This window comes from Notamacropus eugenii, chromosome 1, assembly GCF_028372415.1.
Source record: "Notamacropus eugenii isolate mMacEug1 chromosome 1, mMacEug1.pri_v2, whole genome shotgun sequence".
In the NCBI taxonomy this organism is placed as follows: domain Eukaryota; kingdom Metazoa; phylum Chordata; class Mammalia; order Diprotodontia; family Macropodidae; genus Notamacropus; species Notamacropus eugenii.
In genome coordinates, this window is record NC_092872.1 from 520,822,045 (window position 1) to 521,102,286 (window position 280,242).

At 41.3% G+C, this 280,242-nt stretch overlaps 5 protein-coding genes and 1 pseudogene across 15 annotated transcripts; 4 read left to right on the forward strand and 2 right to left on the reverse strand.

The window, feature by feature from the left end:
- Nucleotides 1–260: 260 nt before the first annotated feature.
- SERINC3 (serine incorporator 3) lies at nucleotides 261–21,229 on the reverse strand. 2 transcript variants are annotated; one of them, XM_072633675.1, is made up of 10 exons: nucleotides 21,128–21,229; nucleotides 14,470–14,631; nucleotides 13,050–13,246; nucleotides 10,915–10,994; nucleotides 10,363–10,500; nucleotides 7,631–7,800; nucleotides 4,989–5,079; nucleotides 4,630–4,813; nucleotides 3,635–3,862; nucleotides 261–1,224 (listed from the first exon to the last, which is right to left on the reverse strand). In XM_072633675.1, exons 2-10 carry the CDS (start codon nucleotides 14,503–14,505, stop codon nucleotides 1,086–1,088), a joined length of 1,263 nt encoding a protein of 420 aa, XP_072489776.1. In that variant the 5' UTR covers nucleotides 14,506–14,631; nucleotides 21,128–21,229; the 3' UTR covers nucleotides 261–1,085. The 2 variants fall into 2 exon arrangements, with proteins under 2 accessions (XP_072489776.1, XP_072489775.1); XM_072633674.1 differs by having other exon boundaries at nucleotides 20,892–21,229.
- Nucleotides 21,230–21,247: 18 nt separating this feature from the next.
- Nucleotides 21,248–102,560, forward strand: PKIG (cAMP-dependent protein kinase inhibitor gamma). Of its 9 annotated transcripts, none has more exons than XM_072633684.1 (4): nucleotides 21,264–21,312; nucleotides 78,386–78,455; nucleotides 100,942–101,115; nucleotides 101,506–102,560. In XM_072633684.1, the coding sequence occupies exons 3-4, from the start codon at nucleotides 100,968–100,970 to the stop codon at nucleotides 101,583–101,585; spliced, it is 228 nt and encodes a 75-aa protein (XP_072489785.1). In that variant the 5' UTR covers nucleotides 21,264–21,312; nucleotides 78,386–78,455; nucleotides 100,942–100,967; the 3' UTR covers nucleotides 101,586–102,560. The 9 variants fall into 9 exon arrangements, with proteins under 9 accessions (XP_072489788.1, XP_072489785.1, XP_072489783.1 ...); XM_072633682.1 differs by lacking the exon at nucleotides 21,264–21,312 and adding an exon at nucleotides 24,909–25,253; XM_072633683.1 differs by lacking the exon at nucleotides 21,264–21,312 and adding an exon at nucleotides 67,504–67,804.
- A 916-nt stretch (nucleotides 102,561–103,476) lies between these two features.
- ADA (adenosine deaminase) lies at nucleotides 103,477–130,775 on the reverse strand. Of its 2 annotated transcripts, none has more exons than XM_072633677.1 (12): nucleotides 130,619–130,775; nucleotides 119,876–119,937; nucleotides 113,887–114,009; nucleotides 112,042–112,185; nucleotides 111,142–111,257; nucleotides 107,688–107,815; nucleotides 106,950–107,021; nucleotides 106,766–106,867; nucleotides 106,104–106,168; nucleotides 105,111–105,195; nucleotides 104,463–104,565; nucleotides 103,477–103,889 (listed from the first exon to the last, which is right to left on the reverse strand). In XM_072633677.1, exons 1-12 carry the CDS (start codon nucleotides 130,649–130,651, stop codon nucleotides 103,879–103,881), a joined length of 1,044 nt encoding a protein of 347 aa, XP_072489778.1. In that variant the 5' UTR covers nucleotides 130,652–130,775; the 3' UTR covers nucleotides 103,477–103,878. The 2 variants fall into 2 exon arrangements, with proteins under 2 accessions (XP_072489778.1, XP_072489777.1); XM_072633676.1 differs by having other exon boundaries at nucleotides 105,066–105,195.
- Nucleotides 130,776–197,406: 66,631 nt separating this feature from the next.
- Nucleotides 197,407–200,194, forward strand: LOC140527227 (glycine--tRNA ligase-like; annotated as a pseudogene).
- Nucleotides 200,195–223,800: 23,606 nt separating this feature from the next.
- Nucleotides 223,801–239,924, forward strand: CCN5 (cellular communication network factor 5). The gene is made up of 4 exons (XM_072633688.1): nucleotides 223,801–224,216; nucleotides 230,676–230,892; nucleotides 235,935–236,177; nucleotides 238,177–239,924. Exons 1-4 carry the CDS (start codon nucleotides 224,157–224,159, stop codon nucleotides 238,365–238,367), a joined length of 711 nt encoding a protein of 236 aa, XP_072489789.1. The 5' UTR covers nucleotides 223,801–224,156; the 3' UTR covers nucleotides 238,368–239,924.
- Nucleotides 239,925–270,067: 30,143 nt separating this feature from the next.
- Nucleotides 270,068–275,187, forward strand: KCNK15 (potassium two pore domain channel subfamily K member 15). Its single transcript, XM_072633689.1, is given in 3 exon segments — nucleotides 270,068–270,669; nucleotides 273,047–273,193; nucleotides 273,196–275,187. Coding segments are annotated over 3 exon segments (1,149 nt in total). The 5' UTR covers nucleotides 270,068–270,386; the 3' UTR covers nucleotides 273,915–275,187.
- The last annotated feature ends 5,055 nt before the right edge of the window (nucleotides 275,188–280,242 follow it).

The following is a 280,242-nucleotide window of genomic DNA, read 5'->3' on the forward strand; positions in this document are numbered from 1 at the left end:
GATAAATCCTTCACATCTTCTGGTCCTACTACTCTGGTACTTTTTTCCTACAAACCTTTCACAAGAGGAGGATACCTTCCCTTTTGTTTAGTACTCCGCAGGTACCAGTGTACAGCTCAAAAGGTTCATCTGCTATCTCTCATTCCTGCTTCGAGCAGTCCTACTCCTTTGCCATTCATGTTTATTGTACCATCATCAATGTGACTTCAGAACATACCAAACCTGATAAGGTTGAACTGTTTAAGGAAAAGCCTGTAAAATTTCTTTAAAATCTTGATATTTTTAATCAAATATGTTACAATGCAAATGGCTTAAGTGCTGACAGAAAAGTTCACATGCATTTTAGGTTTACACATTTTTCTTCTGATGTGAAAATTACACTGGACATAAGAAGCAGTTTTCCAGGCTAATTTTCCACTTAAATTAAACTTTGAAAGTATTCATTGAAATCATTATATTTGGCAAAGCCATAGACTGAAATCAAGCAGCATCATACCATTATAGTGTAAAAAACATATGAATCTGAGAAGAATTAAACTGTGGAAACAAGAGACGTGTTATTCTGAGACTCCTGGCCTGGGGAAGGGTGTGCAGGGCTTCCCTCAGGAAAAAACGAGCACACCCCTTAAACCTGTGCATTGGAATGTAGGAAAAATACAAGAGAAAACTGGGCTTCTATGGACCAAAGCATTTGTGAAGCAGTACATTCTTCTTTGTTTTCTAAAGATATTTCAACCCGAATATATTAAGAAGGGTTTCCAACCCTCAATATTTTTCTATTAAACAATTTAAACCTAAGCTGCAGGGATCTACAAATGTTTTTTTCAGAATTCTCTTCACAGCACAGCTGTAGTTCCTTTTTTAAAAATGCAGTAATATTCACCTTGTACTTTATGTGTTACAAATAAACATAATATATGAAAAGGAAAAGTTTAGATCCTGCTTCAAAGCATTATTCATCTAGTAATCGTGGGTATACCTGGATAGAGCCAAACTTTTGAGAAGCATTCACTTAATATTTTAGTTGAAGCGAAATACAAGGATGTTGGCTCTTGGCACAAAGACTGTGTGATGCTCCTGGAGGCTCAACTGAAGTCTCTGTTGGTGAGAAGAAGAGGTGCCACGAGGGTCCAGAAATAAAGGAAGAGGCAAAACCAGCTGGAGGAGATCTTTACCCACACAGGGATCCTCTTGTTGGTCAGCATCTGGAACTCTACATTAGGGCTAGAAAGAGAAGAGGACATAAAATACAACATTCATCTTACTTCCCAGGATTCTTGACTGATTTTGTTGCCTAAATCACTGGCATAGTTAGGAAGTGGATACCATCATCTGAATAAGAATCATTTTAACATAGGATCCTGGTTGAAAGCAGACTCCCAATAAACAGAGCTCCTAACACAGCCAAGAGAGGCTGCTGTTTGTGCTGGGCTCTGAGGGGAGCTATTCTCTTAGTTCCTATTTCACAAAGAAGTAGACCTCCTTTTGGGGAAGAGGAAAGTGCTTTGCAAAGGGATGCCACTTCAAATCAGTTTAACCGTTTCTTTGTTTATCACCGTATGCCCCTGGGAGGAGGTTTTCAGGTTGCCACATCCCCCCTGCCCAAGGACTTTATAAACCAATAAAACAGGACTAGGGACCATCTACCAAAACGTCCTCTGCTTGCTTTCTTCCTGCTTTTACCTGGAATAGTCCTTACCATCTTTACTTCCTGTAATTTTTCCTAAGTCTCAGCTCAAATATCATAGGTTCTTCTTCTAGTCAGGAAAATAATGATCATTCTTTTCAGAGACCATGCACAGACCTTTCATGCATTTAAATTTCATTTTGTACTACAGAGAGATATAGCTGTTGTGTGGTGTAGTGCAGTCTTGTCAAACACAAATAAGAAACTGATTCCTACACCCTACATACTAAGAAAATTAACATTATCTATGTTGTGTTGTATTTTTACTGATTTTGTTAAACATTTTCCCAATACAGTTTAATTTGGTTCAGGCTGCACTTTGGAGTGAGTTTGACCCCTCTGGTGCAGTGGATAAAGATCTAGCCTCAGAGGCAGGAAGACAGGAAGTTCTGACACACTGGCTTGTGACCTGGGGCAAGTCACTTAACCATTCGGTGCTAAAGGCAACTCTCTAAGCCAATAAAGTTGCAGAGAAGGTGCAAATTTGCATTGGTAGAGGGAGCTTCCTCACTTGGGAGGTCACTATACCATTGAAATCACAGTCCTTTGTATTACTAAGAAGTACTAAGTTCTTTGTATTACATATGTTTTATCTGCCATTTAGGCTGCCTGGTCCAGAGGGGAAGGGCCAAGTCTTTGATAAACAGTTGTCTTCCCTAGAGCACAGTGCTTTGTAGGTTAAGTGGAAACTTAGTAAGTTAAATCCACAAGACAGTATAAGGGATTCATGAATTTGACAGTAAGTTGGTTGCGATGACCTCCAAAGTCCTTTTCTATGGGACGGCATAACCAATAAAGACTATATTGCTTATAAATAAGATTGACATTGACAAATATACATGTATAAGAATATAGCCAGATAGATAAATGAGGAGGCTGGTAATTATGTAGCAATCACGTATGGGGAAATGTTTGGGGCACTATCAGGACTTGTTTAAGAAAATGTTATGCAAAAGTATGTTTGGCTGAGTTATGAATAATCAAAATGTTATGGGCCTTGTACTGAGAAGGAACCACCATAAGTGGAACCATAGCTTATCAGGGCCTCCCATTCTCTTCATCTCTCTGGGCCTGAGGGTGAGGCAGTGAGGACAGTTAGCTTACCTACTTGCTCTCACTTAGTAGGTACAACTTATAACCTCCTTCTCCATGAGGGATCAGCCACCCCAATGATAGCCAGCTAACTGTGTGCAGGCAGGCATGCATGCAGGCATGCATGCAGCCATGAAAAGGATGAATAGATCTCTGAGGCTGTATGTACATGAGTAAAAGTATTTTGGAAAGGTAGCATTCTGCATCTTGGTTTTTCTCTGTCCTGATTTTTCCCTCCTCAGACATACCTAGGCAAAATTTAGCAATACTAATTTGATACTTCGATTCAAGATTTTATGTTAATGAAAAGACTCCATGCAGTATCACTGCATAATGCCTAGTAACATGACTCCAGAAGCTGTAAGAACAGGCAGCAAAGACGGGTGTTTTAGCATCAGCGTCAGAGATAGTGTGAGAGAACCAAAAAAGACATCATTTGGGTCTAATTTAGATCCAACCATCACTAGCTGTATGACTTTGGGCAAGTCACTTAATTTTTGCTTTTATTTGTTAATCTACCAAGTGGGAGTGAGAGGTGACACTGCATAGTAGATTAAGAGCTGGCCTTGGAGTCCAGAAAATCTAAGTGCCAGTTCTGCCTCTGACATATGCTAGCTATGTGATCCTGGCCTGGTCATCTCAGGGTCCCCCCAGCAATCTAAGGAGTAGGTTCCTATACTAATGAAATCACAGGGCTGGTACAAACAAAAGAATGAAGTGGGGATACATGCTACCTATCCCTTCATATGAATATGAAGATTGAATGAGATTAAACAAAAGCAGTTTATAAACCACCAACCAATTGTTAGTAATCATAACAATAATAACGTATGAGGTATGTGTTTTGACTTATACTTTTGCCAGTTGGTCAGCGTCATCATGATGTACAAAGAAGCCAGGAACATCATCAAGTGGAAGACAGAGTAACTGTACTGCACGCCCTCTTTCTCGTTGTCCACAGCTCGCCGTGGCTTTCCATCTTCCACATCTTTAGGGCCGTTTGAGGAAGCATCATCCAGTATCACACTGTCACTCCCAGACAGAGTCAGCTTGCTTACCTGACTATTGTTGGAAGAACGGATGCTGCAAATGGATCCCCAGAAAGAAAAGTCAGAAGGAAGACATGACACTTGGTTGTTCCCATTACCTGGTGCTATGAAATTTCTCAACTCTTTTCCCCTATTTTAGGATTCATTGTCTTTTTGCAGCTTTTAGTTGCTGATTAAATCTGGCAGCATGCTTCAACATTTTCAATGACTGCTATCCATACTATGTTGGAGAAGCAAGGGAATGCAATCTGGTTCCTAAAACCACCAGCCTGGCTAGTCCAGAGGAACTAAGGAGCCCTTCCTTCCTGTTTCATTTGAACTGGCAACTTCAAAGCTTATTTATTATTAACAGGTATATGAAGTTGGGTCAGTAATACATGTAAAAAACCCAGGTATGCTTAGAGATACTAGTCCTGCACTGTCCTTTACAAAAGACAGCTGAGAGTATTCACTGTATTATTTTGGAGATGCCTAAAATGGCTCTGTTGCTACTAAACATAGTGAAGCTTATTTTAGAAAAAAACTAAGGTCTCGTCATTGTAGATGACGCCCCTACCTCATTCTGAGTGTGAGGCTATCTTCACTTAGAGAGCTGTAGCATCAAGGCCAGAACATGGAAACCTGGGTTCTCCTCAGGCCTTTGCCATCACTGGCATTTGATCAGAGTCATTTCAGTCCTTGAGACCTCAAGGTTTCTCACATAACAGAGAAAACTGCTGCAACCTCCCCACAAGTTGACTGTGAGGGTCAAATTAAATGCTTTCTGGAGGCACTATCTGTGTTCTGTGATCATAAACTCACGTGGAATACAGGAGGCAGAGGACAAAGATTATCAATCCAGCAAAATTCTCTGGCTCGAGCCACCGCCCATTCTGTGACAATGGAGGAGCAATGGTAGACACTGAGACAGTTGTGTTCCCAGGAGTCAAGGTGGGTATAGTCATCTGGGTAATGATGCTCAATAAGCCTGGGTTACAGTTTCTGTCTAAAAGTAGGAGATAACACGTATGTGCAAATGTAGAACTGTAAAATACCTTCAACTATCATCCAGAAATATTTTGTTTTGTATGTGTTCTATTTCTAGTTTTCATCCAAAATCAATTCGATAAAACTCCAAATTTTCATTTCAACAAGCACAGATATTATTAACTGGCCCTTACCGGGTTCATTGGACAAAGCTGACCACGTGAGATAAATGGTATAAGCTGTAATAATTGAGGACTGGAGAAGGCCAGAGTGAGGCTGATATTCCTGTTTAATACAAAGAAGTTAAGAAATACATATACATATACATGTATCTATCTACATACATATATATATGTGTGTAGATATGCTAACATTTATGTAGCACTTTACAAATATTTGGTCTTTAAAGTAGTCCTGAGAGATAGACGGGATAGGGATGATTATACATAGTTTATAGGTGATAAAATCAAGGATCAGAGAAGAAACTTAATAGATAAGGGATTTGAAATGAAGTCTCTTGACTCTTCAGTTCAATGTTTTTTCCACTACAATAGGCTACCTCTCAAAAAAAAATCTCAATATATTTTATTGACAACTTTTGACTTTTGCAAATCCCATCAATTTCTTTACTCAAATATTATCAATTAAATGGATTTTGTATTCTACTTGAGAGCTTTAAAGATAACAATTTTTGGCTTCAAATGAAAATTAATACAGACCAATGCATCAAGGAAAAAAGAATAAATGTTCTTAGTAACTCCCTCCCCCAATTCTACTGTAATACAACTTATATACCTTTCTTACAGAGCTATTTTGAGGGAAATCTTTTGTAAAATGGTAAGATCTTATAAAAGATGAACTATTATCATTACATAAATGTGAACTATATAATGACAGCATGGTATTTGGGTATCTTAAACCTGTCTTCGACCTTGTTGTAGGGATTATTAGAAGTATACCTATTTGTAGTATGGTTCCACTTATAATACCATCTTGTGGTAGGATCTGGATCGTGTTACTATAGTAAGACTTTAGTATATTATTAAAACACTTTGGATTTCTAACAAATAGTATAATGAAAGGGTATTTGATTGGAAGTTGGAAGACATGGGTTCTAGTCTAGGCTTTACTACTAACTTGTATGACCTTGGTCATATCATTTCACCATTTTTAGTTTTATGTTCCTCTTCTGTAATATTAGAAAACTGGCCTAGATATTTACGGTTCTTTCCAGCTCTTATGACTCAAACCTATTAAAATAACATATAAAGACCAAATACAAAATAATAATTTTTTTATTTAAAGGAAGACTAAATTGTCTCAGGTAAGAAAAACAGCAGATCTTTTTTTTTTTCTGGAAAGCTGTAGTAATTTTAAACCTTTTGGATTTTAATAATCCATAAGGGACCACTCATAAAACTTATAGAACCTTAAGGAAAGAACCCAATCTTACAGGTGGATAAACTAAGGCCCCAAAGAGGTTAAGTGAATGGTGGAGCTAGGATTCAGGTATTCTCACTCCATATGCAGTGCTGTTTTCTATTGCCCCATGCTGCTTCAGCTGATATGGGGAAGAAAAGGAGTCTTTATCTTTTTTGGAGTGTTCCGGACCCCTCTGGAACCTACAAACTCCTTCTCAAAATGTTTTTAAATGCATAAAATTGTCCTAAGAGTTTCTGAGTCCTCTTACCAGCATTAGCAGCATTCTCTAGTTGGGGTCCAGAGCTGCCACTTATGCTGGAAAGGTTCCTAGAGCTGGCTGGATCCTTTCTTATGATGTGTTATAATCTGCTGAAGATTCTCAGGCATTTCTTACTTAAGATAAGGAACCAGGACTGAATAAAAGGAATTTATGACACGATTTGTGGTCCCCAATTTACCCCCAAATCACTCTGTTTACTGATGTATCTACAACTAAGCTCTGGCTCTTAGTTATCTTTTGGCATATAAATCTTCCCCCTCTCAATTAGCCCACTGTAAACTCTCCACATGGAGCCCTGATATGTAAATCTCACAAACCTAGCTTTAAAATGTAATTCTCTTTCATTTGTCTCTATAGGTCAAACTGTTTTCCTGTGTTTCTCCTTTCCTCAAGTAATGTGTAAGAACCTGCCTACCTTTTGACATGGGTAGTGTCAGACAAAAATTATTTTTTTTTCTCTCTGATGTAATTAAAAACTATATAAAACTTCTGGACCCTCTGAATGAGACCCAGGATTTCAGGTCTGAGCTTAAGAATATAATGAAAACCTTGGTTTTGCTTCCTAGACCTTTGGATATTGGTGGTTCTGACTGGCAGCAATACCTATCAGTGGACTCCATGGCTTTTTCCATACTGTAACGTACAAGATTACAAAGGAAATCAGGTGCAGTGAAATATGGCTATTAAAAAATTTAAAAACAAACTCATGGAACCCAAGTTAGAACTCCTGATCTAATGCAACACCCAATGCAAGAGTCCCTTCTGTAACATTTCTGACACTTGGCTGGTCTGCCTAAATCATCTAAGGATTGGGAACTCAATTCCAAAGCAGACCATTTAAAACCATATGGACAAATTATATTTACACAAACCTACAAATAATTCCCATTCCCTTTTCCCATGAGAGACTAAACAAAGCAAAGGGACCTTACCTTAAACATCTAAATACAACCCTAATTCACAGAGAAGTTAGTCAAGGAAAATGACTTATACAAGATGAAACAAAGAATCAGTGGATTCCAGTGCAGCAGGGATCATTCAAGATATCTAAGTGACACCAATTTTTTAAATGAAATATTAACAAAAAGGACTTCAGAAGGGGAAAAGTAAAACAGAAAAAAAATATGGCAATACCTGAATTTTTGGAAGGATTGAGACAATGGATACCACAATGCAAAAAATCAGATTTAAACTGATGAATAACTTGTTTTCAGTGCAGGCATCAGTTTTGGTGTAAAAGACATATAAGAGCACCACTCCGATGAAAGACAGGATATAGAAGAAGCTTGTAAATGACAGTAACACTACAAAACAGGAAATCAATGTTAACTTCCACAATTTGCAACAGAAATCAACTAGGATTTAGGAAGGGGTCTCTTTTTCTTCCCCCTCTGCATAAACTGAGGCATATTTTCACTTTTAGTGTAGTCAATAATTACAAATGGAAACACAGAAGGTCCCAAGGTTATAAGAACATGTTACTTTGCTCAAATTTACCAAGTAACTAAAACCATGTACTAGATCAAGTCATTCTGATTTCCTGGGTTGAAAAAGCAGAAGTTTAACAATCCAATTGGAATTATTTCTTATTACCTACAGGCAGACCTGTACTTGGGATAAACAAATAATTAAATCACTGCAATCTCCCCTAAAAGCTTGAGTGTGAATCCAATCTGACAAAGCTAGTGTTTCCCTGCCCCCATATTTATCTGTGTTCACTGCCTTCTTTAAAAAAAAAATCCTTATTTATTGGCATTTTGTCCTTTTCAAATGTTGAATTCCAAATTCTCTTCTTTCCTCTCCCCCCGCAACTGAGAAGGTAAACAATAAATCAATTATATATGTGAAATCATGCAAAATCTGTTTTCATATTAGCCATTATTTTAGAAGAAAAAATAACAAGAAGAACAAAGAAAGTGAGAATATACTTCTATTTGCCCTTAGAGTTTACCAGTTCTCTCTCTGGAGGTGGGTAGTATTTTTCATCACGAGTCTTTTAGAGCTGTCTTGGATCATGTATTGATCAGAGTAGCCAAGTCTTTCACAGTTGATCATCATTACAACACTGCTGTTACTGTGCACAATGATCTCCCAGTTTTTCTAACCTCACTTTGCATTAGTATACATAGGTTTGACATGTTTCTGAAATCCTCCTGCACATTATTTCTTATAACACAATAGCATTCCATCATAATCATATAAAACAACTTGTCCAGCCATTTTCCCATTGATTACCATCCCCCTCAATTTCCTGTTCTTTGCTATCACAAAAAGAATTTCTATAAATATATTTGCACATATAGGCCCTTATGCTTTTTCTTCACCCCTCCCCTCCCTTTTTAAAAGGTTTAGCTGACATGCTACTTTTTCCATGAAGCTTTTCATGACCCCACTGCCTCCTAGCTTTAAGTGATCTCTCCCTAACAGTACTTTGCCTGGACTTCTTTTGCATACTTATTATACTATTCTACATTCTAACAATCCCCCTATTATATTATGAACTACTCAAAAGCAGGGTCCATGTATTTATCCTTGTATCTCCAGAACTCAGAATACAATAAGAGCGTAATAACCATCAAAGAAACTAAAATTTCAGTGAAAATCCAAAAGAGCCTTTCATCCTCCAGGTAATTCAATTTCTAGAATACTGGTTGCAAGGGATCGTGCTGAGTGGAAAAAGGAGAACTCCTAAGACAGGCAGGAAAGGGATTGCACTCTTAGCTGACTTCAGATTTTGTCCTACATTAAGATGCTTCTGTATGTGGGATAGCAGCAGCAGGATCATGGGATTTAGAGCTAGAAAGTAACTTAAAGGTCATTTACTCCCAACTCCTTCATTTTGCAGAACAAAAACTGAGGCCTAGAGAGTTGAAGAGCCTTGCTCAAGATTACACAGGTAGTAAGACATCTGGGATTTGCACTCAGGTGTCTGGACTCCAAAGCCAGTGCTTTATTATACCACAGGAGAAAGTGCTGAGTGGGATGAGGGGCCGTGAGCACAAACTCAACAAGTCTTATCAGTGAGCCATTACTCATTTGGAAGATCAGAGATCTAGAAAATGCCACAAGTATCATATTAAAGCCAGTCCCCCACTCAAAAGATGAAGCATGATACTACTGACAAAGGATGCCACAGTGATGGGGAATTTAGTACTTGGTGAAGCAGTTCAGTATTTACTGAATAGTAACCAAAAATGTTCTCCAAAAAAAGCAAGTTAAATAAATGAAATTAAAATGAGGTTGAGGTTTCTGCCTCTAGTCCTTAACTAGACTTCTTTTGATGTCATGCCTTCTATTCCCAGGGGATAGAAGGATTAGACTATAGCATTTTGATTCCAAATCAGAAGTCTGAAATACAACTTCCAGAACAGGGTGAAATTTTCAGCAATGTATGCACTCGTTAAGGCCTGATACTTCTCAGGAAGAATTAAGAAGGCCTGTTTCCAAATGTGGAACAAATGTAGTATACCTACTGGACAAGAAGTCAAAAGTACATGATTATTTTACCTAACATGGGATGTCCATCCCTAACCTAAGCATGTATATTATTATCTCACAACATAAATACAAAAATATATAATCTTAAATTCTTCCTTCCCTTTTTTCTATCTGTAACTCCACTAATCTGAAAAATGAGAGAGTTAACATAGTCTCTTCTAGCTTCAACCTTCTATGTTCCAAAGTCCCTTCCAGCTTCAACATTCTGTGACTTGAAATTTGGTTGAACTGGGAGATAAGTAACGGTTCTAAAAAAAAAAACCCCAAACTTTTCATCAATGGTTTTTACACATTTGAAACTAATGAGATTTTACAACCTTGTTTAGCTTGCACAATCAAACTCTAATAATATCTATTCAGATACCTACCTGCATACCAGCACCTAGCATTTCCTTCTTCCATTCGATTAACCCAACCCTCATTCAAAGAGTGGGCACAGTCCACCAACAATATCAACTGTATCAAGATGTAAAAGGCGGCCCCGGTCATTCCAATATAATACCAGGCTACAAACCAAAAGGAAGACAGTACTTAGTTCACATTATAGATTAAGACAATCACATTGATTTCAACTCAGATGAGTACGTAGTAAAGAGAAACAAGGAATTCTTTTGACTGTTTCAGTCCTTGTTTAACCTGTACCAGAAATACCTACACATCATTTGGTGTATGTTAAAGACATCAAATTACAACAAAAAACTAACAGCAAAGGTTATGGGAACTTATGTTAACTCATCTGTATTACAAAGTACTTCCAATAAACATACTATTAAAACATGGCAAGGAGAAAGAGCAAACTAAACTAGTCTTTGTTTCCAGGCAATTTGCTACAGACATGCATTAATGCCTTGCCTTCATAATATGTAACATGAAATGTTACAATTTGATTACTGTGGTATTTTATAATTTGGAAGTCATACCTGTACTAAATGAACCCCCAGGAATATAGAAAGATCCAACCATGAGACCAACAATGGCAACAATCTTGAAGAACCAGAACCTAATAAAGATACAAAAATGTTTCTCTGAAATGTTTCTGTCCTCATGCAAAAACAGATGGCTAAAAAGTAGAAGCATAGTGCCCAGTTAAATGAAGAATTAACAAAAGCACTGATTTCAACTGTATTTTACATCCTTATTTCCTCATTTTAAATTTAAGGAAAAACATGACCATAGACAACATGTCATTACTTTGCACTGTTTTATAAAGGAAGTTTTAAATGTCTGCCAATTTTGTACCTAATCATAATTTCTTACTTCTTCAAGGATCTGGGATTTTATCAGTGTGGGTACATCTTAGACTAGTACAAATCAGAAGCTCCCAACACCTTGAGAGAGTATCTTTATAAATTGCTATGTAAAAAAAATTAATCACACTGTCTAGTAGCAAACTTCTGGTCATAACTAATGACTAGCTTATAAAACAAACAAAAAATCTGGAGGATGCTAATGATCTATTGAAATAACTTTTTTAAAACACCAGACTTTCACAGCTAGGACTCTTATAGATTAGTTAAGTAAATGACAACCTGCCTCTCAGGAGTCCGTTATGCCTGGACTACATTTCAGCAGAGTCTGCTACCAGCTGCTGACATGACCTTAGGTAAACTACTTTGTTACTGCTGAGCTTCAGTTTCCTCATCCAAAAAAATGAAAGGGTTGCAGATTATTGCTAAAGTCTGTTCCAGCTAAAAAATTTTGTGATCCTAAGAATACTAGTATTGAAAAAACAACATTTAAAAGTTTAAAAAAAACTTTTAAAAGATTTGTTAGAATTCACTATTTATTTACATATAGATGCAAGGTGAGTTACTAATAACTATAAGAAAGAGACAAGATCGAGGAGATGTTATTATATACTCAAAATTAATGTAGCCAGATATTTATGCAGAATGTTACAAATCAGCAAAGATTGTTCTCTCATGGAAATAAACTCAAAGACAAGACCATGGCACATAAAAATTCAAGGACTCGATGCCTATATTACCTGCATCGTAGTCCAAGAGAAGCACTGGACATTAAAAGTTGCAACTTCTAACCAAATAGCTTCAGTTTTTTTGTTACACCTCTCACAACAGTTTCAGTTGCTGTTCAACATTTTCCCTGTTGTTCCATTCTCTAACAGCACATAAACAGTGGGAGTTAACTAGAGTTAAAGCCCTGTTTTATATGCTTCCATAGTAGCAAATGTGACTGGAAAAGGAATAGGTAAAGAGGTCTAGATCACAGAGATCTGTAAAGGTATTGGGAACTTTCATAGGTATTTTTCTGAATTTAAAATATTGGGCTTACTTACATAAAGATATACTTTGGGTCACATGACACCTTAAAAGGGGTGAAGAGGGAGTACAGTAATGTTTAGCTAGGGCTCACAAGGGAAAATGTGGGCAGAAACTATGTATACCAAATACAGGTTGGGAATTTGCAAATTGGATCAACCTAGGCAACCAGAAGTTGAGTAAAATCAACATCAGATACAGTGGTATTGTGAATTGTAAGTATATTAATAGCCCATTCCTAGGTTGGGGGAGCAAGTTAAAACAAAACTGCATGGCTAAAGCTCTGGATTTCTATAGATAACACAGGCAATACCTACACAGAAAAAGTAAAACTAAACCCCCATGGCTCAGAAGGATATTTAGCTTTGGTGATGGCACAGTTCTGACAAAACTCTAAGCTAGCCAGTTCCTGTTCTAGTCAATGACTTTTTAAAAATACTTTTGATTATCTATGCCCTACTATGATATTTCTGGATTTATTTAATGCTGACAACCCTAGTATTCAAGGTTATTTTCCTTCAGGTGCAAAACTGCTTATGATGTGAAATCCAAGAAGAGCCTGACCTAGGGAATTCCTCTCAAGTTAACTGTTCCCTGACTTTGAAAATGACGATCAAATGATTTCACAAACAGTATACCAAAATAATCTTGGCCACATCTCTCTATTTGTTCTGAGATTACACTACAAAGTTCTAACAGAAAGATTGGTAGCATGGAAAAAAGTGAACAAGAAAACAAAGAAAGGCTGATAGAAATCATTAAGGTATCACACGTACCCATTATGCAGTCCAGCTCTTAGATCTTTACTACTTTTCACTTTTAACATCAGTAGAAAGAATACAAAGAAAAAGATCGCCAAGGCAAAGTTGATCCGATAGACAGCTTTGTAACCAACAAAGACATCACAAATGTTGTCACTTTTTTCATCATCATCATTCTTGATTTTAAATCCCCCTTCACAGAATCCAGGAACCTGGAAGAAGAAATTCCAGTGTATATGTGCACCCCATTTTGAGAAAACACACCCCATGAAAACCCAGATTTACAAACTGGATGAAGTGAGGGTGATGATGATTTAACAGAGGCTTCACCACAGGATTCCATTAAATCATGAGCATCCCCATGCAGTGAAATGAGATTTACTTTATAAAAGTTTGCTTTACATATAACTTATCAAGGATTTTTGTGTAAAGCAAGGTGTTTAAATGGTTTAAAAATGCCTGGATAAGCTAGTGCAGAAGTGACACAAATTCTAAAAAGAAAGCTTATAAGTTGGTCTCTAGAAATAATAAAAATTTAGTCCCATTACCTGAGCTCTGGGTATCTCAAGACAACCATGGGTTCAAAGTCCTTTAATTTGGGGTGCTGGAGGTACCCTCTCTATTTCTACTTCTGTATACAGACTATATGAATTTCTCTCTTTTTTATCATCAGCATGCCACTCACCTAAAATCCTATTACTAAGTATTCCAATAAATGGAACTTTCTAAAACAGATATGAAGTCTTCATTTTTGGTAAATTTTTCTATCTAGTGTGGTTCTCTCTCAGTCTATATACCTTATAACCTTGGAAGCGCTAGCTTTTCTTGGAAGGAAAAATTTTATACACCTGGTGAAACTAAGTGATTGGATGACCATCTCTCATTTTGTTTCTCTTTGCTGTCAGACCAAAGTATGAATATGTTTACTATAACAATATTTTCTCACTTCTGAAGTAAAACGTGAAAGCTTCATGATGTGCCTAAAACATATCCCAAAGGGCTTTACCTAATCTCACAATTATCAATATGTAAACAATTAGACCCACATTTCCCAAACCATTTGGTCAGAGAACATTTTGAGGTTTTAAAATAAACTAGTGGGTCCCACGGCTCAAAGGATCTATTGAAAGTATGAAATAACTTTGGGGGTAAAGATCAGTAAATGAAAGTAAAGGAAATAGCATATTTTATTTCTCTTACCCCACAATATCTTACTTCTATAATATAATTTGCTATTTAATATTTTGGAAGGAAAAAACTACCAACATTAATTTTTCCTTATGGAATAACAGGTTAGGAATATAGTTTTGAAAATGCTGAATTCAAACATCAACTAAAACTCACTATGTATTAAATATTTCCCAATGAGCAGTTATTTCAAAATTTAAAATGATAATAAATTAGTAAATTACAGCCCAGCGTTAGTTCCAAATACCTTCTTTAGCTGTGTTTCCAAATCCTTTGTCAACATAATACAAGAAACAGCTGTGCCCAAAAAAAGGATAAAGGCATAGATAAGGCGAGTCAGAGTTGAATTCTTGATGTTAGGACAGCAACCGCACAGCAAACATGATGCACTGCTGCACAAGCATGGAATCTACAAGGAAATCATGACAAAATAAAGTGTTTTCCTTATACACTGAGAAATACATATGGGAATCAAATACAGTGAAAGCCCTTTATGTTACATATGAAACCTACAATTCATTAGGTTTTTGTCACATGAGTTCCATTTTAATAGTTACGATCCAACGCAGAGAATAATACAAATCTGTGTAATAAGAGTTATATATATTGGGAATATGTCACAGATGTATTTTTATTAGTAAAAAAACAAAAGTTGTCTATGTTTAGAAGACAATGTGTTATCAAGTAAAAAGAGTTCTAGACCTAGAGCCACGAGGCCTCAAGTCAAACTTTGACTCTCCTATTTACTAGCTGTGTGACCATGGGCCATAGGTTCGTTCTTTATAAAAAATGGAGACAGCAATGTGAGGAAAGCACTTTGCAAAATGTAAAGTGCTAAAGAAATGTGAGCTATTATCATCTTCTTGTGGATTTAATATAGTATAACTTATAAGGAAGAAATGCCAATAAAACTTTGTTTTTTTAATGGGCCTCCTAGTTACACAGGGCTGCCAGAATAATTCCTTACATGAAACAACAATTTTGGGGATTAAAGAATGCCAGTCTAGATTCATCCTATGGCCCTCAGGATTCAGTAGGGTCTTATTAGTCAGTCCAAGACTGACAATGAGAGTTCCAGAAAGATGATACAATATGAATCACATATATGTTTATCTCAAAAATACAGACTGAATTGTTTCAAGGCATGAACTTATCAAACCACATTCCAAGGTCATACTCATTAGATGACTAAATGGACAGAGATGAGTGGGTCCCTGGTCTCCTATACCCACGGTCTGGCTCTCAGAATATGACAGAAGCTGCGTTATAACCTTCATTGCTTATATATGCTCTAGGTTGTTATCTGTAGCCATATTCTCAACCACCACTCAAGCCAATGGATTATACTTGGTATCTATACTGACAGTGCTCAAGAAGGCATTTGCATGTGTCATGACTGAAATTAAGGTAAACTGCAGCACAAAGTTCTGAGCATTTCTGATTTATTAGCAAAGCATGAATTTGCCAATAAATAGGGCCCTCAGCCCCCTCATCAATAGCTAAGAACCCAAGGTTGGGTTTATGGATCATTTTTATAGACAAAAGGACATCCACTATGAAAGGAAGCATCTTAGATGGGAAAAACAATATGATTGGCTGGGGATCAGGTATTGGGCTAGCAACAACTCCTCCTTCCATTTTGTTGCTGATTGACTGCATCTACCTGCAAGATTAGTTAGTGGTACATGAGTAACAAATTAGACTTCCCTGGAAGGACAGAAATAACAGACCAGACTTCTTTGAAGGTCAACTAGTAGGAAAGAAATAACAGATTTCCTTGACAAAGAATAGACCATTGATTTAAAAGAAAAACTGAACTTCTAAATTTAATTTAAACAATGCATAATTTACAGAGAAGCTGAACTTTTAAACTTAATTCAGAGATAATAAAATGTGACTTAAGCAGTTACAAAAATGTCAGTGCTAGGTGTTACATTTGAAAATTAAAGTAAGCTAAGAAACAAAGTTTCAAGTATGATCAATTTATTAGTTAGGCTATTCACCAATAAATTAGGTCAGCGGCCTTTCTCAATGACCAAAGACCACAAGACAGAGCTTACTAGTCTTCATAGAGTTTTGGGAAGTACAAGAGGACAAAGAATAGGGAGCATCACAGATGAAAAACAAATATGATTGAATACAAAGTCTGAAGTATCATAGATGGCAAAAACAATGTGATTGGTTGGACATTTGGAGCTAGCAACAATCCCTTATTTCCTTACTGATTGATGAGAATCCTACTGATAGTCTGCTCAGTTAGTTAAATGGAGATAACAGACTTCTTGGCATCCATGTGTATTCTGTAAGCCTTGTTAGTAGGATAACAGAATCTCCCTTACTTGTACATGGGTATGCAAGGTTATACAGATAAAATACATTTCTTTGAGCGAAAGTGATAGGACATTTAAACTAACTCAGTGAAATTTAAACTAACTCAGAGAGATGGACTCATGAATTTCTGAGCTTAATTCAGGGACAAAGAAATATGGTTCAGGCAGTTATGGAATAGAATCAGTTACAGGATGGATTCAACTATGATAAAGAATCAATTATAAAGTAGAATCAATATCAATTTCTCTGTGGCAATACAAAATAGAATCAATTTGATTTTCTCACATGCCCTAAACAAAGCTGGAAATGTGTCTTTCCTTCCTTCTCTTCATTGAAATATGAGAAGAATTCTCAGTAAAGCCTATATTCTTTCATTACTATGTGCCTAGGAAGTTGTGCGACTGTCAGAGACTTCAACCCTTCACTGTGGGATGTATAACTTGAATCATCCCAAAACAAATACCTACATTCCACTGAGAAAATAATTTTCTTTCCTTAAAAATATTTTTGGTCATAGCGACTCATATGGTTATTTATAAAATGTTACATTAGAAATGTCATTGTGGTCCCTACCCCATGAAAGGTAGTCAACAACCTAAATTGCTTAATCTTAGTTCTGACCTGAATAATGGGTCACAAAAAATGAAAAACCTACTAGCATTTTGCAGATTAAGGCAATAGTACCAGTTAAGTTTATTCCATATGCAATCTCACATTTAAAAGAAAGAATAGTTCTGAAGTCAAGAGACCTGGGGTCTATTACCTTGGGTATGTGACCTCAATCTAGGCCTCAATTTCCTCCCAGTCAAATGAAGTTTCTAAGGTTCCCTCCATCTCTAAAATGCCACAATTCTTTGTTGTTTACTTATTCTGCACAATTCTTAAAATAACTTTCCACATTGTGGTATGTATCTCTGATGAGTAAAGGACCTCTATCTGATTCACATACCCCTACAGTAACTTTGATGCATCCCCATAAAAGAATAGCCTATAATTTTAGCCTGCAGTGCACAGCCTGTAATTTTACTCTAATGACAACCAAAGAGGAATGATTACTCCTGCAAGTTGGCACTACTGGCTCCCTTACACTTGAATATGTGGTTGCCTTAAAGTAATAAATAGTGCTGACAGATACAAGGCCCTTGTAACTGATCTGTAAATCATGACTTGGTATCCTTGGCTTTTCCCAGATGGTTCCAATTCATAAAGAAGGAATAATAACAGCAGTCAATATTTACATAGCACTTTAAGGTTTGCAGAGCACTTTACAAATCTCCCAATTACAAAGCCATTATTTGGCAAAAACAAGTTTGGGGTCACATTTAGTGAAAAACCAGTTGTATCTGTTAGTAAATGCTTAATAAATGCTTGTTGACTGATGGCTTGTGGATGTCTTAATAAATCTTTGAGTACCATAATTTTTACAGTAACTAAAACAAATAAACTAGTTAACTTGGCATTCTAAAACAAAAACTGCTGTTACTTTCAATGAATAATTTTAACTGAAAAATGAAATAACTTAATTGACTAGCTCTTCAAATATGTTTTTTAGGTTAATATTATTAGTTCTTTTAACGGACAGAAATCTAGCAACTAACACAGGATTTACATTTAGAATCAAAGAATCACAGAATTTTAGAACTGGAAGGACCATAAAGATCATCTCCACCTTCGATTCTATTATCTAATCTATCTAGGGATAGGAAGGAGGTTATCCAAAACCACACAGAAAATTAGTGGTTGAATAGGGACAAGAAACGAATGTCTCCTGACTGATAATCTAAAGTTCTTTGCACTGTACTAAGCATTCCTCAAATAAGAAATTTAAAACCAAAGTTTTATATTATACTGTACCAGTGGCAGGTATCTGAAATCCCAAATCTTAAATCAGCATGAATAAAGTGAGTCACTATCTTCCACCTTCAGAAATAGGTTATATTGTCACTCAAATTGTTTGTCAATGAAAGTAGATAAAAACAAATCAGTCACTCAACCATGATTTTTAAGGTCTCAAACTTGGCCATCAGCTATGGATAGAATTGCTTTGGTGAAAAGAAGGAAAGTAGGAATAATTTCCAAATAGTCCAAAGTTTAGCTTTGATGAGAAATGTCATCAGAAATGATGGAGGCCAATCTGATTCTAATCTCCCAATTAAGGTACCTCCTCCCCCTGAACCAATGATGTTTCACACCAAAGGTGAAATTATTTTCTGTGTTTGGGGAAAAAAATGAGCAATGGGGTTGGAAGACAGATCTTTAAGGTTATTTCATCCAACTATCTTTTTTTTTTTTTTTTTGCTTTACAGAGAAGGAACAGGTCCAGGAAAGAGGGACTGAGTTGATCAAAATTAGTAAACTGGTGATTAAAATTCAGTTTTCCTGATCTGCAGGCGAGATTCTATTTATGATACCTACTCTTGCTGTTATCCATACATATGCATAACATTCCATTTTCTGCCTGAGCCTCTGCACTGGCTGTCCTCCATGCCCATCCCCTCATTTCCCCCATTCCTTTCTCAACTTTATATATTTCTCAGAATCTCTAATTTCCTTCAAGACTCAGCTTAAGCACCATCTTCTACCAGAGGACCTTTCCTGATGCCCCAGGTAGCTTCAAATCATTTTGTAGCTATTCGGTATTTTCCTACTCCCTGCTAGACTGTAAGTTTCTTGAGTTCAGGAACTGTTTTCACTTTTGTCTTCCAATATACCCTCCCCTCCTAGCCTAAAAGATAGGCACTTAATAGTGTTTGTTGACTGAATTCAATAATAATATAAGTATGGTGCATTCATCAACAATCTTAACAAGACACCCAGTCAAGAGAAAAATAGGATGGAGAGATTTAGGCTGAGAGCTGGTTTAGTAGCCACAGTGACATCTGGGACTGGGAAAGGAAAAAGATTCACCACAGGATAACATATCCACAAGACACACACACACACACACACACACACACACACACACACACACACACACCCAAAGTCAACTCCAGTCAATTAAAAAAAATCATCTGCTGGGTATAAAGTCTTTAGATTTAACTCTTCTCAGCAATGCAAGGATCTAAGACAACTCCATAAGACTCAAGATGGAAAATACTATCCACATCCAGAGAAAAGAACTTTGGAGTCTGAATGTGGATGGAAGCACACTATTTGCTCTCCTTTTCTTTTGTTGTTTTGTTTTGTTTCTTCTTTCTTAGGGTTCCTCCCATTAGTTTTAACTCTTCTTTATATCATGACTAATGGGAAAATATGTTTAATATGGAACATATAAATAGAGCCTTTATCAGAATGCACACTGTCTTGGGGAAGGAGAGAAAATTTGAAACTCAAAATAGTATGGAAGCGAATGTTGAAAACTAAAAATAAATGATTAAAAAAGAATGTATCACACAGCTAGTCAATACTTTAGGAATAACAGACAACAACCTGAGGTGGTGGTTTCTACTGGTGCTCCTTGCTCCATTTAGTTCTGTGACCAAAGGCAAGTCACTTAACAAAGTTCTTCATCTCCAGAACGGTGATAATAACACTAGAGGCATCTACTCTACCTAAGTTATTATAAGGCACTATATAAATATGAATTTTTCTTGTTCTTATCTTTCCCAATTCATTCCTGCTTATCTCCCTTTGCACATTTTTTTTTCTTTTAACGCAGATCAACAGGGCAAATAAACGTCAGACGGGATCCAATTAGATAAAATCTGTAAATCGCTTAGCACGAGGCCTGGAACATACTAGGTACTTAATAAATGCTTGTTCCCTTTCCTCCTGTGATGTCAGATGAGATCCAATGAGATACACAGTAGGGGCTTAATAGATGCTTGTGTCTAATCCCCTTCTCTTCCTCCCTCCACTCTCCCCCACCCCCAGATGAAGTCTAAATGAGATAAATAGTGGGCGTTTAAAACGCCTCGCAGCCGGTTAGAAGCTCTCCCTCCCACCCCCACCCCCACCCCCACCAATGTCAGACCCAGAGCAGGAAGTCAGGCATCCGGTCTCCGGGCGCCTCGCTCCGTCCCCTCGGCTCGTCGGACCAGAAACCACCCCCCTCTTCCCCGGGATCTCTCCGCCCCGCCCCATCCCCTTCCCCTTCCCAGGCCCCGGGGGTCTGGGCCGGCCGGGTGGGTGGGGCAAAGAGTCGGGTAAATAAACAAAAGGACTGCATCCCTAACTCCAGGACGCGGTCACCGTGCGGAGCCGCGGGTGGTACCAAAGCCCAGCCAGGGCGGCGGCTGCCCGGCCCGAGCCGGCCCGGGACATCCCCGGAGGTTTGCGGCCGAAGGTCAGCAGGTTGTAAGCCTTCCTTCCCGCCGCCGAGCCGGCCCCCACACTCACCCAGCTGGCCACGGAAAAGACTCCCAGCACGGCCCCCATGGCGGCGGCGGCGGCCGGGCCGGACCGTGTCAGCGGCTGCGGGGTAGTGTAGGCTCCGGCTCCGGCGACGTTCCCGCCGCCGCTGTCTCCTCCTCGGTTCCCTCTTCAGAGCCTGTGGGCGACGGTTCCGCGGGATGGAAACCGCAATCCGCCCCTCTCCAGACGCGCATCATACGTCACCGCGTTGTTCCGCCTACCTCCTCCCCCTCCCAAACGCCAAAACCAGGGGGCCGCCCATTGGTTGAGGATGGAGGTGGGTCTAGAGGGGCTGTCGGGGGGCGGAGCCGTCTGGAAAAGGAGCTGTCTAGTGGAGGAGCCGTCTTGGGGCGGAGCTGTCTGGGGGAGGAGTCGTTGGGTGGCGGAGATGTCTGGATGTTGTGAGGTGGGTGAGTTTCTGGACCTCAGCCTTTGCTCCGGGCCCCTAAGAGGGCTCATTAACCAGGAGAGCCTAATGACTAATGCTGATTAGCCTCCTGAGGAGCCCCCACACTTGTTCTTGACCCTCCTGGCTCCTCTTTGCCTGGGTGTTACCGCAAAGTTGCATGGACATGCTGCGCAGCGCCCTCCCTGCCAATATACACCCCGTGGCCCCCTAACACCCTATCCCAGTTGAACTGATTGGCATCAACCCCGAGCTAGACGTAGGATCCGCAAACTGAGCACCTTCTGTCGACATAATGAGGGCTGAGCAGTGTCAATTTCATCCTCCTTTGTAGGGTTGGTTACTGTCGGCAGCTGGAGAAATTCATTGCGTTTTTAAAACCAGCGTTTTTAAGCGGCAGGAGTTGAGGAAAGAGTTCTGAGTATGGAGTCTGAGGCTTTGGGTTGAAATGTCGCCTCCGACACAGTCTTGGAGAGGTGTGGCTTACTACGAATAATATCTTGCTGTGGTTCAGTTTCTCCTCCACCTTCCCCCCAAAAGCAGCTGTTGACTTCATCATGGGAGTTAGAGCTGGAAAGGACCTTAGAAGTCTGGTTCCAAGTTCTACATTTTACAGATGAGAAAATTGAAGCAGACAGATTATTTAAACGGGGAGTAATGAAGCTAAAAATTTGAACCCAGATCCTTTAACTACAAATTCAAGGCTCTTTCTACTTAATCCTGCTCCCAAGTTCTCTGAGAAATTATAATCTAGTAGATAGGATAAATACATATAGTTGTTCGACCTTCGGTTTCAAAGAGAACCAATGACATCACTTATGAATTCAGTGATGTCTTGACTTGTTCCTGAATTGGATTTCAGTGAGGCAGAGTTGTACAAAGTCGACAATCTCACTCTTTCAGAATCATCCAAGTCCAGTGGCAGGAAAAACTGCAGAATGACTGGATGACCTGGGATGCAGTGGATAACCAGATATCTTGAATATATCTTGATATCTGGATAAGCAGTCATCTTGAATGTCTGACCAAGCATTCCACAGTGCCTGATTCAGCAGCCTTCATTGTAGCGGAAACAAATTGTTCTCATCCCCATGGTTGGGTTTAGACATCCCCCTAACTCATCATCAGGTTTTGAGGCTTGTTAGTTACATTACTGAATTGGTTTTTACTGGGATATGACCACAGCACATAGTACAGCTTCTTAGATCCGCAGGTGAGAGTGCAAATAATTGACACCATGAAGTGGTTCACAGGTATTCAAATTTACACTACTCAAATTTATAATTATATAAAACATAATAATGGGTTCAGCCCAAACTACTTCCGGGGCTTATTGAGAAAATCTAGTGCTAACTAGACGAAGGCCAAAAAGCTAGGTAAAGTCTGAGGAAGAGGTAGTAGGAATGAAAGAACCATTTATGGAATCTGTGACATCTGAGGTTGGTTTTGTGAGAAAGGAAGTCAGTAGGCAAATGGACTGAGGAAGGAGAGGTATTTCAGGCTTTGAGAATGGATTGAATGAAAAGCATATATTAAATATTTACTAATTGCCAAGTACTATAAGTAAATTGAACTATAAAAACAAAAGTACGTCTGAGCATTAATAGGGGTGTGGTCTCCAGTGAGGGGATCCCAGTGAGTACTTCGGTTGATGAGTAAAATCTTCAGGGAGTAGATTTTAGAGTAATGGTAAAGTTTATTAGTTTGATTATCATTCCAGAACTAGAAAGTAGAGAAAAGATAATCACCAGAGCAAGGTATCCTATGGTGGTGAAAAGATCGTTGGAGAGTAGAGTAGAGTATGGTTGGGGGTCCCCTCTGAAATAGTGGGCCTATGGATGCACTTATCTGTTAGAAAGTGAAGTCTTGGGGCAGAAGTTGAAGAATAAAGGGGTTAATACATACATCATCAGGGAATGGTTTCTAGATTTGGACTAGACAGCTGATAAAAGATCTACGAGGAAGGGGAGAGCAGAGTAAAGCAGAGACTACACAGTCAACACTGAGATCCTAGGTGCATTTCGGAGTCTGGTGATGGGAGGTGGTTCCCTGCTGCTAAAGCTTAAAAAGTACCCCTGGTGGAGTGGAATGAGTCCTGGACTGGGGGAGGATGGAGTCCTGGGCTTTAGTTTCAATTTGCCATGAGAATATCCGTGGGTCTAGAATCAGAAGACCTGGGTTCAAATGCTAGTGCTATGTGTAATGATAATAGCTAACTAATAATCATATATTACTTTGAGGTCTGAAAAAGTTTTTATAATTTATTCTATGGACAACTAGTTAACTCCCTAGGATGATCTGAGTTTGAATCCTACCCAGACACTTTTATACCTAATAGGTAGCATTTCTATAGTGCTTTAAGATTTGCAAAGTGTTTTAAATATATTATCTCATTTTACCCTTGAAACCCTGGGAGATAGGTGCTATTATTATTCCCATTTTGCAGATAAAGAAACTGAAGCTGAATGAGGTTAAGTGACTCACCTATGGGGTCACACAGCTAGTAAGTGTCTGAGGTTACATTTGAATTCAGGTCTTCATGACATCACTGTACCCCTATAGCTCCTGCCTCTCATATAAAATGCATTGCAAACCTAAAAAAAAAAAATGCTGTGGAATTGCTGGCTATCCTTTCATCTGATTCTCACAACAACTTTTTGGGGAAAGTCCCATCGTTATTCCTCCACTTGGACTTCTGACCTCCCTGGTTCCTTTCAATCGTAACTAAAATCCCACCTTCTATAGGAAGCCTTTTCCAAAGTCTTTCCTCTGTTATTTCCTATTTATCCTGCATATAGCTTGCTTTGTATGTATTTGTTTGCCTGTTTCTCCCTTAGCTCCTTGAGGACAGGAACTTTTTTTGAATCCCAATCGATTAACACGGTGCCTGGCACGTAGTAGGTTCTTTAAAATGATTGATTCAGACACAGATTCATTGACTTGCCATGGACGTTTGACAAATATCTGAAGCAGGATTCAAACCCAGGTCATTTTCACTCCAAGTTCAGTGCCAGTGTAGCCATCCCACATAACTCAATTTTCCTTGCTGGGTCTGTTCCTTCAGTTGTAAAATAAGGTGCTGGACTAGTTGATTTCTAAAGCTCCAAAATTGATGAATGGCATGATCAAAGGTCAAGATTTTCACTTTCCTCTTCGCACTATCCCCTCCCCATCCCTAGGCACAGACAGGGTAAACAGAGGTACCCCAGAGAAGTGTTTTAAAATGAGTTATTAGTTTATTATTAACATTAGTAAATATGATTGATATCGCTTCTGAATAATTCATATATTAACAAAGAATAGCAATGTCATTGATATGATGATTAATATTGTAATAATATACAACAATAATGGTATTGTTCTTATTTAATGTTATTTATGGATGCAATATTAATGCTATTAATAACTATCGATGCTATTTTATTTATTGTCGCCCAAGCAGCTCTCCTTCCTCATTTTCATTCCGTTGCCCCAGCTTGTCCTTTAATCCCTCCCTCAGATCCCCCGCGGTCTCGAAGCGGGTAGCAGGCTTCTCCTCCCCAGTTTAGCACTCTTCAGTCCCACCCTTCCAAAGTGCAAGGAACGCTCGGAGGCAGGGGGCGGGCTCTGACCGCAGTGTCTCATCCCGGCCACCGTAACGCGAGCGCTTCAGAGCCGGAGGGAGCCCCCCGTTGCCCGGGCAACGGACGTCGCCGCCGGTGCCACCCAGTGGACTACTCCCTGGCCCCCGGGCCGCGCTGCGAGACGGAGGCGGAGGAGGCCCCAGAGCCGCCGGGCGCCTGAGAAGCACAGGGGTGGGAGTCGGTTCCAGGCTCTGCCCAAGGGGCGCCCCCCGCCGACCCGAGTGCCCTCTCCCAGTCGGTCGGACTGAGCTAGTGCGGCCGGCCTGGAGGAGGAGGGGTTTAGGCTCAGCGGAGACGGATCTCCAAGCACCTGCGGGGGTAAGGGACGCTTGGTTGGAGGGTCCGCGGGTGGGGGAGGGCAGGCTGGGAGCCGGGGAGGGGCGTCGGGAGCCGCCCGGTAGTCGTTCTTCTTGCTAGCAGGAAAACCAGATAGCAAAGGAGAGGTGGGGTGTGGGCAGGGGGTTGTCTTGGCTCAGTTTCCCCAGTGCCCTTTGACCTTGCGCCCGAAGCTGTTTAACCTGCACTCCTGGGAGTCCCCAGAAAAGGGTCATTTGAGGGTGCGTGTGGGGGGGGGTGGGGGAGAATCTTAGGGATCTTAACGGTAGAAGAGATCTTCAATCAATTAGCAGTATTAAGCGCCTGCGATGTGTCGGGCACCGTGCGCTGAGCACTGGGGGTACCAAGACAGGCACGACCCAGCCTTCGTCCCCGTCTGGTTAAGGTCGAAGGGTCTGTCCCTTTTTACAGGAGGGGAAACTGAGGCCAGGAGAGGGGAAGGCGCTTGGCCATTGAGCGACAGATGGGAGGCAGTTAGTGGCAGACCCAGGGATTTAGAGGAGGGAGGGCTGTTGGAAGGGCGCGCCGTTTGTTGGTTTTGGAATTTCTATCCGTTGTTTTATTTTAAGATATATTTGTAGAAGTGAGTAACGCTAACAAATCTCATTTTTATAGGCCCTAAGGTTTACACAGCACTTCCCTCACAAAAGCTCCATCAAGTAGGGAGTACAAGGATATTTACTACCGTTTGTTACATTACATCGAAGTTCTAAGAGGGAATGGGAGATATTACTGGTACTTAGGCAAACCCAAGGTTGGTTACCAGGGGCTTCTGCCTGCAAGATCTTAGATTTAGACTACCAAAAATTCTCTTGTCGTGTGTGTGTGTGTGTGTGTGTGTGTGTGTGTGTGTGTGTGTGTGTGTGTGTGTATTAAGGTGCGAAAACGTGAGTAAAAAAGTTTCCTGGTGTGTGCTTTTAGTTAACTCTTAAATGGAGAGGTTAAGCAAAATGCCTTGTTTATTCTTGGAATGTTTCAGTAAATTGGAGCATTATTTATGTAGGAAGTACATTCGATTTCCAAATTGAGGATTTTGCATTTTCAGGGTACAATTTGTCAGTGGGACCTTGCCCAACTGACTGGTTTTTCTTACTGGAAGGGTTGGGGGTTTGAGGAAGCCAAAGAAGAAAATTCCTTGTGAAACAAGCAAACAAATAAAAAATTTCATCCACTCAAAATAAATTGATAAGCAGAGGAGAACCATTTGGAAAGTGTTAAAGAGAGATTAACACCTAATTGAAGTCTTCTCCCCGAGATAACTAGGAAAGTTAATCATATTTGCACTAGAGCTTTGGAGAGAAACCTAGGGCAGATATAAAAGCGTTTTGTGTGGAAATAAATCCCCCTTTCTTTGCATGTAAGCCATAGTTGGTGACAGTAGAACAATATTTGTTGGATTTTGTGTTGTGGGATCACTAGAAGTATTACCTACTTTGAATGGAGAAGTATCAAGGGCTTGGTATTGCCAAGTGGAATTGCCCAGATCTTTGTTTACAGGAGACTTGTGGTTTGGTGAAAAGAGCACTGGACTTGGAGTCAGAGGATCCGGCTAGACCAGAGTTTCAACCCTGTTTCTAAATGTTACTAAATGTTTCAAACATTTAGTAGCTATGTGACTTTCTCTGGCAGGTCACTTCCCTTCTAGCCTCAGTCTTCTCACATCTAAAATGGAGATGAATATTTGTTTTTCCTATCTCAGAGGGTTGTTGTGAATAAGCATTTTGTAAACTCTAAAGTGATAGAGAAATGTGAGCTATTATGTGATTTTTGTATCCATTTTCACCAAGTCGGTGCTCTTAAGTGTTTAATAAATGTTTGTTGAATTGGTTGAGTTTAATTGAATCTTTTAGTGAACCAGCAATTGGCTATAGCTCAGAATGATCTTGGGATTTTACAGTTTTAATTACTGTATCTGCTTTTTTGAACTCTGGAAGGAACCTGTCAACTCCTTCATTTTACAGATGAGGAAACTGAGTCCCAGGGAGGTTAAGTAAATTTTCCTAAGTTACACAGGTAGCAAACCTTAAATGGGTATTTGAACACAAGTTCTTTGACTCCAGATACAATACTCTTTTATATCACTATGATAAGCTTTTTAATGATTTCCCCCTATAGGCAAGTAGCTACATAAATAAAGTAATTTCTCCAAAATGACCTTTGGTCAATGTGGTTTATATACCATAATTACATTGTTGCTGTGTTTCTTTGACTTTGGCAACTGAGACTTGTATTCTAATAGTAATTGTCTTTTATTAACTGAAAAAATATTTTTATTTATTTATTTTTATTTAATTTTTTTTGTTCCCTTTTCTTTTATAACTCATGTATAACAGGGGAATTATTTTGCTCTGAGAAGCTACCAATCTTGTTTCTTGTTAGAATTTATTCACTTCATTTAATTTGTTTTTTTATGTTTATTTATTTATTTTAGTTTTCAGCATTCATTTCCACAAAATTTTGAGTTCCAGATTTTCTCCCTATCTCTCCCCTCCCCTGCCCCATAACACCTTGCATTCTGATTACCCCTTCCCTCAATGTGCCCTTTCTTCTATCACACCCCTCCCTTCCCTTATCCCCTTCTTCTCTCTTTTCTTGTAGGGCAAGATAGGTTTCTATACCCCATTGCCTGTATCTCTTATTTCCCAGTTGTATGCAAAAACATTTCTAAACATTCATTCCTAATACTTTGAATTCCAATTTCTCTCCCTCCCTCCCCACCCATCCCCACTGAGAAGGCAGGCAATTCAATATAGGTTATGTGTACTTTTGCAAAAGTCTTCATAATAGTCATGTTGTATAAGACTAACTACATTTCCTTCCATCCTATCCTGCCCTGCATTTATTCTATTCTCTCTTTTGACCTTGTCTATCCCCAAAAGTGTTTACTTCTAATTACTCCCTGATCTCATTTGCCCTCCCTTCTATCATCCCCCTTACTCCACTTGTCCCCTTCTTCCCTACCCTTCTGTAATGCGAGATATACTTTCGTACCAAACTGAGTGAGCATGTCATTCCCTCAAGCCAAATGTGAAGAGAGTTAGCTTCCCTTTTTCCCTCTCACATCCTCCCTTTTCTCCTTCACTGAAGAAACTTTTTCTTGCCTCCTTGATGAGTGATAATTTACCCCATTCCATTTCTCCCTTTCTTCTCCCAATATATTCCTCTTTCACCTCTCAATTTTATTTTATTTTTTTAGGTGTCATCCCTTCTTATTCAACTCACCCTATGTTCGGGGTGTGTGTGTGTGTGTGTGTGTGTGTGTGTGTGTGTGTGTGTGTGTGTGTGTGTGTGTGTGTGTAATCCCTCCAACTACCCAAATACTGAGAAAAGTCTCAAGAGTTAGAAATATTATCTTTCCATGTATATAAACAGTTCAACTTTAGAAAGTCCTTTATGTTTTCTCTTTCCTGTTTACCTTTTCATGCTCCTCTTGATTCTTGTGTTTGAAAGTCAAATTTTCTATTCAGTTCTGGTCTTTTCATCAAGAATGTTTGAAAGTCCTCTATTTCATTGAATGACCATTTTTTTCCCTGGAAGTATTATACTCAGTTTTGCTGGGTAGGTGATTCTTGGTTTTAATTCCAGTTCCTTTGACTTCTGGAATATCATATTCCAAGTCCTTCTATCCCTTATTGTAGAAGCTGCCAGATCCTGTGTTATTCTGATTGTATTTCTACAATACTCAAACTGTTTCTTTCTGGCTGCTTGCAATGTTTTCTCCTTGACCTGGGAACTCTGGAATTTGGCTACAATATTCCTAAGAGTCTTTCTTTTTGGATCTCTTTAAGGAGGTGATTGGTTGATTCTTTCAGTATTTATTTTACCCTCTGGTTCTAGAATATCAGGGCAGATTTCCTTGATAATTTCATGAAAGATGATGTCTAGGCTCTTTTTTTGATCACAGCTTTCAGGTAGTCCTATAATTTTTAAATTGTCTCTCCTGGATCTATTTTTCAGGTCAGTTGTTTTTCTAATGAGATGTTTCACATTATCTTCTATTTTTTCATTCTTTCGGTTTTGTTTTGTAATTTCTTAGTTTCTCATAAAGTCATTAGCTTCCACCTGTTCCATTCTAATTTTTGAAGAATTATTTTCTTCAGTGAGCTTTTGAGCTTCCTTTCCCATTTGGCTAATTCTGCTTTTTAAAGCATTCTTTCCCTTATTGGCTTTTTGGACCTCTTTTGCCAATTGAGTTAGCATATTTTTAAAGGTGTTATTTTCTTCAGCATTTTTTGAGTCTCCTTTAGCAAGCTGTTGACTCACTTTTCATTATTTTCTTGCATTGCTCTCATTTCTCTTCCCAATTTTTCCTCCACCTCCCTTACTTGATTTTCAAAATCCTTTTTGAGCTCTTCTATGGCCTAAGACCATTGCATATTTATTTTGGAGGTTTTGGATGCAGAAGCCTTGACTTCCTCTGATGTTATGCTTTGTTCTTCCTCATCCAAAAGGATGGAAGAAAATACTTGTTCACCAAGAAAGTAACCTTCTGTAGTCTTATTTTTTCTTCCTTTTTTGGACATTTTTCCCAGCCAGTTACTTGATTTTTGAGACCTTTGTCGAGAGGAGGGTATATTCTGGGGACCTGTAAGTTCCCAGTTCCTCCAAGGTCACACAGTCAAGGGAGAGGTGTTTACTCCTCTCCTGACCTGCACAGGGGTCTGGGAGCAATCAAAAACTTTTCTGCCTGAAAAAATATTTTAAAATATAAGTGTATCTGAAACAAAACATCCATCTCCAAGAACAGTAAAAATATTAGACAATATAGCTAATTTAGCTGTAAGTAATCTTTGAAAGTTCAGTGTTTTAAAGGTCTTATTGGAAGTCATTACAAGCATTTTTAAATTTTCTAGCCCAGAGATGATATCATTCATCTCTCAAATGATCAGAGGCGACTGATGATCATTTTCCCTGTTAGATTCCTAGAAAATCTTTGACCTCTCTTCAGCCCGTGGGCCTCTTATTTTCTTTCAGTTTAATAAATAAATGGTAAGCATCTATTATGTGAAAACCACCCCCTGGGTTCTGGGGTTACAGAGACACATGTGTAAAGCTGATAAAGGTATTCCCTTCTTTCCTCCCTAGTTTCCATGACTTAAATATTCTTGGTTCTTTTCTCAGACAATTCCTCTTTTTCTTTTCCTCATCTTGCCCCTTACATTGTAGTTTTCCCCCAAGACATTGTCCTCTGTGCTTTTCTCTTCTTCATCTCTTTTGTTCCTTTTACAAAAGCTATTCCCTTCCAAAACCAAATTCTAGCCATGATACTATCCTGCCAAGTCTTAGTGATAGCTGATGAAGATGGAGGAGTGAGGGAGACCCTGTGCCCCAAGGCCTACCATGCCACCTTTGGACACCTCTTCTGTATTAGGAAGTATTTCCTTGCCTGAAGTTTACCCCCTTGCAACTTCTGCTCATTGCTCCTAGTTCTTTCCTTTTGGGTCAAGAGAGTGTCTTAACTCTTCTCTTGTGCAGTTGCTGCAACTGATCTTTATATAGAACCATCTTAGAGCCTATTACCATCCTGCTTGCTCTCTCCTAGATAGTTTTTATTTTATATATTTTACCCTAAAATCTGGTGCCTAGAGCTGAGCACAGTGCTTCTTTTCATTGGAATTACTAGTTTACCCTCTAAACTATCCAATGCTTTGTACATTTTTGTGTATTTGTATAGAGATATCTGGGACTATGGATTTTATTTCAGTGTGATCTCTTCTTAAGTATTGCCTCCCAAATAATTTTTGTTCCTCTTTTCTGTTATTCTTTTTAAAAAATATTATTCATTTGTTTTAAAATATTTTTATTATGAACTTGACACACATCAACAAACATGAACATTTCGATATTCAAAGAACAGAAAAAGGATTATATGTAAAGCTGTGAGCTTCTATTCCACTAAAAATATATTAAACAAGAGAGTAACAAAATTGCCTTGCTTGTGTTTCTTTCTGAACTTTTTCCTCTCTTTTGTGTATTTTTTAAATGTTTCATTGATATTTTTCTTTCAACACTATCACTATCCAACAAATTCCTCCCCACAAGTACTCCCTCTCAATTAGAAATTTCTCTTTTAACAAGTAAGTGCAATTAAGTGATAAACAAATTCACACATTGATCCTGTCTGAAAATGTGTGTCTTATTCTGCATCCTAGAAGTAGGAAGCAGGCTCTGTCTTCAGGCATTGAAGTCATAGGATTATAGATTTAGAGCTGGAAGGGATGGTCAACTGTTTTATCCAGTTGGCAGGATGTTAGAGGCAATCCTGTCAAAACCCTCTCATTTTACCGATGAAGAAACTGAGGCCCAGAGAGAGATTAAGTGACTTGCCCAAGGCCATACAGATGATTAGTGAAGCTAGCTCACTTAGTATAGCATTCTGTACTCTTAGGTCAGGAAGATTTGAGTTCTGATCCTGCCTCAGAGGCTTGCTAGCTGTGTGACCCTGGGCAGGTCACTCAAACCTCTCTCAGGCTGTTTCTTCAGCTGTAAAATGGGAACAATAATAGAACCTACCTATCTAAGGGGGCAGCTGGGTGACCCAGTGGATAGCGCTGGGCTTAGAACAAGGGAGACTTACCTTCCTGAGTTCAGATCTGGCCTCAGACACTTATTAGCCATGTAAACCAGGCAAGTCACTTAACCCTGGTTTGCCTCAGTTCCTCATCTATAAACAAGAGCTGGAGAAGGAAAAGGCAAACCACTCTGCCAATGAATGGATCACAAAGAACTGGATAAGACTAAAATGACTGAATAATAACAACAACCTAAGGGTGGGTTTGGAATCAAATGAAGATAATATATGTGAAGTGCTTTGTAAATCTTAAAGTGCTAAATAAATATTATTATTAGGTATCAGAGCGAGGGAGTCATTGATCAGAGTTATTTTCATGAATTTATTTTTCTTTAAATTGTTATAGTAAATTGTTCTTTTTCTGCTCACTTAACTGTGTATCACTTCATATAAGTAGTCCTGGGTTTCTCTCTTTCTCTCTCTCTCTGTCTCTCTGTCTGTGTCTCTCTCTCTCCAAGTATGCTTTATTTATTTAACACTCATTTAAAAAAAAATTTGGAGTTCCACAGTCTCTTCCTCCAGCCCCTCTCTCACTCATTGAGAATGCAAGCAATATGATGTCACTTATACATGTAAAGTCATATAAAACATGTTTCTATATTAGGCATGTTGAAAAAAAAACAAGAAAAAATGAAATAAAGTGTTGAAAATATGCTTCAATCCGTGCTTGAGTTTATCTGTTTTCTCTTTAAATGGAGATAACACTTTTCACTGTAAATACTTTAGAAGTGTCTTGGATCATTGTATTGATTAGAAGAGTTTAGTCTTTCACAGTTGATCATCCTTACAATATTGCCATTAGTATATACAATATTTTCCAGGTTCTGCTCACTTCACTTAACATAAGTTCATATAGTCTTTCCAGGTTTTTCTGAAATCATCCCCCTTAACATTTCTTATAACATAATAACATTCCATCGCAATCATAGACCACAACTTGTTTAGCCATTCCCCAGTTAATGGGCATTCCCTCAATTTTCAATTCTTTGCCCCCACAAAAAGAATTGCTATAAATATTTTTGTACATGATATTTGGTACTGCCAGTAGCAGTTTTACATGGAATTTATTTTTCTCTCACTATCTGCTTTTTTTTTTTTTTGGTAACATACATTAATTTTTGTGGGTTAATTTTAGATCCTGTTAACTTTTCTATTGATTATGCCTTGTGAACTTTTCTGCTGAATTTAGGTAGAGTTCTTTAAGCACACAGACCCACATCTGTAAAAATCAATAATCTTATTTCTTTTATGCCTAGAGGAATTCCCTCATTTCATTTTATTGTTTTATTGCTGTAAAGAGTATTTCTAGAACAAATAAAAAAATAGTATTAACAATGGACATCCTTGATTTGCCTCTTATCTCTAATGGTTCTCTATTTGAAACGATGCTAGTTCTTAGTTTTAGATGAATATTGTTCATCATATTAAGGAAAGGTCCATTTAATACTATGCTTTCTATTTTTTAAAACATAAAATGGCGCTGTGTTTTGCCAAATTCCTTTCCTGCATTTATTATTATAATTATATATTTGATTATAATGATATTATATTACATATATTATTATATAATTACAATATTATTAATTATTAATATGTTTATATATAAACATTTTATACAAAGTTAAAGTTAAGTATTTGGTGAATATTTCATAGAATTCAGTTATTAATCCATTTTAGCATGAGAATTTATTTTTGGGGAAGTAATCTATGAGTTAGTCACTTTGAGACTGGATTATTTGAATTTTGTTCTCTTAATGTAGGTATTTTATATTTTTGCAAATATTCATCCATTTCATTTATCAGTTTTGTTGATGTAGTTAGGCAAAACATGTAATTTATAATAATTTTTATTTCATTATGAACTCTTACATTTTTGTTTTGATAATTTGATTTTTATCAAGTGAGCTAAAAGTTTGTATATTTTGTTAGTTTTTTTTAAGTTCCTGGCTTTATGATTTTATTTTTTTTGGTTTCTATATTGTTTTATTTATTTCTTTTTTAATTTTTCTAAATTTCTGTTTTTTGTTTTTCATTGTGGTTTTTTGATTTGTTGCTTTACTGCTTTTTTTTTTAGTAGCACATCTACTTGATGAAAATATATAGAGATGTTTATATTTCCTACTAAGGATTGCTTTGGATCTGTGCCTAAAATTCTAGTGTTTTGTTTCCTTGTCAATTTCTTTGATGAAATTATCTGTTATTTATGATTTGTTCTTTGACCCACATGTTATTTTAATATTACATTATTTAGTCTACATGAAATCTTTTTTAAATGATATTTATTAATTTCTTGCTTTATTTGTATTGTAGCCATTAAGACATTTAACATTTTTGTTTTTCTGCATTTGTATATGATTTTTTTATTCCCTAGCTCATGATCAACTTCTTAAATGTCATGTAGACCTGAGAAAGAGGAAAAATTTCAATTCCCATTCTGAACTGCTATTAATCATATCTAATTTTTCTAAAATTCAACTACTTAATATCTTATTTATTTTTGTTAGATATTTCTAGATTCAAAAGGGATACATAGTGTCTCTATATTTGTCTTTCCTTTCTTTCTCCCTTACCCCTGAAGACAGTAGAATTCCAAAGGGATATTTATATCATGTCTCCCATTAGAATATAAGCATTTGATCATCACTCAACCAGCCAGTAAGCATTTGTCAGTTACTTGGCAGGTGTGCTAGGTACTGTGCTAGGTACAAATACGTAGAACTAAACAATCCATAATCCCAAGAAGTTTATACTTTAACTGAGGTGGCATAAGAATATGCAAAACAAGTATAAAGAGAATAAATGCAAATAAATGCTAGGTAGTTAAATACACAGTTGTTGGGGGAGGGGTTGATAGTGGGACACTTGGTGGGCAGAGATCAGAAAAGTCTTTATGTAAAGATGATGCTTCAGTTGAGAAGAGAGACATTCTATGAAGCAGAGGTGAGAAGTGAGTACATCAGGCAGGGGTAATAGAAGTTGAAGTATTATATCTGAAGAACAGAGAGAAGGCCAGGTTGACTGGCCTCAGCATTTGGGAGGAGAGTAATGTACAATGAAGCTGTAAAGATAAGTTGGGGCCAGGTTATGAAGGCTTTAAAAGCCAATCAGCAGTTTATATTTTAATCTAGAAGCAACAAAGAGCCACTGGAATTTATTGACTAGGGGTATATCAGGGTCAGATTCATGCCTAAGGAAAATCATGCTGGCTGCTGTGTGGGGAATAGACTGGAGGAGGCAGAGGCAGCCCAAATCATCTAGGCTAGAGGTGATAAGAGCCTGAACTAAAGCTGTGGCAGTTTGAATGGAGAGAATAGGTCAGATGTGAGAGATAATGTGGTGGTAAAAGCAGCAAGATTTAGCACTTGACTATGAAGGAATCAGAGATAACCCTAAGATTATGAGCTGATGAAAGTTGAAGAAAGCTGGTGCCTTTGACAGAAACAGAGAAATTTGGAAGAATGGCAAGTTTAGCTTGAATGATAAAGATTTTGAGGTTTTGAGTTTGAGGTGTTACTATGCAGATGTGTTAGTCATGTTCATAGAGATGATAATCAAGCCTGTCCAAGCTGCTGGAATCACTGAGAGGGAGAAGAGGAGAGACAGAAAAGAAGGTGGCCCGGGATAGAGCCTTGGATTGGAAAACACCCACAGACGGTAAGGGGGGTGTGATATGGATGATGAGTCAGCAAAGTAGACTGAGACAGAATAGACAAGTAGAAGCAAAACCAAAGAATAATCACAAAAACCCAGCCAGGAGAGAGGGAGTACTTAGGAGGAGGAGGAGGAGGTAGTTAACAGTGTCAAACACAACTGAGGCTTTGAAAAGAATGAGAATTGAGAAGAGACCATAGATTTAGCTCATAGATCCATGGCAGCTTTTAGCTGAGTGATGATGAAAGCCACTTTGCAAAGAGTGGAGAAATGAATGAGAGGACAGGTAGATAAAGTGAGGATCAAATAACTTTTTCTAGGAGTTTGGCTGAAAAATGGAAGAGAGAGAGAGGATGACATCTGTCCTTGGGGAATTTCCTAGAGGAGCTGTATTTGGCTATAACCTTTCATCGTCATCTTTACTGGAAGTCTCCTAGTCTTCCTATGTTGAACCTGTTAGACTTGGCAGATCTATGTGGTCAGTTTTCTCCTTCCTCATTCCTTTTCAGTTTAAAACTCACTTGATTTGATTCATAAGACTCTAGGCAAATATCAAGTCATCTTCCAAATCCACTTGTGTAATTTCCCTATTATTACTTGTACCTGACGCCTTCTTTTTACTCCCATTGCAACTGCATTTGTACAGATTTTCATTGCTTCTCACTTTGACTATTTTACTATAAAAACTGCATAGTTGATCTCTTTGCCTTCATTCTGTTTCCTCTCTTATCTAGCTGGTGAACAGTACTCAGGTAAGTTCCCTGTGATAGATCATGGTACTCTTCTATTCAAAAAAGCTTCAGAGACTCTTCTTTTTTAAAAAAAAAATCAAATAAAGTATAAAAACCCTATCCTGACATTCAGGACTTTCCACAGTCTGCCTACAGTTTACGTTTCCAAATGGTTTCTGTTCTGGCCAGAAACCCTGAGGATCTTCCTCTCACAGGTTTATTCTTTTCTGAAGGCAAACTAGGCTATTTTTTGCCACAGTTCTTACCTAGCCTTTAATTACTAGGGCATTGCCTCAGACAAACTGAGTCCTGGGAAAGACCTTAGCTGTAAAAGACCAAGGTTATCCACTTCATCCTGGGCCATCATCAATTAATTATCCTAATCTGTGTCTTGCCATTAGACTCCAATGACTGTGGAGGAAAGAGTGAGACTGATGACCTTGCACAGCTCTCTTAAATCCAATCCACTTGCAAGTCAAGACATCACCATCCTGATGTCAGGGTCTTCTTGGAGAACAAAGGATGGACAACAATAATAACACCTTTCCAGACTCATTTCACACTGCTCCCTTTCATGGACTCTCTGTTGCAATTCTCAAACTACAACAGAATACCAGGCTACTTCTGTTTTTATTTTTAATTCCCTGTAGGTTGGCTTATGCTGTTTCTCCATTATGGAATGAACCCATCACTTTCCTCTTTCCTTCTTCACCTATTGAAAACCTTGGGTTCCAAATTTTTATTGGAATAGTTTTGTTAGGTTTGTATTAATGCTACTAATAATAAGAGTAAGACAATTGTATTGCCTAATGATAAATTAAGTAGCATTTTTTAAAAAAATTACAGAAAAAGACAAATATACTATATGATTCCAAAGAGTTCTTTTCAGAATGAGAGTACATTGGTTCAAAACAGAAAAAAGTGCAATGATTATGCAATAAAATATAAAGGAAAAGTTCATAGCTTTTGGAAGAAATTAGCTTAAAAATCAACAGGAAGAGATGTACTGTAGCAAAGTGTATAGGGAGCCAGTCGTTGAGTGAGGAAGATGTGTTCAAGACTGGACTCTGACACATATATGTCGACCCTGGGCAAGTCATTTAACCTTTCAGTTATCCAAGTTGTCTTTAAGACTCTTAGTTGCAGAGTAATTGCTTCTCTGCATTGGTGGGAAAAGTTTTCTTCCTGGGAATTCTGTACAGATCAGTGTTCTCTAAAGTGGGAGTCAGAACCTCTCTGGGGGAATATGACGTGACCTTAAAGCTCGTGTGATCGATTGAGAGGGTAGGAAAATGGGTCGTCACAACGTGCCTCTGCAATAATCACTTGTAGGGCTTGTCTTCAATACAACCATACCTTTTGTAAAAGGTGAATTGAACTTATATTTCCACAGAAAATATGTAATATTTGTAATACCAGTGATAGTTATTTAATAACATTTTTGATCCTCAAAAGGGCCAGAGCCTGAACTAATCAACCAGAAGAAGAGCTTGGACCTAACAACTTCTTTGTTCTCTGAGTAAACTCAGAGAATACCTCTTCCTGTCTCTACAAGGCCAGAGAGAACTCACTTAAGAGCATTCTTTCTGTTTATGGTCGGTTAGGATAAGACCCTTAACCTGAGACCCTATGTTGAATAATGAGACTTTTTCTTAATATTTTATGAACACATACTATGTCATGGCATGTTAATGGTAAAGAAAACATGGATACCCTGGGTCATAATTTCAATGGACACTTTGTCAAGGCCCTTATTTTATTTATCAACTCTTCAATTAAGATATCACCTAGCCTGTTTGCCTCTTTAACCAAACTTTCAGGTTGACATGGGAAAGATTGTACATCAATTAAGGAAATTCCTTTGAAAGAATTTATGAGTTTTCAAAATATAAAGGGAATTAGAATTGAGGGAGAGGGCTGGAATGTGAAATGTAATCAGAGGCGGAGACCCAGATGGGCGGGTTTTAGGCGTTTTTGGATAGCCTGGGAATCCTGCTACTTCTAGCCAGTGGGAGCAGGGGACAGAAAGGCCAGTTGGGGCAAGGTATAATTATTGTGTATTTGCTTTAGACAAGTGTGCCTATGTTTGGGTGACCCACTGTTGCAAGAACGAAATTAAATGCCTTCCTGGGTTTATTAATTAGCGTCTTATTCTTTTGCCAGCAAGTTTCTCACACTCTCCTTGCACCTTTTATCATCCAGCACCACTCCACTTCACCCTTTCCCATGGCTCTGCAAGCTCCCAGCCTCCCCTCCGCTCCTGGTCAGTGAACTTGCAGCCTCAGCTAGTTCTGAGTTTTGTCTTTCTTGACTCTGTTCCTGCAGGATCATGCTGAATCCCACCCATTTTCCCTATGGTTTTTTGGTCATCCTCTCTTTCTACTTAGTTTTTGACCTCTCACTACCCCCTGGCCCTTTACTTCCTGTAAACATGCTTTGGTTTCCCCCATTCTTAAAAAAATCTAACCCTAGATAGCACAATGGATAGAGACCCTAGAGTCAGGAAGACTCATCTTCCTAAATTCAAATCTGGCCTCAGACACTTACTAGCTGTGACCCTAGGCAAGTCACTTAATCCTGTTTGCCTCAGTTTCCTCATCTGTAAAAATGAGCTGGAGAAGGAAATGGCAAATCACTCCAGTATCTTTTCCAAAAAAACCCACAAATGGGGGTCATGAAGTGTCTGACGTTGCTGAACAACATCAACAACAAGGCTAGATTCATTATTTTCTGTAATATCATATTCTAAGCTTTCTATTCCTTTTTCTTGGTGACTGATAAAATCATGTGTAATTCTGACTCTGGCTCTTCTGGTTGCTTACAGAGTTTTTGCCTTGACCTGGGAGTTCTGAATTTTGACTCTAATATTCCTGGGAATTTTCTTTTTTTCTTTTTTTTCCTAGGAGGTAAGTGTAAGACTTCAATGTCTACCTTGCTCTCTGATTCTAAGAGATCTGGGCAGTTTTCCTTTATGATTTCTTAAAATATGATGTCTGAGTTCTTTTTATTGTTGTTGTTGTTCATGGCTTTAAAGTACTTCCATGATTCTTGAAATACTTTTCCTCAATATGTTTTCCAGGTCAGTTGTTTTTCCCATCACAAATTTCACATTTTCATCTGTTTTTTCAATCTTTTTACTTTTTAAAAATTATATTTCTTGTCTCATATTGTCATTAACTTCTGTGTAGCTAATTTTAATTTTCAAGAAGTTACTTTTTTCCATGAGATTTTGTGCTTTTTCCATTTTTAATTATTTTTCATCATCCTTAACTCTCTCCTCTTTTCTCATTCTTTCTTTTACTGCTCTCATTTACTTTTTAAGAACTTTTTTTTAAAGCTCCTTCTTTAACTCTTCTAGGAATTCTTGTTGGATTTGTGTCGAGCTGCTTTTGTTTTTTCAAGACTTTGCTTATGAATTTTTTCAAGTCATTCTTTTCTTTGTTTATGTCTTGAGTGTCCTTGTGTCCATAATAGCCCTTTATGGTTAGATTCTTTTTTTGTTTGTTCATTCTTCCAGCCTGCTTATGTTAGTTCTGGACTCTGCACACTTCTGGGTAGATGTCTGACCTAAACTTCTGCCCTTTTATGTCCTTCTGCTGCTTTCACAGCTCTAAATGAGGAGCTTTGCCCCCAAAAGTGGTATGATCTAGGGGACATTGTTCACTGCCTTTCTGGTCAGAGTTCTGCAAGTTTCTGGCCACAGGTTTGGTTCTTTTTTTCTTGTTATGAGTTTTGGTAGACTGCTGCTTGAGTCAGCCACTCTTAGCTTGCTGGGAGGTTCTGAAGGTTCAGAGAGACTAAATTGCCAACTCCACCACCTTTTTTCCCTGTAGAAAAATCTGATTACTGGAGAAATACTAATTGCTCCTGGGTAGGCTGGACCAAAATAATAAAAATAACAATACTACCTAAAGTAATTGACTTATTCAATACCATAACAATCAAACTGCCAAAAGATAACTTTATAGAGCTAGAAAAAAGTAACAAAATTCATTTGGAGGAACAAAAAGTGAAGAATGGCAAAAGAATTTATGAAAAAAAGTAGGAAAGAAGGGAACTTAGCATTACCAGATCTCAAACTATACTACAGAACCATAATCAAACAGTTTGGTACTAGGTAAGAAATAGAGAGGTTAGTTAGTGGAACCAATTAGGTACGCAATATACAGAAACAAATAATCCCACTAATTTAATGTTTAATAAACTGAAAGATTCTAGCTCTTGGGGCAGGAATTCACTTTTTCACAAAAACTGTTAAGAAAACTAGAAAGAAGTCTGGCAGAAGCTAGATTTGGACTAACATCTCAGACTGTATACTAAGGTAAGCTCCAGAGGATTGCATAATTTAGATATAAAGGGTGGCATCATAAATAAATTAGAAGAGTACCTGTTAGACTATGGATAGGGGAAGAGTTCATGACCAAACAAGAGATAGATTCTCAGAAAGTAAAATGGGCAATTTTCATTGTGTAAAATTTTAAAAGTTTGTGGACAAGCAAATCAAGAAAAAAGTAGGACATTGGTGAGGGAAGGGGAGAAAGGTCTTTGTATCAAGTCTCTCTAACAAAAGTCTCATTTTATAAGATAGTGGGCCATTTCCCAATTGATAAGTTGTCAAGAATATAAATAGAGAATTTTCAGAGGAAGATACCCATTAACCACATGAAAAAATGTTCTAAATCACTAATAACCTGAGAAATGCAAATTAAAATAGCTTTGACTTTCCACCTCACACTCATCAGATTGGCAAAGATGATAAGTAAAAGAAAATCACAAACGCTGGAGGTGGGGTGGGGAGGAACTCTTGGAGGAACTATGAACTGGTCCAGCTCTTCTGGAAAGCAATTTGGAACTCTGCCTAAAAAGCTATTAAATTGTGCATACCTTTTTGTTTAGCAATATAATTACCATATTTATACCCCAAAGAGATCAAAGAAAGAGGAAAGGGATTTATATGTATAAAAATCTTTATAATAACAAAAAATTGGAAACTGAGGGGGTGCCCATTAATTGAAGAATAGCGGAACAAGTTATGGTGTATGTATGTAATTGAGATACTATTGTGCTATAAGAAAAACCTGGAAGGTCTTATATGAACTGATTCAAAGTGAAGTCACCAGAAACAGGAGAACAGTTCCTATAATAACAATATACTAAAGATAAATAATTTTAAAAGACTTAGAACTGTGATTGACACAATTACCAATCACAGTTCCAGAGAAGGCGTGACAAAACAGTCTTCCACCTTCAGATCCATAATGGACTCAGTACAAATTTAGGCTTTTAGTTTTTATTTTCTTTTGTTTGGACATGGCCAATGTGGAAATTTGTTTTGCTTGACTATACGTCTGTAACCGGTTTTGTTTTTCTTACTTGCTCAATTGGTGGGTGAGGGATGTGGGAGGAAGAGAATTTAGACATTAAAATAAAATTGAATAAAAAAAGGATATTAATATCCTAGGCAAGAAGTGATGGATGATAGGACAGTGTCCATGTGAGTGAAGAGAACGGGAGAGATGTGAGAAATATTATGTAGAATTGACACGCTTGGCAACTAAATGAATATATTGGATAGGGGAGAGTCATGAACTAGTCAAGGTTATAAACTTGGTTGGCTGGAAAGATAGTGGTACTCTCAACAGAAATAGAGAAATTCAGAATATGGATTAGTGTTTTGTTTTGTTTTGGTTTTTTTGTGGGGCAAAGATAATGAGTTCTCTTTGAACATTTGAGTTTGAGGTACTGACAGAACATGAGTTCAAAATGTCCAATGCTGAGGACAGAATGTCATAGGGAGAAAGGACCTAGGGCAAAGACTAGGGCTGGCTATGTAGATGTGGGGAGTGATAGAGATAATAATTTAATCTATTCCAATCTGATGAGGTCTAAGAGAGGGAGGGAGGGAGAGGAGAGGGGAAGAGAGGGGAGAAAGAAAAGAGAAGAGGGCTCAGGACAGATCCTTGGGAGTATACCCACGGTTAGAGGGTAGCATAGGTTTATTGATGATCTGGCATAAAATATAGAGGGGGAGAAGATCCAAGAAAGAACAGTGTCATGAAAACTCAAAGACAGGAGATTATTCAAGAGTGGATGGTGGTAAACAGTGACAAATGGTACAGATAGGTCAAGAAGAATAAGGATTGAGAAAAAGCCCATTAAGTGATCAATTTGATAATTAAAGTAACCATTGGTTACTTTGGAGAAAGGAGTTTCAGTTGAGCAATGAGACCAGGAGCAAGATTACAGAGGGTTGAGAAGTAAGTGATAGGACAGGAAAGTGAAAGACAGCAAATATGGATAGCTTTTTCTAGGATTGTAGTTGTGAAGGGGAAAAGATATACAGGAAGATAGCATGAAGGGATCATAGGATCAAATGAGGATTTTTTTAAGTATAGGGGAGACCTAGGCATATTTGTAGGCCACAAGGAATGAGCCAATAGACAAGAGGAGGTTAAAAATTAGAGAGAAAAGAGCAACGTAGGGGCAGTCTGTTGGAGAAGAAAGGAATGAAGAGGATTAAGAGAACAAGTCATGGGTTTGGCTTTGGTGATGAGAAAGGGCATTTCTTCATCAGAAACTAGAGTAAAGGAGAAGAGAATGGATGGAAGGATAATGTCAAGAGGTATGGGGATGATACACTGCACTGGAAGAACAAATGCAGCCAAAAAGAAAGCTAAGGCCCTGCCTTTTTAGGAGCTGACATTTTAATGTGGAAAATTAGACATAAAATGAAGCTGAAAAGGACAAGAGGGAAAGGTCCCTGGTATGGAGGTACAATGGAGACATCCAGAGAAGTGCAGCCTAGTGACAAATGAAAAGATGGACGGCCTGAGTGCTCACCATGAAGTAATGCTTCTGAGAGGAGCCCTCTACTTGCCAATCAGAGGGAGTATCTCTACAGAAGAGATTCTCACTCATTTCCCTTCCTCATAAAAGCTCAGTTTTCTTTGTCTTGTAAAATATTTTCTCTGACTCATGTTCCTTATCTTTTGATTCCTAACTCTAATCATGCTTTATGAGGCAGTGTCTTTTGACTCTGTGGGCCTGAAATGAACTGTCAAGACTCCCTGGGGAGCCCCTCATTTGTTCTGGGAAACATCCTAGAATAAGATCATGGGAGCATTCCATATTGAAATTCTGACTCTGTACTTAATACATCCTATCCCATGCTCTTACTTCATTACCCAGCCATTCTTGGCAAAAATATCCTGTCATCAACATTGATTTATTAATTGCTTTCCTGAAGATAGAGCTCTTCAGGAGGACTGGTAGGTCATCCAAATAAGCAGAGTAAATGATGACCTATCTTGTGTGATTTCTAGGGGCTTGGAAAAGACCCCTAGTTCTTCTCCCACCAAAAACTCCTTTGCCAGCTAATTGATGCTTGAAATTCTACCACTGCAGAGCCATTTGTTTGGCTTGAGGTGGTGTTCCTTATTGAAATGCAGACACACCTGGAAGAGAAAGCACTTTATTGTTAATTATATTCTCTGCTCTACGTATTTTGTTGGGTAGCCTAGAAGGTTTTCAGTAGCTGTTTTGAAGCATCTTGAAAGTTAAATCATTTGCTTTTGGGAAAAAGCAGACATACTCTTCTGTTGGGACACTTGTGCTCTCAAATGCCTCTGTCTCTCAAACTGAGATACACTATTTTGTTTTTATTGCTATCTCTTGGTTTTACATCACCTTTATTTTCTAATTTATCTCCCATTGTCCTCTCAGAGAACCTCAAGAAAAGAGAATAAACAAAGTTCAACAAAACTCACCAGCGTAACAAGTTGGAAATTATGTGTTTATTTCTTCAAAGCCTGACCATTATAGTTACACAGTATTCAGTTTTGATTCTCGGTTATTTTTTTCCACTTATGTTGTTGTAGTCATTGTGTATATTGTTTCCCTGACTATACTTAACTTCACTTTGCATCAGTTTATGTCTTAAGATACACAGTTACTAAATAAAGTACCAAAATATTAAAATCTCAGTTTGTAAAAATATTTATTTCTCAATGATAAAAGCATTTTTACTGTGCACAGTATTTTTGTATAAGCACATGGGGTTAAATACACATGAACTAAACTGAAAGATAAGGAGATAAAAATAGTTTTGCTTGGGAGTTCTTTTTAGTGGAGGATTCAGTAGAGTAGAAACTTTGCTGCGGAATATGGTTAGCCATCTCCAACATATAAACAATGCCTCCATTTAATGGGAAAGTTTAATCCATCATTTCCTTTACCATTCTCACAAAGTCAAGATTCCTCCAGAAATCCCTGTTGCTTTTCCTTTAAGTAAAAGGGAAGTTTTTGCTCTCCCCAGTATTCCAGAGAATTCTAACTATGCAGAGTGGCATTGCAACCCCACACAAACAGAGCTTGGAGATCTTAGTTTATGGACGCTGTGGGAATAGGAGCTGAGGACGCTGATGGTTAGGATAAACTTCTGCAATGTTTGTTTAGATTGCAATCAACTGGTATGCCCTGGCTGTATGGGAGCTGTACAAACAAGGGTCCAAAAGTAAATTCCTCATCATTCACTCTCAGGAAATTTAGGGACTGGCTTGTATCAACTTTGTCCCAAGATTTTAGAAAATGTTTGTTTTTTCCATTAAAATGGCAGATATTTACACCGTTGAGCTTCTCTGAATAAGTTTTCACCAACATTCAATTTAATTCATTTGACTGTAGGATTTAAGTTTGGGAGAGACCTTTAGAGGCTGATCTAGTCCAGACACCTCGTTTTACAGATTTGAAACTGAAACTCAGATAAGGAAAATAACCTGGCGATCTGGCTTTAGGTCTCAATCACCCAACTGAAACTCTTCTTTCTAAGGTTACCAATGATCTTCTAACTGCTAAATCTGTAACGACCTTTAATCCTTTATCCTCCTTGATCTCTCTGCTGTATTTGAAACTGTTGACTACTTTCTATCTGCATGGTCTCTCCTCTCTGGGTTTTCATTACATTCTCCTTTGTTTTCCTGTCTGACCACTCTTCAATCACTTTTATTAGATCTCGTCCATATTCGGTCTCCAATTGTGGATGTACCCCAAGTGTTTGTTCTGGCCTTTCTTCTCTTTGCCCACTTAGTGACCTCATAAACTTAGAGGGGTTCAATTATCATTTATGTGTAGACAACTTTTAGATTTCTATATCAGGACTCTTCCCTGTCCTGTGAACTCTAGTCCCACATCACTGGCTGCCTAATGGACATTTTGAACCACATGTGCCATAGGCATCTCAAGTTTAATATGTCCAAAACAGAACAAATTAACTTTTCCTCCCAAACCCACTCCTTTCATCTACCAAAGTCACCACCATACTTCCAGTGACCTAAGTTTAAAGCCTTCATCTTCACCTCTTCAACCCTCATTTACCCCACATATCTAATTTCTAGCTTTACAACATCTTTTATACTAGTTAATTTCTTTCTGTCCACATGGCCATCACTCTAGCTCAGGCCCACATCATTTCTAGCTGGAGATATTTTGATAGCCTCTTAATTGGTTCTTTTGCCTCACATCCATCCTCAATTCAATTCATCTTTCACACAACTAGTGGTGATTTTCCTAGAGGGCAGCTCTGACCATGTTCCTCCCCTGCTTGTTAAAAACCAGTGGTTCCCTGTATCTGTAGGATCAAAATTAAATGCTTCTATTTGACATTCAAAACCCTTTACAAGCTGGCACCAATTTATTTTTGCAGCCTTATTACACATTACTCTCCTTCACACTAGGGATCAGGCTAACTGGCCTTCTTTATGTTTCTCACACATGACACTTCATCTCCTATTTCCATTCCATACCATGGACTCACCTCTCCCCTAAAATCCCTATCTCTCTATAAGGATCCATTCAAGTGCTACCTTTTCCATGACATTTTTCCTGATCTCTGTGGCTGATATTGTTCCTCCAAAGATATATTCTAAATAATTAGGTAAATTAGAATTAAAATAACTCAGAAGTTCCAACTCACACCCATCAGATTGGCAAAGATGTCCAAAGAAAGGAAAATGACACCTGTTGTGGGGGCAGGGGGGAGAGAACAGTGGAAAAACAGGCATACCTCTATATTATTGGAGCTATGAATTAGTCCAGCCATTCTGGAAAGCATTTTGGAGCTATATTGCCACTAGATTATGGTCACCCTTTGACCCAATAATGCTACTCCTAGCATGTACTCCAGAGAGATAAAAGAAAGAGGAAAAGGACTTTTGTGGACAAAAATATTTATTGTAGCTCTTTTTGTTATAGCAAAGAACTAGAATCAAGGTGGTGGAGGGGGGGAAGATAGCTGAATAAATTATGGCATATGAATATAATGGAATATTATTGTGCTATGAAAGGGATGGTTTCAGAGAAATGCGGAAGATGTGTATGAACTGATGCAGAATTAAGTGAGCAGAAGGAAGAGAACAATGTATATGGTTGTATCGACATTGTGAAGATAACTTTGAAGGACTTAAGAACTTTGATCATTGTAGTGACCACCTATGTGACTAGATAACGGATGGAACCAAAAATGCTGTCCATCTTCTTACAGAGAGGTGCTGGACTCAAAGAATAAGGCATTCATGAAAGGACATGACTAATGAGGGGATTTGCTTTACTATGAATATTTGATATAAAAGTTTTACTTTTCTTTTGAGGTGGTAGGGAGATGAGGTGAAGAGGGAGAGAGGAGCTAGGGATAGGGTTGTTCCCAAAAAAGTAAGAAATAAAAAGAAAGAAAAGAAGGTCATTGAAACATGTTTTTGAAGTATAGAAAAGAACAGAAGATCAGAAAAAATCGGAAACAAGCTAAAAAATTTTGAAAATACTATGTTAAATTTACTATATACTTGAAAGAAAACAGGCTGTACATAATAGAGAGTTTCAATTTCATATGCAACCCTCTCTGATCTGCTATGTATATGAAAGTGCCCATCTTAATTGATGTTTGTTAAGTTCAGAATTTTTTAAAATGGGGAAAAAAAGAGAACTTGTGACAATAATGCATTAGATATGTAGAGTACATTCTTCATATATTTTCTTTTGCCCTGAATGTACTAAAGGGTGCTATTGGAAAAACAACAACAACCTAAAATCTGTTTTGTATATATCTAGTTATAAGCTCCTTGAGGGCAAGGACTGTTTTCTTTTTTCTTTCTTTCCATAGTGCTTAGCTTCTAAAAAAAAATAACAATGGCAGTGTGGTGATTTATATGTCACGTAGAGTTTGGTATAGTTAATTTCTAAGTCCCTGTCTAACTCTGAAATCCTATCATAATAACAGTGAACATTTCAATATTACTTTATTGTTATTAAACACCTTTTAAATCTAATATTTCATTTGATGCTCACAAAAAAACGCTTTAAAAAACATATGTGTGTGTGTGTGTGTGTAAAATTGCTATCCCCATTTTATAGGTAAAAAAGAGTCTTGACTTACCCAAGACCATGAAGCTGTTCAGTGATGTAACCAAGCCTGGGTCCCAGGTCTCTTCACTCCTAGTCTAGTGTGCTTTCAACTACAGTACAGTCTCTTGCATGCCAACATACAGATGCCACTCTTTGGTTCTGATTATATATAATTCAAAATGTTCTTCTTTCTAGTACAGATTGTTAAGCATTTTATTACAGATACTATTTTCTATTTTTGCTTCTTGACAAATAAGAGAGGGATCATGGTGTATTTTGTTGGTATTTGTTCTCCTACCACTTCAAAGAAATCAGGATGAACCATGAATAAGATGACATGCAAGAAATTATGGTTTAAAGATGTTAATCCACATATTGAATGTTGGCAAGTTTTTACTTTGAGCAAACTGACAGAAGCCTCTTTCAGGAAAAAGCTCTAGCTTTTAGAAATTATGAAAGTCATTTACTTCACTCTGATTCTATTGAGAGGCAGTATTGTGCAGTGGAGAGAAAATTCTTTTTTTTTTTTTTTTTTTTTTGAGCCAAACATCCTGGGCTGAAATGTCAGTTCTTTGATGTATTAACTTTGTAATCTTGAATAAGTTATTTTTATTCTCTGAGCCTCACTTTCTTTCTTTGTGAGATACATAGAATAATTTGTGCTACCTCATAGGCTTATTTGTAGCTAATCAAAAGGCTGCTTCCTTTTCAGCCATTCTGCCACTTTTATTATGCTTTATGGGATTAAGAACCATTACTATTTTCTATTTATCTGTTTCGTGTCCTGTAATGGCTGAAAAATTTATCACTTACTGGCCAATCTTCCAGTGATGGAGGTAGCTAGGTTGGTCTACGGAAGAAAATACACTCTGTCATCAGGATGTTGTGAAGTACCAATCTATGTTAGAAAGGTTTCCTTAGGAATTAAGCATACACCACTTCAGACTTATCAAATTGGATAGCATGACAGAAAAGGAGAATGACACATTCTGGAGGGGATATGGAAAAATAGTGACACTAATGCACTGCTGGTAGAGCTGTGGACTAGTCAAACCATTCTAGAGAACAATTTGGAAATATGTCCAAAACTCTATCAAACTGTGTGTTACCCTTTGACCCAGCAACACTGCTACTAAGTCTATATCCCAAAGAGATCAAAGAAAAAGGAAGAAGAACCATATATGTATTAAAATATGTATAGCAACTCATATGAATTTAATATATGAATATATGAATTTGATGGAATACTGTTCTGCTATAAGAAATGATGAGCAGAATGGTTAAAAAACATTAGGAGGACTAATACTGACACTAAGTGAAGTGAGCAAGACCAGGAGAGAATGTACACAGCAACAGCAATCTTGTAATAATGATCAGCTTTGAAAGACTTAGCTACTCTGATCAATACAGTGATCTACCATAATTCAATGAAAAATGCTGTCCACCACCAGAGAGAACTAAATAACTCTGAGTACAGACTGAGGCATATTATTGCTTGCTTTATTTTTCTTGCATTTTTTTTGGCAAATGGCTAATATGTAAATATGTTTTGCGTGATTTCATATGTATAATTGGTATCGTGTTGCTTGCCTTCTCAATGAGTGGGAGAGGGACTGGGGGAAGGGAGAAAAATTGGAGCTTGAAATTTAAAAAAAAGAATGCTCAAAAATTTAAAAAGAAAAAAAGGACAAACACAGGATTCAGTCCATGCTCCAAGATCTGCAAAGGACCAAAGTAAAACCTAAAATGTATAAGGTGACAGACTTATGTTTTGAGAATGCCAGATACTTCATTTTCCTAACATTTTTAGCCCAGGATACCAGATGTTTCTAGGGTCAAACATAAACTTTTTGGGGCATTTAATGGTCTTCATGAGCTAGCCTCTTCATCTTTCCATCCTTAGATATTACTTCCCTTCCTGTTTTCTACAGTCTATACTGAGCTACTTTCTGTTCCTCACACACACTCCATCTCCCATCTCTTTGCCTTTGCATTGGCTATCCTCAACTGGGATGTTTGCTTTTTTGTTGACATGTAACTTTGGTTAAAAGAGGCACACAGACTAAATTCATATTGTTTATTCCCTTGAAGCTAACGGATACATGGTCATAGAGCCAGAAGAAAACTTCTAACTGCCCAATACAAGAATGAGAAAGGTTGGATATGTTTTAGGACAGTCCCAGGATGTCTTTGTCTCCTCAGATTTATGGTCCCCATATGTCTTTAACTATACCATGAAAAAAAAGAATTTCCTTAGTTGAATAGATTGAAAACACAGTGAGACAAGACAATTGACAAGGTAGAGTCAGTTGGAAATTAAGATCCCAGGATGTCTGTTTTCCTCTGTCTCTGCGTATCAAGATAAGAAAAAAATCCCACCACTCTGGTTGTAGGCATCTTGTCATAAACAGGTCTTTGAAACTGCTGACACAAGAAAGGGCATTTTTATTTTTATTTTTTATTTTTTAATTATTTTTTAATGTTTAACAATCACTGCCATACAATTGAGATTTTATCCCCCCCCCCACTTACCCCCCACTACCCCCCTCCCTCCCCACGACTGCATACAGTTCTGTATAGGTTCTACATATACTTTCCTATTGAGTACATTTTCACTATAGTCATGCTATGTAGTCGGACTAAATAAATGGAAGAAATCATATAACAAATCAAAACATGATACACAAAAACATACACATACACAAACATGATCTGCTACATTCTGCGAATGACTTCCATATTTCTTTCTCTGAGTGTGGCAGGCATTTTGCCTTAGAGAACCACCATTGGGATTTTTTTTTTTTTAAGAAGTTCTTGCGTTATTACAAAATTCCAAGTCTACCAGAAAAAACTCTCACACACTGTGGTCGTTGCTGTGCACAAAGTTCTCCTGGTTCTGCTCCTTTCACTCAGCATCAGGTCATATAAGTCCTTCCAGGCCTCTCTGAAGTCTTCTTGTTCATCATTTCTTATGGCACAATAGTACTCCATTACATACATATACCATAATTTATTCAGCCATTCCCCAATTGATGGACATCCCCTTGACTTCCAGTTTTTGGCAACTACAAAGAGTGCTGCTATAAATATTTTTGTACATGTGGGACCCTTTCCCATTTTTATGATCTCTTGGGGATACAGTCCTAGTAGCGATATTTCTGGGTCAAAGGGTATGCACATTTTTGTAGCCCTTTGGGCATAGTTCCAAATTGCTCTCCAGAATGGTTGGATGCACTCGCAGCTCCACCAACAATGAATTAGTGTTCCAACTCTCCCACATCCTCTCCAGCATTTATCATTTTCTTGTTCTGTCATGTTTGCCAATATTATAGGTGTGATGTGGTACCTCAGAGTTGTTTTGATTTGCATCTCTCTAATCAATAGTGATTTAGAGCATTTTTTCATATGATTAGAGATATCTTTAATTTCTTCTTCTGAAAATTGCCTGTTCATATCCTTTGACCATTTATCAATTGGGGAATGACTTGTATAAGAAAGGGCATTTTTAGAGGAAAACAGAGCAGTCTGATCAGTTCAGGCTTTGACCCTTATTAAAAGTTCAAAAACGATATTAAATTTTATCATTACCTCCTTTTGGTCAAAAGCAAGCTGAAGACTTCGCCTATAGACCAATGAAAGTATGGAAAAACTTCTCTCTTCCTTGGGGAGGAGAGTTCTAAAAGTCCTTATCTAGGTAGATTTGGGTTTTTCCCAGCTAATTAGGGACCACTAGAGATAAGGTCAATTTCTTTGTCAGATGGAATCTGCCTCATGGAGTGAGTGGGCAGACGGGAGAAGGAGTTGCTCTTCTCCCATAGTTGATCATCCCCAGAGATGGGCAGCCACTGCAGAGCACTTGAGGAAAAGAAATGGGTTGTGAGGGGGATCAAGGTAGGAAGCACAATGCAACCAAAGATATAAGTGACCAGTCCTGGGTATGCAAGGGGCTCAGGTAGGAAGAGAACTGTTCTTTGTTCAGGTCTGGTCCGGACTCTTGGGTAAGCTGCCTATGTCTGATGTCTTTTTCAGGCCCCTTGGAAGCCAAAGAACAAGGTCTCCTATGGGCTTAGTTGTCCACTTAGCAGCAAGGGCAATAAATGTGACAGATGAATCCAAGAGTGCATATAGTCAGACAGGGCTCCCAGAAGGCGTATAATTTGATAATTGAGAGGAAACAGCACAATATAGCTAGCATAACTAAAGGCACATAGAAATGGTTCAGTTTCCCAGCCATACAGGGCTAGGTTCAAACAGTACAATAAAGTTTTTCTCAAACATTCACAAAATTGCATTTTTACATTAAGTCAAGTACAGATTAAACTTAGATGACTCACAATAGAAGGGAGATTTACATGTCACCAAGATAAACAAGAAAATTTAAACATGAACCATACAAATCAATATAATTACCAATGTTAACTAACATCAAATTCCTTGTATCCCAGTAATCCATTCTTAATGTCCATTTAAGCATCACTTTTTGAATCCCAGATGTCTCATGTAGTTATCTGATCCCTAGATACCCTTTCCTTCACGATAAGTTTTATTCTTGGGACGGTTCAGAAAGGGAGTTCTACTTCTCTGGTTCAGATCTAGAAGTTTGCAGATAATTCTGACAATATAAATTAGTACAATCACTTAAAATTGGTTCTCCATTTTTGAAACTTCAGAGAATTTCAGTTTATATTATTTGCTGTTTCTGTCTTTGCCTAAATCCTGTACCTGGTATAAGAATATTTTAAAAGGTAAAGGTCCAATCATAAAATTAGTTCACCTGCCTTTAAATATTATCAGATAGATACTTCAATAAAGGATAAATAATTTTATTTACTTTTACCACTATCGTATACTATTTTTGTGCAAAACCTCAGATTTGAGATCTTATTACCAAAACATGATAAATTTTTAGAAGCTAATCATATACATCTGTATATAATTCTTAGAGGAATCAGTCTGATTCTGTTGCTTTTCTCAAAATTTGCTATCCTATTTAATTAGACATCTGTCACATTACATCTTTGTCTTATTACCTGGTCTAATTTTCTTCCTTTGGAGGATGTTATCTCTATATTTATTTCTTTATTTGTCCACAAATGTAGGTTAAAATTATAAGCTATTCATTCTTGCATCTTATTAGAGATGTTCCAATATCCATCTGTTACCCAATAGATTTAGCATTGGAACTTCTTGATTATAGAAATTTGTTATAAAAGAAAAAGAGGGACAATATCATATATCTTAACAGAAGGAAAGAACTTCCTTAGCTCTATTTGATTCCAGGAATGAGTCATTATCTGACAGCCAATCATGTGATCACTAAATGATGAAAGCAGGGCTTAGGAGTAATCAGGTGGAGAATTTTCCTTTTCAGAAAGGAAACAGCAAAATTGAGAAATAGAGTTAGGAAAATCCTACCTAGGCTGTGGCCAAGTTTGTCTTCAAAACCTTCCCAGATATTCACCTTTAGCAGTTCTCAGCCTGCAGCACATGTCATTGGCTTTATAACTTAGACAACTATTCCTGTAATCAAAGCTTAAAACAATAGCAAATTGTAGTCCCATAAAGTCTTAAATATAGCAAATAAATATTGGCTGGTATACTTCAGATAGGGATATCTCAAATTTGATTTAGCTAGTAATTATCAAATCAAGTTACATGATTTTTTTTGTCTTCTGAAAATACTTCCTCACTCTCTCTCAATATACTTAAACCATCTGAAACTGACACAAAGGTGTCCTGAGCAACCATCTAGAGACAGGAGGGGTTTGAATATCTCACCATCCCCCTCCCTAGTTTGTTCCCAAACCTTCTTATCTGCCTTCCCTGCTTTCAATCAGACCTTTATTTATCTTTCCAAATCTCTCAATTCTGTTTTTCAGATTATTTGGCTTTCCTTTGTATTTTAACCATAAGACAATATAACTCATAAATTATTGCTTTTTACTAACGTAACTATCTGTGCTGGAATCCCATTCCACCTTAAACAAAGCAAGGAGATTAATAGCTAACCTCACAGACTGATGGATTTATGTCTTTGTTTCACAAATTTGTTTTTTCTTCCCCAGTCATCCTCACTCTGGAAAAATGAGATACTTCAGGATTTAAATCTTTTATATATGAGAAGTTCAAGCACAAATTTTAACTTTTGCTTAGGCCATGGAATGACAACAAATTCAGATCAAAACAACAAGATCTCTTCTGCTTTACAGCTATTACATTAATTTAGCAATAAATTATCTTGCAAATGAAAATTTAGTAGGCCTTCTAAAAAAATCACACGAGATTTTCCAAAACATTTCTTCTAAATGTATTTCCCCTTCTTTAAGAACTCTTTAAAATTATCTTGATGTTCACTAAACTTTTATGAAGAAAATTAGTTGGAAACCTTTAAAATGACAAATGTTTCTTTCTTCCTCCTTAAAACAAAAATAAATCTTTAAAATTGGAATTCATTAAACTGTGTTGGTATAAAGTAACACAAATTCACAAACTATTATAACAAAACTAAATTCTTGGTTATTACAGATTCCTAGATATTATAAAGTTCCTTAGTCAAAAAGGTGTAATGAAGAGGAGATTTAGTTCCTATAAGTCAAGAAGGACATATCCAATAGCAAATTTGTCTAAAATATATCACTAGAAATTAAGTACATTCTGGCGTTTCACATAGATAGTCCATAAACCTTCAAATTGTCATATATTAATATATCTTTTAGTTGAAACAGGCTTGAAAATCACACTCCTATTTTTTCAAGGATTCCCTCTTCTCAATAGGAATTCTACAACACAGAAATTTTTACAGAATTTCTAAGAACTTTTGATAAATTTCTAAATCACCTTGCATAATATGTGGAAACTATAAATTTATATCACCATAATAGCCAGGATTTCAATTGGAAAAATCTGCTTTCATAGTAGATATCAAGTTAACTAATTATATCACACCCTTTTAAAAGTTCGATTCATAACACAAACAATAACTTCAGATGATATCAATTGCATTTCCAGAAATTATTGATCTTATTACTTTTAGTAATTAAAACCACTTAAAAGTTATCAATTACATTAGAGAACGATAATAATATTTTATCTAGCATATGCCAGTAGTTATGTTAAGCATTTTACACTCATTATATCATTTGATTCCATAACAATAACTATAATTATTTTTCCCTTTAAAAATCAGGAAATGGGTCAAACAGAGATAAAATACATTTTTTTTTCAACTGGAACAGAGAAGTATGAAGTTTACCAAGAGAAGAAAGGCTGGTGTCCCAGTGGTGATAATTCTTGGAGGCAGGACTTAAGGAACACTTGCTACAGCCAGACATATCCACCTCAGCCTTCCCCACAGCTGCAGAATATACTAAGCCTAGGGTGGTTTGCTGCTGCTGGGACAGGGAAGGCAGAATGTATAGCACCTAGGTGACATTTCCAAGCTTTATGTAGAAGGGTGGGCTATAAGGTGCCCAGGGGAACAGGACTGTTAGAATCACTGCCATTCTGTGAATTGCTGCCCCTCCCCTCCTTTTACCAGTTGGAGAAGAGTGATTTAAGTTTTCCCTACACTTCTCCTGCATTCTCTTCTCTATAATTTGATCTGGAATGAGAGGGTTAGCATGAAACCTTATGGCTGTTAAAAATCCCCATTCTGAGGTACTCTCTTAACTCTTGGAGGGAGTAGGGAATGATCAGTGATGAAGATTTGGAGGGGGTGTTTTAGCAAGGTGAGCTCCTGGAGTTACAGATAGTCTTAGGAATTTCTTTTCTAGTAATTCCAAATGATCAGTTTCCAAACTTTTAAATGATTAATTCCAGATTCTGCTAAGGTGTTTTCAGCTATGTCTAATTTTCATTGTAATTCCAGGTTGGCCAGACCAGAACAACAAAGAAAAGGGTCTTGCAGTTTTGTTTGTTTATTTCCCTAGCTGCAGCCCTTAGAAATCTCTGGCTGCCTGCGTTTTAAATCTTACAAGATAACAGACTCACTCACAGCACACATGATACAGACAGAGACATACACTGACAAGACAAATTAAAAATTAATGACAGGGCAAATACAAACAGAACTCACAATTAACAACAGGGGGGGGGGAATCAGAAGGTTGTTAGAAATCCTCATGAATTTGCTGTTATTATTCTGAGGAAAGGGGATTGCTAGGATTCAAGACTTCACAGGATAAGGATGGACCCTGAAAACCTTTGCTTGGAGCACCTCTAGGGTCACTGGTGGAGTAGGGAGCCTTGGCACCCTGAAGTTTGTGACTAACTATCTTAAAGGATAGGCCCCAATGGTTTTAGATTCAGAACTCTTGTCTGCAGGTGGGTTGTAGCTGTCCTCCTCAAGATCAGAGCCCTTAAGGGAAAGTGGAAGGGAGGAAAGAAGAGGAGGCAACAGAGACCAAACAAAGTTGCCATCCTCAGGGCTGGTGCAGGTAAGGGAAGGTGAGGAGGGAGGAGGTAACAGCAAGGTACAATTATCCTCCCTAGAGCAAAGCCTTTAAGGGAAGGGGGAAGAAGAAAGGAGGTGAGGAATGAGGCAGAGGGAGTGAAAAGGAAGGACAGGCTGGAGCTCTTGGGGTAGAGGGAGTACTGGGGTTGGTGCTGAAGCAGCTTTGGGAGTGGTAAGGGAAGAGACTCCTGCTTTTTGTTCTCCCTCAGCCAGTTCAACAAGCCCAAGATGAAACATCCCCACTGCTGGCTTGATGTTTTGTTGGCCTTTAAACTTAATTTGGTTTTATGAAAAAGTAACTTTGAGCTGTCCAAAAGAGCCCTATTGTGGTCAACTTAATTTAGCGCTGACAATAGCGCTAGCAATACTTGTACTAATTTTATTAAGATGCATCGCCAAAGGAAGCCTAAGTAATGCAAAGTGATTTAATACAAATTGGCCCCCATCCCAAAACTAGCTTAAAGGAAATTTGTGGACTTCAACCAAACTAGTGGGAGTCCTTTAGAAGCTTGGAATAGAGGAATTTACCTAGCCCTGTTAAGGTTAAGACTCCAGGAAAAATGAAGCCTGAGGTGCCTGAGTCTTTGGCATTGGTGAGGTGGGGAGCTGTTCTCTCCTAGTCCATCAGTTTCATCCAAGTCATGGCACCATACCGTTGACATGAAAGTTTGGTTAAAAACAGACACATAGGCTAAATTTATATTGTTTATTCCCTTAAAGCTAAAAGATACATGGTCATGGAGCCAGAAGGAAACTTCTGACTGCCTAATACAGGAATGAGAAGGGTTAAATATGTTTTAGGACAGTCCCAGGATGTCTGTGTCCCCTCAGTTTTATGGTCCCCATATGTTTTTAACTATACCATGAAAAAAAGGAATTTCCTTAGTTGAATCAATTGTAAACATTGAGACAAGACAATTGGAGACAAGTCAGTTGAAAATTAAGATCCCAAGATGTCTTGTTTTCCTCTGTCTCTATATATCAAGATAAGAAAAAAATCCCACCACTCTTGTGCAGGGTTGTAGGCATCTTGTCATAAACAGGTCTTTGAAGTTGCTGACACGAGAAAGGGCATTTTTAGAGGAAAACAGAGCAGTCTGATTGATTAGTTCAGGCTTTGGCCCTTTTTAAAAGTCCAAAAATGATATTAAATTTTATCGCTTTCTATATACTTCTACCTCCTGCAAACATTACCTGGTTTTCCTGAACACTCATTTCAAACATCTCCTGCAAGAGGCCTTTCCTCTCCCCTCTGCTTCCAACTGCTAATGCCTTCCTCCCTAAGTTAAGATACTTCGTATCAGTTTTGTATATATCTCTGTGTGTACATATTGTCTCTTGAATTAAGATCAATCAGTTTGTCACTGAGGATTTATTAAGCATCTACTGTGTTCCAGGCACTGTTGTAAGCACTGAGAATACAAAGAAAGACAAAAAAAACAAATCAAAATAAAAAACCACCCCAATCCCTACTCTCAAGGAGCTCAAACGAGCTAACTGGGGGATAAAATACAAACAATTATGTACAAATAAGATATGTACAGGATCAGTTGGAGATAATCAATGGAGGGATGGTACTGGCATTAAGGCAGTTAAGGAAAGGCTTTTCATAAAAGATATGATTTTAGCTGGGACTTGAAGGAAGCTAGGGAAGTCAGGAGGCCAATATGAGGAAGGAGAGCACTCCAGGTATGAAGACTGGACTAGCCAGTAAAATGACTGGAACCTGAAGATGGAGTGGCTTGTGTGTGGAACAGCAAAGAGTTACTGAATTACGAAGTATGTGGGAATGAGGGGTACTGTCTAAGAATACTGGAAAGGAAGAAGGGAGCCAGCTTGTAAAGGCCTTTGAAGACCAAACTGAGGGGTTTCTATTTGATCTTGCAAGTGATTCAGAGCCATCTTTATTGAATATGGGGGTGAAATGGTCGGATTAGTTTGAAGGCTGAGTGGAAAAGAGATGGAAGTGGGGAGACATTTGAGAAAATTGGCAAACTGTTGGAGTAGTCCAGGCTTTATGTAATGAGGACCCAGGTGAGAGTGTCAAAGAAGAGAAGGGAGAATATTTGAGAGATGTTACAGAGTTCAAAACAACAGGACTGGGCAGCCAGGTGGAAAGAGAGTGGAATCAAAGATGATACCTGGATTGTGAGCCTGGGTGATTGCTCATACCCTTAACACTAATAGGAAACTCCAGAAGGTGGCAGGAAAGGATTTGGAGGGAAAGATTTTTGTTTTGGATGTGTCAAGATATTAGGAGACACCCTGTTTTCCAGGGCTAAACCCCATCAAGCAGGCTGTGCCCTGAGCTTGGCATAACAACAGTCCTTTGCACTCACCCTGTAGCAAAATCAAATGATTATTGTATTGCTTTGACCAGCACCAGCTGTTTTCTGTGTTCAAACAAGCACTGGATGAATTCTGAGAAGTGCCCATGTTCTAGTTGTGAAGCCCTGCTATGAATCAGACTTGTCTCATTGTTGCTGTTACTCCTTATTGTCAGGGCTACAGCTCACTGTGCAGCCTACGTACGGAGATCTCCCTATGCTCCTCCATTAGGGGTGGGACCCCAGCATGTGTCTAATCTGTCTCCTTGCTTGCAGGCCATTTCCCTCACTTTGAATTTAAACTTCTTTTTGATTCCTCACTCTCCTGTCTCTAGACTGTTCAGTTAAGCTCTAGACACCTACAGGTTAAGGGCTGGTTTCGTCTGCTGACAGACATGTTGAGCTTAAGATGTCTATAGGACATCTAATTTTAGCTATCTAATAACTAGGCAGTTGGAGATGTGAGCCTGGAAGCTAGGAGAGAGGTTAGAGCTGGATTAAGTACTTCAGAGAATCATCAGCATATGGATGATAATTGAAACAGTGGTTGCTGCTGAGGTCACCAAGTGAAACAGGTATGGAAGGAGAAGAGAAGAAAGCCTAAGACAGAGTCTTGGGGAACATCCATTATTAACCAGCCTGATGTGGATGAAGATCCAGCAAAGGAGACTGAGGAAGAGTGGTCAGACAGGTAGGAAGAGAACCAGGAGATAGCAGTGTCATGGAAAGCTAGAGAGAAGAGACCTTAAAGGAGAAGAGGGTGATTGACAGTGTCAAAAGCTACAGAGAGGTCAAGAAGGATGAGGACTGAGGAAAAAGGCCATCAGATTTGCTAATTCAGAGATTATTAGTAACTTTGGAGAGAACAGCTTTGGTTGAACAATGAGACTAGAAGCCAGACTGTAGATACTTAAAAAGAGAGTAGAAAGGAAAAGAAGTATAGGTATCTATTGTAGACAACTTGCTCCAAGACTTCAACCACAGAAAGGAAAAGAGGTATGGAAAAGATATCCTCATGACAGCTAGTGGGGATGGATGGATCATGGTTCAGATTAAGATATTCCTTCAAAAACAAAAACGCTAACCCTTAAAATTAAATGTTAAATATAGGGAGGCAGATTTATTTTATTGTCTTTTTGTTTTTCTTATTTTAAAAAATTACAAAGAAAAATCACTACTTAGAAATATTTTATTATCAAGACAATCTAAAGTACATGTCAGAAATATTTCTTCTGTAGAGTTGGCTTCTTTCTTTAAATCTGGCCAACAACCTGATGTAGAACCTATAAATATTTTTTGTGTACATTGTCCTAAAACAAGTATCTAAATAAACAGCCTAGTGTCCTCTTTATACCTAAATTCAGAAATATCCTCTTGGTCTTGCATAAGTTAAAGAACAAGAGCTTCACTCAATTTGAATTTAAATTTATATGTCATAGCCAGAAAAGACTGAAGAATTTCACCAGAGACAGATTGAGGATGTTTATATTTTATTTGTACTTTTACTCTTTTGAATAAAGTATATTGATTGCTAGACTTCACGCTTTGGAGATTTAGAATAAGGAACCATGGAATCATAGCACTTCAGAGGAAGAAGGCTGATAGTGGTCCATTACAACATTAACTTTAATTATCAACGTATCACTGTTGATTACTAATTCAATTCAATTAAAGAGGCATTCATTATTAAGATTCATGTTATCTAAAATAAATATTCTCCTTCAGTGCTCATGTAGCTGGCCCTTCTAGTATCTGAATCTTTCATAAAACCTTACTAGTTAGATACGGTAGTGTCTATATAAATTACAACTGGGACTCACTCTGAATAACATCAGCCTTAGCCAGGATAGAAACACACACACACATACACACATACATACACATACATGTATATACATATATACTTGCCAGAACCACCTACTTAACAAGAAGTCTTTTTTTTTTCTTTTTTAAAACAAGAAAATAGAAGGTCTCCTTACTAGCCAGTTAGTAGAGCAAGTAAGACACATTAAGGGCTGATGACTGGAGGTCTCTAATGGTGTCCGTATGTTGATTGCAAATTTTAATATTTACATTTAATTCTTCAAATGTAAACATTAACTAGAAATTTTGACTAATGTTAATAGTCAATTGATTTTGACATGGCCTTGGTTTAACCTGACTAAAAGGCAAATCTTGCTTTTCTTTTTTTCAAATGATTTAGAATTATTCGTGTTCCAGAGAGTAATAAAATGAATATGAGTTAAACTGACTAAAATTATCAGTTGGCTCATGTTGACATTACAGAGTTTAATTTGTTTAGCAATAATGTTTAGATGCTATTGTATTTGTGTTATAAAGTTTGTGACTGAGATGAACATGAAATTCAGCTAAATGAGGGCCTAACGGAGAGATGTTGTTTAAGTTTCATGTGTTGATGTTTGAGTATTATATCACATTCACTTTATAATATGTACTTTCACTGAATCCTTCCTTGGAACAGGGAAGAATATTAAATACAACTACCTGACAAAATATGCAACATTCTGGTCTTGTAGTCCCCACTTCTTTCCTGACAGAAAAGAAATGTGTTTTGTTATCTGTTCTCCAAGACCAGTATTGGTGGAGTAGTGTATAGAGATTTGGACTTGGAATCAAGAAAACCTAAGTTCAAATTGTGCTTCAGACTCTTAATTTTTGGTGACACTGTGCAAGTCCCTTAACCTCTCTTGGCCTCAATTTCCTTATCTGTAAAATGGGAATGATAATCGCCCTTACCTTACAGAGTTATTGTGAGGATCAAATGAGATAATTTTGTGTAAAACTCATTGTAAATTTTAAGGTACTATGTAAATGTTAGTTATAATTAATAATAATAGTAATAATTGTTGGGATTGGAAGCTCAAATCCGTGTGGACGGTCTCGGGCGGGTAAAAGTGGGACTTCTAAATCTTAGAGTTTTATGAGGCCCTCCATGAACAGTGGGGATTCGAGAAGGTCAGACTGAGCTAGCTCGGCTAGCTCGGGTATTTCCGCCTCTCCCCGGGAGATACGTGATGGGTGGAGTCTCCCCGCCCTCGAGGTCATCCCGGATCTGGGCACACTATTGTTACCTAACAGCACGGTATTGAGATGCAAACTGTGCGGCTGAAGGTTAAGTAGGATTGAGGAAGCCTGGAAGCTCTCTCTTAGCACGTGTGGAGCCAAGAGGACAGTAGGCTCCGCTCCTCTTCTTTCCTCTCTCCCCTCCCCCTCTCTCCCTGCTTGTACTTCTACTTCCAATCCCTTAAGCTTAGCCTCCTTAGGAAATCTCCCCCTCTTCCTCCTAAGGAAGACCCCCCTGCACTTGTAACTAGACCCTGAAATAAAGCTCAACCCTTGTTCAACTCTGGAACGTCCTTTCTCTCACATGTGCATCCGGTTTTGGCCAGCCGAAGACCTCGGAGGTGAGGTAAGAAAGACTCGGGTAGCCCAATACAGGCCTCTAGGCCTGGCAAATAATGATGTGTTGAATTAAATTAGGAAGCAATTAACAATCAGTTAGCAGTGCAGCTAGGTGACCTGGTGGACAGACCATTGGCCTTGGAGTCAAGAGGACCAGAATTCAAATCTGACCTCAGATGCTTGTTAGTTGTGTGACCTTGGGCAAGTCACTTAACCCTAATTGCCTCTCCCCCCCCCCCAAAAAAGAAAGAAAAACAATCAGTTAACAATCAAAGTTAGATCTGGAAGGATTTATTTTCTGACAAATTTTACAGTCTTTTTATAATCACTGTGACAGGATGTATTAAGAGAATAAATGCACTTAATACTAGTAAGCCAGCTTTATATTACCTGGTTAAATATTTCTCCTCACAGACAAGCAGTTTGGTGCAGAGGAAAATTTACTGTCCTGTGCACTTGACCTCTTAGATACACTATGACCATGTCCTTAAACTTTACTTTGTACACATATTAAACCATGTACAAATCATATCAAACAATAGAAATCAGCTGAGAGATAATCATCTTCTCATAATGAAATCCTAGAGACACAAAGAGATAACTCCAACGAAATAGAAAAGGAAGCGTTGTCTAAATACACTTAGAAGCACAGGGAACTCAGCAGCCAAATGAGAATGACTGAATAAGTTGTGGAATGTAATGGAATACTATTGTGGTAAGAAATGATGAACAGGCAGACTTCAGAAAAACCTGGAAAGACTTATATGAACTGATGCTGAGTGAAATGAGCAGAACCAGGAGAACATTATACACAGTAACAGCCACAGTGTTCAAGGACTGTTTCTGATAGACTTAGTCCTTCACAGCAATGCAAGGACCTAAAACCTTTCGAAAGGACTGTTGAGACAAAATGCGGTCCACATCCAGAGAAAGAACTATGGAATCGGAACGCAGAATGAAGCATACTGTTTTTTCTTGTGTTATGTTTTGTTTTGTTTTTTCTTGTGCTTTCTCCCATTCGTTTTAATTCTTCTATGCAATGTGACTAATGTGAAAATGTGTTTAATAAGAATGTATGTATAGAACCCATATAGGATTGCTTGTCATCTTGGGGAAGGAGGGCAGAGAGAAGGGGAGAAAATTTGGAACTTATGGAAGTGATTGGTGAAAACTAAAAACAAATAAATTAATTAAAAATTTTAAAAAACACTTATGCCCAAAGAGAGAAATGAGGAACAGGTGACAGGGTAAGAATAGAAATGTGGGGTGGTTTTCTAAGAGTAGTAAAAGTATTCATACTGAGCTGAGGCTGCTGAGCAAAGCTGAGGGCAACAGCATGGCCTGGGATTTTATTGTGGTTTTTTATTAGCCATGGTGGTGAAATGGGGAAAAAGTATAAAACAATGTTCAGGGCAGGTCAGCGAGCATTTATTAAGTGTTTACTACGTTCCAGGCACTGTGCTAAGCACTGAGCATGCAAAAAAAAAAAAAAGGCAAAAACCAATCTCTGCTCGCCAGCTCACAGTCTAATGGGAGACATAGACAGCAGGAGGTGAAGAAAATTTAGAATGGGGACAAGGCAGGAGGGCTCAGCTTTTATTTTGTTTGTTTTCTCTGCCAAAGAGAATCATCTTTGGCTTGCAAAGGACAGAATAGGTATGCCTGAAAAGAAATTGATTGTCCTAGAGCTGCCCTAGACGTATACAAGTCAGTCAGTCCATCAAGGCATTTATTAAAGGGTAATGGGCTAAGCCCTGGGGATACAAAAACGGAAGCAAAACATTTTTTACCCTGAACTTACCTTTTAAAGGAAGATGACAACACATACAAATGTAACTATGATACATAGAAGTACTGCTAGAAAGGGTGCAGGTCTTCACCATCATTTCCTCTTTACCCCTTTTTGTCTCTGGAGACCTTGGAGCCTTCATCAGCCATCCCCTGTTTCAATGATGATTTCATTTGAAGCCCTCAGGAAATGTAATGGCTTTTCTGGTCCATTTTGTTCCCACTCCTGCTTTAAGGAATTCATATTAAACAAAAGGAACAAGTCACAGTTGGCCAAATAGAACATTAATTTAGTTCCTACCAGTGTCAGCCTATGCTCCGTTCTGGGAGTAAAAGTACAGGACAACAAGATGCTCCCTGCTCTCAAGAAGTTTATATTATAATAGGGGGAGGCCAGACATAAAGGGGTAGTCAGGAGGGCCAGCTGGTGAAGAGGTGGAGCAATATAAAAAGTGAAGGAAGCTGGGAGTGAAATGAACAAGTCTGGACCCCAACTAAATGGGGATCTGGGCCAGGGACTGACCAATCAGAAGGGTAAAACCCAGAGTAGAGAAGCATCTCCTGGCAAGCTAGTTTGCTGCTGAGGAGGTGGCGAGCACCCAGTTAAGATAATTCTTAAGATTTTAGGCACAGGTTTGACTCCCTTCCTTAATTTACATTTATACATATCTCTAGTTAAGCCCTGGTCTCTTTGTGGTTCAGTTTCCTGGCATGGCACTAGTATACTGTCCAGGTTTCAGAGGCATATTAACAGTAAGGTCAGCACAGCAGCTCTGTAGAGCTTCAGTTTGGTAGGCAGTCTAATACCTCTTCTCTCCCACACTTACTAACAAAACTCAACAGGAAGAAACAGAAAGAGAAATTCCATTTAAAATAACTACACACAATATAGAATATTTGGGAATCTGCCCCAAGATAAATCTGCCAAGACAAACCCAGAAACTATATGAACTCAGTTACAAAACACTTTTCACACAAATAAAGTTAAATCCAAACAATTAGAGAAATACTAATTGCTCATGGGTAGGCCAAACCTATGTAATAAAAATGAGAGTTCTGCCTAAATTAATTTATTTACTCAGGGCCATACCAATCGAGCTACCAAAGAATTATTTTATAGAACAGAAAAAATAATAAAATTCATCTGAAAGAACAAAAGGTCAAGCATATCAAGGGAAAAAATGTGAAGGAATATGGCCTAGCAGTACCAGATTTCAAACTATATTACAAAGTGGTAATCATCAAACAATCTGGTACTACCTAAGAAATAAAATGGTGGATCAGTGGAATAGATTAGGTACATAATACACTGTAGTGAATGACCGTAGTAATCTAGTGTTTAATAAACCCAAAGAGCCAAGCTTTTGCGGCAAAAACTCACAAATTGCTGGGAAAAGTGGAAAGCAGTTTGCCACAAACTAGGGGAACATGTAAAAATTCTACCTGTCAGATCTATGGATAAGGGAAAAATTTATGACCAAACAAAAGACAGAGAGGGTCATGGGAAGTATAATGGGTAATTTTGATTACATGAAATTAAAAAGGTTTTTACCAAATCAAAACACCAATGCAACTAAAATTAGAAGGAAAACAAGAAACTAGGCAAAAAATTTGCAGCAAATTTCTCTGATAAAAGTCTCATTTATCAAGTATATAAAAAACTGAGTTAAATGGTCAAAGGATATGAACTGGCAGTTTTGCCATGAAAAAATCAAAGCTGTAGTCATATGTAAAAATTCTCTTAAGTCACTATTGATTAAAGAAATGCAAATTAAAGCAACTCTGAGGTATCACCTCACATCTACCAGATTGGCGAATACAACAGAAAAGAAAAATGACAAATGCTGTACGTGATGTGGAAAAAATGGAACACTAATGCACTGTTGGTGGAGTTGTAAACTGGTGTAACCATTCTAGAAGAACAGTTTGGAACTATGCCCAAAGAACTATAAAACTGTGCATGCCCTTTGACTCAGTAAAACCACTAAGTTGTAGTCCAAAGGGATCAAAGAAAAAGGAAAAGGACCTCTGTGTACAAATATATATATGTTTTTATGTATTTATGTGTGTGTGTAAAAGCTCTTATTGTGGTAGCAAAGAATTGGAAATTCAGATGCCCATCAATTGGGGACAAGTTGTGATATATTTGTTATGGAATATTATTATGCTATAAGAAATTATGAGGGTGATGGTTTCATAAAAAAACCTGGGAAGACCTATGAAAAGTGAAGTGAAGTGACCAGGAGAACATTGTATACAGTAACAACAGTATTGTAAGGATAATTAATTGTCAATGACTTAGCTACTTTAATCAATACAGTGTTCCAAGACAATTCCAAAGGACTCACAAGAAAAAATGCTCTCCACCTCCAGAGAGAGAACTGATGAACTCTGAGTGCGAATTGAAGTAGAACTTTTTTCATTTTCTTTATTTTTCTTGTCTTTTTTTGCAACATGGCTAATATGAAAATATGTTTTGAATGACTTCACATATATAATAGATATCTTACTGCTTGCCTTCTCAGTGGATAGGAGAGGGGCTGGAAGGAGGAAGAGAATTTGGAACTCAAACAATTTTTTTTTAATATTAAAAATATAGTAATAACAATACAGCTCTTACTCTCAAAGAGCTCATGGACTAACAGGGGAGACAAATAAGATATACACAGGAGAAACTGGAAATAATCAACAGAGGTAAGCCATCAGGAATGGCCTTCTATAGAAGGTGAGATTTTAGCTGGAACTAAGGGAAGACAGGGAAACCAGGAAATGCAGGTGAGGAGGGAGAGAATTCCAGGCATGAGAGACAGCCAGTGAAAATGCTAGGAGTTAGAAGAAGGAACCTCAAAGGAGGCCATTGTCATTGGACTACAGAACCAGAAAGGGAGTGGTGGTGGAGGGGAGCAAAGTCTTTGTGTGTTTGTCCTTCGATGCCGAAAAAGACCATGCCATCAGAGAAATGATGACATGACTTGCACTTGACCTTGTTTTGAGTGAGGGAAGGCTGTACAAGGTCACCAGCCTCACTTCTCCTCCAGAGCCATCTGAATCCCGTGACCAGATATTCATCAGGATGCTGGAGAAGGCCCAGGATGAGGCAGTTGGGGTTAAGTGACTTGCCCAAGGTCACACAGCTAGTGAGTGTCAAGTGTCTGAGGTGAGATTTGAACTCAGGTCCTCCTGACTCCTACACTGGTGCTCTATCCACTGTATGACGTAGCTGCCCCGAGGAGCAAAGTGTAGAAAGGCTGGAAAGATATGAGGGGAGAAGATTATGAAGGTCTTTGAATACCAGATTTTATATTTGATCCTTGAGGTGATAAGGAGTCCCTAGAATTTATTGAATGGGGGGTGATATGGTCAAACTTATGCTTTAGGAGGATCACTGACAGCTGACCAGAGAGGATGGACTGGAATGGGGAGAGACTTCAGACAGAGTCCCAGCAGGCTATTACAGTAGTACAGTTGTGAGGTCGTGAGGACCTAGGCCAGGATGTTATTCAGAGAAAGGGGCGAGTACAGGAGGTGTCATGAAGGTAAATTGGACAAGCCTTGGCAACAGATTGGATATATGGGGACTTCCCAGAAAGCTTTAAATCAATGATTCTCCTGGTTTTTAAATGTGAGCACATTAAAATTTTATAAGCATTATTGTCTGTCTTTTAACAAGCTTTATTAGGACTGTGAAGAGAGGAAAACAAGTTAATCCCTTTGAGAAATGCCACTGTTTTCTTTCTGTAAATTAATTGTCAGAAAGCACATACTCTTTCTCTAAACTATTTCTTGTAAGTTTCTCAGGGACTCTCCAGGGACTCTCAGAGTTCAGGCTGTGTGACAGACCTGGAAGCTCCAACATTTTAGCCAGTATAAATGTTGGTGATCTACCATTTTCCCTCCCTTTACAATGAGGCAAAAACAGGACTCAGGGCTAATTTGCACTGTTTCTCCTACAAGATCTGGGCACTCAGTGAAGTTGGCTGATTTTTTTTCAAACAAATCAGTAGGCGAGTGAGTTGAAACTGTGCAGAAGGCTCTAGATTTTTCTTTTTTATAACCAAACCTTTCTACTGAACATATTTTCATGCTTTGGGGGGTGGAAGGCAAGGGAGGAGAGATATTACTCTGCACCTGGGGAAACAGCAGCTGCATTATACCCTAGAAAGGATGGATGATGTGCCTCTCCCTCCTGTTTATATGTGAGTATATCTATTATTTCTTATTGTTTGTGAAAGTATACTGATTGTTATCATTCTTGGAAAAACAAGTCTGTGGGTAACCTCATTGTTCCAAAATACCAGGAGCTCTCATTCACCGGCAGGATCCTAATTTTATTACAATGAGTGGGACATATTCAGATATGAACTTTGTGGTTGCAGGAGTGTTTATGTTTGGAGTACCTGTTGAGCAGCATAAGTGTAATACAAATGTTTCACCATTTAACTTTACTAGATTTACATGATTTTAAAATAATATTACATTAAGCAATTGAGGTATAAACTGATAAAGGAAATGAGATTCACATATTCTAAAAGAGGCTATGTGTCAAATTGAAAAGAAGAATGGATTTGCCTCCGGCATTAAATAAGGCAGTTGGATTATTTGATCTCTAAGGTACTTTCCAACTCTCATGGCCTGTGTACAGAGATCCTTTCTGGTCTCCTGTAGTCTGGCCATTATGTGTTCTAAAGTACTTTTCAGAGGGTTGTGTGTGTGTGTGTGTGTGTGTGTGTGTGTGTGTGTGTGTGTGTGTGTGTGTTAGCAGAATCCCAAATAAAACTTCTTGAGAACAGCATGAGTTGAAGAATGGTCTTAAAGGGACAATAAGTGGAACAGACTTGTTTGGTGAAACTTTCCAGAAGCAAAACAACTGTTCACTTGAAACATAGAGATTTATCATCCAAATCCAAGCAGATTGCCAGGGCTATAAATAGTTTTAGCTGCAAGTAAACAGTTTCTTTCCCCCTTTGCTGTTGCTGGCCTATTGTTCAGGAGCCTGAGTAATGGAGCTAAGGAAGCAGCATTTTAGCCCAAACTTTCTTTCTGTAGGAATCAGGCTCCTTCCCTGGACTGGGAGAATGTCAGAGATTTGACCAGGTTGTAATATGGCATTTGTGACTTGGAATGAAATTTGTCTTCTTTGCCCAGCTTTTTCTTCCTCCTTTTTACACCTTTGCCAATTCTTGTCTGTTTCAGAACTGTTTAGATCACAGGTTTTATAGATACTATAAAAAGACAGAAACACATGGCTGATTACTGAGAGGCATACTCCATTGCCACACATTCCCTCTCTTCAAGGCCAACGTGCACATGGCTGCTTCCTGAGTAGGGAGTCATTTGCTTTCAGAGCTGCCTTTAGTGGATCATTGAGCATACTCTAGCCCAACTAGCTACATTTTCTGCAAGTTGTAGACATTTCAAAAGTCTCTTGAATAAGCCAAGCAAAATGTTGCCCTGAGAACAGTTTTGGACATTCCATAGTTTATTTTAAAATTTTTCCTTTTGGAAAAAATCAGAGCCTCCTACATATTTTTCCACTTCTATTGCATTCATTTGCAAGAGTCCATTATATTGAGCTGTCATAAGTAGGCTATAAAGAGGCAGTGGCATAGTGGAAAGAGTGCTGGATTTTTAGTCAGAGCACTTGGTTTAAATCCTTTCTCTGCTCCTTATTACTAGTGACCTTGGGCAAGTGACTTCATTTCTCTAGGTCTCTGTTTCCTCCTCTTTAAGAAGACAGGATTAGGGCTAGATGCTCTCTAAGATCTCTTCCAGACTGACAATACCTTGTACATAGTTTATATATAATAACTATTCGTGGAATTGAAGTGAATTGAACTTCTGTGATTCTGCAGAACCCTCTGCACTCCATTGTCTCTTTCTTACCACACTGCTCTTCCAGCCCACATTTGGGTTAAAATACTGTTCCTTTGACTCTGTCAGGAAACCAACTGGCTCATGAAAGGTAACAAGACTATGCGTTGTTTCCCCCACCCATCCACTGCTTGAGTGCTTTCTCCTCCACACTAAGCTTAATCACAGCTTTCCAAGCCAAAATGCCCTGAGACCAGCAGCAGGATTACTGTCCATTGGTGATGTCCATGTGGACTGAGCTGTAGGGATTTAGGGGGTAGGAAGGAGGCATGACTAGGAGCAAAGAGGCAGTGAGTCTTTTAAAACTAGAAAGATAGATGAGAATAAGCCAAAGCCTCAGGAAAATTCCGTAGTCAATAAAGAAAATGTCTTGGGCCCTATACTCATGATAGTGCTTTTTTTTTTTTTTTGAAAAAATAGTATGCCTTATCATCAAAAATGGTTTGATTTAAAAGTCTTAATTTTTGAGTTGTGGTACTTATTAATGTGATGTATGGATCCAGGGAGGAATAGGGAAAGGAGAATGACAAGAAGAAGAATCTGGATTATGTTTCAAGTTCTTTGCTAACCAGCTGGATAACCTATTATAGTGGACACAACTCTAAAGTGTTAGGACACCTGGTTTGCATTCCCAGCTCTGCCACTGACTAATGGACTGTGTGATCTTGGGCAAGTCTCTTCCTTTCTCTGTTTGTCACACTTTTATGCTTTTCTGGGGTTCATAAAGTGGCTGGACTGAATGGTTTAAAAATCCTATCTAAATCTTAATGTCAATGATCCTGTGATTCTTTTCTACCCTTTGCTAGGCCTCGGATTTCTTCATCATAAAATATAAATATAGATAATAATCATTGTGGTGCATTTGAAAGAATACACAATTTGAAGTCAGAAGACCTGAGTTTGAATCCTGGCTCTACCTACTTAGTATCTCTGTGACCTTGGGCAGTAGAGTCCCTTAATATCTTCAGGCCACACTTTTCTCATTTGTAAAAGGAAGGCCAGGTCTCCTCCAATTTGAACTCCTGGAATCCTAGAAATAAAACATATTAAGGTTACAAAAAAGTTTTCATGTATATTAATTAATTTGACCTTTAAAAATTCTTGAAAGTTGTTTCAATTGTTGAAATAGGTTTCAAATTTCTCTGATTAGATTTCTCTGATGTTCAAGATATAGAAGCAATTAGCAAATATATGTATATGTGTATGTATGTATATATGTGGGCATATATGTATATGTTATATATTTATGGCTAATAGGTGGTCAAAGGACATGAACAAACAGATCTCAGTGGAACTACAGAGTGAAAAGCGTGTATTCACAACCACATGAAAAAACGTTCAAAATCACTAAAAATAAGAGAAATGCATATCAAAACAACCCTGAGTTCTTACCTGCAAATTGGCAAAAAAAAAAAATTTAAGGTGGCAGTAGTCAGTGTTGAAGGGGTTACAAAAAGATAAGCACACACAGATTGCTGGATGGAGCTGTTTGAAATGGTATGACCATTCTGGGAAGCAGTTTGAAATTATGCAAATAAAATGATTAAACTGTCCATACCCTTTGAACCAGAGACTCCGTTACTGGGCTTATACCCCAAAAAGCTATCAATAAGAAAAAAGTCCTCATATACTCCAGAATATTTATAGCAGTACTTTTTGTGATAGCTAAGAATTGGAAATAAAATAGTTGCCCATCAGTTGAGAAATAGCTAAACAAATTGTGGTACATGAATGTAATGGAATATTACTGTGCTGTAATAAATGATATATGTAATGAATACAGAGAAGCATGGAAAGATCTATATGAACTGATGCAGAATGAAATAAACAGAGCCAAGAAAATAAAATATACAGTGATTACAATAATGCAAATGGAAAAAATGGTGCACCAAAAATCAAAAGTAAATGTAACAAAATTGTATATATCAGGAAGGACTCGAATAAAGAGATATGAGAAAACACCTCCAATCCTTTGTGGAGGGGGGGAGGTCCACAAGTGTTTCACACTGCACATGCTTTTCAACTATTTTAGGTATATTGATGATTTGTGCTGATTTTTAAGAAAAATTCTCTTTGAAAAATATAATTTGTCGTATGGAATGGCTCTCTGAGAAAGGAAAAAGGGAGATGGTGATGTAAAGAACAGAAAATATCAACAATCTTTTTGTTTGAAAGAACTACTAGAAGGGTAGGTAGTGCAGGTTGCATTCTCTTCATTTTACAGATGAGGACAATGAGACCTTGTGAAGGGAAGTCATTTACTCAAGCTCACACAAAGTAGGACTCAAACCCAGCTCAGCTGACTGAACCTAGGGTTCTTCACACTGCAGCACATGGGCACAGTTATGAAGAACCAAAGAGTACTTGGAAGTAAATTCCTTTAAAGTCAAGTCGGTTTAATGGTGGTGTTAAGGTATTCTTTCTACAGATTAGTTGATATATGAAGAACAGTTTTCTCTGGGGGAAAAGTTTTACAAATTAAGGGTTGTAAAAGAAGAAAAATGCTGGCTTTGTTTTTGTATGTATGTTGTTTAATTTTGGTTAAGTGTTCGTGCATGATTCAGAGCAAAGAGAATAATTCAGTCTACTGACCTGTCTGAAAACTGTTTGTATTTCCTGAAGCCCATTCAGGCTGTTGGAATGGAGGCATACTTTACCAGTTGCAGCATTAATGCAAACCCTTTATGTTGAATGGTCTTCTGAGGACACTTCCTATGATACTCAGGAGAATTTTGCTCCATTACTAATAATAATGTCTTTGATTTATTTAGTGACTTTTTCCAGAGACATCAGAGCTTTTGACTTCATGTATATTGTTCATTCTCATGAACATCCTTAAGACATAGGAAGGGAATTCTGGTGTTCTCACTTTATGGGAGGTAAAACTGCTTCAGAAAGGGAAATTGAATCATAGAACTCTGTGTTTTGTTAGAGCTGAAGGTTTCCCTTTATAACAGAATATAGAATATCCAAACTGGAAGAGACTTTAGAGTTCATCTAATCCAGTCCCTTCATTTTATAGATTTGAAAACTGTGCCCCAGTAAAGGCAAGAGACTTGCCCTCAGTCAACCAACAAATTAGTGACACAGGTGGGACAAGGTCGAGCCAGCCCAGCAGCCTGTTCGGTTGCCACCAGAGACCCTACAAGATACGCTGTGAAAGAGCCTTTCTTGTATGAACTTGGAAAGTTAGCTGTCATCCATCAGTTTGCCCAAACCATTTTGGAATCCATTCATATTTTCATTTTTGAAATCTTCAGCCTGTATCATGTCTTGTGGGAGGCACTGTGGTTAGTATAAAGAACATTGGTCTAGGAGTCACTTAGGCCAAAACCCAGCTGTGTGACCCTGGGGCAAGTCTCTTCCGAGTTTCAGTTCCCTCATTAGTAAAATGAGCATAACAGTTGCACTACTTACTTCACATGATTGCCTGAGTTAAACATGAGCTGCTGGCATTAAACATGTAATACTCTGCCTAGTGTATGGGCTTAATACATATTCATTAATGAACTTCTGTGGGAAAGCAAACGACTTCATCAACTTGACAGGAAGAAGGCAATGGGGAAAACACCCTATTCCAAAGAAAATAATTGAAATGTTGCAGAGAAAAAATTATAAACCAATCATCAGGCAGTAAGAAACAAAGGGCGAGGATGCTTGGATCCTAGGACTAGTGAACTGTGGATAGGAAACCTTTGGTCACTGACGCAGCAGTACTGAAAATGGAAGGAAGGATGTCAGACATATGTGGCCAGCCTGGGATGAAGTTACAGCAGCCACGCTTATTGTCCTAAGGAAATGGATCTCTGCTGTGGACTTCGAGGTGGAAGCTAAGCAAATGACTGGTTGACATCATCAGGCTGAGCATTGCATTACAGCAAATGGGGACTTGCTTGGCAAGCTATGTGGGAAACTCCCACTGAAGCCTCGAAGTGCATTTCATTTAGGAGATAGAGAGGAAGCAAGCTCTCTAACGGCACCACTACAGCAGTCAATCGATCCTTTCTCTTCTGCTGACAGTCAGGCTGGCAATCAGGATTCCTTGCTTTACATGCTTAAGTTTTCAACTGGAAATTCCCAGGAACCAGAGAGTTTCATTCTGTAAGTAGAACCTCAAATACCTTCCAAGGAGAAGTAGAAGCAAAGTCCAAAGATGAGCTCTCTAGAAAGACACATAGATGGCACATTGGTAACTGAACAGCTGTTTTTATACATGTGATATATATAGAAATATGTATTTGCCCTGAAAATGGTGGCTTTATCTGAAACTTCTTAAGACTGTTGTATTGTCCAGAAGTATTCCTGTTGGGTTTTGTCTAGAGAAAGTGGATATTTAATTTGGAATTAGGAGTGTCAGTAAGTTTTATAAAGTTACATGATTATATTTTACTATATGACCTTGGTATAGTAGAAGGAATGTTGGTGTGAGATACAAGGGATCTGGGTTCTGATTCTGGTTCTGACACCCACTAGGTTGATAAGCTGTGTGACATTAGAGAAGTCACTTTGACCTTTCAGGATTTCTGTTTCCTTAGCTATAGAATTAGAGAGTGCAGGTGTATATAGTTTTTAAAAGCTGTCATCATTGTCTTAAGACTTCTCCCTGCTCTTAGTCTATGTTCTGAGGACCCTTCCAATGCCAACATTTTCTCTTTCAAGGTTCTCTATCAGACATTTTATGGTTCTGAGGACAACTATTGAAGTCGATGTCCTCATTTACTTTTGCCTCATGGTATTTTCTGTGTTTTTGTAATTTGCTGTTTATTTTTTGGCATATAAGCAGAGCATGTAAGCTCTTGAGTGGTTACCTGATTTCAGATGCATAAATATAAGGAACCACTATGGTATTGAAAGGGAGATTTACAATCATTGTTGCTATCAAGCAAGGATCACAGAGAGGGGCAGATACTGTAGGAGCAGATGGGTAATATCTTAGGACTTTGGGTCTCCCATTCATCTTTTCCTGAAAAGTAGTTTAAATATTCAAGAGTTTAAGGCAAAACTTTGAGCCACATAAACTTATGTCAGAACTTGAAGGAAATCTGACCATAGGAAAGAAAATATTTCTGGGCCCTGAGAGGACTCTAGGCTGTTTGAATTGACATAAATATTGGGAACAAGTGTACAGTTTTTCATGTTTTATGCATAGAGGCATGTATGTAGTTCTTGAAGAGTGAGAGGGAGGAAGCAAGGATCAAATAAGATTTTAGGACCCAGATTTGGGAGGTCCTTTAGAGTTCACCTAATTTAAGTGATTGCCCAAGCTCCTTTTGCCAGCAAATAGCTGAGTCAGAATTCAAACCCAGGTCCTTCAACTCTATACCCAGTGAATTTTCCATTATATTAGAGTACCTGTTGCAAATGTGAAGTGTGTGTGTGTGTGTGTGTGTGTGTGTGTGTGTGTGTGTGTGTGTGTGTGTGTGTGAGAGAGAGAGAGAGAGAGAGAGAGAGAGAGAGAGAGAGAGAGAGAGAGAGAGAGAGTGAATTATCCCAATTCCAGGTATTGTAATATAAATAAAAGTGGAGCCCTCAAGGCTTTCCCTGAAGCAGGGGCTTCCAAGTGATGGATTAGGAAGCATAAACTCTAGTTTAGTATTAGTCAAATGAAGAGCTTTAGACCATATGGTCTCCAGGGACTTTCTACCTCTAATATTCTGTGTTCTGTGTTCTGAGATCTCATCTAGCTCTAAGGTTCTATGTGAATCTATCTGGTCGGTTTCTAGTCAGTAACAATGACTGTTGCTCCTGTCCATGGCCCATTTCTATTTCTTTGCGTGGGGTTAAATTAATCAGTGCTGGACTTGAGGAAAGGCCTGAGCCCAGGTTTAAATCAGTGGAAATTTGGGGGGGGTTTTACAGCATTTCAGATCCTTTACTCTTTTGAGTGATATAGTAAGTAAAGACTGAGATATGTTTTGTTGACTGATCAGGGGGAAAGTGTCTTTATTTTACTAGCAAATGATTAAACTTTATAATTCTCAATTATTATTACTACTTTGAATGAAAATGAATTGCTACTAATAAAGAACTCTAGAAATATGAGCCAGCATATGTATTATTGTGTCTGATATAATATCATTAATAATAGCCATATTTCTAGAGTTCTTTATGGTTGACAAAGTATTTTTTCATAACTCAGTGAAACTGATAACTTAAGTAGTAGTCTCTCCATCTTACAGATGAGGAAACTGAGGTCCAGAGAATAATTTGTCCAAGGTAACAGAGCTATTAAGTTGTAGAGTCAGTACTAGCATCTGACATTCTGACCCCACATCCAGGTATGTTGTCCTTGGAGATGGGGAAAGAGAGCAAAGATCAGACAAGTGTTTAGGACCCAGGAGTCAAGAACTAGAAGGGACCTTAGTGAGTTAGCCTTAACTTCCTCTGACCCCATGTCCAGCACTGTGTTTCAGTGCACTCTACTATCTCTTCTTGCTTTTTCTTTTCACTGTAAACCACTCCTCCCCCTCTTCCCAATCTATCTAGTATATCACCATCTCAGGCTTTTTAGACATTGGTCCAGTCCACATACAGGCTCATAGCATATGTAAGCTTCAAAGAAATTAATCCCAGTCTTGAGCAATCAGCTGCTCCACTGTAAGTAGCAGTCAACTTCAGGAGGTTATTTATTCTGGTGGACTGAAGTCACCTCTTATCTCACTAATCCCACTACTGATGTACCTGTGATGATTGGGGCCCAGGATTGTTACTGAGTTCCCATCACAAAGCAGGCTTTAGAGATTGCTGGTAGTATAGTAATTGGAGGCTGAGGTCAAGATTATAAGGCTGGGCCCAAAGCAGAAGTAAATTCCGCCCCCAGAGACTAAAGAGATTTTGCTGGAATTATGTAAAGAAGCCGCTAGCAAGTGTCACTTCCTGCATACTGTGAAGAAACCAGTAGTTCATTGACCCCTAAGCTCTACTGTTTGTGTCTGAATGACACAAACCCTTCCTGCAGAATATATGTAATTCTCTAAATCATAGTGACCAGTGGTTTATATTCCCCTCAAAAAGGAATGAAATGAACTGAAAGTTGCTGGGAAAACAGCAACTTCCAACATTCTAGTATGTCTCACTTTTTACCACAGAAATCCATAAAGTTACATACCGTATGATATTATCCTAAAGGCTTGGGCACCCTTGTACTTGGACTTGTTAGAGATGCAGGCAATCAGTCACTCAGCAAGCACTTCCTGAATACCCAGTGTCTGGCAGGCACAATTCTTTAATAATCCTTACTCTCAGTGAGTTTGCATGTTATTGCAGACCCCTCCTCCATCATCCTTGAAACATCCAAATAACTCATGGTAGTAATGAAAGGCAAAGAACAGGTTTTTTGTGTCCTCATATTGCGGCTTAGATTGTTGTTTTGGGGACATGTGTGTGATACTTTTTCCCTCAAGAGATTGACTTTATCAGCAAGTCTTCTTTCACTAGAAAGCTGGAGTCTGGAACTCTTCAATTTGGGAGTTGCTGGAGAGACAACCCTGAAGTTAGAGCGGACAAGGAATTCCCCCCTCCTCTATCTAGGTGGCTGAGATCCAGAACATCCCACCACTTGGTCATGTGGTTCCCCTTTCTGTGACTACATACCTAACATCCCTCAGATTATGCCACTGAAACTCCAAGAGTGGAACTGGAATTAAGATCCAGGAACTCTGCTATTGTTGAACTGCACAGATGAGAACAAATGCAACCTCTCTCCTTCCTCTCTCCCCATGCCTCTGACCCAAGGCTTCAATTAGCAGCGGGACTCAGGTCTAATCTTAGCTGTGCTGCTCTCTGGCCTGTCCTCTGAAGAGAAAAAAAAAAAAGGCAAAAGGGGACACAGCTCTGTTGCTGACATCCTCTTATATGTCAGCACAAAGAGGAGAACTCTGAGCCAATAAGTTTATCCCCAGTTAATGAGCTGCAAGGTGTCAGACAAAGACTCATTACCCTTGAGAATGTTCTGATGAACCTCCTACGTATACAATAGCTGTAGTGTGGAAAAATAACATCATAAAAGTGTAACAGACAATTAAAGTGCCTTCTGAGATTAGAGAAGGAAAACAAAAATACTGACATGGAGTAGGAATGGGGGGGAGTGGCCTTCATGGAGGAGATGGCATCTGAGCTGGCTCTGAAAGGATGTCTAGGGTTTCTAAAGCTAGAACTTCCAGGTGTATATAATAGCATGAGCAAATATACAGAGGTTAGGAAGCATAGAATATGAGTAGAGGGACAGCTCAGAGTCAAGTTTAATCCTTAGAATTCAGAGTATAGAATACTGAAGGAAAGTAATGTGAGACGAGACTAGAAAGGTTAGGTGGCACCAGGTGGCAGAAGGCCCTGAATGCCCGCCTGCCAGATGAGGCACAAGGCAATAGTCCCTAGGTATTAAAAGATTTTCTTGGCAGCCTCTCCTTAAAGCAGGTTCAGAAGGATTTCTAGCAGGGAGGGGTCGTGCTCTCTAATCCAGGAACCCATTCACTCTTTTCCATTTGCGTCCCTTCTCCTGCCAGTACATCTGTGTGGTATCAGTGATCATGTTAAATTTAGTTACGGAATGGAGGTTCAGATTATTCTGCCTCTGGCATTTATTAACTCCATAACCTTGGGCAAGTCACTTTCCTGGGGTCTCCTCATCTGTAAAATGAAGAGGCTCTTAACCTGGGGAATGTGAGCTTAAAATAATAAACAAACAAACAAATATGTTGTCTTCCCAACACGTGTTCCCCCACACCACCAAGATTTCCCGTCTCTCGGTCTTTGCTTTTACCTTTCTCTGTGGCCAGTACGCTTTCCCTGCTTCACATGTTGAGACTTTATCTATGCACAATGTGGACCATGACAAGCATTAGTAAGTTTATTGATTCTAACCCCTTTTTCTCTGACTTTAGCTTTTTTATTCTGTTGTTCCTCAGACTGTTTGTAGTGGTTGGTCAGGAGCTGAAAATCTGAAGACGTGATGGGAAGAGAAGAGAACTAAGCCAGGTGGGAGCTCATGTGCTTTCTCATCTCATAAGGGTTCTCCGTTGTAGGAAAAAGTGAATTGTTAACACAGTATTAGAAAGGAACTTTTTGCTTGTCTTGAAAAAAAGACAGATTTGATTCTCTCTCATGATTAGTTCATGACCAAACAAGAGATAGAGAGGATCATGGGAGGTAAAATGGATAATTTTGATTACATTAAATTAAAAAGGTTTTGTAAAACAGAATCAGTGCAGCTAAAATTAGAAGCAAAGCAAGAACTTGTGGAAAAAAATTTGAATAAGTTTATGTGATAAAGGTCTCATCTCTCAAATTTATAGGGAACTAAGTCAATTTATAAAATAAGTCATTCCCCAATTAATAAATGATCAAAAGATATGAACAGGCATTTTTTAGAAGAAGAAATTAAAGCTATCTATACTCATATGAAAAAGTACCTAAATCACTAATAATTAGAAACATGCACATTCAAACAATTTTGAGATACCACCTCATGCCTCTCTCAGATGGATTGGCTAACATTACAGAAAAGGGAAATGACACATTTTGGAGGGGACACGAATGCACTCTTGGTGGAGTTTGTGAAATGGTCCAACCCTTCTGGAGAACAATTTAGAACTATGACTGAAGGGCTATAAAATTATGCATACTATTTGATCCAGCAATACCACTACTAGGTCTATACCCCAAACAGATTAAAGAAAAAGGAAAAAGATCTATATATACAAAAATATTTATAGAACTTCTTTTTGTGGTGGCAAAAAATTGGAAGCTAAAGGGATGCCTATCAGTTGGGGAATGACTGAACAAGTTGTGGTATATAATTGTGATGAAATACTATTATGCAATAAGAAATGACAAGCAGGATAGTTTCAGAAAAACCCATTAAAACTTATACTGATGCAAAATAAAGTGAGCAGAACCGGTATAAGATTGTACACAGTGACAGCAATATTGTATCATGATCATCTGTGAAAGACTGAGCTATTCTCAGCAATGCAGTGATCCAAGACAATTCCAAAGGTCTCATGATAAAAAATGCTATTCACATCCAGAGAAAGAACTGACAAATTCATATTTTTTCACATTCCTTTTTCTTGTTTATACTTTGGCAACATGGCTAATATGGAAATATATTTTGGATAACTTCATATGTATAATGAGTAACATTTATTGTCTTCTCAGTGGTGCATATATATATGTATATGTATGTGTACATATATCACAAAGTAATTGGTCAGGGGGAAAGCATGAGCATCTGTGGGGATCAGAAAAAGCAACATGTAGAAGGTGGAACTGTAGTTGAGCTTTGAAAGAAGTTAGGCATTGTGAAAGGCAGAAGGGAGGATGGAGAGCATTTTTGGATGGGGGAAGGCCTTTGCAAAGGTGCTGAAAATGAAGAATGAAGTGAAGTATATGCAAAGAAGGTCATTTTGGTTGGAACCATAAGAGGGTTTGAAGGGGCATAATGTATAATAACACTGGAAAGATGGGTTGGATCTGGGCAGTAAGGGACTTCAAATATCACATAGACAAATTTGTATCTGACCTCAGAAACAGTGAGATACCACTGTAGTTTATTGACCATTGGAAATGAATGGTCAGACCTGTGTTTTCAGAATATAACTCGGGGAAAAGAGAGACTTGAAGATTAAGAGGCTACTTAACGAAGGAAAAGCATTCATTAAACATTTAGTATGTACCAGCCCTGTGTTCAGTATTGAGGATAGCCCCAGTCCTATAGCAGTTTGCGTTCTAATGAGAGAAGATAATGTACAAAGGGCAGGGTTGTGGTGATGGTCCCTGATGACAGAATATGGATCTCCTCCATTCTTCCTTGGCTTCTCCTTTCTCTGGTAAAGAGAAGAATCCTTGGACTGGAAAAAGTATACCTCTTAGGGAGTAGAGACCCAAGATAAGTCAGGAAATAATGAAAGACCCAGCTGTCCTTGATGAATTCAGATCACTTGACACAGATGAATGACATCTTCAGGTACCTAAAGAACTAGCCAGTGTGTTTCCTAGGCCACTGTTGATGATCTTTGAAAGACTGGGGAGAACAGGAGACATAGTTCACTGAGATTGTAGTAAAACTTCTAGACGACATCTCATGCAATTTTTGTGTATGTGTATGTGGGGGGGTGGCATGGAATAGATGGAATTAAAGATATAGATTAGATGAAATTACAGTGAGGTGGACTGAGGAATGTTAGACCTAAAAGATAGTCATTAATAGTTTAATATTAGCTTGGGAGGAGGTCTCTAAAGGAAGGCTCTAGGGATCTGTACCTGCTCCTATGCTGTTTTGTTCTTTTTTAAATTAGTGTCAAGTAAAAGCATAGAAGATATACTTAGCAAGTTTGCAGGTGACACAAAGCTGGGAGAGAGGGATAGCTAACACTTGGATAAGAGTCAAGATTCAAGAGGGTATCGATAAGCTAAAATATTGGCCCAAATGTCACATAAAATTAAATGAAGGAATTTTAACAGAGATGAATGCTACATTGACATTGAACCATTAACCAATAGCTCTTTGAGTCTGACCATCCAGCCAGTCTGATTCCATCTAATTGTTTAATCACTTAATCAGTATCTCTTCATCTTTTCCACAAGGATAGTAATGAGATACTTTATCAGAAGCTTTGCACGAGTCTAGAAAAATTGTGTCTTGTTGCTCTTGCCCAGGCGTTAGTGATCTTGTTAGAAAAGGAAATGAAGCAGTAGGCATGACTTGCTTTTGACGAAGCTCTGACTTTAATTACCTCACTTCCCTTCTCAGATATTCGCCAACCATCTCTTTAATGACCTAGTCCAGAGTCAAAGACAAGCTCACTGGCCTACACTTTGCAGATCTTGTTCTCTTTTTTGAAAACTAGGACATTTTCCCTCCCCTAATCTTACGGTACCTCTCATTTTCATGATCTTTGAATGTAAAGATCTGCCCAAAGTCACAGGAGCAACAAATGGCAGAGTAACTCCAGTATAATAACTCATCCCCAGTAGTCCTTCATGCCCCTTACCATGAACTATAAAATACTGTGTAAATGCTGACTGTTATTATTGATAATGCAAAGAAGAAATTCTCTACTAATTAGTTCTTTGAAGGAAGAAGATTGCTTCTTATTTATCTTTGTCTCTCCTCCTTACATGGCAATTGTTTAATGAATGTTACTAAAATGTAGGTAGATTCCTTTCTTTCCTGTGACCTGTGAAGGTTCATCTTGGGCACAGATGTTCTGTATAGAGTGATCTCTGCAGGCCCCTGTCTGTGATGATGCCTCCCCCAGTGCTGACAGACTGCTCAGAGGCAGAGGGTGTTTTTGCCTGGCTTTTGAGTCTCCTCTCCATCCCACATCTGGCAGAGACAGGAATGAGGACAGAGTGTGTCTAGGCCAGCCTCACATGAGAATGACCTTGTCAGCTTTGAGACTGCACAGACACAGTGTGGGAAAAGAGCCTGGGGCTTCCCATCATTGCCTGGCTGTGAAGTCTCTTTTGAAGGAGGCACACAGGGACATGAGAGAAAAGAGGGGAAAATGAAAATACAAGGCCATTGACCAGAGGAATATTGATCAGGCAGATCATCTCTATAGGAGGGGCCACAGGATGTAATGGAAAGCAATGTTGGACTAAGAGTTAGGAGCCTTGGGTTCCAATCCTGCCCCAGCCCTTTGCAAGGTAGGTAAGCTTGGGCAAAGCATGAATCTTCCCTGAGCTTCCCGCAGTTCCTCAGTGAGGAGATAACACAGTCTGGTGAAAAGGGCACTGGGGACACTGCTTGTTTGGAAACTTGCTACGGTGCTACATGCTTGATCATTATTTCATCATAGATCATTCCTTCTTCAAGGCTCAATTTCTTCATTTCCAGGGGATGGAAATAGGTGGTCTTTAGAGGTCTTCCAGTTCTGATGTTCTATGTTCTATGCTTTAGGATACATTCCTCCAAGCTATAACATTTTGTATTCCAAGGACCTTTGCAACTTTGATATTCTAGAATAAGCAAGGCCCTGAAGTATCAGAGAAACTGAACCAAAGATTACATTTTGATGTGCATTAAGATGTAAGCTAATCTTTGATGAGCTCCCCAAGAGGTCAGTGTTCTGAGAGGCCCAGCAGTTCCACCAAGTGCTAAACTACTGTGATAACTTACATTTATAAAGAGCTTTATAGTTACATAGAATCAGAGACTTAGAGAATGTTTAAAGCTGGGAAAATTCCTAGAACATAGAGCATAGAATATCACTGCTAGAAGGGACCTTAAAACATAGAATACAGAAAGTTATTTAAAGCCAGAAGCATGCAGCATCAAATATGAAAGGACTCTTAGAACCTAAATGTTTAGAGTTCAAAGGGACCTAGAGGTTATCTAGTTCAGTCCTCTTATTTTACATATGAGGAAACTGAGGCCCAGAGAAGGGAAATAATTTACCCAAGATCCTGTAGCGAGTTAACAGTCAAGCAGGGACTAGATCCTGTCTCTAGAATCCTCACCCTGTATTGCTAACTGTACTTTGCTGTCTGCTATGTTTTCAAGACACCTGGTTAAATTCTTTGGGTTTTCAGAACACAAATACTTACCAATAGAAAACTACATGAAATAATGCTCCGCATAGAACGGTGGCTCTCTCAATAGACAAGTTTGTTTTCATCCTATAGACTTAGCTGGGGCAACGGACAGCAAACCATTATTCCATCTGCAGTGGGGAGAAAGAGATGAAGAAGCAGCTACAAATAGAGAACTGCTGGGAAATCATCTATTACTTTGCTTATTACAATTCTGGGCAGGAAGCTCAGGGAGAATTATTATCTTTTATAGATGGGGAAATCAAGGTTAGAAATGGGGAGTGATGTTGCTAAGGTCGGACAGTGAACAAATGGCAGAGCTGGGGTTTGAACCTGGTTTTTATAACTTGAAATTCAGGGCTCCTTAATTGGCAAATTTTCAAATGTGCTTCAAATATGGTCATGAAATGTTTCTCTCAGGCAAACGTCTGGGTTTTTCTGAGGAATTCCTCTCTATTTTGGAGCTTCTCAGCTGCCAAGTCTTATGAAATTTTTTTAGTCAGTGGTTGAAAAAAGAGAATTCTTGTTTTAAGGGGATGGAGGAGGATGTTTTTCCTTTGGTGTTAGAGTGATCAGGATCTCAGTATAGGATCATCTTACTGTCATCTGAAGCCCTGGGATTGGTTTCTGTTTCATTGGTTTTATACTCTAAAGAGGTGTTCATATGAAGAGTTCAAGTCTTCACCTCTACATCATAGCTGCCAGATTCTCAATAACATCAGAGACACAAGAACCAGGAGATGTAGGTTCAAGGCCTGGTTTGTGTCACTTCACGTGGGACCTTTGAAGAACTTGAGGACAGAATGTTAGAGCTGGAATAGACATTAGAAAGATAATAAAGAACACCAGAGCTAGAGGGAGTCATAGAACATAAGTGGTCAAAGCTAGACGGGATAGCAGAAATTGCTTGTTTCAGCCCCCTCATTTTGTAGGAGGAAACAGAGCCTTGAGAAAGGAAGTGGTTTGACCAAGGTCACTCAGGCATTTGGGAGCAGAGCTGGGACTCAGACCAGGTCTGTGGTTCAGTTCTCTTTCCTAGGCTTCAGCTTCTGACCTCCTGACTTCAGCCTCCCTTTCTTTCCTGCCCTCATTGACCCTATTTATTTTGCTTTGTAATCTCATCACGTGACCTGGCCCTGGTCTAGCAGAATTGAAGCATATGTTTCCTAGCCCCGATGTTGTCAGGGACCAAAAAAGTTACTCCAGAAGAGCACCACACTTGCCAATTGGACTTTCTCTTTTGTGCCAGACCAGGTGCCAAATAATATTCCTAACTAGATTATTATCTCATCAGTTCCTATGTGTTTTAATTACCATCTCCATTTTGATGATTCTTAAATCTACCTTATCTTGTCCCAGACTCTCTGCTGAACTCCAACTGCCTTTCAGACATCTTAAACTAAACATATCCAAAATTAAACTCATTATCTTCCCCCTTCCCAAACTTCCCTGTTACTACAGAGGAAGTACACCATCCTCCCAGTTGTTTAGGCTCACAACCTAGGAGTCATCCTCGACTCTTCCCTATCTCAAATCTCTCATAGTCAAGGCCTGTCGATTTCACCTCTGTATCATTTCACAAATAAGCCCCCTTCTCTCCTCTGACATTGCACCTCTGGTCCAGGCCCTCATCACTTGACACCTGGCACTAGCCTGCTGGTGGACCAGCCTGCCTCAAATCTATCCTCACTCTAATCCATTTTGCATTCAGCCTCTAAAATGATTCTCTCCTAAAGTACAAGTCCATCCAGTCATGTTACTCCCCTTGCTCCACCCCCAGTCATTGAACTCTGGGGGCTCCTTGTCGCCTCTAGGAACAAATACAAAATGCTTTATGTAGCGTTCAAAGCCCTTATTCACCTAGCCCCCTTCTGCGTTTCCAGTTTTCTTGCATCTTATTTTCCACATGTACCCCAGTCCAGTGATGCCAGCCTCCTGGCCGTTTCACAGGCAAGACACTTACCTTCTCAGGCTTTCCCGCATGCATGGAATCCTTTACCTCCTCAGCTCCACCCACTGACTTTCTTACCTTCCTTTGAGTCCAAACTAGAATCCCATCTTTTACTGGAAACGTCCTACCACCCTTCTTAATGTCAGTGCCTTCCCTCTGTTAATGATTTCCTATTTCTTCTGTATATAATTTGCTTTGACTATATTTGTTTGCATGTTGAATCTCTTTTTAGATTTTAAACTAAAGGTAAGGAATGTCTTTTGCCGGTTTTTGAATCCCCAGCATTTAGCACAGTGTCTGGCATATAGTAGGCACTTTAATAAACATGGATTGATAGTCTGAAGCAACTAATTGACGAGAGAGCTGTGTCTGGAGCCAGAAAGACCTGAGTTCACATCCAGTCTTAGACACTTCCTAACTGTGGGACCTGGGCAAGTTACAACTTCTGCCTCAGTTTCCTTATCCATAAAATGGGGATAATAATAACACCTGCTTCCCAGGGTTATTGTGAAGATAAAATAAGATAATTTGTAGAGCACTTTGCAAACCTTAGAGTGCTATATAAATTCTGTCTATTGTTGTTATTATTCTGCCTTACAATAAGGCCTAGCCTAATATTATAGTGGAAGGAAGCCTGAATTTATAATCTGAAGGCCTAGTTTTGAGTTACAAATCTGTCACTTAGAGCCATGTGAAATTGAGTAAGACACTTCTTCTCTTTCTTCAAGCCTTGATCTCCTCATATGAAAAGTACAGAAGTTGGTTACTAGTATTAGCTTCTATTTATGTTGCATTTACCACTCTTTCCTTGTATTCTGTACCTTTCAGTTATTGTGCAATATTATTATCCCTGGGGCAGCTAGATGGCACAGTAAATAGAGCACTGGACCTGGAGTCAGGAAAATCTAAGTTCAGATCCTGTCTCAGACATTTACTAGCAGTGTGACCCTGCGCAAGGCACTTTGCCTCAGTTTTCTCTTCTGTAAAATGAGCTGGAGAAGGAAATAGCAAACTATTCCAGTATCTTTGCCAAGAAAACCCAAATGGGGTCACAAAGCATCGTACATGACTGAAAAATGACTGAACAACAACATTATTATCCTTATTTTGTGAGTGAAGAAACTGAACATCACCCGAGAAGCTAATTGCCCCAAGTCACAGAGTCAATAAACCCCAGAGGCAGTGTTCAGAACCAGGGCTCCTGGCTTCAAGGTCAGGGCTTCTCTGTTCTCCTGGACATAATGTACAAGCCCTGTGCTGAGTCTGGGGAAAGCACAGGGAAAGGAGAAAAGGGAAGAAACTTTTATGAACTGCCTACTATGTGTCAAGTACTATGCCAAGCATTTTATGAATATTATCTCATATGATCTTCACAGCAACCCTGGGAGGTTGGCCCATTTCACAGTTGAGGAAACTGAGGCAGACTAGGATTAAATAATGTGCCCTGGAATTAAATGACTTACACAGCCAGTAACTGTCTGAAATAAGATTTGAACTCAGGTCTTCCTGACTCCAGGCCCAGTCCTCTATCCACTGCACTGCCAAGCTGCTCCAATCCTAGCCTTCAAGGAGCTAATGGTCTACTCCAGAGGCAAATAAGACATGTACACAAATAAATATTCTATACATCATGTCTACTCCAATTCCTCATCATGGTGTGGAAGGCCTTGTATTCTTGAAGCCAGTAGATTATAACCTGGGGCAGATTCTCTCATGCTGAAAAAACTTCACATAAGGGCCTGGCAATAGAAGCAGTTAACTTTCCAACTTGATAATGAGCTTCCTTTTCTTACCAATTCTAAACCTCAGTTCTCTCCACCATCATCACTGTCATACTGAGAAGAAGAGGTAGTTCTTTATTTTGCTGAGCTATTTATGACCGTGAGCCCACCCCCTCCCTATAGCAGCTGGTCCCTTTAAAGCTCCATTTCTTTCTCTCTAGTTATCAGTCTCCTTATCTCCTGACTCCTCTGCTGGCTCCCAGTCCTTACACAACAAGCAGCAGTGTCCTTGCTCTCTATTTCTGGGTGTTCATTTTCATTTCTTTCTCCTTGCTGCAGATGGAATAGTGCTTTATAACCTAACCCCAATTATATCTACAGACTCTAGGCAACTAGTCTATGAAGAGAAACTACCATGCCCTCAAGCTTTTGTTTGGCATCATTATCGCAGCAGAACCCAATAAAAAATGTATCCATATTCACTGCCTCCACTTTACCTCCCATTCTTTCCACTTGTTTGCAGTCTGGTTTCTGAATGTACCATTTACCCATTGCCGTCTTCAAAGTCGCCAGTGATTCTTTAGTGGCTAAATCCAATGGCCTTTTTCTCAGTCTTCATCCTGCCTTTTTGCAGCATTTAACTCTGTTATCTTCTCCTTCCACCTGGATACTTTGTCTTCCCTTGATTTTATAACGATTCTTTCTCTTGGTTCTCTTAGCTGTTTGATTACTCTTTCTTAGTCTTTGCAGGGCTGTCTTCCATGTACTGTGTTCTCAATCACTGTGTGTACTCCAGAGCTCTGTACTAGGCCCTTCTCACTCTCTTTCTCTTGGTGATTCCATCAACTTGCGTGAGTTTAGCCATCATCTCTGTTCAGGGAATTACCATATCTACATAGCCCACGCTTATATCACTCCTCAGCTCCAGTCATATTTTGCCAGTTGCCACGTCCATGTGACATTTCACACTGAATGTAAAAATAATAGTAATATCAATAATAACTACCATTTATATAAAACTGTACGGTTTGCAGAGCATTTTACTTCTGCTATCTCATTTGATTTTCACAAGTGAAGTAGGTGCTGTTGTTATCCTCATTTTACAGATGAGGAAACTGAGGCTTAATGATGTCAAGTGACTTGCCCAGTCATACATCCAGTAAGTGTATGAGGCAAGATTTGAATTCAGGCTTTGGGCTCTCACCTCCTCTGCTCCAGTCCATTCTCTACACAGTTGCCAAATCTACAGTCCTAACGCACAATTCCAGCCACACTTTTCCCTGACTTACACATCTGCCCATTGCCTAGGAGATCACAGACAAGCTCCTTAGCTTGGCTGTGCCCTTTCTGGTCTGGTTCTGCCTTATTTTTCTATTCTGATTTCACATTACTCCCTCTGATACACCCTGTGTTTCAACAAATCGGCCTCCTTGCTGGCGTCTTTACTGTTGCATTTGTCACCCTTCCTTTCCCTGCCCCCATGCCTGGAATCCTCTTCCTTTTCACAAGCACTTCTTAGAATTCCTTGTTCCCTTCAAGGCTTACCTTAAGTCAAACCTCGTCCTCCAAGATGCTTTTTCTGATTCACCCACTTGTGGGCTCTCCTCCTCTTCCACACTCCTACCAAAATTACTTGGCCTTTATTTTGTATATACTTTGAATTTATATATTGTTTTCCATTGTTTTCCCCCTGTAGAATATAAGCATCTAATATGGTCAGGAACAATTTGGTTTTTCTTTGTATCCCTAGAATCCAGCAAATGACTGGTACATGACTGGTGCACAGTAGGTGCTTAATGAATGTTTGTTGATTTGAATAGAATTGAACTTTAGGGCCCAAGACACTGAGAGACAGAGGTGGCTTTATCATGTTTGCATTAAGAGATCACATCGATATTTTGAGAAGCAGCAGGATTTAATACAAACAACACTAGTTTAGACTTAATAGACCTGATTCTGAGTCCTAACCTTGCCACTTACTAACATTGCCATATGACTCAGGCAAAGTCATTTCCCCTTTTTGAGCCTCAATATCCTCGTTTGTCTGATAGGGATGATAATGCTCATATTACCTTCAGAATTTTTATTTATAGAATTTATTTACAGAATTGCCTTACAGAATTTTTATGTGTTTTGTAAACTAGAGTGGCTTAAGGGTCAAATCTGCCCTCCTGCCCATTTTTGTACAGCCTGAACTAAGAACGGTGATTACATTTTTAAATACAATAAAATTTTATTTTAAGGTAGTTTTAGCCCATGGGCCCTAGTTTGCCAATCCCTTCCCCATAATATGTCATAGAAATGTGAGCTATGTTTATTATTCGTTCCCCCATAGGGAGATGACCTTGGGAACATTTTTTCTAAGATAAGTCTTTCCCGATGGGATAAGCCCCTCTTCTGTTCCCCTTGTCCTTTAGAAAATGGTTTCTTTTCTCTTTGTGGATTTTGGCAAATAATATTTTTTTTCTCCTTAAAGAAACAGGAAATGACCTTTCCTGATGTATTTGGAAAACAGTTTAATATGTAATGGAATTTCTAGTCCAGGGATGAGGATTAATAAACCACAGAGTTTGGAAACAGACCTGTGTATTTCTTGGCAGACACTAGGGGCTCTTCAGTTCTTTCATCCCTTGATGAGTGGGGTAGAATATTAAGAGCAGAAGTGGGAGGCAGTTTGATGCCTCACAAAGCCCCTACTCTGAAGTTTAACAGTCTCCTTGACCCAATGATATGAAGGAGCTCCTGGAGCAAGAGTGAACAGTCATTTTCATTTCTGACCCTGGCAAAGTCATATACGTGATCTGGGAACATGGGACAGATGAGATGACTCAGAACTATCAAGGGGTTGGGGAGCCTGCGGCCTCAAGGCTACATGTAGCTCTCTAGGTCCCCAAGTGTGGCCCTTTGACTGAATCCATACTTCAGAGAACAAATCCCCTTAATAAAAAGATTTGTCATGTAAAACTTGGACTCAATCAAAAGGCAGCAGCTATGGACCTAGAAGGCCGCATGTGGCCTCGAGGCTGAAGGTTCCCCACCCCTAACTAGAACCTGCAAAACTCTATGATTGAAAACAAAAGAAAATTCCTAGGGGTTAGGGAAAGGAGAGCTTTCTTCATTCTTAAGCAGAACTGGCAGGACTGAGAAATTGACCTTGAAGATGGAAAAAAATAATCTTAAAGATCACAGAATGATAAAACCTGAAGGGACTTAGAATGGCGAACAAAGTACCCTGGCACCATTTGTAAGTCTAGTTCTGTAGGTCTCATGCTTTCTTGATTTTCAAAAACTGCCACAGAAGTGATCACACTCAGTTCATTTCAGCTCAATTAACATATCCAGCATTAGAAGTGCAAAGGTAGCTACAGAGCTGTCAGTCTAATGAGGGGAAAGATATATACATAAATAACTATCATAGAAGGGAGAATGAGATGTACAAAAAAGCAACCTGCTCGTAGCTTGCTACTAAACATTCTTTTTTTTAAGTCAACCTTTATGAATGGATTTCTGGCAAAATGGTTAAATAAGAGGTTATTTACATGCCATCTTCCTCTCAACACCTCAGAACAGTTAGAAGTGCACCAAACAAACAATAAAAAGCAAGGAAAGAAATTCTTTCAAAATGGGAATGGGAAAAAAATGGACAGACTAAGAAAATTAGCCAGCCATTGTACCTAATACAATATTAAGAGAGTTTTATAAACAGAAGGCATTAATTCAGAGGGAAACATTGACAGGACAGCATTGAAGGTCATCTGTTGAGTTTATTATAAACTTTTTTAAAGTAAGGTCTGTGCAGTAGAGTTTGATGGTTTCACATATCTTTTTCTGTTCTACTTTGTATATGAAAATTTTTCTCTTTTTAGTATTCATTAAATTCAGAATTAAAAATTTTAAGAGAAAAGTTACCAGAAGAGAACTCTGAAAAAAGAGTTTTATATGAACTATAGCTAGAAAACCAAAAAAGAGAATGCAATAACCATGAAAATCTCAAGAATGACTGGAAGATACAATAAAAGAATTGAAGGAAAGTAGGAAAGAGTGAAATTATCACTTGATGAAAAACTGAGAATCTATGGCTTATTCTAGAAACTAAACAATTCTCCTCCCCCCACCAAAAAAAAAAAATGGAGAGGGAGGGCAAGAATTAAATGACACGAAGTACTAAAACAAAGACAAAAGATAGCAAAATTGAAAGGATACCTGAGATCTACAGTAGAAACGGAAAACAAGTGACTTTGAAAACAGGATATAGAGCAAGACCTTCTGAGAATCCAGGAGTCTGAAAGCTAAGTCCATGCTAGGTTTTGCAGCCAACTCAGAATCAATGCCCCAAGGATTATGGAGTGACCTTAGGGACTTAGCCCAGCAGTAGCTAAGATGAGGATTCCTGGGGAAGTCATGTCACATCTGAACATGAACTTGGTGGGACCATTTTGTGTAAAAACTGTTAAATCTGAGCTCACTCTCCCCAGAGACTCAGATAGTATAGGAGGGACTGCAACATTGAAGTGTTGAGGGGAAATATTTTTATTTTTGCTGTGTCTTCAAAGTAAATATCCTTTTCTTAAAGCTAATTGATGTTAAATGACTAAGTAGAACCTGGTGTCAGTCAAGTTACTGCTACCCAGCGGTAGTGGTAGGGAAATACAAGTTGGAGCCCAAAAATATGGCAATAGAGACAAGATGCAACAGAGCTCTCAGGATAGAGCCAAGATGTAGCAGGCTTCACTCTGGGAGAATGAGGCCAATCATTGGCCTTCCAGAAAAACAGAATGAAACAAACAAAAAACTTGAATATATAACATTCAGTTCATTATTTCAGAATTCATGGTTTCAGCAAACCATAAGAGGAAATTGTCTGGAAATATTAGAGCCAGAGAACAAAGTATACCTTGAGGAAATCCATAGGATGCTACCTGAAAGGAACCCCATATTAATTCACCCCAAAGCTAAGTTCATACAACTCCTAGGACAAAGAGAAAATATAACGTGTGTGACCAGGAAGAGACCGACCAAATACTAGGGAACTCCAGTCACAGTCATGTAGGTTATACATTATAAGTAAAAAGGAAAACTAGAATATGAGATTCAGAAAAGGAAAGGAAAATGGCTTATACCCAAAAATAATTTATCCTGCTAAGGCAAGCAGAATCTTACAGGGGGAAAAGGACTCTGTTTACAGAATTGATGGCTTCTATTCATTCCTCTTGGGGAAAACTAGTGTTGGGAGGAGTATTTGAAATATGAACTGCCCGGTTATTGCCATTACTAATAAGATGGAGATTTAGACATTTTTTCCCCAATGCTCATGATCTCAAACCTCTAAAAAATAGGAATTATACACAAGAGATAAAACAATTTCGACTACCTCTATTTAGGACTCCGAGAATACCAAGGAGGCTACAGTCCAATGAATGAATGCACTCAGCACCAGCCCCCCCACCCCCAGTGGCTACCACAAGGTCAGGGAGGCACAGCTCACCTATGGGCTTGCAACAAAACTCACTTCTAATCCCCCTTCCCTCCAGTGCTGTGGAAACCAAAAAGCAAAAGTTTGACCTGACTGTGACTGCACTGTGGTGTCATGAGTGCAGTGTGTACAGAGCTCAGTCAGAGAACTGAGGTTCAGAAGGAGCTGGGGCAAAACACATCTCTATGCCCATATAGTATTCCACTAAGCCTGAAGAAGCGAGCTCAGTGTCCAACTGGGGCCAGTTTGAGCCCCTCAGAAGTAGGTTGGGGGCAGAGACTGAGGCCAGTGAAACATGAATTGTCCAGCCTGGGAGGAAGCTGACTCAGCTTTGAGATCCAGCCCCTCCAAAAACTCCCATCAAAGGGAAAGGATTCAGAATGTGAGCAATTGGGAAATATAAGGAGAAAAGATTGGAATTTCCAGATGGTCTCAGAAAAAAAGAAAACTCAGCCAAAAACTATGAGCATGAGCAGATCAACCAGGAACAGTTAGTAATAACAAAAGATAAAATGGCCTCCAAATCAGGTAAAAGAATGTAAACATCCATGAATAAATGTTGTAAGACAAAGAAAAATGAATCATTACCTTATGAGGCAGAGGATTTTGTGGATTGCCAAGAGAGTATGGAACCCATAGCAGGATTTTCCTGAATGGTTTGAAAAAAATAAGAATTATGAAAGCAGAATTTATGACATGATCAGCAGAAATAATTGGCAGGATAGAAGAACCAAAAACCAAAAGAGAGTATAAGTGATTGCAAATGCACAGAAGGAAAGGGCTATCTGGAAGAAAAGAAACAAAAATCAATAATGTTAAAAGAAAAAAATGATCTTTATGTAAACAAAATATATTGATCTCAAAGTCAGGATGTATAGAGACAACTTGAGGAGTATAGGCCTTCTTGAAAAACATGACAAGTCAAAAACACTAAGCATACCATAGTGCAAGAAATAATACAGGAAAACTGGCCAGAACTTCTTAATACAGTAAACAAGTGCCAGCTGAAAAAAAAATTCCACAGGTCTCCTCTAGAAAAAAAAAAGATATTCTTATGTGTCTAACTCCAAGATACAGTGATTAAATTTAACAATTCCAGTAACACATAATAAATTCTTTGAATGATCAGGAGAAGGACCTTCAAATATAAAGTTAAGGAAATTTGAATAACATAAGAGAATTCTTCACCCCCCAGAAACTGTAGGAAGGAATGGAATTATGTGTTATGAAGAGCAGAGGAGTTCAAGATGCAGCTCACAGTGACATACCCTGCAAACCTGAGCCTACTCTTTGATTAAAAAAATAAATGAGGCATTTGAAGCATTCCTAGAAAGAAAACCAAAATAAATTATTTGCTTTGTATATAAGAGAAACAACAGAAATACAGATAGATAAACAAATACCGTGACCAAGGACAACCACAGAGAACCTCATTAAGAGATATCTTTCTAAAAGTACATAAGGAGACAAAGGTTAAAGTAGATATCTAATAGAAGAGATGGTGGAGAAACAGTTCTGAAACATCATAGACTAAAGTTTACAACACATTACCTCACAACAGGTGAACCGTTGTTTTTATGGGACTGAATTACAGAATGGGGCAGTTAGGTGGTACAGTGGATAGAGCTGTGGACATGGAGTCAAGGAAACCTAAATTCAAATCTGGCCCCAGATATTTACAAGCTTTGTGACCCTGGCCAAGTTGCTTAATCTCTGCCTCAGTTTCTTCATCTATAAAAATCACCTACCTCCCAGGTTTGTTGTGAGGATCAAATGAGATAATAATTGTAAAATGCTCAACAAAGTGCCTGGCACATAGTAGGTACTATATGAATGCTAGCTACCTATCATTAGAATGAGAGACCAGGGAGAAAGAAGATAATGGGAATACTGCATGTCGTACCCTAACCAATTCACAGGCAGTAGCAATGATGAATAATTCCTATGGTCTCTCAGGGAGAAAAGAGCCTACAAAAGAGTAGACAGGAAGGCAAAGGGAGGGATTGAGTTGGGGAAATCTTATTTTAGGGGCGACAAAAGGTATCATGGGGAATGCTTCCATGGAGATAAATAGAGGGAGATGGAGACCTTCCATTGGGTAAACGTGCCAGGGTTTGGTGCTTAGACCACTCATCAGTTAGTGAGAGGGTATGGACCCAAAGTGGAGAAAGCGTTGGACTTGGAATCAGGAAGATTCATCTTCATGAGTTCAAATTTGGTCTCAGACTAGCTGTGTGACCCTGGGCAAGCCATTTAACCCTGTTAGCCTCAGTTCCTTATCCATAAAATGACCTGGAGAAGGACATGGCAAATCACTCCAGTATCTTCGTCAAGAAAACCCCAGATGGGGTTGCTTCGGACACAGCTTGAAATGACTCAACAAATGGACTCATGAAATACAAATGCAGCTGACAAAAGAAACTTATGTAAACAAATTTGAATAACTCTGAGCCTGTGGAAGGAGACTGGGAGGAAATTGCCTCAAACAAAACAAACTAAGGTTGATTACCAGGAGCATGGGGAGAAACTCCATGATTTAGATCTGAACTAGGAAAGGCAGAGATTGGGACCAGATTTTCCCATATCAGGATTTCATGAAGGGGAAAAAAAAATAACATCATAACTGAATGTGAATTTGACGTACTCACCAATAAAACAGGAGGATTGTAGAATGAATCAATAAAGAAAATAACCCAAAGCTCACTTCAAAGAGATTCTTATAGAAGTGAAATGTGGACGGAGTAAAATCTGTGATGGCTCACCTGAATTCAGACAAGCAGGAGTGGCCTTCATAGTCACAGACAAAGGCATCCATAAAATAGTTATGATAATAAAGAAAGACATGAGAACCACATTGTGCTTGTAAAAACCAGAGGTAATAACTAAGTTACAAACATTAAACAGATGTACCCAATTTCATAGCATCTTACGTATTAAGGGAAAAACGAACCAAACTTAAAAAGACCCAGATAGCAAGGTGTCATTTTTTTTTTTATTTTGTAATGTTTAACAATCACTGCCATACAATTGTGATTTTATCCCCCCCACCTACCCCCCACTCCCCCCCTCCCTCCCCACAACTGGATACAATTGTGTATAGATTCTACATATACTTTCCTATTGAGTATATTTTCACTATAGTCATGCTATGTAGTGCAAGGTGTCATTTTTGATAACTTCAGTGCGCCTGTTTCAGATTTAGAAAAATCTAATAGGTAAAGAAATTGAAGTTCTGAACAGAATATTAGAAAAAATAGATAGACTAGAAAATTAGATATGCTAATTATTGAATGATAATCTTAAGGAGCGTGCCCACTTTTCAAGGTTACACCTATACATAAATTGAACATTCACAAATAAATACAGAAAGTGTGAAGCATGTAATGCCTTTTTCACATAGGAATAATAATTACTGACATTTATATAGCAGGTACTGTGCACCAGGCACTGTGCCTTAGCACTTTACAATTATTATCCCATTTGGTCCTCATGACAGTAGAAGGTAGGTGTTATTATCCCCATTTTGTAGATAAAGAAACTGAGGCACGGAGAAGTCACACTGCTAGTGTCTGAGGCAGAATTAAACTCTGGTCCTCCTGACTCCAGTCCTGGCACTCTCTCCCACAGCGCCACCTACCTGCCACATGTCAGAATGCACAAATGATCAAATAAAAAATATAGTTAATAGGGAGATGTGGATAAAGGATAGACACTAAATAATGGATAGGTCAGAGAACATAGAAATAATAAGTATTTGGGTAAGAGAGGAATTCCAGACCTGTGATTGTCTAGGTACTGCTATGTAAGGAACTCTTTCCTCTGAGTGTCAGCAAATTATTTCTCACAGTCTTTGAGAGTTGCCTGAGGCACTGAGAGGTTGTGATTTGCCCAGCATCATGCAGCAGAAGTGAGATGGTAGAGCTGAAAAGGGACCCGGGAGGTCATCTGCTGCAGCCCCTCATTTTACAGTGGAGGAATTGGGACTTAGAGAGAAGTGCGTCACACAAGCATCGTCCAAAATTCAGAAAGACAGAGAGGCTCATCATTTCTATTCTAGTGCTTGTTCTTTACTGCAGTCTGTCCAAAAGCACTTCTGGAGAACCTGCTCTATGCTAGATCCTCTAATTTGGCACCCCAGGTAAGCTGTTGCCTCCTATCACACACACTCCGCACTGCAACAGGGCTGTGGTTTCCTAAACAGCAGTGAGTGTTCCTTCCTTCCCAGGAGAGTGTGCACAATGCTGACCACTGAGACAGCTGCTCTTCAGTGCTGCTGTGGCCAAAACATTTAGTACCTTCTTCCCAGCTCTCTGCTGATGAGCCTCTTCAGAGGGAATCAGGCTGGTCCTTGAGTAATAAATTCAGACCATCATCAAGGCTGTAATTAAGGTTTTTTTTATTCAAAATTTACTTGAACATTTTTTATACCTGCCTTTCTGTCTTGCTCCTGAAGGGAACCAGGCTTACTGAAATAAGCCAGGCTTCTAGCAGCGTGCCTTGCCCAGAATGGGTATTTTGTAAATGTTTGTTCAAGTGAAGGAATTGATAAACTACCAGAGCTTGTTGGCCACTCTTAAAGACTGGTGCCTTTTAAGAGCCTAGAATTACCTCTACACCCTTATGAGGCCTTGATTCCCTTGAAAATAAAATCTCTTCCCTGCCCTTTGTACCAGTTCTCCCAAACTCAGCACTATATAGAGACCCAGGGTCCTGGCTCTGTCACTTAACCTGGCTTGGGAAGTCATCTTATAGCTTCAAACTTCAGTGCAACCATCCTATTCTCCCTAGCAAGAGTACAGCTGCTGTGTTAGAGCTCAGACTGTCTATAGGGTGTCCCCAAAGTCTGAGTGCAGTTTTAAGTTATTAAGGCTATTAAAGGCTTATTACTGCCCTCAGACTTTGGGGACACCCCCTACGAAGAGTTTTATAAAATAAAATGCTCTCTAAATGCAGCTGCCATGATTCTAGCAGAGGCAGCAGGGCATAGCAGAAAGCACTAGACTTAGAGGCAAGAAGATCAGAGTGCTAATCCTGCTTCACACACTTACTTTGCATTGTGACTTAGCCGGAAAAGATTCACTCGTGCTTCTATTTCCTTATCTGTAAAATGAGGGGTTTGGACTCACTGTTGTCTGTGATCCAATGATCCATTATCTTCTTCCTCTTCCTGAGAAGTGAGAACCTTTGTTTTTCAGAAAGGAAGAACTCCTAAAGCAGCAACTCATTTGTCCTCATTTTGTAATTTTTTTTAAAAATAGAAACCAAACAGTTAGCAGTGAGAGTGAACTTGAATGTCAGTGGAGCATGCCCAGTCCATGGCACTTTACTCACATGGAGAATTATAGAAATGACCCCATCTGCTGGAACGTCCTGGGCATTGCCTCTGATAGAGTTCAGGTCCCCCCGGAGACTCCTCATGCCACCCCAGAGTTAGAGAATGCCACAGCCAGGAGGAATCTTTAGACAGCGAGACAGGAGCCTGAAGTTCTGAGTTTTCACCTGATTTATGCTCTGTGATCTTAAGCAAGTTATTTTCCCTTTCTGGGCTTTCCTTGAATTGTTCAGCTACATTAGGCTCACCTTTCTCTCACTTCCTATAGGCATTTACTGTCTGTACTACAAATTGAGGACTGAGCAAATAGCTAACATTATATTTTTGTGCATATACATATGTGTGTATACGTATATTTATATTCCTTTATAATAACAAAGCTCATTCACATTCATCATTGGACATGAGACAGGGGATGTGGGATACTCCTAGCTCCCCACTGCTACTTTCAGGCTCACCTTTTACCACCATCACTCAGCAACTGCTCTTCCTTTGAGGTTCACTCAATCCATACCTGCCACCAAATCAAAATTCGTGTAGTTGTTGTCTACCAGCCTCTGGGACCCTCCTCTTCTTTCCTTAATGAGTTCACCATCTGAATTACAGTCTTTCTTCTCCACTTCCTGCCTTCATACAAGGGGGGTTGTACATCTAGGTGCTCCCTCAGGCACCCCTTCTTCCCAGTGCATTCTTCATTTATTTCTCGTGACCTACTCCTCCACCCCACTGCAGCTATGCATAGAGCTGTTTGTGCCCCAGATGTGGCCATCACTTACATGTGTGTGCGTGTTTGTCCTTTGTTGCCAAAGAAGACCATGCCATCAGAGAAATGACGACATGACTTGCACTTGACTGTTTTGAGTGAGGGAGGGCTGTGCAGGTCACTAGCCTTACTTCTCCCCCAGAGCCATCTGAATCCAGTGACCAGATACTCATCAGTATGACTGCAGATCACCCAGGATGAGGCAATTAGGTTAAGTGATTTGCCTAAGGTCACACAGCCAGTGAGTGTCAAGTGTCTGAGGTGAGATTTGAACTCAGGTCCTCTTGACTTCTACACTGGTGCTCTATCCATTGCACCACCTAGCTGCCCCAGCCATCACTTACAGATGCACCATGAACTTCCACACTCATGAGCTCTAACACTCTCTTATCTGATCACAGTCTGTTGTCATTCCACCCCTCCCTCCATCTTTCACTCAGCTGTTAAAGCAAAGCTTCCTGAAGTACAGGTCTGACCATGTCCCTCCCCTATTCAGTAAACTCTAGTGGCTGCAGCCACTTATAACATCCAGGATCAAAAGGAAAAGCCTCAGTTTGCCCTTCAGAGCCCTGCTCGACCTTTCCATCTTCTCTGTGATCCATTGACCCTGGCTTCCTCACCTTCCATTTCCCAGCCCCCTAGCCTGGAATGTTCCCACTCCTTCCTTCAGGTCTCAGCTGAAATCCCCCTTCTACAGAAGGCTGTTTCCAGTTCCTCTTAATTCCTCTGTTAATTCTTCCCAATTCATTCGGTCTGCAGCTGTTCATTCATGGTTGTTTACATGATGTCTCCCTTATCAGACTGTGAGCTTGCTGAGAGCAGGGGCATTTTGCCTTTCTTTGTATTGCCAGCACTTAGCACAGTGCCTGGCACACAGTAGGTGCTTAACAAATGTTAAGTGGCTGACTGGTTGGCTGGAGATGCAATTATTATTCTCATTTTACAGATGAGGAAACTAAAAGGAAGTGGCTTGCCTTGGCTTCGAGCCAGGACTCAATTCAGGTCACTTGACTCAAAGCCCAATGCTCTTCCCACTACATCTGTGGACAAGGTTTATGGGAAGATTATTCTGGCAGATATTCGATTCAACAAATGTTTATCACAAAAAAATTAATGAGCATGAAAAGGGGACTGATTGAAGGGCAAGAGAGTGGAGGTGGGAATGCTATGAGGAAGCACTGGGCACAGAGGCAGCAGATGTTTTGGAGGTGGCAGCCGCAGTAACTTAGTAACTGAGGAGGTGAAGTCTCCTGTGTGGTGAACTAGGGGATGCTGTGCAGAGAGAGTCATGCTCCAGTCCATCTACAGTAGGGCTCTACACTATCATTTGTCACATTCTCTTCTTAACCCCTCAAAATGCAGCTTCTAGCCTTGTCATTCCACTGCAACAGCTCTCTTCAAATTTATTAATATTCTTTAATTGCCAAGGCTGATGGTCTTCTCTCAATCCTCTTCCTTGACCTCTCTTCAGCCTTTGACACTGTTGATCATACTCCCCTCCTTTACACTCTCTTTTCTCTAGGTCTCCCTGTCACCACTCTCTCCTAACTCTCCTCCTACCTTTCACACTGCTCCTTTTCAGTCTCCTTTGCTGGACCCTCATCCATGCTAGCTGTAGATTCCCCACAAGCTCTGTCCTCGGCCTTCTTCTCCCTCTGTGCTAATTCATCAACCCCATGGATTTCTTGATCATCTCTATGCTAATGATTCTTTGATGTACCTGTCCGGCCCTAACCTCTCTGCTGACCTACTTTCACATCTCTAACTGCCTTTCAGACATCTCAAATTGGATGTTCCATAAACATCTTAAACTCAATGTGTCCCAAATTAAACTCAGTACCTTTCTCTTCTGATATCCTCCCATCTTCTCCCTTACAGTCAAGGGTAACACCATCCTCCTAGGCACTCAGGCTCACAACCTAAGAGTCAACCTGGATTCCTCACTCTCTCTCAGCTCCTCACACTTCATATCCAAGGCCTATCGATTTCACCTATGCAACATCTCTCAAATATAACCACTTGTGTAGATAGAAGCATTTGCCTGCGTAAACAGTAAGGCTGCTCTTCTTGATTGTCTATTCCTTTCAAAAGGTAAATCAGGGCTAGAGAGACACATTACCGTTTTCTAGAGGTAACAGTTGGAACTCTGAGTGTGCTAAGGAAGAATGCACAGAGAGGAGGGTCAAGGATAGACTGTTGGAGAACATCCATTTAATGGGGGTGGAAAGACAGTATCTTTAATTTTTTTATTTCCCCATAACACTAGCAGAGCCTCAAAGGCAGTAAAATCATAGAATCTCAAGAGCTGGGACCTCAGTTGGCAGCAGTGCCAACACCCATTTGAAGCATGAATCTTCCTCCACAACATTCCCTTTGAGCTTTTGCTGGAAGACCTCCAGTTATGGTGGACTCAACCTCCTGAGGCACACCATTCCTCTTCCAATAGCTTTAGCTATTAGGAAATCCATGTTATTTGATTGAAATAGCCCCCCCTTTAACTTCCCTCCTGCTGATTCTCGTTCTTCCTTCTAAAACCAAGCAGTGGGTGTTTTATTACATGGTATTTGAGTAATTGATTTCATTATTCACAGTCCAAAGGACTGAAAATGTAAGATGTGTGCTCCCCTGGAGAGTGGTCAATAAGCAGACTAAGAATGCTTGCCTGCCTTCTTTTCCCTCTCCACAGCCCTGCTCAGCAATGTTAGAGGCGTGATGGAGGTTGAATCCTCGTACACAGACTTCATCTCCTGTGACAGAACGGGCCGTAGGAATGCCGTCCCTGACATCCAGGATGACTCAGCAGCAGTGAGTGTGAGGAAGCTGACGGGGAACATGGGCGATCTGGCACTCGAAGGAGCAGGCAAGTGCCCTCTGGCTGACAGGACAGAGCCTGTGAGTCAGGAAACTTCAGACCCCAAAGCGACCTTAGGACATAGTGCATCAGAATGAGGTGGGACCTCAGCACATAGAGGGGTAGACCAAGATGCTGTCTTAGAATGAAGAATATAAGTCCTAGAATGGAAGTTAACTTGAGAACCTTAAGTGGCACTTTATAGTACATAGTGTCGGGAGTGGAAGGGACCTTAGAGGTTATCCTGACCAGCTTTCTCATTTAAAGAGTAGGAAACTGAAGTCTATGGAGGGGAAATGACTTGTTCAAGATCATACAAAATAGACCTTCCTTTCCACTGGATTAATTTAGGAATATTGTCCATCCTCTTATTCAACCTTCTTTCTGTCTCTTTTTCAGAAGGGCAGGCGGAGATAAGCACCTCAGACAAGGAAGCTGGTTCCAGGCCTGAGGGGAATGAGGGAACTACCACATCCTGAGAGCCGCCCTTGTCCCATTCCCTTTGCCCAGTGGCTAAAGGAAGAAGCAAGCAGCCTGGGCTTCCCAAGAGACAAACTTGGCAGCGTTCTCCCTGAGGACCACTTCCCTCCCCCTACAGTAACCCTTCTGGAAACAATGAAGCCATGTGGACCTCCCCAGACTTTCCTTTTCCTCCACCTCCCCCTACACACACACAGAGGAAGCCTGTACTCAGGGCAAGTTGGCCCTGCTATGAGGACCTCAGACTGAGGCTAGCCTCCCGAGGTGCCTTAAGAGCCCTACTCCAAGCCCACCAGCCTAGGAAACCCTGTCATTTTGTCTACCATGGACCTTCCCTTCTTCCAGGCCCACCTATTCTACTGTATTTGGCAATTCAAAAGATTATTTATTTGGTTTACACCTGTGGGGTATAAGAGGCTCCCTTTCTCTGGAGGACAGAGAGAAGCCAGGTCCCCTCCCACTCCCTCTTAGGGGAAACATCATCCCTCACACTCACCCACTCTATCCACTTCATTAAATTTCCTGAGTGCCTACTCTGTGCAGGGCTCTGAAGGAAGCTAAAATGATGAATCAAACCTGGTGGCTGACCTTGGGGAGAGCCCTACCCTCAAGGCTGCTGATGGCTTCATGTCTGACCCTCAGGATCAAGGGAGAGATCCTTCCCAACCCATCTGGATTAGTTCCTTTTTACTCTTTTTAAACTTTGACTTTAAATATTTTTGGGAGGACAGGTAAGGAGAGGGGGAAAGACAGTGGTCTTTTATTTCCATGGAGAGTGGGTGGTGAGGAAGCATGGGGGCAGAGGGTTAATCTAAACTCTTTGACCTGTGTAGCTCAGAGAGAATGATTCCTGACCTGTTCCAAACCCATTCTTAAGGGAATCATTTTGTTTCCCAATTTTACTAGGTTTTGTCTCCTTTCTACAGATACTTGATGCCTACCACTTGGAAAATAAATTCAGACCTTTTGTGTGATTGATGTTCCTCTTCTCTCTGAAATAGTACATATTATCTCTAGGCTGCATTGTCCTGAGACCCATCCCTTACAGAAACTTGAGCTCTGATCCCTCAAATTCCAGTGGAATTTAGAATGGCCAGGAAAATGCCAATAATCCCATTGTTAGCTCAGCAGTTGGGAGTGGTGGGAAGGACACTGAACTGGCAGTCAAGAAACTTGGCTTCCAGTCCTTGGTGTGCCACTCCATAGGTGTGATATGCAGGTTATTTAATCCAAAACCAGCTCACTTGATTCCCAATTGAGCACTTTGTCACAGCACAGGTGACATCTGGTGACATGGTATACAGAGCACCAGGCCTGGAGTTAGGAAGACCTGTGTTCAAATCCAGCCTCAGACACTTGATAGCTGTGTGACCGTGGGCAAGTCCCTTTACTTCTGTCTGCCTCAGTTTCCTCATCTGTAAAATGGGAGTCATGATGGCACCTACCTCCCTGGGTTGTTGTGAGGATCAAATAGAATCATATTCAGAAAGCTCTTACACAGTGCCTGGCACGTAGGAAGTACTGTATAAATGCTTATTGTCTTCCCACCAAATCAGAGCTACCTTGCAGACGGTAGATGGGAAAGTGCCTGGTTGCTGTCAAACACAATGAAAATGGCCGAGGTGTTTCCCTAAAAGACACACACACACACACACACACACACACACACACACACACACAGACACAGACACACACACACACACACACACACACACACACACACACACACACACACACTTCCCAGCTGAGAGAACTCAATGCTTCCTGCCCCTGCAGTACTAAGTCCGCCTCAGTGGGGTGGGGGCCTTGGAGTGGGGCAAGGATCCAGGTTGGGTCTGCATGCCTGTGTCCTCCCAGCCCAAAGTAACTACACACATACTTCCATCGGGCCAAACTTAGCCACACAAAACTGGCTTGGTTAGTTTATTGATTGAATACTGCAACCCCCAACACCCAGCAGGATCATTCCTTCAGAGGTGCCTCAGATATGGCCCCTGGCAGTTGGTCATTTTTAAATGATGTAGAAGCAAAACCCCAGAGTCTTGTGGGTGGTGAGCAGTCCATGGAAGACAAATGTTTCTGCATCGAGGTATATTAATGCACAACTGGCTTTGTGTACAGTGGGAAAAGAGTTGATTTACTAATCAGTATGGCCCCATGGAAAAAAATAGACAAGATTATAGCACCCAATTGGGAAGGAAGCTTGAATCTGGTTCCTGAATCATGGCCTGGTGGCCCCAGAAGCATTGTGGGTTCAGTGGTTTTTTTCCTCCTGTCGTGTTGGAGGCATCATCACTCTGACACTGTGGGTGGATCCAGAGAAGCCAGAGTTAGGAAGTTTTTATCATTAACCCCAGGCCTAAATTCATAACCTATCTCTACTCCATACTACCTGTATGATTTTACACCATATCTTACATACCTGCATTTAGCATGGAGCCTGGCACATAGTAGGCACTTAATGTTTATTGGTTGATTGAGAGCTACTTCTCTACAGGACTCAGGGGGACCTTGAACTAAAGCTCTAAGATTTCTCCCAAGTTTAGATTCTATGACTTGCAGAGATTACCATGTTCTTTGGGTTTCAGCTATCCCTACATACTCTACAATCTTAGACCTATATTTGGCTCAGAGCAAACTCTTCCCTTTTAGGGTACACTAAGATTATGAGACCCTGAATCTATTTCTGAAGTTCTTTAGCTCCTCACCTGGAGATACTGTGCATTCCTGGGGAGGGGAGCCATGCCTAGACAGCACCAATGGCTTTCCCTTCCAAGGAGAAAGTTTTCCTCAAGGGAAGAACATGAGACCCTGGGGGAGTTTCTGAGAATGGTCAAAGGAGACCCAGTGGGCTCCAAGGCAGAAAACAAACCTACCTTTAGAGACTGGCTGTGGTATCTGATAGGCCTTGTACAGTTGGTCAAGGAGTTCCTTTTTCTCATTATCTGGAAGGAAACTGGACTTGGCTGCATTGATGTTCTGGAAGAACCAATGTGGCAAACAGTGTCAGAATTAGATTTTCAAACACTGAACAAAGTCCACGCCCCCTTACTTTCTGTAGGAAGGAGCAGACTCAAGTAGCAGAGTCATATGGATGAGGCTGCACAGTTAAGGATATCAGAATGGGAGCAGGTCACCACCTGGTCCAGGGCTATTTCCATCATGCTCTGCTCTAGACAGATGTATAGGGAACTGGTGCAGGCCAAGAAGAGGGTAAGGGCTTGTGTAAAAGCCATCAAGGACACAGTCTCTGAATCCCTTGGTCTTTCATATAGCAAATGTTATCTGAAAATGGGACAGTAGCTCTGCCTAGAGGGTTGCTCAAGGTGGGCTTCCCCTAAGACCATTTTCTAGTTTGAAGAAGCAGGCAGCAGCCCCTCAGGTCCTGAGGGGTGGGGGAAGAGCTGGAGCACTGCCCTGTGGGCTTACCTTCTTCTTTCCCAGTGTTACCCTTATGTTACCTTCCCCCAGTCACTCACCAGTCTTATAAACTCATCCTCAGTAAAGCCCATTTGCGTTTTTACCATTCGGTAATCTGTGTCAATGGTAGACTTGAAGATGAGGGGGTCATCTGTGTTGAGTGAATAGTTAGCCTTATCATCCTTAAACCTGGATGAGAGAGATGAGGAAACCATAGGTGAATCCCTGCTAGAAAACAGCTGTGACCTGACCCTTATGGGCTCAGGTTAGGCCTTTATGAACCTAGAACAGTGGGCTGGCTCTCACTGTCCTTGTGCTGGTATCTGTCCTGAGGAACATAGGAGTCACCCAACCCTACTTCTACTGGCAGTCCTGAAGACACTTCTGGGCCTATCGTTTTCAGGAATTCAAATGTATTAAATACAGACTATTTTGTAGAGTACAACATCTAACAACAGTAAGATGGTCCCTTGTATCACAGAAGTGGTTCAAGTTATCCTATAATGTGTATTACAGTGGATTTGTGTCCCTGGCCATGGGACATGAGGCACTTCCAGAATAGTGGACATAGTGTGGGAGGGAGTCAGTGCTCTCTAGATGAGGGAATGAAGATGCCACCAGTAAGGGAAAGTCTGAAGGCCCAGAGTCCCCAGGAAAGTGTCCTAAGGTATAGGAAGCAGAGAGAGAATGAGAAAGGTCCAACTTTAGGAACATGGCACGAGCAAAGAGAGCCAGGAAAGTAAGGCAGCAGGGCTACAGGGGACCAATCTTTAGGCAAGACCCCCACCATGTGTCAGTGGAACCCAACCCAAAAAGAATTAGGCTGCAGGCACTAAGCACAACCATACAAGAAGAAACTACCATTTGTGTCCATCCTCTCGTTGGCCTGGCAGGAGACAGATGCCCCAGGGATGGAGAGATAAGCCTTCCAAGGCTAATAAGGTGCTTCTGGCCTGCATACTACCAGAAGGTAGTCATCAGTCGAGGGCAAAGCTAGCCCTAACCACAGCACTTAAGGGAAGCCATCACAGGACTGCAACCAGACATCCCATGCTTCCCTAAAGGTCCTGGCAGTAATCAGAAGAGTGCCAGCTCACCGTATGACTGCATGTGGGGTGTCCGGGTTCCAGGCTCCTGTGAGATAGCTTGACCAGGGGCATACCTGGGTGAGAAATGATGACTTGAAGAATGAGAAATGCTGCTGGGGAAATGTAGGGTGCCAGATCTGGCAGAAACCTAAAAGAAATCAGTTAGTCTAACCCTTTCAATTTATAGACGTGGAAAATGAAGCTCAAGAAGGCAGCGTAATGGAATGAATATGGAATTCAGAGTGCAAAGTTGGGTTCAAGTCCTGACTCTGCTGTTCCTTCTTGTGTGACTTTGTGCAATTCACTTCACCTGTATAGGTCTTTATTTTCCTATCTGTGAAAGGAGGTAGATAGACTAAAGGATCTCTAATGTCTTTTAGTTCTAAATATCTAAGAACCAATAAAATGGCTTGCCTGGATCACACAGTGAGGAAGTTGTAAAGGCAGAATACAAACCCAGAATTTCTGACTCCGAAGCTAGAATATTTTTCTGCTACATGAGGAAGTGTTACAGCTTGTTATATCTGCCTCAGGATGGGTGGGAAATGGGCCTTCTTAGGTTTACTTTGCCCCAAGACTTAGTTCATGGATAGGGGAAGTGAGGATGCCACACTTTAGGCAGAGTGTCCCCAAATGTATACTAGAAAGCTCAACCTAGCCAACCCACTCACCTCAAAGTGCATGTTGTCCTTCAGCAACCTCTCATACAGGGTGGCGTTTTCCACAGAGTGGTAGCCATGGCCTATCCTCTCAGTATGGAGAATATCCACTGCCTACAGTAGAGGGGAGGGTGAGAGTGAGAGCAGGATCCAGACATGGACACCCCCAGCCTCTTTGCCCTCCTCCTAGCCTCACCTGCTTTACAACCTCAGCAGACCCAACTTCTCCGCAATGAACTGTCCGATGAATGCCACTTTTCACAGCCTCCTGTAAAGGCACAGGAAAGAGAGGGTTGAGTCTATAGGGGTAGGGACTAAGAGAAAATTTTTAAGCAGGCTGCACCCCTCTCCAAGGACCTCCCAGCCCCAATGAGTCCTAGGGGATAAGGACCTCCAAAGATCCACAATTAAGTTTCACTTTAGTCTGGACCTGAGAGGGCCTGAAACCTCAGTCTTTCAGAAGCCCTTACTGTTATTCATGGCAGCAGACACCTTCTCCTGCAATAATTCATAACACAGGAGGAACTGATGTGCTTGAGGTAAGAGAGGACATGGCTAGCCTTGAGAAAATGAGGAAATGGAGAAATTAGAATAGTAGAGATGAAAGGGAACTTAAAGGCCACCTTCATTTTACAGGAGTGACCTGAGGTCCAGAGAACAAAACGGACTCCAAGGTCACATAGCTAGTGAATGACAGAGCTAGGACATCAGCCAAGGGTCTCTGACTGGGAGCCTAGGATTTGTGCTACCATTATGCTCAACCTTACCCTTGCAGGCTACAGAAATGTTGGCAGCAAACAGAATTCAAGAGCTCCAGATCCTCTAAACTGCTCATGTGTCTCTTGACTAGGAAGCAAGGCTTGTTTCATTATGCATAAACTGTTGTCCCCCTCCCCCACCACCACTGTGGCCCCCATTCCCCATCTTTCCTCACCTCATAGGCTTGTACATGCCCTTCAAAGAGGCTGCTGTCCTGGATGGTCTCATCTCCAGCCAGGTCAATGGCCACCACCGTCTGCTGGCGATACTTCTTACAGAGTTCCACCACCTCAGGGGACCACTCTGTAGGCAAGACCCATACCATGTGTCAATGAAGCTCATTGAAGCTGAAAAGAATCAAGTAATAGGCAAAGCAGGCACAAAACCCTAGTATACCAGAAGACACTACCACCTGTGTCCACCTCCCATTGGCCTGGCAGGAGACACATGTCCCTGGGACTGAGAAACAAGTGTTCCATGGTTAATGAGGTACTTCAGTACTGCAGACTACCGGAAGGCAATCATCATTTGAGGGTAGGGCTAGCCCCAACCATGGCACATAGATGAAATTAGGATAGGGCTATAACCAGACATTCCACACTGCCCATTTCCATTTCTTCCCATGGAAGCAACACGGGCCACATGAGAACATCCCTAACTCATACAATCTCAGCACTGAAGGGATCTGAGGTCACCCCGCCCAATCACAGGAATCCCTTCTACTGTACCTTGAATGTTTGCAATAGGGAACCCAGATGTAGTGAGGTGGCAAAGTGGATAAAGCACTGGCCCTGGAGTCAGGAGGACCTATGTTCAAATCTGACACTTATACTAGCTGTGTAACCCTAGGCAAATCACTTAACTCTAATTGCCTCAAAAAAAAAAAAAATAGGAACCCTACATCCTTCCAGTGTGTCCCGTACTATTTTGGAACAGATCTCATTATTGGCATTTGCTTTTCTGCAACTTGCACTCATTTCTCCTCATTCTGTCTTTCTGAGCCAGACAAAACAAGTCTGACCTCACTTCCATATAAAAGCCCCTCCCTCACACATTTTGGAGATAACTGTCATGAGTTCCCTAGGTTTTTCTAGGCCAAATATGCCCCCTTCTTCTAATTCACCCCAGCTTGATCCCACACAAATCAATCCTGCCTTGCAGGCACCGACACCACCTTCACAGTTCTATGGTTTTACATGTAAAGAACCGGCACAACTCTGTAATCTGGGGGGTACATTTTTCTGCTCTGAGCTGAACTGAGGGAACAGGAAACCACTACCAGTTTGTAGGATGGTAGAGAACAGCAGTTCATGGTTGGAGCTCAAAGACTTGTGTGACCGGGAGTGCGCCATTTTCTCACAGATTCAGTCTCCTCATCTGTAAAATGGGGTAGGACTAGATGATCTGAGGGCCCCTTGAACTTATATATAATTCACAATTTGATTCAAAAGGAAGCATGACCATGAAGCCAGAACAAACTAAACCCTGCTGGGGCATGTAGCACAACCCCAGAATGTCAGAGCACCAGAGCATGAGGTTCTGCCTTATCCAGATGGGCCTTGACCCTAACCCACTCAAAGAGTGACTGAGTGAAGACCTAGAACAGGGAATCCTTGCCATGTCTGAAATCATCTGGCGTGAGGACTTTGGAAACTTATACCCACATCCAACACTGCTCAGAGAGAGGCAGCAATAGCTTCCTGACCCTCTGCAATAGATCCTGCTAATCCTCTGCAATAGATCCTACTAATCCTCTGCAAGGGGCTGGGGCTGGGAGCCAGGAAAAGCCCTAAACTCTTTCCTCAGGGAGACCCAGCAGCTGAATTATCTGGCACCAGACTTTGTTGTCAAGACAGAAAGAAGATATCTGGCCTAAGAAATGCTATCCCTGTTGGCCATAAGCAGACAGGGTAGGACTGCAGGCCAGATGAGCTACTTCAAGGTAAAACAACACCCCCATCCCTAACTGAATCCCAAGAGCTTTAGGGACCATGTGGTGTTCAGGTGAGACCCTGCTTAGAGATATGCTCACAGACAAATACAGAAGAGAAAGCCCATTGAATGAGGCTTCCAATTCTAGCATATTTCACTGTGGGCTCTGGGGTAATACAGCAACTCTACACCATGTACATATATATACATATACATATACATATACATATACATATCAACTCTCTCTCTTTCTCTCTATATGTGTGTATGGGAAAGAGAGAAATAGAGACAGAGGGGAGAGGGAGAGACAGAGGGGGGAAGAAGAGAAAGGGGGAGAGAGATAGAGAGTGCAGATCTATGTGAGTTACTCTCCTCATAGCTCTCACAGGCATGTGAGTTCAGCAATTCATATGATCATAGAAATGGAAACTGGCAGGAACCAGATGTGTCAAGCAGGTTCTCTCACTTTACAAATGAGAAAATCAATTGATGAGCACCAACTGAGTGCCTATAATGAGCTAGGCATTCTGCTTGGCACTGAGGGTGTAAAAACAAACAAAAACCCCACAAACCCAGAAGAAAAATGACTTGCTCAAGATTGTGTAGATCTGGGGCAGGGCTGGGGATCTGAACCCAGGTCTTTTGATACCAAAGACAATGCTCTATTTCCTGGATATAACATTGCTTCCTCAGTAAGCATGTGGACTCCTGGATTTCCCTAAATATCTCTTTGGCATATTTGCCAAATAGGTATCTGCTTTGTGGAAGGTGCAAAAGAGACTTCTTATGGAGAAGAATAAGAACTAGTAAAAAAAAAAACAAAAAAACAAAGACTTTAATTTTTTCTGAAAATGGGCCAGAACTTCAAAAACTTTCTAGCACATGGTAAGGTTGGCCAATGCCCCCTCCCCTACTTTTCTGGCAGAAGTAAGGTACAGTATATGAAAGAGACTAGCTAAAGACACAAGGAATATGTGCAAGTCAAGCATGTACCTCCCTATCAAAAGAGTCCCTCTGACTTTTCCTAGTTTAAGGATCTCCTTCCAGTGCTTGGGCTCTTAGAGAAGAGGATGGAGGGTAAGGTGAATAGGATGAGAATGACCAAAAGGGGAGAAAGAGAGGAAGAGGAGATGAGAACAAGTGGGAAGGGAAGAAGGAGGGAAAGGAGGCAGGAAGAGGAGCAGAGGGATGGGAGAAGGGAGGGAAGTGAGGGAGGGAGAAATGAGCAGCACAGAGCAGGGGGAGGGGAGGGAGGAATTCTAAACACTTACTATGTGCCAAGCACTGAGCTAAGTGCTAGGGAGGTAAATAGAAAGTAAGAAGGTTCTTGTTCTCAAGTTGATCATATTCTAATACAGGAGGCAATACACGTTGGCAATTTCAGTGGGAAAGGTCCAGTGGTCCTTAGAGAGACAAAAAGAAAGGATGGATAGGAAAGAAGGGAGGAAAAGGTAAATAGATTAGAGGGGATAGAAAGGAAGATGAGGAAGGAAGGAGGAAGGGGAAGGGAAGGGAAGGAAAGGAAGGGAAGGGAAAAGAAGGGAAGGAAAGGAAAGAAGGAAGAAAGGAAATGAAGGATGGAGGGAGCAAGGGAGGGAGGGAGGAAGGAAGGAAAGAGGTAGAAGAAGGAGGGAGGGAGGATGATGAGGACTAGGGGCAGGCCAGAGGAGGTGAGGAAAGGGATCATAATACATTACTTGGCATGTGGCGCATGCAGCATAGAATAGACCTGACTTTGACATTAAAGTCTCTCTCGCCCTCCTGTAGCCCCTGGCTGATGAGAAACACGACTTCATCAGGGGTGAGGTCTCCTCTGTATGGAAAGAGAAATTCCCCAAAAGCAAGTGAGGCCCTGGGCTGGGGGAGAAGCCAGCCCCTCAGCCTGGAGATCCCACTAAGACAGAAAACCTAGCCAATGGCTGGGCACAGGACCCCAGGCAGGGAGGGTGTTTGTTTGTTTTACTGGGTCAGTATGAGTAAGTGGCATTTTTCTTGGCATCAGAATGAACAAAATTTCTGTCTCCAGCTGGGCCTACACCCTACCCCGACCCATCTCCTGTTTGGGGGGAAAATGGCTAAATTGATACCATATGGGGAGCCAAGGGGCTTGAGACATTTCTAATAGAATGTTAGGGGAAATTCTCCATATTAGAGATGTCTCACTGGGAAAGGGGAGGGGATGGGACACAGAGAGAAATTTAGATGGTGGTAAAAAAGGTATTAATAAAAATTCATTTTTTAAAAAGAATATTAGTATATCTGCGCAGGTGATCCCTAGTTAGGGGAAACAGCCACAGCCCAGATCAGGAAAAGTTAGGAAACTCAGGTTCAAGTTTTGATTCTTCTATTACCTCACTATGTGACCTTGGGTAAGTCACTTACCTTCTCTGGGCCTCAGTTTCCTCATCTGTAAAATGAGGGACCCAAACTAGATAATCTCTGTGGTCTTTCCCCACTCTGTGATTTAGAATGGTCCTAGGATTCCTCTTCCAGCGAGGAGGTGTCAGTCCATTCAGAATGTTAGCCTGCCTAGGTGCAGGCCTTGGACCCTCCAGCCACCCCCTCCATACCATCCCGGTCCCTCTCCACTCACTTACTCAGCCTGATTCCAGGGAATGGGATCCACCTTGGAGTTGGCCAGCAGGTGGGGGCTATACCTCACCTCCACATATACCACCCCTTCCTTGGCTTTCATCTCCACAAATTCATAGGCCACTCGTTTGATGGCCTCTCGGTCACCCCTGTGAGGATGAGGACAGGAGAAAGGCAGGGCTCAAAACAGCCTCCATTACTAGTGGCAGAATGCGGGAGGACAGGGGTGGGAGAGGGGGAAAGAAGGGGGAGGGGGAGGGGGAGAGGAGGGGAGGGAAGCCTTTGTTGTTCAGTCACTTTCAATCATGTCCGACTCTTCATTACCCCATTTGGGGCTTTCTTGGCAAAGATGCAGGAGTGGCTTGCCGTTTCTTTCTCCAGCTCATTTTCCTGATGCAAACAGGGTTAAGTGACTTGCCTAGGGCCATACAGCTAGTAAGTGTCTGAGGCTGGATTCGAACTCAGGAAGATGAGTCTTCCCTACTTCAGGTCCAGCACTCTATTCACTGTGCCACCTAGCTGCCCACATATATGTGGGTAAACAAAAGAATATCAGAGTACATATTTGTGTGCCTCTGTGTGTGAGTGTGTGTGTGCATGGGGGGGTGAGAAGGGGGATGGGGGGAGGAAAGAGGAGAGAAAGAGGAAGGGGGAGAGAGAGAGGAGGGAAAGGGAGAGAGAGAAGGGGGAATGGGAAGGAGGAGGAAGAGAAGGAAGTGGGAAGGGGGAGGGAGAGAAAGTAGAGTGAAAGGGAAAGGGGGAATAAGGGAAGAGAAAAGGGGAAGGGGGAAGGGGGAGAAAGAGAGAAGTGGGAAAGAGGAAGAGGGAGAAAGAACAGGAGAAGGAAGAAGGGGGAGGAAGAGAAAGAAGTAGGAAAGGGGAGGGGGAGAGAGAAATAGGAAGGGGAGGGAGAGAAAAAGAAAGGGGAGAGGGAGGGAGAAGGAAAGAAATTGTGGGTCTCTATGAGACATGACATTCTGTGAGTAGGCATGGTTTCACAGGTATGTTAAAGGATATGCATGCTTGTGGAAGGAGAAAGATGTCTTTTCTTGCCAGCATTAGAGTAAAAACCTTGGGTCCAATGAGAGAGCAGTTTGCTGGGCACCTACCCACAATCCTCTTTCTGTCACAGACTCAGGGGACAGATAACAATTGAAGCAAGCCAGAAGCCTACTGCCCTTTTGCGGAGGCAGAGAAAGGGGCAGGGAGAGGAATAAGTCAGAGGAGACACTGCAGTTGGGAGGGTTTCCATGAAGGATGAAGCCCAGGGTGCAATAAGGAAGTACACACACACCTGGCCCTGCTTTCCTTGAGCCTCTCGCCAGATGCCAGTGGGGCTGGCTGTTGGGCAGTTGCATTTGAGGCCCCTCCACCACAGATCCTTCTCTCTACTTTTATTGCCCCTTAAAAAACACACCAACCTCACTCTGTATACCTTGGTATGGCATAAAAAACCTTGGCTTAGTCAGAGGACCTGGGTTCAAATTCTGGGTCCGTCACTACCTCACTTCCTCCACCTAAGCCTTAGATTCTTTATAAAGTAAGGGGGTTGTATTCTATCTATGATCATAATAATAGTCCATGTTCCTGTGATCACAGATTGTAATTTCTCATCCTAACCCAGACGAGCCCCCACAGCTCAGCCCAAGCCTTAAATCACCAGAACTTTTCTTTAAACTAGAGCATTTTTTCCACAATCCATTTAACTCTCGACGTATTCTTCATTTCCTATATAAAGCCTTGTCTTCACCCCAAGATGATGAGTTTCACAAGAGCTGGGACTGAGTCTTTTTCATCTTATGTCTCCCAAGGTGCTCTTTACAGGCCTAGCAACATAGAAGGCAACTCACGCAATGGCTGGCATGTAGTAGTCAAATTTGGCCAAGAACTCTGGGAGGCTCAGGGGCTTATCCATGCCAATGATGCCCAGGAGTTCCGACACTGTGTTGGCAGGAAGTGGGATTCCTCTCTTCCTGGAAGCAAAAGCAAAGTACATGGTCATTGAATAGCCATCCAATATGGAGGAGAACCTGGAACGACAGAGCAGAGAGGGTGGGGCCCGCTCCTCAGGTCCTCACCTTCCTTCTAGGTACATGGACCATAACTCCATGGAGGCAAGTGTGGTACTGTGGACAGAGCACTAGATTTGGAGTTGAAGGGCCTGGGTTCAGCTCAGCTACTTATTAATTGTGTGATTTGGGACCAATTACTTAACCTCTCTTGGGTGTTTTAATATGTTTTAATATGTTCCTAAACAGTTTCACAATCCTGTAAAACGAGGGAATTGAATTAGGTAGTCTCTATGAGGACCCTTCCAGATCCATGTCCATCCCTTCTAGTCTATATCCCCAGCTACCCCTTGTCTCCTCTACCCCTTCATAAATCCATCCTGCCAACAATATTGCTGTTCTGCTCTATAACTGTTCATCGCTCCCTATTCCAAGCTGAGAATTCGAGGGCCTCCACAACCTGGCACCATTCTGTCTTAGCTTCTTTCTCACATAATTCCCCTTCATACACTAGGTATCAACAGAACTGAACTTCATGCCTCCTTTTATCCATGTGCACATGCATGTTTCCCATGCCCAGAATGGTCTCTCTTTGGGGGCAGCTAGGTGGTATAGTAGATAGAGTGCAGGACCTGGAGTCAGGAAGACCTACCTGTATTACCCTGGGCAAATCACTTTAACTTCTGTCTCCCTTAGTTCCCTCATCTATAAAATGGGGATAGGAACAGCACTGACCTCCCCAGGGTTATTGTGAGATCATATTTATAAAGTGCTTGGTGCATAATAGGTATTTAATAAAATGCTTGTTTCCTCCCTCCTTCTTTATATTTCCACTTTGTGAAATATTGCTATCTCTTCTAGGCAACCTTTTCTAATTCTTTTCGCACTTGGTCTTTACAGAACATACAATTTGATCTTTTTAAAAATTTTTTATTAATGATCTGTTTTCACTTTTCTACAGATATGATCTTTTTTAAGCACTTACTATGTAACACAGTTGTTGTTAATTGTCCTTCATTTCCAAAGAGGACCAGTGACATCAAGAGAGTGATGTCTTGCAAGTGAACTGGATTTAAGTGAGGCAGGGCTGTGCAGAGTCATCAGCCTCACTTTCTCCCTCAGATCCATCTGAGTCCAGTGGCAAGACATAGGTCAAGATGACTGGAGATGGCCCTGAATGTTATGATTAATGTGTATCATGGACCATGAGGACAAGAACAATGCGTTATCTGATCTTTGTATCTCATAAAGCGCTCTTTAAAAATTTAATTTCATTTTAAATTTTCTTATTTTTTTCAATACTTTTTGTTTCAGAAATTTGTTTCTGAATATCTCCCTCACATAACCAGCTAGCCAAAGATTAACAAAGCAGAAAAAAGGCAGTTCAGCCAATAGGTGAGCCATTTCTAATGAGTATATATAACATTCCACATCCATGGTTCCCTTCCCTCTTTCAGCGAGGGAGGGAGGTACATTTTTTCAACTCTTTTCTAGGACCAAGCTTGGCCATTATAATTCCATTATGTTTTTCTTATATATATTTACGTATAATACATAATTTATCATACATAATATTATAATTCTATTATAATTAAATCATGTGGGTTTGGGATTTTGTTGTTTTTTCCATTGACCTTATTGTAGCCATCATGTATCCTGCTCTCCTGGTCTGCTTGTTTCAACCTGCATCAGTTCATGTCTTCCAATTCTTCTCTGAGTTCTGCACTGTTGTTTTTTACAGCACAGTGATATTGCACTGCATTCACATACTATAATTTGTTTAGTCATTCCCCCATTTATAAGTACCTCCTCTGTTTCCAGTTTGTGGTAGTGTTTTTGTTTTCCTACAACAAAACGTTATTTGGCTATTTGGTTCCTTCCTTTTGTCATTGACCATCTTGGGGCATTATGGGAAATCTGGAACAAAGTGTATGGACATTTTAATCATTTTCTTACCATAACCCCAAATTGCTTTATTGTATGGTTAGAACAATTCACAGCTCTATCAAGAATGTATTAGTATGCATGTGCTTCCAATGCTCATTATTTTCATTTTTTGATCACCTTTGCCAATCTTCTAGGACTCTTAATAAATGTTTGTAATAGTTTGTAGTATAAACCTGGGCTGGAACAGGAAGGGATGAACATATGGATAAGTGAATGTGTGTGTGTGTGTGTGTGTGTGTGTGTGTGTGTGTGTGTGTGTGAGAGAGAGAGAGAGAGAGAGAGAGAGAGAGATAGAGAGAGAGAGAGAGAGAGAGAGAGAGATAGATAGAGAGAGAGAGAGAGAGAGAGAGAGAGAGAGAGAGAGAGAGAGAGAGAGAGAGAGAGAGAGAGATCGTCAAATTTTCCCCTCATGAGAACCTTAGGGGGAAGGGGCCCATATGAAATGAGGGAGAGAGAGTCAACCACCCACCAAAACTCAGAAAGAAGTTCTATAAATCACTGATGACTCAGGGCTTTCTCTCCTGAGGGCTCAGTGGGAGACTTACCCTGAGTGCAGACTCCCTTCTCAGCATAAGAGGGTGTGACCTCTGGGCAGGGGCATGGTCCTGCCTGGTTTCGTGCCAGGAAGAGATTTATCAGGGTACTGACTGCTGGCTCAACAATTCCTAGGGCCTGAGCAGGCGCCACAGACTTCCTCTGCCTCCAAGCCTACGTCCCTCACAGGCTGCTACCACTACGCACTTGGGGATGGACAAAGGAGAAGGGCAAGAGGACTAAGAGACCTGCAACCCTTAGTCTGAACAGGCTGGAGGAGGGAGGGGCTCTTCTAAATGCACAGTGTTAGGGATGCTGTTGATGAAGGGGCTACCCAGTACTACTCACCCCTTGCTTTTCGCTTTCCTTTTCCAAATTGCCTTGGCATAAACTGCCCTCCCCGACCCATGACCTCTGTCTCTAGTTGTTTCTCTGTGTCCAGCTCCAGGCTGGTATCTTTCTTCCCCTTTTCCCCTTCTGTACTATGTTCCCCTCTCTCTTTCTAGACCCGTGCTTGCCTTGAATGACATAAACTCAGAAGAAGTCAATTTGGAATGGACTAGAGAGATCATTTATCCCAACCCTCTTATTTTGCAGATGAGGGAACTGAGGCCAGAAACTGAATTATCCCAAATCACAAAGAAAGTAAGAGGACCAGGTATCAAGCCCAAAGCCAATGCTTTTCCCACTCTATGGCCTGTTCTCTCTGTCTGCATTTATCAGATCTCAAATCTAGAGGTGAAAAGGACCCCAGAGCTCTCTAGTCCATATGTGATCCTACTGAAGAAATCTCTAATGTATTTCCTTTTAGAAATTAGTACAATCCTTTGAATCGGATGGCAACATAAACTTCACTGAAAAATGCCATACTGGCTATAAAAAACTCAAGATTGCTTAAGTAGTAGTGCTAATATTCAATTCTGAGCATAGCAAGAATTAAAAACAAAGTATTCCTACTAAGAGGAATACTTTCAAGATAGTCTGGTCACATCCTATGCATAATAGTAATAATTATTTTTAATAGATTATTTTGAAGCAAATGAGGAAAGTTAGTAAAGTTGTACTTTTTGGATGGAAAAACTTTAAAGACAGACTAATAGTGATTGGTCAAGTGAGGAAAAAATGACCCCATAAATGTAAGCTACATGTTGAAGTTATAGGCATATAACATACACCTCAAGTTAGCAGGCATCATTTTACAGATGAGGAAACTGAGGTCCAGGCAGGCTAAATGATTGTCTATAGTCAAAGAGCTAGAACATGTTTGGGAAGGGATATGAACTTTAGGTTCCCGACCCTGGGGACTGACTCCTGTCCACTATGTCTTACTGGTACTTCAGTGTAAGTATTGTTATCTTCATGTTACAGGTAGACAAACTGAGGCACAGAGAAGCTAAGTAACTTCCCCAGGATCACACAGAGAGTATGCACCAGAACTCAGTCCAGCAAGGAAGATTCAGGCTTTTCCAGACTCTAAATATAGAGTTCTTTACACCACCCAACATTCTCTTAAAGATCACCACAGGGATAGCTTGCCATTCCAAACCCACAAGGAAGAGAAGAGAGAAAATAAATTCCATTCAGATTGAATACACAAAAAGTGCTGTTAAGAATATTGTGACATGTATGGGACTTTTCTTTCTCTTGGCATTTGAATTGCATCCTGTCTGTTTTCTTAAAGCTCAATGGCATACCTGGTTTCTAGCCTCTCTGACTGCCAAAGGCCTCTCCAAACCTCTACAGTCTCCCTAAAGGCCAAGCTTCCTCCTTATCTGACCTCCGTTATGAGATCATGCTTGGAACTTTGCTTGCCTTCCTTGGATTCCAGAAAAACAATGTTGTTGTGACCCTTAATAAGCAACCACTCCTTATCCCTGGGCTGGCCAGCTTAGAATCCAGATGGCTTTCCACCCCATCTAATGAGGGAAACTTAAAAAGAAATAAATCATTTAATGTTCTAAGGGAAACCCCAAGATGGCAGGAAACTCCCTTTCCTTCCTCCCTAGCCAAGGTCTTAATACTTTTCTTATCTCCATAAAGAGTGTTCTAGGCTTTTCTTATCCCTTTAATGAGGTTCTCTATCTTCCCTATCCTCTTAAGGGCATTTCCTTCCCTATCCTATCCCTAAAAGCTGCTGCTAATGACCTGATTAAGACCAGTCCATGTAGCTGCTTAGCTTAGGTGGGTTAGGGATAAACTGAGACAACCCAGCCCTTCCTCCCTGAAAGGCTCCTTCCTCTCTGGGCTGGGTGGGTAAATGACTGTTTCCGGTTGCTGCCCTTACTCTGGTTTCAGATCACGTTTAAGACACTTGAAGTCATAGTCCATGATCCCTTTGTGGAACAGCAAACAACACCTTGGTCCTAGTCTGAGCTGAGCCTCCATAACTTGCTGGGTAAACCCCACCCCCACCCCTGCTGCCACCCCCATGGGACATATTTGTGCTCTCTGAGCTGGTTTTTCTATTTGTAAAATGAAGATAATACTCCTATGGCAGAAAACGTGAATTATTGCCATGGTTTGGTGGCCCTGTCTGATTACTGATGGGCATTGGACATTCCCCACTTCCCTCAGTGACCCAGAGGCCTTGGTATCAAGAAATATTGCAAAGCCAGGTCTGAACCTTTTCTACCAAGGTTGTTCATAGAGTTCCATGAACTCAGGGACCACACCTACATGGCAGCAGGGGAAGGAGATGGTAAGGGGTCAATACCAAAGCTGATACAAAAGAATAGGGGCTCTGGAGAAAAAGGTTTCAGTAGACAATGGTCAACAACATGACACTCCTTGCAGGTTGTATCACCTCCCAAGCCTAACACTCTCTCCCAGCAACAGGTTCCCCAAGTCCTTTTAGCTCCTTAGATTTCAGCACTCACTCCCAAGGTACACTGGGACCCACTCCAGATTGACTTTGGGTTGTTTTTTTTTTAATTTTTAACTTTTTTTTTTTTTTTTTACATTTTACATTTGTTACATTCACCCTCTGTCCCAAAGGGCATCAGAACAAGTGAACAAGATGGTTCAAATCTCACCTCTGGGACATAATGACTGTTCATCCTTTGGAAAGTCACTTAACTTTTTATGCCCTTGGCACCCCTCTGACAGTTTAAGTTTCAGAGGAAGGTGTCAAACTGCATGAATAGTTTACTCCTGTACCAAGTTCCCTGTATCAGTGGAATCACTGGTCCATCCTCTCTATCCCATATAAGATAAATATAAGGTAATTCCAGGGAGGAGATACTAATTATCAGAGCATACTCTCCCCTTGACAACCAGCTGAGGTGGGAAGGCATAAATTCTTGTTTTAATCCCTCCCACCAGCAATCAACCCCCCATCTTCTTCACATACTTAGCATAGAACAAGATGGTCTCAGGCTTGATGGCTCCATCCAGATGGACATGAAGTTCTACCTACAAGAGAAAAAGAACTGTAAGAGGCCAAGGTAATGTTCTCATGGGCCTGGAGGCCCATGGTGCCAGAAGGCATGCTAGGGATATTGAGAGGGTGAAGCAAAGGGGTAAGGAAGTGAAAAAAGGTGCAAGAATCCCTGGTCTCTTTCTTCATTCCCATCAAAAACCAGTGTTCTGCATTTGACTCTGAGAAAAGTCTGCCTGCCTGAAAGCTTGGGGAGTGGCAGCAGATTCATTCCCCACTGTGGGTCATGTTGGAAGCTGAACCTTCACCCATGTATCTTTGTAGCTCTGCCCAGGGGAAAAAATCATTTAACTTCTCTCAAGCTGTTTCCTTATCTGGAAAACAGGGTTGATACCTGACAGAATGTGTTGTGAATAAAATAGGATAGGGGGAGGGGCTGAGAATCGGATTTCACTGATATGGGGAACTCCAGTGTGAGGAAGTTCCCTTTACTAATCACGTTCTCTTCAACTTACACAGAGTGAGAGTTGCCAAATGCTTGGAGAAATAAAGTGATTTGCCCAGGGTTACACAGCCAGGATGTATCAGAGGAAAATGCTTCATAAATATTAGACTGCTGTACATGCATGAATTGTTATGAATAATAACAAAAGAATCCTTAACTTCCTGCAAGGCTCAGGTCAAGAATTACTTCCTACAAGAGTCCTTACTCTCCACTCCGACTTCCCTCATTACTCCGTATTAACTTCTTTGGGTGGCATAGTGGATAGAGAGCTGTCCCTGGAGACAGAAGACCCGTATTCCAGTCCAGGCAACAGATACATCCTACTAGCTGTATGACCCTTGGCAAGTCCCTTGAATCTCCTAGTGCCCTGAGCGGCACTTACAGAATAGAAGTTGCTGACTTATATTGGAAAAGGGTGTTTCTTCACCCCAATGTTTCCCATTCCAATAAAATCACAGGTCTAGTCTCTATCCTGAAGTATCATATAAATACGAACTATTCTTAGTATTACTTGGGGACAAAGGAGAGGTCCAGACAAAGTACTCAAAGAACCTGAGGAGAAACAAGACTTCTGGAGGAGGGGAGTTAGGGAAGGCTTTCCAGAATCAGAGAATTTAGGAGCAAAAGGTACTTTAGACTTTATTTAGCCCAGGAGTTCCTAATCCCTTTTGTGTGTCTTGGAGCCCTCTGGTGAACCTTCTCAAAATAATATGGACCCTTTTTGGAATAATGGTTCATAATGAAGGAAATCTATTCCTAACATAGAATTGTGTGTCTGTGTTATTTCACCATGATATAAGATCCTTGAAAGTAAGGATTGTTTCATTTTTATCTGTCTTCCTAGTTCCACAGTTCCTGGAACATAATATGCACTTAATAAATATTGGATTATTGTGTGTGGAATATAATATGCACTTAATAAACACTTGTTGAATGAATGAATGGTTTCAATTGAAGGGGAAAGTAAGGGGATGAAGCAGTCAGCAGTGGAATACCCAAGGAATGAGGACCCTGGAGAGTTCCTTCCAGTAGCCTTGACCCATTAATACTTTAGAACAATGAATTCACCAGATTCACTAAAATGTCATCTGGGAAGGCAGGGAAGTTGAATAAGTTTATTTTGGTTAAATAGAGTTAAAAGGACCTCTATGTACTTAAAGAGACCCATAGGACTCCCTAATTATTGCCCACCCTGATATGGCTCCATGGGTTCTCTGGGTTCATTAGGTAACTATTACAAAGTCAGTCTCCACCTGAGTCAATTATAGTTACCCCATTTCATGGCTATAGACCCTATCCCTTTCCCTCAGGCTAAGCCTTACTGCACCACCCCCCCCCCCTTCTGCAGTGAATCTCTGCTTCCATCTAGTCACTTCAAAGGTCTATGCCAGGTCACAGTAAGAGGGAACTGGGATGCTGGGATGAAAGAGTAGAGATGACCCAATACAAAGCCAACTTTACTGCTGGGACTAAAGAAGCACCAATTTGGTGGTTGATGTGCTGGTTAGACCTGTTTCATGACACAATAGCCATTGTAGCTCTTAAAGACAGTTCTTGGCCTCTGGGGACAGGAAAAGGAAGACGTAATTCCCTTCTGTCATCTTTTATCTCCCACCCCCAATTCATGTAACTAGGAGACTGTCTTTCTAGCTATACAGTCTCACTGAGGGCAGGGAATGTTCAATATGTGCAGGACAGTTTATAATGCATAGAGCAATTTAACCAAATATGCTTCCTGATCTCTAGCAGCCACGGGGATCCCAGAGCAGGGGCTGCTCTAAGCAAATACGAAGATCCAACATACAAGACAAGTAAGGCAGGGGGTGTATCCAAATGATTCCTCTAATAGCAAGATCTCTAGTGTGATGGGAAGAGCTGAAGGTTGGAAGTCAGAAGGTCTGAATCAAAGTCTTAGCTCTACCTAATGCTATGCGATTTGGGGCAAGTCATTTCCCTTCCTCTGGGTTCATTTTCTTTCCTGTCAAATGAGGAGTATGGAAGAAATGATCTCTTGAGATCTCTTCCAGCTAGATAATTCTATTTAAAATTTACAAAAATGTTCTGTTACATAAAATGTTTAAGGGGTAGAGTTCTAAAGTAAGGTTTTATCAGAACCTAAAATGGGAGTTGGAATGTAATATACCTTTCTTTTCTGAAAGGGCCTGAGCAATGGACCAGGATACTCAGTGACTGTAGTCTGTTTCAAATTCTCAAGAGGAAACCTTTCATCACCAGGTTAGTCTCCTAGGAGAACCCACATGGTATCACTCCCAGAGGTAGGTGATAACTACTGAAAAAGGAATTTTTCCTAGGAATCTGGGGATTAGGTCAAGAGAGTCCACTGCCCTTCATGGGGCAAGGAGCCAGAGCCTGACAGCAAATATGATTATAGAGAACCTTGAATACAGAAACTCCCTTAGTCAAGAGGGCACCCTGCCCACTGGGTACTGTTCCAGGACAGGGAATGCGAAGGAGGAAGGAAGTCTGAGGGCATTGAGAACCTTGCAGATAAGCAGAGGGAAGCTGGACCCTGGAGGAGATGGGGGAAAGTACTGGCAAAGAAAGCTAATCAATTGAGTGTATGCCCAGCTATAACTGGGGATTCTCATCTCTTTGGCTTCTCAGTCTGGGCACTGTTTAACTAGCTGGTGGCACAGTTGCATCTGGGTTGGCAGGGACTCAAGAGCAGCTGTCCTGGTTCACTTCCAGTCACCACCTGCAGGAAGGTCCTTTGGGTTCGATCACTCCCATTGGGGAGGGTTCTTGCCCCTCAGAGCCAGAATTCCAAGGGAGGGAGTAGCAGGGTAGGAGCTGATGATGCCTCCATCTTGCCTCTCCCTCCTCCCTGAAGCCTGGGTAACACATTCATTTCAAATTCAGGTTTGGCTAGTTGGTTCTCCAACCTGCCATTCTCAAATACTCTAATTTCCCTGGCAGATCCTAGGCCAACCCCCTCATTTCACAGAGGAGGAAAGAAAAGGAAAATAACCTAAGGCCACATACGTAGGAAGTGGCCAGTCTATGGTGGATGAGAATCCATGACAAGATCTATGACAAGAATCCAGATCTTTTGATGCCAAATCCCAAGTTCTTTCCATGATATCATGTGGATCAGAGAGGACAATGTGACATGCACCTGAAGGGTAGGGGCAGTGGGTGAGCAGTCAATCAGTCATTTGCCAAAAGAATCAGAAAAGCTCTGGGCTCTAGATACTCTGAGCTGTAGTGTGATGTCCTGTGGAGGGCTTAAGTGCTTAGGATGGAATCTAGGGAATCTCTTCCTCCTTCCTCACATCTTCTTCCTCTTTGAGTCTTAATTGCAGATGAGGTTCTCCCTAAACCCCACAGAGAGCTAGAAGGATCTTATAGACCATCTAGTTCCATCCCCTTGTTTTCCATAGAAGGAAACTGAGGTTCAGAAAGAGAAAAGGTCTTACACAAGTGAGAAAGTTTCTCAACTCTGGACCAGTGCACTTTCCACTAAACTAAACTACCTACTCATCTCCAGGTGTGTGTGTGTGTGTGTGTGTGTGTGTGTGTGTGTGTGTGTGTGCATGTGCGTGTGTGTGCATGTGCACAGGCGCACGCGAGTGTGTGTGTTTGTCCTTGGCCAGACCACTCAGCCTAGGAAGACTTATAATATCTTCTAAGGATTGATCTGCCACCCAAGGGTTTTCCAGGGAGGTAGAGTTCAATGGTTCATCATGGGAACTCTACCAAATAAGACCACAGGAGGTAGCAGCCTGTGGGGAAAAGATATTTGGAGTCAGGGAGTCAGTCTGTAGGGTCCCCTCCAGCTCCAAGTCCTAGGACAAGGAGGCTTGCTGAAAGTTGGTTACCTAGGATCACTTTATAAATGACATTATCTAGTGGAGGTCACAAGGCACACAAATCCCTGGAGTTGAGCTGATCCCTGAGGATTCGTGACCTGCCTCTGAAATCACCCCCAAGCCCAGGTCTAGTCCAGATAGGCCAAGATGTTGTTCTGCACAGGCCAGATATCCGCTTGTCTTCCTGATCTCATTTCTGCAAACAATACATTGGTCTCGGGCCAGGGATTACGACAAATTCAGAGCTGGCTGAGGGTCCCTCAGGTGGTCTCTTGTGGGACAGTAGCTGAGCAGGAGGCATGAGGAGTGGAGACTATTAAGAGGAAAAGAACAGCTTTGGAGCAGTTCACCTTCAGGGCCACCTGAAGTCTTCCTTACCTGCAGAACACATAACTGCTCTCAGAAGGCCCAACACTTACAAAACAAACACCCTAACTAGGTGCTTAATGTGCTCAGTGCTGGGGATGCAAAGATGACCAGTCCCCACTTTCAAGGAGCTTATGATCCAATGGGAGAACACAAACATGTACACCAATAAGGCAGATTGTGATAAAATAACAAGCTACTGTGTCTAAAGACCTACAAACCTTAAAGTATAGCAAATGAAAGGCAGTGTGGCAAAGTGAAGACCTAGGTTCAAATTCTGTCCCTAACAGACACTGGTTGTGTGACCTTAGGCAAGTCATTGATCTGGGTGACTCTCTAAGACCAGGACATGCTGGCCTGAATTGATAGGAGTTTCCTCACCCAGTAGTTTCTCATGCTAATGAAATCACAGATCAAAAACTCTGTCCTGAAGTATTATATACACACAGGCAATTCTTAGTATTAAAGATACTAACAGTAAGCTAGGTAATGCAGTGGAGAGAGTACTGGGCCTGGAGTCATAAAAACCTGAGTTTAAATCCAGCCTCAGACATTTACTAGCTATGTGACAAGACAAATCACTGACTCTCGGTCTGCCTCTGTTTTCTCAAGTATAAAACAGGGATAATAATAGCATCTCCCTCCCAGGGCTGTTGCTGAAGATCAAATGAGATAATATTTGTAAAGTGCTTAACACAGTTCCTGGCACAGAAAAGGAGCTTAATAAATGCGTGTTTCCTTTCTTGATTGTTTAAGAGCAAAGAAGAGGTCCACGTGAAACATGGAGGGAAGTGTGAGAAGACGAATCACTTTTAGGTTAAGGAGAGTCAGGGAAGGATTCGAGGATCACAGAATTTAGAGTTAGAAGGGGCCTTGGAGATCATTAATCCAACCTTCAGATGGGGAAACTGAGGTCCATCACGGGGAAATGACTAGTCCAAAGTCACAGCTAAAGTTGGTGGCCGAGCTGAGACTCAAAGTCAAGCTTCCAGATTCCCAGTCCAAGCTTCTATCCACTAGGTCATGCTGCCCCTTTTACAGAAGACAAGTTGCCTGAGCTTAGATCTTGGAAGAAGAAAAGAATTTTCAACAGATCACCCCCTATAAGACTCTATTAGTAACCAGTGCTTTAAGGTTTGCAAAGCACTTCTTAAATTTAATCTTATAATCGGGTCACTGTATGCCTTGTAATACACTTAACTTTGTGCTATTAGTTCTGTATTAGATTATAAACTCCCTTATAAATAGGCAGGGACTATCTTTCATCTTTGCCTTCTCAGCACCAAGTACATTAAGCACACTATACCTGGGTTCAAGGCAAAAAGAATGGTATCTGGGAAGGGACAGAAGAAAGGGCAGGTTGAGAACAGAGAACAAAGGGGAATGGAATGAAATGAGGCTTAGTTGACAGGCTAGGGTCAATGCAAAGGGGGTTCAAATACCATGCTGAAATGAAGCCATAAATCACAGGCTGCTTTTAACTGTTAAGCATTTCATTTATTTATTGTTATTCAGTCCTGTCTAACTCTTGATGACCCCTGGCAAAGATACTAGAGTGGTTTGTCATTTCCTTCTCTAGCTCATGTTACACATGAAGTAATTGGGGTAAACAGGGTTAAGTGACTTGCCCAAGGTCACACAACAGTAAGTGTCTGAAGCTGGATTTGAACTCAGGAAGATGAGGCTTCTGGCTCCAGGCTCAGTACTCTGTTCACTGTGCCACCCAGCTGGCTTATTTCATTTATAGTGAACACATATCATCAATCATCCATCATCGCTGCAGACACTTACATAGACATAGGTGTTGGACCTGTGATTTCACTGATATAGAGAATTCCTGGATGAGGTGACTGTTTACCAGGATAGGTGTGTCTTAAAAGAATTGCCTAAGACCTCCAGAAGGTAATGTATCTGCCCAGAGTCACAGAGTCACTATTAAATACAGATCTTCCTAGTTTTAAAGACATCTCTAGACACTATGCCATGCTTCTTCGTAGATGTTTTAGGACTGATCACTGCAAGTAATGTAACAGGGAAGGAAGGAAAGGGAATAAGCATGCTTATAGTTAACCTACTGTATGATTTTCATTCTACAGTTGAGGAAATTGAGGTAAACAGAGATTAAGTAGCTTGCCTAGGGTCACACAGCTAGGAAATGTTTGGGGTCTAGATTTGAACTCAGTCAGGCCTTCTTGACTCCAGGCCCAGCATTCTATCTATTGCACTACTTAGCTGCCTCAGTAGACTTCAGAACTGGAAAGTCTATGGAATGAGAATGTCAGAGCTGGAACAGATCATCTATTCCAGCTCCCTCATTTTACAGTCTTGTCCTCCCAGCTAGACTTGGTCTTCTGCTTCTCTAGGTCCTCCAAGTGTAGCCAAGCACCAGGGTTAAATTAAAAGAGTTCCCCATTCTGAGAGTCTAGAATAGCCTTCAGATGCCACCTTCTCCATTCACCCTGAACACACACACACACACACACACACACACACACACACACACACACACACACACACACACACAGAGTACCCATGCAATGACTCAGGACAATTTAGCCAAAGCTTCTACCTTCTTTTTTCTGCAATCAGGTTTCTCTTTCTGGACTTTTGTCTCCATTGGAGAAGCAGATCACACACATCTGAGCTGTTTAATAGCTTCAAATGTGGTCCACACTTCATTGATGGAGTATCATAATGATACAGAGACATGTACATGAGTACACATGCACAAAGAGCATAATTCAGAAATGCAATTACCTCCAAGCCATTCTTCCACTTATACTCTCATACCCATGAGCACCCCCAACCTTGCCCTCATATCTTTTGAACCATGGCCAACATGCATAGATCTTGTCATGTCGTTACTCTCTTCTTTGCCCAGACTGGTGTCTATTCCTAGAATATCCTCTTTCTCCATCTTTGTGTTGAAATTCTACCCATTCTTTCCAAACCAGTACAAATGCCTCTTCCTCCTCCAGGAAACCTGCCTCGATCTTCTCTAACGACTTCCTCCTAAGACTTCGCTTAGTACTTTGCTTGTAATTCTCTAATGCACTTACTTATAAACTATTATAAACGCTATTCTATATCAGTGTTTGTCTCTCATCTTTCTACTAGACTGTAAGAGCTCTATATACAGTAGGCAATTAATAAATGAAAACCTTTTGCAATCCAAGATTCACAAGTTAGTAAAAAAATAAATTCCCCCTCCCAGAGGTAATTGCTTTTGAAAATGTTTATTGGTAGCTTGTTTTTCCATCACCTTCATTGCACAATAGATAACTGAATTTTATAAAAGATTTCTCAAAGTTAAAGGGCCTTCAAGAGCTAAAGAAATGAAATTTTAAGGGTGGAATCTGAGGCAGGCGCTGAGGCAGACAGTTGGGTTAGGCATATCACATCATGCCCCATAAGCAGCTGTTTATTCTGTCTATTTCTCCCTATTACATAAAGGTGAAATTGATACCAGTGACAGAAACGTTCAGGTGTCCCTAACTCCCATTCCCATTCCCCCCCCCCCCAACCCTGGGAAGGTGATGAACTAGCCCAACTCAGTCTCAACCCTGATTCTCCCAAGGGGAATAAAGAGTTCAATCAGGCTCCATCTGGCTGAAATCTGGATCCCTTCCACACTTGGGACTGAGAATTTCCCAGACTCAGACTAACTCGACAGCATCTGGTCCGTGATATAGAGTATTTCTCCAGACACTAGTATCTCTGGCCAGGGAGGTCACAACCCTTGGCAAAAAATGCTGAACATAATTTGGAAATATCAACCTTTTCTGTTATGACCAGGGCTTAGGCAATGTAAAAGTTCCTCTGGACTAAACTCTCCTTCCTCACACCCTGCTCTGAGCCACTAGGAAGATCCACCCTCCTGATACCTTCAATTTTCCTCTGTTAATACTATCATGCTATTCCAAAAATACACTTGACAGCTCCAAGTATTTTAGTCATTTCATCCAGTGTCTACACTATCTGGTTTTTATTCTCACAAGATAGCACAGTACAGAGGAAAAAGGAAGGATTTTTTTTTGAAGGATCAGATTCAAACTCTGCCACAGTTTGTGTGACCTTTGTCAAATCAGTTTCCTGAGCCTCAGTTTCCTCATCTGTACAAGGAAATGCGACCTGCATAATCCTTTCCAGCTACAAAATTATGATCCTTAGGTATTTTACCTTCATTTTACAAATAAGGAAACTGAAATCAAGAGAGACGTAACCGAATTAAAACAGATGATATTTCTATACCACACAGTGCTCTCCTTGTAACAGCCCTGTGAGATGCAGAAGAAGGATAAAGATTACTATCTCTGCTTTACCAGTGAAGAACCTGGGGCCCAGAAAGTAAGATAATTTGAGCAAGGTTATGCAGTTAATCGATGGCAGAGCTAGGGCTTGAAATGGGAGCTTCAGACTCCCCAATATTATAGTATTTTACACTGAGAGACACAGAAAATCTGAGATGAAGGGGACCTGAAAGGCTATTCAGTCCAACTGATTCATTTGACAGCTGAGGAAACTGAGGCACAGAGAGGAAACTATCCATCTAAGGCCATAGTGGGTGTTCCTGGCAGAAGTGGAACTAAAACTCAGGATACTTGATTCCACTATAAGATCAAATGACTCCTGAGAAATACTAAACTTAGGGATCTCTGAGATACTCTCTACTCAATGATTTTTCACTCCCATTCTAGACTGGGTAGGGAAGGGTATGCACAAGCAGGTCTGTGCCTCTTTAGTCTTATGAAGTGAAGGAAGTAAACTTTTAAATAGCACCTACTACGTGCCAGGTACTGTGCTAAACATTTTTACAAATATTATCTCATTTGAACTTCACAACAATCCTGAGAGGTAGGTGTTGTTATTAGCCTGATTTTACAGTTGAGGCAAACAGAGGATCACACAGCTAATAAGTGTCTGACATCAGATTTGAATTCAGGTCTTCCTGACTCCAGGCTCAGCAATCTATCCACCATATCTTTGAGAGTTTCATCCTAGTTTCATCCTAGATTTAAGGAGATGGAATTAGCTTTCTGGTCTTATCAACTGGATTGTCTCTTTGTTCTTCCTTCCTAGTTACCATAGGATATATTGAGAGGGCATGTGGTTTACTAGACAGAGCATGGAGCTAGAGATCAAGAAATATAATTACTTATCCCTAATCCTCCCCACTGATGTTAAATTATTTCTATTTTCCTGAACCTCAGTTTCTCCAACTGTAAAATGAGGGCGTTGGATTAGATGGTCCTTAACATCTCTTCTGGCTCTAACATTTTAAGCTCTAAGGGCTCATCCAGCACCAAGATTCTTTATACAGGGTCATAGATCGTAGAGTCAAAAGGAATCCTTGACATGTAATCCATTACCTTCATTGAACAGATGAGGAAAGTGAGGCCCAGCAAAGTAGGGGCTTACACAAATCATATGGGTAGTAGAGGGTAGAGCTAGGGTTCTAGCTAACCCAAGTCTTCTTACACAAAACCCATGCATGTTCCACCCTACCCTGTGTTCTCTATTCTAAAGTCCCTCCCAGTCCTAACATTCAATGCTCTTTGTTCTAACATTCTTCTGACAGGGACAGTCTGCTCCAAGTTCCCTTCCAGTGCTAACACTCAGATGTTCTCTGTTCTAACATCTCCATCTCAGACAGTGTCTACCCTCAGGTCCCTCCCTGCCCAAACTGTTCTCTGTTCTAAGCTGCTCTCCGTTGTAACAATCACTGAGGTAATGGGTCCAGAATTGTTTATGGTTCTGAATGGTCCCCGACAGAATGCTTATGCTCCACCCCAGCTGTGGGTTCAAACAACAGCTCCATCCCAGCCCTGGATGCAAATACGGGGGCCACAGCTAGGGGAGGGGTCTCTCCCGCAGACCGTGGCAGCTAGGGGGCCCTAGCGGTGGGATCCATGGGGCTCCTGGGACCAGCAGTGGGGCCCCGGGGCTCCATTGTCCTCAGTTCCTTCCCTCTCCCATGCACCCAGTCACCCCGAGCTCCTGGCTCCCCGCGCTCACTTTAGGCTTGTCAAACACTGGCGGCTGGCTCATGGTGACGGTCTGCCTTCGGTCGGTCCGTCGGTTCGGCCAGTTCTGTCCCGGGGGTTCCCGTCTCGGCCTCTCGAGCAGCCACCCCAGTTTTAACAGGGCTCTTGGGCTCAGAGCCCGCCCCCGGCCCAGCCTGGGCCCCGCCTCCTCCACCCCCCCTATTACCCGCTCCTCCCTCTCTGTGTCTTTTTTCACCCGCCCCAGCACTGGGCCCTGAAAGCTTCCTCCCTAGCTGGCCCCGGTAGCCCGCTGGGAGTCGGGAGCTCCCGCAGGAGGCTCCCGCAGCCTCCGGGATCTCGCGTCTGGAGGAAGAAACCGCGGACTCTAAGTCTGATGGATAACCCCAAGGTTTCCAGGAATTCAGTTTCTGGTCGGGCGCCCAGGACCAGGGCCAGGGCTAAGGCCACGTGGGCCCACGGCAGAAACTCCTGAAGATGAGGTACCCTGTACTACTGCCAGAGGAGATTCGTGTAGCCGAAGAGCCCTGCACTGCGAGCTAGGACACCAGCGTTCGGGCCCTGGCCCTCCCATTCATGTACTATCTGTGCTTTGACAAGTCCTTGGACCTTAGATTCCCTCTTCTGTAAAATGAGGTGGTTGAATAAGACCACCTCTCAGGGCCCTTCTTACCTCCAGATACTACTATTAGAATCACAATTATCAGACCTGTAAGAAGGATATCATCTTCCCCAAGCCCTATCATTTCACAATTGAGGAAGACTTGCCCAAAATAAGAGTAAAGGGGCAGCTAGGTGGCGCAGTGAGTAGAGCACCAGTTCTGGAGGCAGGAGGACCTGAGTTCAAATTCCACACTTGACAGCACTTATTAGCTGTGTGACCTTGGGCAAGTCACTTAACCCCAGTTGCCTTGCCTTCCCCCCTCAAAAAAGAACAACTGAGATAAGAGTAAAACTAGCAACCAAATTCAAACCCAGGTCTTCTGTCACCAAAACCAATGCTCTTTGCTCCATGTTTGGCTTTCTTTGTGTGTACAGTGTTGGCACATAGTAGGCACAAAATATATTTAGTGAGTGAGTGACTAGACCACATAGCCGCAGACAGCATTTTATCAGTAGTTAAAGTCCTACCTTCACAGAAAAGATTCAGTTGTCTGCTTTAGGATCACCAACCTCGTCAGCCTCTGAGCAAAGGGTTATGGAAGTTAATGCTCTTTAGGTCCAGCTAACCTGGCCTGGCTGTTCATGTGCAATGTTCCAAATCCCATTTTCAGACCTTTGCAAAGGCTATCCTCACTTCCAGAGCTGACATGCCAAATTCTGTGAAATACGATTAAAATGCAGAGAAGGGTGGTGTGATGGAAAGAGCTTTGGACTTGATTTCTAGACAGTATTAATAATGATTCATATTATTAGTAACTTTGAGATTACAAAATCATTGCAAATCACTTAATGGCTCCTCAATTAAAGAATACTGATAAGCTAGAGTTGGGGGTGGGGTGTGGTGAGTGAAGTAGGGTGGAGTAGGGATTGGGGTGGGGCCCAAGTAGTTAGGATGGAGAGGACGTTAGGTCAGGTTATAAGAAGGGCAATTAAAGAATCTGGGGGTAGGTTGTTTGTCCTTCCTTCTCAAAGAGGACTGACCATCAGGAAGATGATGCCATCCATGACTTGCAAGTGAATTGGATTGAAGTGAGGCAGGGCTGTGCAAAGTCACCAGCCTCACTCTCTCTTCTGGAGCCATCTGGGTCCAGTGGTCAGATATCGATCAGGACAACTAGAGATGGCCTTGGATACAGTGGGAGAGGCTTGGGCTGGGACCTGTTGTTGGCCAATCAATGACAGCTAGAGTGATTTGAGTTCAAGGCATGGTCCTTAAAAAGAAATCTAACCCATAAACCCCAAGATATCTTGCAAGGTTTCAGTAATCAAAATTTATATTGCTTTGGGCAAAGCACCCATGGGTAAAAGCACAATTCCCTATGTGGACAGAGGGAGAGGAGGGAGGGAAAGAAGGAGGGAAGGAGGGAAGGAAAAAGGGAAGGAGGAAGGAAGGAATGAAGGAGCTTGTTGCCCAACTGGAACAGGCCAGCTGCATCCCTAGTGGGGCAAATCTCACTTACAGATTACTGTGTGTCCTTTGCTCTTGAAGAGGAGTACAACATCAGGAAGGTGATGTCATGACTTGCAAGTGAATTGGATTTAATCGAGGAAGGGCTGTGCAATCTCACTTCTCTGGAGCCACTTGGGTCCAGTGGCAAGATACAGATCAGGATAATGAGAGATGGGCCTGCAGAGAAGACTCAAAGGAGACCTGATAGCTATCTTCAAATATTTGCAGGGCTGGCATGTGAAATAAGAGTTTAAGTTGTTTTATTTGGCTCCAGGGGGCAGAAGCAGGAGCAGTGAGCACGTCCAAAGAGGCAAATTGAGTCTTGAGGTCAGGGAAAAATTTCTAACAATATTTTTGAAGTAGACTTGCCCTCCATGCAATGAGGAACCTACCTGTGGGGTGAGTTTCCACCAATGAAGATCATTACCTGCTTGAGGCAAATTAAATCCTTAGAAGTCACTGAGGGGGCACTGAGAGGTCACACAACCCCTAAGTATCTTAGGCAGGACTTGAGCCCTGGTCTTCCAGACTCTAGCCAATATCCTTGGCAGCCTCTGTTCCAAACAGGTACAATTATCCCAAAGGGGAATGGACTGTCTTGGGATGTGGTAGATTCTAGCTCAATAGAGGTCTTAGAAGAAGGGGCTAAAGGTACTTCTCAGGTGTGTTATAGTGGGGATTACTTTACCGATATAAATTGGACTAGATGGGTGCTGAGGCCCCTTCCCACTCCAAATTCTGTGTGAGTCAGTATGTTAACTGATCATCTCAATAATCCTGTGACCAAGGTAGGACTTTTATTTTCTTTATTTCAGAGATGAGGAAAGTGAGCAAATAAGTATCCCTCTGGGATGCTCCTTTGTAAAATGAAAGGGAGGGATGGATTTGATCATTTCTAAGCTCCTCTCCAGCTCTTAATCCTGTAGCATACCCTGAGTTCACACAGCTAACAAGTAGGGGCTGGATTAAAATGCAGGTCTCCTATGCCCCAGGATGCTCCACCCTGACTAAGTGGCTCCCTAGACAAGGGATTTCACCAGGGCCCCTTTCGTTATGAATCAAAGTGTAGTTGACTAGTGTAACTGCAGGGAGGAGAGGGAGATGGACCCCTGAGTTCCTGTCTGGTTGTCAACAGAAGGAAGATAGAACCTAAGAAATGTCAGGGGTACCTTTGCACTTCCTCTCCCCTCTTTCCTGTTGTGTTAGTCAAAAAAATCCCCACAGCAACCACTGGGAAACTAAGCAAGCATTTCAAGTAGGACTTCACTTCCCCAATTTGGTGGGGTGAGAGGGTCACAAAGGCAGGCCTTGGTGCAGATTGGGAGCCAAGTGTTTAGAGGGGAGGGAAGGCAGAGGAAGTGAGAATTTCCCCCAATTCTTCCTGATGTTAACGAGTGACTACCCACACCCTGTTCTGAGGCGGGTGGCTACCATTGTCCTGCATCACTGCCTTCCCCAGCCCAGCTGGACTTGGCAGCTGGTGGTATAGGCTTTGACAGTGAAAGAAGGAACAGGGTTCTTTCTCCTCTTCCATGGCAGCTGAGGGGGGTTGTATCAACTATATTAAGGAAAGAACTAGAATGTAGGAGAAATAGCATTCATTCATTCCCCAGTCATTTATTAAGCTTATATTAAGCAGTGTTAAGACTGTTGCACTGAGCATTAGTAGAAATACAAGGTTTACATAAGCCATGGCCTTTGCCCTCCTGGATCTCGTAGCCTAGTAAGTGAATAAGACAGAAACCCTATCACTGTAATCCACAACAGTACAGTATAAATGAAAGAAAAAGGTCTAAAGTCCTAGGTGAGTTGGGAAGGATCTTGGCTCTAGAGTAGGAGTTGTAAGGGACCTCAGAGGTCATCTTGGCCAACCCCATCACGTTTCAGATGGGGAAACTGAGGCCCAAGGAGCTGAGGTGACTTGTCTATTGTCACTCAACTGTGAGTCCATAGAGCTTCCGGAGGTTCCTGTGCATTAGTATTTGATTAGGGCTTTCAAGTTAGCCAAGCAGCACTTATATTAAGCACATACTACATGCTGATCACTGTGCTAATTGCCGGGAATACAAATACAAGAAGAAAAACAGTTCCTGTCCTCAAGGAACTTCCATTCCAATGGGGGAGGGGCAGATGATTAAAGTGGTTCTATTATTGGAATTCATACTGCATGTTTCCATTGGGCTGGAGGATCTAGCAGTAAAAAAACTGAAAAGGGGGAAAGGGGAGGATAAAGGTACTGGACTTAGCACCAGATATGATAGAAGAACTCTGGACTTCAGCCTGGAGAGCGATGAGACCTGGCTAGCCTGGGAACCCTCCTTAAATGGAGATTCCAAAGGTAGCCATCCCAGCACAGATCCTGGGGACTGGAGTATGGGGGGCGTGGTGAATAGTTTATTCTTTATTAATATCATCAATAGTAAATTTATTAGTATTAATGTTAATTGATATTAATAAACTTATGTGGTTAGAAATTTGTCTGACCTAACCCTTATGGTTGATCTCAGGCTGATCTCAGAGAGAATCCTTCCATCCCACTCATTATGAGAACTGTTTGACAGCTCTGGTAGGTGGTAAGCTCCTGAAAACAAAGAAGTATTCAAATACTTAGGTGGTATGGTGGATAGAGGTCCTGGATTTGAAGTCAGGAAGACCTGAGTTCATGCAGCCCCAGATATTTACTAGCTGTGTGACCCTGGACAAGTCACTTAATCTCCATCTGCCTCAGTTTCTTCATCTGTTAAATGGGAATGATAATAGCACCTACTTCCCAGGGTAGTCATGAGGGTCAAAGAAGATGATGTTTGTGATGTGCTTTGTAAACCTTAAGGCACTATCTAAATGCTAGGGATGATAATGATGATGGTGATGAAGATGATGGTGATGATGGTGAAGATGATGCAGAGGCTGAATTACAGACAACCTGACAGGGATATTGGAAATGGGGGACAAGAGACTTTCCATTCTAGACCCCTCGACCAGCAGACATCCCCTAAGGTCTCTTTTCACTTCTGTGAACTGCAGAGAAGAGGGATCACCTTCTTCCTTCCAATCACCCATGACTAGATCTGCTGCTCCCATTCCTTCCTTTGCCCTGCTGCTGGACCTGTTTGAGTTCTCAGTGGCAGCTTCTACCTCTTAATTGATTAGGATTAAATCAATGATCCTGGGTTTTGCTTATTTTGTTAGTTCATATTTCTTAGAATGACACATCTAGGTTGAACCTGTGGGCTTGGCCTGCAATCAAGATTAATGAAGTTCATGGCATTCTTCTGAGAGCCCTGTGGTCTCCCAGATTTGAACTCGAGAAATCACAGTGTTGGTACTTGAAGGAACCAGAGAATACAGTATACTGGAACTGCAAGGGGCCTGTGAAGAGATTTCATTCCATCCACTTGCATGAGGAAAAAATGCCAACTTTATTTTCACTAACCTCCCACTGAAATCCAGCATTTCTTTCAACTAGTAAAACCATTATTCTAAGAGTTCACAGGTTTGGCCAGGCTGTCATAGGAGCACACAACATGGGGAAGTATTAAGAACTCCATTTATTTTAAAGATGAGGAAAGTGAATCTCAGAGAAGGGAAGAGATTTTCCCAGTGCCACCCTGTTGTTGAATCACATCTGAGTCTTCCTGACCCCATGTGGGGTTTTCTTGGCAAAAATGCTGGAGTGATTTGCCATTTCCTTTTGCAGCCCATTTTATAGATGAGGAACTAGGGCAAACAGGATGAAGTGACTTGCCCAGGGTCACATAGCTAGTAAGTATCTGAGACCAGATTTGAACTCTCAAAGATGAATTTTTCTTCTTTAAAAAATTGTTTTATTTGTTTTTAGTTTTCAAAATGCACTCCCATAAGATTTTGAGTTCCAAATTTTCTCCCCATCTCTCCCCTGCCCCCACCCCAAGATGGCATGTAATTTGATATAGGTTCTACATATACATTAATTTTGAACCTATTTTCACATAAGTCATGTTATAAAGAAGAATTACAATCAATGAGAGAAACCATGAGAAAGAAACAAACAAAAAAAGGGAAAAAAAGAGAGAGCAAATTATGTATTTTAATCTACAGTCAGATTCCATAGTTCTTTTCTGGATGTGGACAGCATTTTCCACCATGAGTCCTTTGGAGTTGTCTTGGATCCTGGCACTGATGAGAAGATCTAAGTCTATCAAAGTTAGTCATTGCACACAGTGGCTGTCGCTGTGTTCAATGTCTTCCTGGTTCTGCTCACTTCATTCAGCATCAGTTCATTCAAGTCTTTACAGATTTTTCTGAAGTCTGCCTGCTCAAGATGAGTCTTTCTGACTCCAGGCCTGGCACCTAGTTGCCTACACAGTAAGGTCAAGTGCAAAACAGATATTTGAACCCAGGTCTCATCACCTTCCATTCAGCACTTCTCAAATCCTTTCTGACCCTGGAAATGAGATTAAGGTTTTAAGTAACAGAACTGGGCAGGGGATCTGAATGCACTATAGAGGACCTCAACAGGAAGGTGTGGGAGTTAAAAGTATCAATCCTCCTTCTCAGTTTTTCTGAGAGCCTGCTTAGAGACTAGCACAGAAAGCCCTTGCCAGACTAGACCAGGCCATGCCGAGGAGAAAAGGCTTAGGGTGGAGTGTTTTTACCTAATCACAGAAGGTTATATCATAAAAGTACCTAAGAAACCATCTGGTTTTAACTTTCTCATTTTACCAATGAGGGAACTGCGTCTCAGAAAGGACTTCCCTAAATCATCTTGTGATCTTATCTCCAAATAAGTACTCATGGAAGCAAACTCCTAGTCAGAAAACCTAGGTTTGAGCTCTGGTTCTGACACTATATAACCTTGGATAAATCACTGTCTTTCTCTGAGTCCTGGTTTCCTCATCTGTAACTGACACTTGCTGTTGATTGGATAAGCCACCTCTTTTCTCTGAACCTCAGTTTTTTCATCCATAAAATGGGGATAATAATAATTATACTGTCTTATAGGGGAGATTTGGAAGATCATAGATATAAGGTGTTGGATGAATATGCTCTTTAACAACAATACTGGTAGAGCTGAGGTTTTGTAGCAGAATCTAAGAGGTAGGAGAAGCAATACCTGGAAGCCATCAAGTTCAAACCTCCTCACCCCCACTTAATCCATAATCTCTCCTATACTTGTCAGGAATCCAACATTTGTCACTCATCCCCTGCCTGGAGACTTCCAATGAAGGGGAAGGCACTGAGGCAGCCAGCTTCACTGTAGGACAGCTCTAATCACTTTTCCTGACACCTGACCTCAATCTGTCCCTATCAGATATCACGGGGTCTAATTGAACCTCCTGAACCCTGATAATTAGAGGGGATTTAAAAGTTACCAGTGTTTTCTCTAATCCTGTACTTACCAATTTTTGTGGGATGAAGGGCAGGGGAGGGGAATTGAAGAGGGTAAGAGTTTTGAAGCCATGTAGAGAAAACATTGGCCTGAGAGTAAAGACACTTAGACTTGATTCCCACCTTTGGCACTTAATCACAACTCAGATATTAGAGATGTAGAGCTGAAAGGGACCCAGGTTATCTATTCCAACACTTTCATTTTAGAGAAGAGGAAATTAAGGGCCTTGCCCCAAGTCACAAGGGGAGTAAAACATCAAAGTTAAATTTGAACATATGTTTTGTGGTCCTAGAATCAATCTAGCTTCCATTGAACTAAAATGTGCCCTTGGGCAAAGCTCAGTTTCCTCCTTGGTAAAAAGGAGATAATTGGACCTCTCTACCTGACAGGTTGTTTGTGGGGAAAGGACATCCTAAATGCTGTAGCATCGAAATGTCCACTGCCATCACCGTTATGTGGCCACAGTTTGTCTTCCAACTGGTCCCTTCATACTCCTCTCTGCTCCAGGCCCTTCCATCCCTCTGGTTCCCATCAAAATTGATCTGTTCTGTGCATTAAACTAGGATATAGTAGGAAATGTTGTAGGATATGTGACCCTTCCCAGGCCATGTCTATCTTTACTCAGAAACGTGAGTGTCCCTGAGATCTCACTGTCCATGGTGAAGTGCCAAGACCTCTATGCCCTCTTAGCCCCAGAAAAAAAAAATCAAAGACTCCCAGATATAGAACTGGAAGGAACTTCAGAGGCCATCTAATTCAATTTCACAGATTCGAAAACTGAGGCCCACAGAGTTGATTTGCCCAAAGTCATTTAGAGATGCACAGTGGCAATGATGACATTCGAACTGGGGTGTTCCAGCTCTCTCAGCTCTGTGTTCTTTGTACTATAAGTTGACACTCCCCTCCTTCCCGAATGATTCACCAAATGTACCTGAGTTCAGCTTCTGGCTCTTTTGTGGGATCATAGGACTCCAGGGTGGCTGGAAGGCAGCTGAGAGCCCACCTCATCTAACACCTCCATTATACAGGGGTGTGGGTAGGGTAGTAAACCAAAGCTCAGAAGTAAAGGTGTTTTTGCCCAAAGTTATATATGAAGTTTGGAGAAGAGTCAGAATCTGAATTCAGGACTTTCTTCACTCCTGGTACCAAGCTTGTAGATACTCCTATCTTTCTGAATCTCCTACACTCCACTGATTGCCTTTCTGTACCTGGGAAGTAACAATGTAACATATGGGTTGTCTCTCCTTTGTTCCACATAAAGCCTTAGCCCAGTTAAAGCCTTCCACAGAGAACCAATGGATAAGATGTGGCTGGCTCTCTCTGAGTTCACACAGTCTAGGTTGGGAGGCAAGACTTTTATCCCACAAATTAATACCACCAGACGGTGTGTGCTTAGGACTAAATTCAGGATATAGATGTTACTGTGTATAATATAACATAAAACATAACGTAACATCATAATGTAACCTAACAATGTAATAGAACATAACATAATATATGTAATACATTATTCATGTAATATAATGTAACATAATATAAAACAGAGATATTATATATCTAAGAGGTTTTTTTCTACTGTAATAATAGCTGGCACTTATATAACACTTTAAGGTCTGCAAAACAATTTACAAACATTATCTTTCTTGAGAGATGCAGCATGGAAATAGTGGATAGAAAGATGGCCCTGGGATCAGAGAGGTGTGGGTTCAAGTCCAGGCTCTAATTCATACTGGTTGAGTAACCCTGGGCAAGCCATTTAACTTCTCCATGCTGTAGGCACTGGCTGGGGTCTGGAGAGGGACTAGGTTATCTCTGAGATAGCCCAGATACAAGATGCCACCTTGGCGAAGTATAACAAAGGCCCATCTCTCTTTGCTCATTAGTTGGTCAGGATGAGTTCAGACCAGGTCCTGGGTCCTCCTGAGGCCCCCTTGGTTTTGCAGGAGGAGAGGGCCCCTGGACTCTTGATCATAGTAAGGTGATAAGGAGAAAGCTGAATGAAGAGATAAAGGCCTGGACTATCAGCCCCAGCCACCTGGGCCAGGCTGGTCCTCTGTGACTGATAAGTGGACACTGGGATAGGAAAAGGAGGGGCCCCTTAGGAACCAAGTCCCTCAAGTTGAGCTGGTTAGACTTTGACACAGTTTTCCCCTGGGGTTCTCCATAAAACCCCTTGAGGCCTGAATTTCACCCTTTGGACATTACCCATTAGAGTACCTAGAACCTCCCAGTGAGGTTGCAAAGTCTCTGGAGACACTGTCCTGAGCTGAGTCCATTTACAAAGTCCATTTATAAAGTCATCCAAATATTTCCTGCCGGGAGCACAACTCCAAACAGTCAGGTCACACTAGAGCATGCAAGGAAAAAGATTCCATTTCTAGTCAGTCATCTGCCCTGCTCCCCACTTCTATTATACACACACACACACACACACACACACACACACACACACACACACACACACACACACACACATGCACACACACACACACCCAGCATTGTGGAAAGCACAGGGCTGGGAGTTGAGACCTAGGTTCTGAACTCAGTTTTCTCTTCTTGAAAATGGTGGAAGAAAAACGTTGGCCTTTAAGTTAAGTGATCTCCAAGAACCCTTGTAGCTCTAACATTCTATGTTCTAAGGCTCCTTCTAACATTAAAATGCTATGGTTTAAGGTCCCTTTGAGCTCTGGTATCACATGCTTAAGGTCCTTCCCAGGTCTAATATTCTGTGTTCTAAGCTCCCTTTCAGTTCTAATGTTCTGTATTCTAAGGTTCCCTCCCAGGTAACCTATATCCTAAGGTTCCTTTTTGCTCTGAAATGTTGTACTACAAACTCTCTTCTAACTCTCTCAGATTCCAGGATTTTGACTTGCAGTCTAAGCTCCCTTCCACCAAACCCACTTGCCAGAATGTCTGTGGTATAATACCCCTGGCCTAGGACCCAATTTATGCATAGTCTCTACCTAACTCTGCTATCAATTCACCATGATCTTGGACAAATCACCTCCCCTCTCTTCCTTAGCTTCTTCCTTGATGAAATTTGGAGACTGGTCTGATGATGTCGAAGGTTCTTTGGCCATGACTGCAGAAGAAAATGAGGTTTGGGACTACTCTAGAAACCAGTGGGGAAGGTGTTCTAGGAAGCAGGGACCTAAAGGTTAGGGGTTTGGTTTTTGGTTTTTGTTGTTTTGCCACCAGAGGTGGCCTCTGTTACATCAGATGTCTTTGGCCCTGATCACTCCCAAAGGACCAAATTGTCATGGAAGGTTTGCTTATTCTGTGACAGAGCCAGGTACCTGAAAGGTGAGGATTAAGGAGGGATTGTTCCCAGGGTGGGGGATAGTGTACAGAGGGAGCAGGACTTCAGGGTGCTCAAGGCAAATAGCAGAAGAGGCCAAGAACAGATGCTTGGAATTTGAAGGGGGGGGGGATGTCAAAGAATTAGTTATATTTAATTATATTCCCCAATGACCTGAATAGAGCCCTCTTAAGGGAAGGCATCCTGTGGGTCAGCAAAGTGTCTAATGCCTCCGGTCGCCTTCCCTTCACTCCTGCTAAAATTCCTGGACAGACCCCTCTTTAAGTTCCCAGGGAGGCCCAGGCCAGTCTTTTACTTGTTAATAGAATTTGCTTTTCCTTTGTCATTGTTATTCAGTTGCTTTCAGTCTTGTCTGACTCTTCATGACCCCATTTGGGATTTTCGGGTCGTGGTTTGCCATTTCTTTCTCTCGTTTATTTTACAGATGAGGAATCTGAGGCTAACAGGGTTAAATGGCAAGATTTGAACTCAGGTTTTCCTCATTCCAGCCCAGATGCTCTATCTACTGGGCCACCTTGCTGCCAGGATTTCCTTCCTAGAACATATAATTGACCTTCACAATGTCTTGCATTATCAGGAGATCTAGATTTTAATACCTCTGGTGCTTACTCACTGTGACCTTAAGAGGACACATAAGTTACTTTCCTTGCCATCTCTAAATCCCATGATCCTTTAGGCTGTGGGACAAAAGGGAGGGGTGAGGTCTCTGGAAATGACCTTGACATAGGAAGGTCACTCTGGCTCTAGTTTTTCCTTTGCTATGGCAAGGTGATAGATGACCCAGTAATCTCAGCATGGCACTGCCTACCTGCATACACTCCCTAGCAGTAGGTCAGCCAGGAGGCAGCAGGGACATGCCTCCTTGTTCAAAGCGTACTCCCTCACTCCATCCAATACACCCCCCCACACACACACACACACATACACGAACACACCATGGTTTTCTAAAGGGGCACTTACCAGGAGAAATAGGCTAGGTGTTTTCCTGAGTGAAGGCCACCCTCCAGTGATGAAAAAGAGAACTTGTGGGCTCCAAGGACCAGCAGAGCCTCAATCCCAGCCTTGAAGTGCTACTAAGTAATAAGGCTTGTATCTTGGTGCAGCCAGCTCATTTGGGATCTCGTTGATTGTTAAATATTCTTTCTGAATATTTATACCTCAGAAAGGGAAATACCATGAATCAGGTCTGATTTATTGTTTTCTTGGTTGTCTACATTTAAGAAAGTGATTGAGAAAATTGTTAATAATGCAGATTAAATGTAAAAATGTTTTCTAGAGAGCTGCCTGTTAAACATTTTACCAGCACACCCTTGCTAGTTTCCCAGATAACAAAAGACTGAGGCAGACTTGGGTGTCAGGCTAGCACAAAGCAGACACCCACCTTGGGGTATGGATAGGAAGCTGCTTATGGTGTGAGATCTGGGGAGTCCTAATGGGTCCATGAGTATCTCTGAGGCTCACAGAATGTTAGAGAGAGAGAGGGTTTTAGAACACAGAGCTAGAATCACTCAATCAACAAGCATTTGCAAGACACTGAGCTAGGCACTAGGAAACAAACAAAAAAGCCAAGAGTCCCTGTCCTTGAGACATTTATATTTTAGTAGGAGAGACTACTTGCAAATTAAAAAAGTATTGTAAAAAAGCAATAAATGCCAAGTAGATGGAAGGTGATTTTAGAGGGAAGATAGCAGCAGGTAGGGGAACAGGGCAAGTTTTTTGGTAAGAAGTGTTACTTGAGTTAAGTCTCAAGGAGGTCAAGGATTCTAAGGAGTGAGGAGGAAGAATAATCCAGGCAGGAGGGACAGCCAATACAAAAGGTATGGAGAAGAGAGATAGAGTGTGCTTTGTGTAGCAATATCAAGTAGGTTGTGGAGTCTGTGAAGAGGAGTAACATCTAAGGAGACCAGGAAGGGCTAGATTGTAAAGTACTTTAAATGTCAAGCAGAGGTTTTATATTTGATCCTGGAGATAGTAGGGAGCCAGTGAAGTTTAAGGGAGATGGGGGGAGAGAGGGAAAGAATGATATGGTCAAACCCAAACTTCAGGAAAATCCCTTTTGAAGCTCAATGGAAGATAGACTGAGTAGGAAGAGGTATGTTGGAAAATGACAATTTAAGAGTCTATTGTAACAGTCCAGGCTAGAGGAGACAAGAGGGCCTGAACTAGGGTGGTGGCTGTATGGATGAAGAGAAGGAGATATCTGCAAGAAATGTGGAGAAAAAAGAAACACGACTTGATGATTCATTGGTTATGTGGGGTGAGAATTATGCCAAGGATGACACTAAGCTTTAGAGCCTGGGTGACTGGAATCATGGTGGTGCCCCCAACAGAAATAGAGACTCTCAAGAGAGGGATGTCTAGTATAACAGTGCAGGGAAGGAAGGAAATGAGCTCAGTTTTGGATATGTTGAGTTTGATATGCTTAAGGGACATCCTGTTCAAAATGTCCAATAGGCATTTCATGATGTGAGACCAGAGCTTAGGAGAGAGATGAGGTACGGATTTATAGAATTAAGTTTACAAGTCCACAAGAATGTATCAAACACAGTGCAAAGAACTAGAGAAACAAATGCAAGCTGACAGTCGCTGTGCTCAAGGAGCTTACATTATCATCGAAGAATTTAACACAAAAAGGATGCTGAAAAGCAAAGGGTGGGGTCAGAGAGATGAAGGTATTGTTGAGAGGGAGTGGTAGAGAAAATTTGGAGAGTATATTCAGTTTACAGAAAAATTTAGACATGACTGGCTTGAGGATCCTCTTTAAAATGAAAGTTCTGGGAGAAACCAGCAAATCAGGGGGAGAGGCCACAAAGGAAGAAGTACTTCTTGTGTGAGAAGTCCAGTGAAAGAGTGAAACTTTCAGGGTGAAGAGGATTCTGGGGCATAATGGGGCAGGAAGTCAGGAGTGCAGCCTGGAGAGGAATGAATAGATCTGGGAATCATCCCCACAGAGATGGTTATTAAAGCCACGGAAGTGGATGAGGTTATCAAATCAGAAAATATAAAGAGAAATGACAAGAAGGCCCAGAAAAGAGCCTTGGGTAACATCCAGAATTAATAGTTGTGACATGGATAAAAATCTAGGAAAGGAGACTGAAGAAGTTTAGTCAGATAGGAAAGAGGATAATCAAGACATATTATGAAAACCTAGAGAGGAGACAGTATTTAGAAGGAGAAAGTGATTGACAATGTCAAATGTGACAGAGGGCAAGAAGGATGAGGGCTGAGAAAAGGCCCTTAGAACTGGCAATAAAGAAATAATTGGTAATTTTGGAGAATGCAGCTCTTTCATTGAATGATGAGGTCAGAAGCCCAAAACAGAGGGGTTAGAAGGTAGTGAATGCAGAGAAGGGAAAGTAAAGATACTCAGTATAGACAGATTTTCCAAGAGTTTTAGCTGAGAAAGAAAGAAGAGATATAGGAAGGGAGGTTGGAAGCATGCTAAGATCTAGTAAAGATTTTTTCAAAGGATGGAGGAGGCTAAGGGGCATTTATAGAAAGGAAAGAGTGCATCAGTAGGGAAGGAGAGATTGAAGATTAGGAAAGGACTGGGAATGATGTGTCTGTTCATCCTTCGTTGCCGAAGACCATGCCATCAGAGAAATAATGACATGGCTTGCATTTGACTTTGTTTTGAGTGAGAGGGCTGTGCAGGTCACCAGCCTCACTTCTCCTCCAGAGCCATCTGAATCCAGTGACCAGATATTCATCAGGATGACTGGAGATGACCCAGGATGAGGCAACTGGGGTTAAGTGACTTGCCCAAGGTCACACAGCTAGCAAGTGTCAAGTGTCTGAAGTGAGATAGGTAGAGATTTAATTAAGGAGGAGTAAGATTGCTTTGCTGCAAAACCCAGTTGAGATTTAAATAACAAATTTATAGTGAATCCAGTCAACATTATTTTGGGGTTTCCTTTAGTTCCATTCAGTGGCTTACAACTAATAGTAAAGGAGGAGATAAGTGGCACAGTGGGTAGAGCACTGGGCTTGAAATCAGCAAGACTCATTTTCATGAATTCAAATCCAGCCAAAGAAACTTGCTGTGTGATCCTGGGTAAGTCACTTGACCCTATTTGCCTCAGTTTCCTCATCTGTAAAGTGAAAGAAGGAAGTGGCAAACCACTCCAAAATCTTCATCACGAAAATCACAAACAGGGTCATGAAGAGTCACACATGGCTGAAAAGACTGGACAAGAGAAAGGCCAAAACTAGTTGTAAGTAAGATTTGAACTCAGGGAGATGAGTCTTCCTGATTCTAAGCCTAGTGCCCTCTTCACTGCAACACTTCCCTTTCTCATTGCCTTCTTAAAGAAAACAAAAATGGAGACTTGAGGAAAGAAACACTAAATTTTTTCCCTCTAAAATATATTTGTGATGGTTCTGAAAAATCATTAGCATTGTTTTTCAACAAATTGGCTATATCTCTAAGATTTTTCTTTGGCCAGACATTTCAATGACTCCAGAGAAAAGGGAAAAAGGATTCTCCAGCAAGTGTTCTCCTCTTAAGAAGACACATACAAGAAAACAATTTATTTTACCTAGAAACTTAAAGCTGCAAAACCTTTCCAGGGTATAGAAAGACCAATCTAAAAACATGAGTTTTCCTCCAAACAGTATGTTAGGAGCTCTAGCTGATGTCTAGCTTTTGTCACTGGGTGGAGATAGTGTGGTAAAGCAGAAAATGGGATTGGACTAGGAGTGAGGAGGCTTAGACTTAGTACCAGCTTTACTATAAACTTGCTGTATGACTTTAGGTAAGTCACTTCATAGAATCATGAGTTTTGGAAGAGGCCTCACTCAGAAGTCTGAAGCAAGAATTTACACTGAAATTCCCCCGACAAGTACTCATTCAGTATTCATTTGACACACATACTCCTTCCCATTGATGAGGAACTCACTACCAAGATGAGGCAGGCTACCTGAGCATTTTTCTTTCCATTACCTTCATAAAGCAGCCTTCTAGGACTTGGTTTCCCTCCTCTATAAAGTGAGGGAGTTAGACTAGATGACTATAATTCTCCCTCAAATCTAACATTCCATGATTCTATGAATGAAATGAAAATGAAAAGGCTTGCCAGGTGGTACAATGTGTAGAATACTGGACCTGGAGCCAGGAAGATTCATATTCCTGAGTTCAAATACAGTCTCAGACACTTACTAACTGTGTGACCCTGTGAGTGATCCAATCCCTGGAGCTCATTGTTTAATTTTTGATGACTTAGAATGAGTATAAACAGTAGTTTTCTCATTTGGCCAGAAACTCTGAGGGTCTTCTCCTTTCAGACAGATATTTTTGTGACACTAAGTTGAGCCATCTTTTGTCTCAACTCATCTAGCCCTCAGTCATTGAATTGGAGTGGCCTCAGACAGACTGAGACCTGGGAAAGACCTTAGAAAAGCCAAAGTCACTGACTGCCTCCTGGGTCACTGCCAGTGGTCTTGACCTTTGTCTTACTACTGGACTTTGACAACTCTGGAGGAAAGAGTGAGGCTGATGACTTTGCTCAGCTTTGTCCCACTCATCTCTGATTCACTCTCAAGTCAAAATATCATCCTTGTGATGTCATTGGTCTTCTTCGAGAATGAAAGACTCCTTTTCCTGAGTTTAAATCTGGTCTCAGACACTTACTAGCTGTGTGACCTTGGGCAAGTCATTTAACCCTGTTTGCTTTAGTTTCCTCACCTGTACAATGAGCTGGAGAAGGAAATGGCAAACAACTCCAGTATCTGCAAAGAAAACCTCGAATGGCGTCACAAAGAGTCAGATACAACTGAAAAATGACTGAATGAAAAGGGCCAGATTTGACTCCAGCAAATAAGTAGTTCAAACAACACTGCTTCCTAAAATGACTTATTTGAGTGAGAACTTTAATCCCTAAGAAGATACAGATAGGGGTGATTGACTAGATTTTTTCGTTCTATCATGACATCAACTTCTGTCCTTTTTAAAGCACATATTTAGGGAGAATAGCTCTATGTGTGGATTTCAAAAATGGTTCCCCTCAAAATGGAATTAGATTGATTATCAATTGTCCCAGTCTTACTTAACCAAAATGAAAGGAGACTGAGAGGAAGCAGGAAAAAGGGTCAGTCCTTTTAAACCTATGGAAGAGAAAAAAGAGGAGCAAATTAGCAAATTCCCCCCAAAACTGGTTAAATATTACAATTGGCATCACTCAAAGCAATATGAAAAAGACAAGATCATAGGATCTTCTTAGGTCATAGGATCTTTGTAGATCATGCTACAAAATAGTGTTTACTGACAATAAATTTACATCTTTTTTCATCTTCATGATTAACAAATACTAAACCAACATCTTGGAAGGCACTGAAGGTGAATTACTCTATGTTTGTTTTAAAAACATGAAAAGATGATGATGTGGAATCAACAAATGCTACCTTAGAGGTTAAAAAGAATGTTAAAGGTTGTTTTTTCCAGTAATTTATAAGGCCCCTCCTGAGGTGGGGGTGGGGTGTTCATTCTGTAACTCATCCTGTAATTTGAGAGTGTCCTAAAGTCCTTTTTCTCTTATCTTGAAATACCATAAAACTTCTCTTTAACTTGTACTAAAAGAATTGCTTTTGTCTCCCTTATCCCATGTCCCCCTAGTCCTCAATCTTTAACCTGTATCCCCCCTGTCCTGTTCTTAATCCTTAATTTGCTTCCCCCCTGTCCTGTACCATAAAATTCCTTGTCTCCCTCATCCTGTGATACAAAATTTCCCCTGTTCCCCTTATCCTGTCCTAAAAGATTTTTAACCACCATGAAACCCTAAAGCTACATCATCATCCTGAACAGGGTGCATAACTTTCTGTCTATATATGGCTAGTCTCCTCCAAACACCAGTACCTGTTACTCAGCCCCATGGCTACAGCAAAGGTCCATGTACTTTCATGTTAAATAAAGCTCCTGATCGCTAAAAGAGAAGCCTAAGTGAATTTTTTCACACCTGAACCGCTCTCCTGAATCTCATCTCTATAATAGGACAGTTAGCAAATTTGAAAATCAAAATTCATGAGCAATAAATTATTATTATTTTTGTCATTTATTCTTGAATCCTTATAAACCTCAACATATACAAATAGTTTCACTTCCCACCATTATAATCTGAGGAAACACTGGGCCAAATTGGACGTAATCTAGATGATAACAGGCTTGATTCCCTCCTTGATGTACAAAGAAATTTGTTTTCAACAAGGGGGAGGATTTAAAAATGCGTTTCAAAATGGGTCACAGTCTGAAACAAGGGTGAGACAACTATCTTTTTGGAAGTAATCAGTGGTTACAAAGCAACAGTGGTGAGAAGAAGCATTCACTGAGTTTATATCCGGCCACATTCACGTTGCGTTGGACCTAGATTAGGGAAGGCTGCTACAACCATTCTCCTTTTCCCTGCAAAGCATGGTCACTGCCTACTTTGGATTGACCAAATGACATTTTTAAATACTGATCATTTGTTGTTGTTGTGTCTGTAAAATGGAATGATGTTACTTTTAGAATAAATGTATGCAAAGGTTAAGGAGGCAAAATCAAGGGAAAAAAGAATGAAGAAAGCAGACACAGAGAAATGGTTCTTTGCAGACATTAGGATTAAAGTGTTTCTTCTTCCCCCTAATCTGAGCTTCCTGCTTCTAGCAATAGAAATGGAGTATCATTTCTTTGGGGTTTCTTAAGATAAGAGGACCACTATCGGTAACCTATGACTTATTTCTTCTACCCCAAACCACTCAGATTTCGCTATTCCTAGATTAAGAAAATCTCATGCCCCCCTCTCTAGCTCCAAAAAAAAATTCATGTTCATTTATCCTTTCATATTTTGAGTGAAGTTATCAGAAGAAGCTTTGGGAACCCGTCCAAAATATACACTCACATACTGCTATTAAAAATTGGGTTCTCAATACTAGAAAACATTATGACAGAAATTAGGTATAGAACAACATCTTACACCATATACTAAAATAGGGTCAAAATGAATACATGATTTTGACACAAAGGGTGATACCATAAGCAAATTAGGGGAGTATGGAATAGTTTACCTGTCAAATCTATGGATAAATAAGAATTTATGACTGAACAAGAGATTTGCATTACAAGATGCAGAATGGATCATTCTGATTTTATTAAATTAAAAAGATTTTGCACAAACCCAAATTAGGCTCTCTAGCTGTAGACAAACTCTTAATGATAAGGATTTTAGCATTTCTGATAACCCATTGTTTTCTTTCAGAAGAATCTAGACAACAGAGCAATCATATTTATGTTTCAAGACTCCTTGACCTTTGTCTATAACTTAGAGCCAATTTACACATGGTACCACATAGAGAATGTTGAGCTAGCAAATGATATGAAAGTAAGGTATATTTCCCATCAAAGAAGTATAAACAATAGTCAATATAATATCATAAAATCCATACATTACCCAGAATTTACATAAGTTAAATTTTATCATAGACAGCTATCCACTGGTTCAGAAATTGTATCCAAATGAGGGTAAAAGCATTCTCCAGTCCCATCCACCCATAAAAAAAAAAAGGAAAATAAAGCTAGTAATGGGAAGAATTAAACAGGGTATATTTCTTTACTATACAATCCTGGTAAATCATTTCAGAAAATTAAATTTGTTGTCTAAACTCCTGGATCTAAAATATGAGTACAATGCACATAGTTTTTGTAATTTTTTTTTTATTCAGTATGCATAGAGTGCTGGGCCTAGAGTCAGGAAGACTCATTTTCTTGAATTCAAATCCAACCTCAGATACTTCTTAGCTGTGTGATCCTGGGCAAGTCACTTAACCTTGTTTGCCTCAGTTTCCTCATCTTTTAAACAAACTGGAAGAGGAAATGGCAAAGCACTCCAATATCTTTGCCAAGAGAACCCCAAATGGGATCATGAAGAGTTGTACACAACTGAAAGCAACTCAACCGCAAAAACATGGAGACAACTAAATACTCTGATTATTTCTAAGGTAGTTTCTAAGAAATGTAAATACATTAGTCCTTTTGGTCACATTCTCTCAGTGAGGCAATTTTTTGTAATTCCAACAACTTGAAGCTTGCTAAGAAGTTTTATATGAGGTTAGAGGAGTTCAATCTTAGGTGTGGCCCTTAAAGCATTAAAAAAAGGCACAGAAAGTTAGTCTGATAATATCCTTCTTAAATGTGTGTGTACACAATCTGGTAATAGTTGTAGTTTGCTTATAACCGTCTAGTCTGTGATTGTCTCACTTAATGTTGATCAGTTTTGGGAAAACATCATTTGAGCAGAATTTTGTAATGGAGGAGCAGTCATTCCACAGTAACATTTCAAATGGTGGATTGGCTGAGGGCAACTGGTTACAGTAGAGTTTCCTGATTTCACAATGGAGTTTGGTAACAATATTTTACCAGGGATCCTTTACTGACACAAAATCTGGTTCAGGGAGCAGAGTGCTAAGTATGCCTCTGCTACAGAAACATATCTGGAACCTGATCCTATAGACAAGGTTTTAATAAGGAAAGATTTGAGGAACTGAATAGTGAAGAAGTAATGAATACAGAAATGAGCAGAGCCAAGAGATCACTGAATTTAGTAATAGCAATATTGTTTTAAGAGCAACTTTGAGCAAATAAGTTATTTTGTCTATTGTAAATACCCAAATTAACTATAAAGGACATATGAAGAAAGGTGTTGTTTGCATTCAGAGAAAGAATAAATGGAAGTTTGTATAGAATAATTATCTGTATGTGTGTTTTATACTAGCCATGGGCGGGAGGGGAGTTGAGGAGGGAGGGAAGATAAAAAGGAAAGAAAAGAAATGTACATGTAATTTTGTTGTGTATTTGAAAGGAATAGTAACTTGAACCTAGTCTATTTGCAGTTTCATGTACAATATTTTTAAATTATGTTATGATACAGAAAGGCTTGTTTTATTTCATAAATTACAAATAAAATTTAAAAAAAGATTTGAGGCAGTGCTTTCCAGTTTCTCTCCCTGATCTAGACTCCATGATCACATATGTAGACTGTTTCCATCTAAATCTAAAAGAATATTACTTAAACCAGAGGCAGCAAGCTGGAGTCAGGAGAGAACTGGTCTTAAGTCAGAAGCTTTGAGTTCAAGTGCTAGCTCCAATTGTCAACAGAAAGATAGAACATATATTAAACGCTTAGGATATAGCAGACACTGTGACCTTGGGCAAGGTTCTTCACTTCTCTTTTGGTCTCAGTTTCCTTATCATAGAAAATGAGGATAGTAATATCTATCCAACCTCACTGGGTTGCCCTAAGGACAAACATATTTAGAGCTGGAAGGGACCTTAGATGCTATCTACTCCTCCTTCCTCATTTTACAAATGAAAAAAACTTTGGTTCATAGAAGCGAAGTAATTCACCTAAAGTCCAGGTCAGAGTACGAAGCCAGCTCATCTGATTCTAAATCCTCTGCATCATGCATTTGTGGTATAGAAATGGGAGTTATTATTATTGAGGAGATAAAGATATATTTTCCCTTGGTCCCTTTATTCATTTATTTGTTTCTTTGGGCAAGGTAAGATTTGAATTCAGGTCCTCCTGACTCCATGGCTGGTGCTCTATCCACCGCATTACCTAGCTGCCCCAGGTCCTTTTATTTTTAAAAAAGAGAGAGGAGGCTTTTGGATAGCAGAAAGTCATATTAAGAAAGTTCAGGTTCTAATACACTTCTCAAGTGCTAATAAAGTATCTAAAACAAACAGACCAATGAGACTACCAAGAGTCCAAACATAATTTCACTTAATCCTCAGTTTTGATTACCTGTCAACCTCTGCGACTGGCTGTCTCTTTTAGCTACTGAACTGAACTGTTTAATGACTTTCTTTCAGATAACTCTGGATAAGATCTGGAAAAAACAGCTGCCACAACTTGACAGTCTAATTTCTTTTTAAAAATGTACCATTTTATTTTTTCCCAATTACATGTAAAATAAATTTTTACATCATTTAAAAAAATTTTGAGTTCAGAGTTCTTTTTCCTTTTCTTTCCTTTCTTCCCTTTCCCCCTCATTGAGAAAGCAATTTGATATAGGTTATACCTGTGCAGTCATGCAAAACATATTTCCATATTAGTCAAATTGCGAAAGAATGCACAGTCAAAAAAAGCCCCCATAAAAATAAAGAAAGCTTTTAATAAGTATGCTCCAATCTGCATTCAGACTCTCAGTTTTTTCCCTGGAAATGGACAACATTTTTCATCCTAAGTCCTTCAGAATTGTCTCAAGTCATTGTATTGCTGAGAATAGCTAAGTCTTGAACAGCTGATCATCTTCACAATGTTGCTGTCACTATGTACAATGTTCTCCTGGTTCTGCTCACTTCATGTTGCATCAGTTCATGTAAGTCTTTACAGGTTTTTCTGAGAGCATGCTGCTCATCATTTCTTATAGCACAGTAGAGTTCCATCACAATAATAAGCCACACCTTATTTAGCCATTCCCCAGTTGATGAGCATCTCCTCAATTTCCAATTCTTTGCCACCATTGAAAGAGCTGTTATAAATGTTTTCATAGATATGGGTCCTTTTAATAGTCTAATATGAAGACCTTTCTAACAAGAGGGAAGGAAAAACTGCAAAATGGGGTTGCTAAGTAGGAAATAATGAAAACAGGACCAAAGTCATATACATTTTCTACTCTGCTGCAAATCATACAGATAGTAGCGGAAACTCTGCATATCCTGGGGATGGGATATGAACAATTTTGATCTGTCCTCCTAGAAAATATGGAGATCCAAGGACTCTTCCCCAAAACCACAACTTTAGATTCCACCATACCAACTACATAGAAAGTCTAGTCATGCAAGACTTAGTGGTTATTCCAGGCTCATAAAAGCAATTAAAATAAAAAGAACTAAACAGTTCCCTTCCTTTACAGCTGATTCTTTGCAAATGAGACTTCACATATTTGTGCAGACAACACTTCATGCTTCATCTCCACAGATACCATCTGTGGTTTAGCTTAAGTCTGAATCACACAAAAAGAATAAATAAAACCCCAGTGTTGTTTTAAAAATTATTTAACATTTTATTTCCCCCTAGCTATATGTAAAAACAATTTTGTACATTTTTTTTTAAAACTTTGAGCTCCAAATTCTCTCTCTTCCCCCCACACTGAGAAAGAAAACAATTTAATATAGGTTATGCATGTGTAGTCATGCAAAACATTTCCACATTAGTCATGTTATAAAAGAAAATATAGACAAAAAACCTCATGAAAAATGAAGTGTAAAAAGTTTGCTTCAATCTGTATTCAGATATCATCAGTTATTTCTCTGGAGATGGATAGTACTTTTCATCATAAGTCCTTCAGAGCTGTCTTGGATCTGTCTTTAAGAGATCAGGAGACAGTTCCTAATTGGACCAAGCAAAGTCAAACTCAGAGCATCCTATGCAGAGTCTAACACAGAAGGGCAAACAAGCATTAGTTTAGAGAAAATAAAACACCACTAAGGAAAGCGATAGCAGAAGTGGCCAAGGAAGGATAGGCATTAGGTAGGATCAAATCATCATCTGTCTCTTCTAGAATTCTTTGAAGTGAAGCAGACCTAAACTGAACAAATCCATAAAGGAGTGGGTGTTTAAAAATAGGAACTGCAGCCCTCTTTACTTCTTCCCAAGAAGAGAGTTTAATTGGGATTTATGATCTTTCAGGTGTAGATGTGCCATCAACCAATACAGATGTCAATCTATCTCACAGCTCAGTCTGTGCACAGTTCTTATGGGAACTTTCCTCTGTTGTTAGTTTTAAAAAAATGTTTCACTTAACTTATTTTGAATTATACCCAATTTAAGTAACTTTATCTGCAAAAGTACTTGTCTTTTCCTATCTTTATTTGGAACCAGTCCAACATGTTTGCGAGATTATGGTATCTCTAGACCAAAAAAAGAGGACATTCTTCTCATCCTGCAATAGCCTAAAGGAATACCAAAGGGAAAAGCTACACATGCTTGAATGGTATAATTTGGAGAGAGGAAAGATTGAAAAGAATATATCATTCAAGTAAGGGAAAAGAGGGAAAGTATCTTTTTCATTTTTGCCATGAAAATAAAAGTACTTTTATGAATGACATCTCTAATGGCCAGTTCACAGTTTATCACTTCTAAAACTATGGGAAGTTGTAGCAGCAAGCACCCTGGCACTCCAGGGTGGCCTATTAGCACAGGTTCTGAGATCTGCTTTTCTAAAAGGACAGCAACTTTTGAGGGGTCGACAATTTTTAATCACATAACCAACAGGGAAAATACAAGCAGAGGAGGGAGATAAAGACCAACAGACAGGGCTTCTAACTGTCTGACCATAAGCAATGCATCCATTGCAGATCAACAGATAGATCAAATTGTCAGACCATTACATACATAGATAGTTACCAGAGAGAGAAGCACTAATGTCTGGGTTTTCAAAGCCAGGGGGCTCTTTGACGGCTACCCAGAGTCTCATCGGGCACATGTACCTTCTTCCAAAGAGTAAACCCCAAAGCAAAACCTCATCTCAGAATATACATACACTTTTCAGGGCTGGAGGGCATCATGACCCTCACCCAGTGCCTCATTAGCAATTAACAAAAAGGTGTGGGCCTTCCTATAAAACAAGTCTCCCCTAATCAAGTTTCCCTTAATAGACTCCAGGTGAGGCCTATTAAAGGGTAGGGAAGATCTTTAATTTTCATTATAAAAGTTCCACAGTCAGAATAGCAGTACACTGATTAGTTTACAGCAACTGACCTAAATTATTAAAGAAATTGCAGACTAACTGTAGACTGAACAGCAGATTAAGTCTGGCTTTTAATGCCAAATTTGTTACCATGGGAGACTGAAAAACATGAACAAAGTTTCCTTTAACCTTTCAACATCTTAAACTACAACAAAAATATCTTCAGTCTATAATTTATGGGAAATAATAAACTTAGGCAGTGTCATTATTTAGGCTTATTTGGATATTCATATATAGGTTCATTAAGATACTAGATTTTGATCAGTAAAATATTCCCTTGCAATTTCAAATTTACATATGACCTTCATTATCTATTTACAAGAACTGGAATAAAAAGAATACCAGTGTGTTACCCTTGCCCCAAACTAAATCTCCTTTATTGACCACATGCTTCATGTTTATCTTTTAAAATATTTTTCCCCAGTTACACACAAAACAAATTTTTAACATTTATTATTTTTAAATTTTGAGTTCAAATTTTCTCCCTTCCTCATTCCTTTCCCCTCATTGAGAAAGCAAGCAATTTGATATAGGTTATACATGAGGAGTCAAGCAAAACATATTTCCACATTAGTCATCTTGTGAAAGAAAACATAGATCAAAAAAAACCCCCAAGAAAAATAAAGTTCAAAAAAGGTTTGCTTCCATCTGCATTCATACTCTGTCAGATCTTTCTCTGGAGGTGGTAGTATTTTTCATTGAGTCCTTTGTAATGGTCTTAAATTGTCGTGTTGCTGAGGATAGCCAAGTCATTCAAAGCTGCATCATGCAATATTACTGTCACTATGTACATCCGTCTCCTGGTTCTGTTCACTTCATTTTGCCTCAGTTCATGTAAATCTAGATTTTTCTGAAATCCATCTTCCTGTTATTTCTTGTAGCACAATGTTCCATCACAACCACAGCTTATTCAGCCATTCCCCAATTGATGGGCATCCCTTCAATTTCCAATTCATTGCCACTACAAAAAGAACTACTATAAATATTTTTGTATTTATAGGTCCCTTCCTTTTTCTTCCCTTCCCTTCCCCCGCCCTTTTAAAAAATCTCTTTGGAATACCTATCTAGCAGTGGTATTGCTGGATCAAAGGGTATGCACAGTTTTATAACCTTTTCAGTACAGTTCCAAATTGCTCTCCAGACTGGTTGGATCAGTTTACAACTCCATCAATGGTGCCTTAGTGTCCCAATTATCCCACATCCCCTCCAATATCTGTCATTTTCCCTTTCTGTCATATTAGCCAGTCTGACAGATGTGGGATGGTACTTCAGAGTTGTTTTAATTTGCATTTCTCTAATCAATAGTGATTTAGAGTGTTTTTTATATGATGTTAGATAGCTTTGATTTATTCTGAAAAATCCCAGTTCATATCCCTTGGCCATTTATCAACTGAGGAATGTTTTATATTCTTATAAATTTGATTCAACCCTCTATATATTTGAGAAATGAGACCTTTATCAGAGAAACACTAAATTTTTTCCAATCATATTTACTGTGTATTTTCCTCTATCCATTTTTCCCATTTGTCTTTCTCTCTCTCCTTCTACTCTGTCCTTCCTCACAAGTATTTTGCTTCTGACCTCTGCCTTCCCCAATCCACTCTCCCTCCTATCAACTCTACCCTTCTCTTATTCCTCTCCCCTCCTACTTCCCTGTGCGGTAAAGATAGATTTCTATACCCAACTAAATGTGCATGTTATTCCCTCTCACAACAATTTAGATGAGAGTAAGGTTCAAACATTGCACTGCCCCCATCTTTCCCTCCATTATAAAAGCTCTTTCACTTCTCTTTTTCTTAAATAATTTACCCCATTCTCTCTCTTCCTTTCCTCTTTTCCCAGAACATCCCTTTTTCTTACCTCTTAATTATTTTTTCTTTTTGGATATCATCCCATTATAGTCAGCTCACACTATGTCTTCTATCTCTTTCTAACTGCCTTAATAATTATAGAGTTCTTAGGAATTGCACATATCACATTCCCATATAAAAATGTAAACAGTTTAATCTTATTGGATCCCTTATGATTTCTCTTTCCTGTTTATCTTTTTATGCTTTTTTTGAATCTTATATTTGAAAATCAAATTTTCTGTTCAAGTCTGGTCTTTTGGTCATGAATGTTTGAAAGTACTCTATTTCATTAAATATTCATTTCCCCCCTGAAAGGTTATACTCAGTTTTACTGGTTAGGCAATTCTTGGTTATAATTCTAGGCCCTTTGCCCTCTAGAATATTATGTTCCAAGCCTTCCAATCCTTTAATGCAGAAGTTGGCTAAATCTTATGTTATCCTGTCTGTGGCTCTATAATTTTTGAATTGTTTCTTTTCTGGATGCTTGAAATATTTTCTCCTTAACCTGGAAGCTTTGGGATTTGGCTAAAATATTTCTAAGAGTTTTCATTTTAGGATCTCTTTCAGGAGGTGATCAATGGATTCTTTCAATTTCTATTTTCACTTCTAGTTCTAGGATATCAGGGTAGTTTTCCTTAATAATTTCCTGAAATATGATGTCTAGGCTCCTTTTTTGATCATGGCTTTCAGGTCATCCAATAATTCTTGAATTATCTCTCCTAGATCTATTTTCCAAGTCAGCTCTTCTAAAATTTTCTTCTATTTTTTCATTATTTTGATTTTGTTTTGTTGTTTCTTGATTTTTCATGGAATCATTAGCTTCCACTTGCCCAATTCTAATTTTAAAGAAATTGTTTTATTCAGCAAGTTTTTGTACCTCTGTTTTCATTTGAGCAATTCTGCTTTTGAGGAGGTGTTTTCTTAAATGAATTGTTGTAATTTTTGGATATCTTTTTCCTTTTTGCTAATTATGCTTTTTAAAGTGTTCTCCTCTTCAGTAGATTTTTGTGTCTTTTTTAACTGTTTGGGCTATTCTCTTTTTTAAAGATGTTATTTTCTTCAGTATTTTGTGTGTGTGTGTGTGTGTGTGTTTCCTTTGATAAGATGTTGCCTCTTTTCCCATTGTTTTCTTGCATCACTTTCTTTTCTTTTCCAAATTTTTTCTCTACCTCTCTTATTTGCTTTTTAAAATCCTTTTCGAGCTCTTTCATGAGTTCTTTTTAAGTCTGAGACCAATTCACATTTTTCTTTGAAGCTTCAGATGTAGCAGTTTTAACTTTGTTGTCCTCTTCTGAGTTTATGTTTTGATCTTCCCTGTCATCATGATAACTTTTTATGGTCTGGTTCTTTTGTTGATGTTTGTTCATTTTTTCATCCTAATTTTTGACTTTTAACTTTATGTTAAAGTTGGGTTTCACTCCTGGGTGGAGGGGGTACTATCTGAAACTTCAGGGTTTTTGTTGTATTGTTTTAAGAGCTAGTTTGAGAAGTCTGTAAGTTTTCAGTTCCTCCAAGGCAGTATGATCTAAGGTGAGGCGTCGTTACTGCTCTTGACCTGTACTCTTGTCTGTGGGTGACTACAAGCAGTGTTTTCTTCCATGAAACTGTAACCAGGCTTTCCATTCTCCTGAAACCAGGAGTTCTAGTGTATTAGTGCTCCTCCTTGCCCTGGGACTGCAACATGAATCCCCATGTGGGCAATGAGACACAATCCTGCATCCAGGGTCAGCTCAGGATCCTTTGTAATCTCTTCCTGACCAGTTGCCAAATTCTCTTACTATCTGTGGAATGAGATCTCTGGAAGTTGCTGCTGAGGTCTCAGTTGCCCCCAAGGCTTACTGCTGGCTGCCTTGAGCAAGGACCCGGTTCCTCACTGCTGGCTTACCCAATGGTGGCATATATTGGACTGCACTCCCCTCTTATCTCAGTGAGATAGGCCTTTCCTACCAACCTTCTAAGTTGTCTTGGGCTGGAAAATTGTTTCATCCCATCCTTTTGTGGGTTCTGCCACTCTGGAATTCATTTTGAGGCATTATTTTAAATTTGTTTGGAGGGGAATTTGGGAGAGCTCAGGTAATTCTCTGCCTTTACTCTGCCATCTTGACTTTGCCCCTTCCACATGTTCCATATTGAAATTAATTATATGATTGTAAATTTGTTGTATTTGAAATGGGTTTTATTTTCTTTCTGTTTACTAACCAATTGGAAAGAAACACATACATGAAATCCATGTAGTTCTTTCCATAGCAAAAAGGATTAAAAACAATTGCAAGAAAATAAATACTTCTAAAAATTCTTTCACTGGTATGCAATTATGCATCATAATTTCTAACTCTGTGATCTATCAAAAGGTCAAAACTTTGCATGGATTACATTCATATTTCTAATGTAACTACACTCTATTTGCAGTTTCCTTTATAATCAACCCTCTCTCTTTCTCAAATAAAAGACAGGAGTATCTACTCAATCATTTTGCTTTTTGTCATGATAAACTATATACATTCAAATCACTTGAGAAAACTCTAGTACTTTTCCTGTTTGGTATTCTCTCTATATTTGATTTCAAAGCTAGTTTTCTACTAAGAACATAGAACGTACTTGGTAATAGAAACTTGAAAAAAACTAGAATTAATGAAAAGCAATAGGTTGGAATAGTCCTTATGAGCTGGTTTCATCTTGCTTTACTTTTATTTTATTCAATTTTATTTTATTTTTAATTGCAAGTTTTCTCCCTCCTTCCTCCCTTTTTCTGCCTCTACCCTTTGAGAAGGCAAGAAGAATAAAGCCCATTACAAATATGTATAGTAAAGCAAAACAATTTCCCACACTGGCCATATAAAAAAACCCTAGAGAAAAAGAAAAGCAAATGATCAATTGATCAATAAACATTCACTAAGGTATATAAAAAGAGATAAAAGACAGTTCCTGCCCTCAAAGCAATTACAACCTAATGGGAGAGACAACATACAAACAAATATCAACAAAGTAAGCTCTATACAAGATAAAGAGGAAATAATTAACAAAGGGAAAGCAATAAAATTAGGTTGGGGAAAACTTCCAGTAAAAGATGAGATTTCAGTTGGAACTTAAAGGAATCCAGGGAAGCCAGTAGATGAGGAGGGAGAGAATTCTAGGCATGAGGGACAGCCAGAGAGAATGCCTAAGTAGAGGAATGGGGTAGGCTGAAGTCAAGAGATGGAGTGTTTGGTTCTTGAGATAGGAGGAAGCTAGTGTCATTGGATTGAAGAGAAGGTGCTGGGGAGTAAAGTATAAGAAAACTAGAAAGCTAGGAGGGGGCTAGATTATGAAGGTCTTTGAATGTCAAAAAGAGTATTTGATCTTAGAGGCAATAGGAAGCCACTGGCATTTATTGAGTAGAAGAGGGACATGACTGGACTTACACTTTAGTATAACCATTTTAGTGACTGAATGGAGGACAAATTGGAGTGGGGAGAGATTAGAAGCAGGCAGACCCACAAGTAAATTATTGCAATAATCAGGGTGTGCAATGATGAGGGCCTGCACTAGAGTGGTGGCAGTGTTAGAGTATTAGAAAGAGGGCTTATTCAAGAGATATTGCAAAGGTGAAATCAACAGGCCTTGGTGATATCTCAGATATGTGGGGTTAGAGACAGTGAGATGTCCAAGATGACTTTTAGTTTGTGAGCCTGGGTCACTGGGAGGATGGTGTTACCCTGTACAATAATAGGAAAAGTCAGAGGGGGAAGGATTTAGGGGGCAAATAATGAACTTGAGATGTTTACTGTGCACCCAGTTCAAGACGTCTGAAAGGCAGTTGAAAATGACAGATTGGCACAGTTTGAGGCAGAACAAATAGATTTGAGAATCACCAGCATAGAGATGGTAATTAAATCCATGGGAGCTGATGAGAGCACCAAGTGAAGTAACATAAAGGGAAAAGAGAAGAGGGACCAGGATAGAGCCCTATGGGGCACCTACAATTAGACAGCATGGATGAGGGTCCAGCAAAGGAGTTAGAGAAGGAGCTATCTGATAGGTAGGAGGAGAATTAGGAGATAGTGGTGACAGGAAAATTAAGAGAGTGTCATGGAGGAGAGAGTGATTGACAATGTCAAAGGTTGCAGAGAGGTCAAAGAGAATGAGGACTGAGAAAAGGTCATTAGACTGGCAACTAAGATTTCATGAGTAACTTTGGAGAGAGTAGTTTCAGTGAAATGACAAAGTTTGAAACTGACTTGTAAAGGGTTAAGAAGACAGTGAGGTGAAAAAGTGGAGACACTTATTGTAGGTGACCTTTCTGAAGAGTTTAGTTATGAAGGGCACAAGAGATATAGGATTACAGTAAGATGGAAGAAACAAGTGAAGGGTTTTTCCTCCTGTGGTGGAGGGAGACATAGGTTTGTTTATAGGCAATAAGAAATGAGTCAGTGGACAGGGAAAGATGAAAAATGAGTGATAGAGTGGGGATGACAGAAGGGTCAATTTGTTGGAGGAAATGGGATGGAATGGGATTTCCTAAGCAGGTAGAAGGCTCAGACTTGGTAAGGAGTAAGGTCACTTCATCATGTAAGATATGGGTGAAGGAGGAGAGAGTTACAAAAGGCATCTAAGTGATAGGAGATGAGGAAGAGGGAAGAAGAGAGAGTGCATTGCAAATGGCCTCAATTTTTTTTCTGTTAAATATGAAATAAGGTTCAGCTGACAGACCATGGGGAAGGAGGAACCATGGGAGTTCTGATGAAGGACAAAAGGAAGAGCTGCTGTGAAGAGGGGGATAGTGAATTGATAAAGGAGTTATAATAAGATTGCCTAACATCAGTGAGGGTCCAGTTGAGGTTGTGTAACATAGATTTGTGGGGGACTTAGTCAGAATGGTTTTGTGATTTTCTCCATCTTCATTCACCAGTTCATGCATGGAAGCAAACAGTTGAGTGGTGGGAATGATCCAAAGCTGAGGCTTGGCTGGAAACAATTGGAGGTATGATAAGGGAGAAAGGGATTCAAGAGAGGTAGATAGTGTAGAGCTGAAGTGGTTCACCAAGCAGTTAAGCTGGAGAGAAGAGGAAAGTGACTAGTGCAGGGAAGATTGGCTTGGAGAAAATTGAAGGGTTAAGGAATTGGAGGCCATGGTATGGATGAAGAGTAGGACTTGGTAAGGAAAGATAGAGGGAAAGATGAAAAGCCAATAGATAATAGTTATAAAGGGAGATTTCAAAATTCTTTAACATAGAGGTGGCACATTTATGCGTTATGGCAAGAATAATGGTATGGCCATCTTTGTGTGTGGCTAAAGTAGGATGGAGGAATAGCTCATGGGATATGAGTAGGTTGAGGAATTGAGTGGTTAGGGTATTTGAGGGAGAGTCCCTATGTATGTTGAAGCCCCCTAGTACAAGGGCAGGAGTAGGGGAGGAAAAGATTGAATTGAACTCTTTGAAGAATGAAGGGGAGTGACCTGGGGGTTCTATAGATGACAGCTACTTGGAGTTTGATTGAGTGATAGATATGAATAACATGAACCTCAAAGCAAAAGAGGCTACTGAATGATGGAGGTAGTGGGACAACCTGGAAGTGTCCATGGAGAACAAAGACTATTACAACTTTCTCATTTCAACCAATTAACCAAGGAGAATGAGTGAAGGTACTGGAAGGGGTGGCCAGGGAGGGTGTGTCATCAGGGAGGAACCAGGTTTCAGTAAGAGCTAGTAGATGAAAGAAATGGGAAAGAAAACTATTTAAGATGGGGGGAAATGTGTGGCCTATAGAACAGGCATTCTAGGGGATATAGTGGAAGGGTCAGGTGGTGTTTGGTTGAAACTTTGGTGTGGGAGGCTTAAGAGGGTTGGGAATGAGGAATCAGGTGGTGGTGGTGGTGGTGGTGGGTGTGGAATTGCTTTTGGAAGGTGCTTTATAGGGGTTCAAAATCACTGAGATGTGAAGAAAATGTCTAGGTGTGAGAATGTTAATCACTGAGTAGAGAACATCATCCCCTTCCTATCAGAGGATAGAGATGTGACTGGAGGCAGGTACAATATAAGATGGGAGGCACATAGTCAGATGGCAGATGGGAGATCTTGATTCACAACTCCTTTTCCTTCTGAAGGCTATAAATAGGCAGGAAAAGGGTACATTTGAACCTTCATACATAGCAGGAGAAAGAAGTTCCATTCCCCACCAGCTTTCTACATTCTCTTCCCATAGGGCACAATACAGGAGATGGAGGGCCTGAGGTCAAATGTTACGTTGCTCTTCCTTGCCCTGGAGGTCCTCCACATCCCAGATGGAAGATTGGGCTAGCAGTAGGAGGTGAAAGTTGCCTTGTGCTAGCAGAGATGGAAGTTGCTGCTCTGGGGCAGAGGGTAGATGACCCATTAAGCCCAACCTCTTGCCACCTGTCCCCAGAGAACTCGAAAAGCTTCAGTCTGAACACTGAGTCCATCAACTCTCTCTCTGGAGGTGGGCAACATGTTTCATCATTAGTCCTTTAGAACTGTGGTTGGCCATTGCTCTACATATATTTTACAAGAAACTCCTATTAAAATACTTCTGCCTTTTAAAAAAGTTTTCGAAGAAACAAGATGTCACATCAAAATTATTAAAATTTTAAAAATGAAAATTCTAGTGAAAACCAAAAAGAATAAATTTTAAATATATTTTGTGAAAAGTTGCAATTTATAGAGTTGTATTTTGTGAGTATTTACTGCAAATTATAGTAATGTGATATATTACATGTGGTTTTAAATTGTTTTATATATTCTTTAAAAATAGATTTTTTATTGATTTATAAAACAGATTTATATGAAACTTCAAGTTTCATTTACATATATGTTGACTTTTTGGGGAGAAGGCACATCAGTACAAATCCTCTATAAAGATTTCTACTTTGCTCTTCCCCCGACCAGTTCTTCTCCCCTACCTTTACCTTTACTTTTTACTGCTAGGGTTGGAAGCTCAATTCCATGTGGACAGTCTCGGGCGGGTAAGGTGGGAACTTCTAAATCTTAGAGTTCTCACGAGGCCCCCCCAGGAAACGACTGGGAATCGAGGTGAACCGAGCTATCTCGTGTATTTCCACCTCTTCCCGTGAGAAACGTGATGGGAGAGAGCTCTCCCCGCCCTCGAGATTGTCCCGGATCTGGGCACACTATTGTTATCTAACCGCACGGTATTCAGATGCAAACTATGCGGCTGAAGAGCTTAAGTAGGATCAGGAAAGCCTGAAAGTTCTCTTGGGTGGAGGGGCGCGGAGCAGACAGGACACAAGGCTCCACTTTTCCTCTCTCTTCTCTCCCCTCCCCCTCTCTCCCCGCTTATACTTCTACTTCCAATCTCTTATTGTAAGATCTTTGCCTCCTTGGGAGATTCTTTGCTCCCTCCTAAGGAAGAATTCCCCTGCATTTGTAACTAGACCCTGAAATAAAGCTCAACCCTTGTTCAACTCTGGAACGTCCTTTCTCTCATACGAGCATCCGGCTTGGCCAGCCGAAGACCTCGAGAGGTGAGGTAAGAAGACTCGGGTAGCCCTCAGGCCTCTAGGCCTGGCATTTTACCTTTACCTTTACCTTTACTTTTTACCTTTACCTTTACCCTCTACTCCAGGGGTGGGGAACCTGAGACCTTGAGACCACATGTCGGCATCCAAACTGCACAGAACAAATCCTCTTAATAAAAGTATTTGTTCTGCAAAACTTGGACTCAGTTGAAAGGTCTCACCCAAGGACCTCAAAGGCTACATGTGGCCTTGAGGCTGCAGGGTCCCCACCCCTTCTCTACTTTTTCTTCCATGCAAGTTGGGTGAACCTGAAAAAATTTTTCACCTGAGTTAAACTGGTCACTTCCCAAATGAATGAATGAGTGAATTTTAAAAAGCATTTACTAAGTACTAACTATGTGTAAAGCACTGTGCTAAACTTGGGAGATAGAAATAGGAAAGTAAGGCAGTCCTAGCTAAAAGAGCTCACATTCTCAGCTCGGTGGTGCAGTGGATAAAGCACCAGTGCAGGAATCAGGAGGATCTGAGTTCAAATCTCACCTCAGACATTCGACACTCACTATCTGTGTGACCTTGGGCAAGTCATTTAACCCCAATTGCCTCATCCTGGGTCATCTCCAGTCATCCTGATGAATATCTGGTCACTGGATTCAGATGGTTCAGCAGGAAAAGTGAGAATGGTAGCCTGCACAGTCCTCCCTCACTCAAAAAAAACCAAAAACCAAACCAAAGTCAAGTTCAAATCATGTCATTAGTGGTGAAGAACATACATATAGAAAGTTCAGTTGAAAGACAGATGGAAAAGTCCTATGCATAAAACAGCAAAATGCATCATTTGTAATGTTATTTTCACTGCCAAGAACTTTGATAGTGAGAACTTTCCTTTCTGGGTCCTTAGTAGGTATGAATGTAGCAGTTGTCAAACATCTTCAAGGGGGCTACTTCCCAGGATGATGGTTTCAGAGGATAAGCTGGAAGCAAGACCATTGATCTAGGGGTATCAACACCCCTAGGACTCTTGGATGTACCCACCCATCCATGATAATTGGTGGTACTGGTGATAAGGAAGGCATTCCTCTCTTTACAGGGATTTCTCCACGCAGTGGCTGTTATTGCTACCATAAAAACCATTCTTTTGGAAATTTAATAAGCCATCAATGAACTCCCTAGGAAAAAAAATCTCCAGGGTCCGATGGATTTACACGTGAATTCTATCAAACATTTAAAGAACAGTTAATTCCAATACTATATAGGCTACTTGGGAAAATCGGTGGAGTCCTACCAAATTCTTTTTATGATACAAATATGGTTCTGATACCTAAACCAGGAAGAGCCAAAACAGAGAAAGAAAATTATAGACCAATTTCTCTAGTGAATATAGATGCAAAAATTTTGAATAACATATTAGCAACTTATCAGAAGAAAAATACATTATGATTAGGTAGGATTTATACCAGGAGTGGAGGGCTGGCTCAATATTAGGAAAACAATCAGCCTTATTGACCATATCAACAACAAAACTGACAGAAACCATGTGATTATCTCAATAGATGCAGAAAAAGCTGTCCGCAAAAAACAATACTCATTCCTATTGAAAACACTGGAGAGCATAGGAATAAATGGAGCTTTCCATAAAATAATAAGCAGCATCCACCTAAAACCATCAGCAAGCACTATATGCAATGGGAATAAGCTAGATGCATTTCCAATAAGATCAGGATGAAACAAGAATGCCCATTATCATCACTGTTATTCAATATGGTACTAGAAATGTTACCTACAGCAAAAAGAGAAGGAATTAGAATAGGCAAAGAAGAAACTAAGTTATCACTTTTTGCAGATGATAGAATGATATACTTAGAGAATCATCCTAGAGAATCAAGTAAAAAACTATTTGAAATAATAAACAACGTTGGCAAAGTTGCAGGTTACAAAGTAAACCCATATAAATCATCCACATTTCTATATATTACTAACAAAGCCCAACAGCAAGAGACAGAAAGAGAAATCCCACTTAAAGCTATGGTAAACACTATAAAATATCTGGGAGTCTACCTGCCAAAGCAAACTCAGGGACTATATAAATACAATTGCAAAACACTTTTCACACAAATAAAGTAAAATCTAAGTAAATGGAAAAACGTCAGTTGTGGGGGTGGAGCCAAGATGGTGGAGTAGAAAGACACACATACACTAGCACTTACCCCACAGCCCATAAAATACCTGTAAAGAAGAACTCTCAATAAATTCTAGAGCAGCAGAAGCCACAGAACAATGGAGTGGAGGAGATTTCTATCCCAGAGAGACCTAAAAGACCAACAGGAAAGGTCTGTCGTGTACCAGATGTGGAGCAGAGCCCAGCCCAGCCTTGGCCATGCAGCACTGAGAGGAGCAGATCGGAGAAGGCTTCAGGGACAGAATCTCTAGCAGTAGCACAGATCCTTCAACCCACAGGCACTAAAGGTCAGTGAGAGGGTATTTTCGGCTGGCTGAGAAGGGAGCAGGGTGTCCCCATAACTTGGGGTCTCCTCAGGTGGCAGCAGTGGAGGCAGCAGTGGAGGCAGCAGGGGATGGGGGCTCCCAACGCAGGCAGCTGCCTGCATCCATTGTTGAAGGTCTCATTGTAAACCCCCTAAGGGAACTGAGCCCTGTGTGGTGGCCCTGCCCCGACCTGAGCAGCTGATCTTAATCTCACACTGAATAGCAGCCTTGCCCCAGCCTAAAGCCCCTGAGGGTTTAGAGCAGCTCATCTGAATCTCAGCCCCCAGTGATGGAACTGGAGGTGAGGTAGTTGTGAAGACGAAACTCAGAAATCAAGTAACTGGCAGGGAAAATGCCCAAAAAAGGGAAAAAAAAATAAAACCATAGAAGGTTACTTTCTTGGGGAACAGGTGTCTCCCCCCATCCTTTTGGATGAGGAAGAACAAGGCATATTGTCAGAAGAAGTCAAGGCCTCTGCCTCCAGGGCCTCCAAAGGGAACTTAAACTGGGCTCAGGCAATAGAAGACCTTAAAAAATAAGTTAGCAGCTTACTGAAGGAGAACCAAAAAAGTGGTGAGGAAAATAATAGCTTTAAAAAGAGTCCAAAAAGCCAATGAGGAGAAGGAGGCTTTAAAAAACAGAATCAGCCATATGGAGGAGAAGGTTCAAAAGCTCACTGAACAAAATAATTTGTTGAAAGAGAGAATAGAGTTCACGGAAATGAATGACTATGAGTTAAACCAAGCAGTTAGTAAATAAAACCAAAAGTTTGAAAGAATAGAAGATAATGTGAAACATCTCATTGGAAAAACAATTGACCTGCAAAATAGATCCAGGAGAAACAATTTAAAAATTATGGGACTACCTGAAAGCCATGATCAAAAAAAGAGCCTAGACATTATATTCCATGAAATTATCAAGGAAAACTGCCCTGATATTCTAGAACCAGAGGGCAAAATGAATATTGAAAGAATCCACCAATCACATCCTGAAAGATACCTGAACAGAGAAAGTCCTAGGAATATTGGGGCCAAATTTCAGAGTTCCCAGATCAAGGAGAAAATACTGAAAGCAGCTAGAAAGAAACAATTTGAGTATTGTGGAAATATAATCAGAATAACACAGGATCTGGCAGCTTCAACATTAAGGGATCAAAAGGCTTGGAATGGGATATTTCAGGTCAAAGGAACTGGGATTGAAATCAAGAATCACCTACCCAACAAATCTGAGTATAATACTTCAAGGGAATAAATGGTCATTCAATGATATAGAGGACTTTCAATCATTCATATTGAGGAAAAGACCAGATCTGTATAGAAAATTTGACTTCCCAAGACAAGAATCAAGAAAAGCATGAAAAAGTAAACAGGAAATAAAAATCATAAAAGACTCTCTAAAGTTGAACTGTTTACATTACTACATGGAAAGAAAATATTTATAACTCTTGAATCTTTTCTCAGTATTTGGGTAGATGGAGAGATTGTACATACACACACACACATACACATATATATAGATAGAGAGTACAGAGTGTGTTGAATCAGAAGAGATGATATCCACACAAAAAATAAAATAAAATAAAAATTAAGGGGTGAGGGAGGAAAATACCAGGAAGAGAAAGGGAGAAATGGAACTGGGCAGGCTATAACTCATAAAAGAGAGAAGAAAAATCCTGTTCAATGGAGGAGAAAAGGGAGAAGGGGAGAGAGGAAAAAATGAAGCTACTCTCTCCACATGTGGCTGAAGGAGGGAATAACATGCTCACTAAATTTGGTATGAAAATTTATATCACACCACAGGAAAGTAAGGGAGGAGGTGACAAGTGGAGTGAGGGGAATGACAGAAGGAAGGGCAAACGGGAGAAGGGAGTTACTAGAAATAAACAATTTCATGAAGGGACAAGGTCAATTGTCGGGGGGGGAAATAAAGGGGGATAGAGTGGGACAGAGGGCAATATAATTAGTGTTACACAACATAATTATTACAGAAGTCTTTTGCAAAATGACACATATTTAGTCTGTATTGAATTGCTTGCCTTTTCAGTGGGGTTGGGGAGGGAGGGGAGGAGGGAGAGAAGTTGGAATTCAAAGTATTAGCAATGAATGATGAGAATTTTTATTGCATATAATCAGGAAATAAGAAATACAAGGAATAGAGTATAGAAATTTATCTTGCCCTACAAGAAAAGAAAGAAGATGGGGATAAGGGAAGGGAGGGGTGTAATAGAAGGGAGGGTACATTGAGGGAAGGAGGAAACAGAATGCAAGGTATTAGGAAGCAGGGGGAGGGAAGTGATGGGGAGAAAAATTGGACATGTTACAAACTGAGGTAAAAGCAATTAGTATTAAAACAATTGACTGAATTAATTACTGAGAATAAATCAATGACATCTTTAGTTTTGGGAAAAGAATTTTAGTCTAAATTTCCTAGAGGAAGGTAACCTCAGGTAAAATTTGGCATTGATGGAAAACTTACAGTTTTAATAGTAAATTTGATTTTATGATTGCTATTTAGTCAGGAACTAGAACATGTATAGAAAGGCATATAAGCCACTTAAGACTTGCCTCAAAAGATGTTCCTTAGCCAAAGTGAAATTATAATCCTATTTGAAACCTGGTTATTGGAACTTGCCATTTTTAGATGCTACGGGACTATTAAGTGACTGTTCTTCTGAGTCTAACTCCAGGTATGGATAGCAAGAAAGGTGATCTGACTCTCAATCCATGATACTAGTAAGCCAGTGAGATGCTGGTATGAACTGCAAAAGGTGATCTCATGGGAAGGGTGGGAGAGTGGCTGTTCAGCCTGGGCTGAGGTAGGATTCTCCTGACTCAATTTCCCCACTGACTTCTGGCAGACTTTAAGCCTGATTGAATGCAAGTGGACAATCTAATCCTGCCTGGAATTGATATGAAGTTGGGGAGATATCGTATCTCTGCAATGTCCCTGTTCTTGGTGGCAATTTCTAGTGAAAAGGTTTGTAAGCTTAATAGCAGATGTATTAAATTATAGATTATTGGTAGGGGAACATCTGAGGTTAAGTCTAAAATTAAGCTATTAGACTTAGGACTTTAGACAAACAACGATAAGTTAGGGTCCTTTAATTCTTAGTAATACTGTGGAGACAATTAGGTCAAGAACTTGTAAAGTTAGCAACATGAATATTATTTGTGTCTCAGTTGGTTAATGTTTAAAAAAAAATTCTTTTGTGGTCCATATTGTAAATGCTTTAAAAAGAAGTATCACCTGACCAAAAGCTTAAATTGTTTTATCTGTTGTAAATTGTGTTAGTTGCTCATGGGTAGGCTGAGTTAATATAATAAAGATAACAATTCTACCTAAATTAATTAATTTATTTAGTGCCATAACCAATCAAATTACCAGAAAAATATTTTCTAGAGCTAGAAAAAAATAATATCAAAATTCATCTGGAAGAACAAAAGTCCAGGATATCAAGGTAATTAATGAAAAGAAATGCTAGAGAAGGTGACCTGGCCCTACCAGATGTAAAATTGTATTATAAAGCAGCAATCATCAAAACCTCTTGGTACTGGCTAAGAAACAGAGGGGTAGACCAGTGGACTAGGTTAGGTACTCAAGACATAGTAGACAACGAATAGAGCAATCTACTGCTTGATAAACCCAAGGACCTCAGCTTCTGGGTTAAGAACTCACTGCTTGACAAAAGCTGCTGGGAAAATTGGATAACAGTGTGGCAGAAACTGGGCATAGACCAATGTCAGACACCGTACGCAAGAATAAAGTCCAAATGGATACATGATCTAGGTATAAAGACTGATGGTATAAGCAAATTAGGGGAGCAAGGATGGAGAATGGAGAAATTTATGACCAAACAAGCGATAGAAAACATTATGAAGTACAAAAGGGATAATCGTGATTATATTCAATTGAAAAGTTTTTGCACAAACAAGTCCAATGCAACCAAGATTAGGAGGGAAGCAGAAAACTGGGAAAGAATTTTTACAACTACTATCTGTGATAAAGATCTCATTTCTAAAATATATAGAGAACTGAGTCAAACGTACAAGAATACAAGTCATTCTCCAATTGATAAATGGTCAAAGGATATGAGCAGGCAGTTTTTAGAGGAAGAAATTAAAGCTATCTAAAGACATATGGAAAAAATTCTCTAAATCACTATTGATTAGAGAGATGCAAATCAAAACAATTCTGCAATACCACATCAGACTTATTAGATTGGCTAATATGACAAAACAGGAAGATGATAAATGCTGGAGGAGATGTGGGAGAGTTGGAACACTAATTCATTGTTGATGGAGCTGTGAGCTGATCCAACCATTCTGGAGAGCAATTTGGAACTATGCCCAAAGGACTACAAAAATGTACATACCCTTTGACCCAGCAATATTGCTTCTAGGACTGTATCTCCAAGAGATCATAAAAATGAGAAAGGGTCCCACATGTACAAAAATATTTATAGCAGCTCTCTTTGTGGAGGCCCAAAACAGGAAATCAAGGGGATGCCCATCAATTGGGGAATGGCTGAATAAATTGTGGTATATGAATTTAATGGAATATTATTATGCTATAAGAAATGATGAACAGGAAGACTTCAGAGAGGCCTGGAAAGATTTATATGAACTGATGCTGAGTGAAAGGAGCAGAACCAGGAGAACTTTGTACACAGCAATAACCACAGTGTGCAAGAAATTTTCCTGGTAGACTTAGTACTTCATTGCAATGCAAGGACTTAAAAAATTCCCAATGGATTCTTGAGGCAAAATGCCTTCTATATCCGGAGAAAGAACTATGGAATTTGATGGCAGAATGAGGCAGACTATTTTCTTTTGTATTATGTTTTGTTTTGTTTTATTGATTTCTCCCATTCATTTTAATTCTTCTAAGCAACGTGACTAAGGTGAAAATGTATTTAATAGGAATGTATGTGTAGAACCTATATAAAATTGTATGCTATCTCAGGGAGGGAGGGGAGAGAGAGGGAAAAAAATCTAAAATATATGGAAGTGATTGTAGAACACTGAAAACAAATAAAATAATTTAATTAAAAAAAATGAAGGGACCTTAGAGATCATTGAGTCTAATCCCGTCACATTACTGAGGGCATCAGAAGCTCAGGCAAAATTCAACACAGCTAATGATGATCCAAGGCAGGATGTAAACCCAGATCTTCCTGATTTCAAGTCCAGTGCTCTATTCATTTCCTCAGCCAACTTGCACAGAGGCATAAGTAACATTTTAGATCACTGAAGTTGATGTATATCTGCCAAATGAGAGCCAGATGGAATTAGTTATTTAAGTAGTAAGTTGAGCCACCAGCTTCACCTAGACAGAAATATTTCCACATCAGTTCAATAAGCCTCTTTGTACCCAGCCCACTTTTGAAGGTAGAAAAGCCAGGTTTTTTAGGAGCAGGGATCAGTGAAGTCCTGGGTAGCCAAGTGCCAGTCTCAGTTCTGACTCGCTAGAATTCATTTGACCATCTCAGTAATTTTTTCGTTCTGGAATTTCTCTCAGAATCTGTGGCCTTCTCATTGTGGAATATATTTCTGCCACACTGGCACCCTTCTTCCATTGGTTCCTTCCATTTAGGGATAGACCCAGATCAGCCATGCTCATATCCCTTCTGGCTTTGCTTCTGACTTTCTGGATCATAACCCCCAAGTTCCCTTACAGGTAATTTCCTCCAACCTTTTCAGCTCCCCTCCCCAATGTATGCTCACTGAGGACAGGGACTTTTCTTTCTGCTTGTATTTGTATCTCCAGTGCTTAGAGTTGTGCCTGCCTCAATGTAAGTGTTTTACCTGCCTTCCTAAGGAGAATGAACACAGAGCCTGGAGTTAGGAGACATGGGACCTTAATTTTAATTCTTGTTCTGCAATTTCCTTTTTTGTGTGAACTTAAAAAGGTCATTTAACATGTCTTAGCCTGAGTTTCCTCATCTGTTAAACAGGTGAAGATTTCTAGCTACCTCACGGATTTGTGAGGATCAGATGAGATCACAAATGTTAAATACTTTGAAAACTCTAAACAGAAAGGATGATTATTATTTGGGCCAGTTTTATCTCATTCTACAATCAGTTCTGCTCTAATGCTTGCCTTGAAAACTTGAATTTGTTCCAAGACTGCTGCTATACTATGGAACAATTAGAGCATAGACTGAATTTCAAGTTTGTTTATGTTCATTTTCCTCCACTAGAAACAGCAAGAGAACACAGAAAATCGCTCTATTCTATAACCACTTCCAAGCTGCAACCCTTCCAAGGTCCACTTCTACAAGTAAACTTTTCCAAAGTAAAGTGTAATATTTGTTATGTATTTTCTGCTACAATTTTCTGCTACCCACAATAAGATGCGGGTAGAAGAAGCCTGGTCCAAATAGTCTTTCAACGCAGCCCGCCGACCAGTAGAAAGACATGTACATCCTGGACTGCAGGAACTGGGGAGAAGGCTGAGGAGTAGTCCTTCATGTTTTATTTATGTACAGTAGTTCTCAATAATGTAACATGTATAAAACCAGGCCACCATTTTTATTAGGTTTCTAGCTTGATGAAATTTCTGAATCTTGTGTTCCAGGCTCACATTTCCCATAAGCCTGGTCTCTCTATATAAATATATAGCATAATTGACTGCCCCCTTTTAATTGGCTCAGAGTCAAGAAGAGCTGGGTTCATGTCCTGCTTGCTCTGACTCATCCTCACTATGTGACCCTGGGCAAAATCCTTGACCTCTTAGAGCCCTCAGTGCTCTAAGACTCTAAATTACAAACAAGGTGCCAATATGCATTGGTAACAGGAACTCCTCATTGGGAGTTCCCTAAGCTGATGAAATAACTGTTCTGGTATGCCAACAACAACGATACTACCGTACCTACCTTACTGGATTATTTTGTGGCTCAGACAAAGTCATCCTGCTATAACTTACCTCCATTTTGTTGCCTCTCTCCATCTCCATTTGCTGACATCTTTCCTGTCCTTCAAGGACAGTTTGGGTGCTTCTGCCTCCGTGAGGCCTATGCCCTCCTAGGGGTAAAATGACCTCTCCTCAGATTTCTCATAGCACTTTGCCTAACTCATTCCCTTGAACTTATTTCCCTCTCCCTCATATCATAGTTCTATATAGGCTTGTCCTCTTCTGTGTTGCACTGGATTATCAACTCCTTAGAGGGAGCAGGGTCTGTCATCCTATTATGGTTAACACATATGTCATGCATACATACACACAAATGTCATATGTGTTACTCCAAGCCCTGAGAAAAGCGTTTTGCAGCTTGTAGCAGTCTAATATTTGACAAATTAAACTATGAATGTTTGAGTCAGAAAGGCCTTTGGAAATAATTTATTTCCAGGATCCCTCTAGACCCTAAAGCAAGAGAAACCTGAAAATATGGAGCAAGACAAAGGAACTGTTGGTGAATCATGGACCGGTAGGTGGTGCTGTTCGCCCAAAGGTTGCTGAAGCTGACTTGGCATTCTGTCAACCTTTACTTAGTACTGCTGGGGAAATTGTGCAGGAGGGTATTGGTAATTGATCCTTCTCCTGGTGTGGGCCATTAAAGCCTACCTAAGACTTACTCCTTCCTTTTAATTAAGGCCTCTGACTACTCTGTACAATATAATCAAGCAATTAGCATTGGCTTACCTTGTTTCCTTTCTTGAGCCCTACCCTGGATCCTCTCCTCCACTCATATTCTACTGGGAGGTGAAAAGAAGAGTGTGCCTGGAGCCTGAGGACCCAAGTGCAAATTCTGACTCTATGACCTTGCACCAATGATTTCACTTCTCGGGTATCATATCAGTTACTGATCTGTAGAAGGAGGAGGTTGGACTAAATGACTAAGGTCCCTTAATCTGTGTTCTTCAGACTTTATTTAAAGTCCAAATCGATACCACTTCTTTCAGGAAGTTTTCCTGATCCTCTTTCAGTCACCTGATTCAGTAATGACCTTTCCCCCTCAGAGCTTAAACAGAATTTTGGCTGCCTTTCTCCACTGTATGTACATACTATGGTTGTTTGTATATGTGTTTTCCTCTCAGTAAGGTGTCAATAAGCAGTGCCTGTATCTTCTTTAGATTTAACTTGTGGCTCAGGACCTTAGCTCCCAGTCTACATAGTTGAGCTCAAATTTAGGAGCTTCTCCCCTCATAATAATGGGCAACTAGGTGGTGCAGTGAACAGACCACCAGGCCTGGAGTCAGGAAGACTCATCTTCCTGAGTTCAACTCTGGCTTCAGACACTTATTAGCTGTGTGACCCTGGGCAAGTCAATGAACCCTGTTTGCCTCAGTTTTCCCAGCTGTTCAAAAAAAAAAAAGAGCTGGAGAAGGAAATGGCAAATCACTCCACTTTCTTTTCCAAGACAAGCCCAAATGGGGTCACAAAGAGTCAGACATGATAGTCTTCTCCCCACTCTCTCTGCTATTCCTCACACATAGCATTCCATCCTTCTCATCTTGACTTTGCAGAGGCTGTACTCCATGCCTGGAATATTCTCTCTGCTTTTGGAATCTCTAGGTTTTATCAGGGCTCAGTTCAAATGCCACCTCCTACATAAAGCATTTTCTGTGCCCCTCTCCCAGTTGCTAATGGTGCAAAGAATAGAGTGCCAGGCCTGGAGTCAGGAATAGCTGAGTTCAAATCTAACCTGAGACACTCACTAGTTGTGTGATCCTGAGCAAGTCACTTCACCTCTGATTGCCTCAGTTTCTTCATCTGTAAAATGAAATAATAACAGCACTTACCTCTCAGGGTTGTTGTGATTACCAGATGAGATAATGTTTGTAAAGCACAGCACAGTGCCTGGCACATAGTAGGCATTATATAAGTATTTATTAACTATTATTGTGACTAGTACCCTCCCTCATTAATGTGTACTTATGCTGTATATATTTTAAATCTGCACATATAAGTACAAGCTATTTCTCCTTATGAAATATACACTCCTTCAGAGACCTTTGTTTTTGTCCTTGTGTCAATAATGTCTGGAACGTAGCAAGTACTTAATAGATGTTTATTGGTCATTTTCATTAATTTCTTATCTTCTTCCTTGTCTGCAATGCCTGTCTGTACACAGTAGTTAAATGTGTTTCATTGAATTCAAATTAATTGCATTTTTATTTGGTTGCTCACCAGTGTCAAGTACAAGGCTTGGTGTGGTGGGGGACTCAGATCTGGTCCCTCCCCTGACAGAGTACAGAGTGTAATAGGGAAGATAAATGAGAGGTACGTGAAGCAGCTCAGTAATGACTCCAACCAGTCTGTGTCAAAGGCCAACTGAGTGGCAGAATTAGTGGGATGGAGGGAGGAAGGTGAGGTGGACTGTAGTGCTCAGGGAATATTTCCTGGAGAAGATGGGACTTGACTTTGGACAGGCAGACCCAGGGCAGCGTGGCATGACTGGAAGAACTGAGTGTGGAGTCAGGACAATTGGGTTCATAGCTTATCTCTGCAATGTACTGCCTGTATGACCTTGGGCAAGTCACTCCCCCTCGAAGTGCCTCAGTTTCCTTGTCTATGGTTCCATCCAGCTATGCTCTCTTTGAGAAGTCATAATGGCTAGGACTTTCTTAGCCCACACTAGTAGCACTTCAACATGCATATTGTTACTCCCTCAAACACCCTGACTTCTTAGGTTCTCATTCTACTCAATTTCCATGACTCGTTCATTCCTCCACTCCTCTAAAACTACACACAAATATGGCTATACCTTGATCTTTGTCATTTCCCCCAAGTGTTCTTGCTATTTCCATGTTCATGAACTGTGAAATTCTTTTATCTGATCATAATCTGTTATTGTTCCATCTTTCCCTCTTCATCCCTTGCTCTTTGTCCTCATTGTGACCTCCAATCCTTCCACCCCTCATGTTTCCCCAGAACATCACTTCCGCACCAGCAACACTCTCCTTCCCCATTCAACTCTAACTCTCTTGTATATGAGCCCCTTGCCTTACTTATTATGCCTTGCTAAATCCCAACCTTGGATTACTGCTTTCCTAGCTTTCATTCTTATTCATATGGTGCTGAATGAAGCTGGAAGAAAGCACAAAACTGTGCTGATTGGACCTGCTCCAAATTTGTTACATAATCTCAGCTGGGGCCTCACAGCAGTAAGGCAATCATTTTATACCCTTTGATTGATTCACTATCCCACTTCCCACAGCAGCTATTCCAAATCTTTTTGTTCCTTCTCAAACCTGCTGGGACACCCCCTTCACTCCATTCTCTTGGCTGGAGACCTTTTCACATACTTTAAGAGGCCATTCAACAATAGCTCTATCTTCTCCTCTCCATCTCATGTCACTGAGATGCCTTTCCCCTTTGAGTAAAATCTCCTAGACATTACCCTTTATCATTCCCATTCTCTAACTGATCTTCAGTTTCTTCCTGTCTGCTGACAGCTTCCCTACTGTCTACAAACATGCTTACGTCTCTCCCATTCTTAAAAAGCGCTCACTCTATCTATCCATCCTTCCTAGCTATTGTTCTATATCTTTTCCCTTTCAAACCTTAACTCCTTGAAAAAGCTGTCTACAACCAGACCCTCCCCTTCTTTTGGTCTAGTCTAAATCCTTTGCAGTCTGGCTTCTGACCTCTTCATTCAACTGAAACCACTTCCTCCAAAGTTATGCCTGATTTCTTACCTGCCATAGCTAATGACCTTTCCTCAATCTTCAAGCTCATTGACTTCTCTGCAGTCTTTGACACTATCATTCACCCTCTTTTCCTGGATATTTTCTTTTCTCTAGATTTTTATAACACTGCTCTCTCCTAGTTTCCTGGTCCATCTGACCTCTCCTCAGTCCCCTGACTGGATCTTCTTTCAAGTCAATCCACTAATTAAGGCAGACCTGCACAACTTGTAAACTTCTTTGGGCTGCAGACAGGTTAGACTACAGAAAGACCAATGATGCTTGGTTGCTGCAGGTCACATGACAAAACAGGATAAAAAGCTCAGTGGCAACTTTTTATTTTTCTGCAGACTGCCTGAAATCCTTTGGCAGGCTCCATGCAACCCTCGGGGCAGTATGTTGTACAGGCCTGAATTATGGGTTTCTCCTAAGGACCTATCCTTGGCTCTGTCCTCTTAATACTATTTGACTTAGTCATCTCATTGGTTCCCAGGCAATCAATTATAATTGATATGTGGATGACTGTCAGATTTTTTTTTTAATTCACTCCTAAATGCTCTCTTGATCTCCAGTGTCACATCAACTCCCTCTTAGACATCTTGACCTGGATGTCCCATAGGCATCTCAAACTCAACATGTCCAAAAATAAACTCATCATGTATCCCCCAAGGCCTCTCCTCTGTCCAACTTCCTTATTATGACTATATGTAGCCTCATCGTCTCAGTTACCCAGGACCACAATCTCAACATCATCTTTGATTCCATACTTGCATTCACACAACAACCTATCCAATCTGTTGCCAAGTCTTGTCATTTCTATCTGTACAGCTTCTCAGCTCTTGTCTACATCTCCTTCTCTCCAGTCACACTGCTGCCAACCTGACCCAGGTCCTCATCACTTCAAGCCTGGACTATTGAAATGACTGCCTTGATTCCCTCCCCACTGTAGTTCATCCTCTACTCAGCTACCAAAATGATTCAAGATCTGACATGGTCACCTCCCACATTCAATACATTCTATGGACTTTCTATTGCCTCCAAGAGCAAATACAGAATCTTCTGGATTTTAGGGCCCTTTATAACTTGCTCCTTTCCTGTCTCTCAAGTCTTCTCAACACTTTACTTTCCTTCACATACTCTTCAATCCACTGGTCTTCTTACTATTCCTTAAGCAAGGTACTTTATCTCCCACACTCTGTGTCTTTGTACTGGCTGTCCCTATCCCTGACATGCTCTCTCTCTTTACCTACTCCTCCTGGATTCCTTGGCTTCCTTTAACACTAGGGTCAAATCCCATCTTCACATGAGGCCTTTCCTGGTCCTTCCTACCGCTAGTGCCTTCCTTCTGAGATCATCTCCCGTTTAGACTGTATTTATCTTGTAGGTACACGAATGTTGGTATGTTATCTTCCCAGTGGAATGTGTACTCCTTAAGGCCAGATGATATTTTCCCCTTTCTTTGTATCCCTAGTATTTAACACTACATCAAGCTTGTAGTAGATGCTTAATAAATGCTAGTTGTTTGATTGGCTGAATGGAAGAAGGAGGAAGATTGGAGGTAAAAGAGAGAGAAGAACAAAGGGCCAGAAGAAAGAATGTTCTGGTATATTGGAGCAAGAATGAGTGAGGAAACCTACTCAGCTGAACTAGGGTTACTATCAGTCAATGGTAGGAAGTTAGTGCCTCATACTGCCATGACTCCTCCTGTCAGTGATGACAAGGTCAAAGGTCCTTCCAACTTTCAATCTACCATTCCTTATGATAACCTCACAGAGAAGTTGGTTTGTACCTCTCTGATTCACAGCTAATTACTGGCAATTATATAGCAGTTTACAAAGCACTTCACAGATATCCTTTCATTTGAAGGCAAAATTATTATCTCCATTTTACAAATGAAGAAACCAAGGCTGAGGGTTACACAACTAGTGAACACCTGAAGCAGGGTTCAAACTCAGATCTTCTGACTCTACCTTCACTACTCTATATATCCCTTCCGCATATGTTGTACAGGCCTGAAAGATGGGTTTCTTCCATATATTCCTTCCCTGGATTTCAGTTTTCTACTTAGAAAAATAAATGGATTGCATTGCTGGGCATATATTCCAAGGAAGTCAAAGACTAAAAAGAGGTTTTTTTTTAAAAAAAGGTCTTATCTGTCATAGAAGTACTTTGTATGACAGCAAAGACAAGCAACTAAATAGATGCTGTCAATTAGGGACAGCCTGAACAAACTGTCTGGGAAAACTATTGTGCTATAAGAAACAACAGGGCAGCTAACAACAGGGCGTCACAGCACACAGATGATTAGGCCAGGAGTCAGGAAAACTCATCTTCTTGAGTTCAAATCCAGCCTCAGACCCTTACTAGCTGTGGAACCCTGGAAAAGTCACTTCACCCTGTTTGCCTCAGTGTCGCCAACTGCAATATGAGCTGGAGAAGGAAACGACAAACCTCTCAGGTCTCTTTGCCAAGGAAATTCCAAAGGGGTCGTGAAGAATCCAACACGAATGAACAACAAACAAAATAAGAAATGACAAACATGAGAAAGATTTGTATGAATGGCTGCAGAAAGTAGTAAGTGACAGCCTACAGGATGGGGAAGCAGACCTTCCTTCTTTCACTTGGCAAGGGAAAGAAAATAGCTTTATGATATTGCAAGGACTGTCAAACGTGGCTTTGTTAATTTTGTTCTCCTGTTTTCCTTTGATATAAGAAAAGGCTTACTGGAAAAAGGGAATCTGGTATGTTGAGAAAGGACTATAATGGCTTTAATACAATTTTAAAATGATAAATAAATAAAAAGACTGGACTAAATGATCATCAAAGTTTTTTCTAGCTTGACATTCTGTGCTCTGTGTTCTAAGAACCTTTCCACCATTGATCCTAGATGTTCTGTCCATAGAATGGAGCAGATTCCTGAGGGGTAGACTGGGATCAGAGTCCTACAAGGAGCTGCAGGCAACACACACACACAACACACACAACAACAACCTGTATTGTGCTCCACTACTGTTAGTGGAGAGAGTTGCTGAAGCTAGGTCCAAGCTTCTTCTCCTGTAGGATTCAGTGTGGAAATAGCTAGTAGTAAGAGGTTTGGAGTTAGAAGACCTGGATTTGAATCCTGGCACCAATACTTACCATGTGAGTGGCTTTGGGTAAAGTCATTGAAAATTCTCTGGGCTTTACTGGAGTGAGGGGGCTGGATGAGGTGACCTCTACAGTCCTTTCCAGCTCCCAAATCTCTGACCTAAGAGCAGAAGGTTTAGAGCTAGAACACTTGGGGTTGGATCCTGGCACCACTTAATACTACATTTGTGGTAGGGGACCATTTGTTTCACCACTCCCTTGCCCCCACTTTTGTTTTCTCTTGGGTTACATGGTCTCTGAGGTCTCTTCTACCTTTCAGTTCTGTCATTGCTGAGCTTTAACCATTTTTATCTGGCCTCAGAGCCCCTTCCCTTTGTATACTTAGGTCGTCTTCCCACCATGCTTTCCAATAAGCACCTGCCCTTCCCATGACCTTTCCTTCTTGGTCAGGGAACAGTAATCACATCAATTCCTCCACTTCTGCAAAGGGGCATGTTAATCAATTCCCATGATTCCATTCACTATCCCTGTGACTTCCCAGACCAAAACACCTCTTCCTAGCCACCACAGTCCTATGGGTCTCCCCCCTATTAAAATCCAAGTTTCTTGAAAGCTAGCTTTTTGTAAGTAATGGTGTACATAATGTGTACTTAATAAATACTTTTCATTCACTGATTTATTCATTTATTCCTCCTTCCCTTCATTCATTTATAATCACTGTTATGTGTTTGTATCTTATCCCACTATTAGACTGTGAACTCCATGAAGATATAGACCATGTCATAATTAAACTTTGTGACTGCTTCAGCATCATAGATCTCTGCACACAGTAGGTATTCAGTAAACATTTGTTGTTTTATGGTATTGCATTGCCCTGGCCTTTCATTGCTTCATAGAAAGAAGCCCAGGGTTGCCCTCTGGCTAGACATTTCCAGCCAATGAATCTTAGGCAAGTTCACCTCTGTGCCTCAGTTTCTTCCTTAGTGAGATGAGGGAATTCAACTCTATGATCTCTAAGATCTCTTCCAGCTCTAAATCCTATGATCCCATGATCTTGGGACTTGGCTTGGGAAAGGAAGCTGCTATGTGTGTGTGCTTAGTTCCTTGGCAGGAAGGAGTTGAAAAGACAGAGATTGAAAACAGATTATTGGGAAGAAAACTATTTCTGTTTCGAGACAACTGTCTCTGCTGCCCTTGGCTCCACTCCCAACCATTCCCCAGGCCTGACGCAAGGCTGTCCAACAAAATCCTTTCCTTCTGGGGGGAAGTGAGGGTGGAGCAGGAAGGCTCCTGGAGCAGTCAGGTGCCTGATGATAGCATGATAAGGCTGTCTGTGAGAAGAGATCCCAGGAAGGCCCAGGCCATGCAGAATTGCAGCATGTTGGAGCTGAGGTCAACTAGGCCAGTCTGCTTCTTTTGCAGATGAGACCACTGAGGTCCAGAGAAACTAAGGGACTTGTCCCAAGATCCCACTGTTGGTAGGTCAGTGGCAGAGCTGAGATTTGAACCTGACCAGGTCTTTTGCTTTAAAGATCAGAATTTGCTTTCCTATGCCATCCCTCCAACCCTTCCTGCATAAACTTGTCTTGACCTGGGACCTGTCATCTACTTGACCTTCAGTGTGAAACCCTTCTCCCTAGCAAGCCAGATCAGACCCGACTTTGAGAAAGTTGGCCAGAAGATGGTGCCTGGGGATTCAGGCCCTTACTGGTATCTTCCTCACTCTTCCAACCACTTCTACACAAACTCCAATGTTCACACAGGGAAAGGAACCCACAGAGCAGGTCTCCTGGAGATCCCAGAATCATCCCCTGGGAGCCTGAGAAGTCTCCAATTTCAGTTCTTCCCCTTTCTTTCATTCCCCCAGCACCAGGATTCCCATGTATTTCAGCTTCTCTGTCTACGGGGCAAGCATTCTAAGATCTTGGGACTTTCTCTTTTTTTTTTTTTTTTTTTTGAGGGTGAAGGGACTTGCTCAGGGTCGCACAATGTCAAGTGTCTGATCCTGGATTTGAACTCAGATCCTCCTGACTCCAGGGCCACCATGCCACTTAGCTGTCCCAGATCTTGGGACTTTTCAAGAGGAAGCATTATAGTATAGTGGAAAGAATTCTCATCTGGCTCCTAATCTCATTTCTACCATATCTTTCTATGTGACCTTGGGCAATTATTTTTGATCTCTGGGATTTAGTTTCCTTAACTACAAAATTAGGGGTTTGGACTTAATGGTCCCTAAAGTCTTCCCCTGCTCTAACAGTCTATGTTCTAAGGTGTCTTCTAATTTAGCTCTGACATTTTGGGACTGGATGTCTTTCTCCTTCATGGAGGATTTTTGGTTTAAAAGAGAAAGCAATTCTTAACTCCAGGAAACAACTGTTAATGGTAGAACTCCATGCATCACTGAAAAGAAATATTTTTAGGTAGGGGGTACCTTCTGCCTACTCTGGCTCCTCTTGTCTGTTGCCCTCTGGGGGAACCTTCTTCATGTGAATCAAGATCTATGGAAGTGCCATGTTGAAAATTCCAAAAGCCTAAACTTGTCACCAACAACAAGTAGGCAATGGTGATCTTGCCCTCTTCTCCCTTACAAGAAACCTGAGTTTCAGACTTTCAGAAGAACTCATATCCATGATTTCCTTTGATCCATACACCAGATGTACTTCTTATGCCCATTGGACAGATGGGAAAATTAAAGTTCTTTTTGTTTCAATCAATCACTCATATTCGAGTCTTCATGATACCATTTGGGATTTTCTCGGCAAAGACACTGGAATGGTTTGCCATTTTCTCCTCCAGCTCATTTTTACAGATGAGGAAACTGAGGCAAACAGGGTTAAGTGCCTTGTCCAGGGTTACACAGCTAGTAAGTGTCTGAGGCCAGATTTGGACTCAGGTCCTCCTGATTCTAGGCTCGGTGCCTTCGTTGCCGAAGAAGACCATGCCATTAGAAAAATGATGGCATGACTTGCACTTGAGTTTGTTTTGAGTGAGGGAGGGCTGTGCAGGTCACCAGCCTCACTTCTCCTCCAGAGCCATCTGAATCCAGTGACCAGATATTCATCAGGATGACTGGAGATGACCCAGGATGAAACAATTGGGGTTAAGTGACCTGCCCAAGGTCACACAGCTAGTGAGTGTCGTGCCTGGGGTAAGACTTGAACTCAGGTCCTCCTGACTCCTGCACTGATACTCTATCCACTGCACCACCTAGCTACTCAGTTGCCTTCTATATAGGTCTACAAAGATGAAATTACTTATTCACGGTCAAACAGTTCTTAATAACAGAGTCAGGCCCAGAATTCGAGTATTTCTAGCATCAATCTCATGTTTTTACTCCCTTCCAAGGATTCTATTCTCCAGCCATACTAGATAGCTCTGTCTGCCCCTCTGAGTACACCCTGTGGTGTTCAGACTCCCTGATGAAGGAAAAAGAGTGCTGGTCAGACCCCCTCCCTTTGGATCCTGCCTTTCCCACGTACTGAGTGACCCAACTGTCACTTCTCTGGGCCTTAGTTTCCTTAGCTGTAAAATGAAGGGATTGAACTAAACTAGAGGTTCTCAGAGGTCCCTTGTGGCCTTAAATCTCCCATGCTGTGATCTTTACTCACTCCCTTTCCTATACCTAAAATCTGCCCTCCCCCCATAACGGCTTCCCTTCTCTTCTTGACTTGTTGGTCTCAGACGTACTTTAAAGACCAACTCAGGCCACCTCCTCCAGGAAGCCCTCCATCCCTGATTCATAGTAAGAGTTTAAGAAATAAAGAAAATTTGTGAGTTTATTTGAAAAATTTATATAATTTATTTTAAATAATAGAGTTTTATAAAAGCTTGTTTGCTTGCCCTCCCAGACTCCCATAGCACTGTTGTTTCCAATACCTGCTCCCTTGTTGTGCTGTTGCATATTCTTGTTACCTATACTGGCGCCTGTGGTTGCTACCAGTCACTAACATTTGTATAACAGGTTTAAGATTGGTAAAGCACTTTATATGCATGACCTTATTCGATTTCTTCAGCTACCTGAGAGGTAGTTCCTATCATTTTCATCCCGTTTTACAGAAGAGGAAACTGAGGCTCAGAGAGGCTAAGTTACTTGCCCATGGTCACACAGCTAGCAAGTGTGGGAGGTGGAAATCAAACCCTGATCTTCTTGACTCCAAGCCCAATACTTGATCCACCCAATGCAAACCAACTGCCACTAACCAATTGCAGGCAAGTCAGGCTAGTTGAATCAGCAAGGCACCCTATGAGAGAGAAAGGAAGCAGCATGTGCCAGTCAAGTCAACCACTTTTACCACCTTGATCGTTATTTCTCCTCAGGCCATGATGGAGACAGCCCAGGATCTTGAAAGCAGATGCTTAGAAATACAATGCTTACAGCTAATGCCTGCAACCATCAACCTGAAAAGCAACTCCATGGAGAAGTAGCCTGGCAACTGCTCCTGCTGGTGGTATAGCCACACCTATTGAAGACTCAAGGGCAGCTCAGAAGTCTAGGGCTAAACACTGGGCTTGGAGTCAGGAAGATCTAAGTTCAAATCTGGCTCCAGATACTTACTAGATATGTAACCCTGGGCAGGTCACTTAACTCCTATTTGCCTCAGTCCCTCATCTGTAAAACACTGTGTAAGGAAATGGCAAACCACTTGAGCATTCTGGCCCAGAAAACCCCATGGTCAAAAAAATCCATGAGGTCATGTTGAGTCAGATCTGACTGAACAACAACAGCTTCCAGAAAAGGAAGTTCTTGAGTCTTGACCAAAGTTCTTGGCTCTGTCAAATGGTTCAACGTCAGAAACTGATATAATTTAATATCTGTAGAAATGATGTTAAAGGAGGGGCATGACTATCTGCTTTGCTGCTGTACCCTAAGGATCATGGGACTTTTTCATCTGATTTGCAACTGAAATCTCTTATGTGTGTTGTCTCTCCCATTAAAATGTGAGCTCCTTGATAGGAAAGACTCCCTTATTTCCCTATTTGTATTCTAGTGCTTTGCACACACCAAGTGCTTAACAAATGCTTTACTTATTCCTGCATTCCACACCATCTCTACAACTTAAATTCCTTGAGAGCAGAGAATATGTTATCTCAACTTTTTATTTCTCCAAGAGCTATGTGTGTCGGATTCTGCACATGGTAAGTGCTCAGTAAATGTCCCTTCTATTCACCCAAGCCAATACTCTTTCTACCATGCCATGTGGAGGGCAGACTCTGCACCTGAGAGTGCTGGGTCATGCATCTAAATTGAGGTCATTTGTCAGCACTCTCCCCTCGTGACATTGGGCAGGGGTGGAGACCCTGACTGCCATCTGAACACACTAGGTGCTGAAGGGATGGGGAAGCATAGGCTACAGCATGAGCTCAAGGAGAATCCGTGAAGATGTAACCACACAGGTAGCAGCTTAAAGCAGTCTGGGGCAGGATGGGGATGGACTGCCAGGGGTGGGAAATTTGTGGCTTTGAGGTTACATGTGGTCCTCTAGGTCCTCAAGTGTGGCCCTTTGAATCCAAACACAGAACAAATCCCCTTAATAAAAGGATTTGTTCTGTAAAACTTGGACTCAGTCAAAAAGCTATACCCAAGGACCTGGAAGGCCACATGGGGCCTCAAGGACGCAGGTTCCCCACCCCTGCCTTTGACTGTTTCTTCATGGACCTTACTAAGTAGGGGTTGAGGACAGGGTACTAGCTACACTGACCTTTGTTGGGCCTTATATTGGCCTAGGACAACAGGGGATTTGTTCCCTAAGAATTTGGGGTTCAGAGGTGATAACCAGGGCTGAACTTGGACAAAATGGTAGCCACAGAATGATGTACTTGAGAGTACTGGGCTTGGAATTGAGAGTCTTGGGTTGATAGTGATAATAACAGTAATATTTAAGATACTTTAAGATTTTTTACTTTAAGGTTTTCAAAACACATTACATGTGTCATCTCGTTTGATCCTCAAAATTCTATAACATAGCTGATGCTATTATTACCCTCATTTTACAGTTGAGTAAACAGAGTCTGGCAGCGTTTACATGACATACCCAGAGTCATACAGCTAGCATCTGAAGCTGTGGATTTATGACCTTGGACAAGTCACTTCTCTTTGATACTCATTTTCCTTGTACATAAAATGGGAGATAGTTGCCTTATTTTCCTCAGTGTTTCTGTGAGTAAAATGCTTTATAAATCAGAGTCCATTATAAATGTATTGTTTTTATTATTGCTATCTAACCCATCCCAGCCACCCAAGCAAGCTATCCCCACACCCAGCACCAGTCTTTCCCAACAGTAATCAAGTCAATCCATTGCCTCTGGAAAGGGAAAATCTTTCTCTGATTTTATGGCTTACTTCACCATCCCTGAGACTTCACCCTTTCCTAGCCCCCACTCCCTGATCTGTGGTCTCTTTCCCCACCCCCAGCATGTAAGCTTCTTGAGGGTAGGGATTGCCTTACTTTGGTATTCCTATCCCCAGCACTTAGCACAATAACCAGCACATAATAAGCACTTGCTTTTCACATAACGATGATGTATTTTTTTTGTCTTTTGTGATTCTATGAACCCTCTGGATCCTCAGTCTTTCTCCTTCCTAGGTAGAGTGGAAAGCAGAATGAGGAACTCACCCACAACTCACCTACCTGTCTCTGTGATGAAGGCTTAGAGGCCAGGCAGGCCTAGCTCTAGAGCATTGCCTTCCTTGGAGCTTGGTAGGGGTCCCAAGAGAGGATAGATTATGGCAGAAGTATGCTGCCTCTGGACACAATGGTCCGGGGGCTTTCAAGCAAAGGCCACGAACCTCTGTCTCACTCCAGTCCCATGCAAAGAGACAGAATATTTTCCCAGATGGGATGACCTTCTTCGTTTGTTATGAGAAGAGATTCTTTCTGGAGGACGTGATGCTGGATGCTAGGAGCTTGGGTTCCAGACTTTAACTCACAGGAATGTAGAGAGGAATCTTCAGGCTTTAGCCTTGCTCCTCCCTCACACCCTGCTTCTTCCTCTCCCCTACTCTCCTTAGGCCTCCCCCTCCCTAGGGCATTCCTCCCCCTGCTGAATTCTGCCATCACAGTGTTATTCCAGGCAGCTCTCACAGTTCCTTTTCCAGAGAACTTTTCCTTCAGAGAACAAAGAATTATGAGGGATCTAATCAGAGGCTTCCCTAGAGCAGACTGAGAATGGCCCCAGAAGACCACATGCCATGGATTTAGCATCTAGACAGTCAGTCAACAGACATTTATTAAACATCTATGATGTGCCAGGTGCTGTCTTATGTGCAGGGGATACAAAGAAAGATAAGAGGCAGTCACTACTGTCATGGAGTTCATAATCTAATGGCAGAGACAACCTGAGAACAACTGTGTACAGGCAAGCTATAGACGGGATAGCTTGGGGAAATCAAGAGAGGGACAGCACCAAAGCTAAGGGGAATGTGGAAGGTGTGATTATAGCTGGGACCTGAAGGAGGCCAGGGAAGTCAGGAGGTGGAGATGAGGAGAGAGAGCATTCCAGGCACAGGGGACAGCAAGGGAAAAAACTAGGAGTCGGGAAATGGAGCATCCTGTGAGAGGAGGCCAGTATCATTGAATTACAGAATTTGAATGACAAGATATAAGGTGTAAGGACACTAGAAAGTGTATGTCTGTGTGTGGGAGGGGGAGCATGGGGAGCAAAGGGTTATAAAGCGATTTGAATGCAAGACAGATGATTTTAAATTTGATCCTGGAGGTTGATAAGAGCTACTAGAATTTATTGAGTGTATATCGTGGGGAGACGGGCTAATATGGACGGACTTGAACTTTAAGGTCACTTTGAGGGGCAACTAGGGGGCTCAGTGGATAGGGCTCTGGCTTTAGAGTCAGGAGAACCTGAGTTCAGATCCAGCCTCAGACACTTGCTAGGTGTGTGACCCTGGGCAAGTCACTTATCCCAGATTGCCTCAAAAAAAAAAAAAAGGTCACTGACAACTGAGTAGAAGATGAACTGAAGTGGGGAGACTTGAGGCAGGGAAACCAACCAGTAGGCTACTACAATCCAGTAGCTAAGGCAATGGGACAGTTTCACTCTCCATTACCCAAGATGAGATCTTTGTAAAAGATGGCCCAAAGTCGATCTTTCCTCCATGAGCAACCTGAAAGCAGTGGGCTGGATTAAATGACCTCTCAAAGTCTCACAGACTTCAGTTGGCCCAGAGACATAGCAGGCACTTCTCATGTCCATCACTGAACTGGGAAGAGGAGTCTACATTCTTATTAGACTCTCTCCTTGAATATTTTATCTGTCTTGCAGGAGTCACATTCAAAGTGTTAGGGTGTCATAGATTTAAAGTTGGAAGGGACTTTGGAAGCAATATAGTCTAACTCCTTCATTTTATAGATGAGGATACAAATGACTTGCCCAAGGTCACACAGCAAGCATCAGAACCAGGATTTGAATCCTGACCTTTTGACTCTAGAGGCAGTCAGTGCTCTTGACTCTATACCATACTACATGCAAGTCACTGAATCATAGAATTTAGAGCAGGAAAAGACCTTTAGATGTAATGTAACCTCCTTTATTTTATAAATGAGGAGTGTACATCTCAAAGAGCTTAAGTGATTTGTCTAAGGTCACAGAGATGCTTGTAATAAGTGGTCATGTCAGGATTCAAATCCACATCTTCTGTTTCCAAATCCATTTACTTTCAGACATGGCCATACTTGATTTTGCCAATAACCAGGTATGATGCTACCTTCAGCATCCCTCAACACCTTAGCCTAGTTCTTTGGCATCTACAACAGTGAGGGTAGGCAGTAGCAGGAGAGGCAGAAGGACATAGGGGGAAGGGAAAGATGAATCACTCCTTCTGGCCCCAGGACAGACTTCTGTCCAGGCTTGGATCCTAGTCTGCCTCCCAGGAGTCTACTATGTTTTATGTCTGGAACATCCTGGATCAGAGGCACACTATGCTCACAATCCCATCTGATCAGGGCAAGAACATATGGTAAGCCCTGGCCTGGCTTGACAGTGAGCCTGAAAGGGCCAACAGATTGACAGACGCAGAATGTGAGAATTGTGGAAAGGACCTTTGACTCTAGAACATTCTAGAGGAAAGGAATCTAAGAATGTTGTTTTTTGCATTGGGCTTTTGATTTTATTGGCAAAGGGAACTCCTAAGGAGAGAAGACTCTCCACAAATGGATATCAGCACCTCCTTTGCAATTTATAGTCAGAGAGTTTCTTCAATGACTTGCTTTCTCTGTTAGCAAAGGCCTTAGAACATAGATCCCAGAAGGTCAATTCTGGAAGAATTTAGTCGACATAACCTATTAGACTTTCAAGCACAGAGCACAGAATATCAAAGCTGGGAGGGTCTTAGACCATAGAATATGGAATGCTTTGGGTAGGAGAGACTTGAATGATGATCTGGCCCAACCTCATTTTACAAAGGAAGAAATTGAGGACCAGATTAGGGATGTGGTTTGCTGAAGATCTCCTGGTGAGTCAGCAGCTGAGCCAATATTAGAACCTCTCCAGCTTACTTTGCTTCTCTCTTTCTTTAAAATTCCGTAGCCAGAAGAGTTGGTAGCAGAGAAATTGGTATTGAATTTCATCTCGTCTTATTGTTTTAGTCATGGAGGTGCTGGAGCCAGCTCTAACTGGCCAGAGAGCCAACTGTGAAATGTTCAATGGGAGCATTTGCACCTCAGAAATTGGCCAGGGCTATAAATAAAGATTTGATTTATTGTTTTGTTGATGATCTAGAACAGGGGTGGGGAACCTGTACCCTTGAGGTCACAGGTGGCCTTCTAGGTCCTCGGGTATGGCCTTTTGACTGAGTTCAAGTTTTACAGAACAAATCCTTTTATGGAGGGGCATTTGTTCTGCGAAGTTTAGATTCAGTCAAAGGGTCCCACTTGAGGATCTAGAGGGCCACCTGTGGCCTTGAGGTGGCAGGTTCCCCATCCCTGGTCTAGACTTAAGAAAAGTGATGCAGAAAATATTAATAATGTTAAAAGTGTGTCATGGATACTTTTTGTTTTGAGATCTGTTTGTTAAACATTTACCAGCACACTCCTAGTTTTCGGTATTTTCCCACAGCTACACTATGAGATCCTGTAGGGCAGGCAGTCTCCTCTTGCCCTTGCCAAAGCACTGAGCCCAGAGCAGGGCACAGAACAACCACAATGACACTGAATATTTATTGCATGTATACCTTAAGGATACAGAGACTGTTCAATTAAAATGGAAGCAGTCCTGTCAATTTGTTCCACTTTTGTCTTTGTAACCTTAGCACTTAGTGCTGTGCCTGGCATATGCCATGTAAGGACTTACTAACTCCTCTGTGATTGGTCATTTCTTTTAGCTGCAGATACATTGACAAAATGTTACTCTTGAGTCTTAAATAGTTACAATGTATACAAAAGCATAAATTTGAATCGTATGAGGTTAGGACTAGAAACCTTGGAGTATCTTGTACTTCTCATTTGCATGAGATGCTGGTGATAAAAGAAAATGAAAAATGATAACCCCTGACACCAAAGATTTTCTATTTTACTACGTGGGAGGGGGAGGGAGTATATAGTATATTATATAAGTATAATAATACAAAGGTGAATGTGATGAAGACAAAAGATACATCAAGACAAAGTGCTCTAGGAAAATTTGAGGAGGGAATAAAGACTTTTAGCATAAAGTGTAAATTGTTAGAGCTAAAATGGGTCTTAGAATCAGAACATCACAGCCAGAAAAGACCTTAGAACACAGAATGTCAGAACTGGGAGGGAGCCTTAGAACATAGAATGTCTGAGCAGGAAGGAAACCCAGACCTTAGAACATTAGAAGTGGAAGGGACCTAAGGACACAGAATGTCAGAGTTAGAAGGTAATTTGGCATTTTAGAACATAGACTGCTAGAGCTTAGACACCACCTAGTCTGAGGATTCTTAACCCGGGGTCTGTGAAATTGTTTTTAAAAATACTTTGATGGGGGGGCGGAGCCAAGATGGTGGAGTAGAAAGACGCAAATACACATAGCTCCGAACCCACAACCCATACAACATCTGTATAAAGTAAATCACGGCAAATTCTGGAGCAGTGAGGCCACAGAACAGTGGAGCGAAGGAGATTCCTGTTCCAGAGGGACCTGCAAACCTCTCGCAAAAGGTCCGTCGCGCTGCAGACGCGGAGCCCAGCCGAGACCTGCCGTGGCCATGGCACCGAGAGGAACAGACCCGAGCAGGCTTCAGGGACGGGATCTCCAGCGGCCGCACAAGTCCTTCCACCCACAGGTGACAGGGGTCGGTGAGAGAGTCTCTTTGGCGGGTCGAGAGGGGAGTGGGGTGCCCCCATAACTCAGGCCCCCTCCGGAGGCAGAAGCTGAGAGGCAGTGGCAGACCAGGGCTCCCCAAACAGGCAGGAGCCTGGATTCATTGTTGAAGGTCTGTGCATAAACCCCCTGAGGGAACTGAGCCTGAGAGGAGGCCCTGCTCTGACCTGACCACCTGAACTTAATCTCACACTGAATAGCAGCCCTGCCCCCGCCAAAAGCCCTGAGGCTGGAAGCAGCATTTGAATCTCAGACCCCAAACGCTGGCTGGGAGGATCAGGAGGCGAGGTGGGTGTGAGGAGAATATTCAGAGGTCAAGTCACTGGCTGGGAAAATGCCCAGAAAAGGGAAAAGAAATAAGACTATAGAAGGTTACTTTCTTGGTGAACAGGCATTTCCTCCCTTCCTTTCTGATGAGGAAGAACAATGCTTACCATCAGACAAAGACACAGAAGTCAAGGCTTCTGTGTCCCAGCCCACCCAATGGGTTCAGGCCATGGAAGAGCTCAAAAAGGATTTTGAAAATCAAGTTAAAGAGGTGGAGGAAAAACTCAGAAGAGAAATGAGAGACATGCAGTCAACGCATGAACAGCAGGTCAGCACTCTGCTAAAGGAGACCCAAAAAAATGTTGAAGAAAATAACACCTTGAAAAATAGGCTAACTCAATTGGCAAAAGAGGTTCAAGAAGCCAATGAGGAGAAGAATGCTTTCAAAAGCAGAATTAGCCAAATGGAAAAGGAGATTCAAAAGCTCACTGAAGAAAATAGTTCTTTCAAAATTAGAATGGCACAGATGGAGGCTAATGACTTTATGAGAAAGCAAGAAATCACAAAACAAAACCAAAAGAATGGAAAAATGGAAGATAATGTGAAATATCTCATTGGAAAAACAACTGACTTGGAAAATAGATCCAGGAGAGACAATTTAAAAATTATGGGACTACCTGAAAGCCATGATCAAAAGAAGAGCCTAGACATCATCTTCCATGAAATTATCAAGGAAAACTGCCCTGAGATTCTAGAACCAGAGGGCAAAATAAATATTCAAGGAATCCACAGAACACCGCCTGAAAGAGATCCAAAAAGAGAAACTCCTAGGAACATTGTGGCCAAATTCCAGAGTTCCCAGGTCAAGGAGAAAATATTGCAAGTAGCTAGAAAGAAACAATTCAAGTATTGTGGAAATACAATCAGGATAACACAAGATCTAGCAGCCTCTACATTAAGGGATCGAAGGGCATGGAATAGGATATTCCAGAAGTCAAAGGAACTAGGACTAAAACCAAGAATCACCTACCCAGCAAAACTGAGTATAATACTTCAGGGGAAAAATTGGTCTTTCAATGAAATAGAGGATTTTCAAATTTTCTTGATGAAAAGACCAGAGCTGAAAAGAAAATTTGACTTTCTAACACAAGAATGAAGAGAACCATGAAAAGGTGAACAGCAAAGAGAAGTCATAAGGGACTTACTAAAGCTGAACTGTTTACATTCCTACATGGAAAGCCAATATTTGTAACTCTTGAAACTTTTCAGTATCTGGGTACTGGGTGGGATTACACACACACACACGCACACATGCACACACACATAGAGACAGAGTGCACAGAGTGAATTGAAGAGGATGGGATCATATCTTAAAAAAAATGAAATCAAGCAGTGAGAGAGAAATATATTGGGAGGAGAAAGGGAGAAACTGAATGGGGCAAATTATCTCTCATAAAAGAGGCAAGCAAAAGACTCATTAGTGGAGGGATAAAGAGGGGAGGTGAGAGAAAAACATGAAGTCTACTCTCATCACATTCCGCTAAAGGAAAGAATAAAATGCACACTCATTTTGGTATGAAAACCTATCTTACAATACAGGAAAGTGGGGGATAAGGGGATAAGCAGGGTGGGGGGGATGATAGAAGGGAGGGCATGGGGAGGAGGGTGCAATTTGAGGTCGACACTCATGGGGAGGGATAGGATCAAAAGAGAATAGAAGTAATGGGGGACAGGATAGGATGGAGGGAAATATAGTTAGTCTTATACAACACAACTATTATGGAAGTCATTTGCAAAACTACACAGATTTGGCCTATATTGAATTGCTTGCCTTCCAAAGGGAAGGGGTGGAGAGGGAGGGAGGTAAAGAAGTTGGAACTCAAAGTGTTAGGATCAACTGTCGAGTAGGAAATTGCCACTAGGAAATAAGAAATACAGGTAAAGGGGTATAGAAAGCTATCTGGCCCTATAGGACAAAAGAGAAGATGGAGACAAGGGCAGAGAGGGATGATAGAAGAGAGAGCAGATTGGGCATAGGGGCAATTAGAATGCTTGGTGTTTGGGGGGGGAGGGGATAAAAGGGGAGAACATTTGTAACCCAAAATTTTGTGAAAATGAATGTTAGAAGTTAAATAAATACATTTAATAAAAAAAAATAAAAAAAATACTTTGATGACTGTATTTTGATACCATTAGTTTCCTTTGTAATTCTGTATATTTTGCTTTATTTATTTATTTTTGAGCTATCTCAGGAAGATTCTGAGGATCACCTGGCAGGATAAGGTATCAGACACTGAAGTCCTTGCTCGAGCTGAACTGCCAAGCATTCAAACTATGTTTCAGAGAACGCAACTGCGATGGGCTGGCCACGTTGTTCAAATGCCAAATGTACGCTTGCCAAAAAGACTATTTTCTGGAGAACTCGCATGGGGCAGGTGATCACATGGTGGCCAGAAGAAACGATACAAGGACACTCTCAAGGTCTCTCTCAAGAACTTTGGATTTGACTGTGCAACATGGGAGACACTGGCACAGGACTGCTCAGCACAGTGTGCTCACATCAGAAAAGGTGCTGTCCACTTTGAGCAAAGCCGAATTGAGACAGTACAAAGTAAACACAGGATGCACAAATTTGAGATATTCACCCCAAACATTCATACTGACTGTCTGTGCCCAATCTGAGGTAGAGCATTCCGAGCTCATATTGGTCTGATCAGCCACTTTCGGACACACTGAAATTTCACTTTACAGTGGTGATATCATTTTGGTCCTCTTTGAAGATGAAGGACAACAACCAACCATTTTGTTTTACGCATGTAAAAATATTCTGAGGTGTTCCTGAGCTTTGCCAGACTGCCAAAGGAGGCCAGAAACAAACAAGATTAAGAACCTCTGACCTAGTCCAACATCATTATTTAGAAGGGAGAAAATGCTAGAAGAAATGACTTGGTCAAGGTCACACAGCAAAGCTGTGGTAGAAGTGCAATTAGAACATGAACCTTTAGAGAAATCTTCTCACTATTCCAAGTTGCCTCAGGGGGTGAGGAGCATAAAAATATGAAATCCCTGCCCCCTCCCTCCAATTAAAAAACCACCACCACCAACAACAACCAATTAGACTCTATCTTAATTTTGCTAGTGGTAGGTGGATTCAGCTGATTCACCCTTTGGATTTTGAACCCTGTGACCTAGCCCCAGGCTTATTCTGGGAAGACTGAGATGGAGCCCAGCCTGGGCTCTTTCAAAACTCAGTCAGCTGCTGTAGGAATCTGGGAGCCCAGCCCAGGCCCCATATAGTTGCTGGAGCCCTATAGGCCTTAAGCTCCCTGTCTCCATAGAACAGCACCAGCCACCTGTTCTCAGTGGGCCAAGAAGAGGGGATGAAAGATTCAGCTGCTTCTGCCTCTATAGCCAACTGTCCCCAAGTTAGCCTGAACCTGGCGGCCTTCACCGGTTTGAGGGCTGTGTAGAAGTAGGGGAGGGGCCCCTGCAGCTGTGGACCCTTCTGATCCCAGGTCCCAGGGGTGACTGGCTAGGTTTCCTAGGATAGATTTTTGTAAACAGCTCCAGTAAGAGCTGACCTCTGGGTAGCTGGTGGAACTTGGCCTTGTGGTTTTGGCCTGAGTGCCTGGGTCTATTTGCTTTAACACAGCCGCTTCCTGATGCCTGCTCTGGCTCATTTGGCTTCCCAGTAATAGTGTGTTTTCTCCAGTTCACTCAGGATGGGAGGGCAGCCAGACCCACTCACCCCACAGAGAAAGTGGCTTAAAAGTTACTCTGGCCTCCCCGTTTCCCTGGCCTTTACAGAAATAAGGAAGGGGCCAGAAACCAAACAAAGGGTTGAGGGAGAATGCCTCACCCTCTAGTTAGGCAGGGCCCACCTCAATCCAATGGGCAGGATGGTAGGGGGAAGAAGATTATGAGCTGTCCTCTGAGTGCTATATGGGAACCAGGGGGAAAGCTACAGTCCCCCAGGTAAATATCCACACATTCTAGCACTCAGAGGATGAGGCTAGTTTGATTGGGATGGGGTAGGAGGGTCTATGGAGTCAGGGATATTACTTCTAAGGGAAGAGGAATCTGAGTCAAACCAGTCATCCAGAACTTTCTCCAGGGACTACTGCTGATTTTTAGCATAGGAGTGGGCAATAGAATAGAAAGTCTGAAGAGACTTTAAAACATAGAATGTCAGAGGTGGGAGGGACCTAAAAAAAATAGAATATAGCATGGAAATAGGGAAAGAACTTGAGATTTCAGGTCCATCCCCCATTTTTATAAAATAAGCTAAGGTGCAGAGAGATCATATGACTCCTCCTAAATCACACAGACCTGTACAAGGACCAAGATTTTTGACTCCAAGGTCAGTGATCCTTCCACTACAGTGGACTATCATGGCATTCAAAGAGGAGACTAAGTGTGGATTTCTCTGCTTTCTATCCGACACTCTGTTCCCCTTAAAGGTTAGGGAGGAGTTCACAGGGCAGTCACACAAGTAGTCTGGGAGAAGCAGCTCTCTGCAGCAGGCAAAGAGGGAGCAGGCTTCCTGCCATGAGCCTGGCAATCCCTGGCTTCTATGCTGCCCCTCTCCACCCCCTTGCTTTGCCTGAAGAGAACCACTCCAGATACATTCTTGCCAGACCATGGGGACTCCCAGGAGCAGTGGATGACTGTCTGGTGATTCATCCCCTCACGCCCACCCTCAACAACTCAGCAAGGCCAGCTCCACACAACACATCCTGCCGTTGCATGCCTCGAGCCCCATAGGGGCTGGCCCCACTAATCAATTCCCCCACCAAAGAAGCTGGTTATAATTAACTCTATCCCAATGGCCAGACTAGAGGCTCACATGAGCACCAGGCCCACACTGAGGAGAATTGTGACTCAGTGCCCACTCTGTCCTGCCAAGGGCTGGGGAAAGGGAGAGGCTGTTTCCTGGAATGCCTCATTCGTGAAGGATTAGATCCTTTACCCTGTGTTCTGGAGATGTCTAATAGCTCAGAATAGGTACTTTCAGATGGTACCAGCATAAAAGTGCATAGGACTTTGGGTTAGAATGGACCTTAAGAGATAACCTACAGAGGCAGGCAGGGCGGGGCAGGATGGATCCGCACATGTTGCATCTATTTAATCAGCCAGACCTGCTGACACATGCTTTGACACGTGCTTTCTTGCCTCATTCTGTGAACCCTCTCTGCACCTTTGGATTCTTGCTTACTTGATGCATTACCTGGTCTGCTGACCCTGAGGTGAGTGCAGCCTCTGGCCCAGACCTCAAACTTCAAGCTGCAGGACCTGCTCCCACCATCCTCTCCTTCTCCTCCTCTGAAGCCTTCTGATGCTGGCTGCAGCATGGATGGAACCCAGGCCCAGACTGAAGCTGAGCTGGGCACTCTCCCCTTAGCCATGTGGCAACAGGGGATCTGGTGAGAAAGTGAAAAAAGACAAAGGCCCCCAGGTAAATATCCACATAGATGTACCTGAGTACAACACACAGAAGAGGATTTTGGAGGCCAAGGAGTTGGCCTTGTAGCCCAAAGATGACATCACTGACTAAGTTAAAATAGAAGACACCCTCAAATGGAGGTTCTTTTAGGACCAAGTCTTTGCAACTTATGGAGGGGTCCCTCTGCATCCTAGGCCATCTCCAGCCCTCCTGATCTGTATCTGGTCACTGGGCCCAGATGACTCTGGAGGATAAAGTGAGGCTGGTGACTTGGCACAGCCCTGCCTCACTTAAATCCAATTCACTTGCATGTCATGGCACAACTTCCCCGAGGTCTTGGTCTTCTTTGAGAAGGGACAAACAGCAACATTGGCCTGTATAACCAGGGGCCTATGGGATATGCCCTGAAGAATAATGTCATCCAAGAAAATGCCATCCACTTCCAGAGAAAGAACTGTGGAGTCTGAATGCAGATCCAAGTATACTATTTTCTCTTTCATTGTTTTTTTCTTTCTCATGGCTTTTCTCTTTTCTTCTGAGCCTTCTTTCACAACACAATTAATGTACAAATATGTTTAATATGATTGCACATGTATAGCCTATATCAGTTTGCTTGGTGTCTTGGGGAGGGGGGAGGACATGGAGGGAGGGAGAAAGAGAAAAAAATAATGTCATCCGGCTCTGTTAGCATCACCTTTTCCAAGAAGAGTAGATCCTAGAAAATGACTGTACTATACTCACCCCACAGCCTGTTCTCAAGACAATAAACTTGCTGACTTCATGGTGAAAATGTGAGAAGTGGAGAATGTTTTCATGCTGATTATCTCTTGAAAGCTCACTTGTGGTAAGTGATATCTGATAAGAAATGGTTGGCTGGGAGAAAAAGTCTGAGATGGAAAGTGTATTGATCCAACTGGACAGGAAAGGAAAAACTTGCAGACCTCTTTATGAGCTACAAAGTTTAAGTCTCCCATGATTAGAAATGACATATCCCTTCCCAGTGTCATTCAACTTAATGTTCAAAACCTTCATTGGGCCTGGAGGGAACGTGCCTGATTACTTGAGGTCAGAGAATGGACAGGGAATCTTCCTCAATTTCAAATTTCTTTTGGAATTCAAGCAGGGAAAGTTGTCTTTTGCTGCTACTTAGATTCAAAATTCCTTCCTGAATGAGATCTCCCCTAGATCAGGACTGATTAGTCAGACAATTCACTAAGACAGAGATCAACTACTTTGTTGACCTCAGTGAAAAACACCACCCTAAGTCTGACAACACAGGGGACCTCAACATCAACATGTATTCAGCAAGATCCCAGGTCAGTGAACAGTCTATGCACAGCATGAGCTTTGAGGATGTGGTGGAGTAGGGTGTGATGTGTGTCAGGGGATTTCATTGTTAGAATCTACCTCTGCCTCACCAAAGTCAGGGTATCCCCAGAGAAGCTTTGCTTCTGGTAGTATATAGACAATGAGATGGCCCATTCCACTGCTGAGAAGCAAAGTCAATAATGTCTCACGGCTGGATTGAGATTGTTGGATGTGGTGATGGTTCCTGGTATGACTTCTCCTGTTATTCAGGAGCCACCAAAGTCCTGTTTGTGGCAGAGAAAATGCTCAAGGAGCCCAGAATAGTTAATGTGGTTGAGTTTGAATCAAGCAAGACAATGATTGGTAAGGCCTATAAGAAGGATGCCAGGTTGGTAATGGATTATTCAGTTGCCTGTGCTGAGTTCTATGTTACAGAGTGGGAGAATCTGTTCATTGAGAAAGGGAAATTCACAATTGAAAATGAAGGAAAAACATTCCCGTTGACAAAGGACACATTAATCATGCATAGATTCTAGAAGACACTCCATGTTGAAGAGATTGTTCCGAAGGTCATTGAACCCTCCTTTGGTCTTCGTAGGATCACATATATGGTATTTAAGCTCATGGTCTGTGTCTGAGAGGAGATGAACAGAGAAAATTTTTCAGCTTTCCTGCCATAGTTTCTCTATACAAATGTTCTGTCCTCCCATTGAGCCAGAGCCAGGAATTTGTGCCATTTGTCCAGGAGTTACCTGAAGCCCTGACCAGAAATGGCATATCCCACAAGGTAGATGACTCTTCTGGCTCCACTGGTAAGTTCTCTGCCAGGACAGATGAGATTGGGATCGTATTTGGGATCACCATTGACTTTGATACCATACACAAGACTCCTTAAATGGCTACACTGAAAGACTGGGACTCAATATGCCAGGTCCATGCTGAGATCACTGATCCTCCCAAGGTAACCTACAGTTTAGTCACTGCCACCACAACGTAGGCCTGTGTGGGAGAAGGTAATTTCTGTTTTAGGAGAAGAAAACTGGCAAGAAGAAGACGACTGAGGATGAAGGACTCAAGCAGCATCTCCTTTGGTGTGAACAACATGCTGTCTGTACTAGAATGGGACTGTGGTCTCACCCCCAGATGCCAATGATGACTGAAGTTAAAGATGGGAACAAGGGAGGCTGCCTTTATTTACCTGTGTCTCTACAGAGCTCCACATGTCTAGCCTTGCTTCTGGGAACTGCCTGCAAAGGCCATGGATTCAATGTGGCCCAACCGGAAAGGTGTGCCTTCTCTTGTAGGATCAAAAGTTGAAGGTGTAGGGGTGAGGGAGACAGCCAGTTTGGGGGCTGATTCCAGGGACTTGGGGGTTGTGTTAAATATAGAGCTTACATTAAACTGATTGTGTGAGGGTGTCTCTATTTATAAAAACTGTCCAAATTATTGGAAAACTATTGTTTCCCCAAGACAGCCTTTGAGCCTCTGGGCAGACAGTGTGACTCCTCTGCTGTGACCTGCTGCTGCCCCTGGTGCCAACATGGGCACAGGTTTCTTGTTCCTGCATTTTCCCTCAAAGATCTTATCTACTTCTCCAGACCTCTATATCAGGGAAACTCTCTCGATCCAAGTTGCTGTTCTGCCCTTTTTCTGGAAGTGGGAAGGATGGCCCCAGAGGCAGGTTGGTTGTGACCAGGCAGAGACTGAAGTGGGGAGGTAGGGTGTGTGAATAATTCCCAAGCTCCTGTGCTCACTCACCAGATTCCTGGTATAATTTACTTCCCTATTCTCTAGCCTAGTCCATGTGGCCTGGACATGAAGCAAAGTCATCCCTTTGTCTCCTGCTGCACCCCCTGCTGTTCTCCCACTTAGTGCTGTCAGAGAGTGGCCTTCTGCCTCACCACTTTCTTCCCTTGTCAGTCTGATGATTTCTGGCCTAGCTTGGGGAATAGCTTTCTTCTATCTTATCTTCCCTGAAAGTATCCTGCATAATTTTATCATTTGACTCCATTATCTGGGACAGATAAAGATGTGCTTCTTCTTTGTGGCATGACCAATAGGAACCATAGGGATTTGCTTCTTGTTTTGATTCGTTCCACTGCATAGCATTTGAAACACAACCATGAGGCCTTGGGAAATTCCCATGATTTCTTCAGCTATAGGCCTTTCTCTCCATAAAATCAGGGGCTCACATTAGGTGACCCCCAAGGTCCCACATAGCTCTGAAGTTTTGTGATTATGGTTTGGTGAATGCTTATGATCTTAGAACTCTCTTGAGTCTGTAGAAACTTCATCTGGCAAGACAGCTCTCATGGGAACTTGGCTCTCCATTGTTTCCTGAGTTATGCACTAAATCACAGTCATAAGGACAGAACTCTCTAAAGGTCTGAGTTTTCAGTTAGTGGGGACTGTCCTTAACCCACACCTGTTAGGAGACAGGCTTTATTGGGGGTCTCTCCTTCATTTGGAAAATCTGAGACCAGGAGCCTCAGCCTATCTCTGCTACTTGTATGTGTGTGGGGAGTGGGAGTAGGGGGGCTCTTGTTTAGGAATTGTCACAGGCTCACGATTGGAGAAAATGTCAACTGTTCTGGACTCTGCTGCTTAGGAAGAGAAGTATGATGACACCTCTCGACTTTTCATAGGCAAGGCCAACAGGCCTGATCTCAGTCAGCTGCCCAGCTTGGGTTCTGCCTTCTCTGCCCTTCTTTGTGACCTTGGAGGGCAGGGACCTGGAGAGTATGCCTGTTAGTTGGTGGTCCTAGGTCTGTATAGCAGATTCAGTCCACTGAATGTTGACTGAATTGTAAACTGAGAAGTAGGGAGTGCTTCTGTAACTTTCTACCTCAACTTACACATTTGTTATTCAGGCCAACTTGCTCTGTGGGCAATTGGATACTTGGCAAACTGCCTTTTAAATGACTTGTATGTATGTATTGAGGAATGGGTCAGGCTAAACTGAGGCTCAGATGTGTCTTGCTTATGTCCCTGGGGTACTTACTGCTCAAATGCTAAGAAAAGAAACTACTTGCCCCTGGTTCCTGGGGACATGCTTAAGACTAGTGAGTGGGTACAATGATTTGATGCCTCACAACCTGTCTTGGATCAGGCAAGGACATGGTCCAGCCTGGTCTGCACTAGGACTTAACTAAGCTCTAGTGGGCCATGTTTTCACAACAGCTAAGGTTTTTGTTTTGTTTTGTTTGGAGTGGGAAGAGTGCTGTGAGACTGGCATCTTACTTAAATCAAGAAAGGAAATAGAACAATTTTCTCCTAAAAGATAAAACATCCTTAAATAATTTTGTGTCTCTAAATACCTTGGCTGATGTTAAGCACTCTCAGAGGTTTCTTTGATCTTTGTGAAAGGAATTTTTAAAATCTTTATGGGATAAAGAATTAAAATAAATCCATGCATACTTTTCCCCTTACCAACCTAGAAGCTGAGTTTCCTAAGACTTATCATCTCTCCATTCAGGGTGGCAGAATAAGTGTCTGGGAAAATTGTAACTTGGAACTTAAACCAATGTGAATGGAATGGAATTGAGTTTTACTAGAGAAAGTATCATTTAAAATTGCCAAAGAGCGCCCCCACTCCAGTTCTCATTCCTTTGCAAAAGAGCCCCTTTGTTTGAAAAAGCTGAGACCAGGAGCCATGGGCTGTCCAGTAATGGAGTGGGGGTAGTAGGGGTGGAGTGGGAGGGGCTTTTGTTTAGGAATTGTCACCATCCCTCTCCTATCCATGTTTTCAACTTCGTAGTCTCTTGAAGAGGCACTTCTGGGAAACTAGCCAATCACATTTGGCTCTCTTTGGTGTTTGTATTTTTAAATTCCGTGATAAAGGAAATCACCTTTCCTAATCTATGGTCCCTGTAATAATTTTTTTTAAAGTTTGCAAAATCAGTTCTAAAAATGTTTTGAGTCCAAGCCACAGCAGGAAACTTCACCAAGCAGCCTTTTGGTGTGTGGAGAAGAGCAGAAAAGGGTTTTTAGCAAGAAGGGGGACTATTGACCTTAGCCCAAGTTTTCAGAAAAGCTGAATGTTTCTGGTCTTGTTTTCATATGATTCAACATTGAGATGAATGTGATGCCCTTGAACATTTCTACCTCTCAAAAAAAAGATAACCTAGTTTGACCTCCTTATTTTACAGATGAGGAAACTGAGGCCCAGTGCTGTTAAATATCTTATCCAAGGGCCACATTAAAGTAAGTTGTAGGACCAGATGAAATCCAGGTTCATTAACTACAAACTCAGTGTAGAGCCGCTGAAATTCCTTGCTCAGGTTGTGGTCAGAAACCTTTTTGGTCCCTTAAAGACTTATAGATCCTAGTGATGGGGTGATGGGACCTGGATGCTAAATTTTCCCATACATTTCAACAACCCAGTCCCTGGTGTTTTGCCCAAGGCATCTGGCCAATCCCAACCCTTCCACTGTGACTCTCCAACCATTTAATTCCTTTTACTGCCTGCACCTGGTCCACCCCAGGCTACTTACCACTCTTTAATCTAGTCAAGGTCTTTTCATTGACCCCTTTCCACTTTTTCTGTATAAAAGTATCAGTTAAGTTACAGATTTACTAGGAATCTGCCCACCATACTGGTGGTACAAATAAACCTGGCTACTTTGACTGAAAGAAGGTTTGACTGGTTGAATTCTTTTGAGGCGGCCCCCCCCCCTTACTTTTCAGTGTTGACAACACCCCAAACTGCCACACTAGGACAGGAATGGTGATTTGTGGCCTTAAGGCCTCGGGGTCACACATGGCCCTCGTGGTCCTCAAGTACAGCTCTTTGATTTGATCCAAGTTGGGAGACAGCCTGATAGAATCATAACATCTTAGAGTTGGAAGGACCCTTGGAGGCGATTAGATCCAGCCCTGCCTGAAATTTAAATCTCGTCTATATCCTCTTCAATCAATGGATAGTCAGTCTCCACTTGAAGACTTCCAGAGGTAGGAAGCTAACAACCATTCAAGACATCCTATTATTCATGGGCTAATGATTATGGCAAGGTTCATTAACCAGAGAGGAAATCTGTTTTCTATAGCTTCTCTTATCTGTAGACAAGCAGACCAAATTTAATCCTTCTTCTAAATGAATAGGAAGACTTCAGGAAATGACACCAGTCAGATACTGTCTCCCTATGAGTTTTCTTTAACATTTCCACTACTGGCTGTCCACTTGAGAGGGGTTCTCTTTCCTTCCCTTTCTCCCCCACTCCCCTCACTCCTTTCCCTTCCCCTTGGACATCTCTCCCATTCTTGGGATCCTAGGATCACTGGGATGCTCTCATAGTACTCCAGTTCCTTGCCTCTATTGAACTTGATATGGACATCACCCTCCTTCTTCCTCTAAGGTTCCTAGACTGAGAGGTGATGATGCCAGCTGCTTCCAGCTTACAGTTGCAACAGCATGAATCAGAAGGAATAACTTGATGGAAAGAAAGAATGAGGAAGTAGTTATTAAGCACCTACTATGGAACAGGCACCATGCTTAACACTGAGGATACAAATACAAGCAGGAAAGACCAAGTACCCTCAAAGTGCTTATGTTCCAATAGAAGGAGATGACTCTTACTGAGGAGCAAGAGTTGGGAAGGGGGATAGGAGAGGGAACTGTACATAGCAGAGGATATAGTGACATGGCTTAAAGGTCTTTGGGAAATGACCCAGGTAAGTTAAGTTGCTTACAAGATGGGTAAGTTAAAGTGAAAGCTCAGAGACCAAAGTCCCAGGATCAGGGTTCTAGCAAGAGGAGGCTGGAGAACAGGCAACATGACTTGTAGATGACCAAGCTGTGTGTCACAGCATCAATCAGTCAATGAACAAGCATTTATTAATGCTTGCACATGACAGGTGTGCATACAATGTGCTGAGTGCTAGGACCACAAATACAAATTCTGAAACAATCCCTATTCTCTTGACATCCAAGATGGCACCACTGGCAAACAGGCAAAAGAGAAAGCAAACTGTCTCCACAGCAGCTAGTACTTTGCACATAGTAGGGACTTCATAGATGTTTGTTGAGATGAACTGCTCCTTCTATTCATTTCCTTTACTTCCTGCCATGCTGGACCTGCCTACTGTAGTTAGCCTCCCTCTTGAACAATTCCTAGACATATATATTTCCCCCTTCCTTCCTGATTCTCTCCTGATGAACCTTTGCTTAGTTCTATGGAAAGAGTCCCATGATTTCCTTTGGGCTCACCCATCTATCCTGATTGACCGATCATCTCCTTTGTTGTATCTGAGTGACAGAATCCTAACAAAACTGTCCCCAGCCCCAATATTCTGACTTCCTTATGGGCCCTACTGAAGAGCAGGCATGTCCTGACTTCACCACAAGGTCTGGCTTTAACTATACCACAGGACTACTGGACTCAATATAATCACTGCCCCTCCCTAGTCACTGTCTTCCTCCCCCATCTCAATATTCTAACTTCCTCATATATACCTCACCGCTCATCAGAACAACAGGTGTGTCTATGAACTCACATTTCTCACAGAACAGCAGGCACATCCATGTGATGGGATCCCAGCCATTGCAAATAGCTAGCCACTGCCCCCAGACCCATTCTTCATATTTCCCATGGAAACAGAAGGTTTGTCCATGCATTCAACCACAACCACATCCATCTAGTCTCAGACAGGAACACAATAGTTAGCCAATCAGAAAACAGCACCACCAGGATGCCTGAGCAGGATGTGGACCCCCAAAACAATAGAAGAGACTTTCTCTTAGTAGGCACCTGCACCGTAATAGCAAAAACCGCCCTTTAGGTGAGTTTATGACATAGAGAGGTTTATTATAATATCATTATCTCCCCCATGGGTTTTTCCACATGCATTGTGGATAATTGCATGCACAGTTCCACTGATGGGACCCCTCCCCTATTACCTAATCCCTTAACAAACCCTTCCTGCCTTTTTAATATTCATAATTTCTGTTAATTGCATCTTTACCCTATAAAAACCCATCTTACTTTCACTAAAGCTGTTGGTTCCTCTTGGAAGTTAGTCCACTTCATGAGAAGCACCAGTCTCAATAAATGCCTATACTTGGATTAGAGGTCTGACTGAATTCTTTGAGACGGTTCCACCATAACACATCATGGAACAAGAACACAGGGCTTAGAAGAGCAAAACCAGAATTTGTACATAGGGATTCTTACTCAAAACCCAGTGCTTTTTCAACTGCTTTGCTCTGTCTCAAGTCATATTTGCAAGACTTCACCCCCTTCCCCAGTTTTAGATGGACAAACCAGAGCTCACAACCACTAGCTAGGGAAATGGTCACTTATATTCAGTCATAATTAGGAATTCTTGAGGCCAGATGAATTTATTTGAGGTGAGTAGTGGCATAGAAGACAGTTCACTCATTAAAGAAGAGGAGTTCCCCCTTCCCTCCAGAAAGTCCAGTCAATGCCTTCAGTGATTCAGTTAATGGTTCCTGACCTCTTCAAACCCAGACCCCTAGAGGAGGCAGCAGATGGGGACCTCTGAGAGTGGCAGGACAGATTGAGATAAGAAAGGCTGGTTGAGCCGCATGTTGATTGGCCGTGGAGGATCATTAGATACAGGTGGGCCCGAGTACCACCATGTGGAGGAAGCATCCTCCCATGTGAGTACCTGGGAATAAAGGCCCATTGCACCATCCTTGTTTTGACTACATGTATATTACACATACTTATGATTCCCATCAGCAGTAAGGAACAATCATTCACCACTCCATATACCCCAAAGTTGAAGTCTCTGCCTTGCATCTTTTCACATCCCAAGGGGCAGATGTCATTCCTGTTTTGACCGATTATGGATATTCCATCAAGTCCACAGGGGGCATCTTTCTGGACCTTGATCTTGACATCTAATGAATACTTGAGTAAGCCTCATAGGAAGATAGGAGCCCAGAGAAGAACAGAGGCTGTAATCTTATCTCATACCCAGCCCCAAAACTCCCAATGTTACTCAGGAGTTCTACAGTATCTAGTATAAGACTTTGATCTGAGCTGCTGACTAATCATAGGATCTTAAAATGTCTGAACTCAAAGGGACTATAGAGTTCATCCATTTGAATCGTTCTCATTTTACAGATAGGAAAAGGAATCTCAAAGAAGGAAGGCAGTCTGCTCAAGGTCACACAGCAAATGAGTCTTGACTCTCATTACAGCCCCTTTTCTTTCAGTTCCTAAAGAGATCAGTGAAGCACTTTTCAAAGATGCCAGTTCTAGAGTGGTTCTCCAGCAGGCTCACCCTTTCTGCCACCTCTCTGCCCACCATGCACACGCTTGACCTGTGGCCACAGCTACAGTGGCCACATCCTTGGCATAGTCCTTGCATTAATGCTCTACTCGTGCAAAGCCTAGCTGGCCAGAGGCAGGGAGAATTCAGCACAGCTGGGAACACCAAGCTCTCCCTGGCATGGGAAGTCACATGCGTGCATGGCTGCTGGTCAGCAACCCACACAGGGGATGTGCTCAAAGACCCACCTCAGCCAGACCCTTTGGCCAGGACTATCCTGTTTCCTGTGGTATGTTCTCTCAATCTCAGCCCAGGGCCAATTTTTAAATGTTTCAAGCAATGAAGCTTTCTCTGGGGAGGTCAATGCAGAAGCCTGTTAGATCTGGGTGCCAGGGGGCTATTTCCTGAGCTCTGGCATCAACAATGCAGTGAATTTAGAAGGGAGGGAAAGGCCAAGGAAAAACTTCAGGGGAAGAGGCTGGGTCTCTGTGGGGATGTCAGTGACTCCTGAACTTCTGCTGATCCTCCAGAGCCAAGGAATTAGTGCATTCCAATTTAGAGATCATCAAATATTAGTTCTAGGATGTCCTTGAGAATACAATGCATAGAATGTTAGATCTGGGATAGACTTCAGAGATCACTTAGCCTATCATCTCTATTTTATAGATGGTGAGGAGGTAGTGTCTCGAGTTAGTTATTAGTAGAATTGGGACTCAGACTCAGGTATCCTGTGTCTTTGCCTGAACATCTTTCTATGACTTCCTGCTACTTCAATAGACTACTCAAGGGGGAGGAGAAAGGGTGGCTAGGACTGGAAGAAGAGAGGTAATGATCATGTGATTCTCATGAGACTAAATGTAGCTCTGGGAAATGAAGGGATGAGAGATCAGAAAAAAAAGAAAAAAGGAGGGAAGGAGAAAACATTCATTCATTCAATAGGCATTTATTAAGTGCCTATCATATACCAGCCCTGTGGTCAGACCTTGGGAATACAAAGACAAAAACAAAACAGTATCTGTTCTTAAGAATTTTTTATTCTACTGGGGATTGGGATATAACATGTCCATAGAAAATAAATATAAAAATATGAAAATTAACTTCAGGAGGGAGGGCAATAACAAGTGAAGGGATTCCACCAGGAGAGAGAGAAAAGGTATCTACTGGGTAATGGGAAGCTGCTTTCCTTGGCTCCTCCTTGATGGGATCAGCCGCCAGCAAAATTGTAAGGATTTTCTCTCATGCCTCCCATTTCACACTTCCCTCTCTGTGCTCTTTACTTCTCACAGGTACCCAGTAGCTTTTTTTTGCTCCTTTCTGTTACTCAGAATGCCACCAAGAGGCCCCAAGATGCAAACAAGGAGACTGGGTAGAATCACTTCTACCCCGGGGTCTTCTTGTCCTGCCCTGTATTTATTCTTTCCCAGTCCCTCACATCATTGGATGTGATGCCTCTTGTCTCTTCCCCACTCCCTCCACTACCACCAAACTGGCCCCATCACTTTTCTCTTAATAGCTCACCTGGAGGCAGAGGTCAGGTTTGCCTGAAAGGCTACCCTAAGATCTCCCCAGAATTCTAGTCCCAATATTTCCGTTGACTGCCATCCACTGGGATGGCCCATTGAAACTTGAAATTCATGTCTAAAACTAGATTATCTTCTTTCCCTTTAGAACTGGTCCTTCTCTCAACTTGTCTGTGTCTTGTAATGACACCACCATGGAGCCATTGTTGATTCTCCTCTCCTGTGCCACCATGCCAAATCTTATTGCTTCTATTTCTGCGATATCTTCCCACTCCACCCTGACCCCTTCATTTCCATGGACACCACTCTATTTCAGGACCTTATCTTTTCTCACCTAGCCTTATAACATTCTCCTAACTGGTAGGTCTTCCTGCCTATACCCTCTCAAATTTGTCTTTCACACCATGACTAAAATAATCGTCTTAGTAAAGCACTACAATTATATCATTCTCTTTTCTGTGGTTCTCTATTACCTACTTATGCAAAGTAGAAGTGACGGACATTGGCATTCAAAGTCTTCTAAGGTCTGCCTCCAATCTACCTCTCCAGCCTTATCTCATTATTCCCCTTCACACATTCTGTGTTTTAACCTCCCTGTATAATTCTCGGTCACCGGTGCTTGTTGTGTGCTATCTCATCTCCATGTCTTTGCTAATGTCACCACCCCCCCAAGCCTGGGATGGACTCCCTGCTGACTCCTACCTCTATCTATTGGAAGTTAATCTCACCCTTTTCTCACTCTCCCTTGTATAATACCAATTGATGCACTTGTCCATCCCCCTTACCCCCTGCCCACAAATTGTAAACTGTTTGAGAGCAGAGCCTAGGTCCTAACTACCTTTGTGTTACCAATATAGTGGAGTATGTGTGTGTGTGTGTGTGTGTGTTATTGTCCATGTAGGCTATGTGTGTTCTCATGGGTCTGTCTAGATGTGGTTAGAGTCTCTGCTACCCACCCTTTTCTAAGGGAAACTGATTTTTACCAGGAAGGGAAGCAGGAGTCCGGAAGGAGAGGCTGACCACTCTATTCTCCTCGGAGAAAGAGTGCAAGGCTGCAATTATATTTCTTTTTCTCTGAAACATTGCTCTCTCTCTCTCCATATATGTGTGTGTGTGTATGTATATTTGAATATAAATATATGTATATGTTATCTAATGTTTATGTCCAAGCTGAGTCCCTGATTGCTACCTCTTAACTAGGAAGGAGTGCCTCAAGCTATACATCCAACACTTGGCTCCCTCCTCATCAAGGGTCACTTACACATTGAACATAGCAAACATACTGTTTATTCAAACTGATAGCAAATACAAATCAGAGAAGCTATATGTGGGATACACCTAACTCACACCTATCGGACTGGTTAAAATAATAGGAGGAGAAAATATCAAATGTTGGAGGGGATATGGAAAAATTGGGACACTAATACACTGTTGGTGAAACTGTGAACTGATCCAACCATTTTAGAGAGCAATCTGTAATTATGCCTAAAGAGTTGTAAAACTGTATATGCCTTTTGACCCAGCAATACCACTCTTAGGTCAATTTCCCAAGTTGAACAGGGAAAAAGGAAAAGAGCCTATATGTTCTAAAGTATTTATAGCAACTCTCTTTGTGGTGTCAAAGAACTGGAAATTGAGGGAATATCCATCAATTGGGGAATGCCTGAATAAAATATGGTACATGATTTTGATGGAATATTACTATGATTTAAGAAATGAATAGACTGGTATTATTTTTTAAATATTTTATTTTCCTCCAACTACACATAAAGATAATTTTTAATATTTATTATTTAAAATTTTGTGTTTTACATTCTCTCTCCCTCCTTCCCTTCTCTTCTTGAGATGGTAAGTGATTTGATATAGTTTGTACATGTGCAGTCATACAAAATAAATTTCTATATTAGGCATGTCATGAAAGAAGATACAGACCAAAAGAAAAAAAACCATGAAAAAATAAAAATAGTCTGCTTTGATCTGTATTCAGCCTCTATCATTTCTTTCTCTGTATGTGGATAGAATTTTTCATGATGAGTTCTTAGAATTATCTTCACAACTGATCATCATAAACTATTGCTGTTATTGTGTATAATATTTTCCGGATACTGTTCACTTCACTTTGTATCAGTTCATGTAAGTCTTTTCAGGTTTTTCCAAAATCAGCCGGCTCCTCATTTGAGCAAGAGAAAAACATGGAAAGACATGCACTAAATAATGAATGGTGAAGTGAGCGGATCAGGAGAATGTTGTATACAGTAATAGCAATGGTATTCTAAGAGTAACTGAGAATGACTAAGCTATTCTGAGTAATATGAATATTCAAATCAGCTACAAAGGACCTATGAATGAAGATGCTATCTACTCTCAGAGAAAGAACTAATATATGGAAGTATGTATAGTATGGCTTCACATATATCTATATCAAATGTTGGCCTTCTCTAGTGTGGGATTTAGGAAGGAGAAAAGACAGCTTGAAACTCAAAATGTAACCAAAAAAATACGATTTTAAAAAGAAGATATACAGATGAAAATATACCAAAAAATACCAAGTAAATGAGCTCTCTCTCTGTGAGAGTAAGATAACAGCTCAATCAAGCGAGATTTCTTGATCTTACCCAAGAGGGAAATTCCTCAAAGTCTCCAGTATAATAAGCTGAGGACAGGAACATGACATTGGTTTCTTCCTAGTATCTTTCTCTCCCTTCAGAAATCTGAAGAGGATCTGGAACCACATATCTTCTTTTTTGAAACTGGAAGCCAGAAGACCAGGATCTCTCTCCGCCCTTTCTGTAGGCATGGAACTAAGCAGGCTCTACCAACGAGGAGAGTCATATGCAAATGAATTTTGAGTTTCAGGGTATACCAGCATCAAGCATGGTGTCTTACACATAGTAAATGCTTAATAAACATTTACTGAATTTAATTAAATAATAGGAAAGTAAGTTATCATAGTATAGTAGAAGAAATATTATACACACAGTCAGAAGTCCTTGGTTGGAGTGTCATCTCTGATCTTAGCTGTGTAAATTTAAGCAAGTCACATCTTTTCTGGGACCCTCAGTTTCCACAAAATTCCTTATAAAATGAGGGTAATAACATTTGCACTATCCATGTCACAGAGATTTTGTAAAGAAATTTTTTTGAAACATAGAAATATATATTACTATTAATTATAATAAAAATAATAACAAATTATCAGATAACAAATGCCCATACCAAAAATGTAAACCCTAAAAGATCCTTGAGAACTGAACCAACAAAATACTGGAACCAGAGAGTGATCATAGACTAAACCGTGGCCCACAATTACACAGACATAACATTGACTCCTTTCCCTTAAAATTTAATAACTATATTTACAATACATGGCACTATACCAAATATTCATAGTTTCCAATCTATGTAGAATAAAAGGTTCTCAAAATGTAAAGACCTAGCAGAAAAAATCAAAGTCATATTGAGATAAGATGAAGTACACATTAACCTGTTGGCTGCTAAATTGTCCCTAAGAAGGTTGTAATGAGCCCACAGGAGATGAGTTTATATCCCAATCCTTTTATTCAGTTACAAAGAGCAATAATCTTATCCACCCTTATTTTATGCAAAGTTTCTTTTAAACATTGTATAAAGGAAAAATAGCAGGCAGGTGATCTGTTCTAGAACTATTTCTATCTTAAATCAGTCAAATATAAGATGAAAAAAAGATAAGGAAAGAAGGAAACAAGCATTTATCAAGTACCTAGTACATGCCAAGCACTGTGCTAAGTGCTTTTCAAATGTTATCTCATTTTATCTTCACAACAATTCTGGGTAGGAGGGGCTGTTGTTATCCCTATTTTGTAGTTGAGGGAAATAGAGGTTGAATGACCTGTCCAGGGTTACATAACTAGTAAGTTTCTGAGACTGGATCTGAACTCAGGTCTCCTGTCTCCAAGCCTAGTACTGAATCCACTGTTACCTACTGTCTCTAATAATGAAAATAATAATAGCAACCCCCTCAAAGCCCAACCCATCATCCGTATCATGGGGTGGGAGAGTGTAGGAGAGACAATAGTAAAATAAGGGAACGCCAGCCAAGATCATGCCTAACAGCAATTTGTGAGCCTAAAACTGTTACAATAGCTGTGAAAACCTGGCAGGGGCCCTGAAACATCTACCAAGAGGGTTTTGGCAATGGCAGAGACTGGGCTAACGCTTCAGCCGGGATGACAGAACTGCTCCTAAGAAACAGACAGGACCAATGTTGCAGATTGGGCCATCATGATGCCCGGCTTGGCATAAAAGAGCAAGAAAGGAAAGGAAAAGATTCATTAAAGTCCTATACGCTTTACAAACATTATTTCATGTGATTCTCACAACAACCCTATGGGGCAAGTGCTATTATTATCCTCATTTTACAACTGAGGAAACTGAGGCAGATAGAGGTTAAGTGACTTGCCCAAGGTGATATAGTTAGTATCTGGGGCTAGATTTGAACTCAGGTTTTCCTGACTCCAGGCCCACCACTCTATCCATAAGGTGATTATTGAATAAGCTGCCCCAATGCATGCATGTGCACAGACACATACATACATACATACATACATTTGTGTATATTTATGTACACATACAGATATGTGATTGTGTTTTGATGCACACACATGCGTATATGAGTGTGCATACATATACACACATATATGTCTATATAATATTTACATATACATACTCCCTTTGTCAATTATTACAAGACTTTGATTCAGTTCCATAGTCACAGCTTATTCATATGTTGAAAATATATGAAACAGGCTCAAGTAGAGTGGATGCTAGAGCTATTGATGTGGACATTAAAAACCCTTCTGTATCTGAAGCATGCTACTGGCACAACAATGTGAAAAATAATTCACATAGATCTCGGCATTTTTCTGGGAGAGTGCTTAAATCCATTTTTGTTCTGCCTAGCCTTAAGTTCATTATCATTTCTCCTAAGAAGAGTTAAGGATAACTTCCAAATTAAAAGGGCTAAACCAAAATATCTTATTAATCACTTGCTGTACATAAATGTCATCCATCAAAAACCAAATTCAACAGTTCCTTTATCTCGTGGAATCTTTTCCCAAAGATATTCAAATAACATTTAGACCTGGTAAAAGTACAATTGTTAATATATGCAAAGGAAGATAGAGACCAAAAGTTTGAATACAGAAGTCATATTGAACTAATGGATGAAGGCTGTACCTACAAATACTGCGGTCTCCTGAAGGCAAGATAGATCAAGCAAAAAGATGTCAAGAAGAAGGCTTAGGCTGAAAACATTAAGAGACCTACCTGGATCCTAGAATCTAAATTAAATGGGAGAAGATATTTAATGCTACAAATGCTTATGTAATTCCAAGCAGAATGTACAATTTTGGAAAGGTAAAATGAACTATAACTGATTTGGTAAGTACAAAAATCCATGCAATATTAAACAGAGAGTTCATTATCTTCAGGTTATTGAAGAAAGATTAGCATTTTGTTGTTTGTGAGAACCAACTCTAAAAGCTGAAATAGTTTTTAAAAAAATTATTAGGACATTTTTAGAGAGAGACAATAAGAGAAGAAAAGAAGGAAGGTCTCCCTCTCCTCTGGTCTCATTGCATTATATAGGAGTTAGTCAAGGGTACTTGCACATGAACCACAAAAACAGAGTTAAGCAGTTTTGTCAAGAGGGCAACTTGAAAGCAAAGTAGATTGAGATCGATACCAGCAAGTGCAAACATTCAATAAAATTTGGACAAAGCCAAAACATAAGGGAACCCCAAACCCCAAGCTTGGGTGGAACCAAAATAAGATCTGGGTGTGAGGAACCAAAACAATATTTTGGGTGGATCCAAGACCTGGAGGAACCCAAAATTCCTTGAAGTCATCTCCAGTATTCCTGGAGAGTTACTGAAGTCAGGATAGCATTTTGGGTGCAAACCATCTTTAGTGATATAAAATTAGGTTCAAACAATATTAATAAATATTAAATAATAACTCATGGCTTCCTTATCCAAAAGTGGGAAAAGAACTTACAGACATTCTTAGGCACTGGAGAAATGGATTTAAAAAAAACTACAAAAACAATCTCAGAAAAAGCAGACACAACTTCACTGAATAAGAGGTACACACTACTGGATTTGTTCATTGTAACAGAGTATAACTCACCTCCGTATGGAACCTATGAAATGACAAAGAGCAGAATCCAAAGTTTCTCCCTTGAGTAATATTCACACGACTTCAGTCAACCATATGTTTATAAAAAAGCATCAAATAAATAGTTGTCATGGAGACTTGCTTATAGAAATGGAAGAGTTTAGCATGGCAATTCAGGACGAGGTCATTCCTTTAAGAAACTAGAGAAAGGCTAACTTTATGAGGTCAGCTCTGTGATTGATAAATGTAGATCATACAAGGAACTCTTGGAGACTATGTAAAGCATCGCTTAGGTTTTAATAGATTAGCGTCCTATATCAGATTGATTGGCATCTTGGGGAGGGGTGAGAGGGAGGCAGAGAGGGAGAAAAAAATTTAGAACTCAAAATCTTGTAAAAGTGAATGTTGAAAACTGTTTTTATAGGTAATAGGATAAAACAAAATACTATTAAGTGTGGTGGTGGTGGTGGGGAAAGAGTTAAACATCTACTAAATACCTAAAAGGACATCTCTTTATCTAGAATTATAAATCAGAATTCTTCTTGATATCTTCCACGAATTTACAGACCATAAATCCTCATGGCACAAACATAGACTTAAAAATAGCCTAGAGAATCTAACAAATAAACTGTACTAGAATTGGACCATTTTCACAGCTTGATCTGCTGCCCACAACTGCCCAGATAAAATATTGATTGATGAAAACTTAAGAAGTGACATTTTAAATAGATTTTACTACTCCGAAAATACATAAATTGTAAACTTCTTGAAATGAAAAAGTTTCAAACTCCAGGGACCTGGCTGAGGAGATAAGAATCACTTGGGAACAGTATGAGTTGTTGTCCTATCCTCCTGTTGTCCTATATGTTATTGGAACTGGATTGAGAATATTTTCAACGAACCCTTAGAGGATGATTTTATGTCCTCAAACTTCCAACTAAAAAAAGAGTAGTTTTAATCTATCTGCACAAGACCTTGTATGACATTGAATATAAAGGAACAGTAACAGGAAGGTGATATATCCCTGTACAATTTTTAACTGAACTCAGCTGAAAAAGAAAGAATGAGATGATGTCACATCTTGGGATGGGAAGCCCATTCTGAGATATTATTGATCTGACTGACTCCTGGCCAACAATTATCTCAGTTTGGCCCTTGCCACATGACCTATCTGCTACTCTACCTCAAGAGAATGACCCGCAATAGCTTCCCCTTGCCTCCTTTCAACCCAACTCAATGCTCCTCTTCTTATTTAAATATAATGTTCCTCTTCAATTTTTCTACCTTCTTCTCTGACATGTGCTTACCCAACCATTAATCTACTCCACCTGACTGTGTCATAGATCTCCTCCCCAACCACAAAAATCTCTTTTGAGTTGACAAATTCCTTCCTATAACAATCATGCCCAAATATAATTTCCACTTCACAGTACAGAGAGGGTCGTTTCTTCATGGGATCACCCTCTCTAGACCAGTGCCTTGGCTCTGAACTCATGTGGCCTTCTCTCTCCATTTGCTTCAACCTAATAAAACAAACCTATTATGGATCTCACTTTGTAGGAGCTTCTCAGTCAGCTGTTGCCTAGGATACTTAAGCACTGATGGATTCATAATTCCTTAGGGTGTGTACTCCTTCTGCTGTCATAGATTGCAACCTCTCCCCATGGAATTCTTGTCTGAGTCTTTCCACAAATCCTCCATAGATTGATCTAGTAACTTGAATCCTTCATTTGGTTCTGTTAGTGTTAGCACTTGGGATGTCCATCCATCTATGTCTCTCACTCTTGCTATGTGAGCAACCATTTTATTTTGGAGCTAAACATTTCATAGAATTATAGGTTTAAAGGAGAGTGGGGCCCTTGAGCTCATTATAATCTACCCTCCTTATTTTACAGTTGAGGAAACTGAGGCCCATAACTATCTATGGTCACAAATTAGGAAGTGGCAGATGTACAATTTGTACTCATATCTTCTGACTACAAATTCAACCCCCTTTCCATGCTATCTTGAGGATATGTTAAAAACTCTTGTGCTCCTTTGGTACTATGCTAAGCCTATTTACACTCACCCTGCATTTTTCCATTGCCCTTGGAGGTAATTTGATTTTCTTAGGTTGTTGTGTTGCCTAATTCACTTTAGTCTAGTGGAACGAGCCTCAGTTGAGAGTCACGAAAACCTGTATTTTAATCCCTCCTTAGACACATATTAGTCAAGGGTAAATCATTGTACCTCTCTGGGTGCCAGTATTCTCACCTATAAAATGAGGATGTTGGATTTGAGACTTGATATTTATGGTATTTTCTAGCTCTAAATCTATGTTTCCAGGGGCAGCTAGGTGGCACAGTGAATGAACACTGGCCCTGGAGTCAGGAGGATTTGAGTTCAAATCCAGCCTCAGCCGTGGACACGTCACCCCCAATTGTCTCCAAAAAATAAATCTATGTTTCTATGACCTAGGAAATAGCCAATGAACTCATTTTCCTAAAATATTAATAGTAGGTATCCAATAAATCTCAATCCAATGCCCATCTCTCATCTAGTCTACCCTTTGAGGACTCTCCCCAAAAGGGTAATATTCTCTTTGGCTCACTATTCCCTCCATCTAACCTGTATCTGGAAAATCTATTAGTACAGTTTATGAATGGCCCATATCTAAGTTTTTAACAAATGTGAATCTTCAGTTCTCATATAAACTCTTAAGGTAACAAATGCATATTGTAGAGAGAATTTTTTATTTCACTCCCCACAAGAAATAAAAAGACTAACAGTAACTCATAAACAGATACAGAAAACACAAAAAGCATTCATAGTAGCACACAAGCCATGTCCCCCTCCCCCCATTTTTGGAAAGAAATTAAATTTGGGATAGCCAATGTGGCAAAACTGTAACTGCCCAGTAAAATTCCTTTCTCTCACAGTATCCTCCATCATTCTGCACAATCTTCCCCTCTCCCTTCTCCCTTACCTTCTCCACCCCAGCCCCAAGCTTGTATCACTATCCTGTGGTTTGAACTACCACTCTTGCGACTCTTGGAAATGCCATCTACTTTGTCTAAGTAACTCATGGTAATATGGAGGCACAAAGTCCAGATCTTCTGCTCACCTATTTACATGCTTTACATGCCTTATTACTCCCCAGTTACTGGAGCCAGAATCTTCTTCTCTCTCCAAGACACATAGGAATGCAGCTTCTTTCTCAAGAAGGTCAGATCTTTGAATTCTTGAACCTGGGGTTGCTCTCAAGGCATCCCCAAGGTTTGTGTTGATCAAGGAATTCTCTCCCTCCTAGAAGGCTTTATTATGAACTCATGCTGCTGAGAAATTCCCTTCTTTTAACCAGGAGGCAAGGATTCAGGAAGGACAATGTCCTCCCCTCTTGGGCCATGTGGACAAGCACATGTAGCTTCTCTGTGCTCCTCTAGAATATTCCACCTCCTCTCACCTCCATCTCTTGGGCTGTGATAGTCTACTCTGACGAGCTTTCCTTGGGCTACATGGCAAGAAATGTACAGGCAACCACTTCCAACTCCCATGTGTTTCTCCAGGATTCTCTATCCCTCTACCTGCAGTTACATCTCTTTGGTTGAGAAAGTGCATTTGGGAACTCTCTTCTTGGAATATGTCCACAAGCATTTACAGTTCCCATGTGCTTTCCCCCAAGGTAACCTTAATGGTTCAGCTATAGGGGAAGGTGAAATTTTCCCCTCACTCACCTTCAAATGAAAGATTCAAGAAAAAAGGTGTCAAGAGCAGGCTTGCTGGTTCTCTTTTACAGGGCATCTCTTCTCTAGTGAGTCCTAGGTAATCAAATCATCCTGGGGGCAACCTTCAGTCTCCCTGATTTTAATCAGGAGTTTTCTTTTGTCCCTTTCATAAGGTGCCAACGAATATGTACACATTAGGAGGTCTTTACCAAATGTTTATTTACCTGTAACCCCATAAATCAATCAATAAGCACTTATTAAGCACCTACTATGTGCCAGGCACTGTACACATGCTACTGGGGATAGATACAAAGACAAAAGTTCCTGTCATCAAGGAACTGACATTGTATTGAATGAGACAACATGTTTGTGTATAAATGCATACAAAATACATACAAGGTAGATGAAAGACAATCTTAGAACACAAGGGTGTAGCAGCTGATAAGCCTGTAAAAAAAGACCTTCTCCAAAGGTGGAGCTTAAACTCAGGCTTGAAAGAAGCCAGAAATTCCAAGAGGTAAAAGTGAGCCATTTCAAGTAGTGGAGACAGTCAGTGCAAAAAAAGATGGAGGGTGGATGCAGATGATCCAGGGGATAAAGCACTGGGTGTGGAATCAGGAGGATATGAGTTAAAATCCTGCTTCTTATGCTTATAGACTGCATGATCTTTGGCCAAGAAATTAACTAGTTTGAGCCTCAGTTTCCTCATCTGTAAAGTGAGAATGTTTGATTTTATCATCTCTAAGGTCCTTTCCAGCTCTTCATCTATGATTCTATAATCCTATGTCTCATGTGTGAGGTCAAGATGGCTGAACAACCATCAAGTTGAACACTTTAAGGGAACTCACTTGATAACCCCACACACTTGAACTGCATCATCAGTCAGGCCTGTGAGGGACAGCAGGTGGATGGGGGCTTTCTCCACGCCAAGATTCCCCACTGCATCCTGGGCCACTTCCAATTGTCCTGATCTATATCTGACCACTGAATCCAGATGGCTCTGGAGGAGAAAGTGAGGCGGGTGACTCCACACAGCCCTGCCTCACTTAAATCCAATCCACTTACATGTCATGGCATCACCTCCCTGAAGTCAAGGTCCTCTTCAAGAATGAACGACCAACAGCAAACTACACAGTTCCCTCACCTTCTCTGCACAGAATGGCCAAGGTCACACTGTTCATGACCTTCCCTGATAGCCCTATCAAAGCTACCCAAGGATTCTTCCTGCCCAAGGGCTCCTAGTGCTCTCCATACACACCTCTCAGGCACCTCTAGGACCAGACTAAACAGTCCTGCTCCTGGATTACGTAGATATTTGGGGCTATTCGTGTAAAGATTAAAGACAGTGTTGAGTTACACAACAGAAAAAAAAGCCATGGACTTAGAGTCAAGACTTCATTCTTCTCTCTCCTGGTGGCCTTTTCCTCTGATTGGCTGATTCCTACCTGCACCTCCATTTTAAGGAGAAAGCTTCATTTCTCTCCACACTGTACTCCTGACTCTCCAGACATATGCCCCTTCCACCTTCTTTTCAGCTCATCTTTATGTTTTGTCTCATTTTTCTCCCGTTAGAATATAAATCCCTTGAGTTCAGGCACTGTCTTTCTTTCTACTTGTATTCCCAGCACTTAGCACAATGTTTGCCACATAGTAAACACTTAATAAGTGCTTGTTGTTTACTTGTTGACTTCCCTTAAAGACATGACTCATTATTTCTCAAAGTAGCTCATTCCTCTATTGGACAGATCTTCTCATTGCCAGTTCTCACTGAGCAAAAATCTGGCCCTCCCTGTGATTTCCCCTCTTAAGTCCTAGTTTTGCCCTATGAGGCTAAGCAAAACAAATCTGAACTTTCTTCTTCATGACAGGTCATTCAGAGATTTGATGATCACTATCATGTCTTCTCTAAGTTTTCCCTTCTCCTAGCTAAAAACATCTCCAACTATTAGATTAACGAGAGAGCAAGGAGAGACAGAAAGATCCCATCAGTGCTCTTCAGGTAGATTGAAGAGACTCTTAGGACTTGTGTTATATCAGAATAAAAAGTACTTGTGGGTGCAGGCAGCTATTTTATTTTAATTAATTAGTTTTCAACATTCACTTTTATAAGATTTTGAGTTCTGAATTTTTTTCTCCCTCCCTATTCTCCCCTCCCCAAGAAGGCATGCAATATGATGTAGGTTGCATGTACAATCATATTAAACACATTTCCACATTAGTCATGCTGAGGAGAAGAATCAGAGCAAAAGAAAAAAACAAGAGAAAGAGAAAAAACAATAAAAAAGAGCAAATAGTATGCTTTGATCTGCATTCAGACTCCATAGTTCTTTCCCTGGATGTGGACAGCATTTTCCATTGTGAATTGCTGAGAAAAGCTAAGTCTATCAAAGTTGGTCATCACCCAATGCTGTGGCATACAATGTTCTCCTGGTTCTGCTCACTTCACTTGGGATCAGTTCATGTAAGTCTTTCCAGGTTTTTCTGAAATCTGACAGACAGCTACTTTAAAACAGAACTGAAATATCCACATCACATGATGAAGAGGTTGAACATGACAAAAACAAGAATGAGGGAGAAGAATATAGGGTAATATCCTTCTTCCTTAGAAAATGATGGTTTGGACTTGATTCTGATTATAGCCAATTCCTGGTCAATTATATTTGGTGATAATTTTAAACATACTGCCTCAGCCTAGTTAGGTAAATTAAGTTTGAATGTCAGATCTTCCACTATGTGGTCTATCTCTATCTATCTATCTATCCATCCATCTATCTATCTATCTATCTATCTATCTATCTATCTATCTATCTATCTATCTATCTATCTATCCATTCATTCAGGCAATTGGGGTTAAGTGACTTGCCCAGGGTCACATGACTAGGAAATATCTGAGACTAGATTTGAACTTAGGTGCTTCTGAGTCCAGGGCCAGTGCTCTATACACTACCACCATGTGATCTTGAGCAAATTTCTCTCTGTGTCTGTCTCTCTGTCTCAGTCTCTGTATCTGTTTCTCTGTGTCTGTCTCTATCTGTCTCTCTGTCTGTCTCTGTCTCTCTGTCTCTGTCTGTCTCTCTGTCTCTGCCTCTCTTTCTCATTGTGTCTCTCTGTGTCTATATCTGTCTCTTTGTCTGTATCTCTGTCTCTGTCTCTATCTGTCTCTCTGTATCTATCTCTCTGTCTCTGTCTCTGTGTCTCTGTGTCTGTTTCTGTCTCTCTGTCTCTTTCTGTATCTGTGTCTCTGTCTGTCTCTATCTCTCTATGTCTGTCTGTCTCTGTATCTGTGTCTGTCTGTCTGTCTGTCTCTCTCTCTCTGTCTCTCTCTGCCTCTCTGTGTCTTCCAGTTGCCTTTTATGCTAGAGTAGTTGTCACTGGATCTGGGTTTGAGGGCTGTCTCTGCCACTTATTACCTATGTAACCTTGGGCAAATTGCCCGCCCTCTATGGGCCTCGTCGCCTCTAAGTTTCTTTTCAGCTCTAAATCTATGATCTTATTCTCCTTCCAGATCTAAAAGCCTTTAACATTTTGATTGTGGCTGACTAATTCTTCCTTAAGAAATATCCTCTGCTATTTCACAAATTATTTCTCTTCCATGTAAGGATAGTTGTATGCTATTGGGAGAGGGGGATTGGGCTCCTAAAAATCCAGGGCTCCTCCTTTCTACTTCTTTTTTTCCTAAATACTTTGAGCAACTTTTGATCTCTCTGTGTTTCAGCTTCTCCAGTAGCATGTAAAGCAAAGGCCTGTATCATAAATTGATAGCACCTGCCTCAGGCTTTTCTCCTAAACGAGATCATAGAATCATAGGACCTTAGAGATTATCTAGTCCAATATCCTCTTATTACAGATGAGGAAGCTGAGGTCCAGAAGGAGAAAGGGTCACACAGGTAAATAAGCTTGATAAACAACCCTTACAGAATCTTTGTTGCCTGTTAGGCACCAAGAAGAATTCAGGAAGGCAAAAGCCTGGGCCATGCTCTCAAGTTGCTTACAACTGAATTCCAGTCATGTTTGGGCCAGCACTAAGCCTTCCAGGACAGTTTCTCAACAGAAATCCCAAGAGGCTGATGAGAGTTTCTCTTGCCCTGCTCCTTCCCTGGTAGCCAAAATAAGAAGCTATGAAGTAGCAAGAAAGGAAAGAATGGGACTGTCTATTCACCATTCACACCTGGGCCAACATGGTCTAGGTAACTGAGAATGCCTTGTATCCACAAAGTCCTTTGAAGCAGGTCCAGAGAATAAGACTTCAGCACTCTGGCTGGGATAGTTAAGGGGAACGAGCCAAATCCAGGGGATGTTTTGCTCTGATCCCATGACTCTGGTCTGCTTTAAAACTCCCTACCAGGGAATACTGGCTGATACTGAGAGTGTTGACCTAGGCTAAGAGGAAGAAAATTCATCACAGGCTTACAGGATGATTGAATGTTAGAGCTGGGAGGGACCTTGTAACATAATATGCTAGAGCTACAGGGAACCTTAGAATATTGGACATAGAATGCCAGAACTGGAAGAGACCTTATGATACATGGTGTTAGAGCTGAAAAGGCTCTGATGTTTTTTTCACTTGGAATGCTCTCACTCTGTACCCGTACTTTTTGAAATCCCCTAATTCTCTTCAAGGCTTATTTCAAGTGCCATCTCCCATAGGAGGTTCATCTGTTCTGATTCTGCTGCCTTCCCCATCCCCTCACCATATCATATTGTATTTATTCAGAATACATTTTGTACTTCCTTTTCTGCATACTTGTTCATCTAAAACAGAGCTTGGCAGTTTCTCTGCCTCAGTCGGTTTGGTTGTATCCTACTCTTCTGAAGCCCATTTGGCTTTTCTTGGCAAAGAAACTGGAGTTTGCCATTTCCTTTGCCAGCCCTAATAAATGTTGGTTGAATGAATGAATTGAAGAGCTGGAAGGTATGTTGGAGATCTTTGAATCCTATCCCCACATTTTACAGATGGGGAAACTAAGATGCAGTGAGTAGCTTTTCCCATGGTCCCACAGTGATTTTTTAAAAAATGCTTTTGCATATTAATATCTAGTTTCTCTCTGAAGTAAAGTGAGATATCCCTCCCCTAGGTGTTTCTGACAGCCCAGGGAGGGGGTGATCTTGCAGGCTCTCAAATGCCGAGACAGAAAAGCACACTTCCCCAGGGACGGATTTCTGGCTTGAAGGGGTGGAGTGGAGCTGGAGACAGCTGCTCACTGGGCAGCTTTTCGTCTCAGGGCTCCAGTCATCCCAGCTCCAGACTCCCCTCTGCCTTCTCAATGGGTTATGCGGCCTCACCTTGAGGTGAATGAAAATGTCAGCCGGAATGTGGGGAGGAAAGAATGCTGAGCCGCGTCCAAACCTACTCGTGTTTGTGTTTCACTCTATGAGTGACATCAGAGCCCTTGGAGTATAAGACCCACAGGACTGGACTGGAGCCATCGGCGGGCTGCATACACACACACACACACACACACACACACACACACACACACACACACACACACACACACACACACACACACACACACGCATACACCACTGCTGTCTTCCAGCTGCGAGGGGAGTGATATGGTGAAGCCAGAGAGCCGGGAGCAGCATGAGGACTCCACGGGAGAGGCCACTGCTCGCGCTCTCTCTCCTCTGCCTCCTGTTTGAGGTAAGGGAATTGCCACAGTTCACTGTAGCCAAGTTCTCTCGTTTGAGAGTTAAAAAGGGGGCAAAGACTTACCACGTCTGCTTCTCTCCACATCTTCCTGTGACTCTGAGCCCCATAAAGCTGCCTGCCTCTGCATGCCCTCCGTTCTGTCCCCATCCCTGAGTTCTAGGTCAGCCCTTTCACCCTGAGGTCTGAGGAACGGGAATGATGCCTCCCTCCCCAACATCTCCGAGAATGCCAATGAATGACTGGGTTTGGTAGCACATCAGTGGCAGAACTGCGCTAGGGACTCGGTCCGCTGCCTTCTAGCGGGAGCGAGGTGGCAGGGGGCAGGCAGGGAATTTCAGCGCTGCTCCTGAAAATCATGGCATATTTATAAAAGGAGCCGGGAGCAGATGTGGACCAGGCTGGTCTGGGGTACTGCGTGGGTGCTGACTTCGGGCTGCAGACTCCTCAGACCTGCCATCAGTCTATTCCTCTGGAATTCCTCGGGTCCTCGATCCTGGCATCTCCCGAGTTGGACACACTACAAGCCATGATATCACGGCAATTTCATGCTCGTTGGAAACCTGACCCACTCACTTTACTTTTCCGACTGTAGGTATCTGAGGGCAAAAACCGCTCTTGAGTGCTTTGTATTTCTGACTAGTTCCCAGGGTACATTTCAAAGGCGGGTGGGGTTGCTTCAGACTGCAGTTATTGAACTTCTCTCCCCAACCCACGCCTCTCCTTCCTTCCTTCCTTCCTTCCTTCCTTCCTTCCTTCCTTCCTTCCTTCCTTCCTTCCTTCCTTCCTTCCTTCCTTCCTTCCTTCCTTCCTTCCTTCCTTCCTCTCTGTCTATCTATCTCTCTGTCTATCTATCTCTCTGTCTGTCTGTCTATCTATCTATCTATTCCATGCAAAGAGAAGACAGGGAGACCAGAAGCAGGAGGGCTGAGTCCCCTTTTTCTTTACATCCCCTTATCTTGTTGCTTCTTGGTCACTTGCCTCGAGAAAGAAGCAATTAAAGAATCCTGCTGGGGACAGAGCACATCACTCCCAAACTTATTGGAGGCAGGGAGAGGAATTGATGGCCAAGGAAGTCTTCTTAGAAGGAGGAAGAGGGCAGGTGGTAAGGAAGGACTGGGATCCACTATGGGAAGAAGGGTCCTAGGGTAAAAAAAGAAGACTCCAGAAAATTAAAATTAAAAACAACAACTGAACACACACCAAAAAACCCCTCTTAGATCCACTAACTCCCCCTGCCCCCCATCACTGCTTCCTTTCCCAGGAATCTGGCTAGAAGCCCATACTGTGAGCAAGGGGTTTAGTCATCACAAACATTTAAAACCACAACAGTCTTCTGGGAGAAAAATTAGATTCTTTCAGACAGGTTGTGGATTTCTAAATTGGAGGAAGGGAAGAAGGGTATAGGGAAGGGTAGGGAAGTGAGAGACCTGGTCCTGTAGGGACTGAGTCTAGGGGGAGGAAGAAAGTTATAAGCTCTTGGTTAGTCTTGACCATAGGATCAATGATTTAGAGCAGGAAGGGACTTTGGAGACCATGAGTCCACTCTTCTTGTTTTACATGTTAGGGAACTTAGGCACAGAGAGATTAAGTGACACAGCTGGAAGATTTTTTTAAATAGAGATTTTCTAGCTCCTTCATGCTACAGATAAGTAAAGTGAGGCCCAGAGAGGGGAAGTAACTCGCTCAAGGTCACACAGCTAGCTATTCAGTGCTTAAGGTCTGCATGTACAGATTACTTATCCCTAAGCTCGTGTTCTGTTCCTTTTCTCTTTCTTCTTCCTTCCTTTTTTCTTTTCCAAATTCTATCCATCCTGAAAGTCAAGAGACTTACATTTGAGTCCCAGTTTTGCCACTAAGCTACCTGTGTGATCCTGGACAAGTCATTCACTTTATAGGCTCATAGGACTTATATGTACAAGGGACTTCTGAGATCAGTTGGCCCAACTAGCTCATTAAAGGATATTGAAGTACACACAGAGAGGAACGACTTGTCCAAGGTCATACTTTAGGAGACCACACACAGAGCTGAAGATCAGACCTAGGTCTTCAAACTCTAAATTGAATGCTCCTCCCACATGTGGCACCAGGCTGTCTTAGGGAATATCATAAGATCATAGATGAGAGATCATTTAGTCCATTTTACAGATGAGGAGACTGATGCTTGGAGAACTGAACATGTGACTTGTCCAAGATCATACTAGGAGGAATTTGAACCCAAGTCCAAAGGCTTCAAATTCACCATGTCTTCCACTACATCAAAATACTTCCAGAAGAGAATGGAGTCATTTCCAATCTTTAGCATTAGGAAATTAGCTCAGCATGAGAATTGGGGTAGAGCAGGTCTCTGAGACTTCATCAGTATAAAATGGAGCATACACACATACACATACATACATATATATGTATACATGTAGATATATGCATATGTTTATATATTCATATATGTGTATGTATGTATGTATGTATATAGGATACCCAAAGGATTTTGGGGGGAGGGGGGTAGAACTGACCAAATAGAAACATCACCTGAATGCTTCATGCAATGACTTCCTTAGAGAAGGAGTTTTGGAGCAAGAAAGGAGAAAAAAGGTCGGACTTTTCTTATCTACTCTCTGGAGGTGATAAATAGCCTCAGAGTTAGAGCTGAGGCTCTGAGAATCAGACTTCTGTTGAGTTTGTTGCCCCAGAAGGAGCTGGATAGTACTTCAGCTGAAGAGAAGGCAGTAACACCTTGCCAAGTCATCAGTTGCCACACAGTGAGTGAGCTGCTATGCCCCGAGAGGCTGAGCAACATGTCCACCTCATCCTGACAGCAACTGCTCAGTGCAGCCTCTGACTAGTGGCATGAATGTATGTTACTGATTTGTCATACCTGAAGGGATTCAGCTAAAAGCTGGGTGACCATTTTAGGGGAGGGTTGTGGAAGGATTCCATTATAGTTATGGGTCGGACCAGATGTCCTCTGAGGTACCTTCTAGCTCCAGGATTCTGAGTTCCTATGAACTGTGTAAGTATTGTAGATTATTGTCAGAACAATGACTTAGCATTTTCCCACCTAGGGCAAGTATCAGGAGATAAACTTTTCTGTTGAGGATGTCTATGTGAATGTATATATGTATGTTTAAGGATGAGGGAGATTTTATCTTTTGCAATGGAAACAGGGCTCCTAGGACCCCATCAGGAACTGGCTGCTGGGAGGGAGAGAGCATGGAGGAGGTGCTCACCTGAGTCCCACATCTGATAGATTTTAATCAGACATGCTTGCTAACAAGGTGCTAAGCTCTGTTGTTTATATGATGCTGAAGGGTTGTGGTAAATTGGGAAAGATTTGGATTTGGATTTGGAGTCAGAAACCCTGAGCTTGAATCCCAGCTGTACCACTTACTCTGCATGACCTTGTGAACCTCATTTGTAAATTGCAGAAGACGGGCTAATAATGATTATATGGTGCTTTAAGGTTTACAACCTACTGTACTTATTTTGTCCCACTTGATCACAACAACTCTTTGAAGTGGGTTATTATCCCCATTTAGCAGATGAGGAAAATGAGACATAGAGGTTACATGACTTTCCCAGGGTAATGCAAATGTCTTAGGAAGTATTCAAACTCAGGTCTTCCTTGACTCCAAGTCTCAGTTGTTGCTCAGACTTTATACAGTTTGGGACTGGGCCATTGATGGTTTTGTTTTTATGTTAAGATATATTTTATGTCAACCAGTTGCAGAAGTTAGACTGATATAGGAAAAAGAGACCTGAACTGAGAGCCAGAAGACTTAGCTAATTGTAGATAGATAATTAATACAAATTATATTGTATAACTGTATACTTTTTTAAAAAAATCATTTATTTATTTTTAGTTTTCAACATTCAAGTTTATAAAATTTTGAGTTTCCCCCCTTCTTCCCCTTCCCCCTCCCCAAGAGGGCGTGTGATCTGAAATAAGCTAAAACAGGCTAAATTTATCACTAAATTGTATAATTTTAAAAAGTAAATTAAATTTTAAGATAAATAAATTAACAATTGTAGACCTAGCTCCTTACAGATAGACTGTGAGATTTTTCTTCTTTGAATTTTCAACTTTTTTTTTAACATAATAGGTGCTTGGTAAGTGACTTGGTAAGTGGCTCTGTAACCATATAAGATTTTACAGATCTATTTCCCAACTCCCACTCCAGCTGACAGATTCAATTGCAGAAGACTGACTAGCTTTCTCCCTAAGAGTTCTAGAAGTACCCCTCAAACTTTATGACGGCTTCTCTAAAGCCATCAATTTAAGCCTCCAACCCTGTATGATACCTATAGAATCAGTAGCTAGTGCCATTTAATGTATCAGTATCATAGGTACCACTGTTGAAGCCCTCAATATTATATAACCAGTAACATTAATTAGTTTTTAACAAAATGATATTTACTGAAAAGATGTAACAACAACAGAAATACATACACATTTCCCTGACCAAGGGGACCTTCTTTCCTATACTACCTTAGTCTCTAGAGAAAATAGCCTCAGACTTAAAGTATTTGCTACAAAGCATTTGTCCCATTAAGTTTACTTCTGAATGCAGCACAGAGAAGGATGAAAGTCACTCCTTTAGTTATGGAAACTGGTGTCTCTGCTACCAGGACCAAGTAACTACTGGGCTACATGTCTGCGGGTCATCATTTACTGGGTACAGCATGCTGTTATTTTATGCACTTCATAATCCCGGACTGGATCTCACAGGACCTAGTTTTTCCTGGTCTGCTGCATCTCCAGCTCTTATCCATCTAAGAGTAGGGAAAAACATTTACAAATAGGCAAAGATACAGAGGCACCAAGTTCATAGCTACATGTTTGCCCAGGTGAAAAGAGAAGCAGCCATCCTTAAGAAGCCTCTGTTTCCACTGTTAGCACCTCTCTCCCCACCAAGAGGCTTACTATAATCTGCCTGGATCACTGCCAGGAAAGAGAGAGGTCAGTCTGACCAGTGAATATTTTTGTTTGCACATCCAGCACTGATTCAGAAGTCAATTTAAAAGGCTCCACTTTGGCATACAGTAAGTGGTCAAAAACAGTCATAGAATACCTCTGCATGTTCCAAAATCCATGTGAAGGATTGCGTCAGACAGATCATACTGGGCATGTTCACAAGGCTTGGACTATTATTGGACAGACATGTGTTAGATTGACTTTAATTGAATCCTTGTTCTAGCACTAAATAGCTCTATGTGACCTCATATAAGTTAGTTCCCCTCAATTTCTTCATAGATAAAATTACTGGGTTGGACTACATGCTAAGTCTATTCCATCTTTAAATTCAATTCAATGTCCTCATAAGATAGCTCTTGATTGTTTTCTAAATATACAGGTGGCTCAGCTTGAATGTGACATGGATCTATAAGTCATCTGAGATCTAGCCTGTCCTTTTCCAAAGGGGGCTTCAATTTTTGTCTTTATGGGGAGCAGGAGGAGAACTGTGGCTAGGCTCTTTGCTCCTTCCCTGGCACATCTCTGAGAAGGCTTTTGGTCTAGAATTACATCTATACCCCACACCTCAAATACTGACAGTCTAGAGTTAGAATACTTTGTGGGGTTCAGGACAAATGTTGCTTTCCCTGAGTGCTCTTAAGGGGGCAGTCATGTTTAGCTTGCCAGCTAGCTCCCTTCCACCAAATGCTGGCTGCATAAAAAATCATTATAAATAGCTAGTACACCTTTTAATCAAAGTAAGCAGTAAAGGGAAATTAGAGAAGTTACTCAGATTAAAATAGACCCAAGAAGGCACACAAATAAAAGAGCTCTTCAGCTGGGAGTGAGATAAAATCTTAGCTGTCAAGGAGAGAGAATACTCTCACCAAGGGAAATCTGCTCTTAACAGTCTCCAGTATTGCAACTGCTGGAAGTTAAGGGACATGTTGGGGGCCAGCTCCCCACATGTCAGTTTCTTCAAGGGAGGTCTGTATCTGCCTCTCAAAAGGCTAGATTTGTGGCTCTCAACCACTTTTCTCTAAGACCTATATCTTTGAAATCCTTTCTCCATTCACACAGGTACTCAACATTGTAGCTCAGCATTTTTTCAGCTAATGAGGAATCATGTCCCTTAAATTATCATCTTTTAACTGCTCTGCTTCCCAAATTCTTTTACAATTCTCATTTTATTTTGTCCTTACAATATTGGGAGGAAAGGCAAAGCAGATTAGTTTCTTCATTTTGTATATAAGAAACCTGAGGCTAAAACAGAGAGACAGAGACAGACAGACAGACAGAAATAGAAAGAGATAGGGTGGAACTTGGTCAGGGTCCCACACACAGTCAGTGATAGAACCCAAATCTGGGTCATCTGATTTCTAATCCAGGGCATTTCACTAAGGTTGCCTCAGGAGACTGTAGAAATGGGAATTAGTATCATTTATCAGTTTTCCTGGTGTTCTTGTCCTGAAACTAAGTGACCAAGCTCTTTGTCTTTACAGGTATGTGCCCAGCTCTGCCGGATGCCATGTACCTGCCCCTGGTTACCCCCACGCTGCCCTCCTGGGGTACCCCTGGTCCTGGATGGCTGTGGCTGCTGCAGGGTGTGTGCTCGGAGGCTAGGGGAGCCCTGTGACCAACTCAACGTCTGTGACCAGAGCCAGGGGCTGGTATGCAACTACAGTGCAAACCTGGGGGACAGGAGAGGCACCTGCAACTGTAAGCATAGTTGTGAGCCTAGTGGGGGTGAGGGCAGGAGGCAGGCTAGGTATAAAGGATTAGAGTTTCCTCTAGGGCAAGTCCTCAACAAATGAACTTCTTTTCTCTGAGAGTAGAGGCACTGAGGACATTTGGAAGTTGTCCAGATTCCTGCTATAGCCAAAACTGCCTTCATCTTGGCCTTTGGAGTAATTTCCTGGGTAGGACAGTGTCTGGGCTAGGGTCGCCTTAACTGAAATCACAGGAGACAGAGGAAGATCTCAGGTCAAAAATCTCATGGTGTTATACCTAGAACGGACCTAAGAACATAGAATATAGAATGATAGACCCAGACGAAAACTGAGAGATGACCTTATTCAACTCCATTATCTAATAAAGAAAATAAAGGGAACTGATCTGTCCATATTCACAATAGCCAAAAAGTGTGAGAGCCAAGATTCAAACCTAGTACTCTTAAACTCAAAATCATGTACTTTTTCTACTAAACCAGACTTCCAATGAATTTCTTGAGGAGGTCAGAAGAGGGAGACATCACTATGGGTTGAGGGTGACCAAGGAAGGTTTCTTGGAGAAGGTAGACCTTGAGGTGGGCCATGAAGGAAGAATAAACTCTGGCTAGGCATATGGGCATGGGGCAGGGGACATTTCAGGCAGTGACAAAGAAATAGGGACAGAAAAGAAGTCAACAGCCCAGATGTATAAAGTATACTTATATGCTTACTGAATTGGGAGACTATTTTCATATGCAGTTATAAGGAAATAGCTTATAATGAAGAGTTATCCTAAGCCAGTCCCCTGAGCACCTACCAACCTCAGAAACTGGCCTAGGTCTGCTGAGGATCAAGTAACTTGAATTAAGAATTTAAATCATTTTTAGGGATAGAAGGGATTTCAGATGACAGAATTTTAGAGATGGAAGGGAATCAAGACATCATAGTTTGGAACTGTAAAGGACGTCTGAAATCATCTAGTTTAATCTCATTTTACAGATGAATCATGTAACCTCTCTTGGGTTTCCTTGAAATGTATTTTGGTACTCAGCTCTCCTCACTCTCCCTTTCCCTCCTTCTCTCTGTTTCCCCTCCTCTCCCATTTTGTTTCCCCCATTCTCTCTCCCTCTGTCTTCCCCTACCTCTGTATTCTTCCCTCCTTTGACCAGATCAGATGAGAGTGAGTTTCAAGTGTCAGCCACTCTTCTCACCCCCTCTTTGTCTGCATCAATGTTTATTTTTGCATCTTGATTATTTGAGATAATTTTCCTTAACTTTCCTTTCTTCCCCCCCCACTAGTATATTCTTCTTTCCCTCTTTTCATACTTCTCTTAAAATCATCAAGGTATAAGAAGATTCCTCTCAGACCTTGTCTAATTAGACTCCCTCTAAGAGCCCAGATGATAATAAAGTTCAGAGGATGTGCATGTATCTTCTCCCCATATTTGATTATAAGTAAGTTTTCCTTGTTCAGTAACTTTCAATGGCTTATTCCTGTTTCCATTTTTTCTGTTTCTCAACTTCTGTGTTTGAACTTCAAAGATTCTATGCAGCTCTGGTCTTTTCATCAGGAGTGCTTGGAAGTCCTCTATTTCATTAAAAATTCATGTTTTCCCCTAAAGGCTTATACTTAGCTTTGTTGGTAAGTTATTCTTGGCTGTAAACCCATATCCTTTTCCTTCTGAAATATTGTATTCTGGGCTCTCAGTTGCTTTATGGTGTGATCCGAACTATGGTTCCTCTGTACCTGAATTCTTTCTTTCTGGATGTTTGCAGTAATTTTTCCTTGACCTGAAAACTCTGGATTTGGTTTATAAAGTTCCTGAGAGTTTTTATTTTGGAGTTTCTTTTAGGAGCAGACCAATGGGTTCTTTCTATTTTATTTTGCCCTCTAGTTCTAAGAGATTTGGAGAGTTTCTTTTAAGATTTTTTTTTTTCTGAAATATGATGTCTAGGCTCTTTTTTTTTTTTTTTTTGTCATGGTGTGTAGGCAGTGTGATAATTCTTAACTTTTTTCATTTTGATCTATTTTCCAAGTCAGGTGGGGTTTTTTTTTTTGCCATAAAATTGCTTGCATTTTCTATTTTTCAGCCTTTTGACTTTGTTTTAATATTTCCTGTTGGCTCATAAAGCTGTTGGCTTCTATTTCAGTCCATTTTAATTTTCAAGGAGTTTGTCACTTGGGAAAGGTAAAAAAGTGCCAAGTGATTAATTCTGTTTGCAATTTTTTCTTCCATAGCCCTCATGTCTTTTCCAACATTTTTTTCTCTCTCTCTCATTCTATTTATAAATACCTTTTAAAACTTGTTTTTCTAAAAAAAAAGAAAACAAATCCTGGTTCATCTCTTCCAGGAATTCTAGTTGAATCTGGATGCAAGCTATATTTTTCTTTTAATCTTTTCTTGTAGATGTTTTGGAGTCATTTTCTTCTCTTTAGCACCAGAACAGTTATTTTATTTTATTTGCTCAGTCTTCCAACCTACTTCCTGATCGTGGACTTCACTTAAGGACTAGGCTCTACTATACTTCTGAAAGGAAAGTCTGGGCTTTTTCTGGTGCTTTCTTGGTGTATTGAGTATTGTGTAATTTCAGGCTCTCAGAGGGACCTTAAAGCTTTCAGCATTGTCAAAGGAGTCTGATCCAGGGCAAAGTCTGATTGTTATCCCCTGCGCTAAACTCTGCAAGTTTCTGACCAGGTTTTGGGTCTGAGCAAGAATAAATTGCAGCCAATTTGGCTACTTAGCATCATGGAACTCTAGCCCCCACTTTGGTCTGGAGTTCTCATCCTCATTACCACTCAGCGGGCTTCAGGTTGGGCTAGAAACTGGAACTGAGAACCTGATTTTTGCCTGGGGTCTGGGCCACATCACTGTTACTTGCCTCTGAACTTTCTCTTCTCTGCACACTTCCTAGACCCTACCACAGCTTCTTACCTGGGAATACCATCCCTGGGTCCAGGTTCTCCTTCCTCACTCAGCCCTGGGCTTGTCATCCAGCCTGGATAGTGAGTGACAAATAGCTCCTGTTCATTTTGAGGTGTCCTAGTATGGTTCTGGAGGTGCCCTGATATGAATCTGGAACCTTTTCTTGCTTGGTGCCTAGCCTCTCCTTGGGCCTTCCCTTTATTCTCTGCATGGCTCTCCTAGCCAGGTCCTATCCTGTTCATAGACTTCTCTGTCTCCCTATGATGAACTGGATTGGAAAAAAAATGACTCCCTGTGGCTTTTTATTGGATTTCCTTAATAGGATTTGGTCTGATATAAAATTTTCTAGATCTGTTTGGAGAAGTTTAGGGGTCAGCTTTCTGTACTGTTTCCTGGTACTATACCAGTTGATGGTACCTCCCATAATATAGATTTTATGGACTTGGAATCTGAAGCTTAGAGGAGGAAGTGATTTACCCAAAGCCACGTAGAAAATTAATGGGAGAGCGGAGTTCAGATCCTGATCTTCTAACTTGTAGTATGATTCTCTTTCTAATGAGACCAAGGATCTGAAGGAGGTGTATTCTCTGTCGTTGTTCTCTCGTGCCCCATTCATATATGGTTCAAAGAATACACGTGCACATTCATTATCCAGCCTTCATGGGAGTATATTAGGTATCAGGAATACAAGAAGCCCTTAGGCCTTCAGGTCTGGTCCCTGCCCAACTCAGGCATGGGAAGAGTGAACCCCCTGACAGTTGTCACGAAAGGTACCAGGAAAAGTAACAAAGATTAAAGCTCTCCCCCAACTTTCCTTCACAACTGATTTTCCTAAACAGATGCTACTGTTTACAAGACAATCTTATCAACAAGGAGACAGAAGGTCTCCAGAGACTCATACCCCAGCCTGTCTGGAGCAGGAGATTAAGGTGGCAGCCAGCTACTCCTTGGTTTCTAGGAAACGGGCATCCACATGGCATCAGCCCAAGGTTAAGTAGGATTTGGAGCCCAAACTGACCTCTTACCTTTGGGAGACAGCATACAGGCATGGTGGTGTGTGCTCCTACCTACCCCTTAGCTCTCTGAGAGAAAGACTGGGAACCAGACTCCCTCATTCAAATCTGCTCAAATTTGCTTTTCTAACAAGTCTTTATTTAGCACTGGCAGCCTGTTCTCTACAATTGGAGGGAAATAAGAAAGCTAGTATGGTAGAAAAAAACCTGAAATTGAAGTCAAATACTGAATTTGTTCATTTCAGGTTTTTTCCCCTCATATTCCCCTCTTCTCCCTTTTTGACTCTTCCCATTTTAAGGGCAGATCCCCTGAGGGTTGGGTCTCCAACTGCCTCAGTCTTTTCTTGTGTTGGGGGAACTCTCCTTTCACCATAATCAGTTCCAGACCCAAGTGACTTCTGGGGGGACAAATCTGAAATTTGTCACTTACAATTTGTGACTAACCTGATATCTCTGGGCCTCAATGCGTTCATCTCATAAGATGAAGGGGTTAGTCTATGATCTGTAATGTCTCTCTCAGTTCTAGTTCCAATGATCTAAAGATACAAAAGACAAAGTCCTTCCTCAAGGAAGTCATAGACTAGGTGGGAAGACAAATCATGCCCATCTGAAGCAAATCCAGAACAAGCCAGCATGAAGTTCTTAATTATGAGAAGCAGGATGTCATGGTGCACTGTATTCTAGTCAGGGGATATGGCTTTGAATCCTGGCTCTGGCATTTACTGGGCAGCTAGGTGGCACAATGGATAGAACACTGGGTCAAGAACCAGGAAGATCTGAGTTCAAATCTGCTCCCAGACACTTATGAGCTTGGTGACCCTGGGCAAGTCACTTAATCCTGTTTGCCTCAGCTCCTCACCTGTACAATGAGCTAGAGAAGGAAATGGCAAACCACTCTAGTATCTTTGCCCAAAAAAACCCCAAAAACAAAAACCCAAAAAGGGTCATGAAGAGTCAAACACAACTGAATGACTAAGCAACAAAATTAATAGGGTCCCATATTGGCTACCACTACAACTGGTAGTTATGCTGTATGAGTTTGATGGACTGTTCCTTTAAATCTACAGGAGTGACTGGGTGGGTCTTGTTGGGGGTCTTGATTTTTCCCTTCACAGTTCCAGAAGATGATGGCAGCTGTGAGGTGAATGGGAGGACCTACCAGGATGGGGAAACCTTTCAGCCAAGTTGCAAGTTCCAATGTCTCTGCTTGGATGGGGGGTTCACCTGCACCCCCCTTTGCAGTGAGGATGTGCGGCTGCCCACCTGGGACTGTCCCTACCCTAAACGGGTTGATGTTCCTGGGAAGTGCTGCCAAGAATGGATCTGTGACCAGGGAGTCCAATCTGTGCCAGCAGCAGGTAATGTATCAAACCCAGGTCAGACCTGGCCAGAACCATGGGGTCAGTCAAGTCTGACTCAGCATCCCCTGGTGCCCACGTTCTACTTCTATGCCATGCTCTTCGCCCTCCACTCTCTCCTCCACCCAACATTCCCAGTGTCTTGGTTCATATAGGGAGGTGCAGAGCAGTAATATAAAGGTTCCCTTTTTTTTTTTAGTTTTGTTGTAACTTCTACACCTACAATATACAAAGCTTAGGGGCTACGTGCTGGGAAAGAGAAAAAGTTTAGATGATGATGGTGATGACAATAATAACAATAGTAAAAATTCTCATCACATTCGGGTTTACAACGTACTTCCCTCACAGCAGTCTGTGACGTGAGGTTGGGAATACAGGTATGACTTGTCCCAGTTTACAAATGATGATGCCAGGCTCCAGAATGGTCAAGTGATTTATGTAATCATAGGATTTGGAGTTGAAAGGGACTTAGAAGTCACTCAATTCTATTCCATTTGTCTGTAGCAAAGAGCTATTTAATTGAATAGACTACTTTCTTTTCTTTTAAATATATACATCACTTTATTTTTATTTCATTTTATTTTTTTAAATATTTTGTTTTTCTCAACTACATGTAAAGAAAAATTTTAACATTCATTTAACAACCTCAAACATCTCTCCATTGCCTAATATGTGCCAGACACTGTGCTAGGTAGATATTGACAAAAATTAAACAATCCCTGCCCTCAAGGAGCTTATATTCTCCTGGGGGATAAAACACATATCCAAATAATTAAATAAATAATGAATCAATTAAATAAATAATTAAATCCAAGTAATTTGAGAAAAGACAGAACAAAGTTCTACATGATGTCTGAGAAGGAAAAAGCTGTTACCTATAAGGTGAGGCAGTAGGGGAAAAGGAAAGAGGAGGATCAGGGAAAGTTTTTAGGTGGGGGTGACATTTAGGTTGGGACTTCAATGATCCAATAAGCAGAGGGGAAAGGGGGATACTTCAGACATAGGGAAGAAAATCAGCAAAGATCATTGATTTATAGTTGGAAGAGACTTCAAAGGTCAAGTCCAAATCCCTCATTTTACAGATGAGGAAATGGAGGCTTAGAGATGTATCTTGCCCATAGTCACACAGCTAATAAGTATCTGAGGCAAGATCTGAACTCAAATTGACCTAAAGTCTATCCACTTTAGCACGTACATAGAGTTGGGAAAGAGTGGGACATGTATGGAGAGGATGGCAACTAGTCCAATCTGACTGGAGTACAGATTACATAAAGAGATCTAGTGAAATATAAGGTTCAAAAAGCCTAGAGGCTGATTTGGAAAGGCCTTGAATGTTGGGTTGTTTCAATTTTACCTAGTGGGCAATAGGGAACCAGCAGATGTTTTTGAGCAGAGTGTTAATAGAAAAAAAAGATGTATGCATAGGGAAGATACCTGGTGTTATATGAAGGAGAACTAGGAGGAGGAGTGGCTGGAGGGGGAGGGGCTTGTTCTGAAACCATTATAACAGACCAAGCAAAGGATGGTTCCATGGAGGGGAGAGGAGGAGAGAGGTAAGAAGCAAGAAGGCAGGGACAGGACTAATGTAATTCTCTACGTCTAATGACTCCCCACAATCTTATCATCTCCCGAAATTTTTGTCACATCCCTGTTTGGATCATGGAGGGATAGGAAGGGCCTGGTAGTAGAGCTGGAACAAAACATTGGTGAGGCTTGATCAGGTGTGAAAATTTCCCCTATGTTAGCGGTCACTGGAGGTGGTGAGCCTTCAATATGACGTGCCACAACACAAGCAATTTGACTTATTCCAAAATCAATCCCTACAGCCCATGGACATGGAGATTGTTCCGGTGTTGCAGAGACATATTTGTGCGTCCCTCGTTGTGAGGCATGGTGTATTCTAACTGCCTGTCTACACCTTGTCCTGGCTCTGACTGGGACCAAGATGGAGTTTCTAAGAAATTGCTGATGCCATGTCTCATACTTTCTTCCTGTTCAGTGCCCCGGTTCCTGCGACCTCCAGTGCCACTGTCCCCTCGATTTGCCTGTCAGGAATGGAGCACATTGTGGGGCCCCTGTTCAGCCACCTGTGGGCTGGGTGTGACCACTCGGGTGACCAATCAGAATCCACATTGCCGGTTGGAGATGCAGCATCGTCTGTGCCTACTCAGGGCCTGTCCTCCTTTATGAGGACCCCATCACAGGGTCACTGATGCCTCTTGGGAGGGTACTCCTGTCTATGCTTGTGGATAGAAGCTTCTGGGCAAGAAACACCAGTTTGCCAGGTTTGGAGACTGACTGCCATCATCTCCCACTCAAGCCTCTATCGGGCTGCTTTGATCTGTTGCTCCAATACCTTCCTTTGAAGGAGACTCATCCCCTCAAATGGAGGTGCTAATAAGATTCATCTCTGTCTTCCAGCCTTTAGAACTCATGACTAGGTTTTGAGCTTCTCCAAGACACTCTAATCAGCCAAGATTCAAACGCAGAGATGCAGACACGAGTCACTTTAGGATTACAGAATTTAGGAAAGGGGCCTTAGAGATCATCTAATTTACTTGCACCAACCTCTAAAATTTAGTGTTTCCTTCTATTGGGAATTTTTAAAAACATCATTATTCTGGGAAATGGTTTACAGGCTTCATCAGACTGCCAAAGGGGTCTATCACACAAAAAAGATTAAGAATTTCTAATCCAGTACAACCTTCTAATTTTACAGAAGAGGAAATTGAGGCCTGTAGCAAAGAGCTATTTAATTGAACAGATTGTTCTCTTTTTTTCATTTATATATCACTTTATTTTTTGTTTCTTTTTTATGTTTTAAAATATTTCATAATTTTCCCAATTACATGTATTTTAACATTCACTTAACAAATTTTTCGAGTTCCAAATTCTTTCCCTCCTTGTTCCCCGCCCCCCTTCCTGAGACAGTAAGCAACTTGATATAGGTTATATATGATTTCCATATTAGTCATATTATGAAAGAAGACACAGACCCCCCCCCCAAAAGAAAGCACACAAAAAAGTGAAAAATAGTGTGCTTTGACCTGCATTTAGACTCCATCAATTCTTTCTCTGGATATGTATAACACTTTTCATCATGAGTCCTTTGGAACTGAACAGACTGTTCTTCTTAATAACAACTTCAATTTCCTATTTGCCCAAGACTCAACATGCGCACAGTCACAGAATCCCCAAGCTAAAATAAGTCTTCATAATCCTCTACTGAGGATTGCCCTAGAAGACATCTACCCTACATCTACAGAAGATCTACCCTAGAAGACAGTGGGGGTATAGAAAAGAATCTCAAGGTTCTCTGGGGAGGGCTAGCACTTTAAATAGGACAAGAATAGTGTGGAATTGAACCAGGTATCCATCTCTCAGGGTTCCTGGCTCTGTATGAATTTGGGATAGTCCTTTTTTTCTTATGGGACCTCAATTTCCCTCTGTAAAATGAGGAAACAAGATCAATAATCTCTAAAGTCCCCCCTAACTCCAGTAATCTCCTTCTAATGTAAGTAGAGACATGGTTGGCAGCCCCAGAGAAGGTCCTTAGAAAGTCCAGGGTTTGGGGTGCCAAGCCCACACATTATGTTGCCTTGGAAGTGACCTCTGGGATCCATAGCCTCACCAGGAGTCATGTACAGTGCATGAGGAAAGCAGTGCCAGTGGTGTTCCTGCCTTTTTACCCCTAGAGATATGCTTGTTCAATGTACTTATGAGTCCATTAAAGCACTTTTATGGAAACTCCTGGTGTCCTATGATGACCTTTGCCTTTGGTGTCCCAGGAAGAAGAGGACATCTGGGTGGGGATAAACTTCAAGCAGATATAGAAGACTCCACATTCCCAGAAATTGGACTATGCCTAAAGAAAGTCACATACCGAGCCTTTAGGAGCTTAAATAAAGATACTTCTGAGTAAATTTTGGTGGGGGATTGTGGGTTTTTTTAAGGGGGAAGACTGAAAATTTCAGGTCTTATATGAAGTCCAGCAAATGTTACCCTTTCTGCCACCTGCCTGCCTAACAGTCTAAACATCCATGATTCCAAGATTCTAAGATGGTAGCATATAGGGTTGCTAATCATATCATGCTATAGAATGGAGGTAACAAGTTGTACTGGCTAGTCAACTTTGGAGTCAGAAAGACCTGAGTTCAAGGTCCATCTCTGAACCCTACTGGCTCTGTGACTCTGGGCAAATCATTCAACCTCTAAGTGTCCTGGGCAACTCAAATAATGTAAGGTGCATTGAGGAAGGAAGTTTCCACATCTGGGAGTTCCTTCTACCAATGAAATCATAAGTCCAGTCCAAAAAAAAGAAAGGAAGAAAGGAAGAAAAAGAAATGGAGGACATGACATTGCCTGGCAATAGCAAGGGTATGCCAGAGAGCACAGCAGGATTCCACTCCTCTTGGGATAACCTACACACATGACCAGTAGAAATTTCTGGCAGGTTGTTCATGCATTTGTTAAATATGTGGTAGAAAAATTGCTGGATCTAGTGTCAAGGGATCTGGATTTAGGTCCCGGCTCATTTATTTAATACCTGTATGATCTTAGACAATCATTTCCATACTTGCAACTCTAGATAAATGAGGGGATTGTACTAGATGACCTCTGATGTCCTCTTCCAAGCTCATTAATTACCGGCCCTGAGCTATAAGAGCTCAGTTAATGGTGGCCTCTATTTCTCAAACTTTCTGGTCTCAGGACTCCTTTACACACTTAAAAATTATTGAGCACCTCTCAAAGAGCCTTGGTTTATGTGGTTTATGTCTACCAATATTTACCATATTAGAAATTAAGACATCTTAGTATTATGATGAAAATTATTTTAATCTTGAGAATTCCCTGAAAGGATTTTGGGGAACTCCAGGGGTCCCTTACCTCATTTTGAGAATTGATGCTCTGGTGTTTCAAGATTTTCAAAGCACTTTTCCTTACAATAACACTTGGAGAAATGGTGCACAGGGATTATTATCCCTGTTTTACAGGATAGGAAGTGGATTTTGAGAGTGTAAGTAGCTTGCTCATGGTCCCACAGTCAGTAATTGGCAGAGCCAGGACTGAAGGTAGAGGCAGTATGACGTAGCAGGAAGAATGGAGGGTTTTGGAATCAGACAACCTGGATTTGAATCTGGCTCTGCCACTTACTATCTTAGCCAAGTCACTGAATTGCTCTGGGCCTCAGTTTCCTTATCTGTAAAATAAGTAGATTGGACAGTCAGGTGGTGCAGTGGATAGAGTGCCAGGTCTGGAGTCAGAAAGACTCATCTTCCTAGGATAAATCTGGCCTCAGACACTTACTAGCTATATAACTCTGAACTTAACCCTGTTTACCTCAGTTTCCTCATTTGCAAAATGAGCTGGAGAAGGAAATGGCAAGCCACTCTAGCATCTCTGCCAAGAAAACCCAAAATTGGGTCATGAAGAGTTAGACATGACTGTACTGATAAAAAATGAAGAGGTTAGACTCCATGATGTCTCAGGTCCCTTCTAGATCTGTCTCTGACTTAGCCCTAGTCTCCAGATTCCAGGTTCTGTGTTTGGACTGCACCATACAGCCCCATCAATGCCATTTGCTAAGCACTGGAGGTAATTCAAAGATAAATTAAGTCCAGTCCCTGCCCTCAAGGAGCTTACAATCTAAAGGCAAAATTGAGATATGAATACATCTGGGGAAAGGGACTAGACCCTTGATTTTGCTGGTATGGGACATTCCAGATGAGAAACCTCCCTTTACCAATGCAGGACAATACCTTCTCTAAAATTTACACTCACAGATGTTGTCTAGAGCACTACTAGGTTGTTACTTGGGCTACACAGCCAGTATTTGTTAGAGGCAGGACCTGAAGCCAAGTATTCCTGGATCCAAGGTCAGCTCTTTATCCACTCTTACATTTTGCTTCATTGAATATACACATCCAAACACAAAGCAGAATGTAACAGACTCATTCAAGGTATACAGTGTCATTGGATTAAACAGGAGTTCAGTAGAAGATTGGCAGCCTAGGTTCCTCTTACTTTAGTGTGGGGTGAGGTTTGGGGAGTTTTGTGGGGGAGGAAATTTGAACAAAGAAGAAGTATTTCTGGGCAAGTTTTTTCTTCCTGGCTTGGTGTTCCCAATGGAAGAAGCCAACCCCTTCTCCTGAATAGGACTAATCACCCCAGTTCCCATGCGACTTCAGAAGGAGGACACCCAGTTAAAATAAGAGTATGGGTTATAGAATCAAGGGTGGTAAGCCTTAATAGAGGCAGTCTGGTGTCATAGTAAGACACCAAATTGCAAATCAGAAAACTTGGGTTAAAGTCAGGGCACAGTAAGTACTTGCCCTATGACCTTGGCTAAGTCAGAGGATCAGAGGGTTCCAATCTGAAAGAGACTTAGGAACTCATCTGGTCAGAAAGAGTTGTTTTGCAGAGAAGGATCTAAGTTTCAAGCCAATGAGGAAACTTGCCCAAGGTCACACAAGAGGTAGGTGGAGTCTCAAAGTTGGAAAGGACCTTGGAGGACATATGGTCCAACTTGTACCTAAACAGGAATCTCCTCTACAACATTCCAGACAAGTGGTTATCCAGCCTTGGCTCTAGGACCCCAAGTAAAGAGCAGCACATGCCCATCGAAGGTAGCCCATCCCCCTCTGGGATAGCTCTGATAGCTGGGAATTTAAAAAAATCTAACATCAAGCCTAAGTCTACTTCTCTGTAATGTCAAACCATTCCCCAGTTATGCCCTTTGAGGTAAAATAGAATTTGGACCCTGGTCCTCTGACTCCAAGTCTCTTCTTCTGTAAAGTAGAGATACTAACACTTGTGACGAAGTGCCATGGTCAATGGCAAGGGCAGAGAGTGCATAGGCAGAGAAAGTGGCAGGAAGCAGGGTAGAGACTCAGAGGATCTCAGGGAATAATGGCCAGGCAGATGTTCTCCCAAGAGATGATGAGTTAAAGAGTTAGTATTCAGTGGAGCTCTGGGATATCTCTAACAGAACGAGAGGGATGGGAATGAGCATTCAGCTAGTAGGGAGTATCCTGTGTCTGCTTGACATTGTAGAGCAATGAATTGATTGGAAAAGAAAAAAGTTCCTGGTTCCCTCCTGGTGCTACTGGTCTTTCTTCCTGTTGCCCACTGGCAGATTGGGGTAGGAGGAGGAAAGACCATGAATTTCCTAGTAGTAGACTAGTGGAAACGGCTGGTCCCAGGTATGGGGGGGGGGGGGGGGGTAGGGGGTAGGCTAGGACAAGAGAGGGAAAAATCAAAAGGTTCTCTGATATAAAGTATCAAATAGTCATAAGATGTTGTATGAGGTTGTATGTACATACAACATTACATTTGAAATTGCTATCAAAGTAAACCTTCCCCCTCCTCTATTCTGATGACTTCCACTTTTATCCAAAGATTCATACAGTGTAATCCTTATTACACTGGGATTGTGTACAAATGTAAGATGTTGATCACAGAGTTCCCCAATTAACTTGATGACTTTATAGGGAGGTGAGCCTTTGTCGGGGACTTTTGAGAGTTTCTTTTTATGTAGAATGTAGGTGTGGCCCATGCTTCCTTCTGAGTGTGGTATTTACTATGGCAGAGTTCCCACTGTTGGAGAATCAGATTGTGTTAGGACTCATCTTTTCAGTGCATGTAGGACTACCTACCTGCAGGCCTTTTGACCCTTCTTTCTTTTCATTCATTCAACTTGCTTGAGAGTAAACTGAACTCACACCTGGATTCAAGGATGAGGTGAGAGGCAGCAACTCCCACAGCCACCTCAGGAACTCTTAATGGCTGCCTTGGAGCAGGGCTGAGAGGAACTGAATGGACTTGCCTCTTCTAAGAGGAGAGCCTTGGAGAGTCTGGGAAGGGAATCCATAGAAAGTGAAACTATTCAGTTTGAGTGTTGGGAATCTCTGAACTCCAGTCTTCTGGAGGAGTGTTGAGAATTCCCGATTCTAGCTTGTTCCATACCATACTTTCTCTACCCTAATATACTTGATCTCCTTCCCATCAGTCACTTAGACTCCTTCCCTAAATTTCTCAGCTCAGATAGGTGGACTCTTGCCTTAGCTTAGCTCTACCCCATTTTTTGTTCTAATCCATACCATGCTGCGGGGCAACTAGGTGTCAAAGTGGATAGAGCGCTGGGTGTGAAGTCAGGAAGACAATTCTTCCTGAGTTCAAATCTAATCTCAGACACTTATTAGCTATGTGACCTTGGGCAAGTCCCTTAACCCAGTTTGCCTCATCAGTAAAATGAGCTGGAGAAGGAAATGGCAAAACCACTCCAAAATTTTTACCAAGAAAACCCCAAACTCGGGTCATGAAGAGTTAGATATGACTGAGAATGACTGAACAAACAGATACCATGCCCTCCCCCATTCTTCTTTTTTTTCTTCACATTTTAAAGTTTAATCAGCATCATAAACATTTTCCCATTGCTTTCTTAAGTCTAGAAAGTCAACAAGCCAACAAATTAAGCCCTCATTTGTAGCATTTGTTGATTTCCAAAGTGCAAATAATCACACTGAAAATTTGACAATCTGCTTTCACTACCTGGATCAAGTTGGCTCCATCCCATTTCTATACACAAGCCTTCTTTTGAACTTTTTGAAATCTATTCTCCAATATTACATGTCAATATGTCTGGATTTCCCTTTATACTCTGTCATAAACACCAAGAGGGAGAGGTCATTTTCCCCTAAAATTCCCATCACTTTCATTCTAGTAACCAGTCTTTCCCTGACAGTGATGATAGAATCCAGGATCCCCTATTCCTCTTCGAGAACAGAGACTGCCTTTCTGCTTGTAGGTGTGTTTCCCCAGCACTTGGCACTGTGGCTGGAGCAAATTAAATGCTTAATAAATGCTTTTATCTTTTTCTCTTCCCCCGCCTCCCATCGTGGGAGGGGGAGGCAGGCACATTCTGAACAATACTGAGTTTCTGAGTCTCAATATCTTACTTAGATAAAGGAAGGGTAGTTTCTTATGAAGTGTAACCCCAGAATCAAGCCCTCTAGACAAGAAACAGGATGTTTCCTGGATCGGTTTCAGTCTCAGGGGTTGCATTGTTAGATGCCCCAAATGCAAGTTCCAGAGTCCAGCCTATCAGAGAATAGGGAGTTGATCCTGGGCAGAACCAATCTCTTGGGGAAAAGATCCCCCATTAGAAGATCTCCCCCATTAGAAGAAACTGTAGGAGTACCAAGGGACTAACACTATAATAAGGAGGAATATTGGACTTGGGCTTTACCCTTTGGCATTCTTGTAATGTAACTGGTATGGGTCCAGTTAGAAGGAGGGTATATCTGTGACAACCTAAAATTTGTTTTCCTTCAAGGGATACACAATACCAGTGTAATAAGATAAGGAGAGATGCCTGTATGAGTCTCTGAATAAAAGTGGAAGTCATCAGAACGGAGGAGAAGGAAGGTTTACCTTGAGAGGAAATTCAAATTTGCTTCTCTTCTAAGAAGAGTCTGCTATGAGTCTGAAGAACGTTAGGACCCTGGGGAAGGGTAGAACTCATCAAAAAAGGAAAGGAATTTTGTTAATTGTTTATGGGCAAAAGCCACCCCCAACACTTTTATGTGCTTTGTGCATTTTTTTAAAATGTAGTAGAATAAAGGAAGGAAGGAAAGAAGGATTTATTAAGTTCTTCCTATGAACTAAGCACTGAGAATATAAAACCAAGTAAAAATAAAGATAATTCACGTCCTCAAGTTTACATTCAAATGGAGAAGATATAAAATGGGGGTAGGTAGGTGGTACAATGGATAGAATCTGGGCCTAGAGTCAGGAAGATGAGTCTTGCTGAGTTCAAATCTGGCCTTAGACAATGCTATATGTGTGACCCTGGGCAAGTCACTTAATCCTATTGCCCACAATTTTTGCATTTGTAAAATGAGCTGAAGAAGGAAATGGTAAACCATTTCAGTATCTCTGCCAAGAAAATCTCAAATGGGGTCATGAGGAGTCATAAATGGCTGAACAACAAAAATAAAAGAGAGCTGGAAAATGTCAGAGGATGGATAAAGACACCTAGTGAGGGTGATGTGGTTTGGGGTTCCTAGGAACCCTGAAATATCAGGGTACAGGTCAGCATCTGACTGGAAAGAATTCATGAACTCAAGCCTTCTACCAGTCAAAGTGGCAAGGTTATTTGTTAAGACCAATAGTGCCTCAAGATTCTTAGGGAATCTGCAACTTAATGGGGGTAAGGCTAATGCTTATATACAAAAATGGACAGTGAAAGGATCTGGATGGGATTAAGGAGTGGCAAGTAGTCTGAGGTGGGCCAGGAGCACAGTGAAAGGACTATCAGGTAAGTTAATTAAATGATCTAGGTGGGCTGGGGGGGTGGGGGGGAGCAGGTGCCTTGGGTGAAGGTGCCAGTGATCTGGGCTATTGAAGTATATGGGGAAATTCAAGAACTGGGTTGGTTTCAGAGACATGGTCTTTTTCCTTTTAGGGGTCCAGGTCCCATCACCCCATCAAGGGGATCATGATTTTGAAATCAAAAAGGCCAGAAATAAGGCTAGGAGGCAAACGAAAGCTGATCAGGAGGAAAATAGCTGTCTTCATTCATTTTGCTACCTGTAATGTTTCTATCAGACTGTCTTACTCAACTGTGGAGAACTAAATATGAGCTATTATTTAGAGGATATATATTTTCCCAGAGGATAGGCCTTCATCTCCTCTCCCCTTGTCCCATTGGTGAGCTTCTCTTAGGGCCTCCATTTTATGAAGGATCCTGGCTGACTTGCCTTTATTCTCTTCCTACTCCTTTCCCTGATTTTTTGGACTTCAAAATCATACTTCTACTATTATCTCATCCTAGAACTTCTGTTAGCAATTAGGACCTCCTTCTCTGGAACATTCTACCACCCCAGTGGCGCGCTCACCCTTGTTCAAGTCCTCCCTTATGAATTTCTCTGGGTGCTTACATTTTGTGAGGGGGCCAGATTTCCCTGCCTTCATTTTTTCCTTCTGTCCTATTCTGGATTGTCTGGACTTCCAAATCATACCCCGCCCCACCCCCCACCCCACCCCCACCCCCACCCCCCCGCTTTTCTGAATATCTGCATCTCAACCCCAGCTTCCTTTCATATATTGTTTTCCTTCATTAGAGGCATCTGGGGCTATCTCCAGACATCCTGATTTATATTTGTAACTGGACCCATATGGCTCTGGAGGAGAAAGTGAGGTTGGTAACTTTGTACAGTCCTGCCTCACTTAAATCCAATTCACTTTCAAGTTTTGACATCATTTTCTTGATGTCATAGTCCTCTGCGAGAAGACGGACAAACCACAACAATCCTTCATTAGAAAGTAGGCTCTCTGAGGGCAGGGACTGGTTATTTTTGTTTGTATTTGTATCCCAGGGCTTATATAGGTGAGGACACTTAGGAAGCATTTCATAAATGCTTATTTCCTTCTTTCCTTTTAGAGGAAACTCTGGGTAGAAGATTAACCAGCCAAGGAGTTATGGGGCACCAGACAATAGAATTATATGAAGTCTTGGCACCCTCTGAACCTTTTCCTCACTGAGAGAAATAAGACATAGATAAATATAAGAAATCCAAATTCCGGATAGTTTCTCCTTCTCCCCCTAGGTGCCATATTAATGTTTCAGAGAATAAGTGACAAAATAGTTTAAGGCATCGTTTTAAACAGTATTACCATCCCTCTCTGTCCCCATGTGTTTCTGGAATGGCAGGCATCTTCAGATTGCCTTTGTAACTCCTATCCTCAGTGCACTGATGTCCTGAGAAATTCAGTGACCTCCTCCCCCCAACTTATACACTCCTGGACCTTACCTCCCTGTCAAATTATGAACCCTTCCACCACTGGTGTGCTGGTAACTATTTAACAACTAGCTTTGGTGGAGGTGGGGAGGAAAGAGGAAAGAGCATTCTCAACACACTTTTAAATTTAATCTGCATTATTAACATTTTGTCTGTCACTTTCTTAAGTAAAGGCAGTGAACAAGACAGTAAATCAAGCCTTGAGGTGTAAATGCTCTCACTGGAACCCTGACAATCAGCTCCAGTTGGTTCAAGCACACCCTTGTCTCCCACCTACAAACTCTACTGCCTCATTCTCAGCTAATCTGATGAACTTTATTTTTATTGTGGTATTGTTTTGATATCATTGACATTTCCCAACATCGTCCTTCTTCTTCCCTCAGAAAGCTATCCTTTACAACAAAGAATAAAAAAGTTGAGGAAAAAGCAAAACTAACCAACATTTACAAATCTGACTGTTTTATATCTCTTCTTTGGAAATCAAGCATGATCTTGATAATTTCATAATATTGAGTTTTGATTTTTTTACTGGTCATTTATATTGTTATTTGTGTAATGGGTTTTCAGTTGCGTCCTACTCTTCACGACCCCATTTGGGGTTTTCTTAGCAAAGGTACAGGAGAAGTTTGCCATTTCCTTCTTCAGCTCATTTTACAGATGAGGAAACTGAGGCAAACAGAGTTAAATGACTTGTGCAGGATCACAGACCTAGTAAATGATCTGAGGCCAGATTTGAACTCAGGAAAATGAGATTTTCTGACTTGAGGCTAGGCACTCTATCCACTGTGCCCCATACCTGCTTATTGTCATTGTATACGTCACTTTCCTTATTTTAGTTCATCAGTTCACACAATTCTTCCCATGCTCCTCTTAATTCTTCATATTTATTGTCTCTTAGGGTGCATTAATATTCCATTACATTCATGGACCAAAGCTGGTTTAGACATTCTCCAACTGCAGGACATCTGATGAACTTTATTCAATCTTTAACATTTTGCTTTTATGGAAACAAATGAAGAAAGGATTTCCTTTCCTTCCTCCACTTTTGCTGTTTTGCCCAGCTGACGGGTATTACAGAGGAGAGATGCAGAGGGAAAAAAACGAATTTAATTCGTCTTAGTCAAAATCAAATATGAAATGAGGTCTCCCCTTAGTGGTCTGGCTTTGCATTTACAGCGAGGAATCCAACTAAAGTGTAATGGGAACTGAAACTGTAGAACATGGTCCATAATATTAGAGCTAAGAGACTTCAGGATTTAGAGCTGGAAGCATTTTAGAGACTATCTAGTTCAGCCCCCTTCTTTTGCAGATAAGGAAATGGAGGTCCAGAGAGGGGTCGTCATTTGCCCAAGGTAACACTGGGAGTTTTTAGAGGCAGAGCTGGGATTTGAGAGCAGAGCTCCTCAGTTCAGGGATGCTCCTCCTACACCCTGCTGCCTCCCTGTGGACTCCAGAATGAAGTGCAACCTCCCATCCCTTCTCTGTAAGTGGATCTAAGGCCCTGCCAGTGGTCTCCGGGGAGGGGTGAAGGGCTCCGGACTGGGAGCCCCTGAGCCCCTGCTTGGCAGTCTCTGTAAGCCACAGCCCAGGAGGCCTTGGCCACTTTCTCCTGCTCTCCACCCCTCCTAAACAGATGGTTGGCAGTTGTAGTCATTGTCACTGGCTTTACTCAGGCTTTGCCTCACCGTTCTGAGCAGGCAGCAGGGTAGAGAGCGAGGAGGCAGGAAGGGTCAAGGTAGTACTAGATGCCCAGGAGGCCGCTCTTCTAGCCTGAGCCCTCAGCCAGGGTTTGAGCAGCCCACATCTGAGCTCCAGGGCCTGTCGCCCAATGCATGAAAAATAGCTAAGAAAATCTTGCTGCTCCCTTCCAGTGGGGAGAAAGCCCTGAGAAACCAACATTCCCCACCCAAGGGTACAAGGCCAAGAATTCTGACCGGGTAGAGAACTCAGCCTTTGGTGACTTCATAGGGTAGTGTAGACCATGGTCCTATAAATCCCCATTGAGGTGGAGAGACGTGGGCCAGAAGGGGAAACATCCCCTGGGGGATCAGGGGGTGTTCCTCCAGCTTTGCCCCAACTGATCACCCCTGCCCCTCATCTTGAAGTTTCAATCTCCAAATATTTCTCACTCGGGGCCTCCTATCACCGTGACTCTCTTTGGTCCCAGTTCTCCAGCTGAGCTAGCTGTTGGAGGGAGGGGGGAGGGTATGAGCACGTCAGTAATAATAGCTGGCATATATACAGGGCATTCCAAAATTCTTGGTGCAGTTTCCCTCTATTAAAGCTTAAAATTGCACTAGGACTTTTGGGATATTCTGTATAATGCTTCGGGATTTACAAAGTACATTACCTGCTTTATTTTATTTGTTTTTCATGACAACCTTGTGAGATAGATAGAATAAGGTATTATCCCCACTTGACTAATGAGGAAATGTGAGATGCAGAGGCCAAAGTGACTTCACTGAATCTCACAGTATCAGAGCTGGAAAGGACTTGAGGTCACACAGCTAGTAAATAGCAAAGAAAGAACTGGAACTCAAATCATCTGACTCTAGATCCAGCCTTCACTGTATATCCCTATTTCTCATCCACATCCATCTTCTCCATGTCCTATCCTGGGGTTGCAGGTAAGGTTTTATAGCCCCATTTTGAAACTGAAGTAACTAAGGCCTGATAAGCTTAAGTGCTTTACCCAAAGTGATACACTAGTATAAGTCAATAGATAAGACTAGAACCCAGGTCTCCCATATGTGTGGTTGTCACTTCTCAGAGTCTCAGTTTCCTCTGTTTTAAGAATAATACTCACACTGCCAACATCTCCTGAGGTTGTTGTGAGGAAAATGGTGTAACCATGTGAACTTGTGATTACTTCTCCTCCCTCAGTTGCCAAGTGACTGAGGAGCAAGTCAATAAACATCCATTAAAACTAACAGCCCATGACCAGGGCATGAAGAAACTGTTGGAGCATTGGAGATTCCAGATTTGCTTTAAGCGGCCTGCACATGTTGTCCTTCCAGAGGTCACAGCTAAGGAGGAGGCTCATCTGGGTCCTGGTCACAGACTCATCACATGACTGGAGGGAAATGCTTTCATACTCGGTATTGACATTACCTTAATTGCTAGAATGAGGCTGAACACATTAGGACACAAGGAATGGGAAAACTTCCTGTCCTTCAGAGCTGTCCAACAACAGAATGGGAGGACTTGGTGGGTGGTGATTCCCCTATCAGTCAGTTAGTCAACAAACATTTACTAAGCACCTGCTAGGTGCCAGGTACCACGTTAAGTGCTGGGGATTGATTGCTTGTTGTTTTTCATTCTGGAAGAGGAGCAAAATGATGTCACTATGTTAGAATCAAGTTACTAAGTATCTGACTGTGGCTGATCAGACCAATCCAAGCTCAGAATGTTCTAGCACAGGTTGGGCACGAATAGTCCATGTGAACATTTTGGGTGGATTCTCTAAATTTGTGCATCTCATGTTTCTTTTGAGCTACTTCAATTCTGCTTTACTCAGAGAGCACAGCACCGTCTCTGATGTGGGCACGCCATGCTCAACTGTCCTGTGCCAGTGCCTCCCATGTCACACAACCAATTCCAAAGTTCTTAAGAGAGACCTTGAGAGTGTTCTTGTATCTCTTCTTAATAATGAGGTTGACACACTCATTGCCAGAACTAGTTCAGTGTTTAGGAGGCTCTGCAGGAAATTGTGGAACAGAAGAGGTATTAGACTGACTACCAAACTGAAGGTCTACAGAGCTGTTGTCCTGACCTCATTATTGTATGCCTGTGAAACCTGGACAGTAATTGTCCCCAGAAGTGATTAGATGGTAGGTTTCAGGAAACTGAGGTCTCAACTCCATTCCAGAATTCTACTTCTTTACTAGTGTAATAGATAGACAACCACACATATGGGAGACCTGGGTTCTAGTCTTATCATGCCAGGAAATTGAACCACTTCCATTTGAATTATCTTAGGAAGATTCTGAAGATCACCTGGCAGGATAAGGTACCACACATTAAGGCCCTTTCTTGAACTAAGCTGCCAAGCATTCAAACTCTACTACAAACAGTGCAACTCCAATGGGCTGGCCACATTGTTTGAATGACAAATATCTGCTTGCCTAAAAGACTATTTTAAGGAGAACTCACACAGGGCAAACACTGGAGATACAAAAAGAGCAAAAGATAGTCCCTATTGACAAGAAGCTCACCTAATCAAGGAGACAACATTTAAATAGTTACATACAAACAAGCTACATACAGGATAAACTGGAAGTAATCAACAGAGGGAAAGTGCTAGCATTAAGAAGGTCAGAAAAGGCTTCCTGTAGAAGGTAGGATTGTAGCTTCGATCTGAAGATAGCCAGGGAAGCCAAGAGGTAGAGGTGAAGAGGGACAGAATTCCAGGCACAGAGACAGCCAGGGAAAACACCAGTAGTTGGGCAAAGGAATCTTATGTGAGACTCAGAGAGGAGGCTGGTTTACTGGACTGCATTTTATGTGATGGGGGTGTAAGGTATAAGAAACTTGGATCCGTAGTGGGAGGGAGGAAGGGGCTATGAGGAGAAGGATTAACAGGATTGACCATTTGTCTCCTGTTCTGGAGAGGATCTTCCTGCTTCCAGTGTAGGAGGTGAATTCAATGAATTCTGAGGCCCTTGCCAGCTTTGGAACTCTAAGGCCCTAGGCCTGCTCAGGTTGGCTTGCTCACCTTCTGTAAGCACAGAACCACAGAATCTTAAACCTGGAAGGGATTTCAGTGCCTACCTACTCCAAACTCTATGCCAAGAGGAATACCCAGTCAAGTCCTATGGACAACTGGTCAACCAGCCTCTGCACAAAGGCCTCTAACCTCCCAAGACAACCCAGGCCACTTTCAGACAGCCCCGTTAGGATGCTTTTCCTTATATCAAATCCACATTTATCTCTTTGTAGCAACTTCCAGCTCTCCATTACTCCTGGTTCTGCCCTCTGGGGCAACGAAAAACAAGCAAAACATAATAGCTCCCTTCAAGTACTTGCTTCCCATGAGTGTTCTCTTTTATGGTTTAAGTTCCTTCAACTAGTCCTCATATGACACAGACTTAAGGCCCTTATTATTATGTTTGCTCTTCTTTGGACATAATAATGGATAATCCTCTTGAGACTAGGTCCTATTTATGCTGTATACATTTTGTTTGTACATGGTTATTTGCGTATTGTTTCCTCTATCAGACTTGAGCTGCTTGAGATCAGCTCAAGACTATTTCTTTGTAATCCCAGTGCTTAGCACAGGTTAGCTCTGGCACATAGTAGGTGCTTAGTAAATGCTTGTTGACAAAATGACATTCTCCAGCCTGTCTTCATCCTTATTATATCTTAATAATATTCAGAGTTGACAATTTCATTATATGTGGAAATAGTTATGTTAGATTTTGAATTCTCAAATAGATTTTGAGAACTTTCCGTCTGTCTCCTGAAATGTTGACCTTAGTTTGTGCATGCGTTGCACACGATAAAATCTCTTGTGGATATACTACAGGGCCTGGAGTCCGGAAGATCTGAATTAAAATCTAATCTCAGACACTTACTGGCTGTGGGACCCTAAGCAAGTCAATTCACTCTGTTTGCCTCAGTTTCTTCATCTGTAAAATGACTTGGAGAAGGAAATGGCAAACCACTCTAGGCTCTTTGCCAAGAAAACCCCAAAATGGGGTCAGGAAGAGTTAGACACAACTGAACAACAACAAGACAATGTGTAAGAGAACATGGAGAAGAATAAAACATGGTTGGGGCCCCTAAGGGACCTCCAGTCTAATCTGTGCTAAGTCTCTCCTGGGTGGTACTGTCTAGTTCCCACATTCATTAGTTATGTGACCTGAGGCAAGTCATATGACTTAATCAGAAAATTGGGGCCTGTGTTAATTGAACTACCTGCTGTTAAAGGCTTTGCAAACTTTAAAGCTCTATGGAAATTTTTGCTGCTGTTACTATTAGCAAGGACCTGTACTCAATCTCGGATACCAGAACTAGAAGTCCCCTTTCAAGTCTTGAAGAGGAAATGAAGGCAGTGGGATGTGAGGGAACAGAGAGAATACAAGAATACAATTCAATACAAGAAAGGGCAATGGAAAGGTGTGGGGGCCATAAGGAGGGTGAGGCCTAAGCAGGAGAATTGGCATAGAAAACACCAATGGGGACAGGTACGACTGAAGGTGATCATGTGGTAGCATGACAGAGCACCAAAAGCAACCTCAGGTTGTGGGGAAAAAAAAGAAAAAAAGTCCTCTAATAAGGTTGGGAGGCAGCTAGGTGATGCAATAGATAGAGTGCTAGGCCTGGAGGCAGGAAGACTCATCTTCCTGAGTTCAAATCTGGCCCAGAAGCATGCTAGTTGTGTGTCCCTGGGCAAGTCACTTAACCCTGTTTGCCTCAGTTTTCTCATCCATAAAATGAGCTGAAGAAAGAAATGGCAAACCACTCCAGGATCTTGGCCCCAAAAGTCTCAAATGGGGATCATGAAGAGTTGGACAGAACTGAAGACTGAACAATAATGAAATAAGTTTAGGAACTTCATAAATGTCAGGAATTCCAGGATGAAGGAACTAACTTCCTCTCTGCCAAGCAGTCTAGCACCTGCTTGGCCACTGGTAGTGTAAGAAAGTGGTTAAGTAACTTAAGTGTTCAGGGCTGTCAAGCCAATACAATTTCGGAGGAAGGACTTGAACCCAGGTTATCCTGGTTTGAAGGTTTGCTCATTATACATTAGACCATACTATCTCTGCAATATTTACAGAAAACTTGGAGTAGGGTTAGACAGGTTGAGAAAGTGTAGCAGGACTTTGATCTTTAGCAATGGAGGGATTGGATTTCAGCCATGAATTTCATCCCACAGATGAAATCATGAATCCATCAAAATCCATTATACATGCATAAAAGTGTGCATAATGAATTATATTGCATGCACCAGCTGTGGTCTGACTAGGGTAAAGGAAAGCTTCATAAGAGATGTAGGTACACTAGAGTGGAAAGAACCCTCAGGAGTCTTGGGTTTAAGTTACAGACTTGCCAAGAATCATGTGCTATCACATCCCCTCTCTTAACCTCAACGTCCTCTTCTAAAAAGGAACCTGGCTTAGCTAGATGAACTCGAAAGTCATGGAATCATAGATTTAGAATTGGAAGGCAATTTAGAGACCATTCTAGTCCCCTCATTTTTATAGATAAGGAAATTAGGGTCCTGGGTAGTTAAGTAATTTACCTAATGTCCCATAGGTAGTAACTAGAACCAGGATTTGAACCCAGATTCTCTGACCCCAAATTCACCACCCTGCCTCCCTTAAGCAGTCTCTATCATAAGATCATTGACATTGTATGCTCTACATTACAAGGTCCCCTCCAGCTCTGACATGATTCTCATAGCACATTGTATAATGAGTCCCAGAGATGGCACGTAGAAAATAACATCACCAACAACATGGTGTGGAGGAACAGTATGGGGCCTCTAATACATTGGGTGGATCCCCTTTTGTGGATTTATGGGAAAACATGAACAAGAGTCATGTAGGACAAGAAGCATGGAGAAGCTGTGATCCGAACTGGCCTCCTGGTAGGACTGCAAATCCATGCAAGTATAATGAAGTCTTGTGGTGCTTACCCAAATTATAGGAGGGCATCTAACTGGCATGTACCCTTCTATGCTGTGGCTGTCTCAGACTGAACCCAGGATGGAGATATGGTGGCATCTGGCAGAATCTGTTTTATGGATAGTGAACTCACAGTTAGAGATGGGTACCTAGGAAACTCTCAAGCCTCTCTATGATAATATAATGACAAATACACCCCAAGCTAAAATCAAGGCAGGCCCCATCCAGGAGCAGTCCAATGAATCATTGTCCACCTTCTAAAAGCCAATTAAATGTTGATTCTGATGAAGATGAATTAGGCCTCTTCAGGCTAGAAACACATCAAAGTATATAAAATCAAAAAGGGCAGAAAGGAGGAACAATCCTATGGATTTTCTTATTTTAATAGGGACAACTGATGAGGTAGAAAGCACTGTACTCGGAATCAGCAAACCTGGTCTTTGGACTCACTTGGCTGTGAGCCACTGGACAAATCACTTTTCTCTTGGTCTCATTTTCTCATCTGTAAAATGGGAGTAATAACTCCAGTCCTTGAGAAGTTCAGGTATTATTACTCACTGAAAAGAGAAAAGGATAACCATAGGGTGCATCAAAATGGGGCTGTTACTATTATTAACAGGGACAGGTTTGCTCAGGCTCAAATGCTACTCTGAGAGGCCTCCTTTCAAGTCTGAAAGAGATAGTTTTCTAAACAAGTCAGTCCTATTTCATGTATCATAGAGTAAACCCATGAATTGCTTTCTGTGCCCTTACCCCCATGGGAAAAAGGCAAAGGCTAGAGATATATAGTTAATGGTTTCAAGAAGGATTTAGATAAACTGAAACCTTATAGAAGCCACTTCTGCTCTTTGAGCCTCCCCTCTCATCTGTATTCAAAGCGATGGTGGAAAGAGACCTGAGATTCAAACCCCTCCTCTTACTTTCACTACCTGCATTACCTTACACAAGTCACTTTTTCTGCTTAGTCCTCAATTTCTTTATCTGAAAAATGAGGGAGGTTAGTCTGAATGATTTCTGAGGTCCCTTCCATCCTTAGATCTATGATGCTCTGTGTGTCCATCTGTAAAATGAGGATTGAAATACGGCGATACTTGTGCTAAATTTTTTAATTTTTAATTTTTTACCAGGATCAAGTTTGAGGATCAAGTGAGATAATAAATGTATTTTTTGGTTGACTGTTGGGGTTAGGTTAAGCCCAGGACCACAGAGCTATGAAGTATCTGAAGTCAGATTTGAACTCTGGTCCTCCTGACTTCAGGGCTGGTGTTCTATCTCCTGTTGTACCTAGTTGCCTCTAAGATAATAAATTTGCAACTACAAAGCTTTACATAAATGTCAGCTTTCTTCTTCTTCTTTCTTCTTCTTCTTCTTTTTCTCCTTCTCTTTCTTCAAGAGAGATGCATTAAAACAAGCTAATTGTTATAGTGGATAGAGCACTGGAGTCTGAGGGGAGGTAATTACCCTTTGCTTTCTCTGGCATAGCTTGGTGAGGGACCTGGCCAGAAGCTTCAGTGGCTTAGCTGGGTTCCCATCAGCCCTTGCATTTATTCAAAATAATTCAAAACTGTGAACTGGAATATTTCAGTCTGAAGCATAGACCACAGAGTCAAGAAGACCTGAGTTCAAATCCAGCTTTGGATAGTTTCCAGCTGTGTGATCCTGGGCAAGATGCTTAAATTTCTCTGCCTCGGTTTCCTCAATTATAAAATGGGGTTAATAACCCCACCAACCTCCTGGGGTTACAGTGAAGATAAAATGAAGATAGTATTTGTAAAGTGCTTTATAAACCTTAACAGCACTGTACAAATGCTGGCTATTTATCCTTTTCAGCAACATCAGCATTGGATGCCATAATAGAAGACAATTTTTGGGGGGGAGTCTAGACACATACCTGGCAATCTTAATCTCCCCTCTCTCAGTTGGAAGAAGATCCTCCACATACCTTTTTCCTCCACATATCTTCAGTCACTCTTCATTCATAGCTATGGTTTTATGAGAGCAAATGAGACTGAACAGGAGATGAGCTGCTTCACCTGCAGAGGCCCAATAGAACACTGAGATGCTAAGACAGGTTTAGAAACAAGATCATAGGGTCTGGAGCTGGGAGAGACCTGAGAACATCAGAGCTGAGGCTGGGGGAGGGGGAATGCTATTCAAATCTGAGTGCTTTCCACACCATCGCACAGCCTTTCAATACATTATTGATTCTCTAGGATGAGCAAAGAACATAAAACCATATTGATGCCTCAGTGCAAAGTAGCCAAAAGAAAAATTGTCAAACAGGGACAGATCCTAAAAGAGAAAGCAATCTTGGATCCATGCTAACCAGCAGGTGGCTAGAGTGATCACCTGACTCATTCAGGGTCAGAAAGACCCCACCAAGTCAGAATTAGACCTCTCTACCCAACATGGTCTCAGGCTTTCCCAGTATGCCTTGAGCCTAATTTCCTCATTATCATTGTTGTTTTAGTGAAAAATGTAACATTCATGTTATGTTACAACAACTGACATTTCTTTAGGGTTTTATAATTTAGGGTAGGTGTCCTAGATGTGGAGTCAGGGAGACTTGAATTCAAATCCAGCCTAAGACACTTGCTAGCTGTGTGACCCTGGGCAAGCTACTTAACCTTCACCTGCCTCAGTTTCTTCAAGTGTAAAATGGAGCTAAGAACACCAAGGATTAAATGAATTATTTGTTAAGCACTGAGCACAGTACCTGGCACATAGTAAATGCTTAATAAATGTTTTTTTCCTTCCTTCTCCACTTTCAATTCGATTCAGTTCAATTCAGCCAACATTTATTAAGCACCTACTACATGCCAAAAAATTGTGCTGATCTCAAGATACAAAGACAAAAATGAAATGGTCTTTTAAGAAGCTTACATTCTAGGGGCGGAGCCAAGATGGCGTAGTAGAAAGACGCACATACACATAGCTCCGAACCCACAACCCATAGAACAACTACAAAGAAGTAACTCACGGCGAATTCTGCACCCAGAGGCCACAGAACATTGGAGCGAGGGAGATTTCTGTTCCGGAGAGACCTGCAAACCTCTCGTAAAAGGTCCTTCGTGCTGCGGACTGGGCGCCGGGACTGGGAGCTGAGTACAGCCCTGCTGTGGCCGCGGCACTGAGAGGAACAGATCCGAGTGGGCTTCAGGGACGGGATCTCCAGCGGCCGCACAAGTACCTCCACCCACAGGTGACGGGGGTCGGTGAGAGAGTCCCTTTGGCGGGTCGAGGAGGGAGTGGGGTGCCCCCATGGCTCGGGCCCCCTCGGGAGACAGAAGCTGAGGGGCAGCGGCAGACCAGGGCTCCCCAAGCAGGCAGGAGCCTGGATCCATTGTTGAAGGTCTGTGCATAAACTCCCTGAGGGAACTGAGCCTGAGAGGCGGCCCTGCCCTCACCTGAGCATCTGAATTTAATCTCACACTGAATAGCAGCCCTGCCCCCGCCCAAAGCCCTGAGGCTGGAAGCAGCATTTGAATCTCAGACCCCAAACACTGGCTGGGAGGATCAGGAGGTGAGGTGGGTGTGAGGAAAATATTCAGAGGTCAAGTCACTGGCTGGGAAAATGCCCAGAAAAGGGAAAAGAAATAAGACTATAGAAGGTTACTTTCTTGGTGAACAGGCATTTCCTCCCTTCCTTTCTGATGAGGAAGAACAATGCTTACCATCAGGCAAAGACACAGAAATCAAGGCTTCTGTGTCCCAGCCCACTCAATGGGCTCAGGCCATGGAAGAGCTCAAAAAGAATTTTGAAAATCAAGTTAGAGAGGTGGAGGAAAAGCTGGGAAGAGAAATCAGAGACATGAAGTCAAAGCATGAACAGCAGATCAGCTCCCTGCTAAAGGAGACCCAAAAAAATGTTGAAGAAAATAACACCTTGAAAACTAGCCTAACTCAATTGGCAAAAGAGGTTCAAAAAGCCAATGAGGAGAAGAATGCTTTCAAAAGCAGAATTAGCCAAATGGAAAAGGAGATTCAAAAGCTCACTGAAGAAAATAGTTCTTTCAAAATTAGAATGGCACAGATGGAGGCTAAGGACTTTATGAGAAAGCAAGAAATCACAGAACAAAGCCAGAGGAATGGAAAAATGGAAGATAATGTGAAATATCTCATTGGAAAAACAACTGACCTTGAAAATAGATCCAGGAGAGACAATTTAAAAATTATGGGACTACCTGAAAGCCATGATCAAAAGAAGAGCCTAGACATCATCTTCCATGAAATTATCAAGGATAACTGCCCTGAGATTCTAGAACCAGAGGGCAAAATAAATATTCAAGGAATCCACAGAACACTGCATGAAAGAGATCCAAAAAGAGAAACTCCTAGGAACATTGTGGCCAAATTCCAGAACTCCCAGGTGAAAGAGAAAATATTGCAAGCAGCTAGAAAGAAACAATTCAAGTATTGTGGAAATACAATCAGGATAACACAAGATCTAGCAGCTTCTACATTAAGAGATCGAAGGGCATGGAATAGGATATTCCAGAAGTCAAAGGAACTAGGACTAAAACCAAGAATCACCTACCCAGCAAAACTGAGTATAATACTTCAGGGGAAAAATTGGTCTTTCAATGAAATAGAGGATTTTCAAGCATTCTTGATGAAAAGACCAGAGCTGAAAAGAAAATTTGACTTCCAAACACAAGAATGAAGAGAACCATGAAAAGGTGAACAGCAAAGAGAAATCATAAGGGACTTACTAAAGTTGAACTGTTTACATTCCTACATGGAAAGACAATATTTGTAACTCTTGAAACATTTCAGTATCTGGGTACTGGGTGGGATTACACACACACACATGCACACATGCACACACACATAGAGACAGAGTGCACAGAGTGAATTGAAGAGGATGGGATCATATCTTAAAAAAAATGAAATCAAGCAGTGAGAGAGAAAGATATTGGGAGGAGAAAGGGAGAATTGAATGGGGTAAATTATCTCTCATAAAAGAGGCAAGCAAAAGACTCATTAGTGGAGGGATAAAGAGGGGAGGTGAGAGAAAAACATGAAGTCTACTCTCATCACATTCCACTAAAGGAAAGAATAAAATGCCTACTCATTTTGGTATGAAAACCTATCTTACAATACAGGAAAGTGGAGGATAAGGGGATAAGCAGAGTGGGGGGGGATGATAGAAGGGAGGGCATGGGGAGGAGAGTGCAATTTGAGGTCAACACTCATGGGGAGGGATAGGATCAAAAGAGAATAGAAGTAATGGGGGACAGGATAGGATGGAGGGAAATATAGTTAGTCCTATACAACACAACTATTATGGAAGTCATTTGCAAAACTACACAGATTTGGCCTATATTGAATTGCTTGCCTTCCAAAGGGAAGGGGTGGAGAGGGAGGGAACTAAAGAAGTTGGAACTCAAAGTGTTAGGATCAACTGTAATGTTCTTACCACTAGGAAATAAGAAATACAGGTAAAGGGGTATAGAAAGCTATCTGGCTCTACAGGACAAAAGAGAAGACAGAGACAAGGGCAGAGAGGGATGATAGAAGAGAGAGCAGATTGGTCATAGGGGCAATTAGAATGCTTGGCATTTGGGGGGGGAGGGGAGAAAAGGGGAGAAAATTTGTAACCCAAAATTTTGTGAAAATGAATGTTAAAAGCTAAATAAAAAAAAAAAAAGAAGCTTACATTCTATTGAAAAGCTACAATTTGTAGGTGGATAAGTAAAGTTGTGCAAAACAATCTCAAGAAGGAGAGAATAGAACCTGGGCGTTAGGGCCTGCAAGTATGTATCATCTCCGTTTTATGTCTGAAGACCCTGTCCCAGCTCTGCTGCTGTGACTCATTGTATGATCCTCAGCCTCGGGATCCTCACCATTAATACGAGATGACCTTTAGGGTCCCTTCCAGCTCTGCCATTCTGTGTTCAAAGGTCCCTTCAGATTGTAATGTTCTCACTTTCTATCAGAATATGGAGTACTGAATGGGAAATATTTAAAGGAATTCATATTGTTCTTTATAAAAAAACAAAAGCCTGAACTCAGCTTTGCTACTTGCTACTCATATGACCTTATATAAGTCACTTAACTAGCTTCTCAGTTTCTCCTAAATAAATTGAAGGGTTCTGACTAGATATTTGAGGTCCCTAATGGCCCTAACATTAAGTTCTTAGGATCGATCCCGTAGGAGTCACCCTGGTCACCTTGGTCCCAATTGTCTTTATCTCAGCACCAGTCACATGCCCTTCCTCCAAAGGATTTGCCCAGGGAGGAAAACTGAGAACTGGGACGTTTCAGTCTTAAGTCAAAATAAATGCATAGCTAAGGAGAAATAACCCAACAGTGGCCCTAGTTCTGTGTCTCATTAGCGCCTTAACACTCCTTATCCACTTGGGATAGGCAGCTCTCTGGAGAGTTCAGTCTGAATTATTTTGAATAAACACAGTGGTTGATGGGAACCCAGCTGAGCTATTGAAACTTCTGACCAGGCCTCTCATCAGGCTATTCCAGAGAAAGCAGAGGGTAACCCCCTCCCCTCAGACAGCATCTAGTCTTTCCAGGAGTCTCCAGGCTGAGCTAGGGTGGGAAGGGAAGGGTGCTGCTGGTATCTGTCTACTCATAACTGTCTTTCTCCCAGTTCCCTTTCACCAGGAACAAATTTAAACTTTCTATCATCGAGGCAGTAACTCAGTGGATCATCACCTAAGCACAAGCCCAACTCAGTCTGAAAGTTCAGTGCTGAGGTATGGCCAGAGAAACTCAGAGTCATCTGTGAAGGCAGAGAGGAGCTGCAATCTGCATTAGTGAAGAGCACACTTGTATCACTGCATACTCTGATTTTTGAAGTCTCTCTAGCTAATAGAGGCTCATATTTCTGACACTTTGCAAGCTCTTCCCACACCACCACTAACAAGAATTATAATTTCCATTGTTAAGATGAAGATTTTAGGTAGAGAAGTGAAACAATATATCCAAAGTCTCATAGCTAGTACATCTTAAAGCTCAGGCTTGAATTCAAGTCTCATGACTCTCAGTCCAATGTTCTTTTTTCCTATTACTCTTATTTAGAGGTCTCTAGGCAAGTGAGATAATAATAGCCAATAACTAACGTTTATATTGTATTCCATTTGTTTCAATACACTTTACATATATTATTTCATTTGATCTTCACAACCTTGCAAGGTAGGTCCTATTGTTATCCCCATTTCACAGATCAGGACACTGAGGATCAGAGGTTAAAAGACTTGCTGAAGATTATATAGCTAGTAAATGTCTGAGGCAGGTTTTAAATGTAGGTCCTCCTGATGTCACTACACTAGTCCTAGCCACCACACCACCTCTCTCGGAGCTAAAGGAGTAAGAAGTCAGGGAAACCATCATCATCGTCACAGTGAAATGTCTTAACAACACTAAGGTTATGACCTTAGACACATCATTACTTCTCTGGACTTTATTTTCCCCATTTGCAAAATGGAGATTATAAACCTTGCCCCACTCTGTCCCTTCTAAGGCTGCCATGAGAACCACATGATCATAGATTCCCCCTGGAAGGGAACTTATATGTCATCAAGTTCAACCCCTTTGTTTTAAGGGTGAGGTAACTGAGGTCCAGGGAGGTTAAGTAACTTTTTCAGTCAGCTATTAGGTGTCTGAGGCAGGATTCAAACTTAGGTCCTCCTAACTCCAAGTCCAGTGCTTCACCTACTATCCCAAGCTGCCTTCCAGATAAAATAATGGATTAGAAGCAACCTTGGAAAGGAGTAAGTACTTGCTGCATATGTGTGAAGGATGGTTATATGCATGAGCTATATAAAGTTGTGGCTCTGGAAAGGGCAGATTCGAGGTCCCATGCTACTTCATAGGGCTGGTGATCTAGGGACCATGGCATGATGGAACCTTCTGCTCTCCCTACCTCTCAGTCTCAGGGACCCTGTGGGAAGGAAGAAATGGTGGGAGAAGATTGAGGAAGCTGGAAGGAGGAAGGGGGAGGGAGGGACTCTGAGTACTGCAAGGAGCTTGGGGCCTGGCGGATGCTCAGCTGAAATTTTTCCAAGCTGAGAAAAAAAAAAAAACCACCCCACACTTCTCAGGCTTAAAATAGAGTTGCTGAGCATAAAATGCCAAATGTAAGGCAAAGTCAGCAAGCAGCCTGACCCCACCTGACTGCCTCCCTGCTAAATCCCTCTTAGCTCCAGGCTGTGCACAGGAGCAGGAGATGGGGTCCAATAACTCATCCTCATAAGTGGCAACTTAGCTGTTTCCATCCTTACAGGGGGAGGAGGGCAGAATTAGAGGGAAGGAAGGAGCTTTTACAGGAGAAGCCATTGCAAAAGTAAGGAATCTTAAGTTTTTATAGCTGTCAGGGACCTTAGAAGCCATTTATTTAGTCTGACTTCTTCATTTTGCAGGTGAGGATATGGAGGCCCAAAGAGGTTCGGTGACTTACTTAAGAACTTACTTAAGAATACAGAGAAGGTATGTGGCAGAATGTCACCCATATCCAGGTCTTTGACTTCAAATCTAATGCTGTTTCTTTGCCATATTTTGTCAGCAGAGCAGCCAAAGGAAGCCATGTTCCTGTATTTAGCCCCCTCTCCCCAACTCCTCCCCATTCTAAACCATAGGTACATCTATTTAGGCCTGATTAGAATCCCAGTGGGCAGGGCACCGTAGTGGGCAAGGCTGGAGTCAGAAAGACTTGTCTTCCTGAGTTCAAATCTGGCCTCAGACACTTATTAGCTGTGTGACCCTGGGCAAGTCACTTAATCCAGTTTGCCTCAGTTTCCTCATTTGTAGAATGAGCTGCAGAAGGAAATGGCCAACCACTCCAGTATCTTTGCCAAGAAAACCCCAAATGGGGTCACAAAAGTCGGCTATGACTGAAAAATGACTGAATAACCACAGAATCCCAGAATATGTAGCTTGCCTAGGTTCTCACAGTTGAGTTTGAGTCAGTTACGTTACTCGCTTTGATGCATTTGACCCTTTTTCTTTCCCCCATACATCTACTATACATGGGTAATGTGCACACCCAGACCAAATACCCATTCTTCTTAAGAGCTTCTAGGGGCTTCCTTCTCCCACTAACATCACTAAATATCAGCAGGGACCCTCCTGTTTTTCTAAGCTCTGAGTACTCCCTAACCGGGGCAGCTAGGTGGTGCAGTGGATAGAGCATCAGTGTAGGAGTCAGGAGGACCTGAGCTCAAATCTCACCTCAGACACTTGACACTCACTAGCTGTGTGACCTTGGGTAAGTCACTTAACCACAATTGCCTTGTCCTGGGTTATCTCTAGTCATCCTGATGAATATCTGGTCACCAGATTCAGATGGCTCTGGAGGAGAAGTGAGGCTGGAGACCTGCACAGCCCTCCCTCACTCAAAACAAAGTCAAGTGCAAGTCATGTCGTCATTTCTCTGATGATATGGTCTTTGGCACCAAAGGACGAACACACACGTTTCCTAACCAGGAGCCCAGGGCTCACGGATGAGCTGCCAGTCTGACTGGGCTTCTCTAAAGGGAGGAGTAAGAGGCTGAAGATTCTGACTCCATGCTATTGCAAAAAAAAAAAAAAAAGGCTTTGGGTAATACAAGGAACAGCCACATGGCAAGTAGAACTGAGAGGTTACATTGGAAAGCAGAGAGTTCTTCCTCCCTGGAGGCCTTCAAGGCAAGGGTAGGTGATCCCTTCTTAGGATGCTGTAAATGGAGTTTGTGCTTGGGGTCAGATTGGCTTAGGCCCCCAAGGAGGTTCCTTCTAACCCTGGAGTTAGAACATGAAGACCTGGGTTCCAATCACAACTCTGCCACATAGCAGCTATGTGACTTAGGGCAAGTCATTTTCTCTCTTAGACTCAATTTCAACATTTGTAAAGGATGTGGAACGATTTAATTCCTAAGACCTTTCCTAGGGCCTTAAAACCAGAAGATAATCACTGATTTTGATATCATTCATTCTGCAAGTATTTATTAAACGTATTTTGTTTCATTGTGCTAGGCACTGAGGATACAGATAAGAAGGAGATAGTGTCTGCCCTCAAGTAGCTTACATTTTATTAGAAAAAGGAAATTAGCACGAACACAGATAGATAGATGCAAAATATATAGAAAGCAAATTCACAGAAATAGGGGAGGGAGGAGCAACTAGGTGATACAGTGAATGGAGCACTGACCCTGGAGTCAGGAAGTCTTGAGTTCAAATCCAGCCTCAGACACTTTAGCAAGTGACCCTGTGACCCTGGGCAAGTCACTTAACTCCAAGGAAGGAAGGAAGGAGTATAGGAGGGAACCAAGAACAAATGTATGGATCACAACAGGCCTCTTGTGGCACTTCAGCCAAGCCTTGAAAGACCTTAAGCATTCCACTAGGCAGAGGTGTCTTTTTTTCCCTTTCTTTTTTTTTTACATTTAATTTTTTTTCTCAATTACACGTAAATCAAAAATTTTGACATCAGTTTTTAAGAATTTTGAGTTCCAAATCCCTCCCTCCCTGCCTGCCTTCTTGAGAAGGTAAGCAATTTAAGGAGGTGTATTACACAGATCAGGAGACAGTCTCAGCAAAGGTATGAGAGACAGAGTAGCCTGTATGAGGAAAGGGCAGGTAGGTAGACCAGGTTGGCTGGAATCTAGAATACATACCAAGTAGGCTGGAGTCAGATCACAAGAGTTTTGAATGTCAGATAAAGGAGCTTGTATTTTGTTCAAGAGATAATTGATGCTTACAATTTCAGGGAAGTGAGAGGGAAGAAAGGGAGAGAAGGATGGATAGAATTGGGAACTTAAAACTCTTTAAAAAGAATGTTAAACATTGTTTTTACATATAATTGGGGGAAAATAAAATATTGTTTTTAAAGGGATAATTGGAAATAACTGGGGCTTTTTGAACAGGGGATTGATAGTTAGACTTCTGCTATAAGAATATAATTTTAATAACTTGATGGAGGACGATTTGAAGACAGGAGAAAAGCAAGGAAGGGAGACCAATCATTCAAGTAAGAAGTGATGAGAACTTGAGCCAGGGTGGTTGTGGTATGAGTATTGAGAAGAAAGGGATACAGATGAAACTGGTATATTAATGTAAGTTTGGTGGAGCTGTGGACTCATCCAGCCAGTTTGGAAAGCAACTTGGAACTATGTCCAAAAATCAATTAAACTGGGCATGTCCTTTGACCCAGCAATACCACTACTAGGTCTATACCCCCAAAGAGATCCAAGAAAAGACCCATATATATTACATATTTATAGCAGGTTTTTTTGTAGCAAAGAACTGGAAACCAGAATTTGTTTAGGCATTCCCCAAATGATGGGGAAATGACTGAACAAAGTATGGTATTAGAATGAAATGGAGCACTGTTACGTTGTAAGAAAACATGAAGATGATGGTTTCAGAGAAACCTGGGAAGACTTGTATGAGGAGATGCAGAATGAAGTGAGCAGAATGAAGAGGACGATTTACACAACAAAAATGTTATCGACAATTTAGGAACTCTGATCAACACAATAATCAACCATGATATCAGAAACGTGCTCTTCACCTCCTGATTTGTGCACACACACACACAATTGGACATGGCCAATGTAAGAATTTGTTTTGTTTGCTTATCAACACTTGCAACAAAGCTTTTGTTTTTCTTTCTTTCTCTTTTTGGGTAGAGGTGGGGAGAGGGTAGGAAGAGAAGGCAGATTTTCATTGACCGAAAAAAGTTGGGACATATTGTATCAGTTGAGTTAATAAGACTCAACAATTTATTGGCTATGACAGGTGAGGGAGAGTGAAGGATGGGTGAGGGGAAGGATGGTGGTGCTCTCAACAGAAACAGAGAAGTTAGGAGTACGGGAAGGTTTTGGGGAAAAATAATAAATTCTGTTTAGGACATGTCATTAAGATGTTTAAAGGACAATGTCTGGTTAGTACTTAAAAGTGTTTATAGACTGACTGATAACCTGTTAGAAATGTCTAATAGGTAGTTGGTAATTTGGATTAGGAGTTAGGAGAGAAACTAGGGCTGGATAGCTATCTATCTAACATAATGTGTGTTTACAAATATAGTATACATACTACAGGAGAGTAGTAATGTATATATATAAAGTAACTATATATAAAACAATTGCTAGCATGTAGATAGCACTTTAAGGTTTGCAAATCATTTTACATATGTTATCTCATTTTCTCTGGGAATTATCATGTTTCGAGATGATAACTGGGTCTATAGAACCTCTTTTATTTAAAAAAAAAAGCTTGTTTATTCATTTTTATTTGTTTATTCATTTCAACATTTGCTTTTATAAGATTTGGAGTTCCAAATTTTTCACCCTCCCTCTCCTCACCCCTCCCCAAGATGTCATGCAATCTGATATAGGCTATACATGTATAATCATATTAAATATATTTCCACATCAGTCATGTTGTGAAAGAAGAATCAGAACAAAAGGGAAAAGTGAAGAAAAAGAAAATAAAAAGGAGAAAATAGTATGCTTCGATCTGCATTTAGACTCCATAGGTCTTTCTCTAAATGTGGATGGTATTTTCTATCATGAGTCTTTTGGAATTATCTTAGATCCTTGTATTGCTGAGAAGTGCCAAGTCTATCAAAGCTGGCCATCTCACAATGTTGCTGTTACTATGTACAGTGTTCTCCTGGTTCTGCCCACTTCATTCAGCATCAGTCTTTTCTGAAATCCACCTGCTCATCATTTCTTATAGAACAGTAGTATCCCATTATATATATATATGTGTGTATATATATATATGTACATATATATATATATATATATATCCCACAACTTGTTCAGTTATTCCCCAATTGATGGGCATCCCCTCAATTTCCAATTGTTGACCACCACAAAAAGAGATGGTATAAATACTGTTGTACATGTAGGTCCTTTTCTCTTTTTAATTATCTCTTTGGGATACAAACCTAGTAGTAGTATTGCTGGATCAAAGGATATATACAGTTTTATAGCTGTTTGAGCATAGTTTATGAAAGTTCTTGCTATCAGCAAGAGAGATATATAGATAGATACTCAGATAAAAAGATAAAGCTTTTATTAAGCACTTATGTTCCAGGCATTGTGTTAAGTATTGGAGATACAAATACAAACCAGACAAGTCCCCTGACCTCAAGGAGCTTACATTCCAATGAGAAAGACAACACATACAGGGGAACTGGAAAGGGGGTTTGGAGGGCATGTATGTGTGAAAGTGTCTATAGATAATAGATCTAGGACAAGATCTGGGGTATGCTTTTACATACTAGGTGGCATATGAGTGATAATTCAACAAAGAGTGGCCAAGAAGGTTGGAGAAACAATGGAGAGCAGTGTAAAGATGTTAGGAAGAACCAGAGGAAAGAGAATCCAGCAAGGGGTGGTTGGCAGTCAAATTTGTGCAAAGAGGTCAAGAAGATGAGGACTGAGAAGATTGCCCTTTGGATCTGGCAATCAAGAGGTCACTGGTAACCTCGAAGAAAAAGGCTTCAGATGACTGATGAAATAGGGTGTGGGATTGCAAAGGGTTGGGAAATGAGAGAGGAGAGGAAACGAAAGCAAGGAGTGGAGGTAGCTTTTGCTGTGTTTGACTGTGACAGAAAATAGAATGATAGGCAATAGCTTGAAGGAATAGCAGGGTCAAGTGAAGTTTTTTAAGGAGGTTGGAGATTTGCACATACCTATGAGGTAGCAACCAGGAGTCGGTAGATAAGGAGAGATTGAAAATTAGAGGGGATACGGGAGGAAGGGATTAGTGTGAGCTGATAGAGGAGCAAGGAGGAAATGGGCAAAAGCAGAATGGTTTGCCTTGGGTTGCCCTTCTTCATTTCCTGCACGCTGGAACTGGCACAGGGACCATATGGTCCACTCCAGGGAAGGTTGGAGGGTCTTAGCAGGTGGGAGAATGAGTACCCTCTTGCCAGATGTCTCCGTTTAAGGAAGAATCAGTTCCAAGGTGACAGAGACTGACTTGTGGGGAGATGAGGGTGAAGATTGAACTCAAGTGAAACCACCCCCTCCCCCATTCTGCATACTACCCCCAGCAAAGGTATCAACTCAGCCTTTCCTTAACTAGGCAGTGTAGCTAGAGGCTGCCCCTCCCCTACATGTTAGTCCAGTGAGCCCTGAAAGCTTAGACTCCTGATTTAGCTTCCCCCTCTCCTAGCTCTCCCAGCTTAACTTTCCAAAGTCTCTAAGGAGGGGCTACCTCCCTCCCATGGCCACAACCGAGTGACAGTCAGGAGACCTGAGTTCTAGTCCTGGTCTAACTTTCTATGTGACATCGGACAGGTCTCTTCCCTCCCACTCTCCTTCTAGGCGGTTTTCCTTCTCTCTAAAAACGAGGGGGTTGTACTCTAAAGTCCCTTCAAGCTCTTCTACATCATACGATCTCCAGCTATCTGGGTCTGGGAGCAGCTGGAGAGGGGAGGAGCGAGCAGCTGGCGGAATAGCCAGTAGAACGTAGACCCAGGAACAGCCCCGCCTCAGAGGTAGCTGCAGCAGTAGAGGGGAGGCATTCCAGCTGATTCGGGCGCCGGGGGGGACCCGGAGCTGTGCGAGGCTCTGTTTCAGCGCTGCCGTCGAGGTTCGGACTGTGGATGGCCACTGAGCATAGGCTTGCTGGCTCGGGCAGAGAGCTACGGACCACTGGGCGGCAGGCTAGAGTCGGGGACCCTTCTTGTAGCCCGGCTACTTGATCAAAGTCGAGAAGGGGGCTTGAGGTGTGATTGTGAGGGTACGGGGAGCCTCCGTCCCCAGGTCATGAGCCTATTCGGGTGAGACGGCCCCCACTTTTGGCACGGGCCCTAATCTTAGCTCGCCATGAAGAGGCAAAACGTCCGTACCGCGTCCCTCATCCTCTGCACCTTCTCCTATCTGCTGGTGGGTGCCGCCGTGTTCGACGCGCTCGAGTCGGAGACAGAGAGCGCCCGGAAACGGCTCTTGGAGCAGAAGCGCAGCGAGTTTCGCAGGAAATACCGCTTCTCGCCCGAGGACTACCGAGAGCTGGAACGCCTGGTGCTGCAGTCGGAGCCGCACCGTGCCGGCCGCCAGTGGAAGTTCGCCGGCTCCTTCTACTTCGCCATCACGGTCATTACTACCATCGGTGAGCGCAGCCCCGCAGACCCCTCTTAGGAGGCCGGGCCTCCCTCTCTTTCCTTCAGGAACCCGGCTCCCCCACCTCTGTTCCCCAGCTTAAAGCCACTGGAGTAGGAGTGGAACGGGAGGAGGGGGCATTGGAGGACCGAGTGTCTGAAACTATTTGCAAACCTCCGTCCCAACGCACATTAGTTTAGCGGAGAGTTGGAAGACCTGGATTCGAATACCGATTACCCCTTATCAAATTGTATCCTTAGACTAGTCGTTTCCCATCTGAAACTATTTCCTTCCCGCCTTAAAATGAATTACACTAAATGAACACCAAGTTTCCCATCAGTACTACATACTGTGGTTCCTATGAGTGGTGGTTTTTTGTTTTGTTTTGTTTTTGAGGGGGGAGGTTCCAGACCCGTACAGTCCTGCCTCAGTCGGTTTGCTGCCTTATCCCTTAGCTTCTTTCCTTTTCCTGGGCTAAGACCGGGCACCTTTGTAACTTCGTTGCTACGCAGACCAGGGAAGCCCAGTTCAGCCCAGGATGAAGATCCAGTCATTCGGTAGTGAACTGGGGAAGCTGGCTTGGGTGGAGTAGGTGTACAGGGAGGTGGAAGACTTTCATTTAGAGTCCAGCAGGAAGGCTAGGCAATTCTCCTCCCGGATACCTTCTGCCCTGGAAACCCTGCCTCCTCTTGCTTCCCGATCCAATCTATTGCTTGGAGAAAGTTTCCTTTTAAGGGCAGTCCCCGAATCCAGGGGTATCATTTTGGACCCCAGCCAATACAGAGAGGACAGCTACTGTCTTTACTCCTTCTTTCGGAGCCCTCTCCCACCTTCGGCCCTCAGATGCACTGTACAAGTCAGTCTGTCTCCCTGAGTGCAAAAATCTTTCTGAGGATTTGGACTCTGCAAACTTTTTCCTGAAACCCAGGGCAAATTAATTGAATACTAGAACTGGAGAAGACAATCTGGTCTAAACCCCCTCCTCCCCCCCCCTTTTTTTTTTTTTTACAATCGAGGAAACTCAGTTCCAAAGAGGAGAAATAACTTCTTTTATCTAAAGTAGCAAAAAATGGGATGTGAATCAAGCAAGGTCTTATGATTCTAACTTCAGAGCTTTTTCCACCTAAAACTATATTCCACGTTAACTTTGCCTGTCCATTCCATGCCCTGTGGCCCACCCACCCTCCCCTTAGTCATGATCATTGGCTCTTGTCCTCACTTACTTATCAACACCTCCTAATTACCCAGACTCTGCTCTGCCCTAAACACTTAAGATCCTGAGACTTTAGTGTGTGTGTGTGTGTGTGTGTGTGTGTGTGTGTGTGTGTGTGTGTGTGTGTGTAGGCCTGTCAAATAATAGGGCTTAACTAGGGTCTTAGAAAAGAGACAGATGGGGAGTGGCCCAAGTGAAATGGGGGAATGTTCTGTCAGCTCAGGGTGGACACCGGACATTTCCTAATGATCATGCTGGCATCTGGCCCTTCCTAGGACTCTGCTCCCTTGGGAACCATGAGAGCCAACTATCCAGGGCAAGGGAACCCTGAAGGAATGAGTGTTCATAGATTTTGTTTTATTCTTTGTGAAATGAGGGGTCATGGAGTGGGAATGGGATGGGAAGGACATCTATAGAGACTAGAATTGTGAAAGGTTAACCTATTTATGAGGAAACACCAGTGACATTAGAAAAATGTTTTCTTTCCATTCTCAGCTACTGCCCATTAGCTGTTCTCTGTATGTTTATATCTGCCAAATTGCACATTGCCCAGTTCAATTCACCCTGTCTCCCTGTCAGGGCCTAGCCCCTTTCCAATTTAATTCAAAGAAAATGTATTAAATTCCTACTTTGCTCAGGGTTACAGGTTGGAGATATAAAGGAAAAATGATAGGCCCCTAAAGAGCTTTTGATCTAATACAGTAGCTACAAAAATTTAAAGAAAAAAAAGGAGAGGTCAGATAGGTGTGCTAGGACAGTTTGGCATTGGGAGATGGCACTTTTAGTTGAAGAAGAGGATTGGGAAACAGGATTTTGAGCTAGAAGAGACTTCCTTTAGTCGCACCTTCTTGTTTTATGGATGAGGCAAATGAGATGACAAGGCCTGAAGGCACAACGGTTAGTAAATGGAAGGCTCTCATTGTACCTGGTTAGTGTGACTCTGAAATCAGTTTTTCAGTACTGCCACTCAAGGCTTCATGGGATAGCACCTGGGCACCCTCTTCACCATGCCCTTTTCTCCCTTCTTCACATTTCCCCCCTCTCCAATTTCTCCACATGTCCCCTCTTGTCTAGGTTTCAAACTCCCCCCCTCACCTCTTTTTCCTCACCTGATACTCCTAACCCCCACCTCCCAACTCCAAGTCACCCTCCCATTTCCTCTCTCCTTGCGCAGGGTATGGCCACGCCGCGCCAGGCACAGACGCGGGTAAGATTTTCTGCATGTTCTATGCCATCCTGGGCATCCCTCTGACACTGGTCACGTTCCAAAGCCTGGGCGAGCGCATGAACGTGCTGGTCCGACGGCTGCTGCAGCGTCTGAAGCGTGCGCGGGACTGCGGAAGACTCAGGTGTCCACAGAGAACATGGTGGTCGTGGGGTTGTTGTCGTGCTTGGGCACTCTGGCCATGGGTGCCGCGGCCTTCTCCCACTTCGAAGGCTGGACCTTCTTCCACGCCTACTACTACTGCTTTATCACGCTCACTACCATCGGCTTCGGCGACTTCGTGGCCCTGCAGCGGGACGAGGCACTGCACAAGCGGCCACCCTACGTAGCCTTCAGCTTCCTCTACATCCTGTTAGGCCTGACGGTCATCGGCGCCTTCCTCAACCTCGTGGTGTTGCGCTTCCTCACCCTCAACGCCGAGGACGAGCGACGAGACGCCGAGGGGCGGGCCTCGATGCGGCGGGTCCGCCCAGGGGACCCCTTGAGACCTTCGCAGGAGGTCGCCCGCTGCGGTGCCCTGCCTTCCCGGGATCCCACCCCTTTCCCTTGCCTCGGGGCTCGCAGCTGCAGCCGGTTGAAGCTGATCCGGCCTCCCACTGCGGCGGCTTCTCCACCCAGTCTGCCAGCGCCCCAGAGCCATCCTGACACCCCTCCGCCGAGCTGTCATTCCAACCCTGTCTATTGCAGCTCCATTTCTTATCGGATCGACCAGTTGGCCCTGGGTGCCAAGGATAACCTCGGCTTCTCGCCTCCTGGGAGCATCACATCCTCGGGCAGTGCTGTTGGCCGGGTTCTGACCCGTCGGAAGTCAGTCTGAGCTGTGGGTGTTGAACGCAGTATAGTTGGAGGCGGGAGAAGTGCGTTGAAGTCTTATGCTGTGTGTGTGTTCTTGGGTGTCATGCTTTCCCCTGAACTTGTTACCTCATCTATAAAAATGAGGGGCTGTACTAAGGTCGTAAAACACATTTAGAACTAGAAGAGACCCTAGAGGTGATCAAGTACATGCCCTTATTTTACAGGTGAGGAAACTGAGGTATATAGAGGTTAAGGGACTTGTCTTGGGTTACACAGGTAACAGGTAACAAGGATTCAGATCTGGGTCTTCTCACTCTAATGTATAGTTTATTCATTTAATTAACATTTGGGATTTTTAAAAAAATTGAGTTCCAAATTCTCTCCCTGCCCCACCCACTGAGAAGGAAACTAATATAATATCATTTATGTATGTGAAGTCATGCAAAATATATTTTTAAAATATCTACTTTAACATTCATTAATTTTTTAAAAAATTGATCTCACTCTAAATTCACTGTTCTTTCAAGGATATCATGCTGGCTAAGGTGCAGTCCAGTTCTAATACTGTACGTGCTAAGCCTAGTAATTCATTCTGTGATCTTTCAGAAGTCACTACCCACTTTTTTTTTTAAACCAGCCCATCCTCAGTTGAACTTGCCTCTTGTCATTCTGCCTGGTGACTGTTTGTTAGGGTATCTGTGCCATGCTCAGTCATCCCTGTGAGAATGTAGCTGGGGATCCTGCCAATAGCATATCAGGCCCAAATTCAATTCAGCAAACACTTAATTCAGCAAACACTTATTAAGCATCAGCTTTATGTGATACATTGTGCTAGGTGTGAAGTATAAAAAATTAAAACTGTCCTTGCCCTCAGGGAGCTTATGTTTTACTTGGAGATACAATGGGTAAACAGATAAGTAAATACAATTTGAGAAGGGAGATAGACCTAACAACTAGGAGATCTTTAATTTAGACATCAACCAACTACACTGAAGTTAGTGGAAATAGTGTAGAAAAAGAGGCAGTTTCTACTTCTAGTTCTGGCTCCTGACCCCATGCTCCTGTGATCTTGGATAAGGTATGTCTCCTTTCTTGGAGTCAGTTTCCCCTTCAGTAAAATAAGCTTTTAGGATTATTAACCTCCAAGATCAATTTCAGCACAAAGACTGCAGAAGTATTAAGGAATCAGAAGTCCTGGGAGCTTTGTCACTTAGAGTAAATCGTTTACTGTCTTTGAGGCTCAGTTTTTGTAAACATCTAAAAGAATGGAAATAACACCTGCAAGTCAAACCTTCCCTCTCTGTTTCATTTTCCTCAGTTTTACTTGGATCACTGTGAGGATCTAGTGACAGAATCATGAATGTAGAACTTCTTTGTAAACTGGAGAGCTTTGTACAGATGGGAGAGAGTAGTCTCATTATTATATATTCATCTGGGGCCCTGGGGAGCCAGTGGGGAGGTTTGGAGGAGGATTTGGGGGTAGAAAGAAGGGGGAGCTGAAGTATTTGGATTGATGGTGGGTAGGTAGGTGGTTGGTTAGCTGGCAGGGAAAGGGATGAATATATCTCAGATTTAGTGTGGCAGGGAGCCTGCCATCCGGTGATGATGTCACTGATACATGCCCCTTGGGAGGAGTGACAGGGAATGAGGGTGTAGATCAGGCTTCTGACATCTCTTTCTTTGCTTAGTCCTGGGCTCTGCTCTTCCCAGATTCCTGAACTATTTTAATTTCTCCTTGGGTTGTAAGCTTCTAGGGTTGATATTTTCTCCCTCTCTTTGCCATATCTAAGACTCAGTTCCCACTGTTGCTGCAAAGAAGCCCTGCTGGCATAGACAAGAGGCCCAGGCTGGCCTTGTGTGTCATAGGATGGATTATGCCTTAGAGAAGTAGGACTTGAATGAATGGAGGGCAAACCTAACTGGGGATGGAGGGGAAGTGCACTAGAAGAGCAGGGTCCTAAATATCAAAGCATTATTTCATGCTTATGCTTATTTCATGGAAAAAACACTGGGCTAGAAAATCAGGCAAGGAACCTAGGTTTTTGGACTGGCTCTGTTACTAACTAGCTCTGTGAACTTGGATAAGAACTTTTCCTCTCTGGACTTCTGTTTCTGCTTCTGTACAATGAGGGTAGATGGTCCCTAAGATTGAGTCCAGCTCTAAAATTTTACTATACTACTCATGACATAGTGTATTGGGGGCTCAGGCCACTCCCTCTTCACTTGAAAGTGTAGGCCAGTTCCTAATACCCTTGAGAGAAACCACATTGATCTGACTGATGAAAATCCTAATGGGGAACTTTCTTTATGCTTTGTGATTTATAGGGGAGAGACCAGTACATCTTCTTGCAAAGGTGACACTAGAGAGGTTTGCCTGGCCTCCCCCATGTTATCCCTTAGGGCTTGCAGGTAACATGCAATAACACACAAGGCCAGCCTGGGCCTCTTGTCTATGCCAGCAGGGCTTCTTTGCAGCAACAGTGGGAAGTGAGTCTTAGATGTGGCAAAGAGAGGGAGATTAATAAATCTCCTATGTACTCAGAACTGTGCTAAGCACTGGGGATACAAAGAAAGATATTAATAATCCCTGCCCTCATGAGGCTCATTGTCTGATTTGGGAAACAACTTGCAAACCACTGTGTACAAACAAGACATGTACACAATAATTTTGAGGGAATTTCAGAGAAAAGGCACTAGCATTAAGGGGAGCCAAGAAAAGCTTCATGCAAGAAGGAATTTTAACTGAGATCTGAAAGTAGCAGAAGGAAGAGTCATGGCAAGCAAGAATTCCAAGCATGGGGAATGGGTAGTGAAAATGGAATCAAGAGATAAAATATCACAAGCAAGGAATAGCGAGATCAGTGTCACTAGATTGAAGATTACCTGGAAGTGAATAAGGTAAAAGAACATGGGAAGGGTAGGAGGGGCCAGATTAGGAAAGGCATTAAAAGTCAAGCAGGATTTTATATTTGATCCAGGGGGTGATAGGAAACTTGTCATGTAGAACCCTGGGCCATAGAGCTTATGGTGGGGTTGGGATGCTGATATTCTATCTCATCTCCCTTGAACCAGAAACTGAAAACACAGCTGATATGGTGCTCCCAGGCTGTCAGCTCTCAGAATGTGTGCTCCTGATCAGATTGTAGGATGTAAAATGTTCGAGCAAAAGAGGACTCTACAGACTATGCAGTCCCCACCTTGTCTCTGCCTCCCATTTTACAGCTGAGGAAACCAAAAAAGCCTAGAGAGGGGAATGATTTGCCTTAAGTCATGTGGCAGGTTAGAGGTAGAGCCAGAGCTAAAATGAGGTCTCCTCGTTGCCAATCAGGCCTTCTCCTACCTGTTCATCATACCATGTTGATCAAGGTTTTGTTTGGAAACATCAGTTTAAGTTGAAGGCATGTTCCCATTCAGGGGGCAGGGGGGTGGGGGAAGAGGTGTTAATATATGCCTGGAATGTCATCCATTTTTCTCTGTCTTTCACAGTTATTCAAGCCTCACATTTTCCCTCCATATCATTCCTTGATTATCACAGGGATCATTCTTTCCTTCAAGTTCCTTTGGCATTTTATAGCTAATACCTTAGAATTCAAGGCAGCAAGGTGGCTCAGTGGATAGAGTACTAGACCTGAAGTTAGGAAGATAAAGATAACTCATCTTCCTGAGTTTAAATCTGGCCTCAAACACTTACAAGCTTTGTGACCCTGGGCAAGTCGGTTAATCCTGTTTGCCTCAGTTTCCTCATCTGTAAAATGAGCTGGAGAAGGAAATGGAAAATCACTCCAGTATCTTTGCAAAGAAAGTCCCCAAAAGAAGTCACAAAAAGTCAGGCATGACTGAAATAACTAAATAGCAACAACCTTAAAGCTTACTACTTGATTGTAATTGATGGCTGTTCCCAAATGGACCTTTCCCACACCTACTGTTTTAGATTATGGGCTTCTTGAGGGCCAGGCCTATTTATGACTTGTGAAGAACACCTGGAGGAGGTTAGCCCTGACCTCCTCCAGATTATGCCTTAGGATGACAAGTATTTTTGAATCACCTCCTATGAAAAGAGTCTTAGAATCTTAGTAAATTGGATTTTCAATTGAAGGAACTGGGGGTATTTAGTGTGGAGAAAAGACTCAGAGGGCACATGATGGCTATCTTCAGGTATTTGAAAGGTTGTAGTGTGGAGGGATTAGACATGCTCTGTTTGGCTCCAGAAGACACAATTAAAAGTAATAGAAAGAGCATTTTAGTGGACTTCCATCTTGTTCCATTCACCATAATTGTGACTTCCCAGACAATAACTTGTGTTAAAGCATTAAAATTTCAAAACATGTGGGGAGGGAAAGCAATGGGTCAAGGTGGAAGAAAGACAAACTTAGGCCTAATATCAGAAAACTCTTTCTAACCATTAGAGCTGTCCAAAAATGGAAGGGGTTGCCTTGAGAGAAAATGGTGACCTCTTCATGGAGGGCTTCAAGCAGACCATAGATGACCATTTTTGGGGTACACTCTCATAAGGATTCCTTTCATGTATGGACCTGAACTACTGAGGTTCCTTCCATATCTTAAATTATGTGGTTCTGGACTCTTTTAAAAGGTCTCCAGAATAATAGCAGGTCCTATCCTTTTCACCAGTGATTTCTGGGGTTAACACATCACATACCATATGAAGAGAAATTGAAGGAATTGTTGATGTTTAGCCTAGAGAAGATTTAGGTAGGGAAGGATAACTACGTTCAAGCATTTGAAAATCTCTTCTTATACTTGAGCTCAGAAGGCAGGACCAAGAGCAAAAGATATTGTAAGGAGGCAGATTTTGGCATGATGGCAGGACACGGCTCCTAACAAGGAGATCTGTCTGGAGGTAGAAGGAGCTGTGTGGGTAGGGAGGGGATTTTCTTGTATTGGAAGTTTCCAGCAGAGGTGGAATATGACCTTTCATCTGGTATATGGTGGAGAGTTCATTCTCATTCATGTATGCATTAGACTAAATGGCCTGTGAGGTGAAACAGAAGGGCTGGGGTTTGAATGCCAGCTTTGCCACTTCCTAGCTTTGTGACCTTGGGCAAATCTGAGCCTCACTTTCTCCAGCTGTAAAATGAGAAGGTTGGACAAGATGATTTCTATGGTACTGTCTTTTATGCTTCTTAAACAAGACCTCAGTAAGTACTTGAGGGATAAGCTTCGGGAGCTTGGCTCCAGGAAAGACAAAGAAAGAAGGATGAAATCCTCAGGGACACAGATAGGCCTGCCTCAGGCACATTCTGGGTTCTGAGCTTTGCTGGGCCAGGTCAGGTCATTGCTGAATTTCAGAGAAGCTGAGTCGCTTTTAGGGTCCAGGGTGACTGTAATGGTATGGTCTGGGAATGACTTGAGCTGGCTCCTTTAACCTCAGTGAGACCCTCATTGGTGGAATCCTGGATGAAGCCTATGGATTCAAGTTTGGACTGTACTGCTTAGTAACCATGAAAAAGTGACTTAATTTTACTGATCCTCAGTTTCCTTAGCTGCAAAATGGAGATGATTATACCTGCCCTGCTAACCTCACAGGGTTATTATGAGGTTCAAATGAGAATGTGTTAAGGACTTTGTAAACTCTGAAGTATCATACAGTTGTGTGAGCAATTATTATTTTCCAAGTTCCCAACACACACATCTATCTATCTTGGGCTGGGGGGAGGTAAATCAAATCTCTAGGAACATCTTTCTCTCCAGAGATCACAGCACGCCTTTGCCTTGTGCCAAGGATTTGGTGGCAACTACTCTGTAATGGGGGTCAGGAATACTTGGTTTCTGGCTCAGCTCTGCCTGTAAAGTGCTGTGGGACTCCTTTCCGGGCCTCAGTTTCCTCATATAAAATGAGTGTGATAACAGTTATCCAACACCTCACGGGAGTGAAATGAGATTGGAATGCATTGTGGGTGCAAAGATTTCTGATAAGCGCAATAAGAACTCTTTGCTTGAAAAGTCCCTACCCATGAAGTCTGGTATCTGCTACAAGGTGTTGGCCAGTACTCATGCCATAGCTCTGAGATAAACCAGCCGTGGTCATAGCATAGGAGATGAGGGACAGGGCTTTGGCCCTTTGACTCCTTTGATGTGCTTTGTGCCTTCATTCCTAGTAGAAGTGGCACAATGTGGATTGGACTGAAAATCAGAAGAGATTCACGTCTGTGACCCTGGCAAGTTCCTTCTCCTCTCTGATGTTCACTTTCCTTCTCTGGAAAAAGAGTGGCCAGACTAAATAATCTCTAAAGTCCCTTTCAGTTTTAACTTTCTATAGGTCTAGTGCTAGAATAGCTTCTGGACATGGTGACCCATGGAAAAGAAGTAATTGGAATTTATTTTAGAGAATC

What these genes read in the sequence shown, in the direction of transcription:
- CCN5 (XM_072633688.1), top strand. Translation starts at nt 224,157, where the DNA reads ATGAGGACTCCACGGGAGAGGCCACTGCTCGCGCTCTCTCTCCTCTGC. An exon ending in TCCTCTGCCTCCTGTTTGAG is followed by an intron (nt 224,217 to 230,675) that starts GTAAGGGAATTG and finishes TTGTCTTTACAG; the next exon opens with GTATGTGCCCAGCTCTGCCG. An exon ending in CCAATCTGTGCCAGCAGCAG is followed by an intron (nt 236,178 to 238,176) that starts GTAATGTATCAA and finishes CTTCCTGTTCAG; the next exon opens with TGCCCCGGTTCCTGCGACCT.
- PKIG (XM_072633679.1), top strand. Translation starts at nt 82,064, where the DNA reads ATGGAAAGCAATGTTGGACTAAGAGTTAGGAGCCTTGGGTTCCAATCC. An exon ending in CTGCCCCAGCCCTTTGCAAG is followed by an intron (nt 82,131 to 100,941) that starts GTAGGTAAGCTT and finishes CCCTCTCCACAG; the next exon opens with CCCTGCTCAGCAATGTTAGA. An exon ending in TCTGGCACTCGAAGGAGCAG is followed by an intron (nt 101,116 to 101,505) that starts GCAAGTGCCCTC and finishes TCTCTTTTTCAG; the next exon opens with AAGGGCAGGCGGAGATAAGC.
- SERINC3 (XM_072633674.1), bottom strand. Translation starts at nt 20,930, where the DNA reads ATGGGGGCCGTGCTGGGAGTCTTTTCCGTGGCCAGCTGG. An exon ending in TGGGGGTTCATTTAGTACAG is followed by an intron (nt 10,501 to 10,914) that starts GTATGACTTCCA and finishes TTTGGTTTGTAG; the next exon opens with CCTGGTATTATATTGGAATG. An exon ending in CTCTGCCTCCTGTATTCCAC is followed by an intron (nt 3,863 to 4,629) that starts GTGAGTTTATGA and finishes ATCCATTTGCAG; the next exon opens with CATCCGTTCTTCCAACAATA.
- ADA (XM_072633676.1), bottom strand. Translation starts at nt 130,651, where the DNA reads ATGAGCCAGCCGCCAGTGTTTGACAAGCCTAAA. An exon ending in ACCATCTTGTTCTATGCTAA is followed by an intron (nt 114,010 to 119,875) that starts GTATGTGAAGAA and finishes TTTTGCTTCCAG; the next exon opens with GAAGAGAGGAATCCCACTTC. An exon ending in CTGCATGCGCCACATGCCAA is followed by an intron (nt 107,816 to 111,141) that starts GTAATGTATTAT and finishes TCTTGCCTACAG; the next exon opens with AGTGGTCCCCTGAGGTGGTG.